This window comes from Aptenodytes patagonicus, chromosome 11 (assembly GCF_965638725.1).
Source record: "Aptenodytes patagonicus chromosome 11, bAptPat1.pri.cur, whole genome shotgun sequence".
NCBI lineage: Eukaryota > Metazoa > Chordata > Aves > Sphenisciformes > Spheniscidae > Aptenodytes > Aptenodytes patagonicus.
The window spans coordinates 8579487-8867844 of NC_134959.1; the positions used below are offsets into that span (position 1 = coordinate 8579487).

Consider the following 288358-nt stretch of genomic DNA (forward strand, 5'->3'; position numbering starts at 1 on the left):
TACCCCCTCCAGCTAAAACACAAGCATTTTAGACTACATTTGAAAGAGTTTCAAAATAAAAAACAGACACGATGTGTATTAACAATGTAATTACTCTGTAAATATTCACTAAAAAGAGGCAAAAGTCCAAATGTCTTGGTCCCACTGCTCAGTGGTTACTTAAATTGACATCCCCAATGAAGCAGATAGGCTACTTTTATGAACAGCCATGAACCCTTTTTCTCCATTAATGAATAATCTGAACTCCAAGGTGGTCAGTTTTGGCCAAACTCTACATTCCTTAAATTGCCAGCAGTAACACTAACTAAAATAAGAAACAATCTGTTATCCTTTAGAAGAAAGGAAGAAGCAGAAAGGAGTAGAAAACAGAGGCTGTAGGGGGTTATGAAAACCTATTTGAATATTGAAGCTATTGATTTATTTTTTGCTGTGACCCCTCAATCTATGGTTTTATCAGTTTACCCTGCTTTAAATTAAACTGACAGCACAGCACTGAAAATGAGTCATTGAAAGTGGTAAAACTTTGACCTCATAAATTTCAAATAAGGTCGACAGGCTACATGCTTGGTAGAATCAACTATAGAAATTTTGGTATGGGCAGAATTTTAATTACAAAATTATTTTCTGGACAGAGCATCTCAATGTGTAAAAGCTTGTTTAAACTTTAAGGAATTTATCAGAATTGTGGCCAATTCACTTGTTCTGCTAGCTGAAGATACAGAGACCAGTCCAGCCCACAACAAGGAGCACAGATGCCTCTGTAAGTCACTCAAACAGAGGGCTCTACATCTTACATTAAATCCATCCATAAACATGAATTCAGTAGAGGCAAACTTGAAGTCCAGTACAGAGCTGCCAAATAGCCCTATGCTATCCAATATGCTGTGCAATAGGGATTGCACCCACTGAACCCTCTGAACATGGCTTATAGTTTTGTACAAATCCATACACTTTGCATCTCTTGGAGCTTATACAAAAAGTTTGTTTAAATATTCTTAAAAATGAAAGGTCAAACACCAGTCAGAAGAAACGTAGAAATTAAGGCAGCCCCATGCACCTTGCTTTAGTAAACCTGCAAGCATGGAAACAAATAATGCCTGCATTTATGTGTCTGAGTTGAATTTCCTTTAGTCTGCTAAAATGTAAAAATCACTTTGAGAAAACATCTCTCATTTCTTTTAGTCTGATAAAATGCAAAAATCACTTTGAGAAAACATCTCTCTCATGCACTCAGTCACATTGGTAGAGCCAAGGAGGACAAACAGCTAAACCTCATTTCTTGAGGAAACCAACCTACAATTCGTTGGTGACCATGCAGTTAGGCACTTGGGAGTTAAACATGAACACCTTTCATTGTTAAGGACTTTATTTTGTAATCTCTAAGAAGAAATTAATAAACTTTGCATTTTTTCCCCTTAGGAAGAGACCAAAACCCATTAGTTTCTTAACAGTTTCACCATTACGTGGCATCCACAGGGATTAGCAACCAAGCTGGCACAGGTAAAGCTGCAGCGCAGGCACCTACCCTTTGCACTAACCAACACGCACTGGAGGTTGCCACTGGTGTGCGACTGATTTTAGAAGAGGAAGTGACAGACACTCACAGCAGCAGAGTATGGTCACACCAAGGAAACTAAAACTGTGGGAACAGTAATTCTCACCTTTTTTTCAGGTAAGCTTCGTAGCAGCCATCTCCCCACAGCACTAGTTACCCAACGGGGTAAGCCACAGTCAATTCCACAGTTACTGAGGGAGAGAAACTGTGTAGGATTCTCGAGGCAGAGAAAAAAAAGGCAAGCAAAACACATGAGCATGATTACACCAGCGCTTGATGACCAGCCTGCCAAAGGCCCTTGAGAAACCAGAGCATTCACCGCCCGCACAGCAAGAACCACCACCAGCTGCTTCCCCTCCATCCCTTAGAGTTTCCAGAATATTCTGGGTTGCTAGGCAGACCGCCTCAGAGATGCTCCCACACATGGCGCCTGCAGTGTTCAGCCAATCTCCCTCGGGTTGGGGGGGCAATTTTTTTTCAATTGGTGCATTCAGACCCCTCCTTTCTCATGACTGCTGCCCCTCACTCTCTCCCTCTCCCTCTCCCGGGCCTCACATGCTTATCCTCCATCGTTTGGGGCAGCGGTGTTCCCGCCTTCACAGCGATGGCCACTGATGTTACCGCTTGTGAGGGCAGAGGCAGCGGGGAGTGCCGCTAAATGAGCATGCCCCAGCTGCTCCCTCTCTGCTCCTCCACATCCCTGAAGGTGAGACAGAGGAAGGGAGGAAGGAAGGGCTGTTGGCATTTGGGGGATGGAGGGATGTAAACCCCCTGGGAATGCTGTTCTGCAGGAAATGCAGAGCATGGAGCAGGGACAGCCTTTGTCGCTCAGCCCTTTTCCATTCGTGTCAGCCTGTCATCCCGTTGTGTGGGAACAGTGCTAGAGGAATGTGCACAGAGGAACGTGCACATGCCCAGCTGCCATGGATCACTTTTGCTTTCCTCCGGCTTTTCTCTATGGTGTTTTGGGTCAAAGAATTTTTAATTTAGGAAAATTCATACAAATGTTAAGATTCTAATGGTATCTCCTAGACAAGAAAGGAGAAAATATCCAGTACACGTATAAGAAAGTTACTACTTTCAAAGGAAAAGATTGCCTTTTGTCCCTCAACACAGGCAAGAGCAAGAGCCCACTTTAGGAGCTGTTTGATAGACCTTTTGCCCTGTCTTGTCTCCCACTCTTCTCTCATCCCCAAAATCAGAGAGGAAACATCCAAGCTGGAAACCTTTTAGCTTACATAATTGAAACTTGCTGAAGTCAAAACCAAATAGAAGTAGTTTCTTATAGAGAACAATGTCAGAAAACTTTAATGATTGGTGACTATCTCCCTGAAGTAGATTTCATCCTGCTGAAAGATCTAGCAACAAGTGACCAATTCTCTTAAAAACTTAAAACTATTACTTGAATCTGTGAGGAAAAAAGTTGAGAAAAGGATAAATAGACAAGCTAGAGGAAAACCAGCAGTTGTTAGGGTTGAAGTACAGATCACTTGAGGGGATTGTAACTACTTGGCCTCTAAGTGAAACTTAAAGGGATTTCCAAGGCATTGGTCTGAGTTTTATATTTGCCCATTAGATGTAATAGACTATGAAGAAAGGAAGCAGAGAGGCTGCCCAACTGCTTTTGCTATCGGAACAACAACAGTGGTGATAAAAGATCAGCACAACTTTGGGTGAAAATATGGAATTTATGAAACTAGAGAAATTTAAAACCTTAAGTGAAGTGAATGATTTTTACCAAATATGCCAGTGCAGAAGATATTATAAGATATGGCTTGATCAGGCAATGTGCAGCTCAAGAATGAGGAAACGGCCAGGCCACTTCTTGGCTGCTACTCGGTACTCAGAGGACCAGAAGGTAGACAGCTACTCCAAGTTAAGTCAGCCTTCAGACAAACATGAAATCTGATTTCCATTATTCTGCAAACATACAGCTCTGGGGATTCTCTCTGGCTTGTCCTTTCATATTTATATCCCTGTAGTTGAACAGTTTAGAGCCATAGAAAAGGGCTCAGTGTAGAGCCATAAGAAGGGGCTCAGTTTCACAGGTAGACTTTTCCTGAAAATTAACAGGGCTTAAGCAATACTAATAGATAGGTAATTGTGTAGTTACAATGGAATCAGCTAATTAAAATGATGCCAAATGGGAAATATCTACTGTTTTGTTTTGGCAGGCAACACAAAAAAGTTACCCACTGCTTGTATGTATCCCTGAGCCATTTGTATCTCTAATTCCAGACCTTTTTTCTGTCTGAGTGAAGGATTAAAATCTCTTATGAAAACAGTGTTAACAGGAGAAAAGCAAACAGGAAAGCTTAGTTTTGAGATGGTAGTTACATTCTGAAATTACAGTCTGGAAAGTGGTATCCTCCCATCCTGATCAAATTTGATCTTTACAGTTCTTCAGCACATGCTTCTTTATGACAAAGCCAAAGTTTCTTTTCATCAAACAGTGACATTGGAAACCAAATTAGAATAAATTAATATTTAATTGCTTTTTATGGTGTTAGCCTTCTAAAACAAGTATGAAGGAGTAAATGGGATTCTGTCCCATCTTCAGACTCAGTATCAAACATTTACTGAATAAGGGCTGCAAAATTTGTTGAGGATTACTGAAGATGAAAAAAAAAAAAGAAAAAAGTACATTTATCCTATCCTTTTGCTACTTAGACAATATTTGGAACAAGCATGGTGCCAAACTACTTTCACAGAAAAACCAAAATGGTTTGGCTGGACAACAGCTCCAATCTCTGGGCTGTGCATCCTACCCACCCCCACTGGTGTGAAAGATGGAGCAAAGACAGAATAGATGAGAAAGCAAAAAAGTAAAGAAATGTATTCAGTAAGTTCACTCATTTTTATGAAATGCTGTGGTTTTTATGAAAACATATGTTGTCACGCATTTTTGTTATGCAACAAATCTGAAGTATGATTTTTTTCATCACTTGTATGACACGGAAAGGGAGTGATCACTGTCTGTTTTAACCTGTAGAGTTTTTAGCAGCAAGAACAGTCTCTAGAAAAAATAGGATGAAATAAAATTAAAAAAAAGAGAAATCTTTTAGTGGAAGCAGAAGGTATAGGGATAATGTTGAAGAAATACTGGAAATCCATTTTCTCAAACTTTTCAAAGGTAGCCAGACAAGCCATTAGTAAAACTAATGTAAGACATAATCCTACAGTAGCAAAAATGACTACATGACTTAATGCATCCTTTCCATTTTTCTGTCTCCCACAATTCTTTCGATAATCTTATCATTGTGTAACCATCACAAGCAGCATCACCAGAAGTAATGGTTAGCTATTCTCAGACCACTTTTAAATTATTCACAGCAGCTATGTTTCCATTTCTCTGACTCATTCTTTTAGAAATAACAGGAAGTAGAAAACATGGAAATGGAAGAGTTATGACATTACATTTTTAGAAAAACAGAAAGCTAAAAATTATCCAATCTATTATTTCTTTTCTCAGCAGTGCAAGAAACATTGTCATCTTACTGAACAATGACCCACTGAAGCACTAAAAAAGAAAACCCCAACACCAGAACTTGCTCAATGCTGGACAGATCCATAGGTTCTTTTCTGCTACTCTTTTACAGGAAACAAGTAAAGATGAAGCTTTACTAGGAAAGAAACAAGACTTCTTTTTTTTTATTTTATTTTAATATCAATATTAATCAACATCTATGGTAAGAGTAGCCCCAAAAGGACAATCTTGACAGGCACCTTTTAGTGCTTCTTGCACAGGAAAAATGTTTTTAAATGTCACACCCCTCCCACCCTCCCCAAATACTTCAGTACTACTTTCTGCTTTAAAACAAACAAACAGAGTTATCAAAAAAAGGATAATAATTTCAATTTATGCTTCTTATCAGAGATCTCCAAGTAATTTACAAAGTTTACTTTCATTATCCTTATTTTAGGGAAGAGAAGACTGGGACACGAGAAAAATCTTGGCAAAGAGTTCCAGGCAAAGAACAGAATTGAGGTCTGAACCCCAAAAGCCTACGTACCCGCTCTCACTACCATCTAGAAACTGGGCAAATTTAAAAAGAGAACAAGTTCTCCACAATGCATTTCACTGTCCTCATTATTTTTAATCCTTTTTGATAATATTATAAAACAAGACTGTAACAAATAAGTAAGTAAACTGATATTTCTAGAAGGTATAAGAGAGGGAGGACAACAAACATGACAAGGGGATGGGGACTGTACAGCCCCTGTCTGCCACAAGAGTATTCCCTCTGTTGGAAGAACTCCTCTAAAGGTTTTGTAAATTGGCTTCAGGGCTGCTCCCCCTCACAGAAATATAGAAAAATACAGGGGAAAAAAAGCTTCTAAAAGGATGATCTGGCTCAAGATCTCTATAGTAATAAACTATTGGACAGAATGTCTTACACAATCTTCCAAAAGCAATTCAAAATTACTTGGAAACAAGCCAGCTGGACTGGAAGCTGGCTGAAGAACTGCAAACAAATGGTGATGTTACACAGTAATGTATCAGGTTGTCCGCTCAGACACCAGAAAGAGCAGTGTTCCGTCAGGTCTTATTTAAAGCATTGCTCTGCTCTGGAAAGTGACAAGATAAAATGGCACCTTCTTTCTCAACAAATCTGATCTATATATTTATCCAGTCGTATCTAATTAGTGATGAAAGTTTATTCCTATTACTCCTGCAGAGCCAAAATCGTTTAGGGTTAGCTGAAGTGTATTGCTGCCCGTACATCGTTGAAATAGTTTGGTAGGTTCCAGTCAGTTATAGCTGTACAATAGGGGTTACAGAGGTGCCACTAGGGGATTAATTCAGCAAACGGACTCTTTTATTACCAGTAGTAATGCTTGAAATGGGGAAAAAAACCAAACCAACACCTGTCTGACTCTCTGAACACAGGCGGAGTTTTCCAGACTGGCAGCCAGATCCCTCTTCTTGAGGGATAAGTACATTCAGTAAAGACTCATCAAGGTGGAACAGCCATGGATCCCTGTAATACTACATTTACCAAGAAACCTTTCACAGCGAACTGATGTGGTGAGCTTGTTTGTGATTTAAAAGTGGCAAGCTATGGGAGTTCATCCCCGGGGCTAATGAACAAATGCAAAATGATGACCTAAAAGGAAAGTTAAAAAACCTTGACAAGTTTAATATAGAGTAGATAAAATTGGCCTTTAAGCATCATTTCAGAATTTCAGTAATTTTACCCTTGAATCCTCTTAAAATGCTTTTAACATTCAATTTCTTAAAATGTACATAAGCTGCTTTAACTGGAATTATCTTAAGTGATAAAAAAGAATATACATTGTGATTGGGCACTCGTTTTCTTAGCCATAATGCTAGTGCATGTCTCGGAAACAGTATCAAATTCAGCAGGTGGGTATTGATCTATCTTAAAATAAACAAAGCTAAATAATAAAATAGTCTAAGCTAAACACATACAATATACTACAACATTAGAGGCTGTAGCATATCACATATAATGGATTCCTTGTGGTCCACAAGTAAGCATCGAGTATTGACTGCTCATAATAGAATCTTGCACAAATTAGGGATGGACAGGAGTCTCAGCAGACTCTGAATGCTAAAATACTGTGAATTTCCAAAGAGTAAACAGGAACCTTCCTTACAAAAGAATGAAATAAAAAAGAGTGAGAAATAAAGAGAAGAAATTAGACAGTGCTTTCCAGTAGATTTTGATATAATGACTAATACATCCTCATTAATAAGCAGAAGATTGAACCACCCAATTCTGGAAGGTATATTCCCACTTCGTGTAAGGATACCGTTTCTAGCAAATACCCAGGAAACAGGAATGCAGCCTAGATTGTTTTTTCCCTCATGCTGCCACACTTATTACTGCAGAAAGTCACATGTAATCCTTTGCAAAATATGCCTGGTATAAGGATGAGCTTAATGATTGCATTTTGAGATGCACATTTACCAGGAGAAGGCCTTACAGATGGCTTCTGTCCTATAGCCAAAAGTAAGAGAGCTTGCCATCCATCCTTAATTTGCCCTTACACTCCCCAAATGTGAAACAAACCGTTTCTACAGCAACCAAAGACTAAAACACAAAACCAAAATAACACTGAAAACCAAAAGAAAACATCCCCTACTTACTCATATGAAAACTTAGCAATACAACTGAGTTGTTCCCCATGCCACAGGATGTTTTCATTAAAAAAGTACTATCACAGTTCATCACACAAAAGAAATTCTGAATACGAACTTCCTTGTTTCTTGCAGAAATGAACTGGTGTTAACTTTCACCATTTTTTGTACATTTCAACAGGTTCATACTACTCCAAACTTTGGAATTCATTCCATTTTTCATTGTGACCTGCAAAATGAGACTGAGACCTAAACACTACTACCATGCTGGATTATAAAAAGAGGCTCAATAGCACTATTAGCAGTTTAATTAAAGATATTATTTCTCCCAGCAGACCTTGATTCTCTCACATTCTTACACCAACTCTAAGTATGACTACTGCACACTTTTAAAAAGTTATGCTTCTGCTTAGAATAGCCATATGGTTGAATTTTGCATTTTAAGTGACATGCTTACCTCTATTATTAAAATTAATCCTAAAATCAAGATCTTCTTTCAGAAATCGAAAAGACACTGTCAACTTACTTTAAAGAACACCAATTTTCTTGATTATAACTGAAGCCCAGTAAACTTCACCTTATTCTCTCACTTTGTTGCTTGTCAGTGCCCATGACAAGAACCGCATGGTATAAAAACAAGTTGTTGTCACTAAAAAATCAGTAAATGTGACTAAACAAACAGATACAATGGGCAAAGAAACTGCAATTTTTATAACTATTTGTCAAGTGAAATCACACTTTGGAACGCCTCATAGTGATGTTTTAAATATCTTTACAAATAGGTTCTTCCATTGCTTAATTTTTCTCATTGTTGAGGATATTTTTTCCCTAATGTCTGATTTAAATGTTTTCTTTCATGCAGTAATTTCACACTATCGCTCCTTATTATGCCATTTTCAGCCACTGTCAATAACACAACAGGGATTCTTGCTGCTGAATTATTTGTAGACATTTATGTCCCTATCATAGTCCCCCTTTGACTCCTCTTCTCCTGGTTGTGCATATCAAAGTGTGGTTCTGTCTGCAAAGTGTAAAGTGTATATAATGGGATATGGTATTTAACATCCATCATTTGCCTTTGTACCAAAATGATACAAAATTTGCATGTCAAAAGCCTTTCTCCCACTTCTCCAACTGCTAGAGCAGCAAACTCAGTCTGGGATCTGAAAGTCAAGCTGTGTTCCTTCTGCTTCATACATCATCTTTCTAATAAAAGTTCTACAGTGAGACCCAGCTGCAATTCTGCTGATGTTGCAAGCAACAAAATATATACCAGCTCATAGTACCATTGGCTCAACAGTCATAACAGAAATAAAACCTAGATGCCACTCAAGTGATTGGGAGTGACTTGAATTAATCACCTGGGACAGAGTGATGTGAGTAGCTTATGCCCAATATCTAGCAGAAGTCTTTTATTTAGATGTAATTTCTGGAGCTTAGCATTGTGTACAAAATATTATCATTCCAGAATGTGGAGTACATAACCTTAAAACATTTTCACAGTACTGATTCATATTTTGCTATTTTCTATTGAGTTGTTTTCCAAAAGTCCTAAACTGTCATTAAATATAGTTCCTTCTTTAACGTGAACTCTCACTGCGGGATTTAGACAATGTTCTTCCGACATGTGAGGGAAAAAAAGAAAATGAAAAGCTAATAGTGAGTTTTGCCTGAGTAACAGCTTGTTTAATTTAATCCATTTGAGAGCTATCCAGAATTAAATCCCACAGTACAGGACACAGGTCCTTGCATAATCTTTCTACCATGGTGAAAGTTGCCAGCAGCCATCCACTGCTAGTGTTCAACCCATGGCAAAATGGTATTTCTCCTCTGCAGGTCTTAGGGGCTCTATGTTATCTCCCAAATTTTCTTGTACATCAGTGTATTAAAGAACTAGACCTCCTATCCATTCCGTGAGAAACTGTCCTGAACACACGATTTGGAACACGGTAATTTGTGTGATTGTCTAGTCCATGCTAACTGTATCAGAAGGTAGGTACAGACCTGTTGTGGTTTAACCTGGCAGGCAGCTAACCACCACACAGCCGTTCGCTCACTCCCCCCCCGCCACCAGTGGGATGGGGGAGAGAATCGGGGATGAAAAAAAAAAAGTAAAATTCATGGGTTCAGATAAAGACAGTTTAATAGGAGAGAAAAGGAAGGGAAAATAATAATAATAATGACAAAGAATATACAAAGCAAGTGATGCACAATGCAATTGCTCACCACCCGCTGACCGATGCCCAGCCAGTCCCTGAGCAGCGGTCACCGCCCCCCAGCCAACTCCCCCCAGTTTATGTACTGAGCATGACATCATATGGTATGGAATGTCCCTTTGGCCAGTTGGGGTCAGCTGTCCTGGCTGTGCCCTCCCCCCAGTTTCTCTCTGACAGGGCATGAGAAGCCGAAAGTCCTTGACTAGTGTAAGTACTACTTAGCAACAACTAAAACATCGGTGTGTTATCAACATTATTCTCCACCTAAATCCAAAACACAGCACTGTACCAGCTACTAGGAAGGAAATTAACTCTATCCCAGCCCAAACCAGGACAAGACCATACTCTTCTTGCGGTGAAAACTCCATGTCCTCCTTGAGTTCTTGCCAGCCTAAACTTAGATTCACCTTTTCATGGAAGCCCAGAAAAAAAGTCATAACCTTTGTAGAGCCACTACCCTGACAAAAGCTCTCTGTGCAAATAAGTGGGCTTACATTCATGCTGTGTGATGAATTAGAAGAGTTTTGTGTAATGTTGTATATCCTATAGGGCATTTTGTGTATGTTTACCATGAATTTAAGCATAAGGTCAGCATGTAGGCCTGATGTTGGTAGTGGTGTTAGTTACAGAGTCACCAGACTTCTCAAAAATCATTGGCTTTGATTAGATTTGTGAAGTTAGTCTGGCATTGATTAAGGTCATAGAGGAATTAAGTTCTCAAAGGTTTGCTGACTTGACTGGACTATGGCACAAATAGTTTAATGCAGATGTCACAAATTACATTTAGTTCTTATGAAAAGTGAGCATTGTTTCACTTGAACTCACAGTATCAGGGTTGGCTCTCCCCTACCCTACCCACCAATGTCTAGCAATATAAACTAAATATTGAAGTGTGGAAAAGTTTGTGGGGTTCTGTGGGTTTTTTGTTTTGTTTTTAAGTAAGCACCTGACTCTGGATTCTATTTCTTTCTGTTTCTTTTCCAGAAACAGTTGACTATAAGGAGTTCAGAAGTCCTGAAAGCAGCTTTCTCTGCCTATCCATATGCATCATAAAGAGAGGCCAGAACAAGCACAAAGCACAGTGAGTAACAGAAGAAGCTTTTCTTTGGAATTGTCTTGATACAAATGTTTCTCAGGCAAAAATGAGGTATTGAAACGAGGGAAAATGATAAATTAGGACTGGACTATGTTTCTTTCATAAGGACAGTATTAAAAAAGAATGCACAAAAGTGAGGTAAACTGAAACACACAATGGAGCAATGACTTAGACTTCTGAAAGCAATAAGCAATTTGATTCAAAACAGAACAATTAATAGACTTTGTATGAGAACACTGATACTTAAGACTGAAATACCTGAAAAGATTAAGGCAGAAACAGCAAAACATGTAAAATGAAGAGTCCCTGTGATAGTAACTGTAAGTACAAGGTAGTAAGCTTGTGCACTAAAGTTAGTGGAAAACAGCACCATTAGGCATGCTGGAAATCTGGTCTACCTATTCTTTAAGAACATTGGACACATGATGTCACAATGTATTTCTTTATTACATCACAACATGCTCAGGCTGACAAGTTATTTGAAACAATACTACTATTTTCAAAATGCAGAGATGGAAATCTTTCCTAAAGCTATCTTCTCAGATTATTGCTTTTTAAATATATTTAATAAAAAACGTTAGTTAATGGAAACTGTAAATGCACTACTGAGCTACTCTCTATTTGTGGTATTTTAAATTTGATTGAAAACAATTAGCAGACGAGAGAGATGCCTGTGAGCATTCATTAAAATGAGGCTTGTGGATTGTGACTGCTGAATTTCACTGTGCATCTGGAGCTGTTTACACTGATGGCACAGTTTTCCGTCATAATAAAAAAGGGACTGTTCCCCATAAAGGTTATGCTGGCAAAAAATAAAGTGTATTAAATTTTTCCAAAACTTCCCATTGAAAAAGCAGCTTTCTTTTACCCATGGGGAATTTCTGTATCAGATGACGATGGCTCATGGACAATTTAATTTGTTGTTTAGTTTAACAGCTTGTAAATCCCTCTCCTATAAATAACATGCAGTTGTAAAAGCTGACTGCTAATGAGATGATTGACCCTAAAGGTCATACTGGCAGAATCCCCCATTGTTTGCTTAAGGATATAATTTTCATTTCATCTAACTGAAAACTGACATTCAAGCATAATGCGATGAGAAATTAAACAAAAATATTGCATTACTGGAAGAACTATGCTATTGTTTTATCTCTGAGAAAAAAAATTGTTAGCTTGGACTGAAATGCTACCAAGGCAGTCAGCTGATGAATATGTGGCTCTCAAATGGGCTGTAGGAAGAAATGAATACACTGAAAAATATCTAGTGAACAAGTACAGTATCAAAAGTGAGCATGTTCTGAACTTGAACATTCAATTTTATTTTTCATTAAAACCAAGCTCAAATCCAAAACTCATCTCAAACTGAGGTGAGTGGGGTAAGGAGGTTTTATTAAGGTTTTGCTTGTTTTATATTAAAAATTTTTGTTGCTGCATGCATTTTTAATATTGTATGGATAGAAGAATCTTAGGCAAGATTTAAACATAATGCACTAGAGGACAAATAATATGGACAACAGTCCTAACTTAAAAACTGTTAATACAGTAAAAATCTTTAAACTTGCTTAACCCATTCTATGTACCCAGTAGTCTGAAAAAAAGCACAGAATTAAGTATGAGGCTGCTATGTTACCTTATATTTTCTCAGTATCTACCACAGTAGATGTACTCGTATTTCATTCTTTCTTCTGCGCTCCAGGTGAAACTCATGCAAAAGAACTCCAAATTAGTCTAACATCGTTTAGCTTCTACCAGCTGTACATCATCTCCAGCATTGCTTGTGTGATTTCAGCTACACACAACCCAACAACTGGAGTTGTGAAGATTCAAATAAGAATACTAACAAAGTTAGCTCTTGGGACAAAATCAAGATCCCTCTTTGACTTAGATTAGCAATAGGAGCTGTCAAAAATTCTAGACATACAATAATGTGTCATTACAAAATAACTACTTGGAGAAGTCTGGAATTTAACTTATTTGCTCAGACCCATCATTAGTTCTCATACAGTTTAGTTACCATTTACATATAGGGAATATTTTGGGCTTTCGTGTCAGTGTGCATCTTGAATCATGAATTACTTCGTTAATGTCTAACAATATACCCAAAAGTGAAATATTTAACAAATACAGGAGAGAACATGCATTACTCATCTGAGTTAATCCAGTAAGACTAAATAATGTAAATGAAGTGTGCAATACATTATAATTTTCAACACATTAATTTGGGATAATCATGGTGATTACATAACCAGCTATCTGATCAAGACACACATCAACAGATCTGTAATAATACCTCAGATACATCAAATACATTGACAGATACCTCAGTACCTTTGTAAACCTCTGATATCTGTTAAGGAAAGCATCTCCACAATAAATACTATTAGTATTCATATATTGTTCTTATCAAAACATTAGCTATATAAAAAGCTCAAAATAGTAGACCACTTGGCAAAAGTATACCAATTTTACACAAGATAACTTTGTGCATTGCTCCAGCTTCTGGGTACACATTTGAAAATTCAAGGTACTTTAAAAGGGCAATCTCTGCCATTTATTTCATAGCAAATGTAACATATACTAACAAAAAGACTAAAATTAGCACTAATACTCACAAATCAATCTGAAGAAAATTATAGGCTGTATGTAGGTAGATGATACCTCATTTTTATATTTATGAATATTCAAAACTTAATAAGAGCTGTGTGCTCTGCCTGTCCCATTTACATCTCTAAAGGTTCAACAGCAGGGTATTCAGGAATTCCAAGGTCTCCATGGCAATGATGTGGGCTGAGCATCAGTTCCCTCTGAATAAAAAACTGATGACCATATTTTTATTCTACTTGGCATTGGTTATCTTTGAGTATAGTCACAGCTCAGCTCTTTATGAGATCTTCACATTCCATCATATTTTCCCCTATTCTTAGAGGAGAAGTTGAGAGGTCATATTAACTGACAGGAAGAAAAAACAAAGGTTGCTTGCTGGACAGAAGAAAGAGTGAGGATTACAACAGTTTTCAGAAAAGATCTGGTTATACCCTGGAGTTTCTAATTAAAAAATAATGAAATATTAAAATATCTTTAAGTTTCTTTTTACTTTGGAATCCTGCACTGGCAGACAAGCAGTATCAGCAAGAATGAGTCATCATCTGCTTAATGTCCCATTCTTAAGCCATTTTATGTCCTTTTTTTTTTTTTTTTAATAAAAACCAGTTATGCTACTCTGCAGACATCAACCTAATATTCAAGAATTTAGTTTTCAGTGTATATAAGGGCATTTACTATAGCATCACCTGGTTGTACTCTCCCATAAGATCCATGTTCTTTTTAGCCTACAACACAGACTTGTACCATCTTAGTTAACACAGTTTCAAACAACAAAATTTTCTAGTGTAGGGAAGCTGTCAAGGAATAATAGACCCTACTATTTGTCAATTTAATGAACTGGGGACTTCTTCAAAGAGATCAAAGAAAAGGTAAGTTTTGTGATTTAAAAAATCCCCAAAGAAGAAGATAAATATTAAGCATCGAACACCCAGCCCCACAAAAAGTGATAAAGCATTGCAATAGTAATTCCAATTACAGATGCTTCAGGATTTGCCAGATTCCTGTATACAAACATAGTGTTTAGAGATTACCCGTCTAGAATCACTCCATTTTTTTGTCTATTGATCAGCAGCAGGGCTGCTGATTTCCACTGGTATGTTCTCCACATTGGCATTTTGTCTAGAAAGTCTGTAGAGATGCCTTGAATAGTCATAAGGGTATTATATTAAATGTAATTCCCAGACCCTGTTATCAATTTGCTTATTAGCTTCCCGGTGTCATGCACAGGCAAGATCACTCATTGTTGTACTTCTGTTTAGGGCATTACAGTTCCCTTCTCTGAAGACTGCTGCTCTGCTTATGATTAGCTAGATAGCACTGGAGCATCCATTGGTGTTTTCTACTGAAAAGGCTAAATTTTTACTCCCCTTCTCAATCACCAGAAAAAGCCACAATCCAAAAACTACATCTTGGTCTTTGCATGAACAAAGGCTTCACTGCAATGTTTTCAACAGCCATCGGTACAAGAAAGATGTCATGCTGTCCACACAACAAAGCTGAAGCTAAATGACAGGCCCCATCATCGAAGCAACATTTCACATTACAACTTGATACATTCAGCTTTTATATACAATTACTTTGCTGACACAAGAGGTAAAATAGTGTTCCTCCATCCTCTTTTTCTTTCTCCTTAATAAATTAAAAACATTCTTATTTAATCCTTTTTAAAAAAAAAGAAGAGATGACAAGGAGTTGAGGAGGTTAAGTGGCATGAAACTTGTATTTCACAGCATAAAACTGCTGAAAAAGGAACTGAATATTTTTTATTTCCTTAGAATTTGTCACAGTTGACACTTTCACTGCTGCAGAAACATGGAAACAAGGTTTTGTGGACTTCTGTTTTGGGGAGAAGAAGTAAAGAGCAGTAGGTGAAAGTATTGCAGGCAAACATACAGGTTTTCACAAAAGGGTAAAATCTGTCACTTCTTCCTCACTGCCATTTGACTTCCAAAAAGTTTTGTGTTTTCTAGCAAAAGGCTAAAAAGCTTCAACTTTGAACAAGTTTCTGAAACTTCACTTGTGAATTTTAATGGAACACTGATAGTAGTTTCCATTCCTCTGCTATTGTGAATATACCATATACGTGCTATTTTTCATTTGCTAGCCACTTAATTAAGTATCTGCATATGTGTTTGGAGTGATGAACATGGACGATTGCATTTATGCTAGTATAGAAACAATATATAGTAAGTTTGTTTACACGTCTTAATCATAGCAGCCCCTTCCTAGCCAACATTGCACCTCAGCAGTTTCATATGGCAGTACTTGTAGACAGGAGTGTATAAACAGAAGTACAATAGAAATGTCACTCGTATCACAACTGTAGGAATATGATTTCCTTGTGCCAGTGCAAGTCAGATCAAGATGGGGGTCATATGCCAGCTTTGTAGGCACATTGACAGCAGGCAGAAGAACCCATCTAATAGGTTGAGCTGTCTTTTAGTCACTCCATTCCTAACAGTTGGAGGCGCTGCTTGGGCCTATAAGAACTCAACAGAAGGGGCAATTTTAGATGCTGACGTGCAACATAGCTGTGCAAATACTGTGCACTGTTCACAGAGCTCTTCTTTGCTTTTTTCTGGAGGAAAAGTGTCTACCAGTTAAATCATACTGGCTGTGGTCATTTGGGAGCAAAAGCTGTCCAGCTGTTAGCACTTTTTAGAGTACAAACTGTTAACTGCTTGTTTCCTGCTGGGGAATGCGTGATCATTCTCAGGTCAGAGCTTGGATTTTTAGTTCAGAATTGACTACTGAGAAACCTAAAAGAACACAATAAAGGCATTTAAGGCTCGAGTATTGTGTATCAATGAGAAAATAAGTGTCTGTGGCTAGAATAATTTTACTTTATTCATAGGCTGGCCACGCAGGGTAATACTCTGTCTGAAAGAATTGCACAAAGGATTTTATTGGACGAATCGGAGCCCCTGGTGAACAGACCTAATTACTAAACTGCCATGGAAACATCAGCACAGTTCTAGGTGATTGATAACTTTTGTTATTACCAAAACACAGAGAACAGGGAGAAGGAAATATTTAGATAACAAATAATGCATAAATGTGAGCGGAAATGTCATACCTTTAAAGAATGTTGCTCTTTTATGGAACTACTGTTATCTCATCCTTTTATCCATAATCATCATAAAAAGCAAACCAGAAGTCATTTGCAGACATTCTCTTCAGGCCTACTGTTTTTCCTTAAAACACTGAAGGAAAAAATGCCTAGGACCTCTTATCATATGGGACAAATAAAATAGCAACAAGATGAAAGCAAAATTGCTAATGGGGATTGTTACACAGATGTTACCAGGGATCAATATCCATATGTGGGCATGATTACTCTAGTAGAAATCGGGAAGCAAGATATTAGGCAAACCCAGTGATGTGAGTTCTTTTCATTGGCTTCAGCTGGCTCTGGATTACAACTTTACTTCACTGAAATTACTGCAGATTCACATTGGTGTAAGAAATGGTTAGGAATCTGGATGGATAGTTTATTGAATGTCATTACCTAAAGCCTTCTGGATCATAACTGTTACAAAAAAGCTCGTCTGTCTGGAAAGCCACCATGTTTACTTAGTTGAGAGCCTGACACATTATGTTGTAATAAAAAGGAGGAGTAACGGGGTTGTCAAGCATAATGTGTTTCAAGGATTTGAATGAGAAATCTGAAAACTTTCTTCCAGTTTTACAGAGAATGTGTGATATCCTTTCACAAGACTCACCCTTCAATTTTTTCCAAGGTAAGGCCCCCTGTATTTCCTCCTTGCAACACAGCTGAGAACAAACGATAATGGCCATTTGTCCAAGATCTGCACATGTCCAAGCCACTCATTCAGAAGAGTAGCGCCTTGCTGTGTATGCCAATCATCTTCAGAGCATACACTCTGCAGTGCCAAACTACCCAAGGATACACCACACTCACAGTGTGTGCAGTGCAGGGCTAAGCTAAACATCACTGATGTTTAGAATCCTCTCCTCTAGTCCCAACTCCCTCAGGAACACAAACAATGAACCCATAATAAGTACATTTGTTCCCTAGTTTGCGGACAGCACATTCTGGATTCAGGGCATGCTCAAATCACTACTTATCTCTATCTGCTTAGATCTAGAAATACAAACATATCATTGAAATGTAAAATTTCTGAGCATGGGAACAGCAGCCTGGGCCACATGATCTCCACTGAGATTGCTATAGAGTGAATAAAAGCCAAATTCAAACTAACGTCAGAAAGAAATAATTTTAAACAGAGCAACCTTCATCTTCTTTTCATCTCACTGATGTGATGCAGAAAAGGCCTTTTATGAGGGAGGGATGATTCTAAAATTTTTGAAGGTTCATTTCAAAAGCTTTTTGAATGATTATCCAAAGCATCCCTTTGGCATAAAAAGCAGGCCGGAGTAATTTTTTCATTTCTCAAGACTACCATCCCTATTTGGACTACTCAGAAATGCCTTTCCCGCATAGTACTTCCATTCCACTTGTAGGTACCTCACAGGAGTGCACAGACATGTAAATTATTAATTTACAGACCAAAAAAGGTCAGAATTTTGAACAGAGTAAGAAATTCTAGATTGGTTCATTTAAAAATATATTAAGGAATGAGGCAGCTCACTCATCGGAATGTTGAGAAATCATTAATTAATCAGTCGGTCACACTGACATTAGACTCAATGGAAGTTTCTTGTTCACTTCAGTAGAAGCTGAACAACATCACAACTATGTTAAAAGAAGAGACTGTAAACAAACAACAGAAACATGAAATCTGGTATTTTCTATTACACTTTCTTCAGTTATAGTGTATTCTGTTAACTTGTTCAAGCTACTGTATAGTCTGCTTTAATATCAATAGGAAAGAAGGCTATCCTGGTCTTACATGACATGCATAGGGTTTAGGTTAAGGTTCCTGTTTTACTACATTTTTCTGTGTGGCCCTACACAAGTCCTTTAGCGTCTCAGTTTCAGTTCCGTAATTTGTGCAAGGTGGTTAATAGCACGCTGTTACAACATAGAGGTGCTGTGCAGGTAACAGTTAAAAAAAGCGGGGCATTCAGCTACTACAGTAATGGAAACTAACATTAAAGAGACAGAAGTGTATACCTCCCCTTCAATTCTCTTAGACTCTTTGTGGAATCAATCTCTCAAGAAAAAAATCTTACCGTGTCTTGAAATCCTAGAGTCTCTAAAGTCGGGCTATTAATTAAACTATTAATGTGTTCTTTCTCTGCTCCACTATGGAGACAAATAACCAGGCTAATGCTTTAGGAACCTCCTGTGAATAACAGCAATTTTTTTTTAACCTCCATTATAATTTTGTCTCTCACCAATCCAGTATCATTCACTCCTTTTTTCCTTCTTTTCTACCTTTCCACTAACCTCAGGCAATGTAAGGGCAAATTGTTCATAATCTTTCTTTATTGATGAGATAGACTTCGGAAATTATCTAGCTTGAATGTCATATTTTAATTTTTTTTCAGAGATTCTATCATTTAAAACAAGCTCATCTTCTGTTCTTTTCACACAGATATCCATAAGCACAGTACAAGTTCCTGAAAAGGACACTATTTTGGCACATAAGATATCCTTTTAAATGAAAGAAGTTATGATTAAAAATCACTTATTAAGCAGAACTCAAACATACCTCAAAACATGTGATGAACATACAATTCATCTGTACTATACCAAAGGGGTTTATAATTAAAAAAAACCCAACTGACTAAATGGTATTCACCTTAGTAAAATACATCTACCTTCTTGTCAGAAAACAGAGTAGAGGTGGGAGAGGAGATGAGAACTGGCAGGAGGGTTGATTTTTTGTTTCTGGCCACCCCACATTAAATAAAAAGTTTAGCATGCAACACATTCCACAGGAACATCATCAGCAAAGCACACAGACATAAGGCAGGAGTATTTTTTTAGAGAATAGCACATAAAATAAGACAGGCACAGAGTAAAGGGTAATGAGAAATTGACCATTGTTCTGAAGTATCTGCTTGGGAACTATATAAATCCTCTTTATTGATCCATGTATTACAATGACAATTCCTACCCAAAAATTCAAGTTATTTATAGTATCAAATAACTTCTTTAAGCTTATTGTATATTTTTACAAAACAAGATCTGAAAGCCCTTTTTTCTGAACTCTCAAGAGGAATTAATCTTGCAGGGGACTAGATATTTTAGTTCTAATCTTCGCCTTTTGTTGTTTTGATTCTAATGCCTTTCTTTACTCACAGTAATATGTTCAGTGTTACCATGAGAGAGCAAAAAAGCCATACTCTGGTCCCCTGATGAGACAGAATTACACTTTCTGGTAAACCTGAACTCATTTATGCTACATCTAAATAGATAGTCCCAAGAATGCATCCAAGGCTCTGTATCCTACCTCCATATACAGTCCTTCCTCATACACTGGTTTTCATGGAAAAAATGGATGTATTCCATGTATTCCAGACTCACGGGGGAAGGAAGCCACTACAAATTTTGGACTTATTTAGAACTTGTACCAACAGGGGAGCAGATCTCTAGATATTTCTCAGAATCTTTCAGTACCTCTCCCCACATTTATTTGAGATGCAGTCTTAGATTTCTTAGTGAATTGATTCTTAATTTGCTTTCTAAATACCTGGATAATAACAGTCAGACATAGCCAGTTGGTCCAGAAATGTTGGGGGTTTTTTGGTGGTTTGTTGTGTTGGGGGGTTTGTGGTGGTTTTTTATTTACATCCAGCTTAAAGAAAAAAATATGCTAAATGCTGAAATCATCCCATGCCTTAAATCACTGAAGCTCTCATGGACTTCAACTTAGCATATTGGTTTATGCCAGCATCCACCCCAGGGTCTTAACCACTTCTGTTGTGAAGATTCTTTCCTTCTGTCCACTCAGAATTGCCTTTGTTGCAAGCTGTCATCATTGACTCTTGCCCTTTCCCTGGGTGTTTTTGGGAAGAGTCTGACTCTTTTTATTATTTCCCTTCAGGTATTTGAAGACTGCCACTAGGTTCCCCATTACCCTTCTCTTTTCCAGGCTAAACAAACCATCTTTTTCATTCTCCAGCATGGTTTAGGCTTGTTACTTTTCACAGACAAACATGACAATTTTTCAGCTATATGCAACTAAAAAGGATGTGTAGATGGTTAGATGTGCAGAGAGGCTATGGAATTTCCATCCTTGGATACTTTAAAAATTTAGTTATACAAAGACCTGAACAACATTGTCTACTTTCGAAGTTAGGGCTTTGAGAAGGAGGTTGGACTAGAGGCCTCAAGAGGTCTCCTCCAAATTAATGTTTTCTATGATTCTATGAAAAATATGAGAATGCTCTCTGGCATCATGTTTCTGTGATATTCACTGCCTGCTAGACAGCTGCGCAGTGTGGATGCTCATTCCTGGCTCAGTCAGTATTGTCCACAGTGTGTGTGTATCACACTGAAGGATTCGTTGGCAATCAAATTTAGGCTTAAACCTGTGATTTCAAGAAAAACTTTGAGTTAGCTAGCTCTTCTTTAGCATCAATACTAACACGATCAGGATCATTGTAGTTCTCTCCCTAATACACGTACAAATTAGTGGTGATGGGGAAATCCGTCTGTTCTGGAAAATGGTCTCTAAAGAAAAAAAATATTACTACGTTCCTTTGTTGTTGTGAAATTCTACCGAACTGGAAGACAATAATTTTTTTATCCGATGCTGTTTCTCTGAAATTGACCAGTAAAGATGGTTCCCTTTTTTAAAAAGATGACCTCACATATCTTTCCTTCAGTTTGCAATAGGCAAAGGAGCTGTATAAATATCATCAAATCAAAGAGATGAAATACTGCAACATCAGAGAGAAATAATGTAAGATATTTGATTGTCTTTCACTTTGCATGAAATTATATTTAAGGCATAGTGAGATGATCAGACGTCTATTATTGCTCAGATCGTGTGACTCTGATGATGATTTCTTTTACAACAAGAAAAAATGAAGTTACTTGTGTTGCAGATAAGAGCAGTGAAGAAAATAACCTGAGTAGACGTATAAGTTTTCTAATAGTTATCTCACCAGAATAGAAATGCTTGAGAACTGTATAAGACGGACCATTAATCCTGTTTATAATGTTGAATGTCAGGGTGCTAAATGTCCATGTTTGCAGAATCTTTTTCAAAATTTTGATAATTTCTTTGTCATTCTCTCCCATACTCCACACACATACTCCATCTCGTATTTATAATGTATTTGGGAGAAAGAAATTCTGGGTTTTTATTCTCATTTATGCTGCTTTCTGCTCTGCTACTCATCCCAGGAATCACGACATTCCCAATCTGATTTGGGGTTTACTGCATACTCACTAAAAACAATTATACTCAGACTCAGATTGCAACACAGTGATTTGATTGTAAGTGACACCTTATGTTTTAGCTGCTCATTCACTTTCAACTCTTGTACATTATTTGAATTCTCACCAGCTGACTGGTACAATTTTGAAGATTTTCAGCTTACACTGCACTACAGAATTGTAAAGCCATTGGGTACAGGCATGAAAGTTACAATGATGTATGAGACTGCCAACATAATGGCAATAGCCTGCAAGTTTGAGGCTTATTCTCTACGTTTGTGTCCTCAGAGAAAATCACTGCAGTGCTGAGGGCCATATTTTGTGGGTTTAAGTGTTAATTAAGTGGTGTATAGGTCTCACTCTGGTTCCCTGCACAGGGGAAGCTTTTACCCTTTGAGCTACATGAACTATTCACAACAGTATTTTTTTTTTTCTTTTTTCAGCTGTACCCCTTTTTCATCATTAGCCCTTCACAACTTCTAGAAACATGTTTGAATGTTTTATGTAAAGCTTCAAGTGCTATGAATACAAACGGCATTCTATAAGCACTTCCAAGTCTTCATAATTTGAATTTCAGCTTTCAAAGAAAAATGTTTGGATTCCTAGGACAAATATAAAAATGATTGCTACACACTTACCTGATCAGGTATTAGGTTAGATCAGGATGTCTTGTATTACATCTGACTTAGTGCCTCTCTTTGTTTCTCACTGATTTTTTTGTGCTTCACCTTCCACCTAAAAACAATTAGAAACAAATGCCAAAACAGAAATAGGCAAATTAGCCCTTCTCAGCCTACAGCATCCCCAGCTGGTGCAGCAGGCATTTGCTAGGACTAAGCAGTTCAGTACCCCTTTACTCAGTAGTGCATTTTTACTCATAGAAATCTCTGCAATAACATATCACACTGTATGGAGCCCTACACAATTCCTCCTCTACCTTAGGCTACTATATAACAAAAAGGTTGCTCACTTGCCTGCCAGAGTTTGTATGGCTAGGTCCACTCTCTGAAATGCTTATTCAGCCTGCTGTTTTCTACTCTCATATGAAAACAAAAAATTAGGATGACAAAGCATTTAACAGCATAACACTAAAACCTGGAGCACAACCTGTATCTTCCCAACAACTTTTCTTACACCCTGTAATCCTCCTGTTCTCTCTGAAGTTCTCACATTTTTTACCTGTCGTGACTTCCAACAATTGAATGTATCCAAGCTCTCCATGAGGACTACAGCTCCCATAATTCCTTGTTGAAAACTAAATTGATACCAGGCCATCAAGTTTCATGATCCACATGAAAGGACCACTTGCAGCAATAATGTGTGTTCTCTTAACAGAAATAATTTTCCCATGTCTGTCAGCATACGTATTTGTTTCCACAAAATATTCCACAAAGCACACTGAAAATATTACTGAACTAAAATGCTGCAGCCACTGCTCAATTTTTTGTAAGAAGAAACGATAGATTTCAGTTACAAAAGAGTTGTATGTATATTGGTACTTATAATCAGGCTTGAATGATGTAGGAGGAACCCAAGAATGTTCAGCAGTGGAGACACGGTTTTTGATGTAAAATGTAACTTTCTATCAAAAAAACTTACCTGAACTCTCATTATATTTTCTCCTCAGTGGAGAATAAGGATTTTATCCGTGTACTCTGTTCCACAGTGTAAACATTTGGTGTAGCATTTCTTGGGGTTAAATCCAGCCCCCTTTGTCATGCAAAGCTAGCTAGCAGACATTGATTTCAGTGCAAGTACCTTTTGGGATTATTAGAATCCGTATGTGGGAAATGAAAATGAAAATGAAAACTAGACTGAATCATTCTGAAAATTTAGGAAAATATATCTGGTTTTTTTTCTTATTTTAAATGTCTTTCTTTTTTCTTTCTATTCTCAACTAGAAGCTGGTTTGTGATAACAAAACTCTTAACATCAGTATGTGCTCATTTGACCATCATGATAACATAAGGGGAAGTAGATTCTCAAAATTAATAGATTCTGTTTGTGTCACATTAGGGTTGCAAAAATACCCACTCACCTAATTCTTTCATGCATCCTTAAGTGATAAAATATATTCAGAAACAGAAACTGTGGAAAAACTTGAAAAGAAGTTATTAAGGTAATCACAGATTCATGAGATCCTTTTCTTCCCTATCTGATATTAGCACACTGCCTGAAAGGAAGGAGTTCTTACTAGAATCTGAGTCAAAAAGCTCTCAAACATGCAGCCATGTGGACAAGACCAGACACAATGCTAAATTTAATTACTTAATTAATTAAACAAGCCAAAAGCATTTATGAGGATGGGACAGAAAGAAGAGAGTAATGTAGACTTCTGCTCTGGTCAGATATTAGGCTGGGTCTATACAATCATGGGCTGAAAATTTCCTGTTTGTTTTGTAAATTATAAAAAAGAACCAGCAGACATTACGACAATCTAAATAAAGCCGCTTTATCATCAACTGTTACTTTTATTCAAGGAAGAAATATTATATACCATAAAATAAATGGCTGCTGTTTCATGTGAAATTAAAGGGTTGGAAAATATCCATTAAAAACCTACAGCATTCGATGATTCATACTTGACCTTTTTCTGCAAGGATTAATTGTATCTCCTGCTCTGTGTTGCAGTGACATTTTACCTAACAATACCCTGCCTTTATTTGGTACAACAGGTTATACTGGGTTGCTACAGCTTGAAACAGTTAAGACCTGAAACTGCAGAAATTGAAAGGAAGCCAGCGCTGACTGGAAGACTGTAAAAGCCATCTTAATACAAAGACTATAAAGCTACATCTACCCCTCTGTAGGTGACAGGCTTTTGGCCACCTTCACCACTTTGCCATGGAACTTACCTGGCAGGAGGCTGGGATAAGCCCCTGCCTTGGGTAACCTACAAAATAACCATGCACTTGAGAGTTGCAACAAGACCCCTTGGTTGTGTGAAGGAGGGAGGTCATATGTATTGCTGAAATAATCTGTTACTTACCTCTAATCAGCTGCCCACTTGCCTGTATCTGACAGCTGAGGTGCTGGACCAGGACTTTGAATTCAGCTCTGGATTCCACTTGTGCATCTGTTTTGGGGGATAAAAACCTATTCTTTCCTTGCCCATAGCTTTAAGTCATGACATACTTTTTTGATAAAATATAGGAAAGTTATTCCTCAACAACGTCTGAAGACACTGAGGTATTCCCTTGCATGTAAAACTCATACCAACTGCATGTGAACACAGCTATACCAGTGTATTTGAAAATGAGTCAAAAACGAATCACATCTGTGGCTGGAAATGTGGGACTCTTGGAGTTTATTTTAAAGGTGATTCAACTGGTTTTGCATTGCTTCCACTTATAGAAATCATATTTCAGTTTAAAAAAATGCACATCTTTTATTTTCATATTAATTGTTGAAACTGCCAGCTTGTGAAATTTGGCAGAATGAACTGTATCAATGTTGCCATCAGTGAAAGCTCCATTAAGAAAGAAAGAAATGACAAAAAGACACACACACCCCCCACCCCAAATATAAGACCTGTTTTACAATTCAAAAACCAAGCTGTTATGAAGAGAGGGAATTGACTTTTTTGCTGCTAAAAAAAATATTTTGAAGGTAAAAAATCAAGGCTAGATTTAGATGACACAAAGACCCAAATAAGATACAAAATGAGGCCCCATTCCAGAATCATCCGTCCTTTTACCATCAGTTATCAATGCTACCTGCCTTCTGTCTTACCGGCTGTTTATTTCAAACTTCAGAAATCAGAACCTTTCCACATGAGTAAAGAAAGAAATCTGTATGTCCATAAGCACCATGGAGTGAGTCTGTATATAGGTAACTACCACAGAATAGCTGACCCGTGTTCATTTGATGAATAAGAATTTGAGATGCCACTATTGGACTTTAAGTAGTTCGTTGGGAGTGCACAGAAAAAGAACAGTTCTATTTTGTATACATTGAGGAGAATCTTTCCCTGGATATATGTGGCGTGATGAGATCTCCCTAGAGGAACATCTGCAAGATTTTTATTTTTCCAGGACTTTGAGGAGAGGGCACTACTGCCCTCATACCATAAATGCTTTCTCCATTCATGTAATGAAACAGGTAACCTCTACTCATCCCTTCTGTCTGCCTGTCATCATCACACAGACTTCATTCAAGCAAGCATCTGAAATAGTGGGAGGAGAAGAAAGGGAATTTTGTGAATTATTACATATCCCCTCTGAAGAGAAGGCTGAAATTTTCATTTTGTTCATTTCACTGGTTTAATTTTTGCAATGTGGGGGGGTAGGAGGAGAAAAAATAAGGAATGGTTGTGTTGCAATGCTAATGAGCACATTTACAAGGCTCTGCCAGAAACTCTGTACTTCAGCTTGCTTTTATTAGCCATTTCGGAAGATGTCTTAGTTGCAGTTGCACAAAAAGCATTGTCAGGGCTTTTATAATTTCTCATTTAGAATACTATGACATTATTTGGAGAGGGACTAGTTCTGCAGCACATCAGCCGGTATCAGTATTGTATAATACAGCAGCTAGACTCATTTTGTGGTGTGATTACAAAACCCATCACAGTGAATTATACAGCAAGTTAAATTGGTTTCCATCTTCTGCAAAGCCAGAATATTATCTTGCACAAATAGTGTACAAATGTAGAAATAATAAAAGTCCAGCTTATCTGAACGATAGACTACAGAAAGCTTCCACTGCTCACTCCATCGATACTCTCTATCTGCTGCTAATGACACCTGCTACATTCTGAAAGCAAACTCTAATAATGGTGAGGTTTTTTTGCCCCTCTTTTTTTTCCTTTTACTAAGCTTTAATTTACTAGGACGTCCTGCCACTGCTAAAAACTTTCCAAATCTGAAAAATAATTTTTTGAGTAGCCTCTTTTCACTTTTCTTGATCAGAAATACTTGTGAATGTATGTTACTACTGAACATTCTTCCTATTAAATAAAAAGCACCATCATTTGCTTTAGATTTTTCAGCATAATTTAAAATAGAGAAACAGTCCTTTGGTATAAGTAACCCAGACTGTTCACTATAAGTCTTCCTATGACAGGTTTTTGTACTACTTCTAGTCATGCTTTTTATTTTTTTTATGCAGCACTTGAACTCATTCAAGTAACAATACAGTCCTCTGACTACATCTGAAAAGTAAGCCACTTGCATACAGTTGTTTGTTGTTTTTTTTGTTTTGGCTTTTTTTAAACACAAGTAGGATAATAAGCGAGAAGGAAGAGAGCTTGGTGAACTTAACTATCCCGCCTGCCTGCTTCTTTCCAGTCACTGAACATACCACCTGAAACCAGCTGAAAAAGAGATATGTGGTCTTAATGAACTTACTTCCTAACATTATGTTCACAGTATTATAGCTCAGGATAGGTGAACTGGTGGAGAGAGGGACAGGGAAAAGGAGAGAAACAGTCAAATAGCTCAATTAAGATTGAAATTATATCCCCAGAAAATCAGATACAAAAACAGACTACCTGCCAAGGTTTCCTCCAGCTGAACAGACCTTGGAGAAGCTTTCTAAGCCCATTTATCCATTTCTAGAATTCAACGACCATGCAGGCTGTTAAAAAATTTGCCACACACATATGTAGGTACATGCAACTGTATGGATGTAGTATAGTTGATTTATTTTTCTCTGTATATTAAAATCAGCAAATCCACCTCTAGCAGAGCTGTACAAATAAAGTTATTTCAAACATACTATTTTGCAGACATTCTGTCTGTTCTCCAGATTGAGAATTGTTACTGCTGCGCTGTGACATAGTTGATGGTATTTGGAGTTGCCATAGTGTTAAATGTTTCTCCTGTGATCAGCAACTGGTGATTTAAATGAAAATCTTCAGCCATTTTCTCTCCTGTATATTTCACAGTCATTTCAAATTCATCATCGACAAAAAGGTATAAATGATACTGGGTGAAAAATGTATTGTGTCTAAATGAGCTTTCCATGATTTGATTTCAAGGCCACAGCACACAAACAGCATATGCTTTCAGTTACTGTAAAGGACAGAACATGCTGAAGACCTTTAGTCATCTGAGTTAAAATTAGTAAACATGTACACACATTCACTTCACAGTACTTGCATACTGAAATGCCTGAGCTGAATTTTGTGTCTGGACAATGTCCAGGCCAAAAACTTAGAATTCCAGCTTTTACGTGTGAGATGATTTACTTCAGCAGTTCTGACAAATGAGTATGAGACATAGCTAGGTGAAGGCAAGCCAGAATCAATGGGACTTTAAGGCGCTTGGCACTTGTAAAAGATTTTAAGAATTTAATTCTCAAATTTATCAGTATTAATAATTCTAATTTAATACATTTTCCTTGTCACTTACAATGAGTCAATTGTTAATTAAATGTTGTAGAAAAAGATGAATTACCATTTTACATGCTTAAAAACAATGTCGCTAATATGTCAAAATCTAGATGTGAAATGTAGGACGATATGATTCTAATCCCCCTAAATACCGTTGTTATCCAAAACAATTTTATACTGAACTAAAAGGAGCAAGGACTGGAAAACTGAATGATCAACATTTAAACCTCTAACATGTATTGGTATAAATTTTATATTCAAATTACATGGAATTAGTTGGCAGAATGAATCATTTCCCTTTGGTGGGGTAGCAATGGCTTCAAGAAATAGTACGTCACTATTGACAGATCACAAATTCATTAATGTTTTTCTCCCCTTTGCATTGTAGATATTCATGTTTAAAACCTGTATAAATGCACAATGTACAGCTATGCCCACCAGTAGTAGCTACCATCTCTTTTTGACTGACAATGATAACATTTCTGTCATGCTTTGCCTCTCCTACGGTGCCAGTGATAGGATATTTTTTCCTGGAAATCTTATTACTGAATGCGCTGTCGTGGTCTCAGATGGAACTTTCAATCAAAAAGGCAATCAGAAGGTTATCCGTTTGTGAGTTTTCCTACAAAAGAGCTCTGCAAAACTCTACGGCATATACTATAACTCATAGTCAGAGCTACTTGCCCTAAACGCTTACGTGACTATAGACAATAACGTGATCCGTATCTCTCAGCACCTTCCTGTGCTCCTAGGAGTGGGATGTAGACTAGAAATTGGCTCAGTCTAAGTTTCAAATCAGTCTTTTGCATTTACACTGCTATTAGATTTGGCACGGCAAATCAGAACACCCTGGCACTTGGTGCAAGCGATTAGTAAGAATGTGTTTGGCTGTTATTACAGTCTGTTACATAAATATGTTTGATTTCATTGAAATCTTGATGACTGCTTCTTTTCTGTCTTTAGATGCCTTCACTGTTTAGTTTATAGTATTACCAAAATTGCTAGATAAAGTTATTCAGAGGATTTTTTTTTAATGTCATGTAACTTAAATGAATTGGATACTTCATTAATTTCTATAAAATCTTTATAATACATATAGAAGTGGTGTCACCGTATTAGCTGTCCGCAAATTAGTCATTAAAACCAGCCATGTAACAGCTAAAGAAAAGTAAATGGTTCCATTTTGAAATACAGGCAGAATTGGGAGTGATGCATTAAGACATTTTTGTTTGCAGAACAAACATTACTGAGGAGCTTAAAAAGAGGGGATTGTTTTTACTAGCAATACTTTAACAAAAAATGTGTGAGGTTATTTTTCAGCATGGCACAGTGAATTAGACACGCATAACCCTGTGGTCACAGGCTGCTGCATATCTAATTCTGCAAACACTGTCAAAAATTGCTTCAAATATTATCCTTTTTTATTTTTACTGTATTCAACTAATAAATAAATGATTTTGAAGGAACTACATTCCTTAACACACTGTGAAGTTATTCAGGCAGATCCCTTTCTGCAGCGTACATGTAAAACTTAAAGAAAAGCAATAACAAGAAAAGTATTTATAAAAATATATTTCACAAAGTAGGAAACAATACAGAAGTTTCTCTGAATACAATACATGGAGTAAATAAACAAACAATAATATAGCTTCAAAACAAAGTAGAAAATTAAAATGATTTGCATGTAATACGTAGTTTTATTATACATTTGCTACTTCTAAATGGCAAGTTTGCATTACAAACTGAGTATGCTTGCAGCTTCTAGTGTTGTTCTTTCTCTGTGTGCAAGAGCCCTGGTGCATCACTATGAATATTATAGAAAAGAAATGCTAGTAACATAAGCAGTAAAATTATGTACACACTGGTTCCTGCTCTAATACAGTGGAGAACTATAAGCATGTTTTTTACTGTACTGTGTTATGTGTGGATTTCTAAAAGTCTATAGTTTAAATATTCACATGAACCAGTTTACTTCCAGTTGTTTGTGCTTGTATTAAAAACACCAGGTATGAGATTTATGAAGAAGATATAAAACTGTCAAAAGTTTTCTCTGGGAAACTTTTATGCCTGCCAGCATTCTCTTAAAATTCAGCTACTGCAAATGGATAGGTTACTGTTTTAACCTGCAACAATTTGTCATTTTTCTTTTCAAAATGTACATGTATTAAACATTCATTATATATAGAAAAAAAATCTAACGGATATAATTTAGTTTTCTTCATAATCTCACTCTATAGATTATCAGTCTTAATAAATAAAAGCAGTAATGGACATCAATAAAATATTTATTTCAAAGATTAAACAAATAAATTCGATCTTTAGCAATAAAATCAGCAATTCTTTCATATATGTAAGTCCATCCCCCTTCACAGTTTTTTCTTTCCTTTCAGAAGACGAAGCACAGGATTAATCCTTCTTCTAGAAAAAGATCCTTTTGTAAAGCAAGGTTTTGTAGCCCTGCCTCTGAATCTCTGCACATTAGTAGGATTTATTATCCATCACTGGAATGGATTAAGAACATGTGAATATTTTAAGGCTTGACACAATATTTAAAGATGATATTCAGTCTGTGGTTACGTGGCCAACAATTACTGTATGTACAATGTATGGTCACTGCACAGTAGAAGCCAGTAGGAATTTACAATGCTATATCTATTCAGCATTGCTAAGAAGACCAAGATATTGCTTTTAACATTTCTGTGGCGGGATCTTTGTTGGCAATGCAGAAACAAACCATTAACTTTACACATACTGGCAGGAGCTACTGTTCAACAGCAAAATCCCTGCAAGTCCATTTTCTAAGAAAGCACCAATTTCTATTTGTTCTTTTCAATTCACTGAAGATAATCAAAGATCCAAATCTCCATCTTCAGAGTGGTCAAGTGAATATCAAAGATCCAAAGACTTCTAGACACTCCACATACTTTACTTCACACTCCACAAGACTTAACCTCCTAACATATACTTTTTTTTTTTTGGTTCAACATTACAATGTAGTTGATTTTATAGATGACTGGCGCTAAACTTGCCTCTAAAACAAAAAGCCACATTGGTTTTAACTAACAGCAGTGGCCCTAGAATATTACATGATCATTAAGTCAACAGTGAAAAAGTTTGTAATCCACTGTCAAGTTTCTTTGTCACTTTCTCCAACTGAGTAAAGTTCTCCAAGTCTTTTAAAGCGAGGACCCCATTCACTGAGGTAGTCAAAATTCTGATCTGAGTCTGACGTAGAGGACTCCAATGAACTAAGGGAACCAGCTGCTGACCCTCTTCCTTCATAGCCGTAAATCTGGATAGAGTCATATGGTGGAGCCGTGGGATCATTATCAGCTTCATGAAGCCTTACATTAATAAATTCATCAACATCAACACCATTAGGAACAGGTGCAAGACCCTGCCTGGGCATAAATTGAAGATCAGGCTTAATATCCTTACGGGGCAAAAATCCATTAATTCCATCCGGATTTTGCAAAGTTGCAATGTCAAAAGCTTCTGTATCTTCTTCTCCACCTCCTTCATCATCATAGCGAATAATATTTTCCCTCACATCTTCATCATCTTTGATGATTAGAGGCTCGTTCTTATGTCTTCTTAATGTTACAAACAGCACCACGATGACTGCAAAGAAAGCATCACAGGCTGATTAGGTAAAAAATTTCCAGTCAAAGCACTACATGTTAAGCGCAGTTGTGGAAGGCGATAGGTTGCTTTTTGTGAAAATAAGAGTAATAAGGGTAGTGAAAAGCTGGAAGACCTATAACTTCAACCCCATTCAAGTGATGAAAATTTGATCAGAAGCTCTGGTTAGTCCTCTAGTTTTCTGTTATCAGCTCATATTTACATCTGAAGCTCAACTTTATATAAGCAATAAGATTTCACATGCTTCCATTTCTGAGCCTTGAATTTAGACAACAACTTTTCCCTTTGGAAAAGTTACAAACCTTGGTTAAGTCAAGCTATCATCATTTACTGAACATAATCTATAACTATCTACATTATGGATGGAGTTTTCCAAAATTAGAGGGTGTTTTTCTGAAAACATAGTCCTGATGGCAGAAGGAAATTGGTGTCTTTTTTTACGTATTGCAACAGACTCACACTATAAAACTGAAAAGAGAATGAGACAGTAAGGGAGAAAGAAAGAGCTTATATACGTCAATTTCAGAATCATGGACAGATGCATAAAAAGCTCTAAATTGGTTACACTGTTGTTTTTGCAGCTTAATGATGAAATCTCAGTTACTGATGTAAATCTCAGTTACAAAGTGAAGCTGCAAAGTGCAGAAATAGGCCTCTTCCTTCACTGTTCTCTCCCTCACTTGCTTGATGTCGTATAGAAATCGTGTGTTTTATTAAAACATACAGTGCTTCTTATCTTGTAAAACTGTAACGTCTCTTATGCCATTACAATCCAGAATAAACTCGTACAAGTCTTAGAAGATACAATAAATCCATTTTCCATCATGTGCAGTACGTACTGTGTCCACCTTGCTCCTTAACATACCTGATTTGATTTTCAGTTTCATATTCCATACCTGTTTATTATGTAACTTGTGTAGATTGGGACTTTGCTTTATGTGCTTTTGTTCAGTTCTTAGTACAGTAGGGATGCAGTCCTGACAGGTCTCTCAGTGCTGCTGGACATTACATTGTATTAGATTGTATGTCCTTCTGCGTGACTTCTTTGCTTACTTACAGCCACCCAGGAATCAGAAAAATTTTGAACACCAGGCTGTGAAATGAATACATACCTAGCAGCAAAATGATGCAAGCTAATATTGCAATTAGGGCTCCCATGCTGAGTCCAATGGGAAGTACGTATGCTTCAACGTTACAGGACTGGACAATGCCATCACTGCTGCAACCACAGACTCGAATAGTGAGAGTACTAGTGCTGCTCATGGGAGGATTCCCACTGTCGCTTATTATGATTGGCAGTAGATATACTTCTTGCTTCTGTCGGCTGAATCCACTATGCTTTGCCAATATGCTGAGAGTATTATCTAAAAAAGGGAAAATTTGCATTGTTTCACCACATAGAATAACTGCTAAACCCACAGCTTTTTCTTAATGCGTTCAGAAAACCTCCATACAAACACATATGCACTTTATTATACTCATTATACCAGCAGCATATGACACAGAAATCCGTCCCCTTTCTGTCTGGCTGCCCATGCCCCAAATGAACGAGTGCAACATACGCATTTTCTTGTGTCATGTGGTATGATCATAATGGCAATCCCTCACTTTCTTCTCTGCATACATCCCTATAGATGTCTTCCCGTCATGACCCATCACTGTTTTTCAAGTCACACGGTCATAAAAATTCAACCAGTACAACAAAGAGAGAAATGAAATGTTAACGTAACCCAAACTTAATAAAGCACATTCATCAATTAAAACAAATGTTCCATGCATTATAAGCACAAATTGCACAATATTTTGCCCTGCTATAAAAGATTCTTCTTTTTTATTAACGAGCAATATAAGACAAACAAAGGAAAAGCTGAATGTATTAAAAGTTGTAGGCCTAATTTTCAGAGATCTAATCATTTATTGGGCCTCAATGATGAAAATAGAACAAACCAAAACAGAATGTATCTCCTACGAAGGCAGCCAGAGGAAATGAGTCTAGGACATTCTTACCTCTGCACACATATGCAGATACTTAATTTTAGAAATGTATAGAGGCATCTGACTACATGGCATACTACCCAGACATAAAGTTACACAGTTAAACCTCTCACAGTCACTCAGTTCTCAGTTCACCATCAAAATGATTACAAGTTGATTTTACTTAGGGTAATCATATAGATTCTATTGTGTATAGTTGTAAGAATTAGAGATTCTAGTCATTTAACAACATACTACTATCAAATACCAATGATCTTGTATGTGCCAGACTGCTAAGGTATAAACCATGATTAGTGAGCATGTCAAATATGCAAAACACTTTGATTTATTTACATACTTAAATATTCACTTTAGCTTTTGACTGCTTTACTCTGTGGAATAATAAAAAAAACTTAATTCAGTATTATGAGTTATATACTAACAGAGTGCATGTTGACTTGTACTAATTTGGTTTTTGTGTTCTTTCATCAAAAATAACACCACAAATTAATAAAGAGATTCCAATGCACACAGAAGAGGAATGTGTGTGTGTGTTACTGAGGAATCCAATGACAATTTAAAAATAAAGCTGCACATCATATTTGGGAGAAGGAGATTGTAGCTCCTTTCATTAACCTCTCTTCCCCTGTGCTACCAAAGTTAATTTTCCTAAGTATCATGAACAAAAGTAAGCCTCCTGATATTTTATGCTATAAAATGGGAACATGCAATCACTAAATGCCATTCCATGGAAGGAAAGAAATTACTGAGAGTTATGTAGCAGGCATAAGGAAGAGAAGACTTGGAAGACAGGCAGTGTTCATATGACAGATACAACAAAGACACAATTCTTGAGTTTAAACCAAAGAAAGGTACCTGAAGTGCATGACAACATGTGTATGCATATACATATAGCGACTGTAAGAAAGCTTTGTATCTGCTTTGATCTTGGTACTGGTCAGGTACTCACTTGAAAATGTGAAATAGTTTAGAAATATTAAATTTGTACTAGCTGTGATCACCAGGCACATTTCTGACAGCCCATCGTATTTGTGCAGCATGTATCACTGCCCCAACATAAAAGACACATGTATGCTCCAAATAGCTGGCAGTCCATGAAGTACAAAAGCCAGAGAAAGATGCAGAGAAGGAGGAAGGGGAAAACATTCATGAAGCAAATACTGTAAAGACATTTTTCACATTAAAAAAAAAGATTTGAAATGAAGTCTTTTATTCTTGAAGTCCTTCTTAGTAAGGAGGCATATTAATAAGGAATAAAGGTAGTTACAGAATATAATGATTACAGAATGAAACATTACTAAACTTTATCATGTCCTGAACCTATATCAAGATATCAATCAGTAGATAACTCCTACAGTTAATTCATTACTGCCATAAAACAAAAGATGAAGAAAGATTATTTGATATTTAAGCACATGGGGCAATTGTCTCATACAAAAGAACAAAGAAGGCTTTATTTCCCATTCAGTGACAAAGAAACTGAACTTCAAGTAGGCTCCTTCTGAAGTTCAGGGTCTTTGATTTTGCAGTCTTACTGTATCCCTTCCATGGTGGAATCACCTACCAACCACACTTATGCAGCCTAGAGAGGTTCTTCCTATAATTTATATTGCAGGTTATGTAATCATTTCAGCATTTTTCATAGCATTTAGAGTATGTAACACATAAAGATCAACCTAAAAGTTAACTACTTCATAAAGCAGTATAAATATGGTCACGTCATAATACCTTTGCAGAACAAAAAGGATTCCTAACAATTTTTCTTTCCAGGAATCCTGAGTTTTTATCTATTCAAGTTGGAAACAGTCACATCAAAACCGATGGCACCCTGGAGCTAAATAAATAGTCTAGTCCTTCCTTGTGCCCTTTTTAAAATTAAAGGAAGCATATGTGTTTACTGAAGATAAATTTCAGGTATAAGCTCTTAAGAATTCTGACAACTCAAATAGAATCAAACTCCTTGATGATACCCAGTGTTATATGTGCCACTATGATGCAGTGGAAAAGTCAAGTATGTTTTCAGTCAACAATTAGCACACATTTAGAATTAAGCAAAAACTGCACTCCTCCTTCTTGGTTGAATGTGTCAGAGATTTAAACACACGTGTGCAAGTTAAACCACTTCCAGTGTCATACTTGCTCTCTAGCTGAACTGCAAGGAACAAAGGGAAATGTTATGTTAGTAAAATAATAAAATAATATTACAGCTAAGTTTTCCTGAATATTGGTGTGTATAGCTTTACCAAAGTAAGAGTGACTACCACACCTATTGTAATGTGTAAAAGATACATTTTTTTTCTGATAGCATTCTTTTCCTCCTCCGCATCCCCCCATTTTCAAATACTGAAAAATAAATTTATCTGTCCGTTTGACTTTCTCCTGCAAAATTAAAAATATCTCAGCATAAGTTGCATCCTTAATCCTTTTGCTTTAACCTTTCAAAGGAGAAAAAAAGGTGTGGGGTTCAATTTCCAGCTCTTTCTGTCTTAGACAAATCCCACTCAGAAGTGTCACATCTGTAGTCATTTATTCAGAACTCCAGAGACTTTTACAGTTATATTACACAGTGACTTCTTGTGCTCTAGAAATCTGTACTGATACAGCCTGTTCCTTCCTATAAGCCCTTCTCTGTCCAAGCTGGAGGAAAAGATTGATATGCTGAGCCCTGGCATCCCTGCCCTTTACAGATATGCAAAAGAGGTAAGGCCCCTGCTTCAGGAAGAAATGAAAAAAAGAAGCTGCTCTTGTTGGTGACAGCTTCAGATCCCTTCCATCTTTCTGACACACTCACTGCTACCCTGCCTGGTTCAGACAATTCTAATAAGCCAGAATCAGAGAGTAAAACAAAGTAAAAAAAGAAGAGTACTATAAAGAGACAAATAGAAGAGGGCAGAAAAAACAAGAGGAAGGAGGAGGGATGGAGAAAATAAAGTGCCCATTTCTGCCAATCAATGAAGCTATGCTGAGTATAAGAAACTACTTGGTACAAGTAATGGTTATCAATTCAAGTTCAAAAGAAATGAGATAAAGTAAAAGTTGTGCAAGATATTTGGGGCATTTAGCTGAACTATTTAAGTGTAAAAGAAGTTGCAATGGCTGAATAGTTAGTACTAGTAAGAAGAGATGCAAGACAAGAGGAGAAGAGAATAACCTTTCTTTTTTTACAGAGGTTTTCTTTTTGTTAAAAACTGCTGTGCTAGACTAAAGTTGAATTTGTTGTGCCCGGAAAGAAACTGGCAATCAGAAGCAGTCGATAGGAAAAGCAAAATGAAATGACCAAATTGTTTTGCCAATGGATGGCAAATACTCAATTTTGCTTTGGGAATTTTGTTTAGCAACAAATTCCTTCCCCTTCTTTGCTATGTCCTAAAATAAATATACCTTGGTGTTGCTGGAGATGTGACTCTTGAGTGAAGAACAATGACTCTTTAACTGACATTTTAGTTGGTTCCTAGAACTTGAAAATAAATCCTAGCAGCTGATTAGCAACAAACTCAATTTATCTGATTTGCTTTCTCCTCTCTGTGGACATTCCCCTTACCCGTAGCTGACAAAACAGCAGGAATCTCCTCCAGGAGAAACCTCCAGCACTGCTGCATGAATTAACTTGGCAGCAGGTGCTCAGCAGGAGAGAGGACAATCACTTTCCACTCATCTTTCCAATTAACCCGCTGATCCTTCATTATAGCGCTGTTCAGGTTATTTATTTACTCATGTTACTTTTAGAAAAACAAGGAAAATTACATGCAGAAAAAAGAACCCCTCTCTGTTAATAAAGCTCTGAGGTAACCCGCCACAGGCAAAGAGAGACACTAAGTCTTTGCCTCCAGTCAGTGAGGTATATTCGGGAGGTCCTTTGACATTCTCAATCAAAATGACCTTCCCTGAATTCTGTACCCTTCTATGTGGGGAAGGGATTGAAGAAGTTCATTGAAATGCCAGAGTTCTATTAAATGCCATTTCACTGATAATGTACCAACCACACGGGATGGGCTAGGAGGTATATTCTGTCCTGCAGGCTTAAGGAATAGTGTAAGATGAGTGATCTTAATAATTGTCTTAACTCATCACAAATTTTTGCATCAGTGTAAGGTCAGAGTAACACAGCTCTAGGAATGCATAACTACAATTTAGATCTGGAGCTCCTTTTTACCTTTTTTTAAACATAAAACCAAATCAGTCATTTAGATCACCAGATGACTCTCAGTTTCTGAAGTTTACAAGCAGATTTGCGAAACAACCGTGAAAGAGACTGTTATGGGAATATCTCCCTCACAGCTGGAACAAAGAATGACAATGCAGAAGGTCTTTACAAGATGTCCAGTGTGATTTCTAGACAAAAGTAGTTTGAATAACCACAACCAAGGACATGCTCACCACAGGGCCAAGTGCTTCCTGCAGATTCCCAGCTGTTCCTAAGACCCCCTGATCTCTTTTGAGATTCTTGGATGAAAGATTTTGAGAAAAAGTAAATGTAATAATTTTAATACAAAACTACTTTCGGATTTGCTGGACATGGCTGTCTTTAATGGCATCGACATCAATCTCGATGTGAAATTAGCAGGCAGGCAAAGTCAACTTCTTCATCTTCCACTTTGTACAAGAATGCATGTTGCAATTTAAGTCAGACAATAAAATGACAGAACAAAAGTAAAAAACAGAAGCGGTCAGTTTACAGCCAAGTGTCATTTTCTCTGCACACATTATTGCAATTCTTTAATTCCCTCACGGTCTCTAATATTTTGAGATCAGTGGACTTCCCTGCTGTGTAACCTTACACCTACATAGCTCTTTCCGTCTTTCTTTTTCTATCCCTTTTATAATGTTCTCAGAAAGATCAAATCATTAATGGTATTAAGGACTTTGCAGTAGAAATTGTTATCGATGCTGGATATGTTACTTATGCGAAGAAAGAATTTTAATTGGAAACTTTACAGCTGGATACACTGGAATGACAGAAATATATGTTTCTTCATGTTTATTAGAGCTATCTCTGTGTACATTTTTTGGTGTAAAACAGATTCTCTGTAATACAGAGTCCTTTGGCACAAGCAGAAGAGCAGCAAGAATATCCTTACTGTGATACTCCCTGCTTTTTTTGATAATGAAAAGACAAGGACAGCTCATTCATTTCCTTTCTCAGTTCATAAATGGCATCTATTCTCACATAAAAACTTGAAATAACTGAGTAATTAAGTTATTACCATCAAGGCTTCAGTGGAAACTACCAAAGTGCAGGCAGAAAAAACAAAACGTATGACATTCTAAGAAATGTTAGCTATAGAATATTTAGCAGTCATCTGCAAACGCACTAGAAGAGAACATTGAAGAGAATGCTAAGATAGCATTTCAGCTCTTTGCATAACTATTAATTCATGTGCGCGCCTCCTGTAATACTTACTATTCAGTACTGGAGACCTTACAACGTTAAACACAGATTTTCAGAAGATCTGTAGTAATACTGGTATTTTTGTTTTTCTTCAAAATTCAAACCTAATGACAGAGAAATAGTGGAATATAGGGAAGATTCCAGTCCCCATTTTAGAGACTGGGAAATAATAAAGTTGTCCGAAGACACGGAGGTCTCTCAAAAAGTCTCTATATACACTCCATGAGCTATAAGCCATATCTTAATTATTATTCTTTTGCATATTTTCTCAATAGTACATACCTTTCTATAAAAGGATTTACAAATAACAGATATTTAGATTGGTAGTATCACACTGCAGAAACAAGACCAAGGAATGCAGCCCCAACAATTCACCATTCATAGTCCCACATGTGATATCTCTCTGTCAACTCAACTGTTTTGAAATCTTTTTTTATTCTCATAATTACAAAAGCAGTGGGCAAGTATATTCATGACCTGCTTTCTGATCTAGCACAAAAACTCAAAGCATACCATCATCAATGTTCACCTTGTAAAAGAACATTATTCATAGACGGGCCCTGAGCTGAAAAAACAATTTGTATGTTTCAGACTACGCTTAAGTACAAGTTAGAAGCATCAGTTTCTTGCTTCCAAAAGAACGCAATTAAAATGCTTCGAGAGATACACACATGTTTATGTAAGACAGGTTTTTTTTGTTTCTGCCTTAGGCTGTAACACTTTTTAAAGGAATACCAGATTAAAAGGGAACAATTTTGAGTTTGCATGTTATAAATTTGCCAATCATTAGTAGATGAAAAAACAATCTATTTGTTCATTAGTATAATGATTTTGTTTCATGATTAAACTTAGTATTTTCAACATGGATGTACTTATGCACACCGAATACATTTTAGTGAGAACTCCTATATGTATATATGTTAATATATATACACATGTATCATATGTAATATTTTACACATGTACTAGATCTTCCTTGATGACCGAGTGTCTCAAAATCCTGTTCAACAGCAGTTTACAAGAAAGATGACCCTTTGTCTAATCTGTATGGTAAAGGCATAAATGTTCTATTCAAGTAGAAGGCCTATAAAATAATCTGAAAATAAGAAGAGGCCATTTTTATAGTATATTTTGTCTCATTTATGATAGCCAAACCATATGGGCACTGAAGCATTCACAGGTATTTCAAACTGACCTGCTTTTCATGAATGTCAAAAATTTGTGATGTCTTCAAAAAAGTAGATTGATGACCTCTATCAAATTTGATAGCAGACAACAGGTTCAAAAGAAAAAAGTTTTCGTTCTAAAAAAATTCAGCTGACTAATCAAACTGTCTATCCTGTACCATAGTAGTCATATGCCATACTGACATATACAATGGCAACTCACAAAACATTCCTATGACACATTAGTAAACACCTGAATGAATTTTTATTTTTCTAGAGACCTGGACTTTCTGGAATCCCTTGAAACATCAATAAGAACACAGGAAAAAAAGTATTTCATGGGACAAAATGTACTGATGAGGAGAAGAATTGGAAAATGTCACATATTTTGTATCTTTGATTTTTTTTTTTTCTTTACCAATTGGCCTAAATAATAATAGCTTATGCCAGAATTGAACTGCTGAATCAACTAATGAATTAAAAAACTAAACACATTTCTAGGTCATGTATTCCTTTGCAGAACTAAAACGTGCTGCTGGGAATTTTGAATCATGAGCAAAGTAATATTTAATCATGTATAAGAATACATCATTCTCATATGTTAAAATTGCTTGGAAAGGGGAATAATCATGTTAATACTACTGTGATGCAGAACTTGTAGTAAATAAATTCTTGGCAGAATAAAAAAACCGAGACAAATTAACACGAAAGTGATGGAATAAGCATTTCCTCCTACCTTTTTCCTTTGAAAAATGTGAACTTTATATAACAGTCTGTATAATTTCTAGTTCTATTCCTTTGGAAAAGTCTGAACTTTAGATAATTGTCTCTTAAGTATTCTAAAACTTTCCTTTGACCTTTAGTCCAGCAGAGCTATAATCAAACATATCTGTATGGTCACTTGCAGTCTAGCAGCAACTCTTGTATTTCGTACCCTGGTTTTTTAACCTGTTGAAGGAAGGATAGAAAATCCCTGCTGAAGAAATAATGATGTAGAAGCACACATTGCGTGTGAAACAATACTCATTTTATTGTTAACGGGGTAGAGAAATAATTAGGATATAGTACCTCTCTCTCTTTTTAATTTACAGATACTTATGGCAAGTCAAATGAGGAAACTTTGGGCTCTGGGTCTGTTTAAGCTACACAGTTACCACAGTTGTCTGAACTGTACCCAACATACCAGGTTTTAATCTCACCCACTCTGATGTTATGCCCATTTATCTCTTCTGAATCCCCTGGTGCCAGTTATGAATGACACTCCCATAATCTGAAGCAAATTCAGACCAGTGAAAATGTAAGATATGCTAAAACAGTACTGGCTTTTGCCTCTCATTTTTCTCTTCTGTATTGAACAAGCCAGCCACAAACTTGTTTACTAATAATCACATTGCTTTGACATGCTTTACTTTATTCGGATCACATCACTACATGGCATGTGCATTGAATGTTACATCTGTAAAGTGTAAGAATTAATGCAGGTTGCCAAGCTCTAGTTTAGAAAAAGAGATGAAATGGCTGTCAAATGTGCTTAGCATTAAAAATACATTATTAACACAGCAATTTGCATAGACTGATGGATCGTTTTGAAATCTACATATTCTAGTTAATTCTATTATCTTGTTATTTTAACCAAAAAGTTTCAGAAAATAATACTGTGTTTTATAATTCTTTGATAAAATAATGGCTATATTTTGCATTTGAACCAAGAACTTTTCATTACTGTGTTACCAGATTCCAACAAAATGCTGCAAAGATAAACAAAAAAGCCAAAATATCCCAAGGCTTTGCCATCTGTATTCTCTTTAGGGATAATGGGTTCTTATTCTTTCTATGAATGCGTACTTACAAGTGCAGTCTAGGAGGTGAAACTAATGAAAGATAGGTATCTAAGGCCCTTAGGTCACTGTGAGATTTACAGTTTTACACATTACATCAATGACTTGGGGTTCTCTCATGTGTAAAGCTAAATCTCAAGCAGATTCAATGAAATTTATAGTACTTTTGGTAGGTGATGGAAGAGTTCCAAGAATTCCATCCTATGTTCTTCACCTTCCCCACTTCACACACATCCTTCAATTCTTACTTCAGTGACTTACTTCTAGGGTCTGGAAAAGTTCAGAGTCTTCACAACTATGAAGACAATCACAGATGTTTGAAGTGAATCTTTCTTTCTAGAATGTAAACTATGAATACCATAGTAAGAAAATAAAACTTAAGCAGGAACATTTTGGTTTTTAAATGTGATGTGTACATGTGGCATTTAAGTGAGTTTCACACTAAGCAACTTAACATTTACTTCTCCATACCATGATAATTGTCTTTTCTGTTCCAATACTGTATGGAACATATACATGCACACGGTAAGAATTTTAAACAATTTACCATTAGATCATGTAACAGTCCTTGAAAACTGAATGTGGAATCGGACATATCAACCATATTGAAGTTTTGTTACAACAGTTAGAGAGTCAAATTCAAGCCATACCAGTGTATTTCTATCATGCTATTACTTTTTTTATAATATTCACTTCGAAATACAGTGGCAGAAAGAAACCACCAGAATATAAAAAAAAACAACCAGCATTTATTGGAATGCCACCTATTTGTACTGGTGTAATAAAGGTCTTGTCAACACTTCCATTACAAAATGCCAATTTTCAGGGGTTTATAACTCTGACATAACAACTTACTATGAGAAGAAATTTAGAATGTGTACTCTCTGCCAAAGAGCATTGAAAGTTAAATATGACTTACGTTGGCTGAGGCATTTTAAGTCAGAAAATAAATTTTAAAAAATTTTTACTTCATATTTTCTTGAGCTGGTGCCACTTAAGAAAAAAACATGGCTTTGATTTTAAAAAGTGCCAGATCCCGCAGTTCTTATATACACAAAACTCCCTTTAACTTCACTGAGAATGATTTCTGTGAGAGAACTGAAAGGAGTTCCATTATACATTTTTGTAAATGTATTAGCTTTTTGTAATTTGAAAGCCTGAAATGCTATGGTATAAGATTGCCCCTGGGCGCACAGGCAGCATGATAATGACTTTTTGAAGACATTCTCATATGCAGATTACATATAACAATAACAATTTGTTATCATCAGGCCATTAATGGCAGTAATTTATACCTCTGTCTTACACCCAAAGTATACACATAATGTTTTATTATATGCACACCTCTCAATGAGGATGTGTCTCCTAATGGTCATTTGAAATGCAGGGAACAGCAAAATGCATCCAGAGAAGGAATTTCAGTAAGTGAAAAAAACAATTACCTGTCTATAGAGTGGAATAGATTGTATAAAGTTTTCAAATGAAACATTCCAGATACTCTTGGGAACATTTCTGCACACCGTGTAAACATTACATAGAGAAAACTTGGCATAGCCAAAAGAAGTTCCAAGTTAGCATACACAGTCAGATTGCTGAGAATTAAAGCAGGTCTCCAGGAACACACATGCATATGCATGTAAATTTCAAGACCGAGACATACTGCAAACCCTAACTTTGCTGTATACGTTGCGTGACACAACACATAACTTGGAAAGAAGAAGGAGCTAGGGAAAGACGTCAGCACTTGAATTCTGCCTCACTGCTGTAGAGATGTTACAAAGTCAATGCTTTTATTGGTAAATGTCTGCAAACTATAGCGCATCAGTTCATAAGATGTTCTAGAGTTTTCATAGAACCACAGAATGGTTAAGGTTGGAAGGGACCTCTGGAGGTTATCTGGTCTACCTCCCTGCTGAAGCACAGCTACCTAGAGCCCAGGACCATGTCCAGGCAGCTTTTGAATATCTCCAAGGATGGAGATTCTGCAAGTAGCAAAACATTTGTTAGTCACAATTGAAATATGTGTGCGACAAAACAGAAGACATATTATTCATTCATTCTCTTTGTATCAAACGGAGAAGCTATAAGCTACAAATATATAATGCATCTCTATGCTAAGGGAACAACTTGCATATCACAATGAAATTGTTCCCTGTTGTCTTCTAATTCATGATGAAGAGTCTGACAAAGTACAAAAGAAGTGTATAGGCAAAAGCGGCAATAAAAATATGAAGCAGGATCAAGTAAAAGTATTACAAGAGACTAGGCAATTCTACTGGCAAAGGAGAATACATCTTAATATGCCAAAAAACCCTCCATGATCATGAAAGAAAACTTAAATAGTCAAAAAGGAGAGCAGAAAAAACACAACATATACTTTGAGAAAGAAACATGTTTTCTTACTGGGAAAAAGAAAAGAGAAAAGATTACAATTTTAGTCTAGAAAAAGCTAAGTTCTTTATACAAAGTTTTGAAGCAAGACGTTCTACTAGACAGACTGCATTAGAACTCTATAAAGTTTTTAGCAAACACATCTTTTGGTTTTGCATGTTAGCAGAAGACATGCACAAAATAAGAAAAAGTTGATTTGTTATAAAAATTCTTTTTCTCATTTAAAAATAGAAAATAGTAGTACAAAGACAGAAGTTGTAATGTTGTGGGACAGATAAAGATGATATAGAAGGAGACGTACAGTGTAGAATCGAGTCTAAACTACCTTCCTCTATATTTAGTATTCCAACTTGTATCAAAGATACAACAATGCTTTAGCTACAGCTGTCATTAGACTGGGCTCCACCATTTCCTTCCCTGAGCTGCAGAATAACTTCTACATTTTTTCTAACTGGGAGTTTCAGAAGAATCCGAAGAGACACTGTAATGCACTCTTGAAAATCTGTCTTTACCTATCTATAGGGAGCTGCTAATAGGTGCCAGTAATGTCACGTGTGAGTATCAGATGAATGTTTTAAAAGAACGTCTGCAGTGTATGCGTGGCACAATGACAGGCAGAGTGATTAAATGACTTGTCCACAATCATACAGGAAACCTGTAACCAAGCTATACAAAACTATTCTGACCTCCAGAACAGTTGCTTAACCAAAAAACCATCACTCCTGTTGTGTGCTCTTAGATCACAAGTTCTTAATCTTTATTGGGGTGAACACAGTATAATTTACAGAAGGGTCACATATAATGGATGAAAATGTTATAGAAAGTTACATGACAGAGTTAAGCAAGGTCAGGGAGTGACAAGTTCAAAAAGGCTACATGAAACTTTTTTATGTTATTTCTTATTATTTCCTATAACTTAGATTTTAGCTTTAATTTTAGGTTAGACTGAATGAAAGTTTCCTAACAAAACACAAACAAAACCAAAAAGTTCTATGTGTTTTTATGAAAGCAATGTGAAACTGTTATGTCATTTATTACATTCTAAAAATTAAAGAGAAGAAAAGAGTCAGTGTTCATGTTCAAGACAGTCCAACATTCTACAGAATACAGCAGAGTACTTTCATCAATATTCAGTGATTATTATTGATGCTCCTTTATAAGGTTTATGACTGCAATACCTAACTCCATTCAAAACTCCACAGATATGACTTTATTCCTGACTTATCTTTTATTATAGAATCAGATGTATGAAAAAAATTTACTATAGCGATACAGTTACTGCTCAAGAATATACATAGCCCTTAGCCTGTAGCAAAAGTGAAGTTTACTTACTGGAGCCCACAATTAGTTTAGGCCAAGCTGGGGTGATCTGACTTTGCTGTCTTAATATGGGCAGACAGCTACCACTGCTCTGCTGATTCACTGTAATCTGACTACACATCCATCCATGTTACCTTCGAAGGACCCCACTAGCTCTCCCTCTTCAACACCATCAAGCAGACATCTGGTCCTTTTCTTGAAGTTCTTCTATTTATCTCTCCCTAACAAGCTGGCTTATTATCTCACTTCAAACAGGGGCCCATCTTCACTCCCTCTATAATCAGCACTGATTACCAAGTATGCACATCCTATCATTTTAGGATATGCAAACTCTCTCCCCAGACTAGACAGGTCAACTTATGCGTTTCATTTATTTTCAGCGTTTGGCTCAGTATGCAAGATCTTTGCATTCAGTAAAATAATGTACTCTACCTCTTTTCTGGCCTCTGAAGGGATTGCCTTCTAGGCATATTTATTATATAAATATCAAATACTAATAATTACATAAATATATCACTAATTACTGGATGCTTGCCAAATAGAATACATCTTAATTAGATAGAATTAAATGAAGACCAACAAAGTGACTCATTTTACAACAAGGCCACCCATACAAATTACAAAATCAGAAGTTGATGGGAAAATATCGTAAGTGGTATAAAAAACCCCCCAACCAACAGAATAAAAGCTTTGTCTCCCTTATTCTTTAAAGCTTGATGTGAGAACCTCTAGTCAAAATGATTAAATATCTCAGATTTCCTTCAGTTTGTCACTGCTATATTTGCTCTTGCCAGAGAAATACAGCCCATTCTTGAACAGCCATCTGCTTAAAAGGAGTAAGGAGGAAATGAAAGGGTATGGAATAAATGTGACCACACCAGGCAGGTTCAGGAGAATGTATAGACATAGAGTTCATGTAATAATCAATGTAATGGTCACCTCATAGGAAGAATGACTGTGATTCCAATAATAACTACCTCCTTCCTGTACACCACTCGTGTAATTGGTTCAAAACAAGACGCAAATTGGAACATGGTCTTTGTCTTTTTAATTCACATTATAATGTTAGTTGTGCAATAGTTTACCAGACAGGCCTTGAGGCTAAGTATGAAAAATTAATACCTTCTATTTTAATGGAGGAACCATGTGCAAATAGTCTGTATACTTTATACCTGTTATAATGACAAAAGGAGATTTTCACTAATCAAAGGAAAATTTAACAGCTAATATGTGATGAATCCTGCTTATATAATTTTCATTTTTAGCCTGTTTAGATTCTTCCTCCAGTAAGAGAGCGTTGGGGTTCTTTTAATCTTTACTACAACTGAAACTTTAAAATGGGACTCCTATCTAGTTTGTCATTAATTGAAAAAAGAAAAGTACAATTAGAGCAACTAATAAATTAATTGTTATTTCCCCTCAACAGCCTGTATTTAGAACATGATAAAACAAAGAAACATTCTATAATGAGAGCAACCAATAAATTTACGAGGTGCAAAAAAAGGAAGAAAAACGGTCTTGTGCCATAACTACCGATTAGGTACTTAGAGAGAAAATCCAAATATTCAAACCAAAACCTAGCGATGAGGTGAAAACAGAGGAGGACTTCTTAAGATGCAATACGTCTCTGTCAGGTAATATACTGAGGCAGTGAAGGGGTAGAGGCCCTACCACAACCTTCAGCTCTAGGACATCATTCCTCCTACTCAGTGGATTAAACCCATTTACAAGAAATTAAACATAGTCAGTGCATTGTCCGTGAACACTTCTACTACAGGAATTGTTTCTTGCAGAAAACCTGGAGGAATTAGATCCACCCATGAAACAAGAAGTGGTACTTCGGCAGAAATCTCTTAACATACTTTGAGAAGACAGTTGATTAAAAATCTGGAAACTTACCTCCAAATATTCTATATTCACTTAGTTACAAATACCGCTATGAAATACTTTTAAAGTCCTAGAATATAATTATCATGGGAGCTGTTAGCTTTCAAGGAGTTATGTTTTTAAAGCACTTAGGGAACCCTTGAAAATTAAAGGGCTATTAGAGCAATGTTTGATTGGAAGACAAATTCCAGAGAGATGGTACTGTGGATCTTATTGTTGTCCTGGTAGCACTTAGTTGAGAAGATTTGTACTTATTGAGAACAATGCCTTTCTGTCTGATAAGCAGTTCAGTTTTGAGACCCTGATTTAATGTTTATTTTCCCCATTATGTATCTGAAATTAAGTCACACTGAAGATTCAATTTGTCCTTATCTCTGTGTCCTGCTTTCGGCTGGGATAGAGTTAATTTTCTTCCTAGTAGCTGGTACAGTGCTGTGTTTTGGATTTAGGTGGAGAACAATGTTGATAACACACCGATGTTTTAATTGTTGCTAAGTAGTGCTTACGCTAGCCAAGGACTTTTCAGCTTCTCATGCCCTGTCAGAGAGAAGCTGGGAGGGGGCACAGCCAGGACAGCTGACCCCAACTGGCCAAAGGGATATTCCATACCATGGGACGTCATGCTCAGTACATAAACTGGGGGAAAAGCTGGCTGGGGGTTCGCTGTTTGGGAACTGGCTGGGCATCAGTTGGCAGGTGGTGAGCAATTGCATTGTGCATCACTTGCTTTGTATATTCTTTTATCATTATTACTATTTTCCCTTCCTTTTCTGTCCTATTAAATTGTCTTTACCTCAACCCATGAGTTTTAGCTTTTTTTTTCGATTCTCTCCCCCATCCCACTGTGGGGGAGTGAGCGAACGGCTGTGTGGTGTTTAGCTGCCTGCCAGGTTAAACCACAACAGTCCTTTTGGTGCCCAATGTGGGGCTCAAAGGGTTGACATAATGACAGATCTGACTAGAATGTGTTAAGGCAAATTTGTTATAAGCATTCCTTATTAGGTTAATAGTCCCTGGTCACAATGTTGATTGATTTGCTCTCAGAGTTGTGCTTGTTCTGAGTTGTGTTACATAACACCTTACTTGCTGTATATGTTCCCTGTTGTGCTGTCTATCACCTCTAGGGGCTGAATTAAGGATATCATTTTGCTGTGCTGTGTAATACTGGCTTATAATATGATATGATAAAATTACTGTTTGCGAGACTAATCTGGTATTTATACTCAGCATTGCCATCATCTCTGTACTTTGGGAACCATTTCTCGGAAACTATTACTAATTACACTCCTTACCTTTTCTCCTCGGAGAGCCAATTTATGGGGGAGACGGGGGGGACATTTTCTCCTGCTCCTTCACCTTCCCGTTCTCTTCCAGGCTAGTTGCAACAGCTTTTGAGAATTTTTAATATCCTTGGGATGTTCAAACTAGCGTGGTCCTATTAATATGTCTTCTGAATGCATGTCAAGTCTTGCTTAGGGTTAAACAACTATTTAAGAATACTGCGGCTACTCCAACCCCCGTGACAGGCACTGCAGGTGAACCAGAGAACCAACCCGTGCTGGTATCCGTTGCCCCCATACACAAGAAGAAATCTTGGAAGTGAAAGTCATTTCGTTTACTAAGGGATGAAGAAGACTTTCTGGTACTTAGCTGCCTGCTGGGTTAAACCGCAACACGCTGTTCTTTCTTTCATCCATGTTCCATATTATTACTAAAATAGATTTATTTTCATGCTAATTTGCTGACCAAATTCTTTTCCTCTTCTGTTTTGTTTTCATAACCTTTTATCCCTTACTTAGTCTTTTAAAGTCATGGCAGTGTTGCTCACATTTCTTTAGTTTTATTATGAAATTAAAGAAATAAACTGGAAAAAGAGAGAGAAGTATGTTACACGATCTGAGCATGATGAAACTCCTACAGCAGGAAAATTCACAGCTGTCCAATCCATCTCTTACTCATCATGAGTAAGCACTGCCTTACATATGGTGCACAACACTGACCTCAGATCTTTTTCACTCAGATTACACCTGGTTCTTAATTAGTTTGATTTATAAAATGAGACATAATTGACGCCTTGGCAACATTATGTTGCTAGCAGCACAAATAATAAATTAAGAATGAGTGAAGTCTCTTTGGTCATGTATGCATAATGGCATGCTGCATATATACAGTATTATCCTGTATTTCATCACTCACATATTATGCTGTTTTGGGCTGGGTCATGCTTACATAAATATCCTGAAATCGTTATGTAATTGTGATTGATTCAATAGATAAAAAAAAAAGGTGCTCTCTGCAAGGATGTGATGGTGTGGAAATTATTCTTATTTTCCAGCATGCATGTACAACTCTTCTGTAGTTGTCTGAAAGTTTGTATTTGTAAGGCTTGGAAAGAAGTTGTCATCACAGAGCTAAACTAAAACAGGACTGAAAGGTTAAACAGCATTTGGAACAGAAGTGCTCCCAGAGAATCACTTTGTCAGCTACAAAACTGTAAAAAGTACAGACGTGCTGGGAAACACAGCAGAGCTGAAGAAGAGCCTAAAGATGCCTAAAAGAGGACAATTGGCTTACCAAATGGCCCCCTCCTTGCTGGTTCATTCATCAGGTTGGCCTGTCCAGTCGAATGAAGACTTGATGGATCACATCTGGCTTAGGGTGGAGGAGAGAGGGAATCTGTCTGGAGCCCTGCATCCTGAATACAGGAGAGGAGTGAATAAGGTTTCAGATGGACAGAATAGACAGAATGGTCAAAGTGTGGAGGAGCTTGGTAGCTGAGTTAGCCTTTGAAGAGCTGATTCTATTTTTCTGACACTCAGTTTCAGCTAGAGCAGCTATGTGCACCAAGAAGGATTCATCTCTTTAGCCTACCGAAGTGGTGAAAAGCTCATAACCATTGTAAGAAGGTGCAAATCATCCAGATAGGGCTAAAAAGTATGTTTGCAGAGGAACCGCACTTAGTCTTCACCTGTTCTGTGGTTCTACTTAGAAGGGAGTCCAGAAAAAGCAGTGATCTGCATGCAAGAAGAAAGATGGGAAAGAGCAGAAGCAGGTGTCAGTGAAGGAAGTGGCACACAAAGGATTGGAGTGGAAAAATGCTGGTTTCCCATCTACATTAATGCAATCTTCACTTCAGAAAATAACATCACATCCTTCTATGCCAGGGAAGTTGTTTCAAATTGCACTCAGTTGATATTCAACATCAAGAAAAAACAGAACATCAGGGAATAACAGAACATAGTCAATAGTGATGATAGTAAAGAAAGAAGGGGGAAAGGAAGCAGAAAGCTATCAGGTATGAAAGATATATACTGAGAATATTTTCACCGACATCCTCAGACTAGATGGGACTAACACTACTGTACCATGGAAAAGTGAAACCTTGCTAGGACCACAAAATGGTGTAGTAGAAAAGAGTTGAATATATTACTTCTACTGCAATGTGAAATCATACAATGGAAATGGAAATGCATTCAGTGCCTGGCAAGACAGAACTGAGCGTTACTGGAATGTATTGGGGTCCCTTGGTAATATTATCATTAACTTGAAATTCTATCTGTCTTCTAGAATTTGAGAATAGTTTAAAGATCTATAGTACCAATTTCCACCTCACATTGCTTATCACTTTATCACTAGCAGAAAGGGCTCATCTTTTTGAGTCTTTAGACACAGTCTATTGCTTCACAGGATGACATTACACCTTAGAATTCTGTCAGAGATGTAAAGAAGAAAATTGATTACTCTTCCCACAAAGAATGATCTAACATAGTTTCTGATCCAAAGCAGTTTCAATCAGGTCAATTGTCTAAGGACTAAGGATGAAGGAACCCGAGTATAATAAATAAGGAACTGCATTTCCTCTGCATCTCTTATAAAAACAAATTATTTCAGGGACTCGACACTTACCACCTAATGCACAACCACTCGCTCCAGGAAAAGTATTTGCACTGGCTGAATACTTTTTTTTGCATATTAATTGAGTGGAAGGAGTGACAGATTCTAGAATCTGTCCTTTCCTTTTTCAGGCCATGATATCCCTGCTTGCCTGCTCCAATAGCGAGGGAGGTAAGGTAGCATAGTGTTCTCTTATCACCACACAGCTGGATCATAATTCTTACATGCTTTCCAGCACACAGACCAAGACACACTTGAGACGTCACTCTTAGAAGTGTAGTATAGCTTGCAGATCACAAGTAGAATGTGGTAGTTCAGGACTGTAAATCACATTTTGTTTTTAACTGAGAAAGTTAAGTATGCATCCAAAATATAATTAAGAGTTTTCTGAAATATGATTTCATGTCAGAATAGTCTAAATCCACAGAACTAAAATGTTTTGTGGAGCTAGCTACCTTAACTATGACATGATTTGTTTTGATAAAACTTAGACCTTTCTACTCAGCAAAATATCAACATCTTCTTTATGCTTTCTTGGTTTAACTTCTATAACTTACAATTTATAACATAAGCAAAAAAGAATTTATTGAACAAAATTTTGCAACCACACTAAAAAGGAAATATTTCAATAATTTTACATTAACAAGTTCATTATTAACTATATAATTCATTAAAAAAATCAATAATCTGAGGTTGTTCTGGTATCCTCAGTTTATAAAATTGTTGAACCTTGCTATTTAAACAGCTCCAGTTTTAATGCCATGCTGAGAAAAAGATTGATAGTATGATATTTATAATATGTTTTTTCACACTATGAACACTGCTGGAGAAACATGATGTGTGCCTGTGGATGGCAGATTCTGGCACAGAAGTGCCAGATTATAGGTTAGTTTGTGTTTCTTGTTTTTTAATACATTGGAATAATTTATTTTTAACTCCACTACTGTCACACTGAATGCACCTTGCTATGCAAGTATTCCCTGTGATTTCTGGTGACAAAACTATGCCTATCAAGAGAGATGCTGAACAATGCTGTTTCCTAGATTATGCAGCACGTTCTTTTACAATTTTAGATGCAGTCTTCTAGATGTTATTCCATACCACTAATATTGACAGACATGGTAGAAAAATATTTACTTATAGGATGCAAGACACATCTCTGATCACATCACTTAATTTTACTTTTCAAGAAAACCACTAACAAGGATGTGATTTGATATGTTTTAGAATTGTACTTTGAAAGTCTAATTATTGATATATAAAAGAAACGAGCATGGTAATTAAACACAGTAGTATATAAGCATGTCCTTTCCCTCGAGAATTGCCATTGTGAAACACCCTCCAGCGTAGATGGCAGCTGGGCCACAATGTTTCCCAAGGCTCTTGAAAAATTGCATGAAACTGCAAAATGTATGAGGATTTACTGCTCATATCCAAGGGACCATATGGGTGCTGTTATTCTAGATGTTCATTGTACATCCATCAAGAAATGATGGGTTTAATGATGTCCTTGCTAAGGCAATTTGTACCTGAGGTCAGTGGGTTAACTTTGAAATTGGGCAAACTGGAAGGAGGGCAATGAAATAGCAGTGCCACCTCTTAGCTCTCTGAGGTATATATTTGGAAAGAAAAGTCAATCAAAAACACAGAAGGAGCTTTAGCTGGCAGCTGAGACAATGGCAGAGAGACTCATCAAGAAATGCCAAAAGAAACTGATTCAGGGAAAGAAACTCATTTTAACACGAGAGTTACTCTTGTGGGAACAAAAGACTCACCCTCCAGGTATGCATTTGACAGATGCTGCTAAAAATATTTTCAGGAAAAAGATGTGGGAAAAATCTAGGTTTTATTACATTAAAAACACAGTGACACAGAAGTACTTTCAAAAATGAAGCAGTGCTGATCATTTGTTTTTATTATTTGGGATAGCTAAAAGAGAGGTCGCATGTAATTGTCTTCTCTGGCTATTTCTAAATAGTTTAGAAATATTTGTTTATTAATGGGAAAGAGGTGATGAGAAATAGCAAATATTTTAAAATAAGATGTGCAATAGTATACAAAGGCATGCAAGCCAGTTAGTGATTGAAGTGATTGTACCAGGCTATTTCCTTTTAAATACATGACACATTGCCTATACTTTCAAGGCAGCACCATGAGGACATAAGTGACAGATCAAACTTGCTAGATGGAAAGAACAAAAGAAATGGGCATTTAAACATGAACATTCTTGGAGCTATTATAGGTATCATAGGTACAATAGACTAGGCATGGCTGAGAATAAATATTACGTTCACTATAGAGAACCACCAGAACAGTTCATCACTGAAGTACATAAAATGCTTCAATTTAAAAAGAAAAAAACCCCTCTTTACTATGCACTTACTAAAATCAGTTTGACCCAAATTCAGAGCTCAAATCACCAAATGGACATTGAATACTTTGGGGAGAGGGGAGGCTGATTACTTGTAAGGCTATTGGACTTCTGCAGGAATATGAACGCATGCCATTAAGATGGTTCTCTTAACCCAAAGATGAGGCCTGCCCATGTTCCAAGCAACCCTGTGATTGCTTCTACTTCATAAGCCCTAGTAAGAGGTATGTATTATCACATTTATACAGTAGAGATGCACCATTTCTTTTGTCAGAAGAGTTACTGCATCCAAAAGCACTGCAGAACATTTGATTCGGGTTTTATTCCATTAGGAAACAGAATTTGGCATAAGAAAAATGGAACAGCAATGGAAACAGCTTTTGGGAAAAACTTTAAGTCTCTTTACGGCAAAGATGTATTTGCTAGTTTTTGAAAGTAAAAATTGCATTGGCAGCATATCAAAATGTTTACATCTGTGAAAACGCTTTTATCACAAAATTCTGTTCTCACTTGAACAACCTAAGGAAACCATAAGAACATTAGGAATTCAATGCTTAAAACAGGTATTGCTGCGAGCGTATTGTTTGGGATGCAGGAGACGATCCATGTACTGGCATTAGATTTTAGGTAACGCTTTGTGAAGACCACTCATCTGAAAAAAGACTGTCAACAAATGCTAATTCCATTTCCAGAGGTCTCATTTCAATTTACTGGTGCCATGACAGTACAAAATCCTTATCAGTTGTCTAAATTCCTGTCAGTTTTTTGTCATTTATTGTGATCCTACAGCTTTTTGGAAGGGTTAATTCCACTCAGCTAAGGGATCTACAACACATTGCTAGAGTGTATCAACACCTGCCTAAACATCAGATATTTTCATCTGAAGTTTTAGGTTTTTTCTGGTTTGAAGTTCGTCAGAAACGCTACACAAAACATTTATTTTCATTTTTTGCATTTCTGCTCCTATGCAGAAACCCAGCACAAAGACGTGAAAAGTCAGTGACCAGACAGTCAGTCTATGTGAGTTTATGCAGTCAAGGATTTGTTATGTCATGGAGTCACAGGTTTAGTCACCAGGACTAACACAGAAAACATTACATGATTTTCATGTTGCATTAACTTCTTATATTTTTATTACATAATTTTATTATTTCTCTTGTCAAGGGATAAAGGTTTATGCATCTGGCAATCTAAATGATCAGTGTTCCTTGCATGACAGTTTGAGAGAGTAGGATTGCTTTACTTCAGACTATCAGTAGCTGCCCATTTAGCCAAGGCACAAAGCCTAAGAAAAACTACTCGGTAACAGACATTTGAGCTTGGAAAAGAACAGAAAGAACAGATCAGGAGATATGGAAAATAAAGATCTCTAAGAGATAATCTAAAGACCTTCAGTGAGATGTACGATGACATTTAAACTTACATTTTTACATTACTTACATCAGAAAGGCACTACAGCCTCTAGAGTTTTGGGCATCTTGTCTACAGAAGGAATTCTGTAGACCAAATTTAACAGACCAAACAAATAAAGGATACCAGTACATCATTTCAAGGAACAGATTCTGCTATGATCACAGGATAATTTCTATAACACATAATATAATCTTAGGAGAAGTGGGTTTTTTTGTGGTTTCTGATGAAGAAACACCGTTGTGTCACTCATTCAAACATATTTGGCAATAACAACGTAGCCGATCATAATACTTGTAGTATATTTAGGCAGCACAGTTAATTACTGAAGTATCATGTGAACTTGCCTTAGGCAATCTGGAAAGTTTAAACAATAGAATTAGCCTGTAGGCAACAAACTAAATTAATTAATGGTTATGCTTATGTTCCATAAAGCAAGAGAAAATTCCAAAATACATGCATCTTATATATTCTTTAGTATGAGGGACAGAAACAGAACATCACAGCTTTCTTCCCATGGCAGATGCCAAACTGCATTTTTTGCATACTAGTGCCACCAGATCAGATAATGTCATTACTTTGTGAAGTAGAGAAGTAATTGCCAAATGCCACAATGTTACCTAGAGCTCAAAAGAGGAATCCCAAAGGGTAATATAATTTCACAAATGCTCTTGAGGAGGGGTACTTTCATCTATCTCTGCACTTGAGAGAATTTTGGAGAAAGGCAAGATATGAAAAATCATTTAAATAAAGAAAAAAAATTACTAATTCTAGCAAATAAAAGATTGAGTTTCTATATTAGGTTTCCTGAAAAAATGTAATCCATTTCTAATATCCGTAAAAGGATAGCATTTCTTCAGCAGCCATCAAGGCAGTCTCTGCCACCTTGAAGAATTTTGCAGGGCCAAGAATATGGGAGGAAGTTGAGGCTGAGGTCACAGTCAGGAAGATGTCAAGGATTTTGCCCACCAGTATGAGGAAATATTTTTCCGTTCCAAGCCTAAGTGGGTTGTGCACTGATCTGATCCTCAGAAACACAATTCTCCAGAAATGAGAGTAGGGTTTGTTATAGGCATTTTCTTACATTGTTTCTGGTAAACCACACGAAACTGGCTTTCAGACAGCCCAGACGCTCATTAGTGCAACTAAGGAGAAATTTGCCTTGTGAGTTCAGTTTTTTTAGGAATACTGGAGTTTTTTTAACAAGAATAATCACTCATGCTTATCTAGCGGATATATGCAAGACAAAGTCATGGTCAAGTTCATTGTTTAAGTGGCATAACTAAATAAAGACTTACTAAAGATTTATGATGTTTAAATGACACAAAACCTCACCTCAACCAAATTATACCCTGATTTTGGCTTTGACAGGAATATTTGCTTTCTGTGGGAGATCATGTTCCAGCATCAACCATAGACTGCATCCCTGGCTGAGCAATCTTGATAGAAAAGGATGGTACGCATAGTTGGAATTTTATTCTTGGATACTGAAAGACTAAATCAGAAAAATGTCTTCAAGTGGATTTTTGATTTCAAGATATTTCAGTTGGTTGTTTTAAGAGGATTTACACATTTAACTGATTCAAATGCATTAAAAACTGCATAAAACTGAGTGGCAATGTTGTAACAAAATTGGACTTATTTTTCTAAACCATGTTATATAGAAAGGTTCCTCACTCCCACTCAAATCAGGAGTCATTTTGCCATTGGCTGTGACTAGGAGTAAGAGTGGGTCTTAAATGGGTAACAGGTTGGAAAGAAAAGGCTAATTAGTGGTGAGCTAAGTATTTAAACATGAAGAGAAATGCTAAGACCTTTTTTACTTTTCATGCTGTGCAAAGCAAACCACCTCACATTTAGGATGCTTAATTCAATTTCTGTTACACTACTGATGATTATGAAATGCATTTTGAAGAGGTTTTTTTTATCTTCTCCTGTAAGTGCAGAAAACATACAGAGACTTATTTCCTACATGAAAGTACAAACATAAGTAGAGACACACACAGAGAAAAACGTACCTAATGAAAAGAAAAATTCAGGATATATATAAGCAGATTTAAGAATTTAGGGTTTTATAGTATTATTTAACAAAATGGTGCCATCATTCTTCTTGGTTGGAACAGCTAGCATAAAAAATGAAAACAGCATTTTCTCTTTTTTTAACATTACATGTATTACTTTTACACTCATGCACATACACCTCACACATACATCTTCCTATTAGTAATGGACTAAATAGGGATATCCTTCATTATCATTTCAAATAAGAGAATTAAGAGACTGAATTTAACTAAAATGCCTGACAGGGTAGTGGGGTTTTTTTTAAAAAAAAGCCAAGGTGGGAAAACTTCACTGAATATTCAAGTAAGTACAAATACATAAAGCACTATTTATAGCATTCTCGTGATCATTCCTAGCTCTTTCTTACATGACCTTCAAATATATCTGTGTGCCAAAGAAAAGGATCAGTGTAAATTTATTGCTCAACAATATTAAATGGGTCTTTTTTTCCATCACGCATGAAATTCCACTTGTATAGTACTACAAAATGACATTATGCCCTTCCAGAAGTGCTCTAAAGCTTAGTGATACAAAGTGCCCTTCTGGGCTTTGCTGACCTAGCAGATTTCTCTTTCTAATAAAAGTGCCTAACTGAAATACTTCGGAACCTTTATACACACAACAAACAGGCTTAAAAGGTGCTTCCTTTGGTGGATTTAGTAGATACTTAATTTTATGCTCCCATCTATATCCAGTCAATGTAGGATCAACATTTATTTATCAACAAAGTTTCAGACTTTCATCTTACAGCATATCTCTGGAATTTCAAATTAATAGAAATAAAACAGGCAGTAAATCCATCCTTTCGTTTTATTTAAGCCAGAGAGCTGTCTTCTGGATCTAAATTCAGTATTCATTTTACTTTCTTCATAGCTACTGTAAAGATATTGGAAATAGCTTAAGAGATATAATGAAGGTACCATTAAACAGATTATCTACATTGTAATTGCCCAAGGGACAAACTGGTAAAGTAATTGGAAGTCAACAAAGCAATTCAAAACTAAGCTGTTCAGATACACATTATATATGTTTTATATTTACCTTCATTTTTCTTGATGGTGAAATTTGGATTGTTGATCATTTCAGGAAGAAGACTGTAGAGGAAATAATGCCCATTTTTAGGATCATCTTTGTCAACGGCACTGACAATCTGAATTACCTACAACAGAAAACGCTCTCATTAAGTATTCACACTCCTGATAAACATACAGTATAGAAAAAAACATTCCATTCTATCGGACACATTCTCATCTCTCTACATGCCAGATTAAAAATGCTAATTTATGATCTTGCAAGGCTTTTACAGACCTTAGACTGAAAGTCTGGGGAACAGGGACTGTATCTGGCCCATTTAAACTGTTCCCAGAACAAGGAGGCAGACAATTAGGAGAGACAGGTACATAAGAGAGGCCGGTAAAAACTGCTGCTGATTTAGGCAAGTAATAAATTATTATTCAGCAATAAAGAAGAAGGAAAACTGTGTTTCAGAAACACTCATGATGCTTATGGTAGTCTTTCATGCACATAGCATTGCTTCTCACTGGACCAAAATGTATAATCTATCTTTAATCCTTTCTGCTTTCCCCCACCACCATTTTTTAGTTCATTGAATAAATTTTTTTTTAAAATTAACTTTTGGTGTGAAGTTTTATGCGATAAATAATCTAATCTGAAAAAAAGAGAAAATATCTAAGTCTATATTTGGATTTTTTCCTTAATTTTAATAAAACCTCAGTTATTCCTGTACTAGGAATATAGGTTTGTTTTAAAATATCATTATTAACAAATGATTCCCAGAATAATGCAGGATACTATGGTTAGAAGAGGAGAGAGTGTTTGGATAGTCTGAATAACTTTGAATAATCTAATAACTTTGTAGGAAGCACCTCATATGATTTATATGACCAACTACAGTATCTGCAGTGTATTTACCTCCATTTACCTCTTTTACCTCCAATATTACTCAGAAAGATACTGCAGTTGATCATCTTCAAATCATACAGAGCTGCATAGGAATATGAAAACAGGAAACATTATTTTAAAGTAATCAGGAGGTTTGAATTTTTTTTTTAATATTTGGTGTAACTACTTTTGATTCCAAGTATTTTCCATAGAAGTAGAAACAAAGACGACTATGGATCCAGATCCCACACTCAGAGTTGAATTTCAGTGGTAGTTAGCTCATGCTAGATGAAATTTATAAGAAATTTAATGAGAATTATTGACCTCTCCCATATCCATTGAATTCAATAACATTTTTGTCTTATGTAGTTATTTTTGTAATGCCTAAAGCAACTGACCAATAACTTCTTGGACAATTAAATTCAAATTAGGAATCACGACAAATTTCATTTTTAGAGAGTAAAGTAAAAAATGGAATCAAGGTCTGATGCTGTCCAAATTCATAGAGTTATACTTTAAATTTTCAAAGCTTCTCTAACAAAATGCTAATAACTAATATTTCATACTGGTTTTACTGCAAGAGAAAGGACTATCAATCTGTATATGTTACATATACAATAATAGTCAATATCCCGTTCTTTCTTCTATGTTCTTCAAGAGTCAAAGAAAGGATAAAATCTTACTAGATAACCACAAGAAGCAACATCAAAACATAAACATTTGAAATTATGTATGTAAAAAGATGTGTGAGCAGGTATTGATATAGGCATACATAATTTGTAAGACAACCTAGAAAGAAATTTGAGACAATTAATTCCTTGCTTAATCATATTCTGGATAGGTCAGATTTATTATCAAAAATCTACTGGAAGAAATTTTAGATTGTTTAAATACCACATAAATAGATTCTCTTTTTTGATAACTGCATCTGCCAAGGTGGAAACCTTGACTGATATGATTTCAAACACATGTATTAAAAGAGATGGGCCAAAAAACGCCTAACATAGCTTTTGCTTAAAGAAGTAGGTCTCCAATTTAATAGCTGCGTAATGGATCCTAGACAGCAACACAGTGTCAGAAAATATAAACAGCTGAAAAATACATAAGCAGATGTTTTCTGTCCCACTACAGAGATGGACCCATTTACAGATGTGGAACTTTTTTCAGCTTTCTCTTTGCAGAGGTGTAAGATACTAAACTACGCACGTGTGTCGGGCCCAGGGCTGGAGCAGGTACTAGTAATTCTGCATCACAGGTAAGTGCAATTTAGAATGGAATACCGAACAAGTATCTTTAGACAGATATATTTTATGATTGTTCCATTTTTCAAACACTGCTAGAATAGGAAAGCAATAGGGTAAAGGGCACAGTGAAGTCTGGAAGGTCAACTGCACATAATAGGTGCAGTTTATCAGATGGTTATGCAATTTTATCTCTACTGGCTACACAACTGTTAATTCTTTCCAGCATTATGGAAGAGAGTTGACTGTAAAAATTCACTTCCCTGTCTCCAGGTTTTCAACTAATATACCTGAAAGCCAGTAGCCAAAAGCATTTGCAATACGGGTTTTCAGCTCACAGAAATTTTGTGAAATAAGCTTAGAATATCATCTAGATTGGAAATTTTCAAGAAATAGAAACTGGGCATATTCTTTGTCCCTTTTTTTTTTCAGTAACTATAGATACCTCTTAACATCCTATAGAATTCTTTCTTATATTTCAGTTCTTTCCATCCATTCCCTTCATTGTTTACCAAATCATTCTTTCTCTGAAAATGCACCGAAAATTATATGCGAAAGACAGGCTTAGTGGAATACTACATTTGTTGTGTTACATGCACACATCAAGGAATTAAGAGTTAGTGTTCCCATAGCAACCTTATTTCTTTGTGCATTTGCATTAAAATAAGCTCTTAAAATAAAAAAAGCATAACATATATACAGTGATACAAAGCTGCTGTATCTTTTACTCCATAGGGGTGAGAAAAGTCCAGTAATTCTCATTACCACATTTTATTAGTATGCTGATGAGCATACTTTATTGCTCAGTGTTGTGTGATCACGTAATGGAACACTACTGAAGTAATGCTCCAACTCTTAATTTGTGGTTCATAACATGGTAGAGAATCTTCCAGGGCTGACCTGCTTTACCTATCACTACAGCTGTTTTTTTCTTTCCTAGTAATAACATGCATAACAAAGGTGTTCCATATAACAAAATTGGTCAATACTAATAATAAAGAAAACAAGAACTGATTTTTTCACTACGTATCCATAAACACTACGTGAAAGTTAATAACCCTTTGGCTGTTCAATCTTGAAATTTCTGAAATTCTTCCATGTAAAATTTCAACTTCGACATGGTGTTAAAAATTCATGCATATATTTGATTCTATACATACATTTAGTAGAAACATAGTAAATCAGCATATTTTCCTTAACAGGCAGCTCTGGATTGAAATTAATAGTTAAATGATCCCCTAGGACAACTTGGCATTATAGTCTGCAGGTTCATATTGCATTTCTACAAAGCCACATATGCCTGAAATAATATTTATAAAAGATTACCAGTATAATCATAGTGAATGATGTAGAAGGATAAACAGCAAAACAAAGTTCTTATCAATGTATCATAACTATCTATGTGCAATTTTAATATATGATACTGTTTAAAAGTCTTTCCCTGCAATGCAACTTGTTAACCTAACTTAGAGTGGTTCCTTATCATTAGTAAACTGTTCCCTACTTTTATTAAAACTGTTCTTCCAACTCTGAAAAAAACTTTTGCAGTTACTTTGGTGTTCATGGTTATTTCTGAATTACTTTGCAGACTCATAATACTATAATCAGTAAACTCTTCACGGTGCAATTTTAACATTGCCTTTTCAGCTAACGCCAGCCCTTTACTGCTAGAACCTGCATTTCGCCATTTAAATGAGCTTTTACTCTTCAGAGAGACAAAGATCTATCTGCAGATTTCTTCCATTAGAAAAAGCCACTTCTATTAGGAGAACTGAATAAAATAGAGACAAATTGCGAGAGACTGGAGGAACATTGTACTCAGTTTTATGTTGCTTTAGTTTGAACACTGGCTTGAGCACTGATAGGTCATTGATCTGCACTACTTAAGTGTTTGAAAATTTTGTAGCTTTGTTTTGAGCAAACAGCACTTCACTGGAAAAGTCTGGGTACGGACTGGGGAACAGTGAGTGAGGCACTTTTCTTACTCAACAATACAGATGTTCTGTTCTAGGAGTATAGGAAAATAGTTTACCTGGGCTGGAGAACAATCAACTCTACAGCTACAGCCAGCAAAACCATGAATGTTCTGGCTTTAGTAAGTGGAATTATGCAAAAAAAAGGAATAATAGGGAAAGGCATGAGCTGGTTTATGGTTAGCTTAGAGGTACTGTAACAGTACATTCAAATCTTCACACACACACACACACACCCAAAACTGACAAAAAACATTTCTGGCAACTTTCTGTTGTGTGTAAAAATGTGCAAGGAGCACATAAATATGTGCATGGACAAATACATTTCCTCCTCCTCTCCCTCTCCTCTCCTACTTGCTGTAGTACCTCTACTGTTAGAGGTAGGTTAAAACAAGGAAAATGCATCTGGCAATGTTATACATCAACAGTTTTTAATACATTCTGTCACATCACCAGCAGCTGCACTTGCCACTTGCAATTATATCAGAACCCAAAATAGAACGTTTAGAAACTGAACAGGAATAGATGGTTCAATATATTTAGGGGCTGCAAATAAGGTTTCATAAAAGGTTCAAATATAATCTCCCTTATGGTAATTCAAATTCGATTTAAACTTAGATTTAAGTTGAACTGCAAATGTAAATAGATTGGAATACCATAACACAACGGCGCCTTTCCTACACATGTAACATTCAAGTTTAAACTTTGGAGAACTAGCCAAATTAGGCTTTTGCTACTATGTAAGAGAGTAGTGTCTTTCTCATATTAGCTATTTCATAGCTGATACATATTTAATTTTTTGAATTCTACATCTTGACTCATCAATATGATTTCTTCCAAAATTTGAATATAGAATAATAAGCATGAGAAAAACCAATCAGGTAGTGTAGATACTAGAATCTTTACCGGAGCAGATAATTTTTGAATGATGACTTAAATTTAGAACTTAACTTTGTGATTATTCTGGACTGGTTACTGTTCCAATAATGTTATTTGTTTAAAACACAGAATGAATTGCAGGATCAGTGTTACCTCATCCATGCTGGCAGCCAAATATTTGATAACCATCTGTAAAGTTCACACAAGGATTCATGCTCAAGACTAACATCTGCCATCAGATCAAGAGTGTAAAAGGTGATGGTAAGATGAAGAATTTCATGGTTTAATGAAAGTTTTCCATAAGTGCTTAACCAAAAGCCTCTTTTACCAGCTGACTCTTAATCATCCCATTTATTGTTTTATTCCAAAGTGAAATGCGAACATTTGTCACCATCTCTTAAACCACATGAAATTTGATAGGAATACCTAGTTAAATATATTCAGAAAACACTGTGCAACACAGCTTTCTGATTTCAGGGAAGTTTACTGAGCCCTGGATAAACGTATACTCATTAGAATTTAATATATCCTAGAAAACATAACTACTCAGCATCTAAAATCCACCTTGAGCTAAACAGAAATCCACTCTGAGCTAGAAGAACTCAAATACCAACAGTAACATAACTGTATGCCCATAAGGGCACATTTCAATAATCTGCTTTTCAGTGGTTAGAGAGAATTCTCATTTCTTAAATGACACATTTTTGACACCTTTTTAATAAACAAAAAGGGGTGCTAGAAGTCAAATCATCTTCTGTAACAATCCAGTCTTGGCAGAGGTAGGTTGTTGTATACTACTATATAGGTTGTTATTTAATACTACCAAAAGAAAATAATTTCTTAACTCTATTGTCAGGTAACCTTCTTTGGAGAATAGTGAATTTAATGCCTAACACCCACATGAGACACAGGAATAGTTGGATTAACAAGACTAGTGTCATGCTGTCAGCTGCCGTTTATTTAAATAAAATGTCACAATCTAGAAATAAATTAGAAAGTTTAAAAACAGTGAATTGTTGTAACGTACAGTGTTTTCAAGCTGGACAAAAGTTACATCTCATTTACACTGCATTACTTTATAAAAGTCTGTGCATTTTCTTGAATCTTTATCTTGTCATTTATGTGGCATATGAGATATTCTTTCCTGTTTCTGTATATTTGTCCTTCAAAATGGATGCCTTTAAAGAAATCTGTTTCATTTTCTTTGAAAAAGTCTATACAGGTTAAATCTTGCTTCTGATATCTTGCTATGTTTATTTCACCTTGTAGAGTGTTACGTAAATTTCTTTGCCAACACTTTTATTTCATTAAATCAAGAAGCAAATAACCTGTTAAGTTTTTTTGGGTTGGGTTTTTTTTTTTGGTGAAGTATAATGAAAATTTGAATTCCAATTCTCCAACACCCCATCCCTCTTTAGATATTTTACATGCAGTTTCAATTTACTTGACTTTCCATCAAGTTCTGGTTTGCTTTCTTGTTTTTTCCCAATTGTCATAGAAAAGTGAGTAAGAACTAAATACATAGTGATTATAACTGAGATATGAGTAAGGGGAAATGGTTTTATTGTTTTAAGTGTTTCTTCTAAATTATACCTGGGACCAGCTGTGATATAGTTCAATAACTGAATTGGAATTCAGGCTGGATTATACTTTTACCTACACACATGAACCTATGAAGCGACGAGCTCCATCAAACAGAGTGGAAACAGGGGGAGCTTAAAGACACTCAGCATTTTTTCTGGATATTGTCCCAAGTTACCTACCTTTAATTTAAAACCTATACTTCAAAAAATACACATGTCCATATATAGAGAGATGTACCACAGAATATGATCATAGGTTTATCTTAAATGAATGTTAAGAGTTGTTAGCATGAACACATAGGCACATATTTTGGAAATTAAGATAAGATAAGATAAGATAAGATAAGATAAGATAAGATAAGATAAGATAAGATAAGATAAGATAAGATAAGATGACAGGGAGAAACTGCACCCCATTCTCACACACCAAAGTACACAACATAAAACCATGGAGACACTTACTTGTCCAGGCTTTCCATTCTCACATAAAAAGGCTTCGTGCTCTGATGCAAACTCAGGAGCATTGTCATTTACATCAAGAACTTTGATAGCAACAGGCACCCGGGACACTTGACTGTGGTTCCCTAAGAAAACAAAGTAAAGCATAAGAGGTAAGCATATTTAATTTGGGACTGATACATAAATGCTTACATAGTAACCATACTCTTCCTGTCTTCTGTCCTTCCTTAATTGGGTTGTCTTATCTGTAATGGATCGTAGAGTTGGAGCATGAGATAAAGAATGATGGCCAGTATTTTATGGTTGAAAAGAATAAATAGATCCTTATTGCAAACAGCATTTGTTGGAGATTAGCTCAATGAAGACCTTTCTTGGACTAAATTGGTAAGATTTTTCTTTGATGAAGTTTGTATTGTTTTATTGATAAAGTCCATTATACATGGAAAAGGGAAGGCTGTAAACAACATAGATTTATTTCTTTGTTTATCTTTGGCAGAGCACAGAGCATTTTACTCTATTAGTTGTTCTGACTGCACATCTATTATTTCTTCATTACAAATACGATTAATGTGGAGGCACACATTGTGAGAAAGATAGATGGTAGATTGACATAGGCAAAACTAGATAGTACTTCGGACTATTACAGCACTTTGATTCATCTGCTACTGACCAAAAATGTGACCTGTGAACTTGTTTCTTCACTGAAATAAAGTCTCATTATTTATAATGTAAAGCTATTTTGCATAAAAGTCTTTGTCACTGAAAAGAGTAGAATAACATTGTTAAGCTGTAAGGAAAGAACAGCTAAATCAACAGTTCGCATTCTACTTTGAACAGATTTCACAGTCAGTTTCTAGTGTCTTTCCTTCAATTCAGTACAGCTAATTTTATTTAAGAGACTATTTATAAATATTTTAGATTATTTTTTCCAAAGAGCAAAAGCATGAATTCAGTTTAAACTGAGGTGACCACTGTTCTATAGCACATGCATCCCTCCACAAGTAACTCAATAGTAGTTTCAAAATCCATCTCTTAGTGAGTATTGTTTTACAACCATAGTATTTTATCTTGTTTATATCATCAACAATTTGAAGAACTGCACACCGTGTGAATTAAACTCTGGGTCTGACTTGTAATTGAACTACGTGCTTTTGCCTAAATTATTACTGCAGGCAAGAAAGCTGCTACCATAAGTCAGGGTATTGACTTACTCACAGTTGTCGTGACAGCTTAGCAGCTGCCCAAAGCTGCCATCAGTCCATGGGTTCTGTTCTCTGGCAATACAGAACTGGCTGAGGGGAAGGCAGGACAGAAGTTCCTATTGCTTGATATTCAATGTACCTCTCATAACAAATGTCTACAAAGTAGAAGTACGTCAGGCTCCACCAGTGGACAGGTAGCAACTGGTGGCAGCCCTACAAGCGGTAGAGATGATTAAAGGAAGTATCGCTATATACACTGTATTTTCTGTGGTTTCCATCAAAGTTAATTGTGTTGTGACCTAATCAAACCCTACCTCTTGCATCCTTTTTTTTTCCTTGTATGCTAAAGACAGACATAATTTTTGAGGCTCAACCTAGAAATCTAAATGTGTAAATTTCAATTGCTCTACTAACATTACTTTGAAATAGCATAAAAATAACTATTTCAAAAGACACAAAACCAGGTTGTCACCAAATGTACTAGTGCTATAAACAAAGGCTTTACGCTTGCTGGATAGCCTGAAATTTTAAAATTCCACCTGTATAGGATATGGAAGATTACAAGACACCAGACTTTAAATGCTTCCCATTTGAAGGAGTCAAAAGTTTTGGTTCAGAAAGAAACATGTTACAGAAGAAAAAGAAATCCCCACCAAAATATTGTAGGAGTAGTATTTATGTCCATTTTGCATCATATGATCTTACTTATTAACAGAAGAGGTCAACACTTATGCCATGAAATAATAATGTCTTTAAAATCAAATAAAAGTTAATATGCAAATCATGAATCCCAAACATTTTAAACACATTTGTTTATCTTAACTTGATAAAAATACAGACAATGAATCTTGAGGTTATCAGAATTCTCAGCACTAGTGTCATATTTAAACACTAAAGATTTACTTTTATCTAAATTAATGAAAGGATGGCAGTTCACATTTTAAAGACATTACAGAGAAATGTAATTAATTAGATAAGCTTCTAAAGAAATTATTCATGTCTCTTGTGACTGCCCCCAAAATGTTTGTCTTTCATCAGAAATACAAACATTAAATTTAAAGAAATTATAATTAGAAACTTGATGAGAATTCATTTAAAAAATTAATTTACTAAACACAAGAGAGACCCAATTGGTTTGGAAATCTCCAAACAAGGGGATATCCACCGCCTATTAGGGTTCTTGTGACTATGATGAAATTTATTGTTGAGAAAGAGAGAGAGAGAGAAACGGAGAGGGAATTTTATCTACTGCTTGTACTGCCCACCACACTGAATACATTGCATTATTTTGTCATTGCAAAATTTTCAATTAAATTTCACTTTATGCTAAGTGTTTTCCCTGTAAATAAAAATCACTCTAAGCATACCTATTCAAACAAATTAATGCATTCTCACTAAGCAAATCCAGATTTCACTCATGGATGAAAACACCATCAAGATAAAATAGTTTCATCTGTCCGTTTTTGTACTTTTAATGTCTGCAAACTTCTCAGTGGTAAAACACATATGCAGAGGATGTCCCTCTCAAGTTTAAATCTATCGCTGTTAGTAATGCCCAATATCCTTGAACTAAAAGTAGAAAGTGATTGATGTGGATTCACTGATCCACAGAGCGCACAAACTGTTGTTTGCCTGGGCAACTGTCCTTCATACAGTTGGCCTTTACACTGATTAGTATTCAATGTTCAGAACTTTTCCTCATTTGTATGAATGCAGAGTCAGTTCTTTCTAAACTAGTGACAAAACTGAGTTTTAATTACTGGGGTTTTATTTGTTTGGTTTGGGTTTTTTCCCAATGAACGATCCAGTCAATAGAATTAAGGGAGACTGACTCTTCTTGCATTTCCCACGTAGATAGTTAAGACTGATTGCTTAAGTTCCAATCCATTATTTTTTGCAAAATCATAAAAGAGCATAAAGTTAGAGACAATCTCTCTCTAAGGAATTAACTGAATTTGTAAAAATCTCATCACCTGTATTTATTGTGATGCACGGTTTAAAAAGACCTACCTTGAGTCTTGCAATACAAGTGAATCATTAGGACTGTCACTTGAGAAGCAATGGCTCGGTTTGAAATCTTAGCACACTGAGGTACAAGATTAAAAAATATTAAGAAAATTTACACTAGTCTAGTTTACCAAAACTCTTTTCAGAGTAAGGCTGCACAGAAGGACTTCGTTTTTAATTTCAAATACATTCAGTTGGTCATCTGTGGACACCACTGCCACAGCACAGCATGCAGCTATAAGAAACACATGCAAATTGTATACATAATTTCCTAGAAGTACAGCGCTTTTATGTCTCTGCTGAAGTCTCAATTACTGCCCACAGTTCTAAGATCCAGTAGTCTGCTGTAGATGAGCACAGCGCACACACAAAGAAAGGAACGTCTAGACAGATAGAAGGAAAGGATGACTCAATGTAAAAATAACTAGTGGACCTTACTAGTGATAACAAATAAATTTCCAAAAATAATGGAAAGTTCAGCTGAGTTTAGAAATGCATATTGAAAGGTTTACAAGAATTATAAGCACCTAAAAAGCTCTTCTGCTTTTCTCCTCAGTTCTCAGGATTCTATTGGCACATTAACTGCTTGAAATACACACCTTGCTGGTACTCAACTTTGAGTAATGTACCCATTGAAACTTACTCAAGATTAAAAATGGCTGTGGAGTTTGATACAAAAATGAAGAGGTAGATGAGGTAAAGTCAAATTTAAAAAATCCCGTTGCCAAGCCATTTAGTGTCTCCAAACCTGAACTTTTGGAGGCTACAGACCCACGCTAGTTCTTGTTGTGATCAACACATCCTGGAAAAACCCTACCTTTCTGAGATGTGCATGTATCATTGGAAATTTGTAATGCAAAGCACTGAGCATTGCTAATATTGTTCCTGCATGCAGCAAGTAATACTAGGAGTAACTAGAGCTTATAAATGAAATTTTTGGTCTTGTGCCATAACTAACAGAACATAATGCAGCTATTCAACTCCCACAAACACTTAAACATTTCATAAACATGCTTAAAACACTTCTCCACTGTCTTTCCTTGACAGATACCCATACAAGTGGTCTTTAAGAAAGATAATTACTTGCTGCACAAAATGAAGTTCATTGTTTAACCCAAAGAAATCCAGTTTAATCAAGTTTTCCTTTATTTCATTAAATCATCCAAAATCACTTCAAGGTTCTCTTTAAAAAGTCATAAGCTGTCTTGCATTTTAACTAAAATTAAGTACTTGAATAGAAAGTAGACTTCTAGAAAATAATACGTCTTTTATTACTATTGTCATCACCACATGGCTTGGAAATGGCTATTTCATGCTTCTCTGATTCAGTGAAATTTCTACCATAATAATATTTTAAATTAGAACTAGAGGAAATCTTAGTTCTAACAGAGAAATCAAAATAAAATCTGAATCACTGACTTAATAAAAACAAGAGCACTTGTTTTATATCCCTTATATTTCAAACTTATTAAGTTGTATTTTAACAGATCCATTCCCCATGACTTTATTAAGGTTTTATCTGATGACTTTACTAAGATAATCTACATGCAGGACAAGTTTATTTCCCCTGTTATGTTGTTGTTTTCTTTGTGCAATCCTTTACCTATATAATACCACAGCTTATAACAATTTTTTGCCATATAAAACTGACAAATCTAACTTCAAGAATCCTGAGAAACAGAGATGCTATTGTGAAACCGAAATTTTATTTATGTTGAAGTTTAGCTATAGAAATCACATAGTGCAGCAAATACTGTGTTCGCTTGTCTGAAGCGTTAGGTAACGATCTGATTCAAGAGAGACTGCGTGCCTGAAGCTGACTCTGAAATTGTCAGGAAAAGACATCAGTAATTGGCAATATTTCTGTTAAAAATAAAAGAACATAAGCTATTTCTGAATTAGGATAAGAATAATAATATGGTGCCATTAAGCGACAGAAAAGGATTTGCCTTAAAAAATAAACCAGTGAACAGGCAGGAAGAAAATTGATTGAAGAAAAGTTTTAAGACACGACAAATGTATGAGGGCATGATTTTGCTGCTGTGTTGCTCAATTCCAGCTTAATCAAGCGAGTTGCGCTAGCATAAAACAGTCAGGAATCTGGCCCACACTTTAGAGCAATTATATTGTTAATATGCTAATACATCATGCATATTAAAAGGTTATAAAATATTGACTTAGATATGCAAGGTCTTATTGTCAATTATAATTAGCTATGAAATTTTACAATGACTAGCAGCAATAATAATAACAATAAGCAGACTGATTGAGGACAAGATGTCTGGAATATTTTGATTTTTTAATTTTAAATGATTTCACGATTGACGTAAAATAATTAATAGCTCAAATGAAATCCGTGCCTTACTGATAGACAAAACATCAAAATGCTTTAACAAAAATTGTTATTAAACAAGGATTTATTATAGAAGTATTTAAATGTCATTATTTTTAGAGCTCATATTCCTTTCTGGGACTGATTTTCTTAACGGTGCAATTTAATTACTCTTATGTTTCCTTCACAGATAAAATATTGCTGGATATGCTGGATTTGAATCAGGTTCTAGGAGTTAGCATCAAACCATTCTTACTTGCATACCTTCAGCAATAAGCAAAAAGATCTCCCTAGCATATCAGTACGTACCTTTAAAAAACCCTCTCCTCTGTTTTTCAGAAAATACTGTCATTCTTTGCTATCCAGCAACTTTACTAGAAGTTCAAAGCATGCTACTCTGAGCAGAGTATTTCTAGAAAGAAATGTGCTTAAAGAAGATTGCCTAAAACGATATCCAGTTACAAACCTCTATTCTGACCTACTCTCATGCTTCAGCCTTACAGAAAAAACAGTGGAGATTTTAGATACTCACATTCCGCGTAGAGGTAGATGAATTCAGCTTATCAAACTAGATGAATACTACACAGTATTTTTAAGATTAATCATATTTTCTTCAGAAATTCTAATTCAAGTGTTCAAAGTGCAGATGGCCAATTGTTAGTTGTTCAGTTTAAGAATGCACTCATTATGCTAATAAAATATGCATATTGTCAGTTCAGCCGTGCCTCCAGTTTCCTCAAAGTAATTAACAAACATACTTCACATGAATTAGTCAAGTATATTCTCACTAATGACCCTTGTATTCCTTACTTGAATCCTTATCTGTTTTGTGCCCCAGAAAGCCTTATTGCCTTCTAAAACACCACCCAGTATCCTAACCTTTTGTGTTTTAAGCTTTGAACAGTGTTCTCAAAACAACATTTTTGCGAAATCAACATTTGTAATTTTAGAACTAAGATGCCTGGCTTTATAATGCCCTGAAACCAGAAATAAAAGAAGTTAGACTGTTCATACAAATCTCTCTCCTTTTTCTTGCCATAATTATGTTTATTACCTCCTCTGACTTTTTTTTGCACTGAATTACTCAGATGCTTTATTCACAGCTGCCTTACACGCTTTCCTCTGAAATCAGAGGTTGCTAACTTCTATTCAGTATCCCATACCTGAATTTTAATGCTTGCTTATGAACTACTGAGACCATTTTATATAGAGATTGTTTCGTACGCACACTCCATTCCCATTCCCATTCCCTCATAATATGGCCACTCCCATGCTATTATCCATGTGGATCACCTCTCCTGCTATTCTTGAGCTGTGAAAAAAACTAATGGGAAAGCTTGTGATATGTCTGAATGTACTTTCATAGCTGAGAACTGCAAACTAGCTTTTCGTGATATATCAGCCCTCCACTGACCAATGGCAAATGCTCTGTGACCCATTAGAATCTATGGAGTTCTGTGTAACCCTGTATTTATGTGTGAAATGAATAAATACTACCTTACTAAAGTCTGTGTTTCTGTGCAAAAATGATGGATTACCTCGTTTGAGTTCCACTAAGCCAGAGAAAAAAGGGTCAAGCGAACAATGTTAATATTCCTGAGCTTCTCCTGTTTAAACCTCCATAAAGGTTTATTTCCTTCTCTTTCTAAAACTTACTGAAATTTACTCAGCCCTAAATTAGAGGTAATTATATGATGCACCAAAGTAACTCCCTAAAATGTTAGAATTGCTGCTAATAATGCCTATAGTCATTTTTACAATAAAAGGCTAAATAAAATTAAATAAATGAAAGCATGAGCAAAGGTATTCATGGCATTAAAAAGTACACTGTAGTGGAAGGCTTATTCTGAAGAGTAATCATGTCTTTCTTCCTTTTTAATTAGTGTCCTTGTATTTTTTAAAGGAATATACAATATAGATAACTTTAGTAGAGCGTGTGCTGGGTGATGATTCAATTATTGTATTTATATTCTTGGTAAACCATAAACAGTCTTTCTGGCATTATGCCCTTTCCCATTAGGTGATAAAATTGCCTCATACTTCTTCATTTCTAAAGAATGCAGTTGGTATGGGTAATTACCTTTGTCAGATAGAGCCCACAGCTTTGTCCTTGAGTTTCCTATGCTCTATGCCTGGAAAATATTTATTGTGGTCAAATCACCATTCACATTTCAAGATCTTGTCTATATTTTCATCTATTGCTTTGACAATTCACGAGAATTTCTACTAGTTGTGGCAATTCTGGTACTTTGCCAAGTACCTGGGTGGGGGGCTTAGCTAGCCACTGGTATGCTTTTTGTTTGGCAAGTGAAGCTGAATACCAAGAATCATTTGATAAAGCAGTCAGTCAAAATGAAAATAATGACTGCTCCATGACTGCACTGCCTGGAGAACAAGGAAAACAAAAATGCCATTAAACCCCTTCATTCAGAGATTGAAAACTTGGCTAAAAGCATTGCTCTAGGCTAAGAGAAATATCCTCTTGCAGGCAGTCCTGCACTGGCTTTGGAATTCCCCAGCGGACTGATTTGTTGCATGTCTGTGCATGTGATGCACAGAGTGCGAGAAGAGGGAGAAGTTTTGGAAAAGCCTTCCTGTAATCTGCCACAACAGAGCAAATGGATGCACACTGCATCTCTGTATTTCCCAGTATGTCTGAAAAGGCTTGAGTCTATACTAATTAGAAAAGAACCTGTCTATGCTTGAATATACCTCACAAACGGTAACTGAGATTCAACCTGAATGCAGTCTGAGGAATCCAGTGCTGCACATGGTCATAAGAAAGCTAGGAAGAAAATATAAACCTTGAGTAGCCCACTCAGTGTTACGTCAGGGGAAAGAAAGTTTGGGGACTTTAAAGGGATCATCATTTAGTTGCCTTTAAAGTATATGAGCCATGGTTTCTGTTATTTGTTGGTATGTTTTTCACAAATCTCAGAGGCTGCTAACTGGAATATGTTCAGAAGTTTTTTCTTGTTGAAATCTACGGTATCATTCAATGAATTTCTACTATGTAATACACATATTCTTGAGAAAAGAATTACCTCACTTTTTTAAAAGAGAATTCCAGATAAGCATTGCTAATAGTGAATGCATTATAGTATACTTTTTGTTTTCAAAGAATTCACTAGAATCCTGTATCTCAAGCAGATCTCAGCTACAGTTTAGGAGGGATGAGTATGAAAATATCAGGATATTCATATTTAAATTGGAGGAATGTTGTGCAGTTAAATTATGTTACTAATACACTTCTTTCTTGCCTAAGTTAAAACAGCTTCTCTGAGATAAGTCTTTGCTTTGGTTTCAAACTGCATTAGTTCTCCATTTGTTACTGCTTTTGTTATATCAATCAACCAGCAATGACTGAAGTATAGGGCATTTCCTTAGTATTAATGAGACACACAGTAAGGATGCTAGGGAAATATCTGCAATGTGGCTGTTACAGCCATTAGAAGATGAAAATGGAAATCCATGGAGCTGGAAGCATAAAGAAGACAGAGTTTAATTATTATATGCCTTATACATGTATGATAATCTGATATCTTGAATGATCAGTGATTCTGAACTCCACTCAGAATCTGTGCAAACTGTAGCAAAAATGTTCTAATAAATAAATCATGGCTATTTGGTGTTCTTTTAGTAGCTGAGTAGCATTGATAACACATAACTTGGCAAGTACTGCAAAACCTGTACAAGAAACAGAGAATACTGAGGAGTTTAGCCCAGCCTGAACTCTGCTCTGCTTCACTGCCCAGAAAAATTGCTAACCAGTTAATGCAAGCAACACAAGCATGTCAATGTGAACAGTAGTTATAGCTATAATTGTAACTTATGCAAACGAAAAAATGTATTTTTGTGTTCAGATCAATGGGATCACGTATGACTATTAGGATCCTGACTTACTAGATTTTACCGAATGGCAGAAAATTCCATTTCAAAAAAAGTACCAAAGAACCAAAGACGTGATGAGCCTTTGTACATACAAAAAAGATGCACCAAAAGAAACATCTGTAAGTTAATCATTCATTCTTACTGCACTGCAATTCAGGCTCTCAGAGAATACTTGCATATGCCCCCAGATTCTTTTCCTGTTCGGGGCATAGCTCCAGAGAGCCCAAACATACGAGCAGCATAATCAGCCCTGACTTACAAAGCAAGGCTACATCCATCCCCGTTCTCTCAAGCATCTAGCTAGAATACACTTCCCAACCTTGGGATACAATTTTAAGCTCACATAAATCTCAACTACACAACAAAACAATGAGAAATTGAAGTCCAGAGTCAGTGACAGAAAACAAAGTTCACCTTTTACATCCACAGAGCAAAAGGTACGTTCTCAGGGAAAGGTCATTTTGCCAGTGAGCCTGCTTCCGCTAGCCTGTAATCATCTAGATGTTCCTGCTCCCGACTCATTCAGCAGAGTAAACTTGGATGTATGGCAAAGTAGAAAGAAAATTTAAGAATCAATTCATAGGTGCAGTAACTTTCAGTATCCCTCTTGCCATGAGTGTTAATATATATATTTCTTCTCCGAATTCTAAGCCTGTATTTCAGAGTGATCTTTCAAAGAGGTCAAATTTCTCTGTAATATTCTCTTCTCTTAAAAGTCCATGTGACAGAATTCATCAACATAAAGGAGTCACTACATGACCAGAGAGGAAAAAATTTGAACAACAAAGAAGCAAAAATTAATTTGACAATGTAAGAAAGAAGTATAAGAAATCATACAATAGAAAAAAATATGCAAAAGGAATGGAACGTTTAAGAGTAGACAGATTTAAGGGTAACAGTTGAGAGGATCAAAGCTGCAGGAGGAATTTATCTACTGGTTTTTCACTAAATTCATGGAAAATGTATAAATAAATCTGAAATACTGAAACCGTCACCTAAATATCACCTGTACCATGTTAATCACTTTCAGTCCAGTCTTTTCACTGATCGCTCTTTGCATTGTTTCATCTTTAGTAACCAAAAAAAAGATTCAGATGGATGAGGTATTTGAAGAATTATCTCTAGGGAGCATGCAACCAGTATGCAATGTAGTTACTGTGATTTAAACAGGAGGCATAAAACTATATGCAACTTGTCCACATATTTTAAGAGCCAGAACATAAAGGCAATACAAAAGTTTCAGCATCTCTCCGAGGGAGAGCCACTCAAGGCAACTTTTCCTCAGTCTGTCTGGCTAGTTTAACCGCCTGAGAAGAAAGGCTGCAGACAACTAGAAACTCCTTCAGAGAGGCTGGAAGGAGTCTGCTAGTGATGGGAAAGTGAAAGGAGGGAAATGCCACCCTCCAAAATGTCTCACTTTGCACAGGTCTCAGAATATGATGGTAATATTATTTGTCACCAGTAGCATGAATTTGTTCTGAATTAGAACTAGCCAGACACTTGCCTATGAATAGGAAAAGAAAATGTCCTTCTTCTAAAAAAATACCCCCGACTGGTCTTTTGCCTGTTAAGTACTTACAGAAAGGAGTCACAGTCCCCACTGGCTCATGCTTTTGTGTTTTTACTCCTAGTTTTGCCAGACATGAAAGGGTTAATTTCACATTTTGGGGCACTCAGATTAAAAAGAAGTAGCATGTTTAAAATTATTCACACACGTTCTAAATCTGATCGCTTTCAAAGAGATCAGCCAGTCTGAATCTAAAAATCTTCATCCTCAAGCCAGGTGGAAATGCAGAGGTAGTTATGCTCAATTCAGCCAGAACAATCTTGTCTTGGGAGATTCCCACCTGAGACAGTGGCCGAGGGATGATGCAAAAGAATAACTTTGTCACGGTGACAGCAGAAAACTGCCAAAAATTACCTGTGCTTAAAGCACAAATGTAGCTGGAGGTAACTTACTAGCATGAAGTTCTGAAATAGTGATTTATGTTTTGGCAAAACTTGGTGTTTATCTGTGAAAGTGTTGATAAATCAGGGTATATTTAGGATCTACTATGCTGGGAATCAAGAAGGAAAAAACAATACCATGGCTTATGATTAGTAAGCAAGGGTAATGGCAATGAAATGGTCTGATCGTTGCCTCACAGGAATAGAGGTGAGCCTTGAACTGAACTTGGAAAGTAGCTAGCCTAGGAAGAGAAAATGCTCCTGTACGAATGATGCTGACATTTATTTTTATGGGAGAGATCAGCAGTCCATTAATACTGCTGTCAGTGAAAGCATCGTAATGGCACACTTTGTATTTTCATTTGCTGCTTGTGTCTGCCTCCAACAGATTTCTGTTATTTTATAACAGAGATTTTGCTTATTGCTGTGTTGGAAAAAAATTTAAAATGCCCATTTTACCCTGCTTGACAGTTCTATGAACACATTTAGTTTCTGCATGAGGAGTTTAAAAATAATTTCTCTTAAATAAGCAAAGATAGTAGTGTATGAAATTAAGCTTTTGTTTTATGTAAATGTCAAACAATTTTATTAGGAATGCAAAAATAAGCCATCAGCAGGAACGCAAATGCTTAGAACAAGATTGGCATTATTATTTTCATAGCCAGTCTGATAAGAGGCAATTTTACAATAGTGATAGATGCAGAGGCTCCCACAAAGTCTAACAACAAGGCTGATTTCTTACAAAATTCTTGAGCATAATTATGTTTTAAAAATCTGAAGATGCAACAGGCAGACTTGATTCTGATGTGGTTTAGTAAAGTGCACTTCTGTTAACTTTGCTCTGACACATAGGTGTAAGGGAGATCAAAAAATGAATTGGAGGATTTTCTTGAAAAATTATTCTTTTTATTTTGTTCTTTTTTGACTTTTTGGAAGAAACAAAATGTAAAATTACTTCACTTTACATCTTACTATTCCAATGTCTGAAAACTTTGGATCACAAACTAATAATTCTGCTTTCCATGCCATTGGTAAATCTCATGACCTGACATTCCTCATGTCTTGAGAAAATTGGTACGGAAATTTTATAGCTTTCTCCTTTAAAAACTTCAAAATTATTAACTGGCTTGATATTAACCTGGGCAAAATATGCCCTATGAAACCAGAGCTTACTTTCTTTCCTTATGTAGTTTGATTCCCTGTGTCAGCTTGGCTTTCCTGCAAAAATTAGCAGGAAGTATTCTTGCTAATTTATCAAAGTAGCATTTGCCTGCAAGATTTCGCAGTACTTAGCAGGGCACTGCTGGCACTACTGCACTACTGGCAATGAAATACACAAATTATTAAGGGAGGTCATAGGAATACAGTTTACAGGGGTTGTAAGTTGAGAGCTTAGTTCATACTCAGACCTATCTTTCTCATTTATGAATGCCATTTCAGTTACCTGTCACAGATTCCTAACATGTTTGGTTTTGAAAACAAGTACCGCAGAAAAATACTGGACAACAAAAATGGGCCAAATAAGCATATTTTATCCTCCCATTGATTATGTTCATAGCCACCGTATTATGAAACTGAACATTAAAAGTTCTGTATCGTAATACTATATCCTTTAAAAAAGACACTCTGGGGGAAAAGCAAGCATTAACATCACCCTATTTTCTACATGCAAGAATTAGCAGCACTGATCATCAAGCTCTGAAGACAAATATTTTTACAACAATGTGTCAAGTGCATATGCACATATGGGAATTATGCATATACATTGATTGCAGAATAGATACGTCAGCAGAAATATTTTCAGTTTGTGTTTCAGTTAAGACGACGACATAGGATGACAGACCTATGTTCTGAATCTGTTCTTTTGCTGCAATATCTTTATGTCAAATGTATAGTCTAAAGTACAGTGCTAATATTAATAATAAATTATATTGTCATATGTGATCCTGTCAGCAGCGCTTACAATTCCAAATTAATCAAGAATTCTTCTTGATTAAAATCTAGGACCCATATTCCCAGACAGGGTGACACTCCTGGCTCCCAGTGACTTAGGTGTACAGATCAGTCATAATAGTTTTGTGGATCTGAACAACCTGTGTTCTTGTCTATAGCTGTATATGAATAAATTTATTCCTATGTATCAAATAGGACTACTTTCATGCAACATTACCCATGTGCTTAATCATTTATGGTACTGAAACATAATATCACTCAGCGTTAAGAACTTGGGGGTTGAGTCTACAATTCACTTCTACAATAGCAAAGCTTTATTTTTTCCATCTTAATATAACTAGCTAAATATAAGGCTTTGGTTTGGGTTTTTTTAAAACATTTTTTACCATTTACCCTATATACCCTGTACAAATAGACTCATGTATTTCTTCAAAACCTATACTACTGTATTCACTGAAAAAAATGCAGCTTTGAAAACTAAAAGAAATGGAACTTCAGCAGAAATTAAGTTTTCTCTCAAAAACTCTGTAATTTAAAAATCCAATGTTTTACTTTTTACTGAATTATATACAGTTTCCACTGCACACGCTGTTAAAATTAATTATAAACCCAACAGAACTAAAAGTCAGTACACACAAATACTTACTAGTTTCAGTAGCTACAATAGTTATGTTGTGCCACATGTTTGTTTCTCTGTCCAGTGGTGTTGCCAAAGTTATTTTCCCATCTTCTGCGTTAATGTTGAACTGTCTCTCAAGGTCAGTATGCCGATCAATGGAAAACCTACAAAAGAGACATCCCTGTAATCTACTTAATGAAGTTGGTGTAATCTGTACAATCACAAGACAATTTAGGGAGCCCTCTGAGAGCTGCAGTTTTATAGCCAAATGGATTGAGAAGCTCAATAGCATAATAATTTATAAGACAAAATGACAAACTGAGACTAAAAAACTTAATAATTATTGCCCAAGGAGTAATTAGCTGTATACCCAGTGTGAAGGTCATAAAATGCCCTCAGGTTCACTGGGTAACATCTTTGAAAAACGGTGCTGATCAAGAGTTAATTACACAATCCATCACATTTATTAGACAGTTTCTATGGTATTTCACAGTAACTGATGATAATTTCAACAGTAATGTATTAAGCACACAAAAATGGTGGGCTTCATGGTTATTTTAAAAAGGGCTGAATAATATTATTTTACCAATAAATTTCAGATTAATGAAACATGAACTATTCACCAAGCATATTATTTGGTTATGGTTCAAGCAGCTCCGTGGGCAGAACGCAGTTAGTGAATCACCATTTTCCCATAAAACACTTCAAACACTGAAGGACTGATTGTTTTATGGATTGACATCACTGATTTTTAACAAAACAAGTTTCATCTGACAGGTAGTCAGAGTTTGCAGATGTGAATGTCCAGGTAAATTATGCAGCCTAAACAGAGCCAGCTTGACAACAAGAGCGAGCTGCAGTAGATTGCTCCAACGGTGCATTAAGCAGGATGACGATTTAAAGCTCAGAACAGGATCTCCAGGAAAGCTTTGATGTTTGTCCATTTTCACAGAGTTATTTTATTAATGTATCATTCGCAAAAAGAAACTAAATCACAAAATTAAGCCTTCCAATTTTTTGACAGGAAAGGTACGAAATGAGAGAGTTTAGTGATAAACTATTGATATGGTTCAACAAAAATTGACTTCAAGGGGTTTTACTGAGTCCTAATTGTGGATTTATATAAAAGCCTTTTAAGCCTTTGTGTCTATGTATTACAGAACCTAACAGCATGCACTGACAATTTTACATCTGTTCTGCATTATATCTAGGCATAATAGGGTGAGTTAGGATACAGTGTCAGACTGGATTACATTATATAGTGGTCAGAAAAGTGGCTCAGACTGTCAGTTTCTCATTACATTTCTACTTTTTGCAAATACACTGTTAAATTCAGTGATAAAAGAACAAGAGCATATTTTGCTACAGCGACAATGGCACAGTTATCTGAAAATCAGTTATTCCATTCTGGTTTATGCTTTATCATAAGCAATTTCCAAAAAAAGTTCTGATTCGGAAGTTCATTTATATGCTACAATAAACATATTCTGATGAACTCAAACTCATTCCAGCACAACACAATTGATTTTGCTGGACATAGCATTACGATCTGTTTTCAAAGCTTAGGATTATAGCGCTCATCTTTTTTTATTTCAGTGTCAGATATTTTCATATTTAGAATGAAAGATACATTGCAATTTGATTGCTTGTGCAAGGCATTCAGTAAGATACAATTCACATTCAAAAAATGAGTTCTAAATTATGAAAATTTATCAAAATCTCAAAGTTTAAATGTTTAAAGACTGTATTACTAGAGATCAAGACTAGCATGATCACACTGGTAAGGTACTTAACAACTAATGGACTTAAGAGTGAAAACCCCTGTTTAACTAGGAAATGGAATTTGTTAGATATTTAAGTTTTCTGTCTTTAAACTCTGAGAAGAACTAGTTTTACTCACTTAAAAATGAGTAGTTTCATTAAGAAGAGTACCAGAAATAATATGAAGTAAAATTCCTAAAGCTAGGCACATGCATCTATACTTGGACATTTAAGTAAACTGATTTTCTAGTGAGCTCCACATACTCAGTTCTCAATGGTTTAATGGGAATTGTACTATCCTCAGCATTTCTGAAAATCAGGTCACTTGTGTGGAAGAATAAAGCTGTAGGTGCCTAACTTCAGGCAATCATTTTTGAAAATGCATCTTAACCTTATTTTGATGTCTCCCTAGTTCCAATTAAAGTATTAGAAGTAAAATTCTGGTACTAGAGAAGTTAGTAAAAAAATATCTTACAGACTTTCACAGGTTTAAGATTTCACTCAAGAAAATACAAGACAGACATCAATCAAGATAACTTTTTTAAGATGTCATCACTTAAAACTGTCTTTTAATTCTTGATGTTTATGTAATGATGCAGAAAGAACTCTGCTGATATCAACCATTTATGAAATTTTTACAGTCCACAAACGAAATAAAATATGAAATGCTTATATGTTATTTAATGTTTAGTTGACCTGGGCTTGACATAAATTCCATTGAGATAAGACACAGTTTTTCTCTAAGGATCAATCCTTTCCTAAACTTCCATTCACAGTCTTCTTGCAGTACATTTTCTGAAGTTGTAAAACCGGGAGCATAACATCTGTGAGTTTATTATATTGCATTTCATCTCATCCCAACAGTATTTATTCACAATGCAAAACCAGCATTCAAAATGAGACATTTTTAACATAAGTTACATGCCTTTACAAGACTACAATGAGGTAAAACCCTCTCCTGATTTTAATTTGATAAATATTTGGTACAAAAATAAAAAATAAAATCTGCAGTGTCGTAAACCTGGGAAAACTAATAGTACATTTGCAGTTTCCTTTTCATGATAATGATATTGTAACTCTTTTTAATGGGAATGCATTGTCAGATCCATAAGCTATACATAAAACATACATTTCTCTAAAAATGAGAAAAGAATATCTTGGGAAATAATATCTTTGGAAATTGCCATAAACCCAGCACAGGTTATTGGGAAGTTTTGGTTAGTTTATGGGTCTGCTATGGCAATTATAGGAACAACCCCACAGTGGTTTAACAGAAGACTTAAAATGATTCTCAGTCCTGCTCCTGCATGATTGCTATTTCTGTTATGACTTATTTTGATCTATTCTTTATTTGCACCAATGTAAATAAGAGCAGAAATCCTTTTTTGCTGCACCTGCTGAGATTTGAATCACAGAACTGATACCTCATCAGTGGTAAATCACCATTGTTTATTAACGCCAGGCAGATCGGACATGCTACTTAGTGACAGATAAACAGCTGTACCATTAGGGAGGCAGAAAATATTGTATCTAGGTTTTTAAGGCCTGCTGTGAATTAAGAAAATGATCAACTGCTGCCAAAGATGAAATCTCTGTCGATATGAATGGGGAAAACCTGCCACAGTGAAGCTTATCTCTCCACAGAGAAAGGCACTGAAGGGCAGTGATTTATAGGAGGGCAGATACATTATAGGAAGAAAGATTATTACTTATGCTTTTTTCTGTGCACTTGGATCATGCTTTATCCAAGATAATTTACTGCAGATAAATAGACCATGGTTACAAAATAACAACAGAACCATGAAATAAGTACTACTGGAATCAATAGATTTGTATACTAATAGGTAATTATACTGTAAGCCAGAATGTACCACCCTTACTAAATAAACTACAGTAAAGATTCACAACTAGCTTAGCTGAATTCACTGGGTCCCTTTCCCAAGAGAGATGCATGCGGTCTCGCTGTGGTAAGATGTGAGCCACTGATGCATGTTTCTGAAATGACTAGGCTAGAATAAGACAAACTACTGATCATGTTTACAAATATTAGCCAAATTTGTAAATCCTTTTCACCATCAGGCTTAAAAGTGAGCCAGGCCCTTAAGCAACACGCACAGCAGAATATCAAATAAAGATAAGAGAAATTTTGCCGTTTATTTTAAAAATACTGGGTTATGAAAAATATGATATAGTTAGACTAACCTAACAACTGATATGAAGAGATAGTTCATATTCATTGCAGAAACACATAATGAAAGCATAATTCAACTGAATATCACACTATCACTTAGCCATTCAAAGATGCCTTTCCTTATCCACAATTAGGGCTCAACAACAAGAATGAGAAAAGTCCCATACAACATATGCATCCTTTAGTCCCATCCATCTAAAGGTGCCTAAATTTCTTTGGCTGATACAGAGATTTCAGACTAATAACCACTGCCAAAACTCTGCATTTGACACAAGACATTGCTAAATAACCCTCTTCAGGTAGTTCCATAAGGCGGGCACATTCAGAACCAGGCAGGTAACCCATCTATACACCTGCTTGTAAATCTATGATAGGCTTCATACCTTTTAGATCAAGTGATGGAAAGATCAGAGAACATGTTTCATCTCTTCTCAGCAAGCATAAAAAACAAAGGACTGTTGTACTGGATAGAAATGAGGTTAAACTTTTTTTTTTTAAAAAAAGAAAACATAGGAGAAGTTTCTTCCCAGGCTGTTTTCTATAATAATTTTTCTAAATTCTTTCATGTTTTGTCTCATGACTCAATTATCAGACTATTTCCATGTTCAGAGATATCTAAGTTTTATTTCATTTATGGTACTGCAATACTCTGAGTTTACTGAGTCTTTGTGTATTAGACTAATGTGCAGCAGATGTGGTATTGGTAGCACATAAGGTGATTCATATTTTCGTTTGTGTTGCTAGGGTTTTTATAACAAATGTACACAAAAGCTCTGTCTAACCAAAATATTGATAGAACAGAAAAATATAATTTCCTTGACATGCAATTGGTTGTTGTCTCCTAAAATTCTGTTTTAAAGAAAAGAATACATTAAAAAATGGCCAGGCAGTATTAAAACAGTCCCTTATTTTTAGAACAGAATGTTTTAATTCTGTTTTTCAATTTTTTAACGTACGTTTAATATTTTTGAAAGTGTATCATAGAACATATACATAAAATTTACATCATCTACATGACACAATAACAGAATAAACACTTGAAATGCACAACCAAAATGAAACATTCTAATCCAACAAAACAATGCTTCCACATATTTATGTTAGAACCTGCCATGTTCCAATTTTGTTCCGAATTGGAAAGAAAGTAACTGCATTTCTGCTCCCTACTTGTCTCTGATGAATATTTTTGCTCCCGTAATAGTAGAATTACTGACTTGAAATCTCCTTTTTTTGCCTTAAAATATTTTTCATACAAAAAATGAAAAAAAGGAATTTGGACTTTCCAGAGCTATCCCAGATAAAGGCAAATTAATCAGGTAAGCAAACAAGAAAGAAAAAGGTTGCATAGAAAATTGAGCTCTGTATATTCCTTAATTAGCTATCAAGCCAATACTGTAGAAAAATTAAATCTTATAAAGTACTGCATGTAATATTTTTGAAGAAGATACAAATCACACTAATTAATTACCTTTTTGTTTAAATGTAATGAATTTTGGACAATTCTGTTGCATGTGTATCAATTGTTTCTTTATGACTTGGTAAGTAGTAACATTCTAATTCAGTTTGCACATATATTTTTGCTTTTAAAAGTTTGAAAGTATCTTGATCTATAAAATGATGAAAAAATGGAAATGAAGTAAATATTTTACTCAGTTCAATTTTTCGGGCTTGGACAGAATAAAGAGGCTCAATTTTAGGACATAGATAGGCTTGTAGCTGGTCTCACTTATTAGGAGTTTGGAGCAGGACTAGAAAAGAATTCCAGGGAAACAGAACAAGACTGGAAAAATAGCCAAGGTAAAACTGAACCAGAGTTGAAGCCAGGCTGGGATGAGGAACAAAGGAGACACAATCAAGAGGCAGAGGAGCACAGGACCAAGCCAAGAGCAAAGCAGATCAGGGTAGAGGAAAGGAACTAAGGTTAAATTGAAAGAGAAATCACCATTGAGCTGGAATAAAGGGAAGAAAGCAAACTTGCTGCCACCATGGCTGGTTTCACACACCTTTCAGAAGACCCTGTCTTTGTAGCGGCAGTGCGAGCCCTTTTTGACAGATGCCAGTGGACAGCAGTAATAAAATTAGGGGTGGAGCCACTGCTTAAACTGTGATAGATCAAACTCTGCATTCTCTATTATTTTTTTCCTGTTCACGTAACATTTTTCTAACCTGGGTAACTAGCCTCATTTATTTCCTATTTCTATGATCAGATTACCATCCTTGATCGTCCTGAGCGCTTCTTTGGTAAGAATATAAATTCGGTGCCCATTAACACTGTCTGGGTTGTGCGCTGCAGTAGAAAACATATTAATCAATTAATTTTTATAGAAATCTGTGATAGTTAATGCTAGTTTAGCTAGTTTTGAAAGGATGATTTAGAAACGAGAGACTCCAACGTACTCTCCAACATCTTCATACACAAGTTCTAATACATCCAAACATGTTGGAGACTCTGAATTTCTAATTCTGAAAATACTAAAATATGACATGCAACATGTAGGCCCCCTACATAAAGGTTTAAAGTCTGGCTCTGTGACAAACCTGATGTAAATAATGATGATCAGAAAATGGTCTTAAGTGATAGATTATAACAATTAGCATCATGCTTACAACGCTGAAGACTGCTTGTGTAGCCTAAATTCCCTAAGGCTGTAATGTACAGTGATGATTATTATTAAATAGACTCTCTCTCCAAATATACGTCTACTATGAATTTGACGTTTTGGTGTTTGTTTTCATAATGCTTTTAGCAGGCAGTACTATACATAGCAAAATGTGTCTTGGGAACACTTGCATCATACCATACCAACCGTTACAAAGAGGAAGAGGAAGATGTGTGCTCATCAGAATGAGATAGAAAACACTGATCTGATGAAACTGGAATAACGGATTTTGTTCAAGTTAGATCAAAAATGGAAAATATTCTAAATCGAAGATGCAAAAGTCATATGGGCATAATAATCTCTGACTTTCTATCTTTAAACCAGGAATGGGTTTAGCCAAAGGAATACAAAATATGTTTCAACAACCTTACAACTACATGGAACAAACTCAGTACTGTTAGTGCAGACACTAGTGGACTATTTAAAATAACTGCAGAGATACACACTGATGATTCAACCCCATCTGACCTCATACACCCTATTTCTTATTTTCATTGCATTCCTACTGTTTCATAAGACTACTCATGTGGCAAGGAACACTTTTGTGATTTTGAAAATTATCTGAACTGATAAATCTAACGTCGTAAAACAAATCCTATACAAGTATTTTCATAGAAATAAACCGGCATGAGAACAGTGTCATACAATGTAGGGGAAAATATACTTAGTATTCTGCCAGTAGTTTTTTCAAAGAGAACTTTAAAGCAGCACTACCTTATAGGACTGGAAGACACGTCAGGGTCATGGGCAGTCACCTGACCAATCACAGAGTTAATAGCAGCATTTTCATGCACTTCCAGTAGGTAAGTAGGTGATGAAAAGACTGGTGGCTCATCAGCATCCTCTACTACAATTTTTACCGTTGCTGTATCCTTGAATGGTCCTCCACTGATGAAACGAGGATCAATATGAACGTTGGCTGCTTCTACCTTCAGAGTATAGGATTTTTTGGTCTCAAAGTCCAGTGGCTGTTAAAAATGACAAAGATAAATGTCTTTTACTAACGGCCACAAAGAAAAAACAAGTGAATATAATGCTGATGGATGAAAGTTATGGGCATTTAAGCACACTCAGTGAGTTTTAATGCAATCACTTCCCACTCCCAGAAATCCAAGCTGCAAATTTTCTAGGTATATATTGATATCTGTTTATTAACCAGCCTCAGAGAAAACAAGACCTTGTTTTCTTGCTTTTCACAAGAAATTTGCCAAAATATTCTCTCTCATGAATTTATACCATTACAATTACATGTCAGGTAAATACTACAAATTTGTTGGTGATGACATGACTTGCATACTAATCATGCAATTAATCAGTGCTTTATTAGTTGGAGTTAAGGAAAAAAATTATACTAGCTCCACAAAGAATAAATATTTTATTACTTCCAGAACAATGTGAGAAATGCAAAGAACTGGCAATTATTATTTGTTGGACATGAGAGGCATTACGTGGAAAAATGTAGAGCTAATCATGTAAGAAAGTACTTCAATATTATTGGACTTCAGGGAACTCTGCATTTCTGTTTATAGGGGTAAATGAGGTAGACATCTCTCAGGAATTTCTTAAAACTGTAACAATTCCTATTTCTGTATCTTATTTTTTTATCAGAGAGAGAAACACGAAACCGATTACTTTATTCTATCAACATACCTGCCATGTCACCGTTGGTTTTACTATTTTACAGTTCCATATTAAAACATAAAAGATGAAAACACAGTGGATTTAAAGGAATTAAATACCAAATAAAAACCAAATCTGTGACACTTTTGAATATTAGAATTTTTCATTATAGGAGATTCAAGTTTTTATGTCTTGAAGCACATCAGTATATTCACTATATAATTCTCTTGTGTCTCACAATGATTCAAATTTCAAAGATGCAAATTGCCAGGCATTGGAAAGATATTAAGATTTGCATTACAATGTCCTAGGGATAAAAAGAAAAGGACATAGAAACTCTGAATCTGCAATGCAAATACCAGCAAGAGCACAAATAGGAACCTTCAGGAAGTCTGTCAAAGCCTTCAATATGTATACTTTCAAATCTTGTTGATTTTTTTTCAGGTATGAATCAAGCTCTAATGGGATTTGCTCTTTCTCACAAATTCTAGTAAACATGAAAAAACCTTGCTTCTTTAGCGGCTCTTAAATTAGTAAGCTTTTGTCATTATCAATGGTGATTTATAAATCAGCATATTCACAATTTGCCAATCATAGCTCCTGTATCATTTTTTCAATTGCTGGTCATACAGTTTACAGAAATGACAGCACCCCAATACATTGTCATGCTTAATCAGAATATCATATTGAAAATTTACTCTGCATTGTCTAAACCCCATGAATTTATGCTGGAGAAAATCTGTTGGTGAACAGTACCCTCCATACATCATCTACTGTAGTAGAACCAAAAGGATTATTGCTGTCAAAATGAATATATGAAACATTATGTTAGAGACTTAGTTATGAAATAAAGCCAAGGGAACTAGGGCAAAAGGCTAATTGCCTTAGTTTACAGAAGAGGCCACAGTATACAATAAATAACCGTAAGGAAGATCAGGGATGTATATCATAATTTTCTCTTTAGGAAAACAGATCTAAATTTAGATAAATATACCTCATTATTATATATCTACAGTGCTGACCTACTCACTGAGAAACAGAAAATATAAACTTTTGACAGGTACTCTGCCTGATCTCTTTAATTACAGGTACAAGTTAAATATTAATTACCTGGACTCATTGGATTCTTCTTTTTTCACTGGGATGTCGTGTTTTGGTTTTTGGTTTGGGTTGTTTGTTTTTTTTTTTCTTAAAACAAAGATTCATTTAGAGTCCTCTATGCTACATATTTAAAACCCTCTACGCCAGTGTTATAAGTTATATTCATATCCTTTTTCAGAACACAGCATGAGAATCGGCTCTCTTCTCCTTCCCCAGAACATAAGGAAAATTAAATCTGCAATTAATGTTTCATTGACTTTACTAGCCAAGTTTTGTTCTAGCTATGCTGTCTCTCCCCATGTTTCTGTATATAATTGGGTGGTCCTTCTGTTGTGTATATGCAAACACTTCATCTTGCATACATCAAGACTGTACAAGCATAGAAAAGGTAACAGAGTTGTAGCCTTCTTTAGGGCCCAAATTTGGCACTTCTCATGTGACACAGTGCTGATCTCCTTGATAAGGTTCACTGAAATCATTATTCATTGAGCAAAGAGAGTTCAACATCAGAAAAGGTGGAAGACTAAGCCTGTCACAAATCAGGTAATTTAAATAATATGCTATGATATTTTTTTTCCCTCTGAACAGTATTTGACCAGCTATACAGCAAACCAAAGAACAGACAAAAGGTGATGATCAAAAATATTTGATGAATACTCAGCCAAGATTTTATGGACATTTACACCACCAACAAAGCAGATTCTAATCTACCTTTGGAACCAAGGAAGCAAAACCTGTACGATTTGACCACATGGAAGCCCAGATAGATTAACACATTCCCAGCACCAAAAATACTCCCATGGATGTCTCCCCAGTTGCCACCTAAATGGCAGTTTTGAGAGACATGGCTAATACATCCCTTTTTTATCACTTCACTGGCTTGACACCTCATCCATAGATAAAAGAATCCTTGGAAATCCAGCATCTTCTCACAGAGTACAGTCTGGCTGGGTAGTTGTAGGTACAATAAACATTTTTTTTTTTAACAGAGATATCATTTACCTTTCTCACTCTAATAATGCCGTCCTGAGTTTGGGCATCTGTAGTAATTTCAAATATATCCATTCCATCTCCTTCAATAATATCATAGGATGATTTAGCATTTTCTCCAATATCCAGGTCGTTTGCTTTCACCCTTCCTATTGGTTCACCAAGAGCAACATCTTCCATTACTGAGAAGTGATACAGACCTTACAAATAAGAGGAAAAGACTAAACATTACACCTGATTCCAGTATCACTTGTGTGCTCTTCATTTGTTTATACTTCCCTAACGCAAACTCTTGAGATGTGCAACCAATACAAACCACATTTACACAAGTTATTTACTGAAAGCAGCAAAATGTGTTCCTTCTGTGGGAATATTCAGTTTACTGTATGTGAATGTTCTTTTCATTACAGTAGTACCCTGCTTCTTCCTTGCAGGGATGCTTAGTGATGGCAGACATAAATATTAAGCTACTTTCAGCACTGAAAGTATGCAACATTCTCTACTGCAGACACTGTTGAACTTACCGTTTTATTTACAGACATGTAGTTAGAATTCAACTATGAAACTCTGGCTTTTACTCTGTGGAAAACTGGTTTAATATTTTAAGGATGCCTTATACAATTTCAGATCTTTACTACTTTTTGACCCTTTTAATTTGATTTGGTTTTGTTTGTTTAACCCCTTCCACTTTCCTTTTGTGGCAAGAAACTAATTAAGAAACATTCAGGGAAACTCCCAAATTTTATGTTTTAAAGGAAAGAATAACTTTTCATAGCAATCATTGCTGTATTTACTATTTGATTGTAGGGTTAGACTAAAATCCACTAGAAAGTGCTATTCAAATTCTCAGCATTTTTATTTTTTGTATTACTTGCTTCGAACCTTCTGACCTAAGAAGTGTCAAAAATCTATTTAGAACTTGTAATATATTATTTTAGGCAAGCATTTTATTAAGAGAAAGCTCAAAATACCCATTTTTCTATTAGATCTCCCAGTTCTTAACATTACTCTGAAAAACAGAAGGCACATGCATGCTTCACATCAAAAATTCTTTATGGAGTGCCTATTTTTTTACCTCTTGGTAATTTACACTTATTGAAGCTACAGTTAATATGTGATCTAATCAACTGCAGCGCTACTTAGTAGTTAAAATAGTCAAAGGAAATTCAAGGTTATCAGATGAGACCATTAAAATAGTTTTTGACAAAGGGTTCTGGAGTTGTTCTTTTCTGTCCTCACAGTTGTTCTAAGACAACACGCGGTTTTTGATGTTATGTGCAGCTAGTAGTTTTCTAAAACCAAAATCTTCTGGAGTTGTTGCTTTGCCTGTTTGTAGGCAGTAGCAACAGTTGAAAGTAGGAAGGAAACTGTGAGGAATTCACAAATACATATATTAGCTATACAGATAGTCTGTCCCAAAGTGAAATATTCTTTTTCTTTAATGTTTCTAGGCTAAATTATTAGAGATAATTTGGAGATCATCAAGATTCCTCAAGAATATTCATAATGCTCACAAACAGTGAGCAGCCAAAGCAATCAAGTGCCTCAGGAGACTAAATTATGTGTACATAATTTATACTGCTGTCCACACTTTGTGGTTTGAATCTCCAGACACAGTTGATTGCATTTTTAAGTTGGTGTTTTTCTCTCAGATTTATTAAGATAGTTTACAAAATATTGTAAAAAAAAAATATTATGATGCAGCTCTTACACAAATTGCTCACAAGAATTATGAATTGTCCTGTCAAGATGTCCTAGTGCAGAGCTGACCAAAAATCCACACCATGCATCTTTGAAAACCCTTGGTTGTTACAGAAGTGCACAGTTCTCAGTACAATCCTATGGTAAACTGCCAGGTTAAAAACTTCTGTGACTTATAAAATGCCTCTAAAATTATTTCAAAGAGATCACAGAAGTAGTGAAAGTTCATCTTTTTCATGTCTAAAACCCAGAAGGCTAACACTCTTTGAAATCAAAGCATAAATATACATTTCTGTCCTGCCTGGAAACAATAAACCTATAAAACACACTGCTTCCGAGTTCATTACAATTTATTGTGAAAGCAGCATGTATTACCTCTTACGAATTTCTATTTCATTCTGGTTAGGCTCTATTGTAAGTTTGATCCCTTCTTATTTTCCTTTCCAGGCAAATGCAAACCGTGCTTCAACGATGTAAAAAAATGTTAAAGACGTGATCAGCTCTTGTATAAGGCCAGAGTCATGACTAATCTGTAATGCTAGGCAGCATGCTATGAATACTTCATTTTAAAAGGCAGAATTTGTAATAACATCCAGTTACAATATTTACTATGGAAGTAACTCTACCCCAGCTGAAACCAGGACACTCATCCTCATTAAATGCAATATATACATAATACAAAGTTATAGTACATGCGGTTTTTTTCTAATGAAGTTGCATAACAGTCAGTGTTATAACAAGGTGGTTACTCCTAGATGGTAGCTTGAATTCTGCACCGGAATGCACTAGCTGTAACAGCTTCAAAGACAGCAACTCACTTTTTGTTGAAGGAAAACTAATCTACATTTTCTATATAGAAAATATATTTCAGGGATCTGTGTTGCAGTCTTCCTCATGCTGCCCAGTCAACATGTCACTGTATCCAAACTACAGAAGAGCAGATATGAGCAAACTGCACAGGGAAAGTAGAGTTTCGTCTCCGTATGCATTCACTCCTGTGCTTCCTGCTGAGACCTCCAGCAAATGTACCAGTTAGCACCAGTTTTGTTGCTGATTTTCTGATCAGCTTTTTTCATACTGGCAGGCAAAGGCTTTTTGAGACAGAAAGCGTTGATACAAATATAAAAGCCAGGTAAGCTGGCAAAAGTAGATCTGTAGTCACAGAGTTAGAGCTACAGTACGTTGCAGGTATAAAAGAAATGTCCCTCTGCGTTCTGGTGATATGGTTCAGCCAGGAGTCTCATCTATAGATGTTTACATTATTAGGGAAATCGTCATCATATGTTGAAAAACACTACTACACAAGTGCAAGCAATGCAATGTGATATGAAGTAAAAAATTTATGCATTTCTTATTTTATTGGAGAAAATCTTTTATTGTGCACAGTGTTTACCTGTTAAAAAACACTGAGATGAGGTAATAAAATATATATTTTGCAAATAAGCTTTTACCTCTGCTTATTTATTTTATATTTTTTCTCTCTATCTATCTGTATGTGCATTTTCTAGACTATAGGAGAGTATTTATCATATGCTGAGTACTAGGACAAACTCATTTCACTCTATGTTTTCAGAACAGGACAAAAGTGGACTGCAAGACATACATATGTGGAAAAGAATTAATTTTACATTGGGTGCATAAGTACCTTGTTAGAAAAACATGCTTCTAATAAAGTGAAAATGATACAAAGTCTAGATGTGAACATTCTCCAACCCCAAAACAAACTCTTAATACCCTACAACTTTAGTTTTTCAGAACAAGCTGGATAAAAAGATAAGTTTCTAATAGTGTATTAGATTGCACCTGTTCCAAATAAAATCGACCCAATCATTATGCTCTTCCCTCTTCTTTTTTCGTCTTCATCTTCCAAATAGACTACAAAGCTTGTAGAGAATCTCAGCAGGATGCCAAATCATTTTGACCTAGCCCAGCAAGATATCCATTGGAACCACAGTAGTAAATATGGATTTTGAATTAAAGATCAACAATTATCTAGACTCAGACTTATTTTCTTTGTTTTCTTCACTATTATCTAATTAGTCAAACCTTTATTTCTTTTATCAGTTATATGTGTCTTTTACTGGTGGTGTCACTTGTCTGACATGAGATGGAAGCACATATAACATATATAACAGCAACTAAAACTAGCACTTAGAAACAACTGCACTGAAAGCAAATAAATATATGAAAAAAAAAAGTCCCCAAGCCCTTTTGTGTGCATGTAAGAGGGGTAACAAGGAAGACAGAGGGCTGTGTACACTGTTGTGGACCTAATTCCCTCTTTCCTAAGCTCTTAATCAGGCAGAGGACTATTAATCTTTCTCTAGTAGCAGCTACATATTTTTAAATTATATTAGAAACCCAGGCAATATGATGATAAAAAAAAGAACTGGATTAAAAAAAAAAAAAAAAGCAGTATATTACTTTCTTATACAGGAGAACACATACACATAATGGCACTTACTCTGTGCAAACTTAGGAGGATTGTCATTAACGTCAGTGAGTGTAATTGTCACTGTTGTAGTTCCAGAGAGTCCACCCATATGTCCTCCCATGTCCTTTGCTTGGATGACCACAAAGTATTCTTCTTTGGCTTCTCTGTCCATGTTGGGAAGAGCTGTTTTAATTATAGCTACAATAATGGGGGGGAAAAAAGTCAGGTACAGACCCAAATTCAGTACTGCAGCTATTTTTATGGATATATGTAAATATTGGTATAAAAATTGAACTGCTAAAGGTCCAGTTAAGTTGCCTCTCAGTACCAAGGATAAAGAAAAATTTGAGATTTTCAAAAAAGTATATTAGAGGTCACCTACCTTGATTTAATTAAAAATGTAATGAAATTGTGGTCCAAAACCCAAGAATTAATCATACCTGCAATACATATTAATTTTTATATTTTTTTCCTGATAAACTTTTTGGTTTCTGTCCTACCTCCCACAGAAATCCATCATTTCCAAGACGACCATAGTAAACTTAATCTGTAAACACTGTTAACTGTATCTGCCAGATTAATTGTTTCAAATATTTTAAAACCAAAATAATTCTTTAATCTGCTCTTGTATATAATGCAGGCTACAGTTGTTCCCTTATGTCCTAAATCAAGTGCCTGAACTTCTACTGGAGAATGACAGCATGTCTTTCAGTATGTCTTTCAGCATAGTCACCAGTACTGCAAACTCCTAAAATCACTCCATTGTCCCTACTCTAGGAGGGCCACTTATTGGACAATGATCTCAGTAAGCTGCTATCACCTACTTTATTAGGCCAGAAGTTTTTAAAGATAGAGAAGTAAAATTATTTGTAGTATATCAAAACGTAAAATGTCAGTGGGCTAGCAGGAAGATAACTGCAAGGGACAGTCCAATTAAATATGGGGCCAGATTCACTGCAAACTCCTATAGATTTCATAGACATCTAGCAGAAGAAATAATAAAACCTTTTTTTCTTTCCAAAACTTCTCCACCTGTAATGTGCTATTATATTCACAAATTCAGTATGAAAAGTGCAATACTAAATGTTTAATGGTAAATGTAAATGGTGTTCATCACAGTCTAGGAATGTCCACCATAATAAAAAGATAAGACTCAATTGAAGAAGTCCCACTAAACCTAGGGAAAACAACTCTAAATGTTAAATATACAGCTTTTTCTTTTTCTTTTAATCCTGTTTTTGAATTCTATCTTTTTAAAAATCATTTGTCTGTGAAAAGAGAGCACAAAGTTCAAGTTACAGAATTATCTTAGTGGTTAAGTGAAGTGTAAGAGTGCTGAGGGGAACTGAATCCACCATTGCAGTGGTTCCTTTAAACCGCGGTGCTTGAGGGTTCTTACGAGGCATAAAGAAGAGTGTCTCTTTTCATGGGCCTGTACTTACAGAGCTGAAGGACGCAGTTGATGGGCAGACATTGACAGTAACTCACCAAGTCTTTGGAATTCATTAAAAAAGAAGGTAAGAATTCTATATTGTACTGTATATTTGTTAGGATTTGCATGTTGAATAGATTGGCCAAGTTCATACCCTGGATAATACATACCTGTTGCTGGGCCTGATCATAACATTTCATTAGCTCTCACACTGTATTTTTTTTTTTACCTGTTCTTTGTTAAGTATTGTCAGGAGTTTTTAGATTTCAATCAATACTGATTGTGAATCTGTTAGTTTTGATTTCTCTATTGGGACTAGCATAGCTGTGGAGACTTCAGATAGCATTTTCTCTTTCACATGGGACAGTTTCTACTAAATAAGCTTCTTAGAAATTACAGTAGCTGAAATGCCGAGATTATCTATTCAGGAATTTATGGTGAATAAAGAAATGTTCCTGGTCTTCATCATTAATAGATATGCATTTTAGTAAATTTTAGAATCCATTTATCTTTAATATTGTAATACTAAGAATCTGATCAGACCTTCTTTTCTTGGCTGAGTACAGGACCAAGCTAAGAGCAAGGGGGTGTAAGGCATTTAGAATAAAGCAATATGCTTGCTACAAAAACCACCATACATAACATAATAGCAGTCTTGCAACCTACACTTTTGTAAATGATTTCCATAAAATATTTTGGGTTGTTGTCTTACATATTTTACAAATATAATTCTGGATGTAAATGAAACCTCTATCTTATGTCTGCAACTGCCAAGCCAGAGTAATTTCTTGTTCCCAAGGAACTAAATACGTAATCAGTGATTTTTCAATCCAGCACGTGGTAAGTGGGGTTAGGAGCAGCAAGGCCAGCTGCACTGCAGTTAAAGGCAAGTTGGAGCAGAGTGTGGAAACAAGGCAGGCACAGGAGCAGTGGCCTCACCAACGAGGACCCGGACTGCAGGGTGGCAAGTCAGGGTCCCACTCAAATCCAGAGACAGGGGCCAGGCTGAGCCACAGTCTGATGATGACCCAGCGAGTCCACAGCAACAAGGCAGGTCTGAGGCCAGGCCAGGAAACCCAGCCGGAGGGTCTGGATCTGGGTCAGAACCGAGAAAATACAAGACTGGGCGCAGACGTAGCACAGCTGGGGGCCAGCAGTAGAGCCTCAGCCTAAAAGTGGCTCCCAAGGAAAAGGAGGGGCAGCCCCTGCATGAAGCTTTCTTCACAACAGCTCATATCAGCAAAGGAGCTGACCTTGGACGCAGCCAGCTACACTTCTAAACTTAACCAACTAAACTCCTTGAAGGAGGTTGTGCTCAAGACCCTGACAAATACAACGTAATCCAGTGCTTTTAAAACCAATGAAGCAACCTTGAAATACAACACTGATGTAATTTAACTATTCTATACCACCTATAGGAGGGGACATAAGTTAGTCTGCAAAACATTGAAGAATGTTTTCTGTTATTCTTCTGTTATTATTAACAGAAGAATGCTTCTGTTAATTTTTTTGAACGAGAACAGGGGAACAGTAAAACCCCAAAGATAATAATAAACATTTATCAGATGTGATAGGTGCAAAATACATTCTGTAAAAGAGTAGGGCCATTTCCTCCATAGCAGCCTAGGTAAGGAAAGTAAATGATATTTTTTTCTAAAAGCATTTGACAGTTGTGACTGATTTGGACTGATTGGTTTACTACTTAGGAATAATAACGATGCATTCTGCAAAAAATTGTACTGTTATAAATGAGATTACTCATAAAAAGGATGCTAACGCAAACAGGGTATCAGAATTTGGTCCACATTTTTTTTTTTCACTAATACAGCTGATCCAAAGATCAGTGAAACCTTATTTCAATGGGTTTTGTATTAAGCCTATTATAACTTTTTCTCCATTATAATTTTTTAGGCAGAGTTTCCCTTGTTTGTTTTTTTTTTAAACCTAATTTACATAGTTAAGTCTAGCCTACAGATGACTTGTATAAGATGCCACCTTTTGTATTCTGCAGTTTCGCCTGAGACAAGTCAATTATTTCAATAAAGTGATGATTTTTCCTAGACATGTATTTTAATTTGTTTCTTAATGTATGGACCAGTCTAGCCCTTGTCTATGATTTGAAAGATATCAGGAATATTACATACCTTAAAAAGTGCCTAAGTCAGAATTACATTTTCTGACTTTTAAGACATAAAAATTGGGGTTTTTTTTTCTGTATAAAGGTAGTAACACAACCTGTTATTTCAATAGTTTTATACATAGTTCTATCTGCTGTCTCAGCCCATAAACCATTTGCCAGAAGCTGAGTTAAAAACAAAGTCAAGTTTCTATTTCAAATGCAATAAAAAGCTAAAAAGAATTTTACTGTTTTAATTACTACAAGAGGAGCGGAAGGTTTTTAAATATCAAATCTATCCGAATTACACAGGCTGATTGTTACCACCAGTATTTCTATATTCAGAATCTCTAGAATAGAGGTCAGCAACAGAGAAGTGTCGGTATCTCTTATGAGGCAAATTAATAAACTCAGAAAGGCTCCATCCTCACTTAAGTAGTGTGATCGAGACAAAGACAGACTAAGAGAGTTATGCATAGAGAATTTCAAGGATATTTATTTGTTCTTTTGCTTTATTCACCAGTTCTCAGGCTGGGGTCACAGCAAGTACTGAAACTTTCAATCTATTTTTAGAAAACAATTTAGTCTCACCAAATACTAATACACATACAGCACACAGAACATTAACTCATTGAGCGTTCAACCTGCTCTACCTTCAATTCAACCCAGAAACAAATTGAGAATAAAAACATAATCACTTTCAGCATGCTATGATGGATGAAAATGATATGTCCCAAACAGGAGAGTAGTTTAAAAACGAGGGATGAGAATTACCGTAAACTAATGTAAGGCAGGTAGACGCTTGTTGGAAGATTGTATTCAGAACAGTTATCAATGGCTTACTGTCAAAGTGGATAGATGGATGAAGTTGTTCATAGGGGGTTTTCTGCTTCTAGCATCATTCAATATTTCCTGCATGATGGAAGACAGGAAGAACTTGTGAAGCCTTTCAGATGACACAAAGTTGGGAGCCATTGCAAGTACTGGAAGAACAGGATTAGAGTTCAAAACAATTTTGACAAATTAGATAGTCTAAAAAAGCAGGATGCAACTCAATTTGGCAAGTAAAAAAGTATTTTGTGTGGGTGAAACAATTAACTTCACAATTACAATAGAGCAGATGACTCACAAGACAGAAAAGAATGTGGAGTCAAAACGAGCTGAATATGAGTCAACAGCGTTTTGCTGATAAAAATGCTCAAAGATTTCCTGGTATATTAACTAGTATGCTATATGGAAGAACTGTGGAATAATCCTTCCAGTTCACTCATACTGGTAAGACTGCAGCTGGAACGGTGTGTTCAGGTTCGAAAAAATTGGTTTATATAGCTAGGGAAGTATGAGGAAAGGCTTCATAGCCAAATATGTAAAAGTTACTGGGAGCTACTCTCCTTTTCCACTGGGGATAAGAGAAGAAATGATGGGCCTAAAATATAAACCACAAAATGGATTTAAATTGCAGCAAGAGAGATTTCAGTTAAACATTAGGGGAACACTTTCTAACAGAGAAGGTAAGTACAGACAGAGAAGGCTGCCTGTAGAATTTGTAGTATTTCCATTACTGACAGTTTTTAAGAACCTATCAGACAAACGTCTGTCAAGAATGAGAAGGAAGGGATAAACCTGATCCTTTTTTGGGGCAAGTGTGCTCACTGCATTCTCACTTGAGATCCCTTCCCTCCCTATTGTCCAAGATCAGGCTTTATCTCTATGTACTCTAAAATATTTCACAAATCTTAGTGCTGTAAAAACATTCAGTGGACATGTAGTACAACCACTGAACAGATACCTGCATCATAATTTGGCTATGGATCCTATGACTAAAGCTGGAAACATCAGGAAGAGGGTTGGAAGGTAAAGAAATCAACAAGTAATCTATTTCTTCAAAGAATGAATACATCCCCGATATTGGAAGTACCTTTTTTTTTCCCTGAGTTGCTTTTCCTAAAGAGCTATTGGTGTCACACTGCTCAATAGCAAATAAAACAGCTGCAGAATGGGATTTACTTTTACAGTGGTCCTAAATGCACACACTGAGCAATTTGCACAATCTGCCTCACAACTTGAATCGGTTAAAATGCATCCCTGTGGACTACTTTCAGAAACCTATTTGGAAGAATATACACTGTCTCACACTGAAAAAGATCAGGGGAAAAGACGTAATGTGTCAGAGGCTATAGCTGATGAAGAGAAAGAAGAGAAGCAAAAGAAACTATAGAAATAAGGATCTGTTTTTCACTTTTCACTTTCCATTTTTTTAAGGATCTCTTTATGGTAACGCTATAAAACTACACATAATAATAATTGAGAACATGGAACAAAACCAAGCAAGCACTATGTAAAATTGGAATCTAGCCCTGAAAAGCTTTTTTTAAGCATCTCATTCATCTCACACATTTTGATGAAGACTTGCTGCTATTTCAACTTGCATACTTTGGAACTTCCCCTTCTTCATTTTGGAAGAGCTAAGTAATTGCTTTGATCTTCCTTCCATACTAAAATCTTGGTGGAGATTCTTATTAAATGTAACAGTCATTTAGGACCCAAACTCCTGAAAAATCAATCTTGTAATTTCTTCAGAGAGCCGTGAGATGCATTCTTTGCATTCCCATGAAGCACGCTGACTTCAGTGATGTTTTAGCTGTCCATAAAAAAGGTTCACTTGGAGATCTGTGGAAAACCCATACCATAATTCCTAAAATATGAATAGATCATAACTAACTTTCTTGAAAATTAAAAAAATTCTAGTACTTTGATGATGTGATCCAGGCATACTGATGCACTATTTTTAATTCAATTTACCCTTCATAAAAAACATAATCATTTTAACAAAAATGATCATCAAATATTCTCATTTCTTACTTAGTTCTAATGCCTTAGGATTTTTATTTTAGCAAGGTAAGAAAAATATCTAGTCTGCAGCAAAGTTGGCTAACTTTCTAGAAAAATTATCAATTACAGGAATTGTCTGAACTAAATTCAGATGTAGATATATTTCAAATCAAAGACATTAGCCACAGTAAAAATAAACACTAGGTGAGGAACTGAATACTATGTTATACCATTTTATGTGGAGTGATTATGTGCCATTTTTTTATTTTTAAGAGAGAAGCTAACAGTGTACATATCTTCTTAGCATGTTTATTTTTTAAAATTGTATGGGGAAGATGGCACTGCCTGCCTTTCTGTTAGAAGGCGAGATGAAGGTTGAATATCATTTTATTAATTCTCTTGTTTCTTGTGTAACCTACAATCTATTGTATTTTCTTTTTCAGCCCGTATTACTACCATTTTGTGTTTTCTGATCTTGCTTTCATTCTGAAGTAGACCTTGCAAGTTTGCCATTGCATGTAAATTAACACTACCTACCTTTCACTATATGTATTCTGCTTCAAGAATATCATATAGGATACAACTGGATAACACCTGTTATAATACTGCCTTTTTAATTCAGATGAACTTGTATCTGGGTTTTACAGTATGGGTAAAAAGCTTCCATCTCTACTTACCAGCCACTCCCTTTTCCCTGGGACCAAGTTTCGCTAGCACAGTGAAAGGATCACCGTCTCACCAACTGAGAATGAATGCAATAAATATTCTGCACTGCATTTATGACCTTGCTTCCTTAGGATTTTATTTGTAATGATCCTCTAATACCTATAATTGTACTAGATACTTTACAGAAAGTAGCCTTGGATTCTTTTTCAGATGCTTTCCAAATCTAGCTGTGTAGTTCCAATTCCTCTTTCTAATTCAGTCTCTTGAAGCACAACATTGTTTAGATATGTAGCCCCTGTTTTCCTACTCAGCATGAGGAAAATAGTTAAGTCCTAACTAGCTCACTAGCTTTCTAAAATGATAGAGGTATTGCTCTGAAATGCAAGAAATGTGTGGTATCAGCTTTTTTGTTACTACAGATTTGTTACTACTACTACTTCCCACAGGGAAGTCTGTTGCCTCCCTGGGGCCCGGGTCAGAGACATCACTAGGAAGCTCCCTGGTCTGGTACAGTCTTCCGATTACTACCAGCTGCTGGTTATACAGGCTGGCAGTGATGAGGTTGCAGAGAGAAGTCCTGCAGTGATCAAAATGGACTTCAGGGCACTGGGGCAACTGGTTGAAGGATAGGGAGCACAGGTAGTGTTTTCCCCTACCCCTACAGTGGCAGGGAAGGATACTGAAAGGAGCAGGAAAACACACCTGATCAACACGTGGCTCAGGGGCTGGTGCCATCGGCGGAATTTTGGCTTTTTTGATCACGGGGAGGTTTACACGGCACCGGGCCTGCTGGCGGCAGATGGAGTCCAGCTGTCTCACAGGGGGAAAAGGATCATTGCTCACGAATTGGCAGGGCTCATTGAGAGGGCTTTAAACTAGGTTCGAAGGGGGAAGGGGATAAAACCAGGCTCACTAGAGATGAGCCTAGGGGTGGCGTGCCGATGCCGGGGGTGAAATCGATAGCCCAGCTCAAATGCATCTACACCAATGCACGCAGCATGGGCGGCAAACAGGAGGAGCTGGAAGCCATTGTGCAGCGGGAGAGATATGACTTAGTCGCCATCACAGAAACGTGGTGGGGTGACTCTCATGACTGGAGTGCTGCAATGGATGGCTACAGACTCTTCAGAAGGGACAGGCGAGGAAGGAGAGGCGGTGGGGTGGCCCTGTATGTTAGGGAGTGTTTCGATTGTCTAGAGCTCAACGATTGTGATGATGATACGGTTGAGTGTTTATGGGTAAGGATGAGGGGGAAGGCCAATGAGGCAGATATCCTGCTGGGAGTCTGTTATAGACCACCCAACCAGGATGAAGGGGCGGATGAAGCGTTCTACAAGCGGCTGGCACAAGTCTCTCAATCACTAGCCCTTGTTCTCGTGGGGGACTTCAACTTCCCGGACGTCTGCTGGAAATACAACACGGCAGAGAGGAAGCAGTCTAGGAGGTTCCTGGAGTGTGTGGAAGACAACTTCCTGACACAGCTGGTGAGTGAGCCTACCAGGGGAGGTGCCTTGCTCGACCTGCTGTTTACAAACAGAGAAGGACTGGTGGGAGATGTGGTGGTCGGAGGCCGTCTTGGGCTTAGAGACCATGAAATGATAGAATTCTCCATTCTTGGTGAAGTAAGGAGGGGGGGCAGCAAAACCACAACCATGGACTTCCGGAGGGCGGACTTTGGCCTGTTCAGGACGCTGGTTGAGAGAGTCCCTTGGGAGACGGTCCTGAAGGGCAAAGGGGTCCAGGAAGGCTGGACGTTCTTCAAGAAGGAAGTCTTAAAGGCGCAGGAGCAGGCTGTCCCTGTACGCCGTAAGAAGAATGGGTGGGGAAGACGACCGGCCTGGCTGAATGGGGAGCTCTTGCTGGGACTCAGGAAAAAAAGGAGACTTTACCGCTTGTGGAAGAAGGGGCAGGCGACTCAAGAAGAGTACAGGGATCTCGTTAGGTCATGCAGAGAGGAAATGAGAAAGGCAAAAGCCCAGCTAGAACGCAATCTGGCCACTGTCATTAGAGACAACAATAAAAGTTTTTACAAATATATTAATGACAAGAAGAGAGCCAAGGAGAATCTCCATCCCTTATTGGATGCGGGGGGGAACATTGTCACCGAGGATGAGGAAAAGGCTGAGGTACTCAATGCCTTCTTTGCCTCAGTCTTTAACAGGCAGACCAGTTATCCTCAGGGTACTCAGCCCCCCGAGCTGGAAGACAGGGACGGTGAGCAGGATGAACCCCCCATAATCCAAGAGGAAGCAGTCAACGACCTGCTACGCCACCTGGACGCTCACAAGTCTATGGGGCCAGATGGGATCCACCCGAGGGTGCTGAGGGAGCTGGCGGAGGAGCTCGCCAAGCCACTCTCCATCATTTATCAGCAGTCCTGGTTAACGGGGGAGGTCCCGGATGACTGGAGGCTTGCCAATGTGACACCCATCTAAAAGAAGGGCCGGAAGGAGGATCCAGGGAACTACAGGCCTGTCAGCCTGACCTCGGTGCCGGGGAAGATTATGGAGCGGTTCATCTTGAGGGTGCTCACAAGGCATGAGCGGGACAACCAGGGGATCAGGCCCAGCCAGCACAGATTCATGACAGGCAGGTCCTGCTTGACCAACCTGATCTTCTATGACCAGGTGACCCGCCTAGTGGATGAGGGAAAGGCTGTGGATGTGGTCTACCTGGACTTCAGTAAGGCCTTTGACACCGTCTCCCACAGCATTCTCCTAGAGAAGCTGGCGGCTCACGGCTTAGACAGGTGGACTCTGCGCTGGGTCAAAAACTGGCTGGACGGCCGGGCCCAGAGAGTTGTGGTGAATGGAGTTACATCCAGTTGGCGGCCGGTTACGAGCGGTGTTCCCCAGGGCTCAGTACTGGGGCCGGTCTTGTTCAATATCTTCATCAATGATCTGGATGAGGGGATTGAGTGCACCCTCAGTAAGTTTGCAGACAACACCAAGTTGGGCGGGAGTGTTGATCTGCTCGAGGGTAGGAAGGCTCTGCAGAGGGACCTGGACAGGCTGGATCGATGGGCCCAGGCCAACTGTATGAGGTTCAACAAGGCCAAGTGCCGGGTCCTGCACTTCGGCCACAACAACCCCATGCAGCGCTACAGGCTTGGGGAAGAGTGGCTGGAAAGCTGCCTGGCAGAAAAAGACCTGGGGGTGCTGGTTGACAGCCAGCTGAACATGAGCCAGCAGTGTGCCCAGGCGGCCAAGAAGGCCAATGGCATCCTGGCCTGTATCAGAAATAGTGTGGCCAGCAGGAGTAGGGAAGTGATCGTGCCCCTGTACTTGGCCCTGGTGAGGCCGCACCTCGAATACTGTGTTCAGTTTTGGGCCCCTCACTACAAGAAGGACGTTGAGGTGCTGGAGCGTGTCCAGAGAAGGGCAACGAAGCTGGTGAAGGGTCTGGAGAACAAGTCTTATGAGGAGCGGCTGAGGGAACTGGGGCTGTTTAGCCTGCAGAAAAGGAGGCTGAGGGGAGACCTCATCGCTCTCTACAACTACCTGAAAGGAGGCTGTAGCGAGGTGGGTGTTGGTCTCTTCTCCCAAGTAACTAACAATAGGACGAGAGGCAATGGCCTCAAGTTGCGCCAGGGGAGGTTTAGATTGGATGTGAGGAAAAATTTCTTTACTGCAAGAGTGGTGAAACATTGGACCAGGCTGCCCAGGGAAGTGGTTGAGTCCCCATCCCTGGAGGTATTTAGAAGAGGAGTAGATGAGGCGCTTAGGGACATGGTTTAGTGGGTGGTGATGTTGGGTCGATGGTTGGACTCGATGATCTTAGAGGTCTTTTCCAACCTCAATGATTCTATGATTCTATGATTCTACTATTATTAGATAAATGCTAGAAGCAGAAATCACCTTTTTTCAAATGTCAATCTGCCTTGATCTTAAGCCACTCATCTTTACCAACTACAGACCATCAAAACTGTTTTTAAACATCTCTGCAGTGATTTAATACTTCCTTTATTAACCAGAAAAGACAGCTCTTGCTGCTACTCTGAAGGACCCAATCCTACATACCTTATCCATAATAGTTGCATTTTATACTCCTAAGTAAAAAGCAAGAACTGTAAGACTGAGCCTCGGGGTCTGCTGCACTAGCGGTTCGTCAGTACAACTCTCTCTCCTAATGGACTGTCACCAAGAGAACTCCCAGAATCACCAAAGAATCTCTGTACAAACACCTTAACGCAACTCCTAAGGTTGCACAGTATAATTAGTACACAATGACAAGAAAAGGCTTATACTAGTTTGAAAATATACTTTATTTTCAGCATGGCGCCTAAGTGCATCAAATGCTGTCAAGACAGAGCTGAAGGTGCTGTAACAGAAGCAACCGAATATAAACTCCAGAAATCCCTGCAGATGCTGGAGCCGATTCTGCTACCTTGGGAATGTTACTATCTGGGCTGCACGGACCTACCTTCTGTACACTGCTGCACACACCTGCCTTCTCCTCTAGGAAATTAGTTCCTACACCTTACTTGCTAAGACAGAATAACATCTACCCATCCCAGTTCATGCCTCTTAAAATTATTTCAGTTAAAAGATTAGTTAACTTTAACTAAATCTGTAGTAATTGGCTAGGATATCACAGCAGCACTAGTTAATAAAGTGAGCTAGAAAGCAGCAGTTCAATCCAGGCTCTGATTAATGTTGAACAAGTACTTTCTCTACACTAATCCCATGAGGGTTTAAATCTAAACTATTTAGACACTGAACTATTTAGAAAGGCTCTGCTGAACACGAGTTAGTTCAGTTCCTAGCAGCTCAGCAGCCTTTCCCCTTACAGTTGCAGATTACTTCCTGTATCACAACTGTTTTCCCATCTCTCTCTAGTTTGAAAGTGCTACCTTGTCATTTTATCATGAGTAATTACAGAAACAGTCCCCGTGCCTCTCTTTTATTAACACCTCTCAAATATTTGTGCAGTGATTTCATATCCTCCTTTAATCACCTCTTATCCAGTTTATACAAATTAAGTTCAATCAGTCTTTCATTACAAGTAATATTCTTCTCACCTTAGCTACCCTGCTTTGAACTTTCTTCAATATTTCAGTAATCTTTTTTATGATGATGGGTCTTGTCAGTACTACATGCAATATTCTGAGGGCAGCTTGTGCTATCATTGATATGCACCATTACTAATAAACTGGACATTAACAACCACATAGAAGAAATAGTCTGTAACATCACAAAAATGTCTATAACTCAAATGTTGCTGTCATTTATCCTCTCGCTACCTTATTTGTTTTTATTCTGCTGGACTGTATTTCAAGGTCTAGATGGAGGAAGATGATAAAGACTGCAAATTAAAATAGAAGATTCAAACCTGACTTCTGCTGAATGCCGTTTTCATTCCTCCTAGGCCTACTCATTTATGTTCTGATTTCAGAATCACAGGGTTCGACACTGTGGTCCAGAGAGGGCCATGTACTAAATCATTAAAAGCTCTGTTGATTAAAGCATGTGCACTTTCACCTGGAAGTTAAAGCTAGGTGTAGAAAAAAAATCAATTATTCACTCTCCAAAAAATATATCCATATTCTATTAGGAGAGTCTTTAGTTTTCTAGGTCTCCTGACTCTTCTATTCATCTCAGTTTTACTAACTTGAACTTTGGCTTTGTACCAAATGACCATATCCAAGATGGCAGCGTTTAAAATCTATTATTTTTCATATATATATAGGAAGGGTTTATGCTTGAATAATACAATGTGTTTTCCAGTGCAGTAGGGCGTTTGGCATAATTTGCCTTTTTCATGTAACTATATTTCAGGTACGTGTAGGAGTAACATTATTTAAGTTAATGTGAAATGTAAATAAGTCAGACACAGCTGAAAATGTATTTTCTCTGCCATTCCTGTATTGTAGAACACAGTGTCACTTCATATTATGTTCCGTTACGATAATCTTATTTTAAAGCTGACAGTCATGATATAATATCCTTGAAAAAGCTTAAAAGTGAGAAATGTACTTTAACTACTTTTAGCAGTCTTAAGGAGCACCCTTCCCCAGCATTTTGACTGTCATTATTTGGATTATGAGAGAATACATACAACTCCTATACCTTGATAAATAATACACACTAGTCAGGAAACCTGACATCAGTTAGTCAGATGTAATGATAATGATTTATGGAATGTATTTTAGTCCAACATGATTTTCGTTACTGATCTGATGTCATCACATTGTAGGTTTAGCCTCTTGTAGAAAATCTGAATCTGTACCTTTGTAATGTATTATTTATGTTTACTATCTGTCTAATAAACCAGTGGTCATATTAAAATTCACCTATGAAAAATGAAAAATATTCAGAGCAAGCCATCAAAAAAGCATTTACCCTAAGCCATATTCAGAGCACTGAATGAAAAATAACTTCTGAATTACCTTCTTTCATGTGTCTATAACTCATACAGAAGAATTTGCAAACTAGAACTGCAGAAGTATATGCATTTTTCATCTAAGGTAATGGAAAATTATTGTTTTATGGGTCACTTACCAGTACTTATTTCTGTGCACCCAGCATTATAGAATTGTTTCAGCAAGAAGGTTGAGAGTACTGTCAGAGTTTCAACCAAGAGTGTGATTCAAACCAGAACTATGCCTAGTTAATGTCAAGTTAGTAGGAACAAAAAAGCAGAAGACTAAGCAACTACTTTCCTCAGGTTTACCCTCAGGTGCAGCAACACTTCTACCGTAGGCATGAAGCCATATCCTACACCTTTGCTCCCTCTTTTTGTTCAGAGTACTACAGAAGGGAGAGGAATCAGGCAGCATGATTGGGATTATTCCTGATGGTCAGCTCTCAGTGTCCCATTAAAACAAAGCGGCAAGGTCAGACAATCTTTAGTCTGAGCCAGGAAACGAAAAATATTATAGGCAGCACAGCCTATCTATGACTGCCCTGGTGCTGGTAGCTGCACAGATCTAAATCTAGCCTTAATTTCTAATAAACAAAGCTAATAAAAGGCCAGTCATATAGAAAAATAGTAAGTAGATCAGCTCTATGTAGCTATACTTTTGATAACATTTGATACACTCCCATGAATGACAGAAAGTATTTACATTCTGAAATGGATCACTTCAACATAGTCCGTTTCTTAAAACAGCGATGCCATTTTGGGAAAGAAGCAATTCTAGACACAATATCTGTGTTCAGACACAATTCTGTTTCAAATGAATTGGAAAGACTTTCAGCTTAGCAGGGGCACTAATGAAATGTAACCACAGAGAAAATGTAGCTGTACACACATCGCCAGCCCCAGTCCTCCCCCGCCCTCCCAGCCAAAAAAAGCCAAACAAACAAACCCCAAGCCCTAAAATATCTATCATGCTTGGAGGATCACCTTCAGGTTTGATTTGTTTTGGATAAGACACTACTATACCTGGCTGTTCTGCTTTAATTTGTACACTGTCACAATAGTATCCAAACATCTTCCCACATGAAAACTTTCACTGAGGTTCCCAAGTACTACATACAAATGTGTACGATAATGTGGTTTCCTGGCCTAGTTACTAAGAGGAAACAAATATTAATTATGATGGTTCACGTTGCTAAGGTTGGATAAATATAAAGGAACAATCAAACATCTACATACTTTCTATTTGCTTTGGACATTTTCTTTTTGTTAAAATACACCTTCCACTCTATCTGTCCATGGTAACAGCACTACTGTCCAAATTATATAGCTGCTAAACTAGTGTGCATGTTTTATGCACCACTACCTCTAAAAGGTGAAATATGCAGTGCCACAAGCTACTGCAAAACTGCAGCTATCTTAGCATAATACTATTGGCATTTTGAGACTGCATGTAACAACCCATAAAACTCTCTCTGGTATGTAATAAACATTATCATACCCTTGCTCAAAAATTCTGGTATTACCAAGAAAATCTGCTGCATAGTTCCTTACGTTTTCTGAAATCAACACTTCTCTTCAGAAGAACCACAACTATAAGGCTGATGGGTTTTAGAGAAATCTTTTTCACCCTGTATAATATGCGGCTGCAGTTCCTACATGACTACCTGCATCTGGTTAGCTTAATGACTAGACTTTTGTGTATATTTATTGTTTACATATTCTAAACAAATGTATGCTGGAGGGCTCTACACAGTTTGACATTTAGCATGGCTAAGATTTCTCTAAGTGAACGAAGACACATCTCAGACACAGGAACAAATTCTGCAAATTTTAAAACATTGCAAGAATGGATAGGTCCATCTACTATCATAGAAACAACTGTGTACTCTCCTGATCTAACAAACTGTTTGGTGGGTAGCTGTAAGAGTAGTACGGTAGTTACACTACAGATGAAGGCCATTACATAGAGATGGCAAAGAAACAGAGGACAGCCTCAGTACATAAACTCATTCAGTTGTAATGGTTTAAAGAACACAATTGATGTCCCCCAAAGATCTAGGAAAATGGGGAATCTGAAAACACTTATACATTCAGAAGCAGCTCCATAATACAAAGCCACTTACTCAGGACTGTGGCAAAGCCATAGTTGAATTCTTTAGGATTAAATTCCCTTTAGAAACTAACATGTCATTTTCATGGTAACTGAACTGCTACTCAAAGGAATATTTATAACTGGAAATGAAGGTAGGAGGGGGAATTTAATGCTAGTGAAACAGGAGAAAAATCATGATTTTCAGGTTCACCAAAAAGCTTTGGAGTTTTCTCTGGCTTTCATGATAATGGAAATCACTTTTGTAGGTGATGAATAGTTACTTCATTGGATTAAGCATAAGGTTTTAATGCAATACAAATAACAAGCCTGAGTAAAATTAAACAATTTTTTACATTTGGAATATTTGCTATCAGGTTATTTTATGCGAAAGAAGAGAAAAATCTTCTGTGTAGGTGGAGAATACACTTCTCAGCTCCCCTGTGAAAGCTGATGTGTTCCCATGCTAAAGCACTAACTTTCCCTAGTAGAAATGGAGAAAGAACCTACAGCTAATCCCCCTCTAATTGAGACAGCTAACTCAAGTCATTAATGCATGCAATAATTTGTAATATTAAAGAAAACCACAGCATATATTTTGATACTTGATGGTCAGGGGTCTGTTCAGATTTATATTTCCACATGACTTGTGACAAATCAAAGGGGCTTCACTAATAACACTCTCTTGACGTACTTATTTTTGAAACGAGCTACTGGTTTTCCATTGTGCTGTACTAGAGTTATTCTTTGTAAAACTCTATTTTACATGCAGCATAAAATAAAATACTGAATCACATTCCAGAGATTTTTTTCACGTTTAGGATAGCTGTCCTTCAACCAGAAGAAAATACTCTAGTGGATTAATCCATTAATCTATTAATATTTATCAACCTATACTATTTACCTAAAGTGCCTGCAAGTTAGGGCATTTCTAGGAAAGGGCAATAATTTTTCCCATGCAATCTCACCAGAAAGAGTTAAAGAACTTCTGGACTTTAAAGAGTCTAAGAGTACTCTGTTTAATGTTGGTGAGAAAACTTAGCGTGCTTGATCTATCAAAAGCACCCTCTAATAATTTCTCCTAGCATTTATTTCATAATTTTGTTAATCTGCATGAGGACAAGAATTTTTATGCCTGCTTTATTCCTTTATGGTCATATAAATTCAGGTGGTTTTTTGTATGTTTTAAAATGAGTTATAGTTTTCTTCTCCTTCAGAGATCACAGCTGCTTGACTCACAGTGATTAAAAACAGCTTCTAGAAACAGGTGAAAATATAAGAAATAATATCAAATCACTTTAAAAAACACTTCTCAGACATAACTAAATGAATTTTCTGTAAGTACAACATATGTACAGAAAACGAGAGGGAATGGATTTATTGGCACTTCTTTCAGATGACTTTCAAGACTTTAAAACCACAGAGAAATAAAGTCATCCTAAATGCATGCTAATAAAACCTCATACCAACAGTCAGTATCATGTTCTTTCTTTCCCCCGATCCATCCAATCAAGAAAGAAAAATAATTTTTAATGAAAACACACAATATATTCACTAAAATTCCCAAGCTAAACTGTACTTTCTTTAACTGGAAAGACTATAGTCTCATATTGAAAATTACATTATGCTCATTAAATTCCTCAGGCCAAGTCTTTCAATCCCTAATCAGTTATGAGTCACACGGCACTTCCACTACCTCCGGTTTTGCTTCAGTAGCTTCTGTAATATTAGCATCACCATTACTTATGCTATCATTAATACAGATTTTTCTTTGTCTTTTCACATGATCAGACTCTGACGGAATACAAGTGAGACACGTGTTACAGCTCGGTAATACTGACAGACATCTATTTATGCTCCCTGTTTAAGTATATTATATGAAATATGTAAGAGGCACTGTCACTTGCGTAAATATAACCCAGGGATTCATATTCAGAGTCACCTACCTGTATGGGGCTCAATAGAAAAGTAAGGCTGGCCTTCCAGAATGCTGTAAACCAGCTTGGCACTATTTCCATAAACTGGATCGTCTGCGTCTGTAGCTGTTACTTTAGTAACAAAAGTACCTAAATAAAAAAAATATACACAATTAATATTTACACTCTTACTAGAAATTTGCATCTTATTCAAAAAATAATTTGAAACAAACATTAATTTCCTTGTGAGTTGTATGACAATAATAAAAGAAGAAAAAACACCAGTAACAAAACAATACTTGTGGCACACAAACAAAACATTTTCCTTCAAGATGATATATGCCAGCAGACTGAATTTCTGGGTAAAAGAAAAACCTTTTTAGTAGCTGTATTATTTAAGGTTTCTTTGTAGAATGCATTTAAAGCTACCTGATAGATCTGTGTAGACTTCAAGCATTTGCAAAGGAACCATATCAAAGGGATACGAAATACAAGGTTAATAATACAATATAATATGTTGCATTTAAGATTTGCAAAATCACATTTGAAAGAACCTTGCCAACTTACAGAGACTGCATAGAAGAGCAATAATAAAAAGGATTCTTTTTTCTTCTCTTGGCTTGCAGCCATAATAACAGTTTGATGTGACCACAGTGACAGAGTTAGGACAACATCTATTGTCTCCAAAATGAGTCTCTGCCACTGAGGGGGCCATTGTCTAGCCAGAGTTATAAATTCCATACTCTGACCAAAAAAATAGAACAAAAAATTAAGGAAATTACCCTTTTTATTTCTTAGGCAACATAGCACTTGCCATTTCTGTAAGAATAAAACTGAATGAAATTCAGTTGGTTACATTAAGCTTGCTGCAGAGACTTTTTTTTTTTTGATGACTTAAAAATATAATGATGACATTAGTTAGGCTGACAATAAAGACAATATCTACAGAGCGAGAGAAAGTAAGAGTAGGAGAGAGGTTAAGGGCTTGTGCTGGTTTTGGCTGGGGTAGAGTTAATTTTCTTCACAGTAGCTGGTATGGGGCTGTGTTTTGGATTTGTGCTGGAAACAGTGTTGATAACACAGGGATGTTTCAGTTACTGCTGAGCAGTGCTGACACACAGTCAAGACCTTCTCTGCCTCTCACCCCACCCCACCAGCGAGCAGGCTGGGGGTGCACAAGGAGCTGGGAGGGGACACGGCTGGGACAGCTGACCCCAACTGACCCAAGGGATATCCCACACCATATGACATCATGCTCAGCACATAAAGCTGGGGGAAGAAGAAGGAAGGGGGGCACGTTCGGAGTGATGGCGTTTGTCTTCCCAAGTCACCGTTACGCGTGATGGAGCCCTGCTTTCCTGGAGATGGCTGAACACTCCTGCCCATGGGAAGGAGTGAATGGATTCCTTGTTTTGCTTTGCTTGCGTGCGCGGCTTTTGCTTTCCCTATTAAACTGTCTTTATCTCAACCCACGAGTTTTCTCACTTTCACTCTTCTGATTCTCTCCCCCGTCCCACTGGGGGGGAGTGAGCGAGCTGCTGTGTGGGGCTTAGTTGCCAGCTGGGGTTAAACAACGACAGGGCTGAATTATGTTCCTTATGTTCAGAAAGGAAAAGAATTACAGCACCCACCAAAATACCCCCCTTTCTGGATATGCCAATAAAAATAGCCTCCTCTTCCTTCTCACACTTTGTGTGCGGCTAAGTCCAAATTACATGTCACTTCAGAACAGGAACAGTGAACTAAAGGGGGAAGAGATCCCTTTGGCACATCCTTGCATTGCGCTCTCTTTTCTTCTTTATCTGTATGACACATCACTGGTATGGCTTCGGGCAGTTTTGTGCATTACAGTACATGCAAATTAGTTAGAGGAATGTTTGCATATTTAGAGATAATTTGCATATTACCCAATAACTTCCATTTCATGCTTTCCCACCTGGCCACTTCAAACATCAGGGCAAGTTATGGAGCTAGCAGGATTTGGGAGTGTCTAGAGGGCTGGTTAACACCTCACTTATGGAGTGGAAGTTCCGCAATGCCTGAAGTTGTGGCAGGTTTGCTGCATGGGAATAATGGGATAATTCCCAGGGAAGGGAACGTGGGTTGCAGAAATACATCTCACTGGAGAAAAAAATGCCTATGGCATGTACTGGTCATTTATTTTGGCTACTGGCGTAAATTTGTCTATTCTTCCACGGGAAGAACATCAATGAAGGGAAGCAGATCGGCTGGCTGTCAGGCAAGCTCTACCACGGCCCCATCTGGCAGGAAAGTGCCCCACCAGCATCTCTCCTGCTGCTCAGCAGGGTCCAGAAGAATCCACGTGGCCTGCAGCTGATGTGTACCACATGAAAGAGGAACACAATGCGATTAATATTATGTTGCATCTATCTTTGACAGATGCTTGCTGAACCTGTTCTTATAAACATGTAAACTGTTTATATTTTGAAGCTTAACTGGTTTTGATGTTGAAAGGTGATCTTATACCTAACCTTTAATCTAATAATCTTTAACCTGCCACTGGGCATGAGAAATGGACTTTATCCTCAACTTGATGGTTGGCTTGTAAGGAATTAACATCGGAAATTTGTTGTCTGACCAATTACAAATTTTGCTGTATACCCAGACACTAACAGACAATGCCTGGTAGCTTTGAGTGAAAATGATAAAGAGGATAGATGACACAAACGTGGTCCCCAGCCTTGTAGCAAGTACAGCAGCCTCAGCCTATAGACAATATCCCTGAATGACCTCCTTCACATACAGGAGAACAAAAACAGTAACAGGGAAGCAAGCAACTATGGGGCACACACAGAGGCCGTGGCATAGGCTACAGAAAAGAAATGAAATAGGGAACAATGACAAGGAAGTATGCAGGAAGCTTGAGTTTGGATGTTGCAGGAACAGAGGAACAAAAGGACCCTTTGTGGCTTGCCCACAGTAGTTACAAAGCATGAAAAGATGTAGCTATTAGAATTGTCTCTCATATTTAAGTTTTGTTGGCTCACCTTCTGTAACTCATACATCAGTTACAAGTTCTCTGTGTTGTTATTCCTACAGAAAGCAACCTCTTAGCCAAGCTGTACCTCTCCTCTCACAGAATTCAGGCTATAGCCCCACCATCCCAGCAGGACATTCCCTGCAGTTCGCAGCTGCTGTCCCATCTGTAATACCAAATATGAATGTAGAGGCCGGTGCTTTCTTCAACTGGATTCAAACTGAAATAGCAGGTGATGTACTAGGTTTCTGTAGGTGCTATCATAAAACTTTAGTTTTGTAACCTTCTAAGACAGAAGACGCTTTGCAGAACATCATACAATGGGACAGGGCTGGAATAAGGTAAGGCTCATCACAGAACAGTGAAAATTTTTATAAGAGTGTTTTATCTAGGCTGTTCCATTTTGTTTCCATGACATACTTTATACACAAAGGAAAATAAAGAAGCGAAACTGTTGATTTCTTTGAGATTGTGTTTGATTTGCCTAGCTGGCTCTCATTTCAAAGGACTTCAGAAATAATTACATTGCTTGTTTAGAAAGATTTGATATATAATGTCTATTCTTTTCTTATTTCACTTGAGAATTCCTGAAGACTTTTATAGATATTTATTTCAAGATTTCAACTTAAATGGGTATGCTGATTCTTTGATAAACACGTCCTTTATCCCAAGTGTTCATTAGACATTAAGGTTGAATACGCCTTAATAAAAACAGGCAATCAGTGTCTAACATTGCTTCCAATCCTGATGCTCAGCTCTCAAGACTTTTTTCTTGTGATATAAAATAATTTAATCACTTATTGAGGCCCAAAGTTTATCTGAAATTTATACATACATTAAAAATACGTACATAACAGTCAGTATTCACTTTCATTGTTTATATACACAAAAGAGGGGGGGGGGGAATGGCATACCCTTCTTTTTCTTTCCCTTACAGGTCACTTGAAGTGTGACTATAATCTCACCTAATAAAACTAATGGAGGGCATGGAAAAATAAAATACTCTCCCAGCTCCTAGAAATCAATTTCTTACACTGCCAGTCTCTGCCACTCAGCACTTCATTTCCGACCATCATACCCAGTTCTGAGGTCTCTCAAATTCAGTAATTTGCTCCCAACATCTTAATGATGAAAATTGTTTATGAAAGATGTAAGCAATCATGACACAGAAATTAAAGAAATTACTTCCACTATTGAAATGAGTTAGGCTTTTACATAGTTTAAATTTTATCATCTTTAATTTGAATTTTTTTGTTTTATGCCTTGAATCAAATCTTACGCAGGTGTGAAACATGCCGCATTAATATGTTCACACTGGCAATAAGAAGTATTAAAGGAGAAAACTCTGTCCCCTCTACAGCTGCAGAGGATGTTGCTACATCAGTGCTGCTCTGGTTCCGCTGCAAGATGCTAAGGGTCCAGAAACAGTAGCAACCTGTCCCACTCCCATAAGTGACAGAACCCTTTTCAACTAAGCATGAACAAAAGATCTGGAGAACTGAGAGATTCCTGAGGGTGAAAAGTAATGCAGAAAAAAGGAACTCACAGCCACCATGGCTGTTATTTAGGTAATCTCCCAAACACAGCAGAACTCTCCGTGCTTTGGTCTAGAGCTTTGGATTATCAATATTTAAGTAGGATTTTACTCCACCACAGACACCGCAGTTATAAACTACATGTAGATAAATATTTCTTTTACACGCATAATGTGCTTAAAGTTTTAAAGATAAAAATTTTGCATTAAAAAAACAGTAAGAATGCAGGGAAGAGCATTTATTAAGTAAATGCTCTTTGAAAAACAACATTCTGGGTTCTACCCAGCAAATAAACAGCTAAGGTTTCTGTTTGTGTTTCATTTTGACTGCATTTGGCTTGTCTTTGTTTCTTCGTCAATGCTGCAACAAACTTATTTAGCTAGAGACTATAAATTTGAAATGGTGCGATTTTCACAAGAAAGCCACTATTATAGTCCAAGTCACTGTTGTCCTAATTACAATGATATAGCAGCTTTATATAATCCAGCCCAACAACATAATCACTGTTTCTTTTTTCTTTATGTACCTAATATTGCCTTATGTAAAACAAAACCATTTTTTTGATTGATGAGGCAAATTTCAAGATGTTCAGTTAAAAAACTTTCTGCATTTTTTTCTGAGGTACACTTCTGCAATGCTAATGACCCTGTGATTAAATATGGACTGCAAAGAGATTCAACAGATTTTAATTAATGAACACTTCTAATGTGATTTAGCCATTAACCATTGCTGATTGTTTTACTCTGTTAGTGTCAGGTTTCATAGTTTCTCTTTGCAACAGGCTAGCAACCAGAGACGCAATTAACAATAGATGTATTTTTATATGGCTAGGTAAGAAAGCGTATGTTTGCTGGCAAGCTAAGATTAAAAGCCATCATAAAAATAAGATGTGTGTGCTCAGCTAGTGCTCTTCTGTTGTTTTGGCTGTGTTTTTATGTGCAAGTCAGGGTACAGATTCTGCACATTAGTCAGAAAGAAAAATGCATATGCTGCCACAGGGAGTGGGAAAGCAAATTTTTTGGTGTGGCAGTGAAATGTGCGTTCTGGAAAAAAAAAATCAAACTTGTATGTTCTAGAGGTAACGCATAGTTGGTGCCAGAAATTTACATGAATCCATATTCAATGAAGCAACCATTTTGTTGAAAGATTGTAATGGCTGGTAAAAATAAAAAATGTGACCATAATGCAACCTAGTGGGACCATGTTTTCACATTTTCCCAGGGACTTCTGGTTTTTTTTGCCTTTCTGATGCCTTTTTTGGTCTCACTCACTCTTTCTCTCCTAGTCTTCCCAAACTTGACAGGCTGAAATCTCCATTTCATTCAGAAGATCTGATTACTAATCTGACAGGGCATTCATATTTGCATGAAAAAGACCTTCCATTATTTACCAACTGTTTTGTTTTTCTAAGAGGATCACTGTGCTGCAAAATCTCTAGCTAGTTTTTGAGTTCGGCTGATAGTAGCTGTGCAGTCAGTAGTGGTCAAAGCAAAGCATTGTTTGTATTCAGCAGGTCAGATAGGCATTCTTTCCAAAATGAAGCCTTTTCTTCACTGTCCTTCTTTGCTATAATCTCACAGGTAGCATGACAGTTGTTGTCATGGTAACTATTTTTTATTGAATAAAACTGCAATAATCTCATAAAAACCTGTATAACTTCTTGACATGTAAATTATTACTGCCTCAAAGCTGAAGAAACTTATTCTTATTTGTTTTTCATTGTTGCTGATTTTTTTACATACAAAAACATAGTTTTAAGCCTTATCATCCTGTATTATTGTATGAGAGACCATTTCTAAACACAAAATCTATGAATTAGAGATTTCACTAGCCAAATAAAGAAAATGTATATGGAATAGAAATTTGTGTAATGCACTTCAGAACTTGTTAACATATGCAAAATACACTTATAAAATATTATCATTGGTATTTTAAATTGGACAGCTTGGTGTGTATGCAGATATACACACATATATATGTGGGCATGTTGTAGGGTTCTTCTGCGGATCGTACGTTATTTCACTCCTACCTTCTACATCAGTACTTGAATGTATTTTTATTATTATTAACAGTTACTTTATTGCCAGAGCTCTAAGAGCCCAATACGTGGATCAGGTCTTACAATACAAGAAAGCCCTCTCCCCAAAGACTCCAAGAGTACCAGGAAAGACAAATGCACACAGACAGCTGAAGAGAGACAAGGAGATGACAAGAGGATGTGAATCATCCTGGGAAGCAATGCTGTCAGCACACAGTGCTGCTGCTGCCTGACCTACCTGCTGTCAGGTTAGCACAACTACCGCACAGTGCCTACAGTATGTAGGCATCATGGAAGAGTTTTAAGGACTGCTTTGAGAACAGATGACAGAGGTCTTGTGTGGGTTTTTCGGCAGATCTTCCCACACTTAAAGGAAAGCATGTGAAAAACAGAAAGGTATTTGCTTTTTAAGTGTCCAGTGGATCCCTTTCAGCAATGAAAAATTAATGGAGGTGGAAGATGACATCCTGAGCAGTGGTAAGGGGTAGAGATATGGGCCAGAATGGTCCACTAAAGGAAAACCGGGCAACTTATGCTTGACATGCCAGAGAGGCAGGAAGGCAAGAATGTATTCTACTATATCTATATAGTAGAATCCTGTACACAGCCACTCCTAGATGGAGAAATGAGAAAGAAAATTTGTGTACTTTACAGATGTAATACTGATATGTGGGTGATGAGACCCATATAAATACATAGATAGATACAAGACTTCACTTGATCTTCTGCAAAGAGAAAAACAACAACAAACGCTTCCTTACAATGAGAAATTGTACAAGGAGGAATAGCTCCCCAAGGGAAATAACAGAATCCTCCTCACTGAAGAGTTCATTCTGTTGCACAGGATGCTAGATAATGTATTCTAAGGGAAAACCCTAGAAAGACAGGAAGATTAACTAATAGGGTAATTTGTCTTTCCCAGCTGTAATTTATTTGACTCTAAGTAGTGAAATACTGTGATGCTGTCATGATCTTGTTTATGATGATTAAAGTAAGGAAGAAGGAAAAGAGGGTTATTCATACAACCCAGTTTTAGGCTCAACTGGCTAAATTAGATACGTAGTTGCACTAGCTTTCTGCTCTATCCAAGGGAGGAAGACAGAATTGCCCTCTCATGGGATCCTTCTTTCTTGGTTGACCCCAGAGGAATCCAAATTAAATTAGCCAGCTAATGTGAATGCCTAAATTTCAATCATGTGACTACTCTCTTATGTGTATGTACTCAAAATAGGCCACACCAGTCTATAATACTAACCCTCCAGCAACTTCAAACATGTGAGCTGGCACACAAACATATAGGACAAGTACAAATCTTGCAAGACTTTTGGTTTTATTTACATTATTTTCCATATATATACACAGCTGCGTGCACTTATATACTCATATAGACATTGTATACGCTTTCTGAAGTAAACTGCAACTGATATCCTTCATATTTTTTTATATTAATCTAAAAGATTAGAGTAACATTAGATTGCTTGTTTGTTTTGCTAGTTTGCTTTATATAAGCAGTCGTATGTAATGTCACTGAAACGCAAAGAAAAAGAGATTTGAGAACCCAGTACTCTACAGACCCACAGGAAATGGCAGGTGCTGCCCCAAAGAATTGATAGTCTAAACCAAAAGTTTTAACACCTGAAAAATCTGCCTTAATAAAGGGTTCTGAAAGAATCAAACAGGAGCATCTCAGTAAACAGTAGGAAATAAGCACTACAATAAATTATGAAATACCATGCAGGAAAATGCAAGAAACTGTTTCCTGTTTCCACCAGGAAAATAATCTTTTCATACACTTCTGGGATACTAAGCCAGGTTTAGCTCCATAAGCAGAAGAGAAATCTGTTTGTTTCTTCCAAATGTTACATATTTCTTAATGCAATTTTTAGAGCAGATAGTTTAGAAAGCTAATGAAATCTTTAAAAAATGTTAATATTATGCAGTATGTGTATGAGCCAAAATCCCTGGACAACTGAATGTCCTACCACATGTAACACAACAATGTTTTTAGATTTCTCATGTGTCATTTTAAGGACTTTTTATCACGTGAGGAAAATGGGAGAAATATGTTGTATGCAAATGTGTAACTGCAGAAGTATGAAAGGTGCTTGCTATGCATAGGAGAAAAACGCCTTCTGTACAGCCCACAGACAATGGAGCAAGCTGGCAGCCTTCAGCATTTTACAGCTGTATAATGAGGACTGTAGGAAGCACGGCTGTGAAATCTAACAAGCTGCATATTTTACAATTTTTTGTGCATAAACTAATTGTTTTAGAACTCTGATGCTGCCTCTTTAACATGATCTTTTGGAAACAAAAATGTTTTATATCAGAACTATATATTTAGATCTAGTGACATAGATAACTCTGGCAATTATCCTTGCTGATGTTACCTACTGCTTGGATTTAGCTTGTGTGAGTCTAATAAGAAAGGACACCGCCTTTTCAGTTTTAAGGTTGGCAGTTCTTTCTTGCTACAACTTATAAAATGGTGCCATTAGAGAGCCTGCAGGTATTCCTTTATAAATTCCCCTGGGTGGCTGTTTGTTAGGATTAGAATACAGTCTGTAACATCACAGGCAACAGTAGAAGGGTAAAATATATTTTATGTTTGGCTTAAAGAATTATGTTTTCTTTTCATGTTATTTTTTTATTCTCCCTTTAGATATCACCCTCACTATGGAATATTAATTGATGGTTGAGAGACACGTGGGAAATAGCTATTCTTTTGTTCAGGACTTTTTAAAAGACTGCTTGTCTCTAATCAATTGACTATTTCATCAGCATTCATTCTGCGAGGTCCCCAGGCAAAGACAGTAAAATTGGATGATCACTGTACACTATATTTCCAAGCAGAAAAAAAAGTACCGTAAGGCTTGTTGATTTCGATGGAAGTTTCAGGTTATGCTCAGGTGTATTGTATAAAAATATAAATAAATAATAAAGTAGCCCTGGCTATATAAATAAATAATAAAGTAGCCCTGGCTGTTTACTGCAGAAATTCTTTCATTTATAAATTTCTGTTGTGAAAAGAGAAAACGGCTGGTATAATCTTGCAGCTTTGATGCTCTGCTTGCTTTGTTTGGTAGAGTGAAGCCTATAATGCCAGCAACTGTATTCCAGGTTTCAAAAGCAGACTCTGAAATATTGCCCCCTCAGGCCGCTGCGGAGCAAGCATATGGCAGCAGAGACCATCTGGGCCCCAGGGAAAGGGTACAGTTGAATCAGCTGCCCAGCGATACTCTACCGGCTGATTCATGAGAAAGCGGTATCGACATCAGCTCCGCAGGCAATTGCTTATCTGTATTCATGAAGAAACATTAAGTGCTGCAGATTCAGCAACTAAACAAAGACAGAGGTAGCAATTCAGGGCAGGGTGGGGAATGACCAGTGCCAGGAAAAAAACGGATTCTGAATTGGATCTGAATCTCATTTTCCCAAATGTCAAGTGTGCCCATCAAAGAGACGTCTAACACAGGCCATCTGAATTAGCAGAGTTTGAGGAGTATTGGTCCCCAGCGTTCTAAAGCTAAATCTTTTGTGTTAGCAGTGATATAAGTTATCCTAATAAAAGTTTCTGTGAAAATATCACCACACTGAATTTAATTGTCTGACCTAGAACTTTCTACCTCGTGGTTAGAACTTGTCTACGTTTCCCACAACTGAAAAAAGAGAGAACAAGTTCCAGTCCATTTCTGTGGCATTTCATAGAGCCCCAGTCTGGCAGAAATCTGTACTGGTCTACTTCCTCTCATCTGTCTGTTTTCCACTTAGGCATCATCCACTGGCCAGCAAATGGGCTCATGTCACAACCATAGCTGTTTGGAAAAATGAAATGGCATGCCTTCAAAGCCAACAAAACAAAAACCCTACCACTGTTTTAAACATTTTTTTCTTCCAAATTTGAAGTTTGGGAAAATTGTGAAAAATCCTTGCTAAGAGTAGATTTAAACTTGTAAGCAAAAGAGGATATATCAGAAACCTGAGTCAAAGACTTATTTTCATATAGTCACAGAACAGAAATACGATGATGCGTTTGATATGTACAAATGAAAGCAACCACAAAGAATTTCAGAAGCAGAATATCTGCAACAAGTACAAGATGTTTGTGACTATGAGACAAGAATCATCTGGAAAAACGACAGTAGGACAGATTCTTGTATATTACATAGGACTAGAGAAGCATGCACCTAAGACTGACAAAATTTTCTCTGCTCTGCCCTCATATGATCAACATACAGCTATGTCTGTCTGTCTCTCCTCATCCTGTGAAACAGGAACATCATAGGAAGATGTATTCCTCTATATGGAACTCTGTAAGGAACTGTGAGTTCAATTCTGATCCGAACGGCTTTTTCCTGAGGAGTTTATCTTCACTATGTGTCATTTACACGATGTTCCTTCGTGCAAAGGGAATGCATGCGTGCAAAAAATGGAAAATTTGTGACAAATTGCTGACAGTTAATAGAGAGGAAAAAGGCAGCTTTTGTCTAAGAAACCACTACACGTTAATAGCTCCATACTTTACACAAGTACTTTAGGGCTTATTTCTAAGAACCAGACAGTGTCTTCAGAACCTGAACATTCAAGTACTTGCTGCCATTGGTACAAAGTATTTTGAGCAATCCCACTGATTTTAACAATTTTGTATAAAGTCAATGAACTAGCTTAGTACTCTCAGGACAATATAGGTCAGGGCAACTAACAGGTCAGATTATAAGCCCCTAAAGAGCAATATCATAACTTCATCCATGGTCCTCAAGCTCATAATGGTAATTTAAGAACAATATAAAAAGATAATGCTATTTTCAGTCAGACCTCATGAGAAATGGAAAGTACAAAAATAATAGCACGTACTCAAAAATATGTTTTTTTCAAGGCTCAATAACAAGTCAAATTAAGGAGAAGACTTTCTTGGTTTTGAATATATCCTAGCCAATTACTTAGGGTTACTTATGACTTTGCTTTTGGAACCGTGTCTCAGTCACATAGAATGTACAGAAGATTTTAAACACATGCACACTCACTAAATAAATCTCTCACGTAAAATGCTCTTCAGTACCACAGCTAGTGAATTTCATTATGCACAAGATGAACAAGTAGAGGAACAAGACAACATGAAGATATACATTTTCTAACAGCTGTTACATTATTGCCATATTTTACAACATCTGCTGGGTTTTTTCCTTAGCTTTTGCACTCCCTTTGCGTTTACCCTTTGGGCTAATTTGTAGTTGACCCCAGTAATATAGTCCTTTTACTCTACAATTTTGTGACAAACTATCATTGATTTAACAGTCATGCTCAGTGCCTTAAAAATCAATGAATACATAGGAAAAAAAAAACAGTAAGACAGTGCAGTTGACCTTGATAACGTTTCAGGTTAGGATTTTATCGCAACATTCTAATTTATCGAGTTATTTTATCACTATTCATATCAGACATTGCATGTTGATTTCATATTCATCAGATTTTGTCCTTTGCAAACAGTTTGTAACTGGAAGAGAAGTAATATATTTGGGAAAATAGGAAAGAAAAGCTACACTGTGTTCAGTGCGCTTCTACTATACATGGCTATACAAAATAACTGTTCTGCTTTTGAAAAAAAAGTGATTGAATGATTTCTTATTTACAGTGATGTAATCAAGGGCAAACTTTGATCCAAAGGAAAACATTGCTAAGTAGATGTGCTTGTGCCAAAATTGGAAATTGATATTCTGACTCAACTGAAAGCCTAAACCTTTTCCAATAAAGACCTTTTCCCCCCAGTAAATAGTTTTCATGGAAGGATTTAAGGACAAAAATATTATTCTAAGCTTTTTCACATTGTTAATATTTTCAAGTGTTAGAGGCAAAAGCATTTCTAGAGCAATGTCAGACTGAATTCCACTGTATTTATTTTAAGATGGGGGGGTTTATGACTATCAGGGAAATTCTTAATATTTGGAGATTATTAAAGTTTGTCTGTTTATCCTAATTCAGGGAAACGAGAGAATTCTCTTCCCTGATGGCTTTTTTTTCTTTTTCCATCTGTGTCCCTTTATTTCACCAACACGTTTGTCACTCTACTTGTGTCATCTTCTGTCTTTCAACAGGACACTAGCTGTCTAAACACTCTTAGCTTCACTAAGAACAAAACCAAGAAATTTCACTCCTCATTCCTCTCCTGAAAAAAAGATCCTGAAACTGTAGTGCTGGGAGAAAATACCACTTTTGCTCCCATTATCACCTCTGCAGCATGCTTTCAGGGAATTCATGAATCTGTGCGTAGCTGAGAAGGCAACACAGAAACAGAACATAGTCGGGGGGGGGGGGGGGGGGGGGGCTGTGTATGCTTTTTTCCTTCTTTTTTCTGTTCTTTTCTTTAAATAAGCTACAGGACCAGTTCCAATTGCCCTTGTGGATCTTCTAAGATTGCTCATTCATTTACATAATACACTATCTTCATTGCAGGCATCTATACAGAGCTCACAGACAAATTGGGGGGGGGGGGGAAGTCATGGGGTTCTTCCTCCCAGAGCTTAGCTGAATCTCTTTTTAAAAGGTTTTAACTGGGTTTCATTCCCAGTGTGTCCCTTTACATATAAAAGTGATTAAACAAGATTTACAGACAAATTAAATTATGTCCTATTTGTGAAATGCAATACTGTTACAATGAAGTGATTCCACAGATTTCACTTTTTGATCTTTAATTCCTTAAGAAAATTAATATCAGAATTAAAAGATTAAAGTGCTCAGTTTTAGCAAAGAACATATTCTCCATATACACTGTTAGCTTTCACAAGCAAATTCATCATTTTGGAGTTGGGAAACAGGGCTTACTATGGTAGATTATATAGGAATTACTTAAAAAAAAGACAGGAACATGAGGATGAAATAAGGAAAAATTCAAAACTTTTTCTGGAATGTGCTCCTCTCTTTCCTCAAAGAGAGAAATAAATTATTTCAAAATAACTCTGAACACAGTGACGATATGCACCACTCAGTACGCGTGTGGGTGTGTGTTCTGTGAAGACAGCTGAAAAGTGAGCATCATTCCTACAGGAGATAACACAGTGTAATGCTAATCGTCTTTGCACCAAGTAGTGGGATGAAAGCCATGCAAATCCTTTCCTTTTGTTTTAGTAGGGAAGCAGGATTTTCCAGATATCACCGATACATAACATAAAAATTAAACGGGCTGGATTGTAGCCACATACGTGTGATAATCTTGTATATCGGCATACACACACATTCATACATATCACATACAGAAAGTTTGCACGTACATTGGAGTTTTCACATCCCCATAGCGTAACATTCATGTTCTAGATAGTCATGCAAAAATACCACTGACATTCATATAATACATCTCTTCTACCAAGAAACACAAGACCAGTATCTAATGTACCTATTAGAAAAACTGAATCGTGTTAGAACCTCAACATTACGTTACAGAACAGTGAAAGGTTAATGCGTTCATCTGCATTTTATGCATTGCTTTCCACAGAGGTCCAAAAATAAAATGCCTTGTACTGCATCCTCATTACATAAGTACTATATATATAGCATATGAGTTCCTCTTCTGTTTCAGAGCACTCAGAATTGGTATAAGCATTTTGAGGAAAGAGGTTTAGTAGAACTTTGTTTTACCCTGGATAACAACACTGCCTAGTAATGACTGTGTTGTAGAAATGTCAAGGCTGAAATTAGCAGTGGGTGGAGATCTCTTTAAGGGGAATTAACTAAGTGGATAATGGAAGTGAAATACTCTTAGTGTGGGGGAAAAAAAAAAAAAATCCTTGAACTCTGAAAGGAGACAGTTTTCCTATAAACATTATAGAGGAGTTAAAGTAATTTTAAGAGGACTGACAAAACTTAAAGGAAGTTAGAGTAATTTATAGAACATAATTTAGTACAGCTCTTGATGTTGCTACCTGGGGGTTAAAAGAGGAAGGCAGAAGGAAATAGTAACAGCAACATTATCGAAGGGGTAATATTCTCATCTTCAACTTTCCAGCCTTGAAAGTTGGTTCCATCAGAGATTAAGACACAGACTTGACTGCATATGCTACACAGATTTTACAGTCATTCACGACTCATGTAATGCAACGGCAAACATACTCTGAGGTTTGAAGTGGCAGCTGAGAATTAGATTTTGTTTTTCAATAAAAAAGCAGGAATGTATGTTTGTGCTTCTTTAGAGAAATAGCTTGAACATGCACCGCTAGGAATGTCACATAAAAAACATGCAAGGTTCAGGGATCATAAGGGATAAATGTGCAAAACTTGCATAGTTTCAGTAATAAAGGTAATAAATGGTAGACCTCTGAGATAATCTGTAACAAATTTCTACCTATATTTGTGGTGTTAGAATAAACTTGTTTTAGACCAAACTCTTCCATGCAGCCTAAGAATATGTAAAAATGTGGAACTACATGATTTCAGAGGCAGTTCAGTGAAGAACTGTTTCTCTTTCCCCCACCATGCTAGTGGAAACAGGTGAAATAATGTCCTCCAAAAGCCAGACCCTTTCACCATTCTGTAAACTGACATCTATGTCCAGGCATTGGTCATTTCTTCTACAGTCTTCTACTATAAAGTTTCCCCAGATAAAGTTTTATCTTTTAATTCACCTCTCATGACCTTCCTTTACATTTTCCCCTCCTCTTTCACCTTAACACTTTTCTTAACTGTTTCACTTTCCCTCTCTTTCATTAATGTTTTACCTTTTATTCTCTTGCTCTCATTGCATTTTTACCATCTTTTAAACCTCATGTTAACCAATTCACTAGATTTTTATTTGCCTGATCTTCTGACTAGTTTCCTGTCAACACTTTTGTTTTTTTTTTCATCTTCTTTACAGTGAATACACCTTGGATAGGAGTCATGTCTTTACTAAGGATTATAAATATTGCTCATATGCACAGATATAAATTATTTTTATAGTAGCCTTTGTGATCAGAAACCATCTTTTCTTGCCTGCACATATCTTCATTTTCTTTTTTTGTAGAATACCAAACAAGTTCCATTCACGTAAGGATTAACTGCCTTCAATTTTGCTTCCTCCTTCTCTTACTCTCTCCTTTTTTTTATATCTTCTTTTTTTTTTAATTTTTTTTATTTAATTAAGCCATTTTCTTGCCTAGAGCTTGGCAAAAATATCTTCTGAAAGCAGGTCCATATCATGTTTTTGCTGCTGTACAATTAAAAGTAACTTAACAAATTAAACCTATGTTTTGGTAAAAGAACTGACATGCAGGCTTGAAAATTCATATATCAGTTTCGGCACAAGTGATTCAATGCAACCAAGATATGCAAATCTGCTGGAGAAGTGTTGATAAAAAAAATGAAGCCTCAGGTATCATCATCTAGTCAGCTGTTGTGGTTTAACCCCAGCTGGGAACTAAGCCCCACACAGCAGCTCGCTCACTCCCCCCCAGTGGGACGGGGGAGAGAATCAGAAGAGTGAAAGTGAGAAAACTCGTGGGTTGAGATCAAGACAGTTTAATAGGGAAAGCAAAAGCCGCGCACGCAAGCAAAGCAAACCAAGGCATCCATTCACTCCTTCCCATCGGCAGGCAGGTGTTCAGCCATCTCCAGGAAAGCAGGGCTCCATCACGCGTAACGGTGACTTGGGAAGACAAACACCATCATTCCAAACGTCCCCCCCTTCCTTCTTCTTCCCCCAGCTTTATATGCTGAGCATGACGTCATATGGTGTGGGATATCCCTTGGGTCAGTTGGGGTCAGCTGTCCCAGCCGTGTCCCCTCCCAGCTCCTTGTGCCCCCCCAGCCTGCTCGCTGGTGGGGTGGGGTGAGAGGCAGAGAAGGCCTTGACTGTGTGTAAGCACTGCTCAGCAGTAACTGAAACATCCCTGTGTTATCAACACTGTTTCCAGCCCAAATCCAAAACACAGCCCCATACCAGCTACTGTAGGAAAATTAACTCTATCCCAGCCAAAACCAGCACATCAGCGCACCATGCTTACATTTGTTACTGACCTGGTACAACTCGTACTGAATGTGAGAGAGAGGATGGTTCTGGCTCCTCATATTCCTCCTTTTTTTAACTAAGACAGAATGGTGGTTTTGAAACTTTTTGATAGGGTGCTGCTTTATTTTACAAAGTGCCTTGGCACTCCTTCAATTATCCTGCTTTGACGGATGTAAACAAATTGCTGAATAGCACATTATCCTCAGCCTAATAGTAGAAAACATTAGAATTTACTCTGCATTTCATGGCCAGAGTTTGATGTCTTTGCTTATACTGAATTCTTATATTACCCTGAAATTGACCCTCTTGATTTGATGGGTTTACTTCCCTTTTGCTTTAGTGACAGCTAAAGATCACTTGCACTCGGTATGTATGTATCAGTAGGGGCTGAGGACTTGAGTATGTAAATACTTCCCTAAGTACATACTTATACATTTGCAAGTACAAAACAAGGGACAAATGATGCAAAAAAAAAAAATCTAATATATTAATCCATGAGGAAATAGATTCACACTAATCCAACAAAATGAATAAATATAAGTAAAACATATTAAGAAGATTGTTTCCCATTCCTTTCTTTTTCTCCCCTTTCACACAGTTAATTTGCCTTTTCACCATCTTTTTCCACAGTTTTCTCTGTTTTCCCCTTCCATCTTCTGCGCAAATCCTATGGCTAATTGGTTAAGTCCACTCTAGAGTCTAACCGTCAATTCCCAGACACAGCACCTTTCATTTCAATGTTTTTGGCTGATTACAGTTGCACTTAGAGGAAAACAAGTAAGTATGTATCAACATACTGCAAATGCTACATCTGTGTATGAAAACACAAAAACAGATAATTAAACATCAACAAAATATCAATAAGATTAGAGTGTCATGTTGGAAGAAATCTTGACAAATCCTTCTCAATAACAATACTCTAACTACAGTGTCATAAGGGGAATATAAATTTAGCCCATTAAAGTGTTGTTGGACAAAGAAAGACACATTAATACATCTGTTAGTCATTTTCTTACCACTAAGGGACTCTACTATTGTGCTGCAGATGAAAGCTTTGGCCAAGAAGAGATTTGAAAGTATGCAAATTAATGCTAACAACATAATAAATATCTTATTATTCATCAACAACTCAATGGCATACTGGCATAGTTTAAATTGTGAGTAATCAATGTTCATCGATGTTTAGACATACATACCTACAACAGACATTTCTGGAACCGTGGCATGATATGGACCATCAACAAACTCTGGGGCATTGTCATTGATGTCTTGAACCTTAATAATGAATTCTGAAGGAGGCTCCAGAGGTTTGTTTGTGTCCCTGTCGACTGCTTGAGCTGTTAGAGTATATTCAGCTTTTTCCTCACGGTCAAGCCTTTTCATCGCATGAATGTCTCCAGTCTTGTCATTGATAACAAAGATTGTTCCAGCTCCATCTCCTGACAGAATATACTTGATTTTGCTGCTGCCAGGATCCAGGTCTGTGTGTAACTAAAAGGAAAAAAAGGGATTTTAGAGACAGAAATTAGACCCAGAATTTTTTTTGCATTGGTCTAACCATACATTTTGTCAAGCTATTCTTTTGTACTTTAATCTTAGCACCAGTGATCCATATCTCAGCTTGAATACACAAGGAGAGTAGGGATTTGTATGCATACTAATCAAAAGTGAATGTAACCATAGGTATAATTAGACTTTCTATTTAAAAAGCAGCTGTTATATATATTTTAAATCCCTGTTCTTAAATGTAAATGTCTTCAGAACTAGAATCAACCAAAATGAACAAGCACAAAATGTTCTTAGCCTATTAGATCAAAGGGTGAATGAAGGATTAACAATAATATATATTTTAATCTAGTTTCTTATTTTTAGTTATTACTTTCAGCTTATTTTCAGGTGATTGAAAATAGCTGAACAGTGGCATCTATGTAAATGTTATAATGGACAGCAGTCACAGAAACGTAGAAACGTGTCATAATTCAGCTGTTAGCAAAACTTAAATGGTTCTAAGATCTTTATTCCAAAAGTATTTCCCCTGAAAGAAAGCTTTGTTAAAGCAAGTTTCCAGAAACATAAAAAGAACCCTCACACACATCTTCCCATTCTCCTCAATGCCCCATTAGAAAAAATAATATTTAGATTGTACTTGGTTTTTCAAAAAATAAGATAGGATTATAATAATATGAAACAGTACAGGAAAAATAGGTTTTCTTCTTTACTTTGAATTTCTTTGTTAATTAAAAGCCTGAATTGAAGAACACTGGAGATAAACAAAGGACTTCCATTGAATTTTTTGTAGGCTCAGAGCCAAATACTAAATATCAGATTACCTCCAATAATTTTTAATTTGCGAGGGCAAGTGCACCAAATGGTGAACCATATGTATTAGCATCAACACATTCAAAAATACAGGATAATAACAAATATACAGTAATAGTGCTTTAAATTCTATTCACTCTTAAATCTAACACACTCAATATTAACAATAAGAAGTTAATAACATGTTATTAAAAATGTAACTTGCATTTATTATTATATATCTCTGCCTCACAAAAAATAGTCTGAAGGAAATACATACAACCTGTTTAGAATAGCTGCAACATGACTTACAACAACTACTACTAGACTTGTTCCTGTTTGCTCATTTTTGTGCAGACAGCTCAACAGAAATTGTTGCTGGTTATGCATTTTACTCTTCTATTGATAGCAGTGGTTGCTAGGGCCTGGCAGCATTGTCATTTGATATAAGAACCTGTATTAGGACATTAAAAGAGGTGTGGAAAAAAAGCCTTGTAACACTGGCTACAGCCAAGCCACAAGCAGATTTTTATGTCATACCACAAGTAGGCTCTGCAGGTTCTTCAGTAAATAATTGGTCACATACGGTTATATCTCCAAATTAGCTGTTCAGGAATAAGAGCTTAGAAAACTCGTTAACAGCACCTTACAAAAAAGGAATCTCTAATTGTTGCAATGAGCACAGTGGACAATGGCAGTCAGGTCTGATTTTCCAGTTGATCTGGTTTATTATACATACAAAATCCTGGGCTACCGGTGTATTCTCTGCTCTGCAATAATAGCAGAACGCCCACTGAACACAAGAGGTGTAACTTCATCCTCTATGTTTTGCTGGGCAACACATTATCGTACCAGCTATTACCACACCATTGTTTTAACAACTTTTTAAGAGCCCTTTAACTGTCTGTGGATATGAATGACTCAATCCAGTTCACTCTTCCTACCCAACCCACATGAACATACACATAGACGTCAAGTGACAGCTGAGTCCTCTTTCCAAAAACTCAATCTGTTTTTCTTTTTGTAGTTGCCATCAGCTTTTACTTGAGAACAATCAGCATAACTTAAATTAACATAACGTAAGTTAACAGCACTCTCCTTTTGGTCGGTACTGCTCAGTAGGACATGTTAATACAACTTTTTTTTTTTGTCTTAAAGGTTATTGTCCTTATGACCAGGACTATACTCAATCTAGGTGTCAGCAACGTAAAAAATTATTTTCAGGGTCCCAGAGTCTGTCAAGATCAATCCAGAAGCTGTTTGTGTTTTAAACAGATTGTTTATGCTTTAAGCATCTGTTTGATCCCTGAATAAAATCTATACGTTATTAACATTGCATATGAAGGTTCTGGCAGAGTATTCATAGCTGAATTACAGTGACGTCGTATCACAACATTGTCTGGACATACCCAACTCAGCAAAGCAATTTGGAGCATCTCAATTCACCCAACTACACAGAGCCTTACAGTGAAAAACTATAATCTGAATTTCTAAGACGACACTGGCTGGATAAACTAGATATCCCACACAGATATTTGAGAATGCTCAAAGATTCTCCAATTTGCTATTTGCTAATAAGTAGGAGAGGCTGTCAGTATAATCTCCAGTGTAAGTTTTACCCATATTATCCAACAGAAGTTATACTTCATAAATCATTGCTGGTATAAATTAGTGTAGAGCTATAAAACCTTTGCAGTGCTAGTAAGATACCAAGAGTTAAAATGAAAAAAAAAGTCTATGATCACTATTAATTTTTTCTTCTAATAAGTTAAAGTCCTTTGTATCAAAAAAAAAGTAGTAGATATTGCTATTTGAAACACTATAAAATGAAGGGCTAAACTTTAAACAAAAAGTGGAAGAGCTAGAAGCATTTTATAATCTTAAAGTTGAAACTGAGTCTGATTAGCAGAAAATCAGTTTTTTACCCAAAGACTAATACTGGCAAAAAGTAAGTAAATCTTTTTTTTAGTTCTTTAACAAAAAATATGCCATTTACTGAAATCATATGTACTTTTTATGGTGAGCATCCAGGCTGACAGATTCAAATGTCTTTTCTAGGTTTTGAACTTCTTATACTCTAATATCAAAACATTATAATAAATGGCCTATGGAAGAGCCATTTTTCCAAAATCATGTCATTGTTTGGATTTGTAGTAGGATTGGGCACTTCAAGTCCTCTCCAGGCGTGGTGTTGATGCACAACTTGATACAGACTAGCCCATAATGAGATGCATCATCAAAGGGAGGATTTCTAACCCCAATTTCCTCGTATTAGTAAAAGATCATAAATATATCAATAATTCACAGGAGGGGGGAAATCTACATATTATGAAAATGCTCCTGGACATTTTTAATTAAGAAAAGAGAAGAAGGCATTATGTAGTCATCATCTACTTACAAAGTTAATTCACAGAACTGAAGTGAAATTCTAAGCCAGAAAGCATAGTATTTTTTTCAAGTAATATTTCCTCTCTTCTACCAGATGTGAATGATAATTTACAGCAGTCGTCAAGCTTCAGCAAGCTGTGTTCATGTGAAGGTTAAAGATCATTAAACACATAATTATATAGGGTCTAGGTGAATGATAGAGAGGCATAATGAATATGATAAATGAACTTAGGTTTCTGCTGAAAAAGCCTCACAAATGTTGTAAATGTGAAACTGCTTTCCACACCTGTAGCTTTATTTGTTGCGCCTGTGCTTGAAAGCTGACCTCTTATTTTTCAGAGCAATATCGAAAAATGTAACAAGAATTTATATTTAAAAAAGGAGACACCTATAGCTAGCCCCTATGTCCCGCTACTAGACAGCATCCCAAAAACAAACAGAAAAGCATGTTTACTGGAAAACTTAATCATGTTCAGAGTGAGTCAAACTCACTTCCTTTATGTGAGATTCAGTTAATTAGACTTCAAAGGAAGTGAAATCTTCTTCCTCCATCACTGCCCTGCCAGTGGAACTATAAATTCAAACATCTCTCTCCCTTAAAGTAGCAGATGCAAACCCATCACCCAATTCGTGCCTGGATTTATGGCAACAGGAGAGGTTTTGGATCCTCTCTTAGTTTTAATGGTGATGCAGATGCCGTGTATTAATACCCTATACTAATGGCTCCCACGTAGCCTCGGCACAGGTCTGTTCCTAAAAAAATGAACTTCATTCAAAATGAACCCTCTGAACACCGCAGTTTCTAGTCATTATTAATTCTTTTGCTATTCTATGTTATAATACAGATGATAATCAATGAAGCCAGTATTAATGGCAACAGCACACAGTGTACTTCCACAAAACTAACATTATTTTCACTAATAATGAATGCATATCTAAAAGTGTTGCCAACACACTATTCAAATCTATAACATATATTTAGTCTCCGACGTACATACATTACAAACGTGCATATTTACAATTAATGCAAGAGAAATTGCAGAGATGAAACTTATTCAAAGAGCCTCTATATTCTGTAGATTTAAAAGTACTACTCTGCAGTAAAAAAACAAATACATGAGCATGTTACTGATATTAAATTCTCCTATTCCATAGATATTTGTTCATCATATTTTTAACCGCATTTTCTTAACAAATACTTGGTTCAAAACTGTATGGAGCCAAGAGCTCAAGGTATGGACGAAGGCTGCAGGAGCTCCAAGCTAGGTTTGTGAAGTTCTTTTGCAATTCTGAGTACACAGAGACATTTATGAGTCTCTTCTGCAGATGGAAACTGTCTCACCTGTTCTCAGTCAGCTACCTGGCAAATCAACAGTAGTCAAAACAGCAGCTTGCTCAACACAATAAATTACATGTTCGAGCCATGTGTTCACCATCAGGAAAGTACATAATGCACCTGGGTCTGGTCCATACCCAGAATGAGCAGAAAGCTGTTGACTGGCCTTTGTAGTAGGATTGGGCACTTCAAGTCTTCTCCAGGCATGGTGTTGATGTACAACTTGATACAGACTAGCCCATAATGAGATGCATCATCAAAGGGAGGATTTCTAACCCCAATTTCCTCGTATTAGTAAAAGATCATAAATATATCAATAATTCACAGGAGGGGGGAAATCTACATATTATGAAAATGCTCCTGGACATTTTTAATTAAGAAAAGAGAAGAAGGTATTATGTAGTCAGGTTTTTATTTGAGTTTGTTAGAAAGTAATTAATTCATTCTCATGTAATTACAAGGGAATTACCCCTTACTTGTTTCAAGGGAAAGGCATAATCTGCCCTTAAAACTTCATTTTAAAATTTGCATCATTCTTCTCCTTCCTAACTCTGAAATCTTTAAGGGATTAACTAGTGTGTCGTTGATTTTCACCTGACGTTACACAGATTCACACACAACACACCAACACTATCCTAATGCTTCAGGTTCTATTTTTTACCTATGCCTTGCAATAAAATTCCTCATTTATGAGGCAGACCTCATCTAATGAGCTTAGAGACAGGATTTTCAGCTTTTATGACTCTTTTCCAAAACTGCTGGGTTCTAAGAAGCTCTAGCTCATTCTGCAAAAGTATGGAAGGATTTTAGTGACTTTTACAATCATTTATATATATCAGTGCTTTCAAAAACTGTAATGCACCTTACTCACAATGTGTTTCTTTCTGTATGTGACTTTGCAGGTTTGTTTGTTTGTTTTTCTAGAAATATGAACATCATTAGGTGTTACAGAAAGTTTTTGTGTGTATTGTTGACATGGTCTGACACATAATGGACAATGAGCATGTTTATTGATGACCCACAGTTTAAAAAAAAAATCATTCATAATTAAACTATTACAGATAGATTCAATTCATTTGCACACAATGCAGAATTAATAAAGTGAATGTAATTTCAGTTTAATAGAATCTTTCATTTTGTCCATGGATAGGTTGATCCCATCTTTAGTAATGGGAATTATAGCTGCACAATGGGGAAGAGGAAAACCAAATATTGTGCATTATCATTCAGGGTAATGACAAATTGGGGCACAGACTTGATGTACCTGATAATGTCAGTACTTGGAACACTTTCAGAAAGGAAACAGACACGTCCGTGGATGACAAAGGTTTCATTTAAGATACAAGAATCATGTAACTTGAAGCCTCTGGAGTAACTGTCAAAAGACATTACTGCTCACACTTCTCAGCTGCAGTTTCATAACCGTATTCGAAGAGAATTAAAGCAATAATATCCCTAACACTTTCATTTAAGAGTGTAATCTCTGCTTTTGTCTGCCTCAGTTTCCTACCATGTCATTTGGGTATCTTTGATTCCAGATGGCTTCTTTTATGTTTCTGTTTATTCTTTGCTACTGCTTTTTTATTCTATTTGATTTGCTAATTTTGTCTCTGTTTATATTCATACTGCAACTGTGCACAAACTGCTTTTCATTGCTTACCTTTTGGTATCATCTTATAATACACTAGAGTGAACTGTTGTTTAAGAACTGGAGACAAGATTGGGATCTAACAGTCTGTTTGTTCTAATTCACTGATTATGACCAACTAGTGCAAGAAAAGAGCTCAGGAATGTGACTAAATCTTGATCTAAGGCCTTCCTGGTTAGAGCACCATTGGTCTTTTCTGTACGTGTCAGGTATTGCCTTCTTCACTGGCTGAATTAATAATTTTTTATATATATTTTCACTCAATGCCTTGGGAGAACAAAGATAGCTATACTTGTTTTTACAGATGGGAGGAACAGAGAAAGAGATAAACCCACTTTCGGTCTCACAAAGATCCATATTAGGAAAAAACATCCAGACCATAGGACCACCCAAGCCAGCTCTACACATGTATCTCCAGTTAATTACAGTATTAATTTTTAATTAGGATTGTTATGTATTGCTGTTATTGTTTCACAGAAGTTGTTCCCCCTGCAAGGAGAACTCCCTAAGAGGGAGGAAACCATGTTCCCAGGTGCAAAGTCTTCCCCAAATCCACAATCACATGTTCATCTTCAGTGGTTGTGATGGCAACAAAGATGAGGTAATTTGTTTCTACTCTTTGTTATCTTCATTCTGAAGCATGGTCTCAGGTTGATTTTTCTGTATATATTTCTTATATACCTTGCTTCTTCTGAATCCTTATGTTAAGCCAGATGATAGCTAAAGCTTTCTGTTTTCCTAGTTCTGGCCTTGGCCCTTTCCATTTGGGAATACCATCTGTCTTCCCTTCTGTCCTGAGAACACCGCCACCACATATGACCTGTGTCCCACCGCAGCCTGGACCACCGCCTTTAGTCACTGCTTTCTGCAGCTACTTAACGCCCAAGGGTCCTGTCTCAAGTGGCCTCAGATGGCTGGCACCTTTTTGTAGTTGGCTTTCTGCCTAGCTTGGAGTTCATGTAACTATTTCTGAACCCAGACTGCTGCTCTTTTCTCGTGCTTTAGCAGACACCGCTCCTGAAAAAAGGTCTTGATTTTTTAACCCAACTGTTTCTGATACTTGGAAACATGCAATGAAATTGTGTCACATAGCCAAAGAGGAATCCTTTCCCATCTCATTTACTTCTCTATTATTTCATCTATAGCGTACTGTGGGTCACCACAGGAGATCTGAAAGCTGGGTATAGAGCGCCTCAATAATTGCGTGCAGTTTTAGTCTTGCAAAACATATCCCCTCTTCTGTGTCTTTACAGGGGAAAAAAAAAAGTATCTGTCTGCCATTTCCTACTGTTTGGGGTCAAGCACTTATATTAACAATATTAACAATTCCAGCCCTTCAGGCATTATAATTAACAGTGCCTCCTGCACTTGTCACTCTTTTCCCAACTCGGTGAAACAGCAGTAAAGCCATTTACTCCCTCCTCCATCTTGTCAGTCTTGGACACAAACTACGTTGTAGTTTCTACTCTCTGTAAGATAGCGTGAAGTCTCCAAACATGACTTCAGAAGACTGTTCCCTTTTGGTTGTCAATTTCTACTGCCAGCAGAGTCCATCTCGCCGCTCCTTCCTCAATATAGACAAAAGACAGGGAAGGCTGTAAAAAACCATCAGCCATGGGAATTTCCCATTCAATGTGCTAGTCAGAAGTTCGGCAGTTCCTATATACCAAATCCTTCTCTTCTGTTCCTTTAATCATCCTCATCTTATTCACACTGTTCTGAGCTTTTCTTCCGTGTTGTCTGAGCTGTATTTTTCTCTCGTCTTTAAAAGCTCATTATAACTTGCTAGGCTTCGTTCTCAAACACAGAGTACATCGCACTTGAGTGCTAAGACCTCTTTGTGTTTTTCAAACTGTTTTCTCAAGTGAATGTCAGAGCAATATCTTATAATACATACTCTTAGGATTGCAGAATAGGAATAAAAAAGTTAATCACTACATACCCACAGCAGTAATTTGAAGGCTGCTTACAAAATTTGTCAAACGAGACAAGCTATAGCCTAGATCAGCAAACGCAGAAAAAAGTACAATAGGCCAGTATGGTCGAAGGTGACAGGATATTTCTATTTATTTAAGCATGTTTAAGTTGTCATGATTTTACAATCCTTGAAGGCTCTGCTTTCAGCTGCTTTCACCACCCTGGCTTCTGATCATGCTTTGCTCACAATGATTAGGAGGATCCCAGTGATAATATATTTAACTTGTCTTTCTTCTTAATAAAAGAATTTCAAATCCATGCAGAATGCATTCTGTTATTTAATGCATTCTGTTATTTAATAATATTTAATAAAACAAACCTGAAAGCATTAAAATACCTTTTTTTAAGGTAATTTTTCAAACTTAAGATGACTGCTTAGCATACTTCAGTGTCTGAACATAAGGAAGTAAGTACTGTCTAAAACCACATAATGTGTAAAGCTGGCAGTGCAAATAGAAAGCTCTTTTCCAGCAACTGGCTGTCAAACGCATCTACAGTGAAGAAATATAAACATCAGCTATGCAGCCAGCTTTGAGCTAAAATTGAAAACTGTTGAGAAGGTAACTGAGTGAAATAAAGAGAACTGAAAAATTAAATTCTGAGTACTTACATATTGATTATCTTATAAACTGTCTGCTTACATGTGATAATATAACTTATTTTTAGTGTACTTACACTAACCTGTGAACTGTGCACATGGGTACAGTAAAAATTTTTTCTTACTAAAAATATTTTTCAAGTTACTTGGAATTGAAAATAAACACAGCTAGGAAATGCTGCAAAGCAAATTCCTTGTGAGATGTCAAACAAAACACTAGTTCTTCAGAGTTACTACGTTTGCAGTTACATAGTAACATCAGTGTCATACATCAGAATAAACAGACATAACATGAGGATAATTTGATTATTTTTTCCCATTTTCTTGCAGTTAGGTGTTTGTTAGGGATAACTCATGCAGAATTGTAAGTTATTCAGAAGAACCTGGTTGAAACTAGTTATTATGATTTCATGCAGTTTCACAAGAAATTATTTGCCACATCACTTGTGTGGTTTTCAAAGCTTCCTAATGTAATTTCCCATGTATTTCCACTAAGTCATGCATTCCTGTGAATTTCTTACAAACTGACTTGCAAAGGTTATGTCTCTCATAACGCGATCAATTTGCAATACCATTAAATTTGAAATATTTTTTAAACCACTAGAGATTGATCATAGCTTCTGCCTTTGTTAATGCTTTTCTGGAAGAATTGACAGAGGGGAGGAGAACACAAACCATTATACATAGGCAATATTAAATATGCAGAAATAAACAACCGTGCCCACTCCAGCAGGGTTTGATATTTAGTAATGTATTACCTCTGATTCTCTAGCAACTTGTGTTGAGTCCTGCAGTCCCCCTTCTCAGTACATATGGAGACTAAAGTCTCAGTGACAATTATTACTTTTTTTAGCACATCAGATAACCTGACCTGTTTCCAAGGATGAAAAAATAGCAGTGCTATGATTATAAGTGTGGGCACTGTTTGGAGTATTTATGTCATTTGCTGTAAACACCTAACCTACCTGTGATTCAAAACATTGAAAATTTGGGGTCAATGTCCCATCAAAAAAGAAACTCTGGCTCAGCATGAATACAGACAAATTGTATGCAAATCAGTATCACAAAAGCTGTAAGTGCGTAACATATGTCAATCTCAAAACAGCCAGAATCCATACAGACTTAGCAATGATTTAGTCTAGACCTTTATCCAAATCATCTGAGCTCGTGGTGAAGACTACTGTGGGAGGCTGCAGGAGACATCTGTACTAATTTAATGATGGTTGAATCACTGTCGGTTTTCTCTACCCACACAAGCTTGGTAGCGCTCATATCACACTGTGAGCGCAGAACAGCCAAAACCCCATATGGTCCTCTCCCCATTCAGCTGTTCTTTGCATTTCTCTACTGGGACATTCCTCTTAGAAAGGACAGGTGACCAGCTATCCTGCACTAATAGCTTTTGGGGTTGTTAGTAGCAGAGAAGATGCACAATACACACTAGACTGAACTTAAGAGGCGAAGAAACATACCATGATTTCCCAGGACCTCTTTTCAAATGATACGTGTATTCCCCCACCTTCAAAGAACTGATTATTAGGTTTCCCACTAGAGAACGTAATGGCCATAAAAGGAACAGCAAAGGAGGGAAACAGCTGCATAAGGGAGATCCCTGAAGATCTCCAAGGACTCTACTGAGGTTTCTCTAATAAAATGAGTTCAGGTACCTATTGGAAGGGCTCAGAAAAAAAAAAGAAGAAAAAACAACTTTTAAAAAGATGAGAAAAAGGTACAGTATTGAGAAATGAAGTTTTTAAATTATCCAAATGATACCCTAGATACAAGAATGACAAAAAATCCAAATATCTTATGTATATACCTGGTATTTATCTGAAAGAGCTCTACTGAGAAAACCAATGACAGCTGGTTAGCTGGGCAGCTGACAACTGCAGAGTCAGTACTCATCTAGAAATAATGATTATTAATTATTTGTATTACAATAACACAGAGGTCCTTGTTGACACAAGGGCTCTGTTATACTGTGTGCTGCAACCTTCACTGAGCTTACTTCACTGTCCTCTGCTTATGGTGAAATATCAAATGGCTTTTTTTCCCCTTCCCTTTTTCTGAAAAAGAGACAAGGAAGAATGAACCCAGAATATATAATTTTAGAAATGAGTTTCTAAAACATTGGCTAATTTCTACAGTTAAGACCTATGGATTCAGCATGGCTCAAACTCATGGAAAAAATGGGGCTGAATTCCTGCATAAATTTCTAGTCCTAAGATGACTTTTTTTTTTTTTTTTTTTTTTTTAATGTGAATGGGTTTAGGATCTGATATAAGACCCAGGAACTCAGTAGGAGTCTCTGTCTCAAATTTCAAGGCACACTGGACAAAACTCTTTATTTGAAACCCATATAGAGTTATAAAGAAAGATATAGAACCAAAGACACCCCCCCAAAAAGAACAAAAAAGTCACAACTGACATCTAGTTATTAATTCATATTATGACTCCAAAATTTATAGTCCAATTAAATTAATAATTTACCACTAGCCTACAAGTTTATTTTTTATACTTTTCCGATAACTAATAGATCAGGTGTAACTGACTTTCATACAAACTAGATAAATAATCAGATTAACAATTATCTGACTGTGAGATAATAAAGTGTTGAAAATAGCAACACCCTGAAGTAAAGTATTTGAGATTATTTATCAAGTCAGTAGAGCTGCCTTTTCACCTTTACTCAGGATATAAGAGATGGAATATTTTGTTTGCCTATGGAGATGGGATCATTGGGTATGTAAATGGACATTGATGGCAAAGTTAACTGAAAAGATAATCTGCTGTATGATGTTCTTCAACAAAATATTAGCAGTCTAAATGCACTGTTGCTCAGTTCTGTTATGAGTATTCTGACACAAAAACTGATACAGTTAAGAAACGTATCTTGGCTTATCAAATGTTAACTCTTTTTTGACACAAATTGGGATCATGGCCAGTCAAAAACCACAATCATAGCATGATTAAACCAAACTTTTTTTCCACCCATACTGAAAATTCAAAGCCATATTTAATATCTCACTACTGACCGCAATTTGTTTCTGAGTTTGTACATCAGCTGGACCATAGTTCCCTGCCTCAGCTATGCCAACATCACTAATAGGTAGCTTTTCTCAGAAAAAGACAGAAGCCCATAGGATGAGAATGCTTGGAGCCATAATTTTCTCCAGTCTGGTGCATAACTGCTTCTGATTATACAGCATCAGTGTTAGCAAGGTGGCTAAACAGGGAAACCCCATGGGTTCTCCAGTCTCCTTTTCTTTTTCCATATGTGCTATGAGAAAATATGACATAGTGGTAGAACAGGCTCAAACATTATTTTCAGGAAAAAATAATTAGCCTGAATATAACCCTGCCCTTCTAACCAGCACAAAACCCAAGCAATCTCAACCTGACAGAGAGAAAACACACAGCAATTTTGGGGGACTGCAACACTTACATTTCCTATAATAGGATAGAAATTCATAAGAAAAGCAGAGTCCCTGAGCGAGCTACATATTCTGCTTTTGTTTCATATATTATTGATATGCAGGCTTAACAAACAGTTCCAAGTCTGTGAAAGAATCCAGAAAGACTGAAAAATTCTTATGTTTGTCAATTGTAACGAATAGGTCATGAACAGTCCCTTACAGATGAGTCACATTCATGGAGATTGTAGCATGCACAAGTATTGCTAGAAATCACCATTTAAAGATTCAGTTCCACTTCTTGATCTGCAAACACCATGGATTTCTTACAGCTGACCTGTAACTTTAAACCTTTGTATGCTGTTTTCCAGTATGGTCAGTCTCTACTTAGTCCAATTCTAACAGTTTAGATGAATACTACATTAATTCCAACCATTCTCTAGACCTGAACAGAATGTATATTTGTAAGACAGAATGGAAGATAGTAGTGAAGTTGTATTATATACAGTGTACTTGCTCTTTATACGTCAAAAAAGATCTTCAATATAAGTGTTAAATAGTTAAAAGTCCGGCATTTATCCTCTACCAATAAAAAGGAATGAGGTTATGCAGATTAGGTGATGAGATATAGTTCCAAAGGGATGGTGGCAGTGAGAGTGAAAAACCAAACATCGGCCATTTTGGAGGATGAAAACAACCAAGAAATAGAAATATCTGGAGTAAACAAACAGGAAAGCAGGAAGAAACAAAAGGAAGTAAATACCAAGCATATGGCTCCTAAAAAACACACACAGAAAAAAGTTACATGAATGTTAGGCAATTTAAATCTTGCCACAGAAAATGAAGCTGAGAATATTTAACTTCCAGATGCCAGTTTATTGGTTACAAGATGGTTGGGGTTTTGGGTTCCCCCCCCCCTTTGTTTTTTTTTTTTTTTTGTTATAAAAGACAAACAAACCACAGCCTAACAAATACCTAAAGCAAAGAGGAAAAAGTCCAAAACAATCCATGTACACTTGTGATAATATTCACTTTAAGGGTTACCTGGCGAGTTTCACATTTGATAAATACTTTTTCTTTCCTTTTCCTGCTCTTGTCTACAAGAGATTTGACAATAACTGAATTTTTAAGCCTGTGTGGACAAACACTGGAGAAGCAGTCCCTCACCATCAAAGGGATGGGGGAGTTGCTTGATGGGAAGAAGCTCTTCCAAGAAATCTGCATGAGAAAAAATTAGAATAGCAGCTAGTTGAAATCAAGGAGAATACAAGGAATTACATTCCTGATAGGTGGGCCACAAGTTGTTTGCAAAGATAAAATAGATTTCAATTGCTTCTTTGACTGCAGACGATAGCTAAACGAATGGATACAGAATATGAGATCAATAGAAAGCCTCTGAGTTCTGTTTTATTTTTTCCAGAAGTAATACCTGATTCGGAGCTCATTATATTCAATAGCGAGCACATTTCTTTGCTAAGAATACTCCCCAACCTTATTTATTCTGCCGGGAATCTTACTGCCAAGCTCATTTCTTCTCACTCCCTGTGGCTAAAGCTCTCTTCTGGCCTGATTCTCTTCTAGAAGTGACACTTTATATTGATAGCCCGAGAAAAGAGAGTCATCATCAAACTGGCCGTGTCATTCAGCCCCGGGGTGCAATGCCAAGAGCGATCACACATCTTGAATACAAGCAATTCACTCGGAGCTTTGCACAAACCAGAGATAACCTTTTATTTGTCTTCCTGCAATCAAGGTAACGTTATCATCATCTAAGTATTAATACATGGACATCATGTACATTACTCCACAATCTGAATGTATCACCACAGTAATTGAATGAGCATCGCCACACCATTGCAAAGCAAAAATTAATTTTTCTTCCCATTCTGCTAATGGGGAAACAGAGTCACAGAAATAAAGAGACCAAATATTCAGAACAGAGTAGTTGAAGGTCCTAAGGACAGCTGCTCGAGGCCACTAAGAAGTCACACCCAAAATACCAGCCTTACCATTGTAGCTGCACATATTTTTCACCTGTATTTTTTTTGACAAGAATAATGATTCAGTGACACTCACTTCAACTATTCACCTTCATATTACTGAAAAGTTGATTTAGGAAACAAATACAGGTTTGGGAAAAGATCAATGCAGTATTTTTTCTGAACATTTCCTGACCAGAATGCTTTAATGTTATTTTACATTCAAAAACTTTTTATAGGTCTATATGCATTAATTTCATTCTTTTAAAGTATTTAACTTTTTAATATGTTCAAAATGTAAACAAAATATTTCCTTTTAAATTAATTTCATTTGTTATTGTATTAGGGGTTTCTTTTCCATATAATAAAAATACTATGCCTAGCCCAAAACAATTTTTGATATTCCAAAAATTTGTATTTGGAGTGACACAAAAGTATGTTTTCTCCCCAGCTTTTCAAAACTGTGCATGAAATGAATATCTGTACTCATCTCAGAAGAAGCACTCGAGTTCTAGGAGAATTAAATTCTTATTTGCTTTAAAAGCAAAACCATTCCTACTGCCTACACAAATCCTCCAATTAAACCTTTACTTCCAACAAAAATAAAGCAATTTCATTCCCTTTGTTTACCATAATTTAATTATTTTCCTTTAGAACCAGCTTTATTTTAATGTTTTAGTAGTTTATGCTATGACTCATTCTGTAGATACCAGAACAGCTTTCTGCCGTGCCTTTACTTCCGCAGCATCACAAACATAATTAAAACATATTTGCTGTGATTATATTTCAGCATATGCAGATCAACATATATTTTGCTCTTAGGTATAGAATCCCTATTGTTCATGTAATTACTATGAAGAAATAATGCAAATGAGCCTGCTGGAGACAATTATTGGACTTTCTTTTTAACTTTATAATGTTATAAACAAGAATTGGCATTCCACTCAGGGGTGGACAGCAAACACTCATTTTACTGAATGCTTTAAAGACTTCAAATTAACAGAAGCCAAGCGACCGCTGTAATCATTCATCTAGTATACATGAATATCTCTAAAATCAGATCTTAGATTGTGCTCTAGAATTATACAGATCAAGATGTCTCTGATTAGTATATCTTAATGAACAAAATTAAGTATTGTGCTTCTGTGATAAAGGACATCACATCTATGACTTGGCAGCTGCCTGCACAATTTGAACAAGTAATCACAGCAGGACGAGTTAAGACTGGAGTAAAGTCCACATTTATAGTACCTGCTGAGAGCAATTCTTAACTTGTGTAGGATTTAGAAAGCCATTTAAATTATTTAACTTTTTTTTTGTAGTTTGCAATGAAAGTCATTGACCTATATCACTGGATGATAAACATCCACATACTATGTTCTCCTAGTTTCCTCTCATTCCCAGTGACAGAATTCCCTTCCAGTTACTTAGAAATCCACAATCAACACAGAGAAATCTTGCCTGTGAAGACAATCATTTCCCCCCAGTAAACAATCTCTATTAGTCACATACACATGTTGTCATGGTCCAAAAGAACGTGGAGGCACAAGACACTGCAGACGTCTACCCCTGAAATGGATGGGCACAGTCGACTCCTGCCACTACCACAACTGACAGTATTCACAGACAGGAACGTGACAGGATCATCCCACAGTGTCAAAGCCTCAGATGTTCAATCAAACCAATCTCTCAATTTTTCCTTTCTCCCCTTTTTTTTTTTCCTAGTGTGCCTTTTCTTTACATTATTTGGGGTACTGTGCATAGAGGAATATCCTGCTGCTTTATCTAATACCCATCTAAAATTTTTGTCGAGTACTCTGCTGACTAGGATGTGCAAACCATCTGCACCAAAGGAAAAGATGACAGGGGCCATTCTAGATGAATGATCCCTTAGACAGGGTCACCACTGGTGCCATCCGATTGATCTATAAGGCACTACAGGCAGTCCCCTGGACTTAATCTCTTTCCTCTGCTTTCCTCAGCCCAGGCTGAGTCCGCAAATACTACAGGGAATCCAATTGCTTATTTTTTCCAGGGATCAGAAAATTATATTTTCAAAACATATTCTCATCTTATATAGGATATCGTTATGAGGAAAGTCAAGTTTTCATGAATAGCAAATATCATATAGGAGCCTGATAAACTTAATCTAAGGCAAAAGGTCAATACATAAGCATGCCTGAAACCTGATGGGCTGAGTTTTGGGAAGGGAAAAGACATGATTAGACCTGATATCTTCGTAGTTCTTCAACAGTCTCTTACTAATCATTTCTTCCTGCCTATCTTTTCCCGGATCCTAACTTGGCCAAAGGATTTTGGAATACAAGTTTTGATGCGCAAACTCAATCATTCCTGTGCACAGCCCTTTCTGTTATTGCTTTGAATATATTCTACTAGCAAATGAATTCGGCCGAGTTTGCTCTGGCTTTTGGAAATCTCCAGTCCTAATTTTTGAGGCTCTTTTTGAAATGATATATTTGTGATGTGGTCCATATTTTTGCCCTTTCAAAAAGTGCAATGAAAAGAAAGGATACCAACTCTCCTCTGAATGTTCCATGATGTCTAGCTGAAGTACAAACTATCAAAACTTGAGATACAAACAAAACCCAAGGTAAAAAAAAGCTGTTTTTATCTATGCTGCACTAGTAGGTTCTCCCATCATTTGAAATGCAGAAATGTACTTGGACACCTTGTTATGCTATGTAGTAGCAAATTTTGTCTATCCCTATGCTGAACAGAAATCCAGTGTTATAATTATTCCAACATTCTAAGAATCTCCCCAAATGCCTGTATTGACAAAGTTGCTCTTTGATGCTAAATTTTGACTTATATTTTAGTGATTTCTTTATTTTAAGCAGGGGAATGGGGGAAGAAGTCAAATTACATTTGTTCTCATGGAAAGAGAAAGCATTTTTGAGAAAAGTAAAATTAAACTTCAAGAGCTTTGTTATGTTTCTTTTTTTGTGTGCCTCCTTGTATTATAAAAATGGAAAGGAATTTTTACTTGATGCATATCTAAACTCCTTCAGGTTCTGTAGTACGTGAGTTTGAATTAAGTTAGCATTATTTTTGAAAGGCTAAGAAGTGCAACCATAGTTTAGCTCTGTTCAGCCAAGCAGTGTTTGTGCTTTGAACTGACAGAAGCCTTTAAGTGCAAAAGCTTAGATAAGCTGATAAAGATGAAACCAGCCACATCTGCAGTTACTTAGATCCAATTCAATTCAGCCCTATCATACCACAAATCTCAGATATTCTTGCACATTTTAAAACAGTATTACTGTGGGGTAGCAAATAATAAGCTTGCACGGATAATGAGATCTCAGACAAAAAGAGAAAAAAACAAAAGATTATTTCTTGGTCCCTTCTCCCCCAGAATATAACTCGTTACCATCACAATAAATTCATTATTGTCAATTAAAAATCCCAAATAATTTTACTGAGTTATTAATTAGGAATTTCCCCTTTAACATGGAAAGAGCTTTCCATTCCCAACATAAAATTAACCGGAACAGAAGAGCAACATATTTTATACATTACCTTGTTGTTACATTTACATTTGGCTGAGATCAAGAAGTTTGGCTGACTTGCACTGTACATACAGGAAAAAGAACAACAGTGGCATTACCCTGCATTCAGTCCTCCCTATACTAGGAACTCAGATGAAATACGGAACGTGGGCTACTACAAATTATAGTTTACTTTCCAGGAAAAAAACAGATTGTTGGGTCCCGTTCCCCCACCCCTGAATTTGAAGGTCATTGGAATTAAATACACTGGTCAGATACCTTCTCTTATAGAGCTAAAAAGCCCTCTGTGCACAATACCAGAAAATAAGTGGAATAGGAAATGCTGCATCTATGCCACCTGAGGATTCCCAAATACCAGCGCAATCAGGACAGAAATGAATCCACACCACCATACTGGCCCGTGGTGGCCAAATCAGTTGAGTAAATGTCTTTCAGCAATCTTTCCGGCATAACATAGTCCAGCTGCATTTTACCCTCCTTGTGGACACAAATGAACAATATAAACTCCAGACATAATTGGCCCTGCCATGCCCGTACCAAAGTCAATGCAACTCTGCAGTGGCAACAAGTTTTGTGACAGCTTTTAATCAAAACAAATAAACAATGAGATTAAAACGTAAATTATAAAGAAACCATTCAGGTAATTCCATGTTCGTTAAACTTTTTTCTACGCGGCCACCAAAAGCACACAGGTAATTTAGTATTTCAAACTGATTTTGCAAATAGATTAGCTGTTAATGTAAAATTGTTAAGCAAATCATTTCAGTAGAAAACCATTCTGGGATACAGTTATGGGAAGAGGTTACGTATGCAAAACTAAGCTTTGCCCAATTGATTTCTAATTATAAAATCAGAGGCTCTAGAGTTTGTGGTTAATAGTCCTTCCCTTTAGCCTGAAAAAATAAACTTACAGCGTGCACTCACACACAAACACATACACATAAAATGCTTCTCATTGTTTTAGTGAGCAAGTGTGTGCCCTAGCACTGTTCAGCTAAGAATGAATCAGATGATGCCTCACGGAAGGCCATCTATGGAATTAAGTCTACAATGCCTCACTGATGGCCAGCTGTGATACAGCAAATTGTTCCTTATAATAAAGCTACAATAACATCCATTTTGGGGGAAAAAAAGCCACAGGCAGATTCTACAAGGGCTGAATAAATTTAAATGCCAATATTGTATAATTACATAATTTTATGTTTCCCTTTGTAAAAAGATAGTGGCTAAATATTTCATATATTTAATTCATTCATTCTTCAGCACCAAGTGTAGACTGCCAGGACATCTGAGTCTCTTGTGTCATTTCATCTTTGCTTGAAATTGGACAATTCTTGGGATGAAAGAAAGCCAAATAGTACAGTTCTACTTATTACGCATGCTCAACGTAAGGATGCCTTCTGAGTACATTCTGCACCTTCATCATGGACTAAAGTGGCACGAAGGTGAGTATACTTTGTCTAGAATAGAAACAAATTAGGAAAATCTTTAGTTAATATATGATGTGCAAGAGCATTTGACTCACAGGTCTACCTATTTTATACAACAGCTGTATTCAGTGTACATGCCTTGCATTTTAGAAATTGATGATTTCTTCTGAATTTATAGTTTTATAATGATAAAATGCTAGCACATTCATAAACATCGTGAATCTTTTTCTTGGGGAATCTAAATTCTGTGCTGTGCTGCGTGATTACTCAAATAATAAATTACTATTCCTCATGACAAGAAGAGAAGAATTGTGATCTATATAACATGTCATCTCCATCACTGATATTTACAAATGAATGCATCTAACAATTTGGTTGCTAGAAATTTCATCCTGTAATATTTGCTAAAACTTAGTCATCTTCATTATTTTTCTCTCTAAAGCTGTAAAAAAAAAAATTCACAAGAAAATTACTTTTTAAAAAGAAAACCATTTTCTTAAGAAATTATTACTTTCAGTTGTGGGCTTGATTTTCTGCTGCATTATTCCACTTGCACATCCACGAGAGTCAGCAGAGCAGAGATGACATTTCTTGAACAAACACGTCTTTCCTTGCTCTGCTCCAGTCCCCTTATCACCCATTCAAACTTACACAAAGTAATCTGGAAAACAGTGCCACAAATTCAGTTGCATATATCTGAGTAACAGGTTTTTAATCACGTATTGCTAGTAGACCAGCTTGCAAGCCAGCAGTCAAATTTTGTGGTGGCATCACCCACAGATGTTTCACAGAAAGTGAGACACAGGGAGTTGTCAGCCCACTGTGAATCAATTTATTCATTCTCACCAACTCTCCAGTCAATTTCATCCTTCAAGGTGCAAATTAGAAATACAGATGTATTCTCTGAAAAGCTTTCCAGATTCAGGTTTTTAAAAGCAAGTTAAGAGCCTGTTGGCTCTCGTCCAGCGTAGTATCAGTTTAACACTGGAGGAATACTTCCGCAGGGAGCCACATCCCCAACTTTGAAGTGAACTTTAAAAACATGTATTTATATCAGTTATTATGTCTCTGCAGACCTAAAGTCCTAAGACTTCATAGCCACAGTCAAGACCTGGCAAAATGCCTTTCGACTTTCAGCCACTTCTACCACAAGTGGAAAGCGTAAAGCTCTAAGACTATGCCATTGTCTTACACTACATGTTTGACGTTGTTAGCACTGGGGACCAAAATGTGGAAGACAGCAACTACCCAAGACTGCTGCACGAATGAGAAGGAACCTTAGTACTTTTTAGTGCGAGATATCTCACTGTTCTACATAGCTAATTCAGGATATATTCCATCTGCAATGGCCTGGAATAGAAGGTAAAAGGAAACTGGAAGCTGACTCAATAAACTGTATAATAAAGTCATTACAGGTCTGTGATGTGATGTGATGAACAGCAACAAAGGATAAACAATGGTACGTTACATCTGTTGCACACGCTGTAAGCACTGCTGAGTGGAACTGTGTTCTTGTAATTTGTTTGTATTTGCTGTGAGAACTTGCACGAGTCAAGAGATAAATAAAACAATAAAAGCCTGTCAGGTTTTCTACTACCCTAATATTGAAAGGGTTTTTTTCTAACATTGCAGAGTGATATTAATAATGGTGCAATATTAGTTTGACTGATAGAAAGTAGATCAAATTTACTTGCCTAGTTATGCCTCACTTTGGCCTAACCGTAAGCACTATGAAGAACAGGCAACTAACCCCAGTAGGCTGCTCTACTGTTCTGGGTTATCAGTTGCAACATTGGTTTCTCTTAATAATATATTTCGGAGGATGAAAGCAGAAGACTATGTAGGTAAGAAGCAGCAATGAAAATGTTTCATTCACAATATACTTGCTACCCTTTTTTATTTAGCTAAGACTGCTTGGAGCAAAATATTTCATTCTAGCTCGGAGATACTGCTAAAATGTTTATTAATATGCATTGTTCTTTCTTTTTAAACCTTACAAAATTGAATCTAAAATAATACTACTCTGGATTCTGAAATATGATTATAACTGAGAAAGTATGATTTTCTACCAGTCACAATGGCAATGCTATCTCCTTATTTTCATATTCACCCTTTATTTTAATATGCAGATAATACCAATCCATAGCTACATAAATGTAAATACCAGAGAATCCATTTTAATCGGGACACATGAAGAAAAACATATAGAAGTGTAGAGACAAAGCCGTACTTCAGAGAAGTAAGAAGTCATACACTTACACAGTTTACATGTTTATTATTGCCAGTGAATTCTTGACTTGGTCTTGCAAATAGCCATAAGATAGTGGCACTCAACCAGGGTGGGCATCAGCCAAATCCAACCAAAGGAGGAAAAACAACGCATATATTTTTCATTTTGTTTATGGCACAAGAATGAACAGTCTACTCCGACTAAGGATCTTTCAAGAGTATGAAGAATATATGCTACAAAGGCTTTAGGGTGCTCCATGAACGACTGTTTCCTTTCCAGCTACAGAAAAGCTTGTAATGGACTCTTCTGTCTCCAGGGAAACTTTTAAAGCCTAAACAGAATTTCAATAATATTCTGCAGATAGTATGAAATTGTTGCTATAAACCTAACTGCAGATGCACAGATTATATTTAAGCCATATTTTTAGAACAAAGAAGTTGAAAAATCAGTTCTGAAGGGTAAGCTTTTATCCAAATTAATAGGGCAGTGCAGGCAGCTGGTTGACTTACAGCTAATGTGGTACTTTTCAGAGCTTTTAACACACTTTGCTGATTGTTTGCTCAAGGCATATGGTTTGAATGAGCTGGGCAGTGCACAGTACAGCTGGCAGACTAGATATCAAAGCCTTAGAGTTATGTGTGACTAGCTATCAAATTTGCCTGAATTTTATGTTATGATTTCTACCGTATCAGTGTAAATTTGAAGTTGCTTCAGATTCCACTACAGTAGATGCCATTGCTTCCAGTCTTGCAGCAATTAGATGTAGCTGACCCATGTTGTGGAGGAATGGTCTTAAAAGGGCAAAAGCTTTTTTCAAGGGCAAAATAATTATGAAAAACTTTCATTAAACAAACCCAGTAGTTTCAAAATGGGCAAGTATAATTTTCTCTAGTGCACAGATTGGGAACCTGTGACAGGTGCTGTTCCAAATACACATTCATTTCAATCAAGCAAAGAATGGGAAGTTTTTGGCAGCTTGTCCTGTTTCCACTATTACCTCCCATAACCTAAGTCAATGGTTTCAGCCTCAGCTCTGACATTCAGGAAGGTCTAACAAAACTCTCCAGCAGTATTTGAATACAATTTTTGTATTAATTTAATAAATGAAGCATCATTTTTAGACTCTTAGCATAATAAACTCTCATTTGCACTGAGTAGATTCATAAATTCATGCTGTTAAAAACTGTTTTCATCAGAAATGGGCCAGCCTCCCACAGTGTCCATTCATATGCCAGTTCTGAACTGCAGGAGGGTGTTTGCCAGTCGCAAGCGTTCAGTTATTATTACAGAATTTCCTTTATTGCTGCTTGAAAAGCCAATATAGATACTAAGAGTAACTCTCTCATCTCAGGGTACATACAACCGCGTATTTCTGAGTTTATATTCACAGTTTTTCAGTGAAGTGCATCACATTTTTATGCCACATGAGCGCAATGTAATGAATTAAGATGAATACTGAGAGAAATAGAGAAGCAGCAAGTTCCCTGCTAGAGACCTGCATGGTTATGCAAAAGTACTTTGTAATAAAATGTGTGTTGTAATGCAAATGCTTCACTGAACTCAAAGAGCATTTCGAGAACAATGGAACTTTTCAAGCAAAATAAATAAAACAGCACATAACCTCTATTTATCTCAAATATTATTCTCTTAAGTTTAGAAAGAAACTAATTTTCAGAAATTCCTATTTCCAACAGTAGAAGTCTCAAATTTGTGAGGTTAACTAATAAATAACAATGAACAGCTGGACAATTTTGTGAAAATCTATTTCAGTAAAAATAAAAATTAATTCTTTTGAAATCTTCCTTTTTGCTGTTCCCACAATCCTTTCTTCCCACTCCCCAATCGGTCCTAATGATAATAATATTGAATATGGGGTCAGCATAGATATGCTATACTTGGGCAAATTGAAAGTAAATAGTAAAGGATTTTTTTTTTTTTTTTTTTTTTTTTTTTACACCTCTCAAACTTCAGTTTCCTTATCAACATAAAGGAATATAGAGAGGGAGAAAAAAAAGTATGAGGAAAAAAGGTTGCATATTCTTGCAGTAAAAGTACTGCCACTAGGTTCTTGAACCTATTGAAGATGACCCCATGAATAATGAACACAATGTGCAAAGGACACTGTTTTACAGGACAAAAAGATCCAAACACAATAAAAATGTCAAATATATTGAAATGAAGTTTGTAGAAGTTCATTTCAGTAGGAGTAAAGCACAATACAATTGGAAAAGAGGTATAGTACCATTTCTATATCAGCAAATAATACAATATGCTTGTATAAGTTCATGAGAAGCTCTTTAGAAAGATGGCATGGCATATGTTCTGACACATGTAAGTGAGCATGCCACAACTCTAAGGTTGATTTTTCATTATTTTTAAATTGTATTTTTAAAACTGAATACATTATCCAGCCCTAAGACTTGACAAAATGTACAAATATGCATTCCTTTACCTGCAGGGCCTGATTTACAGGCATGCTCAAAGTACACGTAAGCTTCACAAGAGCAACTGAAACACTGAATAATATTAAAAGCAGCTATATACAAAATAGACTGAAGTATAGTTCAAAGAACATTGAGAGGAAAGTAAGGAATGTTAGAGGTCATCTCACCTACAAAGAAGCGTCATCAGAGGATTACAAAATTTTGTTTCCGAAGCAACTCTCAGGTCAATTAGCTACCAGGTCCATTTCAGGTCAATAACCTAGCATTAATAAGGACATTAGTAGATGGCTTCTTAGATTCACAAAGAGACTTAGAAATCTACCAGCAGCTTTAGGTAACTATATCTAAAGTCGCTCTCTAGCCCTGAAACAGATTTGTGCGAAAGCTGACAGCCATCGGTTTGCATATATTTCAGCCTTCCACCTCACTTGGATGTAAAAATAGACACACCCTCTCACAGAGGGCCTGATTTATAGAATCACGCAGCTAACTTTCAGCGAACACAGGAAACATGCTGACAATTTCCTCATCCCACATTTTATTCATATAATTTAGCAGGTATTTGAAAATCCTCTCCCCCAAGACCAGAACACAGAACAGCAGCTTTCACCCCCCTTAATTCCCTTCCTCTAGGTTATACCATTTCTCTTTATCCCTGTTCTTTATTTTGCTCATTGACGTTTAATTTTTTGTGCAAAGGGAAGAACTTTAAGAACAGGCTCACCTCAGACTATCAGGACCCCTTGAATGAAGGCTCGCTTTCTTCTGGAGGAGGAATACTGGCCCAAGCTACGAGCCTAACGCAGGACAGGATCTATACTGACTCTGCATTAGAGGTCCTTTCTGCCTGGGCGGAAATGCCAGGCAGAGACAGGTGATCTGAGTTTGTTCTATCAGCAAATGGGCTCAACAGCTTATCAAAACTATTAGCCAAGTTACCTCATCTCCATTGCTGTTTTAACTCAGGTTAAAAATGTAACTTTTGTACTGAGGGCTTTTGTTCTTTCTTTTTTTTTTTTAATCATACTTGCACCAGATTTAAAAAGCCAATTACTTAATATCCCATTTTTAACATTTTCACAGTAAATTAAGACAATGATTAACAAACAACTCACTAAGCAAATTATCTTAGAACTCAAGTGTTGTAATTGGAAGAACTCAGTGGATATTTTCATGGTAATGCAAAATAGAAAAATCTTGGCCCAAGAACATAAAAAAACAAATTCAGACCTCAATTACCAGGCTTTACATATGTTAGCCATGGAATAATCTGGCCAACTGAAAATGGAATTTAAAATAATCCAAAATTTCTTCTTGGAGAATGAGCATATTCACACCACAAAATTCTTAATTACCAGTATAAGCCTACTATTGCATTTAAATATGCAACTAATGTCAAGCCAAACTTTTAAACTAGAAGAGGGAAAAAAAAGATCTTCACTGAGAGATCTAGTGTCTCCTTTAACATAAGCATTGTGAAAATAGCAGCTATCTTGCTGGATTACACACTCCCGGAAGCCTGGTAAATTGTTTACAGCTGGAGAGTCATATCACCTTTCAGTATCATCTTTCTCTGGGTTGTGTATTCACAAGAGTCCTTGATACCGAAATGAGTGAAAATAGAAATGAGAATGTTCAATTCTACAACAAAAATAGAGACTGAAAGGTTTCATTGTAGGTCTACCATATACTAGCCTAGAAAGTCTCTGTTCTGCCTGAAAAGCAGTCCTTAGCTCTGTATCTGTGATTCTGCGTGGCTTTCGTTGTCTCCCACTTCAGCATGATTTATGTCAGAAGGCTTGGAATAAATTAACTGTTCTACAGTGTATTGCAACCAAAATGATTCTAAAGGCATGCTGATTTCTTTCTTTTTTTCCCCCCTATACATTTATTTTGCTCAACCTACTAAGATAAAACCTGTATCACGATGTGGTTTTGAGTCCTAATTGGGAAAAAAATAGAATTATTTAGAAAAGCAGTAAACTCCTGCTATAAGCCAGTGTTTAAATAATATATTAGACATATCTATATATACACACACCAAGGCACATATGCATACACTTAGAGTAATATACATATATTCCCCTGCAGTTCTGTATTAATCAAATGGAATACCCTGTAGCAGAAATACAGTACTGGTAACTCAAAATAGCACTTCTGTTCAAGTTGCCTTGTACAAGCTTATTTGAGTTCTAATTGTGTGCTGAAATTCTCTCTTTTAATGCCTAGGTCTATTTGAAGGTTAGCTTTTGGTCCCATGGAGATAAAGGGAAAATGTAGCAACATTTGAGAGATTTGATTACCTGTATAAAATTATGCTTGCTCATTTTTCCTAGGCAAGATACTCTTGGGTAAAGTTATATTAAAGAGGGAATAGAACTAGAGTACATCCAAAGAAAACATTTTCCAATTATGCTTCACAAGATGCAGAAAATATTACTTGTGACAGAGGATTATGAATGAGATAATTACTGAGACCCTAATGTACCTAAAACTACAGTAAAGGAGAGAGACAAACATTAATAAGTGGTTATTGACTGTTCTTCCTGCTCTTTGTAATAAAAGGCCAGAACAGTACCAAGGACAAACCTTTCCACAGTTTTGCTGTGATACATTATATACAAGAATACCTTTCCTACTTACATGGCCCAGCATTAATTCCTATAAATGAAACCATATCAGCTTTTATTTAACACCCAAAACACTTTATGCCTCTCAAAACAAGCTTAATAAGAAATTTTTCATATTAAGTGTCAATTGAAAATAACAGAGATTTAGAAATACATAGGATGAATGTTTCCTCTTTTAAATTATTTCATTTCACACATTCCTAATGAGCAAGCTGCACTTCCGAAAGAATCCAGACTAATGTTAGGTTGGTAAGGTACAGAATGACAGAAGACTCTGACTTTTAGAAATTAAAGTCTCATTATCACTCTTTGATTCTCCAGTGAAATAAATGATAACACAATTATTTCTGAGAAGCCCTAGCAAAGAATATTTGAGCTTCCACATACAGTATTTCAATACAGGTGTGATCAATAGGGAAGATTACAAACGAAGGATTTTAAGTAGCTGCAGATCTTTTCCTGCTGCAAAGCAGAACTTGGTACGCCATGCAAAATTACCTTTGGTGCATTTTTTTTTTCAATTTCGGCTCACAATATTGCTGCATCAAGTGTGAAGGTACAGTCACTACAGAAGAGGTTAACAGTATTTCTAAAAGAATGACAAGGGACATGAACATTACAAGGGTCAATCTACATGGAGAGGAAGCTGTGCGAGTTCTGTGGCTTTCTTATGCTCCTACGCTTACTTAATTCCAGAAAGAGCAGTTTCACTAATGAAACACATGCCTTACCAATTATTGTGGTCCCCTCTTCTTAACAGGAATCCTTTTAATATTCTCTTAGATACACGTACCAACCTGTGCATATGCACAACACGCACACCAGTTTTCATCTCAGTGTAGTCATTGCTTTTTTTTTTCATCTCCTTGCCTCCACCAGACACTGCATAAACTGTATAAGGCTTTACATTAAGTACATTAAAACAGACTTAATGCCTAGTGGCTTTACTAATGAAATTTGGAATTAATTTCACCTATTCAATCTGAAACAATTCAAAGTATCTGGAAGGCTGGACCCCTCAAAATTATTTTTATCAACTAAAAGCACTACTGCAAAGCATACAGCTTCACAAAGCAGAAATTCAGGCTCTGTAACGGAACATATCACAGGGCATAATAAGGACAAATGATTTATAAATTAAGTGGCTGAGAAAAGAATAAATTAAGGATTAACTATTACTGGATACTGGTCTCCCTGAGAATTCTCAAACAAATAATCCTGAGAGATTTCTTTTGATAGTGTCTCATGAGGACAATGAAACACGAGTGTCTGAAGACTGTATCATGGTTATTACAGCAGGAAGGTCACCAAGAAAAGACACTGCTGAGGTCAGTTACTTTGTTCTACACCAACCTAGATCCTCCTGTGCTGCAGAGGTTCTCAGAGATAAACACAAAGTGGACTATCAGATGAGTCAGTATTTGTATTCTTCCAGGCTGACAACCTGCCTTCCTAAAGTGACATCAGAGCTTTCCTCTCACAAAGAAACTACCCTTGGAAACTGAGCCTTAAGACAAAGCGGAGCCACGTTTGCCTGTTTCAGAGTGGGGAAGGTATCTCTTGTGATTTCCAGTCTTTCTGCAATTTGCAGAATTTACAGATGTATTCCTGATTCTGCATAGGAGATGTCAGTTGGAATAAATACTGACTCAGTCACACTACGTTTTTTTCACTTTAGAAGTATGAAACACATACATTTTATAACACATTCAAAGCACTGCAATGAACCTATTGTCTCAGAGTGGGCCTCCAGCCTGAGTAGTAGAGAAAATTTTGCTTTACTAGCCATCAGACTTTGTCCCATAGAGAACTGTCTATTACAGTATTTGTGCAGAAGGCATTTGATTTAGATAGAAACATTTACTCACAAAAAATTTCCTTAAAAATCCAAATATATATATATATATTGCTCAATTCTTAGCATTCCTTTGCTTATCATTAATTTGCAGTAACTAGCAGGTGGTCTTCTGGAGTGACAGAATTGAGATCAATTACAAAATGACTACTTAACGGACAGAACGACAAGCCTAATTCTGCCTAACAATTTAGAGTGTGTGACATTTTCTTTCTTTATTTTTGAGGTACGATAACTCCACCTTGTCAGTAAGCCTTATGTTCCATATATTTAAGTGTACATATATTTGTTATTATATCATATTTAAGTTATTAATAAATTGCATCGGACACATCTCTTACAGAATGTCCCATGCAACTGAAAAGTAATCACGTGGTTTCTTAGACTTCCCGATAATATTCGGTCTTTACACGTTGCAGTACCATTACTGGCTAGTGGGAGACAACACTGTCTATGGAAATTACCAGAGAATCAGGAAGCTTGTCCCCTGGCAATGCCATGGACTTGACACATAATTGTGGGCATTGAAAATTACCTCTCTGCCCACACCATCTTTCTGCGTTTATATTTTCTTCCTCAGTTACAGACTGCATATCCTATTTAGAGAGTAACAGCATTGAGGCAGGAATTGTCTCCTGCTCAACAAAACAGAAAAAATTTTAGCTAAGGCTTCTTAATACAAATGGCAGCATTAACAGCTTTCACATTCACTGTTACTTGGTGTACCATTCCTCATTTGCTGTAGTTCAGTTTATAAAAATGCCCTCCATGTATGCTTTGAGGGTATGTACAACGTTTTAAAAATTCGCACAAGAAAGAAGTCCACGCTGAGATTACCTTAAAAAAAACCCCCATGACTTAAATCTCAATTAAGTCTGTAAGTCTTTTCGTGCCAAGTAAAATCCTGGTATGTACTTTAAATGATTTAAGTAACTTCTGCTTATTCATACGAAAACTCAATAAAAAGTAAAAATCCTTGTATATTTAGAACAGCACCTGCTCTCAGTTAATCAAATATTCTAACAGGCGTGTGGGATATCCAGCAAAATAATCAAGACCCATTAATTAGCAGAAATAAACTAACAAATTTGAAATATTGTGTTGGCATTGTCTTGTTTCAGATGATTTTGCATGAAGGAAGAAACACAAACATTTTGCCTCTGGACATTGTATTTTCTTGTCTGTATGACAAGACAACAATAGGAATTGTGAAGTGTGCCAGTGGTCTACATTAAATGCTTTAGACTGCATAATAATTAGAGAATAGGTTGCCTGCAAAGCAGACAATTTAAAAAAAAAAAAAAAAAGGAGTGAAAAGGGAATACCAAGTATGTCAGTAATTGTATTTAGAAAACTTATTCTGTAAAAATATGGTAGATATTCATTAAGCTATTTGAATTGAGTAGTATCAGATTATGAGCCTTTTGCATCATGCTTTAACATACAGGATCATGTTGCATCAATTATGTTGCAGATTATCCCAAATTAATTAAAAAATATTGTTTTTTCCATTCATTTTAATATCCTGATTTCTTAGGTTGGGTGTATAACATGTCATAGCTCTTAATGATGCTTGTAGCTTGATGACCTTAGAAAATAATGTGATAGAAGAGTTACGGTTTGGTTCAATTCCTCTATCCTCTGTGTACTTCACATCTGGATGCCCACCACCGGTTCTGCATATACTAAAATTCACCTTTTCTCACTTGGTAACAATACCCCTATCGTATGTAAGCAGTTCTCTCAGCAAGGGAAAAGAAAATTAGATAATATGGTTTCTGGATTTAGACCAGCAGATGACTAGGGCACTCTGAACTGCTAAGAAATATTTTTTGCTGGTTCTACCTACAACTGGGCTCCTTGCCTCCAGTGATCCCCTGTGAGTCAGTCTTTTATTTCACTACATTCCCCCTCATTGAGGCGATCTAACAGCAACGCGCAGCACATCAAGTTTAAACACAAACCCTCAGCTTTGCTTCTATTCACCAGGGGCTGGGTGCGTAACAGTTACTGAGCAGTAACCTGAAACAAGAAAAGGGATTTCTTATGTTGCTCCTAATGATTCCTCTGGTTAATTCAGGAATGGCATTGATAGTCTCCAGGGAGAGCTACACTGACTTTTTCTTAGCTGCTGGCATGACTGCTGTAAAATAAAGGCTTCGAAAGAAATTATGGAAGGGCAATCTTTACACTAACAGAGAGTCCTCAGGAAAAAGGAAAGTTACATATTACTCTATGTCACTACAGGTGTTCCTGAGGGATCACCAAGAGGCTACTCAAATATATAAATATTTGCTTAAATATCTTCAGGAAAATTATCTACATTTATTTTCAATGCCACATGCCCCACACATTGTTTTCAAATAATAGTTATCTTTAAACACTACCTAAAATACTATTGCAGCAAATTATTTCTGAAATGAAGCTGACTGCTTCACATCCAGATTAAATTTCACAGCACCAACTTCCCTGGCTTTGTCCAAAAAAAAAACCCACCAAAAAACAAAAGACCCTCAGCTGTGACATCCTTGGTCTGTTGCACAACACTATGTTATGCCTTCCTTCTTCTTCTCACTTTACTAAAATAGGAAAAAAACCCAACTTTTAAAACAGAACTTTCAAGAAACAAAATTTATGCAAACTCTTTCCCATTATTTTCACATGCAAACTAATTTTTCTTGTGATTACTGTGAATGCATATTTATTACATCCTAAAAATACAGAGCTGTCCACCAGCTAAAAAGCCAACCTTTCTCAGAGGTAATTCAGTTCATGAGGTATCACCCACTTCAGCTCCAGAGCTCTTACTGGAAGCCTGCAGACACCAAAGTATTTCTCATTTTAATGCAAAATTATTTTTAAGGTTTTCATTACATGGATCCTTGGCAAATTGAGGAACATCACATGAGGACCTGAAAACAATAAATACACCCTTTCACTTTACTGGTTGGAAGGCAACATGTTCTGTCAGTTTTGAGAAGTCACTAGTATCTGATACAGCTTTTCAGTGGCCTATAGGAAATATGTTTGTCAAGTTCAGAAAGGACAGACTTTTAGCAAAAAACCACCATCACAATTGGCACTAATTGGTAGTTAAATTGACAACTGGAACTGAAGCATCCTGACAGCACCAGAGGTGGGCCCTACAGGTAGAAATTGAAAACCATTTACTAAAGCAATGTTGGAAAGACTAAACAATCATAGGGCATCTGCAGAATATCATGTGGAAGGCTCTACTTAATTTTTCATACTGTCACTTCAGCATTTTGCATGCATACTTGGAAAACATTTCAATTCATTGAGAGAAAGATAAAGTGTTTAGATCAATATATTGAACAAAAGTACACAAGCTTCTAATTCTTCACAAACAAAAAAAATTCTCAATGTTAGCTACTTTTTTTCAGAAGATTAGAAATCTTTGTGGCTTTAGAAAAATACAAGGAAATTTAAGCGAATAATGTTAAAGTAACATCAGGGGATCCGAATGCCTAAGTACACACAGTGTAATCATGTCCACCATATATACCATTCTTTTTTAAGGAAAAATCCAACAACCAACCAAACAAAAAAAGCCCAACAAAAAACCCAACCCAACTCTTTGAAGTTATTATACACTTATTGTCTATGAAGTCTGAAATTTAAGATGCAAATCACATTACAGAGGTGTTCCCACTTTAGTAAAGAAAATACAGACGGCTCAGAAAGTGCCTGGTGTTTTACAGGTTGACCCTTTCCTATGCAGGATTCATGAGTAACTTGACATTATAATGCATTCCTTTGAGTGCTTTCCACATTAGTGGCCCATACTGGCATGTGCCACTTTTTTACTCTATTGCTTTAATAGCGTGAGGCAGAAATAGAGCAGGCATATGATGAAATGCCTCTTTGAAGTTATTACCAGTCCAGTTGTATTAGCTGACATACAAGTGTTTTAAGTTGTGACTCTACTTAAATTGTGTTTATATCATGCCTCCAGACTGGAGATGAGGAAGCATGAAAGTGTCCAACCTTACCCAGTGATACTCCCAGAAATATACAGAAATGAGATTTTAGAGTCTGAAGATACATCCTGTTTGTTAACTCTAAGAGAAATCAGTAAAATTTTTACACTGTATCAGAAAATGCAGACACTGTTGGCTCACTTCAGTCAAATTGTCCTTGTTTAAATTTATACGTTCCAAGAAGAAATTTCTTGGAACTTGTACTTAGTTAAAAAGAAACAAATGACATTTGTGCAGACTCAGGAATATTTGTTTAAAAACCACTACTTTTATCAGGCTTCTGTAAAATGTCTACTATATTCATTGTCTTTACAGCAATATTTAATTAAGAAGGGTTTTTCTCAGAGCTACTTATACTCCTGCTTACTAAGCTGATGTAGACCATGTAAACTGGAGCATTCTATGAAGTATACAGTCATCTCTTCTCCTTCAGAAGCACACAAAGAAAGGGCAGGGGGAATTAGTATTTTCCATAAAGAATACAGTAGAAAAATAAATTATACATTTCAGCTTCTGGGAGTTTATTAAACATAAGTAGGAAAATTAGTTTATAATTATGGTTGCAAAACAACAACAAAAATCTAGGGCTCAGAAAGCAATGTTGACTTTGCAACATTTCAGATATTGAATATTTTATGGCATGCATTTAAATCATAGATAGCAGAACATACAAGTGTATATTAGAAGGAAAAGAGGAGAATCTATATGGTATGGTGTTCTGATTTCTGTTGCTGTAACTGTGAAAATTTTAACACTGCATTAAGGTAGGACCATGTTATACCCTATGAAACCTATGCTAGGGCTATACTACACCTATATTTCACAATGATTTCTTCCATTCAGGGAAACAGCATGCAATTCACCCCTAAACTAATGAGAGCCTCAGTTATATACATTTCTGGTTTGTATCACTTGAGCACAACAGTATTTTCAGGCAGCCATTATAATCACAAGCTCAATGCAGGAATAAAAAGGAAAACATATGGAAAGAACTTGTTTAATTAAAACCTTGTTTACTTTGCATATATGTATCACTTGTAGTTCAACAGAACTATTTATAATTTTAAACAAGTAAGATTTTACCATTTCCTTGTTAAGAGATAAAATGTATGTTGGCAATGAAATCAAAGATTGCGTAAAGCATGTCTAATATAGAACATACAGCTTGAAGCTATTTATAAGTGCTCTCTGCATTTCCAGGTTCGGTTTTTACAGTAGCGCAGCCTGAAGCACTTAACTGTGAAAACATGATGCCTCTCTACTGCTCCTCCTACAGGAAAATTGTTTCTCCTCTAAAGGCCTGAACCTAAGCCCCATACATCGAGGGAAAAATCTCCATTGCTCTAAAAAGCAAAAGTTGCCTAGCTCCCTCATCCTGCAAGCCATACAAAAAAATCTACATTTAACAGAGTGAAAAGACACATACCATGTAACTCAGAAGCAAGGAAGAAAAACTCCACAGTCACAGATAAAAAAATGTCTACTTGAGACTCCACTGCACTAAAGAGTTGACCTGGCCACATTCTTTCTGAGCCTCAGTAACTCAGTCTGATTTGTTTCCTCCCCTGTCCAGGCTTTTCAGAGCAACTTCTCAAGAGCTAGCACAGCTCTTCTACCGACAGCATGCCACAGACGTGACATAGCAGCTGTGCATGTGACACAGGTGCTGGTCTTCCCTGGCCAGCTCATTTTACAAATCCCTCATCACAGAGACTGTGTGCAAAATATGCAACATATTACTACTTTGGGACTGGAAAAAGGTAAATTCAAAAAAGTCTGGGGAAGGTTCTGGGAGAAACCGGGGAGTACTGCCAGAGGAGTGATATCACAGAAACAGCGCCGATCTGACTGACTGTTAGTGGTTTTTTGTGTCTGGACCTAACTGCTGATTCATTCAGTGGTAAGTCAGGGAATATTAAAAAACAAACAAACAAACAAACAGAACAAAAAACCCCCACACCAAAAACATTTGTCACCTTCACTCTCTCTTTTGTTCTCTCCATGCATTGTACTTACAAACGACAACTCTTAATACATGAACTATCCCAGGTTTTTGCTTAAAAATGTCCATTAAACCAGGTCCTATCCCATTTATAACATCACAAATAACACATGTTCCATAAAACAGGAGCTACAATTATATGCGCAAAACCTAGTTTTCTAATACTTTTTAACTCTATTATCTATTTCATTGTGAGTTCGGCGGCTGTCTCTTGTGAAAGAACAGTGGCATTTCCCTCACCACAGATTTCACAGCACATCTGCCATGGTGCTGTAAATGCATGCAGAGGAGACTGAGAAAATGCGCAGTGTATATCAAGTAAAAGTTCTATCTAACTAATCATGTCCACAGGGACAGCATGCAGTGTCACAAGACATATCACTCCACACTTGAATGAGGTTGTCAGCCACTGGGAGGCCTGCAAACTGCTGACAGCAATATGCAGTATATGGAGTCTTGGAGTCTTCTAAAGTAGATGCAGTAGCTTTGGAAAATGCGTACCTGTTTCTATGGATGAAGGAAAAAAAAAAAAAAAAGAAATGAAGTATGAAAGGGTATCTGTAAACCTATCTTTCTGTACCGTATTGCTGTGAACAAAACCAAACTCATTTGAAGTATGTCACACGAACATGAAAAAGGCTACTTTGTAGGTTTCTCAAAATGCATACATACATTTCTACATGTACAGATCAAAACAATATGGAATTTATCACAATACCATGTGTCAAAATAAATGCAATATTAATACAGACAAAAAAGAAAAACTAGAATGTAGCATTTTATAGAGAAATCTCATAAATTCAGAAATCACCCTGAGATAAGTGGTCATACACTTTTTTACAGATGTGTGAACTCAGATAGAGCTGCTTACTTTGTTTCAGCTTGATCCTACTGAATATAATGATGAAAATTGACATTAAAAGTGCATACTGTTCAAGCTCATTCTGAGAAGTTCAAGAATGAAAGCAAAAGATTTTCTCCTGTCCTTTACTCGAGTCATTGAGGAAAACCACCACGCTTTAAGAAAGAAGTCACATTAAATCCTCCTATTAGTCTCACCCCAGATTCTTTCATTTATTAGAGCAAATACATTGGGAATGCATTTATTAATCTATATTCATGCAGAACAGCAATGAATAAGTACCTTTGAAGAGTGTGCAGTTGTATTGCAACACTTAAAATTCTGAAGAAGGATCTTTATGCCTAGAAGCTGTTTCTCCTGGAAAAACTGAGCAGCCTAATAAGAGATATTGCGTATCTCTAAATCCTGTCTTGCTAAAATTTCTCTGTACTTCAGAAACTTCGGTATGAGATCTTTTTAAATAACAGAATGAATGCATAGTCTATATTCAGGCTTTTATTTAGAAAGTGATTTGTATTCTGTTTATATTTATTATAATTAATCTCAATTTTAAGTTTTATTTTGCTGATACATATTTCAATTCCATTAGAATCAAATGCTTCTACTCAGTGCCTTTCCACCCACTGGCATGAAAAACATTATTTAAGTATCAATGTTATTCTGAGCAGTTCTTAAGAGCTGAATTTTCAGTGGGCTTTAAAGGTATATTTGAGAACATACATCAAATTCTGCTTGTGTGTATATTATTTGTTTGTGCAAAAACTTATTTTTGTATTTACTATCTAGAGCACCTAATTACGTGTTTGTACAAATCATACATGACTATGAAAAATACCACGTACACTCCACAGTAGTGTAGAAAGAGACAAAAACTGCAACCAAACCCTACATAATTAGATTTGCTTCAAGAATGTTCCCTTTGAAGCAATTAACTGTCAAATAATAAATCTGGGGATTATACTAGTACTTTGAACATGTAAAAAGCACATACAAGCAACACTGCCTCTATAATGACACAAAGCACATCTATGTCCAGAAAATGCAGCAAATAGGTGGCATATATGTTTGGTATCTCTCCACAACATTAAGCCTCTCTACATTAATTCACTGTATCACATTTCACAGAGTGCCCTTCATTCAAAGTCTGGCCAAAAAAAAAAAAGAAAATCAAGGTAAGTCATAGGGCAGAAAAATAGTTGATAAAGCAAGTCACAGAACGAAGGAGCTACCCCAAGTGTGCAAGTCCTTTGGCAGGTGGCAAAACTGAAAGGTTGGAGGAAGAGTATAAGTAGAAAAGAGGTGAGGAGGAACTAGAAGTGCAAATCTACTGTGAGTTCTGAAAAGGAGGTTATTTTTAAATTGCAATGGGTAAGAAACCAATGAGGGTGACAGAGGACAAACCATAGCCCAACTTCATGGAGAAGCAGAGCATTTTGCTTGTGACATTCTGTACACCTTTAAGTTTTGGGAAGAAGGATTGAGGGAGTTGCTGCTTTGTGGTCAGGAATGATTAAAAGCAGCTCTGAAAGATGTGGAGTACCTCTGTTCCCACTGACTACAGCAGAGTTTGAAAGTGCCCATAGTACTCGTAAACCTTAGGAAAGAAAAATAAGTCAGAAATACGGATGATTTTTCTGGAAAGAGTGAAAAAATACAGATAAGAATTACAAGAATACTTTAAGCCATTTTCATGAATAAACCGAGGATTTCTCCCTATGGGAGCAAATTTCACTTTTTGCTCATTTCCATCTATATCATACAGTGTTTTAATTATGCAGCAGTCTCAACAAATAGATTGTCACAGCATTTTAGAGTAGCTAATTCTATTCAAAATGCCAACAGAAGATGGGATAATGTCTTTATTGGTTTGGCTTAGTTTAACCCACCCACTTCTATTCACTAATGACTTGAACAAGTCAGGATATTATATCCACCAAAAACCCCTAATATTGTAGAAATATTAAGACTTGGATACACCCTGAAAACCCAAGTACTACAAAGTACAAACTCAGGATTCTCCCCAGCTACCCAAAAACAACTCAAAATCATTTTAAAAGCTTGACCAAAATATTCTAAAAAGAATGGGTTGGATAAAATATTTTAAGATCTGGAATAAGCATATTGCTATCTCTCTGAAATTGAGATATGTTACTAACCAAAGAAAAACAAATGAGAACAGGTATATAATACCTGATATAAACGTAAATTAACACAGCGCTCAAAAGTCACTGGATATAAAGCTCATTACACCTTCTGACCCTAAGTTTCGACTGGAAAGTGGTTACACTAGGGAAAATTTAGGAGTGCACTTGATCTGTGTTCTCTTCAACAATAGATACAGCTATTGACAGTCCCTATATTATACTATATGCTATTCATTTACCCAGAGCATCTCCAAAACTATCATGAAATTAACTGATATCCATAATTTCTGTTCTCTAGAATTTTTACTCAATTTCAGTAGCCAGGTAATATGACAATAATGTACCTGGTTATTCAAAGGGAACTGAACTTTAGTGATAAACAATCAAGGTATTTATAATCGCTCACTCTAGGCCAAACATGCATTTAGAAACAGATAATTCTTTTCTAAGAATAATTCTAAAGATAATTCATTCTTGATGAATGCAGATGGCCCATGATCTCCTTTTAAGAGAAAATGCAATGCTGATTCACTGGCTAGGGTTAATACACTGAGCTACAGAATAAGCTAATGTATGACAACAATCAAAGGTTTAAGGCAACAGGCAAGCTGGGACACATAAAAAAACCATGATAATTTTCCTTGTGTTACCTTCCTAACTTTGAAAGTAAATTACAAAATCTGTGGCAATAATGTTATTTCATATGTGTGCATATCAGGACCTTCCTATAAACTAGTACCTTGTAATTTGCTGTATATACCACACTTCCCTTTTTGTTTTTGTTTTTGTTTTTAAAAATTCTCAGAGCATAAACAACTTCTGTGTAATCAGGCTGGAGATAGAAAATGACCTATAGGTGTACCAACTTTTTTCAATGAATGAATAGGAACAGATTTTGAATTAATAGGAACACATTACAAGAAGCTGCTTTGATGAAAATCTTCAGCTGACAGAGGTGAAGTGTGGTGACTAACGATATTAAAGAAAGGATGTGTACATGCTTGTGTATTTTTTTCAAATGGAATATGTGTAATTTTGTTGTAAATAGCAGGTTAGCTAACCAGGAAACCATATCCTTAAAATGAGGTACATTTAAAGCACAATGTATGGATATTAGATAATAATTTCAGAATAACAGAACACCTCAAATTTTAATGTCTTAGAAGACTCCAAATGACTGAAGACCTTCACATGCTATATATTTACAAACTCAGAGAAAAAAACAAATCTTGCCTTACCCGGCCAACTAGTATTGGTTCAGGTCCAGAAAATTCTTCTAATACAAACATTTGATTCCAAACCCAGCCTCTCTTGGAACGGTTCAAAACTCTTTGTTCTTCAGTTAGCCTTTTTAGTCCTGTACTGGATCCACTTGGTAGTACTTGAGATTGATTCATTGGAGCCATATAAATGGAAGGAAGGACAGTAATCCATAATATTATTAATGGAGTCCATGTATCCATAAGCATTTCCGTTAGTCTTTCTGGCATTGTACCACAAGCTACGCAAATCACCACAGAAATGAAATTATTATTTTGCTTTCCTCCAGACTGTAGCAATCCAATTCATCATGCAGTACAGAACATTTACTTACAGCTCCTCCATGTGTTTACAGCACAGTCAACGTAAAAATAGCTTAGATTATAAAAACATGATCCATTGAGTTTTCCAGTCATTAAAGATTCCTGGTGGGGGGAGGGAAAAAAAAAGGTCAAATCAGTGACTAAAAAGCTTAGGAAAGCATTCTGAAAGATCTTATTTACTTTTACACCATAAACAAGCCATATTAGGGTTTAAATTTGTAGTATGTAGTATTAGTACATATGAAATGCGTTAAAAAAAATATAATTAAGTGATTCTGTGAATTCCTTCATTGCCTGAAATAGTGAGAGAAGACCCAGATAAATGATTACACACACTCAGGAAAACATTATACTTGCAGTTTGTCTTAGGGTCTGAAGAAGTTCCTGGCCTTCTTCCTAGCCTGTATTTTTTATATATAGTCAACTATAAACACTTAGCATGTCAAATAATAAAAGTCAAACAAAATAATGTTCTTGCATACAGACTTACTCTCCTTTCCTCCAGAAGAAAAAAAAAAAATTACTGTACAAGGCTCCAGAAGTACATTCTTATTTTAGTAACAATCTAGCTGCAGCAGCACACAGCTCAGCAAAACCTTCACGGCCCAGCAGAGGAACAGGACTGGTAAGTCCACTGTGAAATCCATGATCCCCAAACCAGACCACTACCAGAACCTAAGTAAGCTCATTTATGCACATCCGCACTACAGGACTCTCAGTGTCTCTCTCTCGATTTCAGAGAAAACACAGAGTCAGATTTTATTTCAAAGACATTTTCCTTGATGGACACCTGGGAGCATTTTGTCTTTCTTTCCCCACCCACCCTTTCATGTATTAGGAGGCCACATCAGGTTTCATCTCAGTGTAAATATTCCTTGAAATGGACAAGCAAGTTAACATAGTAGGGCTTGCTAATGCCACAGTGATTGGCAAAACCTGAAATGCAACCATGGATCACTTAGAAAGATAGATGGGACATGGCTCAGGGAGAAGGGCTGCATTACAGCTACTCTAACAAGGCTGGAGTTATGTAAAAAGGTTCCTGATACATTTTCTTTGACTGATTCATATCCAAACAACCTCATGAGAAACCGTTATATACAAGATAGGTAGAAATGTCTACTTTTAAGCTTACACTGTGTCTTACGCTGGTTTTTTTCCACTTTAAAATGAGTTCCTAGTGTTGCATGTCTATGAAAATCTTGGGTGGTTGGGGGGTGTTATTTGGGGGGGGTGGGTTTGTTGGGGTTTTTTTTAGGTTCATACGCACTCATGGAAGAAAATATCTGAAAACATGAATAACACCAGTAAAAGTCAGCTGTTATTTTAAAAGCAAACAGCGTAAAAAGTAATTTTTTTTTAAACTTCAGTAATTGTCAAAGCAACTGTGAAATCTGTTGCATGGAAATCAAACTGTGAGAAACTTGTCTTGTTAAACGGGGAGAAGAGCTGTTATCAAACTAAAACTCAATATCTCAAGTAGCATGGAAGAATGGTAAGCTAATAGCGCAGTGCTTTGACCATGCATCAAGAATGAGGTGAATATCCATTACAGAAGTAACTGTGTGGCTTAGAAACATCGTTTAGGCCTCATTGCCGACTGAGATGGAAAGAAAGAAATCAGAGAATAGAGTATGCTCTTGCAATGAAATTTTGGGAAAAATGTGACGGAAGCAAGTGAGGCCTTCAATCTCTCGGCATTCTCTCAAACCGAGAAAAGGGAAAAGGACAAGGAGCAAACAGTCTAATTGCCTGATGGGAAGGGTCTGTCGAGTCACCCTCTGAAAACCCTCTTCGGTCTAGGGAATTAAATGGAGGTTGCTGCTGCTGCTTTCTGGCACGTGTTAAAAAGATAGATTTCCCGGGGCATGTTTGGTGGTAGAAGCTATCAAAAGAGAGGAACAGCCAAACTTTCAGTGAAAGCAGTTAAGTTTGTTTGTATGGGATCCTTGTGCGTATGTGAGTGGACTTGTGGGTGCGTGTGTCTGCCAGCGGACAGATTTTTCAGATTTCTTCAGTGGAGCAAGAATTGAAACACAGGAGAAATAAAACCACTGTAAAACAGAGTAATAGACATAATCTTCAAACAACATCCAGGATTAAATTCAAAACTGGGGGCATAAACTGAAAACCCAACTTGAGACTCCTTTTCTGTAGATGAGTTTTCAGTTTCAAAGAGATTTTTGACCCAGAAATAGAGGCCCACCAGAAACAGAACAGTACGTTACACCTTTGTCCAAGAAAGCCTTAAAAAGAATCCAAGTGGGCCATGACTGACTTTCTTACTCTTCCAGTACAAATTGGTATAGTTCTTTTTACTCACAGGACCAAATAATAATAAAGCAAAGCACTTCTTTTCATATTCAAGAAGCTTTTTGAAAACAATTCCTAATTAATCTACACAGGCTGCCTTCTAAAAGAGATGAACTAAATGAGATAAAACAATACGATGCTCACAGAAACATTTTTGTTTGAAGAAAGAACAGGATATTTGTTTTTCAGACTGCCACTCTGAACCCTTGGCAAGCATTAAGTTCATTTCAGTGCATCCCTCCTCAGTTCCTCCCCCATTCTTCCTGCCTGTTTCTCTCTACTTACTCCAATCAAATTTAGGTCCTATCCACTAGCACTAATACATAAGATTCACTGTGACTGGACTGTCCTCACAGTAGCTCCCTATTCAGCAATTCCTTAAGGCAAACAAGAGTCAAAAGCACACCAAAAATATTAGTAATGCACATACCATGTTGTTAAACCTAACTCGATGAAATAATCCTGTGAAGAGTACAGTTACACAAGCTCAATGAACACAAAACTGCGAGATTCTCAAGTACCAACAGGAAAGTTAGGCAAGTGTTAGGCAGTGCAGGGTAAAGAAAAAAGTATGATGGGGCTTTTGCACGTATCGGTGTACTGCAGGGGAACATGATCAGTGTGTAACAGTAGAGCTGGGTAAATTTCTCTACAGTTCAACCTAGGCTGCTGGAGCCTTTTGAGATTTATTTGAGAAACAGACTCTCATTTGGGATTCACTGCTCTATCAGTGAATCGTGGCATTTACTTTATGCAATGCATGGAGATTCTACTGTCCCCAAATTTCTTCACCAAATTTGGAAATGAATTTTCTTCTCCATTCCTGGGAGCAGAACACCATGTATGTGGTTGGGAGTTGATGGAAGGCATTATTAAATACTTGGCCCTGCAATTTTCATCTTGGCTAATATGAAAATCAAGACATGCCTGGTGGTTAAATTATAATCCTCCAGATTAGATGTGTAGGAGAAACTGTTATGGCTACTGAATCAGGCTACTATAACGATATTAAAAAACCACATGTAAAGGGAGATCTGGCAATCAAGGAAGACTAGCAGGTGAGGCACAGTAGCATTTTCCCTTCTTATATTACGCCAGGGTCTAAAGAATTGGGGAATATGGAATGACAGCAAAATTATTCCAGTGAAGTCAGAACTACCTTTTGCTAAGCAACCAAAAGAGGACAAGCACAGAGCCCTTAGAGAGTGTATTTCCACCCTCATAAAGATTTTGTTGGTGTTGATAAAAGCACAATTTTTGCTTTGAATTTCCACGTATTCAAATGGCTCTGGGCTGTTTTCTTTAACAAAACTTCACTGTTCTTCTAAGTGGTTTCCCTGTATAGTGTATGATATATACGACTATAGATACAACTCTAATCCAGCAAAGCTGTTTACAAAGCAGCTTTAGTTCTTCATTCATCCCTGAGAGGGGAAAGTGATATTTAAAATATAAAGAACTTCTTTAATGTAGCAAATAGATGAAAGAAAATGTGACACTATGTCAGGCAGCAGAGATTCAGATAACTGTCTTATGTTTCAAAAACATAAGACTGTATTCATAAATTTGGTTCTCCATGCACAACCTACAGAGAAATACAGCTAAAGTGGAGTGGTTTGTTTTCCACTTACTGTATGTGCTGATCTAGTTTTAGAAAAATATTATTCTATTAACAGGAACATGCATCTTGGAGCACAACTCGTACAACTCTAGGCCATAGAGTGCATAAGTTTTATACACGTACAACACAAAAAGTGATTACAATGAAGTAGAAGTTTATAACCTAACACTAGAACAGAACCACCATACCAACTTCAGGAATTAATGTAATATACATTGCAACCTCTTTTGGAACTAAAATCTATGTAGGTTACTTATATGAGTTAATTGCCTGCATAAAGTTAGAGCCAGGTATGACGGTAGATAGTTATAGTAGATATACTAACTGGTGACAGTTCTCATTTTGTGTATGAGTGGTGGAAAGCTTTGTGATGGCTAGCATCTCTGATGTAACTAATTTTCCTACAATTGTTTTAGAATAATCTTGTAGCCTTAAAAGGTGAACACTGGAATGCAGTAGATTTATTAAACAGATTAATAAAGTTAATAAAAGTAGTTTAATATATAAACTTCTTACTGAAAAAGAAGCAAAGTAAGATCATAAAAAGCTTTAAAAAAATCAATTTATTTTTAGGTTTCAAACCACAGAATATCTATCTGGTCAAGTAAACCACTTTATTACAATGCTAGTGCATTGATTTACACTGTGATCTTAGTTTAAAAGATTTTAGAGCCACTCTAGTGTTTCTTCACATAAGAGACGTGGAGGGTTGTCTTAAGAATCGCAATGAAGTTTTTTCTTTATTTCATTCTGCATTTACCTTATCATTCATAGTGATGATATGCAACAGCTAAGCCCTTTGACCTCACTATTTCATTAGGGTGGATTTTATCAGTTCCTAAGCAACTGTTATTAACGTAAAAAAAACTTGAAATACTGGTTTATTTAAATAAGTTACGCTAGAGATACCAGGTGTTTTTGGTAGAATTTTCAGGATCTTTTATATTTTATACATTAAATGAGCCCTTCAGCATGCATTCAGAAGACTGATATCAAACTGCCGCAACATGAGGAGGTAAATGATACATAAAGGCAATGGAGTTCTAGTGACAACGTTTTAGATATCTTTATGCATAATCTCTACCTTTGATGCTAATTCAATATAAGCAAACCCTCATTACAATACAAGCAGCCTCGAATAATTGATGAGAGGCGTTCATTTACTGATCACCTAGAGAGTTCCAACTAGTGCTGTGCGACAGCCGGCAGATAGCCTGTACATTCTGCATGCTTCCTTTGGAGCCTCGAAATTCCATCTGACCCACGTGGGCTTTCGTGTCCAGAAGAATGAATTTAATTTAATTTCTGCCAGAATTAAGGATCCTTACTCCTGCAAAACAAAGCTGTGGGTAATAGTTTTAATATAGGTTAGGAGAATAAAATAGGAAGGTTAATAAGGTGTCCTGGACAAAAATTTACATCTTGTGACTTCCTTTATCTGAAATTCATTAAGCAACAACGAGTTTCTCTTTACACTATCACAGGTTTCCCACAGCTCATGATCCAGTATTGTATTTCCCCTGTCAATAGGTCTGCAAACTTGGGATCCATTTTGACAGCCTCTACACAGGTATAGGTATTTTGTACCTTTTAGTGTTTTCTTTGTTAACATCCAAGCAAATTCCTTGTTATTGTTCAAATTACTATTTTTTTTACCTCTGACCATTTCTCTCCTTCCTGTTTTTTTGTCCCCACAGTAGCTAGAGCACCTTTTTGGGGGTTTTTTTGGCTTCACACTGTTCTTCCTGTTCCTTAAGCTCTTTAGGTTTACTTTTACTACTTCAAGTATTGCCTACACTACCACTTATGCTCCCTAGTCCCATTTCTCAAGGATTCAGAGAGGGTCCTCTTCCATCAATAGTAGCAACATGATGCAAAGCCTTCCCACCGTGGGAAGTACAATTATCTTTCCTTCATTAATCCTCTTTTGGCAGCACAATAGAGCCTTAAGTTTTCAATAGTAAAAATATGAGGCCTTAGCACTCCAGTCCCACTTGCAGGAATAATTCTTACTCATAAGAGAACTGTGGTAAGGATTTTAATTTGCCATTAGAGCAGAACAAAACCAAAGTCCATCAGAATAGAACTATCAAGACACCATAACAAACAAACAATCATGTCATCCTTGCCCACATAACTTTGCTACATACTCATCCTGTTTCCAGTATATATCCATTATATTGTACATGAACTTGATTTTAAATTACCTTGGATAAGGCAGCATTCTCATGTTTCCGCTGCAAAGGAATGAGTACTTCTTGCCATAAATAATCACTATTATTCTTCAGTGGATTACTCACCCCCAAAAAATTAAAATTAAAAAGCAATTGTGCACCTTACTGCAAGATGAAGAGGGACTGAGGCTGTAACCAGACATGCTACTATGGCAGTAGCTAAGATCATGGTTACAGTGCAAAGTGCCACTTGCATGCCCTGGCTAGACTTTACTGCCTCTTTTATCTGCCAGCGTAACTGTGTGAGCAGTCACTCCCCAACCCAGTTCTGTCAAAATAATCTTGTTAACTTAAACGCTTTTAATAGTAAGGTGTTTTTTAAACCAAATCATTTTGACAGAGCTGGGTTAGGCCATTGCTCATGCTATTCTTCCATGAAGAGCGATTTTAATTTAAGAGGTTTTTGCCCTGCCCTGCCCCCACAACATGCCAGCTGCATGTTTCCAATAATTCTTCGCCATTCCCATTCCTTTCTTCACTGCAGTACTATTTGCAAGGCAACACTGTAAACCAGATCAGTGAAATGTGAGTTTAAAAAAACTTGGAACAAAACCCTGTTTCAAGAAGTCTTTTCCTTCAAGTTTATAACCCAGATCATTGCACTGATCTAGTTTACAGCATGGCTGCACAAGCAGTTGCATCAGCACAACTAAAGAGCCCATAAAATACAGGACAACAATAGAAAGTTTTGAAAACAGCTGTGCTGCCAAAAAGCATATGAAGTTTGACTATATGCTTTAGAGAGCAGTCAGACAAATAGTTGAATCAACAAAACTGAGTGGAGAATAACTTCTGGAAAAGAGGAGAGAACAAGCAATTAAGGGACACTGAAACTACTTAAATAAAACTCTGATGGACTCCTAGTATATAGCCATGGCAATCTGATGCAGCTCCGTTCATTGATGCTGGCAGATTTTAGGGATGGAAACCTCTCCCACCCTCTCAGCTGCAGCCAGGCAGCAGTCAGATGTGCTGTTCTGAGAACAGTCTCCGTCAGGAGGGGAACTCCCAGTGATCCTGAGCACGAGCAGCACACACCACCACACAGTGGAGAGGGGCTGAAAATGGCAGCGAGCCAGCAGCCAGATTCTGGGCCGTGCATGTTCTAGGCATTGCCCCAAATCATAATTATACTTTGCAGCTGCTCTAAATTTCACCGACTAACAGTGATTTTAAGGGACTGTTATGTCACCTGGAGTTAACTGTAACATAAAAGAGCATTATCCACACATCCTTTCCTTTGGCCAAGCACCTGAAATTTCAAAGGACGGAAAATGAGATGGGAAACATTATGCTAACTCTGCTATAGCAGCAGGGTGACATACACTTGAAGTATACTTTGTGCTGTCGGAGATGTGCAGGAGAGGATCCTGCCAATACAAGTGCAAATCAATTGTCCAAGTTTATTTTGATATATTACATGTGGCAATTTGCTTACGGCTGCTTGGAGAATCAAAGGTGGTTATCTAAAAAATTATTTATTTCAGCAACAATGGTAACAGACGCTACCTCTCTCTTTTGGCCTTAGATGTTCTGTCCTACACACACACAGAGTAATTCAGGGTGCAAAGATATGCCACTTTATTTTTTAAGCTTAGTCATGCATTGGTATTCTTTATAGTTAAAGACATCTGAACAGGTTTTTAGGTTATTAAGTGAGTTCTTAAGCTTGTATCAAATGCTAGGGGACTGTTTTAAGCACAGTGTTCATCAGTCTTTGCATCGCACATATAGCTGATGGAATCCATACACTTGCACTGAGGAAATACAGACATGCAGAAATACACACGCAGGTACAAAATGCAACAGTTTCTTCAGTATTTAGACCTTTAATATTTATTGGGGGATTTAGCCATCTACCTATAAGATTATTATTAGCAAAAGCAGGTTACTTCAGTTTTAGGGGTCTGTTTCAGAGGCAAAGGGAAGGAAGGGTTAGAAGAGCTTTTCTAAGCCAAATCCCTCTTCCTTAGTTTCCTTACTCTTTTGCTTTAACTAGGAAACACCATGACTGGTGTTCTGAAGTAGAGATGAGGCTGCTACAGGATATAGGTCATTACACAACTTGACTAATGCTTTGGGATAAAGAGAAAACATGTACACCACGTTGAAATATATCTTCTTTAATCAAAGTATTATATTGTAACAAATTGTCGGTTATTCTGTTATTGCTTAACGTGATACTTTATCAAATCTATTTTATGTTAGTGACTACCTAAATCTTTTTTATACTTTTTGGCAAATATTTACTTTCAGGAAATCCTTTTTTAAAAAAACGAAAGCGTATCTTGGCCCTGTGATGTCATGCTTATTGTTTAACTTCTATTGGTATCGATAGAATTTCTTATTGGGGATAATTTTGTTACTCTTCGATAGTAAAATAAACGCGGGCCAATTTTAAAGCTGCCAAGGCTCTGATACTTTGTATATAAAGCTGTCAGTCTTTCCAAAAGTGTTCACTACTTTACAGAACCAGAATGCATTTTAAAAAACACCAAGTGTGTTGTTAGCACTTCCAAACTATTTTTTTTTACTTTATTATTACTTGCATTGTGTAGTGCTCAGGAATTCCAGTCATGAATCCAACTGTGCTAGACATTGTACAGATACAGGACAAAGAAGCAGTACGTGCTCCACAGTTTGCAGTTGAAGTAATACGACTTGTTTGATTGCATTTCCTCTCCAATGAAATGAGTATCTACAACATTTTAGGGTTGGTTGGGGTTTCTTTGTGGAATTTTTTTTTGTGTTTTTTTTCTTTTTCATGACAGCTGATACCAAAAGAATAGGCATTAAAATGACAATATAGCTATTTTAGATCTACCATAGAACAAAAGGTATTTGCAACCTTCCCTTTCAAACTCTTATACTTAGAAAAGAAAAAAGATTTGATTTTAGGTTTATGGGAGTCAGATACTCCACTGGTGTGTGTCAAAACATCAGTTCACCTCACACCGTTGTGCTGAGAAGCCCATGATGCAGTCTCAAAACAGAGAGGGAAGAAAGTCAAAATCTGTTTGAACAACCAAGGCGGTCCAGAAACTTAAATATGACAAAAATAGTTACATCTGCATTGTTTTCATTCTATATTAAGAGGAAGAAATGAAGTAATTTTTATTTTCTACAGTCCACTGATTAAAGCGATTTTCCTTTGACTAAAATAGAACTGCATTACATACAGATTTAATAGCTTCAGCTCATGCCAGCCCCATCACTCAAACCGATGCTCATTTTTATGAGGTTGTATTACATAATTTGAAGACCTATATCATTTTTAAAGGAGAGAGGGGGGAAAAAAGCAAGTTGTGCACAACATGAAGAGAGCTCATAAAAAGGCAAACAGATTGGCCTACGACTGAGAATTAGGTGTTAACCATGCTCTGCCTAGGGCACCATTTATCATGAGAGTTTCAGCAGCTGGGATGTGCTTATCCTGTACTTACTGAAAAACGTTTAAATATTAATGGAGGACATAAATATCTTGCTTTCTGGCTTCTTTTTCAGTCTTTTTTTTGATATACAACAGAGCTTTCATTTTCATTGGTTTTCTTTAAAGGATATTAGGTATTCCCTACATAGTTAAACAAAACATAATAATTAAGGAAAAACTCACATGTTTTCCTGACATGTATTCTGATTAAACTAAGAATATAAAATTATGACTGGTCATCATGATTTAGTGAAAGTTGTATAAAATTTCCAGCCATATACATAAATGTGTGTGTACATACAAAAAAAAAAAAAATCTTTAAAAAGGAAAAATGTGAACATAACTGGATTTTTCTCACTACATACAGTACTGCTGCAGTAAACCTACTCAAATCTTTTTTCCTAAAACATATGAAATTAGAACTGAAGGCCTTTAATTTTGCATCATTGAATTTGATGGCAGTTTTACCATCAACATAAATGAGTTGTTTGGAAAGAATTAGGGTCCTCCAACATGAAACTTATTCGTTTGCAGTTGCCGGGTTGAGATTTTTGTTTTGGTGTTGTGGGTTTTTTTTCCATTTGTTTGTTTGTTTTTTTGTTTTAGTCTAACTTTTGGAAATGCACAAAAAATAAAGCCCACAAAGTAGAATAGAGAACTCAATCCAAACTTCAGCAATATTAAGAATTAAGTTCTGATGATATGTTACTTAAAAGGCAATCATAGCTGTTACATTTAATCCATAAGAGAGGTTCACATCTAAAGTGTTGCTCAGTTGCAAAACCCAACTAATGAATTGCCCTACCTCTGAATGCATACAGTCCATTTGCATTAGTATTTGGGGGCTTCGATATAATGATTTACATATATACTAAAAACCGATACAAATATAAAATACACATATGTATATGATTATGATAACCAGTGACTGCAAAGGAAATTGATTTAAATGGTTATCCAAGTTCCTCAAATCAGGCTGAGCATTGCTTCCCAGGAGCAAGCTACTTCGACTGAATGTACACCAAATTATAAAGTTGAAACTGTGAACTAATGACTGCCAAGACTGACTGCTTTCATAATGTTTTGAACTCCCACAACCGGTTGCAAAGACCTGAGCAAGACGCACTGAGAAACACCTTTCTGAGCTTGTCTACGACTTAGGCACTGCAGGGTACAGTAGACACTTCTTATGGAAGGTTTCATTTATTCAGATCTACGACTGGTTGACATTACTAATTTCAAATCCAAGCCAAGGTGCTGATCATTCTCAATTTCAAATGATTTTCACAAGACACATCATGCTTAACACCTTGGAAAATCAATTCTGTGAGTATTATCATTGCAACTCATGGATAAAGGCTACTCTTATGACTATGGCAAGTAGAAATCAGTCTTTTGTCCGGAGTCAGATGCTTTAAACTATCTGTTGGTACTGAACTGGTTCAGAAGTCATCTTTCCTTTTCAGCTTGCACTTACCACTTCAGATATCATCAGTATCCAATGTTTTTTGGGAACAAAATTTTATTAATATAGTTGAAATGTCACTGTGTTGATGTTACTTGCTTGGTTGACAAAATGAGAAACGTGCTGAAGAGATTCTAGAACAAAGGGGTCTATCTGAGGGGAAAAAAAAAAAAATATATATATACACATTTGAACTCTCAGACTGAATTGGACCTTATTTTGTTCTATTTCTATCTACTGCTCAAATAGTTATGTTCAGAAATCTATGAAGTGAGATACCTTTTCTATGGCAACAACACTAAGAAAAATGTCGAGTTTCCATCATCTAATTTAATTCTATTGATGCGATCTTATGGTAGTGATGATGCTTAAAATGTTCCAAGCTCAAAATGCCTTAGCATTTCCCTCCCACTGAAAGAATTTAGTTTGTATTACCTTAAACTCATAGTTGAAAGACTCTTATGATAGAACTATAGTGTATACTGTAAGCACACAATTGTCAGTATTAATAGTATATCCAAAAGGTCAGGCTCTAATAATATCAAAATGGAAAACAGAATAGAAAAGGAATACTTCTAAGATATACAATATCTATGGTTATTGGATATGCTATAAAAATACCTGTTCATACTATGTAGCATGAGCAGTTGCTTTCTGCTACAGAGTATGCATAATCATCACTTAGAGACATGCAGCACCAAGAGCTTGAAGTACACGTTCACATCTCCTTCTTGTTCATAAATTTAGAGGTCAGTATTTTTTCCCCTTGAAAGTCTCTCAATTTTTGGAAATGAAATTATCTGTATGTATCAAGGGTCAAGTGGGTGGGTTCCAGGCCCCTAATTTCAGTAAGTGGCTGAAAAAGTCCCAGCTAAAGTCTGTAGGGCACTTAGGTCTTCCGAAATGAAGATTTTAAAAGATGAAATCCGCAACTGTGCGAGAAGAAATAGAAAGAAAATTCAGGAAGTACTTCAAGGGGTAATAGACCTAAATCCATATTCATGGCTGATTGTGTGTTCTTTTTTGTAACAGTTCTATATCCTGAAAAAGGGAGTACAAGTATATTTTTTCTAGAGAAGACGATGCAGCGTATGTTAACAGTGATACAAATAAAGTGTCCAAGGATCCATTAATTTATTTGGTAAAGGTGCAATATTATTGGAAAAATTTTGAAGATTAAGAATGACAAAGAAAGTGAATTTAAATCTGATTGTGAGACTACTTCCCACTTTACAACTCTGTTTTGGACTTCAGTAGCAGGAGCTGATGGGAATAATTAAAGTATATTGAAAAAGCACTGAGCGACTTTGTCTAAGGAGGATTCTACTTCATCTCACAGAGATGAAAACTTTTTTGTTTGTTTGTTTAAATCAAAGATGTAAATTAGTAGAAGTTCTATACAGGGATACTTCTTATTAAAACCAGCCGCATTTATTAAGCAGGCACATGTACTTCTTATTGATTTTTTTTAATATTGAAGAAAATGTCCAAAGTTAGTTTCTTAGCTAGCAGCCTGCTCAGTTAACAAATTGCTCACCTGTATATCTTAAGAACCAACTTTCATGAAATAGTTCCATCTCTGAAGACACTGAAGGCCCTCAGCTTACAACTAGGCACGGAAATCAAAGTTCTTTATAGCCGGAATGCAAGTTGTAAAAAAAGAAGGGAGAGTTAATAAATAGCAAGCCTAGGAGGAAGCTAGCAGAAAGCTGTGCTCATTCTGTATGCAGTAAGGTAGAACAGTAAGGCTGAATAGATGAAAACCTTAGACTAGAATATCACATAATAATCACTTCCCTTCCTAGGGTTTTTCTGTCGCAAACATTCATACAATTAGGCTGGGAGGCGACACTACAGAGAGCTTTTGGGTTTTGATGTTATCGCATTTTATGGGTGTGAAATTTGACAATTTCACAGGTATGCAAAATACTAACTTCTTCTAGCTGCTTCATCATTTTATTTAAGACAGGTAAAATGTACACTAGGGTAATTTTTCAGTCTTCCGAATGTATTTATTATTTACTTATATTTACTGAGAAGCCTATTGTGAAGTCTCTCCTTGTTCATAACAGTCTGGTATTGAACGTAGAGAAGGAATATCATTCATACAAAAGTACTGCATGTTGCTCTTTATCCTTATTGCAGAGAAACTCTTGAAGAATTTCCAAAAGAGGACCAGTGAAGTTAAGAGGATTCTTTATCTATAGCTTTGGTAGTTATCAGCTCTATTCCTTAATTGAAACTGAAGTGAGCAGCTGTTAGCTTCCCTTCTATTAAGCACTAATGTGGTAGATTTGAAACCAAACAGTTAATATTATTTGATTTCTTACGATCAGCACCCCCCAAAAAACATCTGGCTGTGATACCCACCAGAGACACAAATGGCGAGCTGTTTATGTGATCAAGTTGGCTGTTTAGAAGTATCAGCCTTTATGAAAGTTGTACGAGTATTTATTCCTACTTTCAGAGGAAAGAAAGATAGAATCATTTGCATGAAACAGAGCGCGTGTGTTTGTGCCTGTCTGAAAGAGAGGAAGAGGGAGGGAGAAGTGAGGGTACAGAGTTTGATACCTGTTGGCAACATGAGCAGGTTTGTGTAACGCCGTTATGTGCCAGGTTGGATTGATTCCACTCTATTTAGTCTGGTACTAAACACAAACTGTTTGAATTGAGACAGATTCAAGACATGACTGAACAGCAACGAACCACAAAGGAATTCCTGCCTATGTTAAGTGGTGTCACCTTCATAGCGGTAGGCAGTGCCTAAATAAGGATTTGAATTAATCTTTTCTATAATATCCACATAGAAACTGCCATAGGCTTTCTGTGCTGAAGCTTTGCAGTGCCTCCCAGGCTCCCCAGCCAGGCACCGTACACAGGTCTGATACTGTCTGGCAGGGATGCTGTCTGACAGCTTGGGGCTCCCGATTGGGATGCTGCTACCCAGCAGATACTGTAGCCAAGCAGAATAGAAGGACGTGTTACTCCTCTGTCTTCCTCAAAGAAAAGATGAAGTGTTTAGTGGAACAGCCAGCTTCAGGGGTTGACAGACTCCTGCATTCTTCTCTGGGAGCCTTGGCAGTGATGCAACTAACAAGCGACTGGAGCTAAGGGGCTTTCTCCCTCTCCAAAGTTTCAGCTGGGTGCATTATCTGTTTGGTCAACCAAAGAAAGGGAAGGAAAACAACTTGTAGGACAGGGATGACTCCTGGCTAGTTATGGCTAAAAATTCATTCCCATCTCAGCTTTTAAGAGGAAGAACAGTATTTCTGGGATGCTTTCCTCTCTGAAAGTAGGAAAGGAAGCTATCATACCATTCTTATTCATTTATCTAGGGGGTGCAAAGCTTTGGGGGGAGGGAAGGTGGTGACAAATCAGGGGGAATTCCCCCCCTCATGGTTCTTCCAGCCTCCTCCTCCCTCATTTACATATCTGGCTGGTGGGTGATTTTTATTCTCAGCACGAAAACTGCAATCTATTTCAATGCATGAATGCAGCCCTGCATCTATTCAACACAGTGAAATAGCCCAGAGATTTATTGTAATAAATAAGAAAACAAGGAGAAGAAACAGGTTCTCCAGCCTTGGAAGCAACCCTCTGTGATCCTCCTGATCCTTTAAAGCAGGGGGGGGAGAAGGGAAGAAAAAAAAAAAATCACCCCAAAAAACAAAACAGAAGGAGAAATAGCCACACCACCACCACTCCTCCTCCTAAGGGAATAAAAAAAATCCTAACTAGCATCCCATGGCATTTCCATTATCAGGAATCTCAAAACATCCGACTTAAATGAGCCACTACAGTTCAGCCTAATACCGTCCCTATTAACGAGGAAGGCACTCGCACAGTGCACCTTGCAAGAACACAGACAGACACTAAGTCAAAAAAGAAATCTACAGAGAGACAGCCCTCTGCCAGCGAGACATAAATAATATTAATAAAACGAATACTCACTCTTTCAAGGACCAAGGAAACCGTTTGCTGACAGCCACTTCACGCACGGATTGAAAGGGTGAGGTAAAAAAGCATTAGCCAGTCCCTGCGAACAGGCAGGATTCTCCAGATTTTCTTTTCATGCTTTTTGAGGCTGCTGATGCTGGAGGAGATGCTGGTTACTTCGCTTCTCGGCTTTCTGTGCCTGCATGCTAAAGTGCAGTTACTAATTTCTCCCTTTACACAAGCCAGCGGCAGCAGCACGTCTCCAGGAAAGCAGGGATATTCCAAATAAATCCACTAATTCCGGGTCTGAGCGCTCCAACGTGCCTGCCTGCCAAATGTAACTGTGAAGTGATGTGGAAAAGTGCGCTGGGAGCCTCCCCTGACAGCTCTTATTGGGCTGATCTCGGAGGCAGGTCTAGCGCTTGGAAATTCATGTAAGCAGTTTTGGGTGGTGGTTTTCCCCCCCCTCCTCTCCTTCGAACCCCCCCACCCCGCCTTTAACCCGGTAAGCACACAACTTTTCCACAAACCGCGGAGCCACTCGTTCCCCGGAGCCGTGGCGGGCGCCCGCACCGCCAACTCCGAGCCGGGGCATTTCCCTCAGGCCGGGCGGGAAGGGCGCGGGGGCGGGCGCCGAGGCGGCACCCGCCGAGGGAGCGGGGAGGCCGGGCTCTGAGCAGCAGGGCCACCGGGGAGGCGCCCGCCGGGGCGGCGGAGCACCACGGCGGGACTGGGACGTGCCCGGAGCGCCGGCAGACGGGCGGCGGGAGGGAGGAAGAGCGGCGGCAAAGCGCCGCGGGGGCAGAGGGCGCGGGAGGCGGCGGGCGAGGAGTCCCCCGTCCTCTGAGACGATGCCCACCACGAAGGGGAGGCCGGGGCCGCCGGGAGAAGGGCAGCGGCCGGGCTGCGGGCACGGCGGGTCGGGATCGGGGGATGCGGCGCGGGGAGGGCGGCGGGAGGAGGCAAGACCCCGGAGAGGGCTGCGGAGGGGTAAGGAGCGGGCGGGAGCGGCAGTTGTTCATCTCCGTGACAGACGGTGCGGGTGCGGGAGAGACAGGCGGATGCTCCGGGGACAGGGAGAGCATCCTTTAAAAACCATTTTTTCAAACAAATCCCAAAGAACGGCAGGCATTTACATTTTCTCCTGGACTGTTTTAAAGCCAAGGGTAGCAATCAAATTATAAGAAGGAGCCTGAACCAGCCTAAATGCAGAACACAGCCAAGACCCCCACACAGCAAGCGATGGCTGAAGGGCAACTGCGGTACAGTAAGTTGTTGACCATCACCCAGTTTCCAGATCCCCTTTGTGACTGACAGTGCTGGTATCCTGCACAGCCCCAGCTCGTGAAGTGCCGAAAGAGGCAAAAAGGACCCTAAGCATTGAGTAGTCACCTGCCTTTGACTTTAAAGAGCTGAAGGTTGCTCATCCCTTCCGAGGGCTCAGCACTGGTCCAGGCAGGGCCGACAGCAAAGTGTCCCTGCAGAGGGCTAAGGAACACCATGGCCAGCGCCACGGGAGAGATCAAAGCGACCCCTTTGCCCACCTGCTTTATCCATTGAGTTTATGAGTTTTCTTCCTTTGTATGCTGCATCTATTATCTATTAGCAGATTAAATGTTTTATATGTAATAATTACATACATCATAGCTCTAAACGTTACCACCACCTATATTTTTTCACAAGTTTAATGTTTACCAATAGAGAAGGGGTCAGTATTGTGCTAGGAGCACAAGGTGTAGACATGGTCAGGTACAGATGATGACTCTTAAAATGGAGGACTGATTCAACGCTTAACTACTCCCGTTGTGGAATCTTAAGTGCTTAAATGCACTCAGTTCCATCCTCTTTCTCCAACGTTCCTTGACCAGTATTACGTTGTGTTTAAGATGAGCATTCAGTGTGGTTCTGTATTATTAAAGCTGGTTCATTGCTCAACTTTAAGATGACCAGCCATTTAAAAATAAACTCATTCATATAATCTGAAAACCTTTTAAACTTAAGCAAAAAATAAGATGACTACATTGTTGAAGATCTATCTAGGATTACAGAAAGCGGACCCTAATATTCCTCTATATAGTAAGAATACCATATAATATAGTTTCATAGTAGTTAGTCATGCCAATACTATGTATGCATGCATGCATGCATGCATGCAAGACAGTGAACAAGAGAAAGGGACACCTGCATTTGGAGCTCTTACGTGCTTCACTTTATTTTAACTAAATGCAAGTTATTGAAGATAACAGATGCATTTCTTCTTCCACAAATATTCATTCTGAAAAGTCTCAAACTCAGAAGAACGTAGAAAAACGCACCCAGAATTTGACATTTTTCAAGGGCAATGAAGAAACATCTAACTATTTCTTTGCTTCCCTCAGCCCAAACGTTTACTTTCCAAGCTGTGCGCCTGGGATGATTCCTTGGAGGAGGATGGATATAAAATACACAATACTTACTTGAAGCAGGCAGAGCCTTGAGGGAAATACAAAACACTTTGCAGTGCAATAGATAACATCAGAAATGTGGCTTCCCTTTACCCAGGGTTCCACTGAGGCAAAGGGTATTTTCTCCCCCATCCTTCCACCAACTGAACACCACAGTGAGAATATAGATGCTGTCACAAGGAAACATGACGATGTTTAGCCTGTCTTTGCTCCTGGTAATTAATGACAGTCTTCAAACTTCTTTTTTTTTTTAAGGTTTCAGTAAGAGTAGTTGCACACTTTGTTTTCATTTTTATTAACAATACCTGACAGAAACAACCAAGAATAAAAATTCTCACTAGTAAGAATGGGTTAGATCCCTTGTGTCTGTGCTTTAAACAGATAGTACAGTTGTGTGTGGGAAGAAAGCTAATGGTAGAGGTTGCACCTCCAAGTACAGCTTAAAAGTTTAGGTTTTGTTTTGATTTCAACCTTTAACTTCTGCCATTTGTTCTATGTGACCTTTCTTACAGTTGGAAATTACTGGGGCAAATGCTATGCTCTTTCATCCTCAAGTTGTTGTAGGAGAGGGTGGTAAGTGTCTTGTTAAAATGGATTATGTCATCCATGGATTCCCCTGCTGGAAAGCCTTTCAGATGATGAAGTAAGTCTTGACAGGAAGAAGTGTATGGATTCATATTTAATTTAAAAATAATCTTGGAATAGCAAAGGAACATTTACAACTTTCTGCATCCTATCCAAATTAAATTATTTAGTGATATTTATCATAGTGATATATACACACACACATAATGTCACATAGCACTGATAAGTATGCTGGCTAAAAATCGTTTCCTTTTAAATATCTTAAATACATATTACAAGAAAGATACTTCCTCTATCTCCTTAATGGTAATTTCATTTTTTAAGCAAAAAGCAGCTCTGACTCCAATTGAAATGGGACCAAGATTTTTAGTATAATAACTGTAGTGAAGAAAAAAAATCTGCAAAATGTATGTGACTGAAGGCATCCTGGATCAAATTGGAATTCAGGTTTTAATAATAAATCTTTGTACTGAAAAAAAAAATTACACTGAATCTTCACAAAATGCATTAGTTTGTGGTATGGGAAGTTGGTTTTTGTGGTTTTGTTTGTTTGGGGGTTTTTTTTGTGTTGTTTTGTTGTGGGTTTTTTTGGTGTTTTGGGGGTGTGTTTCTTTTTTTGGGCAGTGGGGTGGGGGGTGACTGAAAAAAAATTAACCTCTGCTTGGAAGAGAACCTGGAGATTTTCTTCCATGTTACTTTGCTTTTATGAGTAAGAAGGATTAAAACCCCAATGTGACTTGTCATTAATATACAGACAGGAAATACCTGTCTATCATCTAGAAGTGCGTGGCATAATGGAATACAAGCATCTTTTCACTCTTTTATATTTTTGTGAAAATAGTTGTTCATTATCATACAATTCTTTGTTCCTCAGCATTGCAAAGCAGTGCAATAAACTGTTTTCTGAAGACAGAATTTAGACCTTACTTCTTAAAAACATTCAATAGAAGTGACTTGAAATGAGCTCTTAAGGGGCAACTCAATCACAACACAGCCTTACAAGGGCTGCTGCTGACGTAAATGTTCAGCGTCATCTCATTTAAATAACAATGCAAAAGTCAGGAACTTGAAAGGGGTAGGGAGGAGAGTGAAGGGAAGCATGCCTGGAAAAGAAACCACTGTGTTAATTCCTCATATTCAGATTTTATTCCGTCAGATCACCTAGTAATGAGATATTTCCCTCAAAGTATCAGTAGCTGATTTCAGTTTTTAATACACAATATAGGTCCTGATCCAAAATTACCTGAGGTTAATGAGTCCAGTGTGAATTACTTGATTAAGATAAATTACTTTACTGCAAGCAACTTTTGCTTACAGTTATTATCACTAGCATGCCACTTCAAAGTAATATAAATAATATAAAATTAATAACTGATCTGAAAGTTAGTAAAGCAGGTTTACAGAATAGTGGTGTATCCTACCATTATTCTATTAAAGCTTTAAATAAATTCAATGCTGCTTTCTCAGGCAAAATCCAAATGCTCTACCTAGTTTATACCTTTTGCTCAAATTATGCGAGGGATTATTCCTAAGTTTAATTTGCTTTGAAAGGCTAGAATTCATATTCCATAAACTAAGAAGAAACAAGTCAAGTCCAGAACGTTTCTGAATAAAATATGCGCTATTATCAGTTCACTACGCCAGTACAGAGACATAATTACCTTTAGAACATAGGTTCTTATCACCGTCTTGCAACCTTTAAAACCTGCTTGTATATAGTTATCACGAGTTGGTTATCATGAAAAATAATGATCCCCTGTGTTTGGGAAGTCGCTGAAGACATCTGTAACTTGACAAAGTTCCATTATATAATGCTTACAACTGATATTATAGATTAAAACAAAGGAAATTATACAAATGGCCCATGAGATAAAGATATATGGTTTTGAATAGTTTGGTGTTTTGTGTTTTTTTTTTTTTACTTACAGAAATTCATGGTTTCATTTTAACAAGGAAACCTAGAAACACTGAGAAACTTATGTGATGAACTTGCAAAGGAGTCTTTATAGACTCCTGCCAGGTCTTTATAGAGATCAAAAATGGTTAAAATTCAATACTCAACACTGGAATAGAAAGCTTGAAAAACCCCACTGAATAAAGAACAGACCATAAAGCAGCAGCATCCATAAGTGATAAAAATGATTCTCAATCACCTAAATACTTGCTTTCCAGTCTGGCCTTCTGTCAAAGACATCTAATCAAAGTCAATTCCCCTGTTACTAGATACATGGGAAGAAATAAATGCATTGATTTTGACTAAGTTACTTTTGCCTTGATTGGACAAACACATTCTTATAACCATGCAAATTCCATTTCCAGCCTGTGGACTGTCAAACAGAAACAAAGGTTTAACCCAGCAGCAGCATTGGGGCTTTTGGGCCCTTAGCAAATCCTTTTTCCGTCCCAAAATTACTCCATTTAGTAAAATAAAACATAACTAGTTCTGAGCCCCCTTCACTGTCTAGAGATTTTAAAATATAAAAAACCCAACTACTAATTTGTGTACCATATGCACCAGTGATATTATGGAATACATAAAAGTAAAAACACATTATCAAGTTTTATTATTCCTTGGGTACTGTTTGCAATTTTGAGCAGTTGCTGTCAGGTTGACTATTAGAAAAACAAATATTTCTTTTGTACATCAAACACTAAGATAAAGACAAAAGAAAATTATATCAAGCAAGGCAATCAACCATCTTTTTGTACACTAATGTTCTGGATACAATTTGGAAAGTTAATCTTTTAGTTTTCAATATGCCTTGTGAATATAGGTAACTGCATCAGTTTCAATAGCTGTGCAAATATTTTTTGCTCTACCTCAAGTGCCCTCTAGTGTGCAGTAACTAAGCAGGTTAAAATAATTTTTTTTTCCTTCTTCCTAACAAACAGCCACTCTTCTAAATCCCAAAGTAGTGTGTAACACTGCTTTTTCTTCTCAGAGGAAAGAGAAATTCAATGTTCACTGCATTAATTGTGTGGATATAAATGAATTATCTCCTCTATGTAAAATCAAATCACCCCCTTTGCTGTCAAATTTTTATTCTCAGAGGTGTTAGTTAAATAAAGCCCAATAATTCTTCCGGACATTGTGCAAGTGTTGTTGAGATACAAACAGTTTTCAGTGTTATCAGAATCAAAACAACAGTATTCTCTATCTACAAAAGGAAATTAACATATTCACCAGCAAAACATGACCCTAGAACAAGATTTAACAACAACCCCCCTAATTATGCTTCTAGAATTTTGTTGTTTTGTTGTGGGGTTTTTTTAAAATATATTTTTTAAAGTGCTGAACACCACTGATAAACCTAGTTTTGAAAGTTAATTTAAGCTATTCTAAGCAAACACAAATACCCTCTAGAAATACACACTAATTTGTGAAAAATGGAAGTATGGAAGTACTCTTACATAGACATATATATCCCATTCTTTATCAGCAAGTGATTGAATAAGGCCATAATGAAAGTACGTTTTGTCACCAGTTTAGAAAATAAGTAATTCTAAATGAATATAAAAAAAAAATCAGAGGCACACGTGTAACAAGTTCTGCGTGCTCTCATCTGTGCTTAACAGCAAGATTAATCTGTCCTTCCATTACACTGATGTGCTTGGTCAACATTCTGACATTACTTGGCTGGACAAGTTGTGTCACGTCTGTCAGCGATAGGAAGTTCTGTACAATGCTGCTTTTTGGCTGCAGGAGGCAACGCACGCGGCCAAGTAGTTTTAGCTGTTTAACTGCCACATCAGCAGGACAGAAGGCGGCTGCCTGAGAACAGATAAAGAAGAAAGGGAGGATGGGAAGAGAGAGGATGTTGGGAGGTAATAGTCTGGAGAGGTAACATCACCAGGTGCAGCTCCAAGAACAAAGAATGAAAAATATCAGTATATGTACCCGCAAGAGATAGTTGTTTAACTTATTTAATCATATTTCTAAGAGGCTCCCCTGTATTTAAAAAGCAGGTTTAACACTTGAGGTACCCACCTGACTTTCTCCACTACACAAATGAGTTAATTTTGGGGGAAACCATTGGAGACTTTTTCCCATTCCTCATTTCACTGTGGTCTGATTTCAGAGCCAAGTATTCACTTTCAAGTAGGATTTACTATAAAATTCCATGATAATAGAAAGCTTAAGCATACTCTAAATAAAACAGATTTTTAATGGACTTCTAACTGAGAGCTGATATAAGAGGGATGGGTGGATCCCAGGAGAGATGAAATGCTTGCATATACTAGGGATATGCTACAAGGTGAGAGAATTGAATCTTTTGTAAGTTGTAAAATCAGCAGGACTTCCTATAAGTGGAAAGAGTCACCATCCCTGTATCTGAGCTAGGGCTGCGGCTGTAGGGCTGTGGTTTCCAAGTGAGGTGTTGAGACAAGCCGACAGGATTGTCTCCTGTTCGCTAGCTTAGATGCTCCCCTGCTTGGCCTGTTGGCTCTTTTGAATGTTGTTTCTTGTAACTTAACTATTCCTCATGCATTCCATAGAGAACATCGTTTTCTAACACAGTTTTGGTATACATGAGGCTAACAGAATAGAAAGCTAAACATCACAGTATGCCAATACACAGTTTTCTAACACTTAACAGCCTATTTTAATCTATCTTAATAGCCACACTGCACCCAGGCAACGTGATGGCAGTAATGCAGCAACTAGATTTATTCCAGAAACAATAGCAGAAAAGACAGTCTCATACTTTAGAGCAACTACAGACCTAATGTACATATCAGTAGGGGCTAGATAGGGCTTGGTGGTGATTTGGGAAAATAAACTGCATTCGTTACCATCAGATTTGAGTAAACTTACCCAGACTGTGTTCAGCCCTCATCATTACAGTGCAGTGATATGGGTGAACTGCTATTACAGCAGTAGCAAAGTATACCTGCTAGTATAACATAATGAAAGGAAAAAAACATTCAGTGGCAAGGATATCTCCTTGCCATAAAATGGATAATTCAAAAATTGACAGCATTCTGTTACCTCTGTTCTGAACAAGAAATCTCTTAAATTTAGACCAGGTCTTCATAAAAGTGTCTTCCTTAACTAGAGTAGAAATAGAGTATCTTAGGTCCATGTGAAGGTGACAACGATAGCAGGTAAACGAACTAAAGGTAGCTGTGGTTACTAATAGAAGCAAAAGGAAAAGTAGCACAAGCCTCAGGTTTCAGCATATACCACCTGAAGGAACTCCCAGAAAGGTGGTTTTGCATACCCCATAACCCAAATCTAATAGCAACACAAGCTGAAATTTGGCTGCTAGTCCAAATCGTATTTGTTTTTCCATACTGAACACAGTGACAGATTAGGAGTACACGCTTATTTCAAAGTACTTTCCTCCAGAGATTTCTGTTTTGTTTCTTTGTTTAATTAAGAAGGTGAGTCAACATATTGCCCACAAAGTGATTTTTTTCAGCAACTGCTGACATCGTAGTGTGGCAGACTGATCTTAAAAAAAAAAGGTAATGCTGTGGTAAAATAAAACATCCATTTCCCCTAAAAAATATTTTCTGGTGCACATGTAACAAATATTGCTAATGAAGCAGAACATAAATCATTTAAATCCCCAGGACTTAATGCTGAAGTACTTTTCTTTTTCAGTAAGTAGCTAAAAAAGCAGAGTACGTAAAGGAAGAATCGTTTTACTGAAAAGAACTAGGTTTAATGCCAGTAATTTAGTGAATCAAGTAAATACCTCCTGAAATATGTATTCTACATTCATTTAAGAACTTTGATAGGTAGTGTTTATTGTTAAATAGTAGTAAAATCAATTGAATAAGTATCTGAGACTGAGGTGCTGGAAATAACATCCCCCACAGGAAACAACATGAAAATGATGTGGCTAATAGTTCTGTTATTTGTTGATCCTCAGCTTCTTTGCAAGCCCTTTGAAGTAAAGAGACAGTGGTAAAAGGCAGTGCGCTCCGTGAATTACTCAAGTCAAATAAGCCAATTGTGGCAAAACTGAGGGAATAGTAGGGCCTGATTCACTACTGTGCTAATTTCGCCAATTCCAGCTTAACACTGGAGTAACACTGTGGTAAAAGACGACCCATATTTTTATTTAAATTAAAATCTCTAATATTCATCAAATATTTATAAGAATATATAACAAATAATTGTGGCAAACATTGCATAATAAAGATGAAAGGGAAATTAACCTTGTGAATTTTTAAGCTGAAGAATAAAGACCATTACATTAATAAGACTTAATTATATCATTAAATATTTAAAATTATGTCCTCTAATAAATGTTTTTATTTAACATATTTCTTTTTTATCTATTACTTTAGTAAAATGCCTTTAAGACATGAACAAAAACCCAGAAGAGTTCTTTTTTTTTTTGATAGCCATGCAATTACAGAAAAAACGAGAAGGGAGTCACGTTACGTCTTCAACTCAAGGTCAGCTTTCAGGACAGAACAATCTGTACTGCCACTAGCCTCAACTCCCTTCCCCGGGTGGGCTGGTAAGGGGCTGCATCTTTGCTAAGCATTTTTCTTCAATTATTCTTTTATTTTTCTAGGACTAGCTCGGCTCTATCTGTTCTAATGCACTAAGTTAAGCTAGCACAAATAAAGCTTATCACCATCCACACTTCTAGCATTCCATTTAACATCTAACCCTATTAAAAAGGGTATAGAGGACAGTGTGTTCAAAGATCAGCTTCTAGCCTGCACTGATGAGTCCTCCCTTGCTATCACTGACAGAACACAGGTGTAAGAGCAACAGCTGGAAACCACCAGGAAATCTTCAGGGAAGTCAGCACCTTGCAAGCAAGAGAAAGGGTCAGTTTGCTCGCAAAGGTTTGGAGGGTACAAGCTGCGCAAGGAATACAACCCACCCCATCATCCCTGTGTCAATATCACAAATTCTTTTCCTTACATTAATTTATCTCACTTATTCTCTCTAGACTTTTACTATTATTCTACAAAAAGAAATCCAAGGAAGAGTTACAGCAAAAAGCTTCTGAACCAAACCAAATGCCAGGCAACGGTTCAACCCACAACAAGGTTATAGTCCCACCAGAAAGAAATTTCTTTCTCCAGCACACCTCCAAAACTTTTAATGTTTCCCTGTAATTATGGCATTTCAAAGTAACATTTATGTCTCTTCAGTATACTCCAGTTGTTCTTTCTGCTTTGGCTATGCATATCAACCACACACCCAGATAGCCTGTATGTCTCAGCTTTCCACTGAAAAACTATGCATTACATACACTTGCAGAAACACTGATTAAAAGCAAGTGGCAAACACTAAGAAATCAAATCTAACTCATCAGCATTTCAGATTTATCAGAAGCTACAATTTAATGATGCTTTAGCAGAAATTCTCTTCATTTACAAGCACACAAATATGAGGCCCTATCTGTTTAGCTATTGTGCTTTTTCCAGTTGAGCCATTCTTTGTTTACCACAGTAATACTTTTTCTGATTTACTCCCTGCAGATTCTTGTTTATTTTTGTAATATTCTTTTGACTTGTCTTCTGTAGATTGTGTGTTTTGTTGCTATGATTGCCTTCCCACTATCCCTCACCATTTCCCACTCACCTATCCGTCACCACCCATGCTTAATTACAGAAATGTTATTTGCTGGCAGGAGTACTACCATTATGCAGTGCAAATACTGTGCAGATTATTAAAGAATCATATGAATCGAACCTTAGTGAAAGAGTATTCTTCAGAGTTATTAAAAAGATTGAACTAAGTCTGGTTCACTTGTTTACACATTGGACAACTCATCTAAAACTAGGTAACATTTATTTACATTTGGCAGCTATGAGTGCACTGGAGATATAGCCTTCTAATTAACATGCATGATGCTGCAAATATAAACAGGGATAAACACATACTCCATTATGTATTGCTGCCAGTCACATTGTTACAATACTCTTTTCTTTTCAGTGCACAAGTAAAACAATGCTACAAAGCAAACAAGCACTGAGCTTTCACTTCAGTACCTGCCTAATAAACAATCTCCTGGAAATAAGATATGACATTATTTGGAATAGTTACCAAAAAAAACCACCAAACACCAAGTTTCCCAGCATTGTCGTATCCTACCACTTCATTAAACTAAGGCTCAAGAGGCAGCAGAAATAACAAGTGAGCTTCCACTAGTGCTATGTTTTACTTTGCCTTGAAGTTTCCACAAAAAAAAGCACATTTCTAACCAACAAGGTTCAGAAGAGTGAAAAGTGACACTATGCTTACAAATAAAAAGCTTAATCTGCAGAACAAATAAGGAATAATATATATACCATGGGTCAAATGGATCACCTTTAAAACATAAGGTAAAGCAGTCTTCCTAGACACCTGTACAAACCAGCACAGTTAAGTGATTGCTGAAAATTCCCTGGGAACTGCTTATCAGCTGTGTCACCACTAAAATTTCACCTGGGTGCATGTTTCAGTGACATCTAGTAGCATGTATAGTCTAAAAGGGTCCACTGCCACATCTTCCTTCTATGTTGGTTAAGCTGACGAAGAAGAGGTGAAGGTATTGCCAGCAGAGACAGGAATGCTGGAACCACCGAGCCAAAGATGCTTTCCCACGGTAATTTTGCCTTTCCCTTTCACTTCATTGTAAGTGGACAATTCTCAGCAGCATGCCGCAAGTGTTCTTTCCTCCCAAGTGCCAGCCTCATAACTGATATACATCTGTGCACATACAGGGGTGGATGTGCACGTGTGCTTATATAGACGGCTTATACCACAGAGGTTTACAAATGCTCAGTACATTGTAAGATCTCTTCTGAAAAGTCAGTGACTGCTGTCATTGAGAGTAAGACAGGATTTATCACTTGCTTTATAGTTCAGCCCAGACATGTTTGGACGGGTGTACGGTCTTCACACAAAGCTCTCTGTTAAAGTGCCTTCAGACAGACTTTAAGTCTCCACACCACAGTTCACTGCACACCCCTACCCTGAGTTGTCTCACATATAATTTAAATGTTTAATGCAAAGTAAAGCTAATGTTAACAATACATATTTTTGAAGACTGACAGTATAATGCTTTATTTCCTAAAGGAATAACTGGAGCGATCCATAGGCAAATAGAAACTCAAGTAACACCATCTGAACAGGTATAAATTGTACTCATCCTTGAGAAATCTTAGAGTGCATGCTTCCCTTCCCGCTTCTCAACTAGGCAAAGTGCGATTTACTGTGTGGTTTTCTTTCAGATGAGGTATTAAAAGCTGCAGTGCACTCTATTCTGTATTGGTATTAATGACGCCTTTGGAACTGTGATGTCTTTGATATGTATTGTGTGCTGCTGACCGATGGCTCTTTCTAGCCCAGAAAGGTACTTTGTCTTAGCAGGTTTGTGTGGGCTGAGAGCGGAGGCCACAAGAATATTTTGAAGTTGAGGATTTTAAATTAATATAAAGTATCATATCATTAAAGTTGAGATAGTAATACCCTCTAAAGTCACCCTAAACTTTCTTTGTCCACGCAGGAAATTATTAGATATTATCCTACCTTGGTTCTGGATATTCTTTATTGCTCTTCATTCTCAGAGTTGGTGGACGAGAATCCACACAAGCAAGAACAGGGACAGCAGAATCATCCTCTTTGTGCACATCCTCTTGCGTACTTGCTGCAAGGGCCCCCAAATTCTTTTCTAAATGCTCAGAAGCAGCAATTCTGGTAATTGTATGACTAATATCTTCATTATCAGAAAGCGGTATCTTTCACATACAACAAATGGAGATGATACAAACATCAAACTGAAAAAAGGATTTAAGAAGGGGGAATTATTTATCAAAGGGAAAAATATAAACTTAAAAGATTAATTTGTGGCACATCTTTTTCTTAACCTGTGTTATAACCTGCTGTCTGTAGTAAACATACATTAAATAAACAACAACTTGCTAACTGATTCCATGTTTTCTTGTCTATTTTTTTTACAATACTAGTAATACTTAAAATAATTTTGCATAAGAGAAGACTCAACGTTCTGCTATAAGATTTTATTTATGCCATCTGAAGTGGGAGCGGGGGTTAAGAGCACAAAAGGTTGGAGACAGAAGAAAAAATTTGGCTGGGGTAGGAAATCAGATGGTTGTTAGGAACTGAAAGCTATGAACAACTCGGCTGGTTAGTGATCAATGCAATTAGTAGAGAGCCGTTTACTCTGCAGAACCACTTTTGCACTAGCATTCAGCATCAGTCATCTCGGCAGTCTCAGAGAGGAATAGGACTCTGGACTGGTGGCTGAAGTCCTCGGTCTCAGAAGCAGCCTCTTGAGGTCAGGTTTGAGAAACACCAGCAGGGCAACATGGGAAACAATCGGTGCTGTTGCCCACGCTGAACCTGTCCTATGAATAGACAACTTCATTCTCTAGGCTTGTTAATCTGTCACCAAGAAAAAAATAGAAAGAAAAATTAAAATATGATATCTTCTCCAAAAATAGGATTTCAGTCATCCCGGAGAAGTGCCGTGCTTGGATATTTTCACTCAGGTTCCGCAGTCTGCTGACATCTCCCTACTGTCACCAGTATTGAGCTTCCTTTTGGCACTGCTAAAGGTCACAGAGCATCAGGGAGGTGGAGAGATACCTCCACTTAAATGACCATAAGAAAACGTCTTCAGGATTAATGTGAAGTAGAAAGAATTGAAACAGTCTTTTTATGTTTCTCTTTGCTGTTGTTGACAACACTAAAACAAGTAGTGCCTTCCATTATTCAGCATTGTCTCAAGTCTATCAAAGACCAAAGGTTAGTTCCTAAAAAAGGATGCTGCTGACTGAACCAGTCAGTCAGGTAGCCTGGTTTCTAATATTTCCGTGCTAACATGGAAAACAAAGGATCACGGATTGCAAGAGCAGAAAAGACTAGTGGAAAACAATCTAAGGAAAAAAGAAAGACAACCAGTAAGTCTCAAATAGTACCTTTGAGAACGAAGGGAAATCAGCGAATGCCACTTTACTTGGAAGGACAGAGTTCAATGGCATCAATATAAATTGGAAGAAAATCCTCTGGTATGAAAGCAAAGTAAGAGACTATTTCAGTTCTCAGGGCAAAGTAGAGGATAGTAACGGTAAGTCTGACCCTGTAAGGTGTGGAATGCCACGTGGTAGCCTACAAGCATAGAGTGCTCAGCACTTCTGAGGGTCAAGCCTTTGGCACTCTGGCATTTGAGATTCAGTCTCTATAGATTAGGATTGATCTCCCCTGTCTCTGGATAAAAAAAATAAACAAACTGTAACCTTGAAATTGTCATCCAAACCTGGAGTCCAGCCAAAATAGCAGAGACAGAATCCCCTTGAGAAGCAGAACAGCAACCCCAGAGGTCACTATTGATGCATCAAATAGAAACAGTGGATTTTGATATAGCAAGGACTTGTGTAATTTCATTTTTATTCAAAAAATAAAAGTGTAACCATATTTTTTTTCCCCTGAAATGCAGAACTGCATCCGTCTCCATTTAAACACAGATACTCATAGGGTATCTTAATATCCTTTTGGAACTGAAAATGCACAAAGATGTGTTTGAAAGCAGCCCAGTTCTAGAAGACAACATTCCTACCCCATGGCAATAGGTTTTGCTACCCTCTTTGTTGTTTTTGGGAACAGGATTTGCCAGCAGCTTCAAAGCTGTACAGAGGAAGCAAGCCATATTCAAGCTAGGAACGGCACCAGTCCACTCTCCAGAAGGAGGGTTAACAAGTGGTCAAGCTTTTAGGATTCATTGCAAAACAAATGAGTTTGGATTCTGGGGTGGTTTTTTGCTTTAAGCGAGGCAATATTCTGAATTCAAATGAATAAAGAACTCAAGCACGCTGTAGGTTGTTTCCTCAAAAGCCTAAAACTCTACTTCAGATTCACTGAAACTGAGGACAGCAAAGACCACAGAATGATATGTCAAATGTTTATGCTTAAACATAGCTCATGGCAATGTGTTCAGTGCATATAATTTCCTTACTTATAATGGGGCAACACCCAGCAGACACCAAGCAAATGTGCAACTGTACAGAAAGATGCACCCTCAATTCCCAGTGGTTAACCAAATCTAAAATTCCAGACATTTAAACTTCAGACCTGCAGAATATCAGTCTAAAAATAAGAAAAACAGGAAAGTAAATGGGAAACCATGCAATAGTGCACATTATATATAAAAACAGCTGCAAAAAAAAAAGTAAATTAAGAGGACCTCAAAGATTCAGCAAAGGGAGAAGTACTATATAAATAGGAATAAACAGAGAAGCAAGTGCTTTGAAGGAAAATGCAAGGAATTTGATTGCTCTATCAGTGACTATGTTGGTTACACAGTACACCTACTAGGAATGCATTTTATTATTTAATATTTATCACTTTTGACGGTCACAGGTGTTCCTACTTCAAAGATTTTAGCAAATGCCCCTAACTCTGTGACATCTGGATACTGTTATCACACTACCATCAGGTAACTTTTGCCACTAGGCTCTGCTCTGGCAGATGTGTTTTTACTGCCACTGTTCATTTCCTTCCCTGTTAAAATGCAAAACATTAGCTTTTACTTACAAATAGACATAACCTGTTCTTCTCTACACCATGAAGTTAGTCAGATCCTCATACACTGTTAATCCAACAAAAAAAAAATATTAAATAGAAAAAAGTTTTACTTGCTAGAATGCTGGGTCAGATTCTCAAATAACAAATTAAAGGCCATGGAACTATTATGATTGACACTTTTTGTTAAAGATCCTTAGTATATTTTCCATGTTGTTAAAGGAGTGTTTAATACAAAAATAAAAAAACCCACAACATTCAGGAAGGAAATGGAAAGTTTTCTGTAAACCTGCAGAGAGAACAAGCTGCTCTGAGGTAAGGCAGAGTCCTTATTTGCAGAAAATATTTTTCACAAAAACCTAAAAAAAAAAATCTTTGGAAACTCATTCTTTCTGGAACCCTATATGTAGCTGAGTAAAATTAACATATAGTTAAGTCCTGAAGAATGTTAGTTTCATTCAGCTGCTCAGGCACTCTTAAGGGTCCGTGGAGGCATGCCCTGGGGACTTTGGGTCTTCCTTTAGCCAGAAAGGACCCTTCGCCAGTTGGCTTTTTATGATGTCTAATTGGTCCTGTGCCAGTGACTTCATGACTTCATTAGGATTTCATCTCCACAATAATCTAACACTGAGAAAGATCCCTGACCTCAGATTCAAGCGCCTCATGGCTAGCTATCTGCAGAACACAACAGATCAAGGGAAGGTTACTCAGCTGACAGCTAGGAATTTGGACGTTTGCTGTGGTTCAGTGAGTCCCGTCGAACACTGCATGGTTTTGCAAGATTGCCTCGTTGCTGGAAAGCTTTTTCCTGATGAAATCAGCTTTGTTGGGACAAGAATCGATGGAAGACATCTAAAAATTTTTTGCAGGAGGGTTTTTACCAACTTGTACTTTATTATTATCCCTTGCAAAAGAAAACAAAAGTACACAAACAGAACCTAAAAAGCTATACCAAAAATACACTTAGCGAAATAATTATCTGTATTAGATGACTGTCCCATTTGTAATATGTACTATGTTTTACTATTAACTGGCAGAAAAAGACAATAGAATCAACAAGTCTATGATTTATGCACAACCTACCAGAGAGATCTCACCAATCCAGAGTAAAGAAAGAGCAAGAGTATTATGAAGTCAGAAGAAAATTATAGGATAATGTTTAACTAAACAAAATACTACAGTTTGTATACTACTAAAGATGGACATAAAATTGCATCTAGACATTTTTGAAAGTGTGAACATCAAGGATTCAACAAAATACCACAAGTCTAGGAAAATTTCAATTTTATGTAATGTATTAATATCAATCTATGGCAGATTAGACAACCTATACTGGCAGGGAAATAAATTCTATTCTCTGGTCTGAGGGGGTTTTTGCATATTAAATTGTATAAAGCATTTTACACTTATGCCTAATTCTGTAAGAAATTAAAACCTGTGATTATCAGTTGCCTAACAGCATCAATGTTATAAATTAAAGGTTTTGAATAACGGCCAGCATGCATCTCAGCCATATTTCAAACTTTTCGAATATAATCCACTTTTCGCAGACCATCTGACAAGTTCACAACTTTTGATCAAGGCTTGTATTATGTGTCATCAGTATTCTTTTGTTCATCTCATACCTATCAATTTTGTTCCTCAAAACCTAGGGCTGTTTAAAGTGTGGAAGAAGTTTGGCATGTTATCTGGGTCATTTATGGAAATCAAGAACATTATTTAACATTAACATTAACATACATAAAAATTACTAGAAATTATGCACCACAAATCCAGAGCAGTTTGTGGCTTTTTAAAAACTGCATTGTATAATACAAAGCATTTTCTCAGTCAGGTACAGAAAAATTCAGGTGGAAAAAATATAAGTACAAAATGGACATATAGCTTAGTTGAAGCTATGTCATATATTAATGTTATTCTCATTACAGCAGGATATTGGTAAATAAGACTTATATCCCTGTATGTTAATTTTTAAAAGCAAAAACTAGCTCCTCTACTTCAAATGCAAACTAACTCCTGTGTGTTTGAGTTCTGGTAAAATTTACTGCAGAACTATAACACCACCACCTAAGGGATGACCCTTGCTTTTGTAATGAGTGAAGCAAAGAGTAGTCACTACATTAACTAAAAATAAATGCAAGCACTATAGAAAGCTGTTTCATTATTTAGGAACAGCTGAAAAGACATTTGGAAAGCAAGTGTCTCTCACCGTGTCTCTATCAGAAGGTGGATCTCTGCAGAGAAAGCGGCTGTTCTGAGACACTGTTACAGTTGCTGCGTTACAGCACTGTAACAGGTGAGAACCCAAAACTTGTTCTGAGTTTTGGAGGAAGATCACCCACTGAACATTCAGTACATTAAGGACAACAATTTATCTCTGTTAGAAAAAATCCATACTTTGAGGCAGGGGGAGGGGTGTGTGTTTGCTTTTTATAGCACACGTATATCTTCCACATTCAAATTCAGATGCATCCATGCTACCTGTAGTTGCATAGTTCAAATGTAAGCCTATCCTAACCTTTAGTGCAGTAGTTGCTATTGCCAGTACCAGAGTTTCCCCGTTTTGTGATCCAGTGGGCTAGACTGGAGCCAGAACAGAAGCCGACATAGAAAAAGAATGCATCATCAGAGACCAGGCTTGACTGCATAACATGATGGTGTAGACTAGCCAAGATATTCCTTAATTATTAGAGTTTACTGCTATGCTGTCTTCTGCAACCACTTATCATAACTATTTTTATAGAACCTTTTGCAGAGATTTTGTTTCATGACTGAAATGCAAAGACTTATGTGCAACAATGAACCGGCACAAAATGAACACAAATTATAGGCTCCTCCCACACCACAATTAGGTGAGAATTCTGCATTTATGAAGATTTTCTAAAGCTAATAGAGTTGAACTTGGACACAAGACAGCACAGCATATATCATACTAGGAATAGTAGCCTAGCATTTGTTCTGTTGCCTCATTTTATCCTTTCAAAAACATAGCCAAGTTCTCCCCACTATTTTCTTCCCATTTCTGCCTTCATATTTAGCTCTCTATAACATTAAAAAGCTTGGAATAGGAGTGGGGGGATGATACAAAACACACACGCAAAAAATCCATTAACTCAGTACATTTAGGAATGTTTTTTTATCCTGCATTATTGCTCCTTCCAGACTTCCACAGCGCATCAGTCTCCTACAGCTATTTATTCCTTGTGTGTAACTTGCACTAGCTTTACTGTGCTTTTCTTTTGCGTCATCACAAAGGTGACCTCCGTAACAACAAAAAGAATGCCTCATAAAGGCACCGCCAAATAGGTTAAAACTCTTTGCGGTGTGGAACACACCTAGGAAGTTGCAGACCACATTCCAGTGCAGGACAGCTGTAGCAGGACCAACAGGAAAACCAAACAAGTCACCTGCCTCAGTGCTCAGGCACCAAAGAGGCAGTTACCTGATTGCTTGCTGAATAGTAAAGCACAACTGAACATAAATTTCCTAGCTTCCATCTAGTGGATTGTAGATTTCAAATATGGCTCTTCTGTAGAGACCTATTGCTCAAATACTGCACGAGCAAAATGTAACCGGGGTTTTACAGACCCTCGTGCCATCTGCACTGCTTGGCCCTGATCACCTTCCTGCTCAGCATGATCAACATGCAGTGCCATATTCCCAGGTATATGAACATCTGACTATACCTCACTCTCTCGAACTGGGGGCTGTGTCCTGGTTTTGGCTGGGATAGAGTTAATTTCCTTCACAGTAGCTGGTATGGGGCTGTGTTTTGGATTTGGGCTGGAAACAGTGTTGATAACACAGGGATGTTTTCGTTACTGCTGAGCAGTGCTGACACAGAGTCAAGGCCTTTTCTGCCTCTCACCCCACCCCACCCGCGAGCAGGCTGGGGGTGCACAAGAAGTTGGGAGCGGACACGGCTGGGACAGCTGACCCCAACTGACCCAAGGGATATCCCACACCATATGACGTCATGCTCAGCATATAAAGCTGGGGGAAGAAGGAGGAAGGGGGGCACGTTCAGAGTGATGGCGTTTGTCTTCCCAAGTCACCGTTACGCGTGATGGAGCCCTGCTTTCCTGGAGATGGCTGAACACTCCTGCCCATGGGAAGGAGTGAATGGATTCCTTGTTTTGCTTTGCTTGTGTGCACGACTTTTGCTTTCCCTATTAAACTGTCTTTATCTCAACCCACGAGTTTTCTCACTTTTACTCTTCTGATTCTCTCCCCCGTCCCACCCGGGGGCAGTGAGCGATGGCTGTGTGGGGCTTAGTTGCCGGCTGGGGTTAAACCATGACAGGGCCGACAGCCAGTACCATGGTGAAAAACAAATAGCTGAGGTGCTGCACTTGGATTACAGCTGAATGGTGCCGCAGCCTGGCCTACCAGCACTTATGCCCTGACTGCTTAAATAACATGCTTCTCACTTTCCAGGTTTGCATTAGGGGTTTAGCTCAAACATTATGCTTATCCAAAAAGGATCTCTGCTGCAGCAAAGCCTCGGGCTGTAATGAGATTGCCAGGGAATTGCAAACAGTCTTTTGCAATACCGCTATTACTAAAGTGCTGCCAAAGCAACTCCAGGCCTTGTCAGAGGCTCACAAACACACTTGCAACTAGAAGGTGACATGCAGCATTTTAGCAACAGTTGCAGGCAGTACCAACCTCGCGATTGCTAGGGTGTTGCTGTGATTAACCTAACAAATTTGTGCTGAAACAGGATGACACACAGATTTTGGAATGAAACTGTGCTGCTTCCACTTTACCAGTTATTCTGACCATGCAGGAAATTGAGATCGTCCTGCCCCCTCGTGGGTGGGTGTCTGCAAAAGCTGTGCAAGCCTGCAAGCCGGGGGTGCGCCTCTCTGAACCCCCGTTTGCCACTCAGGACTCCCTGGGTTATTGCTAAGCAAAGGGGGTTCCCTCCGACTGAATCATTGTGCACATTTAGAACAGCTCAATCGGTAGTGCTTCTGCTGTTTGGTGCTACTCCCTCAAGTGCTTTTTTAAAAATGAGCACCTTATTTGCTGTGTTGGACAGGTATGTCTTCCTTTTTTCCTTGGCATCAGAGCTTGCCTACAAACACAAGGCTAAATTCAGATAAAACTGTAAAGAAGTCTGTAATCCTGCTAATGTCAAAATCAATAGCTTTGCCATTAACATCACTGTGAATGAAGTCAGCACACTGAAATAACTTTTACTGAAAATATATTTCCTCAATTGCACCTGACGTAGTGATTCAGATTTGCTAATCCATTGTTGTGGTTTAACCTCAGTCGGCAACTGAGCACCACACAGCCGCTCGCTCACTCCCAACCACCAGTGGGATGGGGGAGAGAATTGGAAGAGTAGAAGTGAGAAAAACTCGTGGGTTGAGATAAAAACAGTTTAATAATTGAAATATAATAATAATGTAATAATAATAATAATAATAATAATAATAATACACAAAGCAAGTGATGCACAGTACAATTGCTCACCACCTGCCGACCGATGCCCAGCCAGTCCCCGAGCAGCGGCCCCCCCCGGCCAGCTTTCCCCAGTTTATGTACTGAGCATGACGTCACATGGTATGGAATGTCCCTTTGGCCAGTTGGGGTCAGCTGTCCTGGCTGTGCCCCCTCCCAGCTCCTTGTGCACCTCCAGCCTTCTCAGTCGGTAGAGCATGGGAAGCTGAAAAGTCCTTGGCTAGTGTAAGCACTGCTTAGCAACACCTAAAACATCGGTGTGTTATCAACATTGTCCTCCTCCTAAATCCAAAACACAGCACTGTACCAGCTACTAGGAAGGAAATTAACTCTATCCCAGCCGAAACCAGGACATCCATGCATATAGTGTGCGCCCTACATCCTCTTTACACATAACACCTCAATTTCACAGACTAGTTCTGATTACAGGAACTTATTTCCCCATATAAGAGAACAAAAGAAAAAACATGACAAAACTCTTTCAAGGGACAGTGTTATGAGATTCTAGCAACTTATTTTCTGCTCCTTACTTCTCTTGATTTAACGTTTATTTTCCCATTTCTTGACACACACCAACTCCGACTCTGACTCTCTAAGGCTCAGAAGACTAAATTCAGAACTGATGTGTAGAAGATAAGTTACATATCTTTAAATAGCTATTGAAGTTAGTTTTATCTTTATAACCAAGTATACGTTATTTAATACCAAAGTAAATACAGTTTGGAGTGTGTTCTTATGAGTTAGGTACTGATGAAGTTCTTTTTGATAAGATAAAGAATGTTTTACATTGTTGGAAAGAGTGTTATACGCTTTCAATCTTCCTAAAGAATGCAAAGAACATGTAAATCCCGTTATAAATGCTGACCAAAAAACTACAAATGTTTAAAGAAGTTGTAAATAAGACATGTCACGCAGCTGTAGATTATTTTCTTGGATATATTTGCTGTAAGTGAATATTCAAAAAAATTCTATAGTTTTAATACTAAATTACATAAAAATCCCTTTCCTCAAAGGACAAATATTGCTGGAATTTTCCTTAAATGGCGGGTGTGTAGGGATAGAGAGAGAAAAAGAATAAACACACCACGAATGCTCACCATCTCTTCCAAATTTGATATACCAAAAATATGGTATATATGGATTCACAAACATGAGACATTACCATTTCTTTGCAAAAGCTATGGAGTTTTATTCTGAATTCACTACTGCTCATAAAACTTCTCTGATTTGGGCTATATAATACATAAAATCCACCTCCTTCAACATGTACTATATAGAAGGTGGAGGAAAAAAAATAAAATTATAGCTATGTTTTTCATCTTGTTTTGTAACAGTAAATGCATTAGCAAGAAATAAACCTGCAGTCTGCTGTACTGGCTCTTTTTTATCTATTTTTGTTTAGGTTTTGTTGAAATCAACACCTTCTATCAGGGTAAGAATTTCTGTTTCATTTGTTTGCTCATTAAGAACAAGAAAGTGCATAATCCAGAAAGGCTTGATGTACAGATGAAGCTGTCAGAGCAGTACAAATTCTAACAGAGTAGTTTCTCAAATGTGATAATTATTATTTATTTTATAGGCTTACACATGACATCCCATTATTAAAGTAACTCCCACTTCAGCTTTTATTATTAACCACTTTTCAATCTCTTATCGACCACAAGCAAAACTGTATTTTTCTGCACAGCAACAACAAAATGCTAACACTCAACGTTTACTTTACCAGGAATTATTCTCAAAGCTATTTCCACATTCTAAAAGGTGCCTCATTTGAAAATACCGATGGCATCCATTAGAGATTGAAATTGCCCTTTACAATAGACTGGATAAATCAAAGTGTAGGGAAAACCAGTAGGTCTTTCAAAAGCATTTGGAGCTAGTCCAGCTGAGTTCCCATACAGATCAATGGGGGTTTTAACACCACTTTCAAGGACAATAGCAATCAGAAGGGAAGAGTCATGTAGCTGCTTCATGCAGAATTCTGTGCCATTACATTGAATAATTACAGGGACTCCACAGATCTCCTAAAAATCTGTACCTGGCACAGTTGGGTCAACATACAGTTTCATTCAGAAACACAGTAAATAATCGCTTTGTCCATGCTTCATACAAGCAGATTGCAGTCTGTCATAGGTCCCTACTCAGTATGTTTTGGCTGCAGATCCTCTTTCCAGCCATTGATCGTTACTACCTCCTTTATTATTTATTCTTCCATGAGTATGAAGTGATGACCTGTCACAATTTTGGTTTAAGCCAGTGTTCTCCTGAATGGAGTTTACTACTGCATGTGGAGGCAATACAGATGTACCACCACCTACAAGCTGGAAATGCACAGACACCAAACTACTTCAAACCATCAGGAGTAAATTTCACTCTTTCCTATGCCTACATAAATGGATCTGTCACACAGTACTGTGGCAGGAGAGCGGGGGAGGGGGGAATTGAACCCAAAAGATGAAATTTGCAAATTCAGAATAAATTAAAAACCCAATAACCACAACACTAGGAAGAATCTCTTGCAGGAAAGAAGGAAGGAGAAGAAATGGAAATCCCATGCATTGGGTGAGAGGAAGAATAATCATAGAAAGGACCAGCAATAGTTAATAACAGGAGCAGAGCAGAAGAGGACGTGCTGGATTGTGTCCAGTGGAAAGTGAGCAAGGAAGGAGTTGAAAAAGAGCAGAAAAATCAAAGAAACTAGTCCAGAGACCACACTTGAGCTTTGTAAAAAGGGAGATGAGATCAGAGAGTCTTACAGACTTTGAGATCTCACCTGACCTGTGAAGTGCTCTTCCTCAATGGTTTTACATGTATTTTTGTTACATGGATGGTAGATTTTTGATCATATATGCTTTTAGAGATGCAGTGCCATGGCAAAGCACACTAGCAAACATCACAACACAGTAAGTTTGGCAGAAAGCATAGGATTTTAGGGGATTTTCACTGAACATCTTCAAAAAAACACAGCTGACTGAAAACACTATTGAGATCCATTGGAGATTCTAATAATAAAGACAGCACATACATACCACACAACTAACCCTAAGACTTAGACAGGCTGCTTTCTCCTGGCAAACACTTAGCTTTCTCATTAATAGGACAACATCAGTCTTGAGGTTCCCACTGCTTCCCCCCCCCCCACGTCAAACAGCATGCACAAACACACGGTCGCACACTGTTGCCATGCTCCTTCATGCCTACAATCTTGATAAATGCACCAGTTATTTGTTTATCTTCAGATTTTCCCATAGTGGTAAAGTTCCTGAACAAAGGAGCAGTCATGAATATAAAAGACCTGCACACTAAGTTAAAAAAAATATGAAATATCCTGCAAAATTTTGCTACAAAAACATGGACACTAACATGTTCAGTTTCTGCCAGTACCAGGGGAGATGACCAGCATTCAACCACTGATGTTTATATATGACTTCTTTGTTCATTTCCTTCTTTTTACGGATTTCTCTGCTGCACTTGTTTTGATATGCTTTTAGTCTAGTCAATTCTGCTGCCTTTTTTCAGTAATTGAAAGTCATACTAGAATTTTTAACGATGTTAATTTTTGGTGAAATAACACTTTTTTGTCTGAATTACTATAATTATATTCAATGCACTCTTTATTGCAGCTTATCATCCAGATGGCTCTGCTGAAGAAATGGAAAAGCTAATATAATATACAAAGATGAAAATTACCAGTAGATCTGATATTGTTTAAGTGACTGAAGACTTTTTTTACCCCCCAGAGATAAAATGCAGTATCCTCAAAACTAGCACCCCTATTCTGTGATACCGAAGAAAGCAGAGATTTGTAAACCTTAAGAAGCACCTTTGATGTTTAAGTTTTTATATTCCTTTGATCAGAGATTAGTTGCTAAAATGCAGAAAAAGGATTGCTTACCGATACACAATGAACTTTAAGAACTAACGTGGAAAAAAGCCCCTAAAATATCAGATTTATTGGCCACCACAGCTGAAATAGAACTCAATTTTAAGCATGAATAAGTAGAACACTAACCTATAATTTCACCTAAAACACTTCCTATATCATCTTTTTTATTTAACTGAAGGGAATATGATAAACAGGTCTCAAATGAGCATTGGCATGTTCTACTATGAATTTCATTATACCATTGAATTCTAATGTTTCAGGAGAGGTGTTGCACAGAACTTAATTAATATTCACCAAAAATGGCAACTGTAACAAAATTCAGAATAGGATATAACACCCATCTCCTACTGCATTTGTCAGATTGTGTTGTCAGACACATTGGAGTCTGAAAAGCAACACAGAAATGGCAAGAAGATATCACTTTCAGTCTTAATCCTCCATTTCTTAATTGATTTAAAAAGTATTTAGTTTTTCAAAGTAAGACATCCTAACATAAAATCACGGTAGTGAGAGGTAAATGGTAGCCATTATGGGACAGAGAAATGGGATGTAACTTCCTAAGATTCAGTTTAAAGGGAATACTGAATTGACACAAGTCTTTTCCTGCGCAAGAGTAAAATTATCTCCACACACAGAAGTCATTATACAACATTTATACTGTATAACTCATGTTTAAACATATAACATATCAAGGAATTGTAAAGTCCACTGATTGAAGGCTGGGTTATATTGATTTTTCCAAATTATTTCTCCCTATTTTATATGGTTATCCTATGCATTCAGTAAGGATACATATGCATCTCACAGAAAGGTATTTTATGTAATCATTTAGAGCTACATCATAAGATACATAACCACAGAGAAAGAATTGAAAATATAGTGGGAAAATATTGGTTTGTCTTTCCTCAGAAGGTTTGACTTTGCAATTTTTGCTATGTCATTGTTCTCACAGCAAGAAGGGAATTAGTTATATCCCTTTCTTACTTCACAACTATGTTATGTGGCTTACTTTATTACGGATGGTAAAACACTTAATTTCTTGGATGAAAGCTGCTAAAGAAGTGCAAATAATTTCTATTTTTAAAATAATTTCAACCTCAGAGTTATACTTCAAAAATCTCAAAGCTCTTATAATCTTTCATATTCCACAAGATTGTTAAGAACTGGGATTTACATATGCTAGCTAAAGGGAAATTTGGGGTTCTGCCTTAATCAGTGCTGAGGGTGTCAAAAACAACCACAGATTTTATTCAGTTAGGTAATCACCTAAATACAGAATCCTTAACCACGCTGATGACAACATCAAGGACAGCGCTTTCAGACCCTCAACCCAGTGACCTCTATCCAAGCTCTCCTGCGACACACCATACCGCTTCCAGTTTTCTCCACATTCTTTTACTGGCATAAAAATGAGTCAGACTAGTTTGAGGAAGTCTGGAAAGGAAAAAATCTGACAGTTCTAAAATCCAGCTCTCCTCCAGCCTCTATCCTCCACTCAGGTATGAAGAGGTGGAAGCTGAATTGTAAGCCTTTAGCTCTCCAGATCCAGCCCGGGCATGGGAAATGACAAATTGAGAGATAGAAATAGAAGCTGCTGCTACGTTTTTTTTTTTCCCTCTTGTCTTTCCAGATTCACTGTGAACTACCTGAACACACCAGCAGCTTCAGCTATGTTTCCAGTACATATGGACAACAGTTATTGATGATTATTTAATTTGACAAGTCTACAGCAAAATAGCTGAGAAGCAAGTGGATTCCAAAACCAAAATCACTTTTCACTTCAACTGATACGTTTCCTTCTCCAAGTTAATAAAATAGAGGAAGCAGGCAGTGATGGGTAGTCATGGAGTAGTGCAGAACTAGTACGCAAGAGTCCAAACTGATATTCAGAGAAATGTTAAGGGGAGGGGAATAATTTCATCCATCTTTGATATGGGTCTGTAAAGCAGGTTAGCTACAATGTTTACATTTCACTAATTATGTTATTTTGTCAAGTGGATCTCATCCAGTCTGAACTGAGCGATGTTGCCCCCCACATCATCATCTTGCTAGCTTGATATCCAACTTCATATAGCATGACAAGGCAACAATTTTATGAACAAGCCTAGTGTCTGTAATCTGCCTTCACATGAAATTAGTTTCTTCCCAAATGCCTGTTATTCCAGTTGTTAAATTACTTTAAGTCATGCTCCAAGGCATGTATAGTATACTACAATCAAACAGGAACAACACTTTGCATATCATTAAATGCCAAATTCTTTCTGCCACTCTGGAAGCAGAACTGCAGCCAGAAATGTGTGCTTTCTATGCTTCTTTGCAATTCCAATTGCCAAGTGAACACAGGCTGGCGAAGCAGTTCTGCCAAGTGTCAGTGCTGCATTAATATTGTTATTATTCTCTGGGAGTGAAGTATATAATGCTATTTTCTCCAAAGGCGTTATTGATACCAAGGATTAGCATTACAAGTTGTATAATTATTGCACTGCCCACAGGACTTCATGTCATCAAATATTTATACAGCTCAGAATAGTTGAGTGCAAATGATTTTGGATGCCTCGCTGGACCTTTGGAAGAAAAAAGTGATCAGATCAGGTAGCTAATTCAAAGGAAAAGCATAATACAGTATTATCACAGGATGCTCGAGAGATATTTGGTCTCAGGATAACCTTGAAATCTCTTCACGCTACTTTTCTTAGTCAAGGGCCCTCGGCTTCTGGGGTATTTTTGGTTTGTTTTTTTTTCTTCTCCTAAGAAACTATCTAATTCTAAGCATCCAGTGTCCCCTTGTCACTTCACATTACCTGTCCCTCCAGTACCCAGTGTTCGCTTTTCCTGCTGTAGGCCTCCATCCCACAAATACCTGCTGCAGAACACAGCACATAATGCTGAGTTGTTCAACTGATACAATCTGGTATCAATGTGGCCTTCAGCGACAGTATTACAGGTTTGCTTTTTTTTTTGATGGCAACAGCAGGACTGCTTATGAAAAAGCACTGATTCATTCTAAAATACATGCTGTAAAATATTTTAAATTAGGAAGATATCAATGCACTTTGTTCAAAACGCTATATAATTGGAAGTCAAAGGCAAATGTCCCATTTCTTTTTTTTAAAGAGACACAAGGTAGTGCCTTTACCTTTGCCAAGGCTCCAAAACCAAAACAGATTTTAGAACAAAGACATATGCAGCATAAAAAAAAATAACAAGTATCGATTACACACTTTCTCAGGATAGCTGTTCGAGGAACAGGGCTTACTATGAACTCCTTGCTCCAGTACAGATGGCACCAAATTGACGGGAAGTGTTCAAATATGCTAACAGGAGCAAGGCATCCAGCATCTGGGCCTTTTGCAGCTTTCTGGTGACAGGATCGACGTCCAATTTAGTAATAAATTTATGCGCAAAGGAAGGGTCATACAAGCTATTTAATATATACCTATTAGTACTCTGAGGATTAGCCCTGATTCACCTTTTTGCTTTTCTCTATATTTGTTAGTTTTGAAGAAACAACTGTACAGAACCTTAACAGAAAGCATCAGGTTTCAAATCACAATATGTTTACTACTACTTATTGGATGTCAAACTACTACAAAATGAAAGTCTTGGTTAATTAATTAAATTATCATCAATGAGCTGCCTTGACATCTGACGACATTTAACAGAGAACACTAAATTACATGGTATTAATCTGATAATGCCCTTGAAAAACAGTCCTTTTATTTTCTTTGACTTCTCAGATTGCAAGTGAAAAGAAGGACGACTATAATGCTGCCTCTAAGTAGCTGGTATTACTGTTTTTTTTAAATAAGTGTTTCTAAAAATTGAGTTACTGTTGAACTACGAAGTACTTAAGACTTCCCAAGTCCTTATATATGCAAGTATAACTGTTCTATCCTGGAAGAGCTCAGTGAATGATAGAGTCACTGATCTTTCCTTTGCTACATTCCCTGCTTTTCTTTGGAGACTTGTCCATCTCATTCTCCCCAGCTCAGGCAGGTCAGCTGCTCTATCAGCAATGAGAAGAGTAGAGCAGAGCCAAAGCTGACACCATGCTGTTGCACTCCTTCATGGCTTAACTTGGCTTATAAAAGGAAAATTGCCCTTACAGTTTTGAAGCAACTAATGACACTTCAGCTAAGTAAGTCTGATGTAATAACTTCTACTACATGACTGATAATTATAAAGCCAAAACCTCTGGAAATACTAATAATTACAATCTTTTTTCCTCACACTGAAAAGCAAGATGACTATCATGGAACACAGTCATGTATCAGAAACAGCCAAAAACTTAAGATTGCTTAAAATGGCGTGAGCACTTTCACTTTTTACACAAATATCACTACTTAATCGGTTATCTCAGGTTAGACCATGCCTAAAAAAAAAAAAGCAACGTAGCCTCATGATGCTAAGATGAGTGTCGGTGAGTTGGACTTCGTGGCAGAGAGAGCGAGACATTCAGACACCAGTAAGTTATTATCACTATATAACGCATGTTGTTAAAACAGGAGGGAGTAGGTGGTATATGATCTCTCTTCTGCCAATTGGGTTCCTATTCAAAACAGATCAGGACTTTGATGAGTATTTCCTTGGAAAACAACGGGACCTGAAAGTCACTTTGGAAGCCGCACAACTAACAAATTTTCCACCTCCAGTGAGGTCAAATGAAGTTGACTGAAGCAGAGAACCTGGCCCACAATTTCACCACACTGAAATATTGTCTGTGTCAGAAAATTCAGGCGATTGATTTAATTTTAGGTAAACATCTGAACTTACTACCCCGAGGCATCTCATAGATACCCTTCAACTAAATTACATTAATAAAAGCAACTACTAAATAAGGAGAGGATCGCTGGTTTCTAGCTCAATTCTCCTTTCAGCTTGTCTTAACCAAAGTTGTACCACAGTAATTGTAAATGACTTTACTATCATTAACATTACTAAACCTCATGAAGAAAGCAGTCTGCAGGGACATTAAAATAAAAATCAACTTTGCAAAATTAAAAGACTCAACAACTCTTCTTTAAGGCACTGTGATACTAATTAATGACAACTGCTTTCTGGTTGAGGATTTCTTTTGGTTGTGTAAATCAGGGAAAATGCTACATTTTGACTTACAGCAGACAAATCAGCCAGCTATGGCTTTTGGGGGAAGAGGGGAACAAAACAACCAAACAAAAACAGCACTCCAACAAAAACTGGTAAACAATTCAGTTCAATGAAAAGGTATTGAAATGCACACCCTTCTCATCCAGGAGACGAGATTTAGACAAAACACTTCGCGTCACATGATAGCAATTAGGGAGGGAAACAAAAATTCAGAATAGTCTTCCGAGTAAACACCAGCAGCTACCATTCTACTTTTGTATGAAGTCTTTCCTCACTGATCACAATTTTGGCTGCTTCTTACATGTGTCAAGATCTCTGCCCTTTCTGTAGCTGATGCTGAACTGCATATAGAACGAATGCAGAGAGCTTGGGAACAATCAACACCAAGGAAAATAATATATACTGCAGTTTCACTGTCTTAACTTTTTCAGTTGTTCTCTTGGGACAGAAGAAATACCAGTTTTACATTTTTATATGAGAAAATGTATTGCCACTATTTAAAAGGGGATCTCTTGTTGATTAAGTTTGGAATCATGTTTTATACTTACTTTTCCTAATTGCAAACCAAACTTTTATCCTGCTTTAGAAACCATTGCAACATCCAGGCTCCCGTGAATTCCTTATTATATCTTCTGCGTATTAGAAAGAATAATGACTATGCAAAAAGGAAAGGGACACCTCTGGAAATACACAGTACCAAACCACAGACCTAGCAGGGAGAATGATCAATTAGAAACCAACCCAGAATTCAGACTGTAAAGGAGGTTCTCACTCCAGATGAACAAGAGCTATGGAAAGAGGCTTAGAATTAATATTAGTTAAACCAATTTTATGATGAATTACGATCATTATAATGATGAAATCTTCATTTAAATTACTTAAATACAGAAACAAATACAGGACTTCTCTGAACGTAAAGACTTATGTTTATTTGTAGGGTGTACATTTTTAGTAAGTGATTAAGTGGATACAGTAGAGTTCTTCAACTAACAGCAAAGCACTGATTCTTTGGACTATGCTATCATTATAAGATGTATTGCTTTCAGACTAATCTGCTGTGACTTGCAGGTGGGGTTTCTTTGGTTTTAGCTCTTTGTTGTGGTTTAATCTCAGTCAGCAACTGAGCACCACACAGCTGCTTGCTCACTCCTCCTCCCCCCCCCCGCCCTGGTGGGATGGGGGAGAGAATTGGAAGAGTAGAAGTGAGAAAAACTTGTGGGTTGAGATAAAAACAGTTTAATAATTGAAATAATACAATAATAATAGTAATAATAATAATAATAATAATAATACACAAAGCAAGTGATGCGCAATGCAATTGCTCGCCACCCGCCGACCGATGCCCAGCCAGTCCCCGAGCAGCGGCCCCCCCGGCCAGCTTTCCCCAGTTTATGTACTGAGCATGATGTCCCATGGTATGGGATGTCCCTTTGGCCAGTTGGGGTCAGCTGTCCTGGCTGTGCCCCCTCCCAGCTTCTTGTGCCCCTCCAGCCTTCTCAGTCGGTAGAGCATGGGAAGCCGAAAAGTCCTTGACTAGTGTAAGCACTGCTCAGCAACACCTAAAACATCGGTGTGTTATCAACATTGTTCTCACCCTAAATCCAAAACACAGCACTGTACCAGCTACTAGGAAGGAAATTAACTCTATCCCTGCCAAAACCAGGACACTCTTAATGTAGATAAAAAGCAATTAGGATTGGAAGATATGAAGACAGCAATTTCTAATAAGTACTTATAGCTACATAGGTGGTTATGGAGATTCTTTAAAATTTAGGGCACACAACAGTTAAATCTCACTTGCACTAAAGAAGAGAAAGAGTTAGGGAAAAATATTTACATAACAGTCCATTGTCAAAGAAAGGATAGTTGAACATATTCAGTCCTTAATAACAGCACTTAATATTACCAATAGCATGTTATTTTAGAAAAACAATTATTTCTTGGAATGATGGCAAAGTAATAGAAATGCTTAACTGGCTGAGGCTGTACAATCTCTAGGAGACTGACTCGGGATAAATTCTGATATCCTTTACTAGCTTCTTGCCAATACTACTAGTTTCAATGGGATGCTGAAGCAAGTGTTGGAGCATACAGAGTATAGGTCTGGACCCTGGGCTGCTACTCCTTTCAGAGCAGATACCACAACCTCATCTTTTAGAGAACTATCTTTCATTGTTGCCGTGAAACACTTGAAAAGATAACTAAAGCCTAACAGACACCCACCTAAATATGGAGACAGCCTTTAAGAAGTGTCAACTACCATAACCCTGATGTATTACAGTCTGGCAGGTGGACAGAGCCAACCATATAGAACAGAATACAGGGGCCTCACAAATGCAAACCAACATTTCTGTTTTATCAGTTTGGAAATGGGTCCATTAAAAGGGAAGTTTGTTTTCTGTTTGGGTGCCTAGTAGAAGGTTTCCCAAAATAATGAGCAGGAAGGTACTTAAAGCTGACCCAAACGTGAGTGAGTGACATGTCCTCTGCTCACCCAAACAGGCAGAAGGAAGGATCCTTCTGCCTCCAAGAACTCTGTGTCCTCTTTGTACCACCTCACACAGAGTTGAGACAGAGCCACCAGAAGGCCATCCTTGCTCAGTCTACTTCACTCCTGAAATTCTCCTCTCAACTGCCCCTCTCCCCCCCTAGTCAAACTCCTCTGACCACTTCAATCTGCCTTCTGTCCTACAGCTGTGCACCTCCAAGCCTCACCCAGCCCCCTCTGTAAAAGAAACAGCTTTTCTTTCCTTCCTTCTCCACATTGTGTACCCTTCCCAGCTACTGGAAAAAAGAAAAAAAAAAAAAAGACAGGTAAAGAGCTATAGCCTTCTCTTACTTCAGGAAATAAAAGAGCTCAGAAGACAGACATACAACCAGAGCAGCAGTCCCAAAAGACTGGATTTTTCCAATACATAACTGTGGTAAAAGCAACAGCTGAAGTTTGAAGGAGTCTCAAGACTAGGAAAAGAGCTGAGCTGGAAGCAGTCAACTCCAGCTTCCCCAGACATCAAACTGATTTGTCCTCCCATCCTAGATTACAACTTACTTTGCTTATGCCTTGAACCTGTTCTGCATAAGTCCTAGCTTCACTTGTTCTGTACCAAGCAATGTCATTTCTTGAGACTCTACTAGTTCCTAATGATGTGGAATATAATGTGTCACCACTGAATGCAGTTAAGAAATATGCAAAAGAGAAAATGCTAAACTTTGAAAGAAAATCCTGTCAGCATACTATTAGACTAATCATGTGAAAAATGTTTATTTGCTATGAAGTCACAGTTATTAAACAAATTGGTGCATTCTGCAGTGCCACAGTACTCTTACATGGTGTTGCAAGATTTCTTTAAAATTATGTTGAAAAAGATACATTCAGCTAATGAAATTAATGAGCTTTAATACTCCCTTGAAGTACAGGTTTTCAGCACAAATTTGCTTCATTGTCACAGCTCTGTAAGCCTTGTAATGCATAATGGTCACTGATCCTACTCAGAACACAGTGAAACATGGCAAAAGTTTAATTGTACATGCACCTACATTTTAAAGCAAATAAGGCAGTCTCCAAGGCTATTAATAAAACAGATGCCTTTTATAATTAAAGGGATAATGTCCAAAGATTAGCTGGAAAGTATTTTAATTAAAATTAGTAAATTACTGTTGAAGTCATCATTACATGGAAACTCAATGAAAATTAGATGTTAATTTTGCAACAGTACAGCAACAATAGTAAGTTTTCCAACATTTGTGTCACATACAGGACCCCACCTCACATGCTGAAAAACCTGATTTGGTACAAGTTTTCCTCATTTGCTTAACACACACTGTACTGTAAGGAAAAGAACCAAGTCTGGTGCACTGTAATATGGACTTTATTTTTCTCCCTGCTGTTCTCAAGTAGAAGGCTTTTTAAAATCTCATCCAAAAAGAGTAAAACTCACATAAAGTAATTTTAACGAGTTTATAAAAATATATTCACATAAGATACAGTATTAGCACTGGAAAACACTTTCTGTGGACACCACTTTAATGAATGTGTAAAGAGGCACAGAAGGACTCAATAACTTTTCTTGAATGCATTGGCGGTACAAACACAAAACCATTACAGGAAGTCTATCTAAAAGTGTATTTCAATAGCTCAATTTAGTAAAGGTTTACAAGGTCTTTGGATGGTACAAAGTGACTCTGGCAAGTAGTTAACATAACTAATTATAAGAACACATTTTTCGTCTAGACAGAGAAAGGATTAAGCTCATCTATTCTTTTTGATATTGAACTGATTAAGAGAATACACTTTTTGTCTACCTTGTCAGTTTTAAATTATTCAGTACAGTAATATCTGACATCAGACTGCATTTCTACAGTTTGCTTTCTGTGTCACCAACATATCTATTCTATACTCTCCAGGCCATTCACAGACTGAAAAAGGTCAGTCAAAAACAAAGTTTAAGAAAACAGTTACATGGATATAGCCTTTAGAGAACTACAGTGAAATCTCTGAATGAGCAGTAACAGTTTTTATGCCCATTGTTCACCAGAAGCCTGAAATTAGATTTGTAGGTGGCACCCCTCAGGAATGCCCCTGTTCTTGTGCTATTAGTCAGGAGAAGCAACAAGAAAGGGTTTAGAGCAGTAATCACATGCATGCGCAGTTGTGGTAGAGGAGCTGTAGAACCTAGAGACGAAGATATTTTTCTTTGCTGACTAGAGAACCCCAAGGGAAGAAGGTAAATTTAAAAGCCAGCAAAGACACCAAAGTTGCACAGAAGACACCTGGTGCCAAGGCTGAGTTGGGACGAAGAGAGGGAAAATAGCCAAACAGTTGAGTATCTCCTATCAAGCAAATGCTGCTGCTGAGAGCAGGAATCCAAGAACTTCCTCCTCCAGCCCTGAATTTTATAAGCTCTACTCTACCTAAGTTCCACCATGTCCTACTCATGTGTCGATTGTCCCCTCTCCCTCCAGGGAAGGGTGGCCTGGTATTACAAGTATTAAGGTGTCAAGTGATATACAGCCTGTTGCAAATAACTACTGTAATTCCACATTGATACAAGAAACTATCCTTTGTATGTAACTTTCAAAAACAGCACAAGGTATTTGTAAGAACTATTTTATATTTTATTACTGCAGTAACATTCAGCACAGCGTGCCACACGCTGCATCTTTATTCTGTTTGGTCTGGAAGTAGTGAATCTGTTATGAGCACTTGGATTCTACCCAGATTGGACAACTGAGAGACTACTTTTCTCAATATTTCCCTTTTACTAACACAGTCACCATTACACTTGCACTAGATATACTGCACTGAATTACACAAAAGAGAGCTGAAACCAGAGTTGGATCTGTTGGAAAGGTCATCTATGATGGCTTTCATGACATATGGGTGCAGCACAGTTCTCAGGTGTCTTCCCTTTATAGTTTCATTAAGAAGGTATCCCTTACCAGGCTGAATTCATTTGAACAATTGTTATGCGGTTTGCATGTGGCAGACATCTTTTGAACTCCAGTAACAGCAAGGAGAATTTTTATTACTTGCATTATTAATTCACCGTGAGTCAGCAGACAAAGTTTAATTCTGTTAACTCAGCAGGAAAAGCATTCTGGTGTGTGCACTACTGGTCAGGCAAATGGCATTTTCCATATCAGCTCATAATTGCTATAACATGGATAGCAGTTTGAAATATGTATTTTAAGAATAAATTGATGCACTACTTATCACTTTACCTTTCTAAATTAAAATTACTGTTCCTGCAATGATGGGCAGAGCAAAGGTTAGACTGTCAAAGCTGGTTGACAAATACAATTCATTTCAAGACACAAGAGTTTACTGCATGACTTACACCTCCACAGCACAAATACCTCCTATTGACTCAAAAGCTGAGATATACCACAGAGATGAGCATATATCTAAATGCAGTGTCTGAAGTGTTATTCATTTTTATAGCCAGTCAGAATATGTTCAACAAAATTGCTGTCTCTTTACTGTTTTTGACCAGCTCTGTTGACTCCACTTACACAGTGTCTTTGCATTTCAAAAAAGTGTTTAGTGGGGATACAAGGAGGAATCCATCAGAAAAGAGCATACATTGAAACTGCTGCAATCAAGAAAACAGTGTTAATAGCACTGACAGTGCTGAAACTGCCTTTCTAGTTTGTTTGCTACAGTCTTAAAAAAAAAAAAACACTACTGAAAACTTAAAACTGCCCCCTCCACCAGCTCAGCACTGTATATATTTTCTTTTTGTAACTAGACGTGCTTGGAAAATTCTTACAAGCATTTTTAATTTTTTTGCTACTGAGACTTCTGCTCATACCTTAGTTATACCATTCCCAATTACCCAGTAACTTAAGAATTTCTGCCAGTTTGAACTAATCTCATGTGCTATATTTCCTGCTTTTTCAATAGCAGGATACCAATTAGCACTTAATATTTACTTAATACATTCTGTTACAGCAAAATGAATTAGGATCTTTATTAACCTGAACTGAAAACTTATTGTCTATTCAATCACTGAGTATATTCACTGCATTTGTATTGTGTTGGCTTTCTTAGGATTCTACTATATTTTCCTCACGCTGGGATAATGAGTCTCCTAAATTGCTATCTGCAATAAATTTCTTGTGAAATGGTTCAGTTTCCTTCATTTTCTGCTTTGAATAGAGAACCCTATAGTGAAATAGAGATTGCAAAGAAAAACAATTCAGAGAACACAAATCACTAGAGAGTTTAGAAGAGGATAAAACCAACAGGTTCAGGGATTACAAATGCACCAACTGGTCATTTCAGTTGTATTCACACCAAGTCTTATTCTGAAATACATTTGATAAGTTCGTCAATAATGGCATTAGCTTTCATATAACTTTTTTGCTTCTCTCCAGGTCCGAATCTGACAGCTATGTCCTATCAATGCCTTTTGTCAGAAGCACGTCACCCATTTCACAACAATGACCCAACTCTCCTCTATCTTGTTTACTCCCCCCCGCCCCTTTTATTTTTTCTCAGGAGGAAAGCACTACACCTCCTGGGTGCTTTTATTCTCTTCCTTCAAAGTAGTACCATTTTCTTGAATCTTTGGCAGTTAACTCCTCCTCAAAGTCACAAAGCAAATGAGCATGGGTTTTACTTCAGCAATTTTTTTTTTTTTTTAACCCTGTAAGATTCATCTCAAGGAATACAAGGTATGGTGCAGAACTCCTTTGGAGGAAGAAATTAGAAGCCTTCTAAAGCCTTCTCTTCCACACTTAGGTGATGACAAGATCAACAAGGTAGTCAGTGGGGAGAGAGACTAACTGGGTAGAGTTGAGTAAGTGCAGTCGAGTAAGTGCAAAGATGTGATGTCTTTTAAAAGCCTGATATTAAATAAAAAAATGTTCTGACAGAGACTGAACAGAAAAAGAAGCCCCAAGAATTTTGCTTTGTTGTCCTGTTCACCCACCAGAACCAGTTATAACAATATTTTAACAAACGCCACAGTAAACTGTTTCATTTAGTCCTTATTTTTTTCAAACTAAGTTCTGTTCAAGTCAGCTTCATAGCAGCAACATTGGCCTTAACTGCAAGGGGATACATGTAAGACTTTTATAAAAGGTTTTCCCCCAACCGCTTTTTCCTTTTCTTTATTCCAACAATAAACTATTGGCTCTAGCTGAACTACTGATCACATCGATAGTTACATTTATGAGAAAAGTGCTCCCAAACAAGCATTTGAGCCTGAGTGTTTGGACTCTGAGACATGGCATAGCTTAAGAGCAATAGCAGGGTAAAGCATGCTACAAGTAACTGCTTTTAGGGTCTTAATGTATTTTGGTGTTTCCTTCTCCTGCAAGAAATAAATTGATAAAATCCCTCCCCATAGGGTGAGGATGCCTACTTGCTTATCCTTGAAATCATCACCTCACCTTCTCTTTTCTACTTGGGACAGATCTATTCCATGCTTCATCAGTGGAGGCTGACTACCATCAATCTCCTTTTCCTTCCCAGCTACAGATATATTCATGCACACTTATGTCTCACTTTGAAGTCTAATATTTAGCTTCTAGAACCCAAAGGATCCAAGTATTGTCCATCACACCTTTAACAGACAAGTTTGTTTCAAACAAACAACAACAGAGTTGCATTAATTAATACTGGAATTTGGCTCTTTTAATCTTTGAAAGTGTTTGATTTAAATAATATGTAGAAGGTTCATGCTCTAAAGCTAGCTGGCTCATGAAAGTGATGATCTACATTAGCTGACTGCAACTAATTTTGACTTGCCACTCTCACCTCAGATGGCTCAGTCACACCCCGTTTTCTATTTTTAACGTAGTACTTTACTTTTTATCCCCCACCTGAACTACTATGGTTTTGAGGCAGATGCATGGCGTACTAAATAATTGCACCGGCTGCATAGTACAAGAACTCAAGACTCCAACACAGATGCATTTCCTTAGCATGATTCACATCACATGGGAAGGTTAAAATACTATTCACATAGCATTTGTGGAGTGTTTTCTTTCAACTTGTTTCTCGCATACTTTTCTAACAGCAAGAAGAAAAGTAAAGTTTAAAAACCTTAGAAAATATATATTAGTTATAAAATTCGTTATAAATCTTGGAGCCACTGGAGTCTCAATAGTACTCTGAAGGCTTCTGAGCCTTTGTTTGCTTAAGAGAGCCATATATCACCATCAATATTGTTATCCCCTAAAAATATACTGTCCCATTATCTTCATCACAAAGGAAGGAGAAACCACCTACCTCTCTTTCCCTCAGCAACGGGTGAGTCTACTTGTAGGCCTAATTAACTACTTTTCCCCTCTAGTTAATGACAGCTCTTTAGATGACATTAAATATATGCCACAAAGAATTGCTACTATGGAGAACAAGTTATCCCAACAATATGAATTCAGTTGTTGGTTGTTTTTTTTTTCCCAGGAAGTTCAGCTAATAAAAGGTGTTTAGCTTTGTTCACATAATCAAACATACTTAAATACAAAATCATTTGTGACAGAAGGCAAAAATGATTGATCCCTAATCATCTTTTTCACCCAACTATCTTTTCTTAAAGAAAGTTACCAATAAAAACTTGCTTGGTGATGTTTATTTTAGTAATATAACCTATTCTCTCAACCAATACAAATATTGTTTAACAAAAGTTTTTTGGGTTTTTTTTGTTTCTTTTTTTGTCTCGTGTAAGCTTTTTTTAAATGATGTTTCCCCTACGGTTTTACTATTAAAATACAATGCACAAAATACAGTGGAATATCCCAATATCAGTATATATTGTTTTGCCAGTAGCACTTTTGATACAGAAGATTCAGATAATGAAACTCCATCTTTTCTTCAGAAAGAGATTAATTTGAACACAAGAAAATCTCTGAAAATATAGAGATTCAGATGTATTGTTTGCAAATGTGCAAAAGAATCAATTTAAAGATGCTTCTATGAATTTTCCCAATACTAATCAATTTTACCATCCTTTTGGAGGATAAAATCCAATAGTAAAAAAATTAAAAAATTTATAAAATCCAATTAAAAGCAATTTTGAGAACTCCAGGATCGCAACCATGGAGAGGCTGATCATGGAAGCACTGCGGTATGGTTCTGGAGCAAGATACCTAAGCTTCACCTACATCATCTTTTAAGCTCCTAGACCTTTTCCCCACCCCTATATGATTTATAATGTGTAAGTAATTTTAAGCTTTAAAACTCAAACTGCGACTGCTCTTCCCTCTTGGGCCACCATACATAGAGGCAGACAGAATTTCCTGAGGATCTAATTCCCTCTGTCATATAAACCCTTCTATAAACTTATATAGTTCTTTTTTTGTAATGGAGTTAAGCAGCATCAGGGTAGGGAGGAAGAAGAATGAGGAACTGATTGACTTAGGACAATATCAAAGTATATTTCATGTAGATACATTCAAGCAACTCCTCCTTCTCTGCCTTCCCCATTTGGCTTCAGGGGGAAAAAGGATATTGTTAAAAGGACAACAGTTCTGAGAAAGCACTAAGAAGCACCCTTACATACAACTATTAATTCACTGATGCTTTTCTGCTTTTTACGGCTAACAAGAATTCATTCATAGAGTTGCTCTGATTTAAAATATTGCATTAATAAGGTTATTTAAAACACTAAGTTTCAATAAAATTTAGTTATAAATTAAAATGACTAGAATTCATCTCATCTTACTTTCTTAAAGGATGAGCAGAATTGCATTGGATATTTGATTACATTTTTTAGTTGTGGGGTGATTTCCCTCTGTCATGGTTTAACCTCAGCCAGCAACTGAGCACCACACAGCTGCTCGCTCACACCCCCCTCCCCCCGCCACGGTGGGATGGGGGAGAGAATCAGAAGAGTAAAAGTGAGAAAACTCATGGGTTGAGATAAAAACAGTTTAATATTTGAAATAGAATAAAATAATAATAATAATAATGATGATGATGATAATACACAAAGGAAGTGATGCACAGTGCAGTTGCTCACCACCCGCCGACCGATGCCCAGCCAGTCCCTGAGCAGCGGCCCCCCCCCGGCCAGCTTTCCCCAGTTTATGTACTGAGCATGATGTCCCATGGTATGGAATGTCCCTTTGGCCAGTTGGGGTCAGCTGTCCTGGCTGTGCCCCCTCCCAGCTCCTTGTGCACCCCCAGCCTGCTCAGTCGGCAGAGCATGGGAAGTTGAAAAGTCCTTGACTAGTGTAAGCACTGCTTAGCAACACCTAAAACATCGGTGTGTTATCAACATTATTCTCTGCCTAAATCCAAAACACAGCACTGTACCAGCTACTAGGAAGAAAATTAACTCTATCACAGCTGAAATCAGGACACCCTCCCTCAAAAAAAAAAAAGTAGCAGCTTGTACAGGCTGAGTCAGCATTCTAGATCATTAAAAGAATTCAACACACCAGGCCATGTTTCTTATTCCACATTACTTTTTACTTGCTTGATGTAAAGTGTTCTGCTAGATTTTTTTCCCCCCAAGATTCATCATCATTTGGCTCTTTGCCTTGTTTTTGCTTGTGCTTTTGCTGAGCTAAAGAATCAATATCTGTATAAGCCAATTTTTAATTAAACAAGCTGATCCTATACAGACATTTTCTTATTTTTAATATTTATATACATATACAAAAAAATGTGTAATTATCCACTATGCTCCAATTTATTCAATGAGTGCTGTGGAAATCTAAAATTTTGGACAGATAATTTAAGAGTTAGTTAAGACTAAAGATGAAGAAAGAATATAGTTTTACAGCAGATTTTTTTGAAGAGTCTCAAAGAGATTTAAAATATTAGAATTTAAGATGTGGTCTCTGATAGAAGGCAGATGAGAGAGCGCAGAGGAAGTGAAACAAGACTGCCAAATCCAGTTAAAAAGAAAATACCTTTCCCCTCTCAAGTTTCCTTTGCACTCATCTTTTAATACCACACTGAATGAATTGCTTCAGAATTTGGGGTACAATAAGATGGAATTCTATACAAGTATGCAAGATCATTACTGAATTGATGTACTTTATCTTAAGGGGCATCTCTGCAAGAGCATTGCTTGAAGAATAATTGCATTTTCAAATTGTAGACTACCAGGTCCTTCTATGGTATGAAACACAGGCACAGAGTTACAAATGTTCATGTGGAGTATTAACAACAAACTGGGCAATCAGACTGAGGAAGACCCAGCAGAAGAACTAAATGTGCAATTGTTACAGTTATCTCCAAGATTAATAGCACTGCGGCCATACCACTTTCTGAAAGAAGTATGGAAAGAGCAATGACAGCCAATTTAACTGTAGTTTCATTGAAAGATATTGGTGTAGGTAATCTCATCACCAGTTGATATTGTAGAAGCCCACAAAAAGGACTTCCATGAGCATATTCTCCTCAGACTGTCCTACAGGCTCAAAGGCAGAAAAATATTTACAAACTATGTGTCAAAAAAATGAGTGGTGCCATAGAAAAAAGAAGTTACCATAACCTCCTTTTCTTCTTGCAGTGTCTGCTGTCACACTGGACTCTGTAGCTAGATCCTTACCTCAGGTCTGTTCTCTGCCACAGGGGATTTAACCCCCCCTGCTTTGGTCTTACTCTCAGGCTACCGGCTGATATCTCTCAGGCTGTGGAGTGAGACGCTGAAAAGAAACATCTAAAATTACACCTCTGCGCAAAAGGTTTAAGGTCAGAATTTGAGCTACCTATGCAGCTTCGGTGCCTTTAGGGGTTAAGCAACAAGTGATTTTTCAGCATTACAAATTTTAACTTGGGCGAAAACACAGCTTCTGGTTTAGGATGCTGCACCATGTTTCTGTGGAGAAATCCAATGGCAGGGCACAGCTCTGCATGGCATTCTGCAAAGGGTGGTCAAATCAGGGTCTACTGTGCAGAATTTAAAATTGTCTTTTTATCAATGTCCTTAAGACATACTGTGCAATGGAAGGGAAATAGTTTTGTGTCGATTTACACAGGATTCAATAAAAGCAAATTAAAAAGTTGTTTCCATTTAAAATCTACACAAGTTTTCTATTATCATGAGTATTATTAACTGGAGATATATATGCCAGATCTTCTTTTAATTACAGGCATATAACTTACACAAAAAGAAGTCATATCTTCCAAGTAATTACAGGCAGCTCTAAAGTATATTATTGTATTATTAAATTAAAAAAAATCCGCTAGGAGAAAGATCAGAAATTAAATATAGAATCATCCAGCATTCAAAGAAATAGTAGGCATAGACAGAAGTGAAATAAGCTAAATTATTCAGATTTAAAACACAGTTTTCACACAGAAAAGAATTATATGCAGTAGTGTTCTGCTGCAGTTTTCTAAATCAGATGTAGCTACCAGCAAACTACTCAGCTCTCATTAAAATGAGCAAAGAAGTAAACCCAGTTTATCCTGAAGAGCAGCCAAAGAACATTTTTTTTTCCCCCCAGTGAAATAATTTCCAGAAAGATCCCCCATGCCTAGTAAGATGAGGAAAATGAACGACAGCATCATACAATCAGAGCATAGTGCATTAAGCAATATCATCTAACCTCAGTTCTTCAGAACTTGTACATATGTATTTGATTTATGCCCTCTTTTTCAAGCTAAGAAGTCAGAATCCCTTATGCTGCCCAATGGTAGCGAGACAGTCTTGAAGAAAGAGGCATAGGCCCTACTCCAGATAGATTAAACAGGCCTGTAAAGTCCTCATTGTATTAAGATACCAACAATCCAAGTCTGAATATTTTATCCACATCTTTGTTCAGCCCTCAGGAGACAAATCTGGGTGTGTAATGACCACAAAGGATTTACGACTCCCTGAAGTCATGCTTCTTCATTTACCTTAGTCTAAACTGCCCCATAAATTGGACTATCCAATCATAAACCAGTTCAGCTTTCATTCTACTCTCTAAATCAGCAAGGCTCGCCCTGAATTAATGATAAGCCTTAATAAGATGGAAAATAGTACAGATTAAAAAGGATCATAATACATAAAACTGCATTTTAAGGTTGAGCTGGATATAGACTTTAAGCTAGCTGTTACATCTTTTACAGTAGATTTAGAGCAGGATATCCAGGAAGCATTTTCAAAGCTAGTTCTAAAGGCTTTTACTATATGACCATGGAGAGGCAAACAAGCTAGGTAAAATAAGTGCATGTACTAGATGTATCTAAAGCGTACATCTATTTTTATGCCTAAAACAAATGTTTAAGGTCCAAAACACTGAAATGTATCATTTTTCCAGTAATAGTTTCCAGTAGTGAATGGAACCAGAACTGCCAAAACATTGCAAGAAAGATTATTTTAATCAGATTTCCCTTCTGATTTTGTAAACTCAACAGGTTTAGAAATTTGTGATAAGTTCTGAACTTCTGGATGCTTATCTAAGCTGAACTCAAAGCAACCCTTTTTGAAATCTACCCTGCTGTACTTGTGTTCCAGTAAGATCACAAATTGGCTACTGCTTCGGAGGCTAAGCTAAAAATGTGAAGTGCTGAAGATCTGCCTTAAGGTTCTGCAGCTTGCACGTATGCCTCTCTGAATTTTTATAAACGACTGCCACTGGTGAGTTTTGTCATGACATTGTACTTATTGCCTTTTTCTTAGACTCGTTTTCTTGTTAATGTGGATAGAACTCCTATAAAATAAAGCAGAACATTTTCTCTCCCTACATGTCAACAGCACACACGAATGCCTTTTTTGTTGATTATTTTTCCCCATCATCTTTACACAGTGGAGTAAAAACTCCAAACTAAAATGCCTTATTCGGTCTTAAACTATGTGAGAATCTTTGCCATTTTAAACAAGTATCAACTACATTCATAGCGAGATTAAAAGTAAGTTTTATTAGTAACCTTAGCAAGTACTCTGCAAATATAAAGGCTGTTAAATTTTATAAGGCAGTAACACCCTAGAAAGTGCTTGAAATGTCTATCCACCCTCACAATGACTAGCTGCCTTTGGCCACACCTCAGTAGGGAAATACACAACATGTATTAGTTGGACTACATAAGACAAAGAGTGCTGGTTTCAAACTTTTACTGCACAAGCGTTTTTATTCTGGCTAATTCAAAGCATCATCAGGGTGGATTAAAGAGAGAAGGAAAGAGAAAGAGCGAGGGAGAGAAGGTAAATTAATTCCTCCATACCAGAAAGCCAACTTTCAGTCAGCTTTTCCCTGGATGTTTGTATCTGCAAGCCTACTGAGGATTCCAGCAGAAGAAAGTCTATTAATTTTCCATGTACTTGTTGACAAAAAAGCTATCAGGATTATGGGTTGAATATTTCTAGAGTAGGGAAAGTAAGGGATGCAATTAATCTCTGTGAACTAAAATATACCTCTTTTCATTAATCTTTTATTGTAAATGAGCAAAGTAATTGAACCAGTACCACACTGTCAGAATAAATGCAATGCCAGTGGGATATGCATGAGAGAGCACATACTGATTGAGTATTAAATATCTAACGGCAATAATTTATGGTTCATTACCTCTTTTTGGAGTTCCTTAGTTGCAGAGTGCTTGAATTTTAAGTAGACAGACTTTCAGCAGAAATTGCTTTCAAATGCTGAACATAGCAAATGCTCAAACCCCTCAATCTACTTAAAATTAAGAGTTTTGTACTTAGTTGATCCAACCTCTGTACTGCCAGAAACATGCAAGCTATTTGCAACTTGGATTAATGCAATTAAAGATGCAGTAATGAATACTTCAAGGATCATATGCAAAATGAAAATTAGAGATTATGAAGACAACGTTGTATATAAGCAGACCTTAAGTTATCAAACAGAGTAATCATTCTAACTGTTCAAGGGAAAAAAGTTGGACATCCACTTGTACAATTTTATGTATAAATAATGTTATCTCTTTATCGTGACTTGAGTATTCCTGACAGCATCAGTTTTACAGAGAATTGTGGCAATGGTAAGAGCTAGTAAGAATGTGGCCTCTTGCCTCCCTACCCCTTCCTCAGACCTCTAGCAGAATCACTTGCAGGGGAAAGATGTCACTTTTGCTAAATTGACACACCACGACCTTCTTTACCAACAGGCCTCCTGACAGATTCAAACTGTCCTGCTTTGATGGAACCTTTCAAGGATGGAAGAAAAGATCAAACTGAAAGTGGAAATAAATGCCTCAGTGTTTTTATACCCTCTTCATATTGACTTCATATGAGTGTAACTGACTAAATCTGAGGCAAAACAGACAGGAGTCAGTCCAAACACACAGATTTTAATCCGTTTTCTGAATTTCAGTCTTTCTGTTGCCTACAGGAATTGGTCCTGGAATGCATGCAGGGCTTTGTGGACTCCTGAGCCTATCTGTTCCTGGTGAATTCTGCTCATCTGTTGAAAATTAAACCATGCTATTCAGACATTGCTCACTTGGCAACAGACTGCTCTGTTTACTGTTTATTGATTTTTGTTAACTGGGACTATAGAGAAGGAGCATTTCAGTTTCAAAGTCGTTCCAGAGGACACTGGCAGGTTACAATCACTTATACTGTAAAAAAGCTTCATGTTAATTGACTCTATATTTACATATTATGAATGCATATTTTAATCTGTTTTACATGAATAAGTCCTCCACAATGAAGATTTCATTTCCTTTTTTAAAACAACATAACTACTTGCCTTATTTGAAGAGGCAAATCTCTTCTAAATTGTTTTGACCTTTCCTAGTGTCCTTTCTTAAAGTGGAAGTTCTATCTGCCTTCTCAGTTTAGGAATTTCTTATCTTAAAAGCAAAGGGATGAACTCAACTTCAAACTGAAACCATTCCATTGTGCTCTTTCTAGTTTGGCAAGTCACCCTATCTATCTATATTTGAAACAGCCAAATTCTTGACTAGCTCAACTAAATTATTTTTAGTCACAATAGACAGAAGGCTGAGAATAGACCAACTTCAGCAATACACTGAAAAAGGTCTCTGGTCAAAACCAGAAAGACATAGAGATATCCTAGACTAATAAAATAGGAAGGTCAGGACATTATTCTTGTAGAGAGCAGAACCGACTGAACATGACACTCCTACACACCAGCAGAAGCAGCCTTGGCTTCTGAGTGTCCTGCTGTTGCTGTTTCATATTTTGTCCTCAACCTTGGCAAAGTTTTGTTCTCCTCCCGTACAAATCTTTTGTTTGAAACTCTCAAAGACGATCTGCATTAAGATGAAACACCTTCTTATCCAGCTCTAGTTTCATTATCATCAGATCAGGTTTCAGTCAAGACAAAACTGAGACTTCAATAAAATAATACCCACTTATTCAGCACAGTCTCTGGCCTCAATGCTTCATTTTTAGGCACAGAAAGTTTTTAGTGGTAGTCATCTCCACCCCCATCCCCCAAATATTAATCTATGCTCTGCTGTTTTCCAAGAACACAGTAAATATTATAAGTCAGCTGAGCTAGGTTCTGAAAACAGAGCAAGACAAAGCTTTCCTCAAAGCACCTGACTTCTTTTCCATGGTATCCATGCATTTTCATAAAGTATTAGCTCATACAGAACATTGCTACTAGCAAAGATAAATGCATCTGTCTTAAGGCTTCAGGTGAAACCCTAATAAGGGAGCATCTTATAGATTTCTATTTGTCATGCACTACGTTTAAAGCATTGCAATAAAACAATTAAGCATATTCACAGATGTGAACACTGCAGCCCTGAGTGTTATTATTCCGTTTCTTCATTCTCAAATCACTCTAATATTCCTCTAGTAAATATGTGTACTCCAGGGGCTTATCTGTTACTGTTCTATATCTTTACAGCACCTTTGTAGAAACGTTCTTTTGTGTTCTGAATTACACCCTGCAGAAATTGCTTCCTGCCACTGAGACAGACCAATTCATTTCATGACTACAAATCTATATTAATGTCTTTTCTATAGTATTTAACGATGCAGGTCCTTCCACTTGTTACTCTTAAGCATATCAAGGCCTGTATTTCTGGAGACAGTAGTACATGCAAAGCTCATAGCAGTTTTTATTGCAATTAGAAACTACCTGATGTTCCCATGATCAATGCAGTGAAAACGTAGGTGCATTAAATTAAAACGTTAAAATAGGCAAACAAACAAAAAAAAACCCAGTGACAAGCAAGTGCAATGGAACAGTTACAAAGAAATAGTCACAGTTTATATTTTTCGTCTAAAAGCCACTCTAACATCATAGCAGCATCAGAACGGAATATAGCAGAGTGCATATGGAATTTAATTTTGAATTATATTGAAAGGTCAGTACAGAATTGCTCAGCTCATATTTTTGTGGAGATAACATGTGCGAACTAGTTATTTCCTCCTTTTAACATATAATGACCTTGTCCATTGATTTAATGAGAAAATTATACATGCTGCACTCAGATTTAACAAACTCTTCAGAATTAAAGATATACCAAAGGAAGGAAAAAAAAAAGTGAGGTCTCAATCTCATTCCACTTGCAACCCAACCATCTGGCAGAAGAAAACCCAGAGATACCAACACAATGACCTGCGGAGCCTTCATTATGACACGTGCTGGAGCAGAGAGGGGGAAAAAGCTATGCAATAGCTCATTCTACCTCAGGTGCACTGACCTTATTAACATGATATAATGTGAACAATGCATACGGTTCAAGTGCCAAGTCACGTATGTGCTGCTGGTAGCAAGGAATGGAAAAAAGATGACACTGTCTAAAACACTGAACCGTAATTATAACTTGAGAAAACTTTCATAATCTTAACGCTCAAGTTGCTTAACCTGTGTTAGGGCCACGTGTCTCAATTTTAGAGGTTCCCGTAGTATCCCATGTCACAGAACAACATTCATTTGTTCATTAAAAATCTTATTTAAATTTCCAATGTATTTTAGCATTTAAATTGATCTCCTCAATTCCTATAACAAATATTGAGACCTGACACCATTAAAGCAGCTCTTTCAATGCTTAAAAGAGGAGTGAATAAGAACTCCTAATTCTCTTCTACCTCTATTATAGCCACTGTATAACCCTGTCTATGTTTCTTTTCTTCTCTATGCCTTTAGGCATCTGCAAATTGCCAGCATTCAGAAGATTTGAAATTTGTGTGATTAGCATCCCTAGGCCCTGTAAGACAGAACTAAATAATGTGACAATGTAATGATCTGCACTTACTTTCCGCTATTTCCTAGTCGCAGCTGAAGAAATCAGGTTTGAGATACAAAAGTTTAAATAGATTGATAATTACTTGAGTATTACTTGTCTTGCTGATGAGATAAATCAGCAGTTAGGACATGTGAGAGAACTGCTCCGAGACCAAAAAGGCAGAAAACCAGTTACAGTGCCCCCACTAAAGGGTATGTTTCAAAAGTTTGGTCCTTTTGTTTTATTTTGGATCAGATGTGATCATGCTTCCTCATCTACTAGCCACGTACCAAAAAAATGTCCTCATACAGCAAAGAGACAGCCCTGGATCAAAGGACATCCGCACTCAAGTGACACAGGCCATGGTCCCCATGGCTGATCCCACCATGCCAAGGTAGAACAGGGCTGAGCAGGGCATGGAGTTGTGTCAGGGACAGGGCGATACCCATGCTGGAGCACTGCCTTGAGACAGCACTGGCATTGTTCACAAACCACGCGCTGTTTAACGGGCTGACTACTCTCTGGCTTGGGCCACAGATACTTAAAGAAGCAGCTTTAAAACAGCGGTTTGTCTTCTCCCCCCAGCTTATTTCTTTGATTATGTGCAGGTTTTTAATTTCACAAGCACACTGAGCGGAGAGACAGAGGAGATCAGCAAGGGACTTCTGAAGAGGAACAGTTAGTTCTACAGAGATCCCCGAAGGGAATCATTAGAGGCCCTAACGGCAGATACATTTTTGAACAATGAGCTTCAAGAATTGTTTAATGAATATTAGATTATATTAAATATACAACTTGCATCTGAAGCCTGACTAAAACAACTGGATATTGAAATTTATTTTGCTTTGGAAAAAATTGAAAACAATAACAAACTGAAGACTACTGAATTTATGTTGGTTCTCATTACATTCCCCTCTGCTTACTTCAAAGCAAGTTACAAGAATATGAAATTCTCCCAAAGACAAGTGCTTGATTCAATGAAACAAAAGAAAAACAGAGACAACAGTCATGCTGATACTCTTCATAGGTCTCAGCCTTACACAAACCTGTCTCATCTGAGTAAGAGATTAACAAGGACCAAAGCTCTGTACTATGGTTTTAGGGGTCCACAGATGAGTTTCTTGCTTATGATCTATCTTCCAAATAACCACAGTGTGGCAGTGTGGCATTCCAACTGCAAATGTGTATTTATTTCCCTAGAGCCAGAGAAGAGCTAATGGAAAAAACAAAAAAGCACATATGGTGGATGACAGGTCCTCTAAAACAACTCTTTTGTTCTGCAGCTCTGCTTCCATCAGTCTACATCACTTGCAATCATAGACACGGCCAGGCTCCCATTCTAGAGTCTCCTGGGGTCCCATTTTGCATGAATGCTTGTGAAAGCAAGGGTGCAATACTGAGTGCTGGGTTGCTGACAAGAGCTACTGAGGTCTGTGTTTTGGGATTGTGGAAGGGGAATAAAGAAGACTTCTCTTCTAAAAAAAAATCCATCCTAGCGCTAACATTTTATGTTCAGTGAAAGACTTCTGACAAACCTATATTTTCTATCAGAAAAAACAAGTAAAATATCAAAACGCTCCACCCGCAACATCCACATGTGACATGAAAAAATCCTGGCCTGCTCCAATAAATATTTCTGTACCATTGCAAAACATTTCACAAGGGGACCTTTAATTCTGAAGCAAATTTGTACTTGAAGGTCATGGGATGAAACAAAACAATCATTTAACATTCACAAAGTAGTTTTAAAAAAAGAAATAATTTCAGCCAGTAAGACTGCAAGAAACTGTTTAGTTACAGACAGTGTTACACAGGTTTTATTGACTGGTGTGTAACCAAAACTTCTAAAGTTTTTTTTTGTTGGTGTTTTTTTTCCATCTTAAAATACAAGATCACGAAAGGCTATAGCATTTCAGTCCCTCTCTCTAAAGGTAGCATGAATTGTCATTAAGCTGTCCTGGGGCCTGCCACCAGCACTACTTCATGCATCTCATGGCTTTCAATTGAAATAATGATCAAGTGTGGCCCTACTGAATTTTTACAGTTAAAGTTTCAAGGTGATATGCTATGGCATAACATTAAGCACAGATTTCATTTGTCCTTCATTAATAATCAACCTTACACTCAAATATCCATTAACATGAACTGCATAATAAAATCAACAACAATTTCAAATGAATTCCCATATGAACAAAACATTTCAAATGCTTAATATTTCACACTCCTCTTCCACCTAGTAGAACTCTAGGTCTTTGAAATCTTCATAATGCTTTTTATCTTTTGAAATGAAACATTTTCCTTAGACTTCCATATCATCCTTATTACTTTACAACAGTGCCAAGTCAATTCCCATTCTGGATTACATCCGTCCTCTCATATCTCCTTTACCATTTAGCAAACAAAATCCTTCCTCTGGATCTTCTCTGGGTATTTACTCACAAAAAAATGACACTGTTCTAAACTAAATTAGTAGAATCAGATATAAAGGCAGCCCTCCTCTGCTTCATAGGCTGGCATGTACAATAAGTAAAAGTTCAGAGATAAAAATGCATAAAACAAGCAAAATTAACAGTTGGCTTGCTATATATAGCTAGACTTGGCAATGTAGGTCCTTTAGTATCACCCATTGGTGTATTCAATTATTATGAAAATAATCCTTCAACAGTGTAAGTTTATGTCTTTTTCACTGTCCTTTAGATGTGGCTTTTTTCCTAAGCAAGAAGAATTTGATCTGGTATGCACATGTAACCTGGTGCTGTTCTGTTCAGAAACATTAACGTTAAGCTCCAAAGACCAAAACTCTCACCCATTATCATTAATAAAGAAAATTTTACCAATTGTGACTGGAACCTCTCAAGATTTCAGATTTACCTACTTTTCATGGATGTGAACAGTGTGTTTGCTTATATTCTGCAAGGTAGAGGTGACTTTGTCATGCTTAAGATCTGTGCTTTCTGATGGTAACTAACTTCCTCTAAAATCCTGTGAATGCAAGATAAGGAGCCTTTTATCAGACTTAGCTGCTCTCAGGTAAGTGAGGTGTTTGATTAAGCTCAACTAAGATTAGGAGAAAGTTATTGATGCCTTATCTCAAAAGGACTATACAGTCAGACAGCTATCTCAGTAAGAAGCCCTCCTTTTTCTCAACTTCAGACAAAGCCAGAATCCAACCATTTTTAACCCAATCCACTTACAGAATTCAGACAATACTATTCATTTACTATAGTTCAAGTTGCAACATTTCTATGGCAGATTAGAGACAATATTTATGACAAGATCCAGAACAGTACATATGGAATTCTCAAGCATTAAATATTTTAGACAATGAAGATTTCCTAACATTTCTCCATCTTGAGATGAAAGCACGTGATTTCTGAAGTACTGCTTCCATTACATAGTACTCCTCTGAACATAACGCAGAGCAATTTCCCAGTACTTTATGAAATCTACTCCTTTAGGCTACCATTTACGTCCTAGGAATTACAGTGCTGTATTGAGCATTTGCATGGAGATCATTAATATTTAAAGTGGGACATAGAACTTAAGCAATTGAAAAATCTGCAATCATAAAACACACACCCCCGCTTCTCATACGCCATTTTGCAGTGGAGTAACTATGCATGCCCTCTCCCCACTGTTGGTTTGGGGAGGGTACTGGTTGTTTAAGTTTGAAAGTCTCCTGTTGCCTAGACAGCACAAGCAATACCTGGAGATGAGAGTCCTGGATCCTAGGACTGTTTTGTGACAATATTAACACTGTTGGGAATGAAAAATGGAACAGAGTAAAAGACCCTTAACCACACTGTTGTATGACCAAAATACTTCCTCTCCTCCCTGCAGCCCATGGTGCCCTAAATATGAATCTGAGAAGCGATCTGCACACCTCCGTGCTCAGCATTCTTTCCTTGCCACATCCCTGCCCCGCCAGCTCCCTGTACAGGGTTTCTGCTTGTTGCATATCTCATACCAAGGTGCCTAGTTATCAAAATATTGCTCATCTAATGAGCAGTACTCATTTGCAGACTTTAGTGTGTGTTTCAGTGGCCCCGAACTTCTAGTGAACTCGATTTATTGTTGTTGGACTGATGTGAGACCACTCTTGGACTTTTACTGAACTTGACCTTCTCCCTCTCTCCTTCTGTAAATTGCCTGACACATTGCTGTAAGTATACAGACTTAGTCAAGAAATTGTAATTATCAAAATGCATGAAACAGGAGATATAATTTGCACTTGTTCATCACACCATTTCATTTCCATACTGTTGTCTTTTTTTCTGATTTTAATTGAGTTACTATGCTGCAAATTAGACTTACATAGCATTCCTGCTTTGTTGTTCTTGCTTAAAGCAATCACGTATGAGGTATCCCCCTGAAATAGCTAAATTCTTGCTGTAAGGGATATTTAACTTTTCTTGCTAATCCTGACTGCATTAGTTAATTTAACAAAGGTTTAGCATTAGTTCTGAATTATTTTCCAAACCATGCCTACTTCCAACATACAAAAGTGAATGTTAAAAAAAAACCCTAATATTGTAGCTATCTGTTCTGAATAGACTTTTGAGATCATAATGAGTGGTACAAAAATACAGATATGATCTCTGGAAGCTGTGCAGGTAAGCAAACTAAACAAAGCTAGGTAGTGCTGTATTTATCTAGCACAAATATGTATGTTCATCAAATATAGTAAGAAAGTATTGATTTGCTATTATTACAAGATCTCTTTCCTCCAAGCACTACTGCCTTAAAGCCCTTTCTGGAGTATACTATTGTTGATCATCAAATACAGCACATTCCTACATCAGCAGCGTAGGAGGTAAGATTATTCCTCTGAGAATTACTGTATTCAAGAGGCAAGTGATAAAATCATCACAAAATAGACAAGTTACATTTAAAATGAAATAAAATAATGCACCAGAGGCTTCTGCACCTACTAATGCTTTTTTATTTCCCAAACTTATCTCCTGCTGGATCAGGCAGAACAACGTTTTACTTCCATGAATTTTTAATTTGACTTTATCAAAACTGTGGCGAATTCTTCCTACCTCCTTCCTATGCAGACTTAAAAACAGCTTGCTGAATTTGTACAGCTGTACTCACTAAAGGAGGCTCAAAACTCCAGATGAAAGCATCTATTTTACCTGTCAGTAAATAAGCATGCTTTCATAGAGCTCATATTTTGGCAAGTGGGGAAATTCACTTGTTTGCAAATTTCATTCACTTGTTTCATTCATTTCATAAGAGGTTGTAGGGCTCATATTCCAGCAACTTTATGCCTTGAAGTGAGGAGGGGGAAAAAAAAAATCACCCACAAACCACTTTACCATTACTAAAAATCTGCACTACATCCAGGCCATCAACTTCACGTGTGGTATTAGAGTTGTACATCTAGGTACTCTCCAAGAAATGGTCATTCTGAACAGCATATTATTCATTCCTCTGCACTGAGCTGGCTGTTTCCTGATACAAAGCTTTTACATAAAGCAACCATTCTTTTGGCAGAATCATTGTGGTGACATTTTCCACTGTGAGAACTACCAGGGATTTTGACTTTGAGTTTCTACAGAGTGCAGGGTGGTACTAAAGTACTGTGAAGAATGCCAGAAATTTCTGTACTAATCTGATTAATACAGTTTAGGCTTCATTTCTCCATTCATTCTTTTCTCATACTGGAAAGAAAGAAGTTAATTCGTTTTGCATGCAAGCAGTAACCATTTTGGTTAGTATGAAGAAACTATTTTGGATTGTCAACATGCATCTAGGGGAGCCTTGAGATGTAATAGAAGACAAATTGACCAAACCTTGATTTATAACAACAGTCAGCCAAAGAAGGCAGAAACTTGAAAACAGTGCAAGCAGAGTGTGGAACAAAAACCTGAACTGTCAGGGAACTGAAAGAACAACCAGATGCTCTCTGCAGTGACAAATTGAAGTAGAAGCCACCAGGCAGAGATATAAGCAATGCTACCACAACAACACGTAAATAATCTGACAGTCTAACAGAGTTGTTCTGCAGAGCTGAAACCAACTGCTGGTTGTATAAATCATATCCACTCTCAGACACTAACAGGCTAGAGCATGCATTCTTCAGAGAATGGAAACTATGTAGCAGAGTTGGAGTATTCTCTCCTGCTAGAAATGCAATCTAGAACAAAGAAATTGTCATATTTAGGGTCTGAAACAGTGCCCGTGGATTAGAGAGTAGCTGTTACTGGCACTACTCTCTCAATTTATCCCCAAGTATCACATAAGCATTACTGTTGGTGCTTTCTTTCTGCATTAAGAGATTAAGAAATTGGTTATATACCAACTAGACATCACTCAAACAAATGAGCAGGCTAAAAACTACAGAAGCAATAACTCTTTAGCATACATACCACAGCATTACATGATGCATGAATTAATATTGAATTCCACAGATGACTAATTTTAATGTTCCTGTAAGTCAACAGGTAATCATTAATTAATAATCAGATAAAATAACTGTAGTCTTCTGTGTTTCAAAGCATAGCAATTGATATATTCTATGCACAATCACATTGCCATTTAATCTTTTTAATTGAAGTTTATATACAAGCACCTTATGAAGTTTATTCTGAAATAATGGTATCGCTACTAAATACTCAAGATCAAAGCTTTCAAGTATGTGAACACTGATTTTGAAAAGAATATCTCCAAAAGCCAAGATCTACACGAAACACTTCCAGGGGTCGCCATGCACTAATTAAGTCTACTTAACCTCACCTTTAATATTTTTTAAATTATTTTTAAGAAATTTATCTTTGATATTATGCAAGTTTTAACATCTCAAATGCACCTAAAAATATCATCTCAAAGCTCTTTACAAAGGATAGCATACATTGATTAACGGAATTATTTATTACCTGTGTGTTCGCGTAACAAGGCAAAGGCAAAAAACCCACTCATTTTCCTCAAACAATTCAAACTTGGAGAAAATCATTGGACTCTGCAGGGAAACATCTCTCAAAGCAAATACCAATTCAGTTAACAAGAGAAAGGAGTAACATAATACTTGGATATATTTCAGTTTCTTTTCCACATGTTTACCTTGCCCATGCTTTAATGCAATAAATAAATGATACTTTCTCTAGATGCCTTTTTTCATATAAGAATACAAATATATACAAAGCATTATTGGAAAAAGAGAATATACTGCAATTTAAGTGTATTTTAGCACTATAGAACCTTTTTCACCTTGCCAACAAATATAGACCCCATAGAGACATGAAGCAAGATAAGGGATAAAAAGGGTACCTTATTGAGGTATGAGATAAAGGTCAGTAAATCACATGAGCATTCTTATGTCAAGACTGAGTCACAGGGTAAATTACTCTGAGTCCCATACAGTATCTACAGAAAGTTGGTTAGAGATTCAAAACATGTACAAACTAGTTTGCTGGAAGAGTGTGGAAATCAAAACTATGAACTCAATCACTCCTAAGTAGATAATAATTTTAAAAAAAATCCCAACATAAAGCTTGAAAATATTCACAAACAGAAAAGAAAAAAGCACATGCTCATTTTGTCCACTTTCTATAAGCAGCCATTTACTATGCATGAAACTTAGTGGAACGTTTTCCACTGAATGGAAACTTTTCAGAACAATCGTATCAGAAACCAAACGCTCTCTCTACCCCACCACCCCAAACTAAAAATAACTCCACCTACTTCTGAGACAACTTTGCACTGTTTCTTGTATTCCTTGTTGTCTTCTTGACTGCTTCAATTTTGTCATCAGATTTGTTTTGGCAGGCAGATCCATTTACAACTTTGACAATAGTTTATACTGTTTTGTTCTCTTCTCCTTTCTCAAATATGTTGAAAGATTTGCCTTTAAAAAAGGCTTTATGACAGCATAAAACGGTGATCTTACTCTAACACTCAAAAGGGCTGAAAGGCTAGTACAACATGCCTTAACCAGAAATTCAGCACAGAAAAAAACAAATACAAAAGTCAGCAGAAATTCAGGCTTTTTGTCACTTTCTCTTCATCACCATTTTGCCTTTCATGTTTTATCTGAACCTGCTGGGAAACAGGAGAACACAAGATTAAACCAACTAGACTTAATATGCATTTCAAGACAAGACTGGGTAAACAAAATGGTGTTGATTGATAAATCATAGTTTCAATGTCCACACATGCATACAATCTGAATCATGAATAAATATTTTTTTAACAGATCAACTGGGAAACATTGCAACTTTATTACATTTTCTAGAAATAGCTGAGCATCTGAGGTTTCAAGAGACAACAGAACATATGAAGGCTAGAAAGACATTTCAATATTGTTATAAACACTTCATTTTTTTAAAGGAGCAAGGATAATTTGAAACAATGCAAAGAATAGATTTTCAGCTTCTGTTACTTTTAGAAGTGCAAGACAGACTTTGTTGTGTAGTATTAACCTGAAAGAAGTAGAAGTAGATATTTGTGACTTTGTCACAGTACAAGATAATGTTAGGATTCATGGCACTGAAAAAACACACGTAGTATGAAGGTGTATTCTGGAAAGTGGTTAAATATACAAGAGACAGCGGTTGAGAAGCAGGAATTTATTTCCTAAGAAAGTGTATGACAGCTTCATGCATTACTCCAAACATACAAATCTACACAAAATGAAAGGGTCAACACTGCTTTCTACTTGGTTCTCAGTTTCTTTTCTTATCACCTTTTCAACCCCTACAGCACACAAGCTATTACTCAGAAGTTTACCGCAAGAAATAGGAAGTCCCATCAATACCCGTCCTTCACTATTTCTTTTTGTTTGGCCATCAAAGAAATTACTTAAAAATGCAAAGGTCAGTGGATCGTGCACTTAAAGAAGTGCCAGACCATACTGAACTGAAAAGGGCTTCAGGACATGGGTGAGCTACTTCACATCACCTCAGCTACGATATCTGTCTGTGTATATGCTCAGTCTATATCAAGTATACAGTAAATCAGCTCAGCTGATTTAGTTAGTCTGAAGTGAACAACTTAATCTACATGAAGGATTTCTTGCATTTGATACTGGCAGGCAAGTATCAAGCATGGCAGGGACAATTATCTTAGGTCAACATGGTAGCTGTGTGTATTGGCTGTAACTCTCATTTCCCAGAAAGACATCAGAATCTAGAAGCCAAAGGTCTTTTGGAAAAAAAAGTAACAGAAACAGACTTTCCTGAATACTTCTCTTCACATCTTAAGCAGCTTTCAAGGATACATATAACTCTGCTAATGGAAAGCTAAAAACTATCTGCCAATTTACTGAGAAAACACTATCACTTGTACAGTTTCATTCTTTCTTTACCTCAGTATCAAAATGATTTTCATGTCACTGAAAAAATTACATAAAGATGTTTTAGGCTTTTACATCAATATTGATAGTTACTATGCAATCCATACTTCAGTACAACCTTCAGAAAACTCCTAGCTCTGTTCCATATTCTTTATTACACATGGTAAGAACCTGTTGCATTTCATATTTTTGAATATGAAATGCAATACAGAATAAGTTGCATAATTATTTTAGATAAAGAGTAATATGTTCAATTATTTCAGTAAATAATCCTTCTGTCTTGAAAAAATAATTCATATATTTTTCCTTCACAGCAGGTAAATGAATTACATTAAAAGACATGGGGATTTTTTTTGTTTTGACTTCTTTTTTTTTTTATACCTTGTTCAGAATTATGATGAAACTATTACAGGAGAAGTAATTCTGAAGCCTCAATTTTTATTCCCCAGACTACACGATCTGCCACTTAACTGAGAGTGGGAATATTACTTGTGAACTTACAAAAAGTATGAACTTTGTGCAAGGATAAACAACATGCATAGCAACGAACAGATCTGTAAGTGGAAAGAAGTGGAATTAAACAGTCTCCCACATTTCACTTAAGAAAAGAATGACTTCACAAAAAACCTTATTGTTACTGGTTACAGAATTCATTACAGAATAAATGACTTATTCTAATGTCTAATTCAATATTCTAACTATGATTTTAATTACTTAGTCTTAACCGATCATCCAGATTAAAAGGCTGATGTTAATTTCACTCTTCTATTTAACAGAAAATTATCGTTATTTATCAGTTATTAATATATCAGTTCTATCAAAACATCATATTCAGAAAACAGAGGGTAAAGGGAAACACAAAGGGTTCATTTTTTTACATCAGATACAACATTGCTCTGCTTTCCTAAATACTACCCTCTTGTAGTAGTTCTTTTATTTCTGCAGTGATCATAACAAAATTCCATATGCCCCTATACTGGCAAATTAATTCTTGCATTCTAATTAAAAATATCTCAAGTTTATACTTTTATCTGGCTTTACTGTTGTCAGCACCAATTTGTATTCCCATTGTGCATAGCTAATTTTTCTTCATTGCCTTGACTGTAATCCATGTTGTTCATGCAGAGCACTAGCGACAAAATTACAGACTTCACTTACAACACTTTGTATCTTAATCCACAGCCATCCTTTCAAAAAGGAATTCGACTACTCAGAGTAGGTACTTCACAGTTTTTTCTAAGGATACTGCAATTTCTTTTATTTCTTTCCTTTGCTCACCAAACATGATACTATATTTCACCAAGTAACATTAAGTACTATGCTTTCTATTGTCCCTCCAGCAGTTTTCTCACTTTGCATTAAAAAAAAATATTTCAATGATCTAGCTTTTGATACATAGACATAATTTATACCAAGCAGATTCAGATCATTTAAATTACATCTCTTCACTCTGAAAAGTTACTTGGAAATCTTACACAACCTTTTATTAGATTTCTACTACTGAAATAAAATTGGATCTGAAATGCTTTCACTACTGTTGCTTTCTCATTTACCCTTATGTTTACTATTCCCTGTTTTTCTTCAGCACTTATAAATTTAAAAAGTAAGAGGTTTTTTCTAATCTCTAGATTATGCCTAGGAACAGACTCAAACCCACCAAGGTGAATCTTAACTACAAAATTTGAACACAGATTTCAAATTCTCAAAATTTCAGTGTTGCTCCTGGTTGTTTAAAAGTAGGAAATCAGAAATGCAGTACTTGTCCACATGCAAAGGTTTTTGGGTTTTTTTGAACCATTTCATTACTTTAAAAGAAAGAAAGCACCTGGATGAGTGCTAACAATGGAAGAATAATTTTGATCTCAGTTACTCAAACACTAAAAATAAACATTTTGCCTGAAGTCAATTATGTAAGATTACAAATACATACACATTCAGAACCTCCTAACTGCAGCTAATCAAGGAAATTGGAAAGGTATGGTGCTTCTCAACTAGTGAAATCAAAAACCATAAAAAACAGATGGAAGCATAAAAACAAACCGGAACCTTTCTATCAACAGACTTTTGTTTAAGGAGGCACTTTGGTTAAATGTTCCAGATATTTTTGTTGCATTATATAAGTATGTTCAGTGATCTCAGGAAACAATGTTTCCTCCTAGAACTTTTTTTTTTAGCCTGATATATGATGATTTCAGTCTCTGTCTGCCTTAGGGCATTCCCTCTTGTTGGTCTTTAAACAGAAAAAAGAGCCTGCCTTAGAACCAAGCATCCTACTTTGAATTAGATCATCATTAGCAGAATCACCTTGGGAAAGCTGAATTAAATCAGGATAAAAAAAGAAAACCACTGTTTCCCTTCACATGCATACCACTGATTTGTGAACCCATAAAGCTGTTGAAAATTGTCATGGTTTAACCCCAGCTGGGAACTAAGCCCCACACAGCTGCTCACTCACTCCCCCCTGGTGGGACGGGGGAGAGAATCAGAAGAGTAAAAGTGAGAAAACTCGTGGGTTGAGATAAAGACAGTTTAATAGGGAAAGCAAAAGCCGCGCACACAAGCAAAGCAAAACAAGGAATCCATTCACTCCTTCCCATCGGCAGGCAGGTGTTCAGCCATCTCCAGGAAAGCAGGGCTCCATCATGCATAACAGTGACTTGGGAAGACAAACGCCATCACTCCGAATGTGCCCCCCTTCCTTCTTCTTCCCCCAGCTTTATATGCTGAGCATGACGTCATATGGTGTGGGATATCCCTTAGGTCAGTTGGGGTCAGCTATCCCAGCCGTGTCCCCTCCCAACTTCTTATGCACCCCCAGGCTGCTCGCTGGTGGGGTGGGGTGAGAGGCAGACAAGGCCTTGACTGTGTGTCAGCACTGCTCAGCAGTAACTAAAACATCCCTTTGTTATCAGCACTGTTTCCAGCCCAAATCCAAAACACAGCCCCATACCAGCTACTGGGAAGAAAATTAACTCTACCCCAGCCAAAACCAGCACAGAAATCCAGGCAGATACAATCACTTCTGAAGACTTTTGCCTAGATCACCTACCTAAAAGCACCTTGAATGTATTCCATGTACAGATGTCTATAAAGATGACTAATTATAAGAATGCTAGGACAGTCAAAATAGTTAATCAGTCACCCATCAGCAAAATTAAAAATACATTCACATATGCAATAGTACATATCATCATAACTTCTCTGCCATTCTATAAACATATAAATCTTCCTACCTTTGCTTATTCTGCAGTTAAAGCAATTTTCCCATTTTGGAACCAGGCTATTGGTCAAACAGCTTACATTTAGAAACCTAAACTTTGGAGAAGTTATTTTAAGCTGAATTCTATTTAACAATGTAAAGTTAAAAATTTTTTTTTAAGTACTGTGTGTCCATACAAACTATGACCATCGCAACTGCCCATCCTGCCTGATGCCCTGGAAAGGGCATCCTATACCTCTGCATCATTAACTCCTTCAACAGCGCAGTCATGACTCACACAGTCATACTCCCCATTGCTTTCTTCTTCCATGAACTTATAATTGCTCCATAATCACACAACTTCAGAAACAGCTGTTCAGGGTACCCCAGCTGATTGTATATGGGGCCTATAGGTTAGAAAACATACATTTGGATATCTTCAGTGTAAGGAATTAAAATTTAGCAGCAAGAATGTTGCTTTAGGAGCAAGCAGCCTAACCAATACGATATTACATAGAGTATGGCATTACATAAAAGATGAGATTGTTGTAATTTAAGAAAGAAAATGGTGATGCTCAGTTCTGTCAGTTGTTTTTCAGGCATTTACTTTTAGGAGAAAGCTACTGATCTGGTACAAGTCTAGTCTACGCTCCAGAAGTGATAAGAGTCGAGATTTACTACTGTCTTTAGCTAGCTATCGAGTTGCTAATAGAATGCAGTTTATGGATTGCCCTCTAGAAGCAACCATCTCCCCCTTCACATGGTAAATGAAGTGAGGCTCCTAACTCGACACTGTTACTTCCACTTCAGCCAGCAACTGTCAGAAAGCTATCGGAATTCCCCTTTCCCCCAAGCTGAGCTCAGATGTCTCCATGGGATGGGTGTCTTAATGGCAAACACTTTTCTGAACTACAGCCTCCACAGTTAAGTACTAAAACCAGCTTAAAGGTGCGCGAAGGTTTTGGTTCTCTTGACATGCACAGAGCAGATACATCATACTTTCCCCTTGGCATGCATTTGCCTTTTATTTACTGCTTCAAGTAAAAACTATGAAAACTAAGAAAACTTAGTTGTTCATTACAAAACCTTGCCTGCTTCAGAAATCTATATTTGAAATAGCACAATTTTTTTTTTTTTATTTTAGCAAGAGAAAGAAAAAAGGCTCTTAAGTTTTTTTCCTGTGTCAGCAAATAGTTAATTCTAACAAAGAATAAAATTTATCTCAGGGATAAAACCTTTTAACAATAATAATAATACAACAATAAAACCTCAACAGTCCCAACTCTAGTTTCAGATAGAGGAATATAAACAAATCAAGTAACTTCACTGAAGTCAATTGGATAAAAATAAAAATAGAAGCACATTCAAAGTCTTCCCAATCAGTCTCTGTTATTAAGATTAGCATGCTGGTGTAACAGATCCATCATCTCTTCTTTACATGACTTTCTAAAAAAAGATACATCTTATTCTTACTGACATTCTTATTTAATACTGAAAACAAATTAAGATCAAGACATTATCAGAAGGCATTGCGAATTTGGTTTTGGATTTTTAGAACATAGCTATTAGCCACCTTCTTCACTTGGTCTTCCTGTAGAGCCCAAAGGTGTATTGTGATGAATCGGAAGGACTCAACTTAAGGAAATTTACTGTATCCAAAACATAGGTGTTGAGAAAGAAAAGCTACTTTAGTGAACTCTCCTCTTATTGGTTACTTTTTCTAAGTGAAAACCCATTTCTAAGTCAATAGGTATCAGCAACAGATTTTAAATTCAATAATCTAATTCTAATGAAGATTAATTTACTTTTCACTTTTATGGGCTTTTTGGATGCAAGTCTTGCTTCCAGTGGAAGCCAATTGCCAAGACTGTCACAAATGAGACAACTGAGAAGTAAGCAGCAAGTTTGTTAATTACTAGAATTAATTTACTGAATTTGCTCTCATTAAGCTTTATGAGCCATGCTGTGTATAGGAATGTGTGAAAGTCCACAACAGTAACTCAGTGATGTCATGAGGCAATTAAGGACACGGATGAGAAATTTTGTAAGGGGGGGGGGGGGAATAGCAAGGCAAACATTCTGTGGAAAACAGCATTATTACACAAAATTAAAAACAGCTAATTGGAAGACTCAAATAAAGATCATTTTAGTCCCAACAAGTTATCAACAAAGTATACTCACTTCTGAAAGCAGACAAGCCTATGCTTCATAGTGTTACATGGCAGTCCATGCCACTCCTTGGGTGAGAAATTGCGTAACAAAGTTTTCCCACACCTCAATCTACTTACTACTGAAACCTAGCTACTAGTCCTTCCTTTGGACATCAAAGTGAAATCAGCATTCGTATAAAAATATTACTAAGGGAATATCATTTAATGAAACACCACGATACAATGTTGCTTTCAAGCACTTCTTATCATAGAATCATAGAATCATTGAGGTTGGAAAAGACCTCTAAGATCATCGAGTCCAACCATCGACCCAACACCACCATGACCACTAAACCATGTCCCTTGCCCACTAAACCATGTCCCTAAGCGCCTCACCTACTCGTCTTTTAAATACCTCCAGGGATGGGGACTCCACCACTTCCCTGGGCAGCCTGGTCCAATGTTTAACCACTCTTGCAGTAAAGAAATTTTTCCTCACGTCCAATCTAAACCTCCCCTGGCGCAACTTGAGGCCATTTCCTCTCGTCCTATCACTTGTTACTTGGGAGAAGAGACCGACCCCCACCTCGCTACAACCTCCTGTCAGGTAGTTGTAGAGAGCGATGAGGTCTCCCCTCAGCCTGCTTTTCTCCAGGCTAAAAACCCCAGTTCCCTCAGCCGCTCCTCATAAGACTTGTTCTCCAGACCCCTCACCAGCCTCGTTGCCCTTCTCTGGACACGCTCCAGCACCTCAACATCCTTCTTGTAGTGAGGGGCCCAAATTCTTAATTTAAAAATATGTGAATTTATAAAATCATGAAGTACCACTTATAAAACAAACTCTACTTCTCCCAATTAATCAAATTTACACCAGAAAAGACCAGACCAACATAGAATGAAATCACTACAATTACACAAGGCTGAAAGACAATTATTTTTCCTCTTTAACCCACAAGTTATAACCTCCAAAACCTGTAAGTTCCAGACAACTGGATTTGACGTACCAGAGGAACTTCCAGCTTCCCAAAAATACTTCATAAAACCCTAACGTTTTCAGGAGAAAAAACACCATCCTACCCTCTCTAGAGAAAACACCTCAAGTATATCATTGGTTTAAAAGCAAACAAAGATTATTTTGAACGCACCTATGCTCTGAAGGCAGTAGCGAGGCCATCCAACACACTCCCAACGCCCTGCCTGGATCCGAAGACCAGCACCCTGCTGTTGCTTCCACCTGTCACAACAGCAAAACCTCTGCAAATCCCTCCTAGCACCGCTTTATAGATTTGAGTGCAGCTACATTAATCTGCTCCAGCTGTGAGTCTGGCATCAGCTGAAACGTATCACTAATTAATATATATATGCACTGGGTTTACCAGGCAAGGTTTTGGGAGTGGGGAGCTACAGGGTGGCCTCTGTGAGGAGAGGTCAGGGCTGCCCTGAGCTGGACACAGCCAGTTCTAGCTGGTTCCACACTGGACCTGTCACCGCCACGCCAATTAGCAAAGCCAAAGGCGCCTCTAGGAAAATGTATTTAAGAAAGGTGAAATAGTGCCCAGGCAGTGAGGAAACAGTCTTGTGAGCACCAAGGTCAGGGAGGAAGGAGAAAGAAGGAGGAAATGCTCCCAGTGCTGGAGCAGAGATTCCCCCGCACCCTGTAGAGAGGATCATCATGGGAGTGAAGGACTGAAATTGAGCCTGGGAAAGGGAAGGGAAGGGGGGGAGGTGTTTTTGGTTTTGTCTCTGTTTCTCACCATCCAAATCTAGTTTAATTAGTAATAAATAAAATGAATTATCCCTGAGTCTGTTTTGCCTGTGAAGGTAACTGTAAGTGATGTCCCTGTCTTTAGCTTGACCTGCAAGCTATTTTGTCTTATGTTTTCCTCCTGCCTTGTTGAGGTCAGGGAGTTAAGAGCAGCTGGGTGGGCACCTGGCAGATTGCCAAGGTCAGTCCACCACAATATGTAATGAATTATGGACTAAGACACGACCGCAGTATTCTTCCCTGAATTGTGTGTGATATGCCAAATACATTGTGGCGTATGTATGCAGCTAATGGGTACGCTCATTGTAACTTTAAGAAGAAAATAGGCAACTGTTCTAATAATGTGACTAATTAGCATTTGCAGTAGCAATTACTATGTGGAAATTATGCACAAAAACTATGTATTCCATTTCCTTGAAAAGCTGTTTATTATTATTTATAAAGCTTTCAGAATCCTTTTTTTCTTCCAGGGAGAGTATTTAGATGAAAGTAAAAAAGGTACTTTTTCTATTTTCTCCCTCTAAATAATTAACGCTTGATATTAATGTTTGGATACTTAAGGTTTGCTATTCTCTTAAGTAAGACATAACAGATACTCTAACTATCTTATGCTGCTTTTTGAGAGCTTATGTTATAGGTATTGATACTTATTAGGTTGAATGCAATAGGAAGAAGAAGTGGTTTTTAGTATGAAGACAAGAAAATGAGTGGGTGGTGGAGAATAAATCTTTAAATTAGCTACCCTTGGGGAAGAAATAGAAATACAGCAGCATTTTTCTATTTGTCTAACATATGGTATAGATAAATGTCTGATGCTGTTAGTGAAACTGCACTAATTCCTTACAGAAGAGTGCTATCTGTAGCTTTGATCCGTACACAAATATTCAGATATTAAATACTAACAAGAAAAAAATGGACATGACAAGTGCTACTTTTGATGTTATTTAAATACATCATGAAGTAAAATAATTTCAAATAAAAAGTGTTTTCCAATTTTACAGACAACTAATAATTAGCTACTCAAATACATTTGAAGAGCATGGTATCTTCTCCCTTCTCCATAAATTATTCTATAGCTGTGTCGGATTCCAGTAGGGGTTTTAAAGTATTTTTTTTAAATGCGAATCTAATTTGCTTGCTGTTTTAAGCTTCTGCTGGATGTGGGGGTGGAACTGAGGTGGACATATCCCAAAGAGCGTTATTTTTTTTAAATATTAAAGTAACTAGGGGAAAAAAGCCCCGGAACATAAAGGTCTATCCCAGACTGTTTACACAGTAAGTTTTGATTCTGCTGTGACTCAAAGAAAACACCCTTTTAGATGATTATATAAGTTGAAACAGTACATTCATTTTAAAGGTTTAATGTCATAATTACTATGATAATCACATTTTCTCTGGTAAAAATACAAAAATAGCTGGGTCCAGCACATGAGGATAACACTAACAGCATATATTTCAAACAAATAGGTAACACTAATGGAGTCTGTTTCAAACTAAAATTCTTCATGCTGTGTATTTTACCACGGCCAGCTCAGCTTGAAAAGTGTGGATAGGCTCAAAGACATTTTGTATGCTTCTTCCAGAACTGTCTCTGAGAACTGGAAGGAGATTAAATTTGTGTTGCTATTTGTTACACATTTGAACAAAATGTCCAGGTCTCTGATGTCAGAGCAAAAGGTGGTTTCTGGTGTTTCACCTTTGATGTTACAGTGTGTTATACTATTAACTAATGAGGCAAAGCATGCAAGTAAAAATAAAATACAGGACACTTACATTTCTGGGGTGAAATCCTGTAGCTCTTCAAAGCTGATGGGATTTCTGCCTGTGGGTCAATGAAGCCATGAACCCTGTGATTTTCACTCAACATGTATCTGTTGATATGTTTGTATGTGTGCATGTGTGTGTGTGTGTATATATATATATGTAAAATGAAGAAATACTGTGGACTGTTTTCTTCCCTCTGACTGTGCTCCTGAGAAGGATATTAGGTATTTGTATATTCACAACCAATATGAACAAGATAAAGAGGGATATGGGGTCAAAACCCTGACAGTAATAGTTCAAAGCAATCCTTTGAACACACAGTGTTTGGCACAGTGGAAATACGAACATGACCAGACCTGTTGCGGTTTAACCCGGCAGGCAGCTAAACACCACACAGCCGTTCGCTCACTCCCCACCACCAGTGGGATGGGGGAGAGAATTGGAAAAAAAAAATAAAATTGTGAGTTGAGATAAAGACAGTTTAATAGGAGAGAAAAGGAAAGGAAAGGAAAATAATAATAATGATAAAAGAATATACAAAGCAAGTGATGCACAGTGCAACTGCTCACCACCCGCCGACCAATGCCCAGCCAGTCCCTGAGCAGCGGTCACTGCCCCCCGGCCAACTCCCCCCAGTTTATGTACTGAGCATGACGTCCCATGGTATGGAATGTCCCTGTGGCCAGTTGGGGTCAGCTGTCCTGGCTGTGCCCCCTCCCAGCTCCTTGTGCACCTCCAGCCTTCTCAGTCGGCAGAGCATGGGAAGCTGCAAAGTCCTTGACTAGTGTAAGCACTGCTTAGCAACACCTAAAACATGGGTGTGTTATCAACATTGTTCTCACCCTAAATCCAAAACACAGCACTGTACCAGCTACTAGGAAGAAAATTAATTCTATCCCAGCCAAAACCAGGACAACATATTACTTCTCTACTGATGCTGGAATGTTGGAAGGCCAATACTAGAGGAGGTCTGTGAATTTTGTATTCATAACATCCTGCAAGAAACAAATAATGGCAGAAAACTGCCATCTCTAATTTGAGATGAAATAGAAAATGACATTTTTCCCAATCTATAGTGAAAGAAGGCTGGAAAACAAAAGGCTATCAGTAGATGTGTGTATACTTTTCCTTAAATGCATGCTTTTAAAAAATATTTTTTAAAAATCAGTCCATACAATAGAACTTCTGTACTAGTCATAGGTACACTCTAAGTCCATCCATTCAGCTGTGATGTTATTCTTGCTTTGTATGAAAATCCCCTGCCTCTAATAAAAACTAATTACCTCACATTATTTAATGACTTATGCCAATCCTGCTAATCATCTCAGCAAAAGGTTAGCATGGTGATTTATTTCTACTCTTTCACTGCTACTCTGAAACTCAGGTGTATTGCAAGTATTTGATAACAGAAATGCTTTTTTCTGAAAATAATTTGTGTGTGTGTGTACATTCTGAAATTGTCAGAATTATAAACAAAGGACGTCATTTCTAAAGGCTTGATGGATTTCTGCCCAGATGCATGCTGCACTTCCCATCTTATTAGCAGATGTCACACTACCTTGTAGGAATTTCTACATCATGATTAATGCGATGCCTTTTTGTGTGAGGAAAAAATCTGGTTATTTGTTGTTGCTCCAAAATAATTACAACATAAAATGAAAGGGTAGGAGATATTGCTTGTTTGTTTGCATATGTTACGTAGTACTCATCTTCACAAAAAGCACTTTAAATCCAATATAAAAGTGTCTTATCAAACAGAAGTTACTTTCAGGACTGCTAACATAATTATGATTTTAAAAGTTCTAAGACTCACATCCTCACCTAGAACCATAAGTCCTTAAAAGTACGGAATTACAATTTGTAAGAAAAGTACCTACAACTCTTTCTTGGTAATTAAAGATTTTTTTTTTCTGTTTAATGTTGAGCACAACTTCCATTGAAAACATGAACAAAACCTTCACAGTACTACATCCTCAGTGTTTAAGATCTGTCCCAGGAATGGTGAAAAAAGTGATGACTATGTAGAGAAAATGTAGTTAGGATGACAGAAAACAGCACTGCAGAAATATTAGTAGTAAGATTTAGATAAGGACCTTCAGTAAAATGACTGGGGACAAAGCTGACAAGTCCTAGATTTTAAAACAGGTTATGTGGAAGTGGATGAAATGGATCTTAATTTACTTGACATCTAGCTTGAACATGTTACTTATTTATTTGTGGAGCTTTTAGTAACACAAACATTTAAAGCAGTAAAATGGCTATAGGCAAAAGTTGCCTACTCAACTGATCTGTTAACTATCTGTTTGCTAATGAACATATGAAGAAAAATATGTAGAATTTCAAGGCTGGGTTTCAGAGAAACTGAGTTAATGTTTAAATAGGTTGTTTTCCATTCCTCCTGTTCTTTCAGGATGGCCTCTTAGGAATACGAATTGGCTTTTGCCATATATAATGGTGCCTTAGATGTTAGAACATCCTGAAGTCATTAGGATAAGCACATGAAATGGACAGAGAGACAATATTCTCTTAAGAAAAAACATAATTTCATCTTGTTAGGGGAAAACCACCTTTTATCTAACATTTTACAGTAGTTTACATGGACATAAGCATAAAAAATTTTAAGACTGTAGTAGAGTTGGTGGGAAAAAAGGTGACAGCTACAGAAAATAAATATCACAATGTGAATACTTTAGAGAGAGAAAGTACCAAAAAAGCAAACGCTAAACAGAAAAGATCTGGAAACTCAGAAGATTATTACTCTAAGAAGATCAACCATAGGGTTGTTTTTTTTTATTATTGCTCTGCCTATCTATGCAAGTTTTCGGATAAATGGTCCAATAATGGAAAAAAAATAGTTATTCTGAGCTGTATTGCTGTTCCACCACACAGGGGACAGAGCTGTCACAAATTAAATTTCTTCTTTGATCCCTTCTGTGTCTGTCTGTACATTATGGGAATAAAAACTTCCAATAAGATAAAAAAGGAAAAGTAAACTGCATCAGAAAGGGGACTATCCAAGTAAAGACTTGGAAAAAAAGTTAATCTGAGAACAATGACTGACAAATCAATAGTAACCTTCCATTGTACTCTTTATGTTTGGATTTACTAAGAACATGGCACTGAATACTTCTGTAAATGATTGGCTTTAAATAGGTACTTGAACCGTATTTCTACCTTTTGTTATGTGTGTGTAATGATTAGTGACTCAAAATAATAAAAAGTATTTAAGAATAAAGAAGGTTGGTGCTCCTACATTTTGCCTTCATTTTGAGAATTTTTCATTTTTTACTTCAGTCTATTTTTTATCTATTTCTTACTTCTAGCTCCCTTTCTACAATAATATAAATAGTACTTCTCACAGAAGTGGAATGATACTTATTTCTGTAAAAAATTGTTCATAAACAAATTAAAGATTTACAATAGGAAAAAATCTATACTCAGATGAGATCTATCTTTCTTTTCTGAAATTGTTTTGTTACTTATACTGTAGTGCAACAAACATAACTCAGAGAATGGGTTTTCAAGTGTAAAGAATATAGGATCATTGGTTTTGAATCACACCTTTCAAATCTTTCCCATCTTAGATGGATATAATAGTTCAAAACAAAAAGTTATTTTCTGGTTATGAGCTAAATTAGCCATTATGGCAGAGAATAAAAAATGGCCATTAAATTCACAAGAAGGTTTGTCTTTTTACATTTCCAGAGAAGTTTTGCAGGCTTTCATATTTAGGTTACTTTTTGCACTATCACCTGAACTTTTCCAGGCTTTTCTCAACTAAAACATCAAATTTTTCAACAAAAATTCATTAATAACTAGCATGCCTGTGACATAACCTCCTTTCTAGTATGTTGCTGTTACTGTCCTGCCCTTTGTATTGACCATCTGCCTTGGATTTGTTTCCTCAGCATATTTCTTTGCCTTACTACGCATTTCTTCTTCCAAATTATTCATAATGTAAATCAGCCAATACATTTGAAAACAGGTTAGGAACCTGATCTTTTGTGCACCTGCATTTATATCTCTAATTCCCAGAGTCTTGTCATTCATATTTGCCCTCTGTCACTGAGATCCAATCAAGTTCTGCATCTTTGAGCTGCTCATAATTTGTAACTTACTCATCTTGCTGATTAGTCATTTGTATTTTTAGATTGATTTAGATAGATTAGTCTTTTGAATATTTTCACCGTATATATAAAGTGATTTCTTAAAAGCCCTAGTAAATTGCAGCTAGGGATTTCCCACTCAATGCTTTTCAAAAGAAGAATTTATAAAATGTGTTGCAGTGATTTCTCTTCGATAAATGTAGCCAGATGATCCATAATGAAATAATAACCCTCCATATGTTTCCTTACCATAATATCTGATAAACCTTTCTATTCTTTATTGTATCCAAACTCAAACTTTCTTATCTGGTCCTTTCACATATAAAAAAGGAATGTTCTCTTTATTTTTCCTCACAATTTCTAAAGTGAAGTTTTATAGCTCCTCTTACTCGTATCAGGACCTAGGAACAAATTTTGCATCATTAATTTCTATAGCAATGCAAACTTCCATTGATTCTTGAAAGGGCAAAGTGATTGGGCTAGGAGATCTAGATTAAGAAGACAAGGTAATTCTGACACCTTACTTTTCTTATAATAGGATATGCATTTTCTGTAGGTAATGAAAAGCCTGCACCTTGTTTTGAGACACTACTATTAGAAATGACATCTACTTCCCGTTCACACTAACACCTATGAAAGTAACATGGCCTTTTGTTACGGTTGTTCCTAGTCACTTGAAGTCTTGTTACTGTCAGCCTTCCCCAGTCTTCTTGAGGGTGGCCTAGTAATGTGAAGCATTGTTCAAATGATTGCATTTTTAGCTCTGTGCTGCTTGTTCATCATCTTCATCCAAAATGCTTGACCTCATACAGGAAGATCTCCTGACACCCACTGCACTACAAGAATAGAGTAGCATTCCAATGGCAATTTTGCTCAGGGCACTACCGACTTTGTGCCATCAACTATAAATAACAATCCTGCATTTATGATGAACAATTTATGACAGGTAACACAGCAGTCATATTAATCTGCCAACCCAATAGTCAAAGCAATCTTGACTCAGTGGTCCATGAAAAAATGGATTGTAAAGTTGATAATCTTGTGTAAAAATGACTGTGACCAGACTCGGCCTGTTTTTATTACCTCTATAGATAGTATAAATGTGCTCTGCACATAATGTAAATGTGAAAAATGTCAAGATAAAATTCAACAAAAATTAAGATAAAGGAAAAGGCAGCTAAAAAGTATTGTAACAGGAATCCAACTATGTATTGGGTCTCTTATTACTTATCCAGGTTCACTTGCCTTGAACACGAAGCTGGACCAGATAACCTACAGAGGTTCCTTCCCAACTAAATTATTCTATAATTCTACCGGAAAGTCATAACCTTCACTCTGAAGATGGAGGAAAAAACTGTCACTAAAAAATCAAAGCAAGCTTACAGACAACCAGAACACTGCTGACCGCATCGTTCCCGTTTCTCTTATTATTAAAATATACTAATATTAGTAATATTAACTCATCCCAAGAGAGAGAAAAGCACATAGAATTACCTAAACAATTCTTATTTTCTCACAGTTCCTTATATTTTAAAGCAACACGTGCTTCCCTTCAGGACCTTTCAAACCATTTTTATCACAGCTCAAACATTCTACACCAACAACTCTAATTTTCACCCTGGAAAGAACTTTGGCTCTTCTTTCTTTTTTCCCAGTCTGTTTAAAATTAAAAACAAACAAACAAACAAAAATACAGGCAAAGTTTAATACAGGCAAAAATGAACATGTTCTGTGACAGTTTGAATTTCAAACAATCTTTCCGTTCAAACTGTTTTCTTACTAATTTTGTAATCTAAAAAAATCTTTTTTTTTTCTTGGAAGACAGCTATTTACAAGAACTCTTCTGCATTGTGAAATAGAAAGGCAAGCACTTTTGCTCATGTACATAGCAGTCTCATCAATGGGTGTATGCGCAGATGCAGGTGTTAGTCTTCAATACATATCACACAGCTGGAAGTACTGAATATTAATCTCATTTTTATTGCATATATTTAATAACCTTCTAGTTACTTAATTGATGGATCCTATCCTGCAAATTGTGAGGGCATGGAGCATCATCTGAAACGAGAAGGAATACAGGTGTACATATGTCACAATTTGCCCAATATTTGTTAAGCTAAAGTCACATTATAACCATCCAGAAAGAAATTCACTTAATTCAGAGGGTGCAATCATAATGCCAGTAACACTTCATAATTATACAAAGGTCACTCATAACAGAAAGTTTTAAATCAAACTTACCATATTCCTTCCTGAAGAACATGCCATCTGGAAAAAAAAAAAGGAAAGATGGAAACTGGAATTGAAAGAATCAACACACTAAACCGGTGAGAGACCTGTTACAAGAACAGGAAACTCCTGGTTTCACTTAGCATAAGCCATACATATACTCCATCAGTTCTGCTTTTTCTCCAATATTTCTCCCAAATTTAATTTTTTTAAACATTTTTCTTCCCAATCAAAGATAACAATCTCTTGAAAAAATCTGATTATTATCAGCACCACTGCCTGTTTACACTTTCTCATCGGTACTACTTCTCTCATGGTGCTAAACTTCAATTTATCCATCACTGCTGCTGTTGTATCACTAGCACAACTGAAGTCATCCATTCAGTTTGGGCATCAGGTAACTAACACAGGATAAAGCAGAAAAGTAATTACTATCTGCTATCTATTCTGTATAATTCCCTGGATGAATATCTGTACACAATTGTGAATATAATTCTTCTATTTTTTCCAAAATGGTCCCGTATTTCCAAAATCATTGATTGTGTCCTTAAAAAAGTAACCACACAGCACCTGAAAGATTCTCATTAAAAGTCTGTATGACAATTTTAGGAAAAATGTTTCTTACTCTCTTTAGCTGACCATTTTTGCAGTTGAATAGTATCATTGCAAAAGTCATTCCAGTTTGCTAGACTATGAACATCAGAGAAAGTTTAATCCTTTAGTAGACAGATACCTCAGTCTTCTCAATGATTCCTATGTCCTTTTGTCCTTCATAAAATATCTGAGAATGTATATATAATCATGATTTTTCTCATGCCCAGTTTTTCCAGTACATTTATTTTCACTGAGCTAGCACCAATGTCCATTTTTATTGCAATTTCAGCCACTATTACCTGTCTGTTTTCAAGTACCAAATATTCAAATCCACACATATTGAGTTTCAACAAATCTGTCTTATGCAGTCCTGGACTGCTTTACATACAATTATGTGCTTTCTCCTTTCCCTGGATAGTATGACAATGCTTAATTCACGTCCACTAATTCAGCTCCAAAACAATAAACTTAAGTTAAATGACTTTCTTTAATATTGAATTTCTTAAGCCAAATTCTCCTGAGAAACAGCTCTTTCGGCTTTTGGAGTCTGTTTCTGTTCCATGCTAGAAAAAGGATAAGCCTATTCTTAAACCAGTGCTCAGATAAGTTCTGACATATTTTACCCATCACTGATCAAGCACTTCATCTAATTAGCTCTCTAATGAACTACTCAATTTCAAAGCTACAGGTATGCTGCATCTTTTTTCTAAACTCCTCAATAGGAAAGTTTTGAAAATATACCACACAAGTAACAAAATTTCTCTTTTTTTTTTTTTTCTCTTTTACTATCTATAGAGATGGGGGCCTACCAATGTGTATTGCTCCAGGTTTAGTTGACCCTCTCTCCTCTTACACAAACCCCTGTGTATGTGTAGTAACTGTTCTCAAGTATCTAGCTGTATGTCTCAACAGCCTCTCTCTCCAAAAAAGGGGCAGATATAGAACAGAAGTTATAAAATGGGATTAAAGTAGGTAAGATAAACAGCGGTATTCTTCGCTTGCTGTTGAACTGGGGCAATGAAATGTTATGTGTGATCATTCAAAGTTGGCATTTTATGTGCTTTGCGTATAGCTCTGCAAAGGACTTGATTCCTCAGCTTCTTCAGTAATCGCTTCTTTTTGTTGTGACTTTATACCAATGCATTAGACCAGCGACAATGAAGACTAGACATAAAATGTCTAAACTCCACACTTCAATGGAAGCCCATTAAACTGTAGCACACTAGTAGACCTTACCATTTCATGCAAATCATGTCTTGTAAAATACATCTGGCTTGCACAATCATCAGCTTACCCAGTGAGTTCTGATGGGCTGTTAGCTGACCTGCAAGGAGCCAGCTAAGCTGTCCTCTGCGTATCTGACTTGATGTGTCTGCCAAACTACACTATCCATCTGGCTGTGCAGACTTCGTGTAAATTCTTTGACACACAAAGGCAACAGGTCTTCTGCAGAAGAGCTACAGTCAAACAACTTTTCTAATAAGAAAAAATAAAATTGTGAGCATCACCAGTTGCTAAGAAAGTTGAAGAGTACTCAGAATTTCTGAGGAGCAGGCTATTATTTAAAATTCTAGACATGAATTTCAGAGTCTGACTTCTGACTCCTTTTTAAATACCTTATTTTTTAGAGTACTAATAGAAAAAAATGGCCAAAACATCAGAATGTAGGAATATATTTAGGTGATTAATACCATGGAACAGTGCAAAAAGCCAGTCAAAGGCAGCTATAAAGCACACGACATGCTTAACAAGAAGCCACAGGCAAGCTTTGAGCGCAAATCCCCTAATCCTATTGATCCTGCTTCTGAAGAAAAGTGAAGCTCTTCTGTGACTCAGAACGGTGACAATATACAGTAAGTGCACACGGCAGGCAATGTATGCTTCAGGAAACTTAATCACGTCACCTTCTTCATTACTTGAAAAATCACTTCTGTCAATACTCAAGCCACATCCTCACTGACTGCTGCTGTTTAAGATGCTGTCAATCTTCCCATATGATTTTGTGAACCAAATAAATTCCAAGTCATTTGAAGGTGTTATTATCTCTGCTGATAACATTACCCCATTCAGGAGCTGCAGAAATAGGAAAATAAAACTTATTTCAATCCTTTTGTTCTGGCAGTTTCTCAGCCTCCCAACATAAAAGCATAAGGTTTCAACCTAGAATTGGAGACTGAGTAAGTATTTAAACATATTCCCATAGACATATACCTGCTCATAGCATTCAACCAGGAAAATATTTCTATTATAAACCAAAGAAAAGGTTTGTTTTTTTTTTCTTTACAGATGCAATTATTTTTGAAAGCAGGCATTTCATTCATACAGATTATCTGACATGCTAGAACAACCTGTTTGGTTAATTTTTCTGTAGATTTTACCACTTGGGTTTATAGACATTTCCCAGAAGAATGTAAATTCTCCTCCCTAAAGCGATTGTTATTACTCATGTCAGAGATTACTATTGCTTTACATGGTTTGATATATCACTCAAATCACAAAGTCATAAAAAAAATTATTGTTGATTCTGATTTGATTAAAAGTGTGTTCAAAACCTTCTCCCTTTGTGAGAAGAGTTTTATCAAAAGCTTTTTTCCACCTGTACAGTGCTGTTTTTATTTTTCAGAATTTGAGCAATACAAAATGCTTATCAAAATGGAGGCTGAAATTACTGTGTTAATGGCAATTTCAATTTTTATTCTGATTCAACTGGCAAGCTATCAGCAATAATCTAGATTCCTAAGTAGCTGTTTCAGAGAAAAAGAAGATTTTTAGTTTATGGAGGAAATTTAGGGAACAGATTGTAAATACATTCTGTCCCTTGAATAACAAGCAACAATTATCTTGTGTTGTCATAACAGCAAGGAAGCAACAAAATGTGACTTTGATAATCATAAAATATCCTTAGCTCCCTAACTCTCAGAGAAAATAATCTGCCCTTGTGTTTCACATTCTTAGTTCTTTCTGTCAAAGTCAAGATGGATGTAAAAAATAAAAGAAAGAAAAAATCTCTGCCCTTTCATGTCTCTCTACGTACAATGAGCACACACCAAAAAAAGAGTAAAAAAATTGTGGTAATGATGAGATACTTGTTCTGCCAGGTATACTGTGAGTAACTATTTGAATATCCAGCAAAAAAATTGGGCAATTAATTATTCCCACTTACTGTCCTGGAAAGAACAGAGAATCATAAAAAAATAAGGAGAGGAAAAATGTGAGATGATGATTCATCTGTTTCTTGACTCAAGGCACAATCAACGAGTGGCAAGCAACAATATAAAATATGCATAAAACAACACGACTAGAATTATTGTTCGTCTTGTTGCTGCATGTTCTTTTTTACCTTGCATTAATTTTAACTATAATTTAAATAAATATGAAATACAGAAAAAATACCTGCTTGATACAGTGGAAAGATACAAGTTCAGTTGCAGGAACGGCAAAGAAACTGCAGTCTGTAAAAGGAACGTGTTGTATGTATGGTTTTTGCACACTGAGAAAAATGGATGGACCCAGGATCAAATCTCTCAGGTGAAGGATGCTGTCATAAGAGATTGGTGGGAAACCAGGCTACAGAAACATCATCGTGTTTCCAGAAGATTGAAGATTATCAAAGAAAACACCAAGTGGCAATCTTCTATGACACCTCACTATTCTGTGGAGCAGGCATTACATCATAGAATCATGGAATCATAGAATCATTTAGGTTGGAAAAGACCTTTAAGATCATCCAGTCCAACCATTAACCTAGCACTGCCAAGTCCACCACTAAACCATGTCCCTAAGCGCCTCATCTACACATCTTTTCAATACCTTCAGGGATGGTGACTCAACCACTTCCCAGGGCAGCCTGGTCCAATGCTTGACAACCCTTTCGGTGAAGAAATTTTTCCTAATATCCAATCTAAAGCTCTCCTGGTGCAACTTGAGGCCATTTCCTCTCACTTGTTTCTTGGGAAAAGAGACCGACACCCACCTTGCTACAACCTCCTTTCAGGTAGTTGTATCATCCTTCACTGGAAGATCTGATTTGCAGTAGTCAGATGTATAGACACAAAAGTCAATTAGTAATTTCAGCCTATTCTGAAAAGGCTGAAATTACCAGCAGCTTGCTTCAGTGAATCTCATATAGTCCCAGTGTTCACCTACACTGCTGGTAATAAAGAAGTTTTAATACTTGAAAGACAGAAATCCAAAATGCAAAGGCAAGGGATCAGGAATGTTTGACAGCACAAGAAAGCTGAACATCTTGGAGATACCTTTCCCATCCTTTTCATTTTGCAAGTGAATATAATATGTAGACTTTTTTCCTACATTTCCTTATTTCTCTATTTCTCATATAATCATACTGATGATTAGTTAAGCATGTAAATTGGGTTACAATGCCCTTGAGCAACTGAGGACCTTCATTCACCACCACCGCACTGCCTCCTCTAGAGTGGAACATAACAACTGTTTGCATGACAGAAAACATCATGTAAAAGAAATGCTAGAGAAATTCTGGGTAAGTAGGCAACTACTAGAGCTGGTGGATAATTTGTAAGAAATAATCATGTAGGCAAATTTAACCTATTTTCAAGCCTAATATTTTTCACTGGTTTGCAATAATGAATCTTTTTTTTAGCAAAGCTGCAAATTGCACCAGAAGATACACTGCAAATAGAAATTAACTCTTACAAAACATTAAAGTTTGACATTTAACGGGCATTCTAATAAAGTTTGAGTGCAAGGATGCTTCTAGAGTTTTATTCAAAAAGGTCATAAAAAACAGTCATAAATTTGCTTTGAAATTTAAATGAAAACTCACAGCTTTATTTTTGCACTGTTCACTCACTGATTGTTAGTGTTGATAATCACTTGGCATGAAATCTGGCTATGACACTAAGGCTAACAGTCAGGCTCTTAGAAGAAGAGTTCAGTGAAAACTCCAGTGCCTGTAAGTGGCTATTAGTTTAATGTCCTGTTGGAAAAGCAGCACCTTCATTGCCCTCTAATGCCAGGGTAAGGCACTCTCTTCAGAGTTAAAAATGGCACTTATTGAATTACCATTACTATTTTCTCCAGTCTATTTAATAACTGTTCCCTGCACAGATTTCACTTCTGTTTAGCAATGATGGATTGAGTGTCTTAGAAATGCTCTGTGCTGCATTCTACACTCCACAAAAACTCAGTGTGTAATGGAGCTCTGCATGAAGAAACGGGTTGGAGCTGAGATGGGCCAGGAGAGGTTGACTGGGTCAGAAAGACCAAAGGAATCATCTCCATCATCTCATTTTAGTCTTGTACTGTTTTGGGGTTTTTTTCCTTTTTTTTTCTCTTTTCTTTCGTTAACAGACTGGCCAGGGGAGTCAGACGTTTCTGTAACCATTTAAGAGTGCTTGGTAAAGCTGCTCGTTGGAGCTGAGGCTGGATTCTAAATAAACAGTAATCACTTCAGTATCAGCACTGAAATATCTTTGAAAACTCTATTTGCAAGTCCTTTATGCTAAAACTAAAGCAACCATACTAAGGTAAAGGAAACAAAATGGGAAAACAGCGGTTCACCAGAAAATGCATGGGTTTCAGGTTTCTTTTATTTGCCCCTCTCTTTTATTTTCAAAAGATCACTCCCTTACTTAGTCTTTCTAAACTAAGCTTCACCCCAAGTGGAATTTCCAGAGGAGTTATAAACCCCTGAAAAATGGGGTTTATAACAGAAATGTTGACAGCTGGCTCTTAACAGTAGCAGAGTTAGCCGCCACTGCTGTAATACAGTAGTCTCTAACTACTCTAATTCTGATGAAAAGTTACTATAATGTGACTCCCTATCTATGCTAGGCCACATCATTTTTCTTCTTCACGGGCATTATTATGGTAAGGAAAATGCATGTCCCCCTAGAGCAAGCTGGTAAAAGAGGATCTAAGTACTTATAAGCTATGTTTCTTTTACATCAGTGCCTGAATATAAGGCTAGAAGATCTAATGTGCTTACTGTAATGAGAAACATTATCAACGCTCCTCAGAAAATGCAAACTTAGATGTGGTACAGAATTCTAACAAAAGTTAATCTATAGTGCCTTTTACCTTGAAGGATTTCTAGGTGTTTTAATGAATAATGTCCCTGGGCAACATTCACTCATCCCAAAAAACAGCTGCCTGGTAGGATGGACAAAGCATCCTTCCTTCATCTTCAATACTATAACTCTCTTCATGCTCACAGAGGAGGAGGGAAACAGAAAACAGGTTCTCTGTTGAACATGGAGCTTTACATAGAATATATTCCTAAAATTAACTACCAAGTGGGAGGCACAACAGTTTTGCTTCAAATGGTCTCCAGATATTTCCTATAGCTACATCAAATAATTCTTATTAGTGAGCCAACTGCATATTTGTTTTTATTAGAAAACAGAATTCCTAGTGTTTATTCTATTATTTTTGTTATGGAACAGCACTACAATCACACAATGCCTCTGTTCTAACTGTGCAGTTGCACTTGCTATTTTTTGTGCTACTGGGGGGAAAAAAAACGTGAAAGCATGCGGATATTATTTTGCAAACTTTAAAATGAAAAAATATATTTTACATGAACATTTCCAATATGTTTAAGTATTTGTTCTTCACACTTGTATTTTTCCAGTATTTAATTACAGATTTTTGATTTAATGTTTGTGTTCATGAATACTATGTGTTTATATGTGTGTTAGAGGGAGGGAGAATTTATGCACATAAACTGCCGTTTCAAGGTCAGATTGTGAAATGCAATTGCTATTAATGACAGTAAACAACAGAGGTGGATAAATATGGGTAGCTTTTAGCAGATGAGCAGCTTAGACCATTGCTTAATATTTTTTAGAACAGACAAAAGTTTTTGATATGCAGTAGAAAACAGTAGCAAAGAGAGAGCAAAGTCAAAGCTATAATCAGAATGTACTGTGATTAAAAAAGAATAAATCAGATGGATATAGGAGATTATGACCATCTGTATATTTTTGCCTCACACGTCACTCCTACCCTTGCTTAAGGCCCCAAAAAATCTCATCCCCAACATATTTGCCTAGGAATATATCCCATTTCAGCCTTGCGGGGTAACTTCCATTCAACAAAACATGCAGCTCCCAAAAAGGTTAATCAATATTAATAGCTAGTCAAAAAAGAAATTACTAGAAGGAGATGGAAGGTGCCTTTTTCTGCAGTATGTCACCTTGCAAAATCCCCTTTTGCATGAGGTGAAACTTTCTTAAACGTGAATTATCTGATAGCATATCTGTAACTCACTGGTCTGGCCTGGTCAAACACATGTAATAGTACTTGGTCAATACTCAGACGTTCGTATCTAACACAGAACATGATAACTACCTGTACAATTCAAACAGAGTGAGATGTAAGTATAACGTTAATTGTATTTCTACACAAAATGCATTAGTTATCCGTTCTGGCCAAGAATCAGGTTTTTTGCCCATAGTAAAGCAAACAAAACTGTTAATTTTATTTTGTCTTGCTCCGAAAAAGGAGCTAAAAGCAACCTAACTCTGTCTTTCCATCCACTTGATGGTGCTGTTTCCAAAATACATACTACATAGTGAAAATGAACAAATTAAATCCATAACTTATTTTACTCCTAGAAAATATGGTGAATAACGAATCAATTTTCTTACAGTCTGCTTTAGATACAAAAGCTACAACATTCTATCATTCCAGTGTTTCCTGCATATTCAATTAAATGCAGCAATTTTTTACCCTCTCCCAATGTATGACCAAATCTTTTAATCTTTTCTTAAATTGCATAGCTATGTGACACAGCCAGTAAGGTCACTTGCATAATTAGGATGACTCATCTAACAAAGTTTGGCAGATCAGCATTTTGAACGGAAGATTTGAATTTTTGCCAGAAAAGAAAACTGCAAATTTAGACCCTGATCTTCAACAACTGAAATACTTGAGAACTTTCATATGCACCCTCTCCTTACGCAAAGGATCAAACCACGCATATGTGGGTTGCGTCTACATTTGGGGGAGTACCAGTGGCCAGCTAAAAGTATTACGGATATAAGACTACATAATGTCACAGCAGGGCACTTCAATGGTGCAGTCAAATAGATTATCTAAGTAGCATGTATTATTCAGCAGAATCAGGAGGCTATATTGAAAACCATGCTGTAATAAAACACATCTAATGAGCTAGAATTAATACAATGTAATGGACACATGCACAGCGTAATGGGATCTTGCAGAGATCAAAAAAATATGAACTATTTGTTGTGATTCCTAGCAATAGAATTACTTCCCATAGATTTTTCTATAGCAGGAGTAAAAAACTCAGGTACTTAAATTACTGAAAACTTGGTATGAAGGTCCACATAAAATATTGTTGCTTTTAAATAAAATAATGCAAAAATATTTTTAGATCTTGGGTACATTTATTAATAAATATTTTATGAAGTTCCACCACAGATACTATTTAAACATGTGATAAGCCTGAATAATTAGTCTGCAGCACATATCATGAATAAAACAGATTACTTGGAAAAAAAGCAAAAACACCAGGCTTGTCTAAGTCACAAAATGAGGATCTGAGATAAGGCACTGAAGTGACAATAACCTTGATTAAGGTTACTGCCTAAACCTGATTGTCAACACAGGATCTTTCAATGCATTACTCTTATTCCTGTTCTTATATTTCATCTTAATCTGAATGAAATTTTAATGCACTTTTAAAAAAACACGTTAATAATTACATGGAAAAAGAAAGTGTCAGAATCAAATATAAATTCTTCACATGGTAATTTTCTCTTCACATTACTCTCCCCTCTGCAGTGGCTTTATTCCATTAAAGCAGGGCTTGTCCATAACTGTCAGGCTACGTACAACAATTTCAGGAAGAGTTTTTTGGGTCACTCAGCTTTGACCATCTTGGATCTTGTTGTTTTGTGTGAGAGCTGGGTATCTGACAGGCTGACATGACTACTGCTGTGTTTTCTTCTGCTTTTTTTTAAGCTTATCTGCAAGATACACTGGCTCTGAGACCCTACCCTGCTAACATCAGCCTGACAAAATCCATCCTGTTAGTGACTGATTACCCTCCCTGCCAGGCTGAAATGATCAATGAGCGGATGGACTTGTCAGACAGTTCTTTAGAGATCTCTGGGGCAGCATCTGCAGTAGTGTAACAGTGAGAAAGAAAAAGAGTCTAGGGACCTGCTCCTTCTCTTCTAACATGCGTGTGTGGTCTTTTACTACTCCAGAGCCCATGGCTCTTCAACCTGGCTGGAGAACTGGCTTTAGATCTTTGTGCTTTAGAATGCAAAGTTTATGCAGGAGTTTTGTAAATGCACACAAAACTTAAACTTAAATGCATTACAAATCTGCCTAGCAACCAGAAAGCACAATCCCACACATCCATTACTTTGTGCAACTGCATTAGTACTTAAGTTTAATCATGACTGCACTTTTGAAGCCCATCTCCCAGGAGTCTTCATTTACCACAGACCATGGGAGCAGTCATGGAGAGGACAAACTTGATTCCTTTCAGTTGTACTCCTGGACTGCATTAGATGCTACCTCTAACGAATATTTACTCCATGGGACCAAATGAAAACCAGTCTGAAATAAGCCTGCTTGAAATTCCCATAATGTGGATCAAGCTCTTAGCACCAACTCTTTGGCTTCACAGACATGGTTGCGTTGCATCACACTACTTGCTAATGTAGCTATAGATAATGTGTGGCTACTGCTGTGCATTAAAAAGGGAAAGAAAAACTGAAAGCAGGAGTAAAAGGATAGAAAAGTAAAAATGGTTGTAATAAAAGATGTACAATTATGTTACGTCAAAGTAATTTTCAAACAATGAACACTGAGGGGAAAAAACCAAGAAATATATTCCTAAAGATTTTTTTATGTAACAGCCTAGGACTTTAACACTTTTGTTGATGTTGATGGATAATATCTTACATGAGTAGGATCATCTATGATGTTTAAACTGTATTAACTTTTATAAATATGCAAAGCATTCATTGTTGAGTGTCTGAGCAACCATGCAGTTGCTACACATATGCTACGAATAAGTTTCCTGGCAGCTCACAAATCGGCAAAGTTATACTGCAGACTTACAACTGTAACTATTTTGTTGTTGTTGTTTAGTTGTATTTTGGTAGTACCTGGAGATCATAAACAAATGCAGGCCTTGAAATGTACATAGAGAAGAGACAAGAATATTTAAGAAGCACTACATAATCCCCATTCCACAGGGTACTTGCGGCACAAAGAAATTTATTGACATGCCTGAGTGTGCACAGCCAGTTGGAAATAGTGAACAATTGCAGAGTTCCAGGTCAACTCATTGTAAATCACAAATCTGAATTCACACTGGAGCTCTGGTACTGATGTGACATAGACACGTCCTAAATGTAAAAAAAGAATACATATGCCAGTCCATATTTCAATCAGTGCATTATCCTTCTCAGAGATAAGGTGAAGTTGTGGTTTAACTATGACCAAATTTTAATGTTAAAGGTTGTTGAGAATTATGCCATTGAATCCTGAATGCAAAATCATTGGTAACCAGATGGTGAAAATGTTAACTTTTTATAAGACAACCATGGAAAAATACTAGCTTTGTTATTCAACAAGTATTACATTACAGGATTGATATAATCCAGTTTTGTATTTACATTGTAAACCTCACAGACCACTTCAAGAGTGTACCAATTGTAACTCTTGCACAGCACATCAGTTTTGCACTAGTGCATGGTAAAGCAGGAGTTCCAACTGGAGATGCTGATGCCAAACAAATGGTACAGATTCCTCAGTGGAAAGAACTGTGTTGAAGTCAAATAAGAACGAAAGGAAACTGCTGCAGTAAAGAAGAATTACTCTATTTCTATATCCGGAGTTGTCACCCAGATATGCTTAAAATACTTCACTGTAAATGTTTGCAGAACTATAGTACCACAAAAGCTATAGGCTTGCCAGATGTTGATAAAAAGGAAGACATGTAAGAACAGGACTAAGGACATGTTAATTGTAGTACTAGTGAAGAAATCAAGCAGTGAAAAAATTGGATTTGACTTTGTGATGAATAGTGAAGTCTTAAACACGGGCAGGATTGCAAAAACAGTACAGTAAATTGGGCATATTATTACAAAACATAAGGCTTTCTCTGTAAAGATAACTGATGGTATGTGATTTTCTTTTATGAGCAAAGTGTAAAAGGTATTAGAAAAAACCCAACCATTTCGAAGAGTTTTAAAGGAAAAAAGGATATAACCTTGTGCCTGCAAGTAGTCCTAGAAACATCTTTTACCATTTATAATACATGCATATGAAAATATCCTATATTTTTCTTGCGCTATTCTGCTGGAAAAGACTCATACCTTTGCTATCGACTTTCACAAAAACTTAGGCATCATTTAAAGCCTTCTTTAGCCCTGAAAACAGGACATAAGTAGAATAGTCACTTTGCTGGTCCTCCACACAGAAATTAATTTAATCCATTTTTTTTTCTTAATCTTAAATGAAAGGAAGAGAATTAGTAGTTAACTCGAACAAACAAAGTCTGAACAAACACTGTAATCAACAAATTTGGTCTTGTTTTTCTCTCAGAAGTCCTTGAATAGATCATAGATTTACTCTTTAAAGCATCTTGATGACATATATCAACATAAGCATTTGGTTTGTGGCTTGCTAGTCTTGTTTTGGTTTTAGAATTTTGAGATTTATTGCTTAGATCTGATTATCCATTATCTCTGGCCTATAGGAGAGCACAGTGGCTGAGACAGTGAAATTTAAACTGTATGCAGCAATATGAAGCAGTAGATCCCAAATTAAAAAAAAAATTAAGACCTTTTGTTTTGTATGGTTTATTGCTATTTTGGTTTAGGTTTTTTAATGTTTTTTTTTTAAATGCTTAGTCTTTCAGCTTATACTGCTGACATTCCTAGAACTGTTTGATATTTGTTAGTGTGGCAGATACACAAGTATCTCTGGCTATGAAGGCAGGGCAAGCAACCCTGCAGTATGATCAGTACAAGGATGCTTTGGGGCTCTCTGACTACCCATAGCATCTCTGGGACATACTGAGAATACTTCAGCTGAAATGCCAAGGGTAAAAACTCAGGATCTGGCCAGCAGGTCGAGGGAGGTGATTCTGCCCCTCTACTCTGCTCTGGTGAGACCCCACCTGGAGGACTGCGTCCAGCTCTGGAGCCCTCAGCATAAGAAAGACACGGACCTGTTGGAGCAGGTGCAGAAGAGGGCCATGAAAATGATCAGGGGGATGGAACACCTCTCCCATGAAGAAAGGCTGAGAGAGTTGGGGTGGTTCAGCCTGGAGAGGAGAAGGCTTTGGGGAGACCTTATTGCAGCCTATCAGTACTTAAAGGGGGCTTATAAAAAAGATGGGGACAGACTTTTTAGCAGGGCCTGTTGTGACAGGACAAGGGGGAATGGCTTTAAACTAAAAGAAGGTAGATTTAGACTAGATATAAGGAAGAAATTTTTTACGCTGAGGGTGGTGAAGCACTGGCACAGGTTGCCCAGAGAGGTGGTGGATGCCCCATCCCTGGAAACATTCAAGGTCAGGCTGGACGGGGCTCTGAGCAACCTGATCTAGTTGAAGATGTCCCTGCCCATGGCAGGGGGGTTGGACTTTGATGGTCTTCAAAGTGATGATGACCTTTAAAGGTCCCTTCCAACCCAAACTATTCTATGATTCTATGAAAAATCTGAAGAAGGCTTCAATGAAGCAACCTTCCAGTGCAATATATTTTCTGTCACTAGATGGGATGGGAGCCTGGAAACAAGAATCCAGTATCTCCTGGTCCTGTGGGTGGAAACTCTGAGATGAAACAACAGGATGGTACAGATCAATGTCTGGGTATTTTCTTTTATGTGGTTTGAAATGAAACAGGGGTTCCATAGTTAAATGCACTCATTCTGTCCAGACTACTCCAGGTTCACTTTTTTCTTCATGACTGTAAAAAAAATCCAATTTCCACTATGAAGTCTGGAAAATTATGTCGATTACCAGGGTAGAATTAGACCTGATGGAAGCTTAGTGATCTTAAAGAATACAAGATATATCCATCTTTCATTGTAAGGAGATTTTAGCTTTCCACTGGACTTACTAATTTTTGCACTGCTATTGTACTGTATTCTATCTATTTTTAATAAATAATGCTAACGAAAGACCTTTATTGCAAATGCATGTGTACAGGTTTATTTCTTGACTCATTGCATTTATTTTTAGCTTCTGATGAATGTAGCTTTTTTATAAAATGTACAGGGAAATAAAGGACAGGAAAATCCACAGTACCCTGTACAGAGGTAAAGCAAAGAGTAAATACATTCATTGCTTTCCTCAAAAGAAATGTATTGTGCAGCTCCTGAGGAATACAATATTGAGATGAAAATGAAGCTGCAATGGAAATGGAATGAGAAATAGGTATTTGCTTCTGGGTGAGCACAACAAACCTATCAGCTACATAGTTAAAAAGCAGCAGCCCCATCACACCAATTTCTGATGACTAAATAAACTACAGGTAAAAGGACAGGGGAATAAGACAGAAGGAAAGAAGGGAAATGAAGCTGCCAAATGAAAGAGAAGTGTTTCTGCAAAGGTCAGTAAGGGATAAGATTAGTTTGGAGTAAGCCAATACTACAGTGTAATTTGCAATATTTTCAAACACTTCAGAATAAGCATTCCTTGCTATTTTTAATACAGGCTTTGAGCCATGACTATCTAAATAGACAGAGTAGGCATTAAAAGTTCATAGGGCTTGATATTGCCTGTAAAGAGGGAGCCCCTACAGAATTTTATTTTATTACTAACCTTTATTAGCCTTGTAGCCAATGCTGATTAAAGTGTTGTGGCATATCTGTCAGCATGCATGAATGCATGGAGATTATTAGCAACTGCATTTAAAAGTCTAAGAGCCAAGAGGTAGAGTCACAAGCCCGGAATACTAATGCCTATTTTATTCAGTGTTAACAGTCAAAGGGATGGATAATAGCTTACTTGTCTTCTTTTATTGGCATGTTTATCTATCCTTTTGCTCTTCTCTCTCAGCATGTAACTAAGACAACAGAAAATAATACAAAATATGAGGTATCTACAAATATGGATCAAATTGATTTCAATGCAGAATATCCAAGTTTGGCTGGTCAAAAATAACCACTTCTAGCCCCTACAGGCTAACGACTTCATTGGAATATCTCCGCTCAAGCTGCTCACAGGCAGATTTGGACTAAATATTAATGGAAAATACCTATTTAGCAAAGGTAGCCTTTTAGTATTATGCATGTAGACACATTCCAGACCTTTACTGAAGTATTTTGTTGATCGTGTGATGAATCTTTTGTAGACATAAATTCTAACCCAGTTGACTCAAATTTCTTCACTGAGAATATTCAGAATTCACAATTCAAATCAAGCTGTGTGAGTAGCTACTTGAGTCACACTGCATTCTTTTGTCTTGGGACTTAATAAATTACTTAATAATTTAAGAAATTTAACCCCATATTCATTTTTGTGATGCCCAAAGCCAATTTTTTCCATGACTAACTGTGTTTTAGTTACAGCAAAAGCCTGTTTTGGTCAACATTCAAATTAACTTATTTTTTTTAGTATGAATCCAAACAAAGTGTGAATAATGAAGTTAACAATCTGGTTTGAAGTGAAACTCCACTTGGAAATGGCTAAATGTTTATGAATAATATCTTTTAATACTTATGATGCTCCATTCAATGCTACAGTTCAGAAAATCCTGAGACAAGTTAGGCAAAATTAGACAGAGCTCTACTGATGATTTAGGAAAACTATCTGAGTACAGTTCAAGTAATAGAATCTCTTTGTTGATGTACATCACAGTGAAAAGTCTTGGAAAGGTTTATCGCTTCTCCCTGTCACATGAAAACTCTTCTGTCTGGCACAGAACTAAAACCAGAGGATCATAAACCACTGCTGAGCATTCATTTTAATGAACAAAGAGACGGCTTCTACCCAAGACAAGCCAGGTACTCAAATGTGAATCACAATGGTAACTAGAGATCACCAACAATGCTTTTGCATTTTTTTGCTAGAAAACATTTTGATGAGGCTGAGCATGACAGTCTGATAGAAGGATCCCAAAGTTTTAAATAAGTAATCTCTCATGTCCTCTTTTAAAATAACATAGAGCAAAAGTAATCACAGGTATAATTGTAACACTGTTTGTGGACTATAAATATATATCATGTAATCTTAATTAATTAAATCAATTAATCAAGACAATATGCTGAGTTAGCAAAGGTATAGATTAAAATTTTAATAATCATAATAGAAACTGTCTCCAAGGGTAATTAAAAAAGCCAAGTGTTGTCTACCAAAGTGTTTGTGTAAACATCTCACTATTCTACTTCTGAAAATGCTGTGTAATTTAAAGCTGTCTGACAAACTTGCCCAGTTTAAAATCTGTATGAATGAATGTATTCGCCTCTAAGTATTTTTTAAAAAGTCTTGGTAATTTAACATGCTTTGCTTCTTTATCACTTAATAATTTTAACATGTCTGTCTATAATACTTGCAATTCCAATCAAAGTTGTATTCCACCGTGTTTCTGTAGTTAAAGATTTTTTGTTATCTGTATTCTAAGAGCCCCTAAAGACTCTAGATAAGATGAAATGCTCCTATACCAGGGACACTATACTGTAAGCATATGAGGTCTGATCAATGCCTGTTACCATCTCAGTAATCTCTGGGATCCAGCCATTAAACATGGTGGTAGACCTGGATAGGCTTCCTGAACAATACTCACGGTAGTATCTAGAGATATTGAATCTTACTTCCTAAACCTTTAACATCCTAATATGTCAAAGGAATTAATATAATGAATCACTATTATTTCTCTACTGAAGCAAAAAGTAGTTGAATTAAATTTCCCCAGTGTTTTCCAATCCTCTGTAGCATCCGTATTATGCTTTCTAATATGAATTACTGTGATTTTTCTGCTCTCTCTAAAAAGAGTCATCTGTATTACGGTTTTTCATCTGCTCCTTCCCTTTATGCTGTACTATTTAGCTGACCCTTGTCAGCTCTTCATGAAACTTACTGTAAAGCACAGATTTACAGTTAGTGTGATTCACATTTTCAATGCGGGAGGCCCCAAATATCTAAGTAAATTCTATCCCACTCTCTGACTAATAATGCAATATTTGTAGTGATATTGTCTTATCACAAAGCATGAAGACTTTGTTTCATACTTTTGCTTATTTGTCTGCTGTGGTTTGCAGTTCTATTCATCACCTATTGCTTTTATTCTTCTATTTTACTTCTTTTGGACCGATTTCCTAATGACCTTGCCACCTGGTCCAACCTGAATAAACTGACAGTATATACTGTAAATGTTGGTCTAAGATTAACTTCTCCTAAGATAGATATACCTTTTTTGTTTGGTTGGTCAATGTTGCTTTCATAAATATTCTGGATTTAAACTGTTGCAGAACTATGTTTGTCAAAAATTAAACAAGTGAATCTGTATGACGATGAATACCAAAACAGAAGTTTAAGTAGGCTTTAATTAATACATGTTGATTCATCAGTCTGGTAACTATTTCAGTTCGGGTATAGTAACTAGGAATTTAGAGGAAGTATTGATGTAGCATAGCCTGCAAAACTCAAATTCAACCAGAGCTGAATCTATACACAATGCTGTTCTAACTGGGTCTCTTTAAAGCACTTATCTCACCTCTAAAAGCATTTTCTACGAATTAATCACATTTGCTACATTGCCAGCATGCAAGTGTTAATGATGATAAGCGTTGTCCTTCCACCATAAAGCTTTTCTGAGCATTAGCTATAGCAAAAGAATGCAACACCTGAATTTTGTCTCTTCTGTGAATTTAGAAATTTAGAAAGAATACTGCAACGGTTTTAGTGTGCTTCAGTTCTCAGCTTTTGTCTTTAGTTGAGTGACTAATAAAGCAAAAGAACAGACTTTACAATTCTTCCTCTGTCTACTAAGCTTCTGAAAGTCAGGTCCTTTCCTTTGCTCAGTTAAGCAATTTGGTGGCTTCCTAGGTTGCAACAAACTCCATACGTTTCCTTACCAGCCCTTAGGAGAAGTCTTCCTCTGTGTCTGAGGCCTGGGCTCTGTATCAAACTCCTGCTCTTTTCAGCCACCACCACTGCCCACCTTCTCATGTTCCTCTGCCTTCACTCCAGAAGCTTCTTCTGCTGAGCATGCTGTTCTTACCAGAACAACCTTACCCTCCCTCCAGTGAGATCCACATGGCCTCAGATGCAGCAGCAAGGACAAGGTAACCACACAGCTTCTTTCTCCATGACCTGAGTATTGCTTATTTCATAGAATATGAAGTACCCAGATAGCGACCTGTAAAATGACAAACAAAAAATACTATCATCTGTCAGTGCTCTGAATAGGTTTCAGTAAAAGACTTAATTGTTCCTGAACCTGATGAAACCATTGTTCTGATTAAGCACACCCTAAGCCATGTTCTGTCCCTGGTCACTACAGTATAACTGTACTGAAATTCAACAACAGTTAGACCCACACAGAAAATAATATTCTTTGGGTGTCTTTCTCCTGATCCTCCAAGGCTTTGGCTGTGGAACGGTAACGTTATCTTGACAAGTCTGTCAGGGAAAGCTTTGAGGTATTTCTGAAAATCTTGAGCATGAGGTTAACCAAAGCTGAAATGGCTCCTAGAGGCATTAAGGAGGGAAACAAACTAATTTTGTTTCTCCCAGTGGCACCTTGGGAGAAAATCCTAGATCAGTTAACATCCCAACATACAACTTTGTTACGCGGTAAGTGAAGGCCTGAACCTACAGTGGGCAAGAATGAAGGCTCTGTATGCCAGAATATTCATCACTGCAGCTGTAAAGTACCTTGGAACACACACACACATATATTTATAATGGCAACAAATCTGGGTACAATGTACGTTCTATAATACCTCAAGAGTAGAATATCTCTACTTCATTAACTGGGGAAAAACAGATGAGGGAAAATTTATTTGGTTTTCAAATACATTGAAGTTACTATGAATGTCTAAAAGAAACTTTCATCATTACTTTCCTACTAAACGGTAAAATTAGCAACAAGATAGTTATCATCAATGGCTGTATTAAGAACTATCACAAATCTGTTACTTTTTTACATCAGAGATTAGCAATTTGAAAGGTAGCAGAAAGCAGACCTGTTTAAAATGATGATCTACTTTCATAATCTGCAATAGGTCCACAGTTGAAGAAAAAACAACTAAGGGTGCATCATGCTGAGATCCCAACTCACTGCCAACATTTGTTAAATTTATTCACTTTTTGTATTATTCCTTAACTGTTTTTGATATTGAATAGTGCTTTCATGTTCACACTGCAGTTTTGTCTGAGAATTGCATAGAAACTACATAGACTGTATCACTACCTCCCTTCTTCAGAATATCAGGAAAAATGTGTTTGCTGAGGGTTCTTATCACAGCACATGCAGATGCAGAGAATTCCACATAAGAATTTTAGAGACTCTTAGCTTTTAAATATTTCATGAAAACATAGAAGGTTTTCTTCCATTTGTTTGGATTCCATATTATATAACGAATATTTCAACTATAACATTTAGGTTCTTATATAGAGTATAAATTCGTTCAGCACTTATACAGTACAATTCCTACAGCGCTATAGTTAGCCCTAGTGATATTTGTATATAGAATATAAATTTACATATCTATAGACAAATTTAAATTGGATCATGTATTAAAAATGGATTAAAAATAGAAATATAATTATACTAGCACATCCTTGAAGATGATTGCTACTATTCGCTTTAAAAACACATGACATGACAACTAATGTGCACTTTATTTGGCTGTTGTGAGAACAGCTGTCGTTTAAGAGACCTAATAACATATATGAAACAGTTTTTTCCTCAGAGCAGGTCAAGTGTATATGAGATTATTTTAAAAAAAAAAAATTTTTCTGGTTTTTGACTTGACTCAAATAAGAAGAGATTTTTCTCAACCTTAAGCAGATACTAAAATTAGATTTTATTGCTACTGTGACATCTAATCTGAGATGTATTGATGTAGTTCTTGTGTCAGAGTTATCAGTAGCTTCAGTATTTCCACCTTCTGCATTTGTTAAACACTCTAATATCTACAGCTGCATGTTGACAAGGAACTTTCACTAAGTTTGTAATGATGCATTTGTTAACATCAGAGTTAATCTGTCATACTGCTCTCTTTAGCATGGTTAAGACCTCTTGATGCTTTGCTGGACAAAATGAACCTAAATAGATTTGCTTCCTGTTCTGCTGCCTCTCCATGTAATACATTAAACATTGGTTTAAACTGGAACATAATCTTAGTATTAAGCTGTTTGTTTTGTGAAATTCTGCTCAGTTATTTGTTTTAAGGCATGGACTAAATGCATGTCGCTTTTGGGTACCTGATGTCACATCTGCTTTTACTGGGAGAGACAGAACTGAGAGGTCATAATTCTGGAATATTTATAGCTGAACAATTATTTTTTTCAATTTAAAAAAATACAGATTTTGCTAAACAGACAGTTTCAACCTTTTTCTTGGAAAACTAGATTCAGAAGACAAATAACTATTACTGTTTTATCATTACTGTTAAACCAATGAGCCAGAAATTAAAAACTACTAGCACTGCTGCAGAGGTGTTTTACCAGGTAAGGTAGTTTTAATTCGGTGTCTTAATGTACTGTCAGGAGACAGAAGCTGGACAGGACATTCTGGGCAGGGTGACCGTTTGAAAAATATACCACAAATGTACAGCCCGCTGCAAAGAAAACTCTCTATAAATTTTTATATGTGTATTTTATATAGATATACACATCAGTGTATATATATATAGTGTACCACAACCCTGGGTCAAAATTCTCCAACCAGCTCTGAGGAACTCGTTAGATTTCCATATTATAAGTACAGTTGTTGCCCCTCTCTCCAAGTGCTTCTTGTCCTTAAACAGAGTTGTTTTCCTCTGAAGTTCAACAGGAATTTGTCTTGATATAAGTCAGCATTTGAACATGTTGCACAGAATACATTTTAGTGCTGAGATATTCCTCACACTACACACAAGCTATAGGACAAGTGACATTTTCCAACCATGGAGCTTAGATCCAATGTCTAGCTATTTGAATTAAGGAAAATACACATTTTGGGTACCTTCCTTACTTCTACAAAGACTTGTCTGTTCCTTAAGTCATCAAGTCTATGGCCTACCAGCTGATCTATACCGGTAAGCAGATTCTAGACTCCAAAGGTAGATTTTCAGAAACTGAGATTTAGAAGTCAATTTTATATGCTCTGTAGCTACTAAACATGTACATCTAATGACTCCTCATAACTTCAATTACCACTGAGGACTCCATACGCCTCTGCAGTCAGTAAACAGCTGAAAACCCCATCCGTGCAGAGTACTTCAACACTGTCAAGTGGCTGGCCTGCATTTGATTACAACCTACCATTGTTCGCAGGCTCCTCATTCTTACTCCCACTGCTCGAGAAGCAAGTGTCTGCTGAATCATATAGTGGTTGGCAAGGTTGCATGTAAGAGAATTTCTGCTTTGAAAGTAGAGAAAGCTTTAACCTCAACATTCAGCTTTTTGTTAATGACATTACATTAAAAGAGCTTTTCTGATAAGTTTAATTCCAGCACTTTTGAACTCTCTGTCTTTGTAACCTCAACCTTCTTCTAACGTAGTGGACAGGGCTGTGTTTTCTACATGAAAACTAGTACTTCTAAAAACACTCCATCCTTCTTGTTTCTTGGATTGACACCTGCACAACTCAGACCACTACTGCTAATTTGCACAGGTCAGACTTTAAAGTACCACAGTGTTACACAGAAAGGGAAGGATCATTTGCTAATTTAGGAGGAATCGGAACAGCTGTGAACTGTACAAGCTTTGGGACATGATGTATCTTGGGGCGAGGGGGAAGGGGGCAGGAATAAAAAAATACTTACCTGAGAAGTTAGCCTTTGGAAGGCAAGGCTGCAGAAAACTTAAGCCGGTCTAGCCTTTATACCTTTTTTTCATCAAATACAGATTTTTTAGATCACGAAGTATTACGTCTAAAACTGGAAGTGGACTACAAAAATATTAATTCCCAGATCTCTTTTGCCAACAATTAATTATGTTCCACGAAAATCCTACTTTGAGCACAAATGGATTAATATGTATAATGGCATGCTCCTGCTCTAAAAACTTTAATATGGAAAGTGCTATACTAAGCCATAGTCTACTTAAAAATAGACATTATAATGAAAGAGCTTCGGTTGTAGATGTACATTTCCAAAAGTCTGTTTAATGCACTTGTTGCAGGGTTTCACAGTAAACAGCTGGTGATGTTATATCCCACAAACACACTTGCCCTATTTTAAAAAATGGTGTACGGATGAACTACTGTATGCACTATGTAAATAAATAACATAGCACACTTTTCCACTGAAAAGTAACACCGGTATCGTGCTTTTAAACAACCCTCATATTTATCCCTACAGCCTTATACTGATAACCTACATGGAACAGAAATAAATACTTATGTTCACACTAACTGATTAAGAGAATGAAAAGACATTTTCTGGCAGACTAATTGTTTATTTCCCATCTTCTAATGTAGATGATTTGGAATATTTCATTTTATTTTTAAAGTATGTGGCTGAAAATACAAAGTGAGAAATTGCCCTACAATTTGTCTAGAATAAATGGATGAGACCAGAGAGGATGCAGTATCAGTGTTGCTACAGTGCATATATTTATGCAAGGTTATGCAGAGTTTTAGAGAATAATAGTGTTTGAAGAATTTCCTGATGGGTTTGATATATAAATATGCCGAAGTCTTGAAACAATAAGTAAGAAAATACAATCACAAATTAGAAAGTAATAACATACCCACGGATAATATAAGAAGTCCAGGAACTGATTCTAATATTGATCGGTTATTTCTGAATAATTTGTTGTTCCAGCAATAGTTATAAAAGAGGGTGAGAATTGATGAAATGTTGTACAATATGAGAATGTCTTGGGAAACATATATACAGATCCATTTTTAATTTTAGAGATACCGTAATCTATTTTATGTCAGTATACAATATGTTGATGGTAGGTTGCAAGAAAAAATGCTATTAGGATTACTTGTTTATACAATTTTCCTCAGTTAAATGAATTGATTTTCCTACTTATTTGATTTGTGACTTTAGAGTTCTCTGTGGTTTGTTCAAGAATGTAATCTCTAAATTTCACAGAAAATTTGGCACTTGGAATGACAGTGAAAATAATGAAAAGCAACAAAACTTTTCCCAGCATAGTTTTGATGGATAACATAATTACTTTGCCTTGTAGTACTCTTACTCATCTAAAGACATTCCTAAGCCTTGCTTCAGTGTTCTCTAAAATGAATCTTCAAATACAGGGGAACTAGGATTCCAATCCAAGTAACCTCCAGGTTTACCAATGTATTGGGTGATTACGACTGTTCTATCCGAGAATTATAGGGACAGGCATAAAAGCAGAACGTCTAATTTATTATCATTGATCCTTTGGCATCATTTCCAAATTCTTCTCTTTAAGAATGACCAAAATGTATTTCACAACGGTGACTTAAGGCTATAAATGTACCAATTAAAAGGAAAAAAAAAGGTTAAAAGTGGAGGAAGAATCAAGACAAAGAAGGAGGGCACAAAATATTTTCAAGACTGAGGCTTGAAACATCTCGTCTTAGAAGAGTAACTGAACATGATCAAGAATGCAACAAAATACAATCAAGAGTTTGAGACTTATAAAGGTGATTTATATTAGTACTGTTAGTTAATGATGAACAACAGAAAATAAAAAGAGATAACAGGGTTAAAACCAAATCTTTTGTGAATTAACATCACTTTGGGGAAGGAAGGTAAAAGTGAATCTGAGGTAGTGCTGGGAGTCTGTTACTGACAAAGCGATAATTTTTATATGGATCTGCCTAATGCTAATATATGAGTCTTTATTTCCCAACACAGACTTCAGAACAAATGCTCCGATTTATATTAACGTGTTTTTACATATAACAGCTATAAAATTTCTTCAGTGAGTGCTCACTGAAAGAACTTTGAAGATTACACACATATATTTGGGTTTAGGCAGCGGTGAGAGCCATGCAGGACAGTTCAGAGAAAGAAAGCCTCGGGTAAAATTATCACACAAGATATCAGTTGTGCAGAAGAGTATACAGAAGCAGCTTTCTAAGTAAGGATGTGTATTACAAAAGCAAAACACTGAGAAAGAAAGAGAACAAATTCTGTCTGTTACTAAAGACCACTAGGATTTGGACAGAGAGAAATCTTGAAATTTTCTGGTCGAAGGTGCAAGCTCTGTGAAACCTATGTACCTAGCAGTATCTGTGGTGAGCCTGAAAGTCTCTTTGAATTAACTGAATTTCCTGTTACGTTTTTTAGGTGATGGGAATTTGGGAGAATATGAAGGGCAGAAAAAGAAGGATTATTCCATGAAAAAGGTTGTCTTAGGGCCCAAGAGATACAGGATTAAGTATCACTCAAAGTTAAGCAAGGAAAAAAAATTAAAAACAGTACAAGAAGTATGGATGTTATGCAGTGAGGATGGGAGAGATGTTACAGTCTATATCTAGTCTGATACACAGATAGGCTCTACCAGTTTACAGCAAGAACAGAAGGGGAACAGTACAGCTAAAATGCGTGAAGGTTCAGAAATGGAACTGTATCAGAGATAGAAGGAAATTTTAAGGATCATGGCACTCAAATCAGAATAACCAAAGAATCTCAGTTCTCACATGAGAGAACTGATGCACGATGACAAAGTCCAGTTGCAAATTTAAATACATTTACACAATAAATAAATTTACTTGTTATGGTAAAAGTAGAGAGTAGTAATATAACCAGTAAGATGTGGTTAAATATTTTTCTATTAGTCTGATCTGAGTGGAATTCAAAGCTTGCTATAAAGAGAAGAGGAAAAAAGGCATACACCTAAGGAGAGAACAGGATACAAAACACACTGTCCCCACCTTAAGTCCTGTTGGAAAACCTCCCCCAGTTTGATAGCTATAGCAGCCCACTAGAATTTTTTTTCTTTTGTGACAGACTTTGGTATGAGTAAATTTTTAGCAGATTTCATTTCTCTAGAAAAATCTGAATTCACATTACTTGATTGTAAGATTTTCCGTAGCAATCCAAAAGTCTTAGGAAAACCAAGTGCATTTATTACTGAGCAATAAGCACTAGTTTTGAGTCTTCACAGGATTCCTAGCAATCGTTACTCCAAAAGCAGCAATTTGAAATTGGACGTTAAAGTAACTACTTTGAAGGAAAGGATTTTTTTACCTCTGAAGAATAATAAACTAAAATTACCTTCTGCCCTACAAGGTGCTAGCCTTTTTTATGAAAGCTTGAAAATGACTAAACCTGAAGCCAATAGTGTCAATTACATATAAATGTTCTGATCAGATTAGATTAAGTACAACCGAATCCTCATTAGTGTCCACAGCCATTGCTCTCAGGGTCTTGAACAAGGTGTACAGATTCTGCAACGCCTTCTCCCCCAAGTGGATTTTAGCTGCCTGTCTTCAAGGCCAGCTCTGATATAGTGTTGCTGTGCAATCTTTGATCAGACTTCTGTGAAAAAGTGAAACCATGTGAGAAAAAGGTGTAAGAGGTCTTGCTGGGGGCCCACAATTAATCTCAGGCCTCTGCTGGGGTCCCTTCTCTGAGCCACAATAGCAGTATATCTGTGCTTGGTCATGCACGCTGCTGATCCTGACACCGACCTGCTGGCTTGACTTTAAACCTACCTCACCACGACAGACACGTCTGGCAGTCACTGGACTGTCGGCCAACCTTGCCATGCCAGCCTTTTTTTGGCACCGAGCCTCTTTGTGACTCTGTGACTGTGCCTCTTCGTGGTGATCACTGCCCCTACCTGCTTTTGCTGCAACCCTCAGCTCCCGGCTCACCTTCCCTTGCAGAGCAGCCCACTCTTTTGCTGCCTACCTGACACTGAAGTGATATCTCGGTGAAACCCTATTTTGGTAGACCTACATTCTGCCTGAAATGGGTCACTACTTCACAGATAGTAGTACTACACGTTATACTGGTTTGTAGTTTCCAAAACAGTAAGAACTGGAAAAAATCAGTCTCTATTCACTGTTGTTTGGGGGGCAGAGGGGTGTTTATTTTTCCTGGGTTTTTTAAAGCCTTGGTGCCATGCAAGTGTTACACTTACAGCTGGGAGGTCATTTTGTTTTGGAATGAGTAGCAGGAAACTGCAAAGCAAGTTCCTACCCTAATTGCAGCATATGGGGAAAATGGTCTCGGACAAAACCTCTGGATGTTGTATAAATACTGAAACTGCTGAGCATAGCCAGCAAATACTTAGCTGTTCTGGAGAGCATGGGAGCTCTTTGACATCCTTGTTCTTAAAGAACAACATTTGGGCAACAAAGAAACAACACAGCCAATCAGTACATCAGCTCTGACAGTACACGTATGTGTTTGTGTGTGCATGTTTATGTTGAGAGGGGATGTGTGGAAGAAGGGTGAGAATGAGGAGGACCTCACTATCTAGAGTCTAAGCAGTAACGCCTCTATTATGAGCCACCTCTTACAGAACTGCAGAAGAGAAATGATAAATTGGGAAAAAAAAATCACCAGAAGACAAAAACACTAGCTGTGCATAAAGCTATTACCAAGTTGAAGTGAAACTGCAGACTTTCCTCACATGGCTAATTTCAGTTAATGATTCTGTTATGTTTGGAACAGTGCTTATGACCTTCTATAGATTGCTATATGGTACTGAAATTGCCAAATTTCTTTGGGAAACCAAACAATCCCTCCTCCAAACCCGAATCTTACGCTCTGAATGCCAGTAGTGATCTTATTTACACAATATACACTGCAACTTATCTGCAGATTCCAAACACAAATTAATCAACTCTAATGGCACCCCTCTTCAATAGTCTTCTTAGACTTTAAACACCTAGTAGTTATACAGTGTGTAAGCCACATGCTGTGGAATAATAAAGTCTTTGATCTGAAAATAGTCTCTTACAAAATAGGAAGAAAGGAGGCTACCTCACTAAGGGGAAAAAAGTTAAGGTCATTTTGTTACTTTATATTTGCATCATTTCTAATGTCTGAGTTACTTTTACAGAAAGACTGTATATGTCCCCGTGTCTTTTTAATGGATGTGTCATAGCTCCTGCAAACTGTATTGTCAACCTTAACAAATTTTTCTGTTCTTGGAAATACATATTTTAATACATAGGAATAGAAATGCAAATGATTGTATTGATTTAAGAATTGCATTTAAGTATAAACCTGAGCTTATCCTTTCATCCAAACTTGCCAATATTGGATATATAACCATGCTGGTGAGTGGTTTGAGGCAAATGCAGGCATGCCAGGATGAAACTTGGATTTGTGCTACCTTTTGATGTAAGATCAAATACATACCCAGAGGGAATGTGAGCCATTAATCACATACCACATCATATGTTTGGTACCTTGGGACAGACAGTTCGCAAAAATGTCTGAGAGACATTTCTTAGAAAGGCTACACATGTATCTCACTTGTACTTGGGGCACACAGCATTGTAACTCAAATTTAGCATGTCCTTCCAAACTATAGATAACACTAACTCCAGGCATTTTCTATCCAGGCACGGAGTGACATGGAACTAGACTGCTGTTAGTTGAAGCTGAGCCTGCTAAAATGCCATGCAGATGTATGTGGAATACAAAATGCAGATTTCTACCTGTTGTAAAGCTTATGTATCTGGCAGAAATTCAGTTTGGACCCTTCTCTAGCTATTTTTTACCTTCACCTCGTAGCCTTAAGCACAGTAATAAACGTGCATTAACACAATGGGCAAGAAACAGGCATTGTGACTCTAGCAACCTCTGCTAGGTCATGTTTGTAGTTCATTACTCTTGGATTTCTGTAATTTATTAAGCAATGTCCAGAGAGATCTAGTGAGTTTTCACATAGCTTACACAACTAAATATTAAAGGAAAATATTATCTCATTCAGCTGAAATAGAAACCTTTATGCAAGTTAACTTACTGGTATCCAAAATACATCTTAACATTCTACTTGCTATTTTTCAGTGAATAAAAATTGACTTACCTTTACACTAACAGACAAATTTATAAACTGGCACCACATTCCAATAATGACAGAAATGAATACAGAAAACAGTTTGTTAGTTAGTAAAACATTATCACTAGCTGTATAGACAGTACATTTCTGTGCAGAAAGATTAATGGGAGAAGGAAAAAACTTGCTACAGACCTTTGGAGTGGAAAATGTTCATGAGGTAATGCAAAAAGCTGTTCTGAGACACCTTTGCATATACATCATCAAGAGGGAATTTAATTTAGATGTTCAATATAAGTGTCAAGCTCTGAGAAGCTCTTTGGATCACAACAGCAGCAATTAACAAATATACTGTTGGCAGTCAAATTCATCCCACAGGGCATGAGTTCAGAAAAAGCACAAATCTCCCAGCTGTTTTACATTTCATTTTTAGTGACCTAATTTTTAAAAAATGCTTTGATTTGTAGCTAGGTTTTTCTTTTTCACCTAAGAAAGCCTCTGTATCAAGTCTGGGAAGTGTAGGTCTGCAAAATCTGTAAATCGCAACATTTTCCTTTGTCTGACGCTGCAGTTTTGGCAGGTCTCAGTAAGTATCTTCTCTTAGGTCACATTAAGATCAACAATTGCATATTGAGCTTAACTAGTCTGCAAGTGCTTCTATCTACATTAACTAACTGGACTTTTTATTGTCTAAATGCTACAATGAAGCTATAAAGGTTTGTTGACATATCCAACATAGTGAATACACAACTACTTTAAAAAGAACTGGTATAGCCTGGGATACATTAAGTGTCACAAGTAGTCAGTTTTCTCTTACAATTATCGATTCTATATTGTTTGATACATCAATCTTAACTAATTAATTCTAGTTATTCTGTCATTTCAACTAAGATGCTATAGACAAATAGATGTAAAAAAAAATATTTTTCTGAAGTTCACTATAGAAAAGGCTTTTTATTTGTAAGCCAATTAAAACAAAAAAACATTAAGAAAATGCAAGCTACCATTTTATTTGAAAGGATTTGTCAAGCAGCAGTTCTGAGCATTTTTTGTTTGCTCTTTAAATTTTAATCGACAAAAGCTTCAAAGGTTTCTTTCAGCTCCTTCTTCCCCCCTACACTAAAACAAAGAAAAAGCAAAAATGATAAATTGTTGTAGTAATTTTCCAGTCACACTGCTGGGGAAAAAAAAGATCAATACTCATAAAAATTTTAAATTGCTTTTCCTCATATTTTTATATATTTAAAAAAACCTGCACATTGGGAAAGAGCAACTGGTAAAAGCAGCAAGTCTATTGTTTTAGAAGTTTGTTTTTCCTTGGGATTTGGTTTAGTTCCTTATAGCACTCATAGGAATGTTGTGTCTTTCAAGGAAGACTATATTATGATTCAGGCTCTGACTATAACAGTATTGATATAGCAGTCATATCCTAACCCCTCCACAGACAATGCCCTGGACCTCTCTTGAGCTCTGCCCACCTACTGTGCTGATCTGTGCCAAACTGTGATGACAGCTAGCCAAAATTAATTAATAAGAACACAGACGACAAAACTGCAGACTGTCCTGATCAAGGAGACAAGAGCAAATCCTTGTTAAGGAAAAACTTATCAGATATAATTGACTATCTCAATGTTATTGTGTAAATAATGTGTAAAGAAATTAAGGAATCTCATCTAACTTTTAGTAAGATCAATCAAGTCAACAGAATACAGAATGAACATCTCAGAGGAAGTTCTATGCAACAGGTAGCAACGTCCCACTGGAATGGCATGGAAAAACCAGAATTAAATTCCTCAGTTTTGTACAGCTAGGCAATTACTCACAACCAACACAAGTTTTAGAAGGGAGATACTGTGTCCCATTGTCACTGATATCAAACATGAAAAATCTTTTCAAATAAAAAATCAGGCTTTAATCAGAAAATCAACACTTTGGCAATTCTGGTTTTGCAAAAACAATCAAAAGGCTTTGTATTCCATGGAAAAAGAAACAATGGCAAAATTTCAAAAGCTGCTGCTAAACTGAAACATTCTCTGAACTCCTCTGCTGATAAAGTAGAGGAGGTTATTTTGACCCAAACAAGGTCATGATGAGATATTTTGGAAGAGAAAACACAATAATGGTACTAACATAAATTTGTTCATTTCTGAGGTTTTGAAGCTTTATGTTTGAAGGAAAACCTTGTTCTGCATCCTGGCATTACATTTTCTTTGGGCACTTTTTTACAACCCTATGTGACATGGCAGGTCAAGAAGGGAAAAGAAAAGCTACCTGAATTAAATTAGTACAGCCAATTACGTCTCTTCTTAGAGCATAAATAATGAAATTGCTGGAAAAAAATATTGTATTCTGCTAATACTTTATTAGCAAATTCAGGTCCTCTGTTAATTACCAGAATCACTCACCTAAAATATGCGTGTTAATTTCTCCCACAAGTCTGAGAAAAAAGGTGAGGAAACAATAATACCTCCTGGAGTTGTCAGTAGGACTTCTGCCCAGCAGTGGAAGAATAACTCCCTGCAAGGCTTCATCTTTTCTACAAACACATGACTCCTGCTCTTTTTGTCAGAACTGATGTGTACTCTGTCAGACTTCTTTTAACATTTCAGTGATAAATTAAAGGCCCTAATTATTGCTTTCCATTCTGTTCCTAAGATCAGGACTTTATGTACACCACTTCAAAAGACAATACTGAACTCTGTTGGGTATTCATATGTATTTGTTGCACCCTTCTACTGTGGCAGTAATTGTACCTGCTGTTTCTTTGTGGCTATGACCTTTCAGTTATCCAAAATTAGTCTACATAAGGCTGTGCCTCTGGCACAAACAGTACTTTGGCTAACCCCTTCGAAAATGACAAACTTGAAAGAAGCCACAAACAGAATAGGCTTTTCAAGTTAGGTGAGAGCTGACTAATATATATCTTGTTTTGGGGGGACCGTAGGAGAAACAGTTTTGCCGAGTAGTGATTTAGGAACTGAAAATTTATGGGAAATTCTTTAATGACAGAAAAAGAAATAATATGCAAAATGATGACCATTTTACAAATTATTGGCTTTAATCCACAGTATCTCACATAACCAGTGACTAATTACCTTAATAGATAATAAGTTAAACATCACCTGCCTCAAAATGTTTTTTGCTTTTAATGTCAGGGCTCTTAATGTTGCAGTTCTCCTCACTAGAAGGGGTCTGTGCTTAGCACTAGGAGTTGCCATATTTAAATTGTTTTCCTCTCAGGAGTTTTAGGAAAGCTTGTATATCTCATGCTTTACCCTAACAGTTCAGATTTTGTTTAACCTATTTATATTGTCTATTTTCCTTTCACAATTTGTTATCGTGACAGAGGAAAATCATCAGAATGAAAAATAAAAACTTTTGTTTCCCAAAAACAATGGTGTCCAAGTGCCACCTTTTTGCATTTCTTTGAAATACCAGAGGAGAAATTAATGTAGCAGGACTTCTAGATGAAATACTGTGAAGGTGCTCTTGATACCTGGTTGGGCTGCCAGAGGCCATGGAACTCTGCAACTCAATACTGCCTGAATGTGTGTCTTTGAATATCTCAGCACCTCAGGTATATACCCATGGCTTTACTTTTCCTTAAACTAGAATTTACGCAGTCTAACACTTCTAAATTTAGTCAACTGTTTCCAATTTAAACTGTTATGTGGGAATTGTCCCATACTGACTCAAACTACAGTTGTGGAAGTTACATATTAAGGAGATACTATTCTTATCTTGAGAAGGTAGATTGCAAAACCAACAGAAAATATATGTTGATGAACACTCCAGGCACATGAAAAGCAATTGACAGGGATGGAAAGAATGTGCAGTAGATGAAATATTTAAAAAACTAAAGGTTTTTTTGGTTTTGATACTAAGCTTATACCATAAAGATAACAGCAAACCTCAGTATTTATGCAACAGACAACTCCCAAACCACTTTGTATAACAACAGTTAAAATGCCCATTGAAGAAACATGTACTCTGTGTATCTGTTTACCTGAAATACTGCAATGAGATACCCTTCCTCTCAGCATTCTCTTCTCTAAGCTAAACAACCACAGTTCCCTCTACCTCCCCTCATACATCACATGCTTCAGCCCCCTAAACATCTTAGTGGCCCTCCACTGGACACACTCTTACTCACATGAGCTCAAAACTAGATACAGAATTCAAGATGGTTCCCCAAAACTGCTGAGAACAGGGGAATAATCTTTTCTCTAGAACTCCTGTCTATGAACTTGCCAACGCAGCCCAGTAAGTGG

At 36.9% G+C, this 288358-nt stretch overlaps 1 protein-coding gene across 1 annotated transcript; it reads right to left on the reverse strand.

Annotated features, from left to right (window-relative positions):
* Positions 1 to 29782: 29782 nt before the first annotated feature.
* CDH8 (cadherin 8) lies at positions 29783 to 183691 on the reverse strand. The gene is made up of 13 exons (XM_076349088.1): positions 183353 to 183691; positions 168350 to 168440; positions 167994 to 168256; positions 129190 to 129484; positions 111480 to 111599; positions 94066 to 94233; positions 89913 to 90100; positions 86904 to 87157; positions 79605 to 79741; positions 65630 to 65751; positions 58631 to 58748; positions 32980 to 33231; positions 29783 to 31846 (listed from the first exon to the last, which is right to left on the reverse strand). The coding sequence occupies exons 2-13, from the start codon at positions 168429 to 168431 to the stop codon at positions 31353 to 31355; spliced, it is 2493 nt and encodes an 830-aa protein (XP_076205203.1). The 5' UTR covers positions 168432 to 168440; positions 183353 to 183691; the 3' UTR covers positions 29783 to 31352.
* Positions 183692 to 288358: the final 104667 nt, after the last annotated feature.

Bases quoted from the DNA above. Each gene is read 5' to 3' on its own strand.
- CDH8 (XM_076349088.1), bottom strand. From the start codon at position 168,431: ATGACTGGAAAACTCAATGGATCATGTTTTTATAATCTAAGCTATTTT. The intron at 79,742-86,903 runs GTAGTGCTGCTT...TCTCTTTTGTAG, and splicing joins GTGTCTTCCAGTCCTATAAG to GTTTTCCATTGATCGGCATA. The intron at 33,232-58,630 runs GTAAATATAAAA...TCCCTTTTTTAG, and splicing joins CACCATCAAGAAAAATGAAG to ATAATACTCTCAGCATATTG.